This window comes from Amaranthus tricolor, chromosome 14 (genome assembly GCF_026212465.1).
Source record: "Amaranthus tricolor cultivar Red isolate AtriRed21 chromosome 14, ASM2621246v1, whole genome shotgun sequence".
Taxonomy (NCBI): domain Eukaryota; kingdom Viridiplantae; phylum Streptophyta; class Magnoliopsida; order Caryophyllales; family Amaranthaceae; genus Amaranthus; species Amaranthus tricolor.
In genome coordinates, this window is record NC_080060.1 from 1,542,720 (window position 1) to 1,797,634 (window position 254,915).

Sequence of the window (254,915 nt, forward strand, 5' to 3'; positions counted from 1 at the left end):
GTTACTAACAGCGACTCTTCCCGAGGCTAGGCTTGGATGTACGGACGCTTATTTTGAGAAATAAGTTTTCACGGAGCTTATTTTTGGAATTAAGTTGTTAAATAATCTTATTTTTTTCAAATTTTCTCTTCTTGCTGGTATTTTTGTAACCAAGCGTCTTCCAGCTACTATTTATCTGTAGCATATCTTCTTGTGGACTGTGCTCATGTCACCAGTCATTTTCCAAAATATTTTCTTTCTTCCAAATTTTTAATTGTTGGTGCCCATGTCACCACCCCAAGTCATACATGTAACATCTTATGTTTTTATCTTAAACTTCACCATAATTCCTTGTTTTCATTTTATTTTGTTTTCTTCTCGTATTTTTATTTTTTTAGGTAATCTTGTTACTAGCCATCACAAATTTTTCACCAATGTTCTTTTACTTTTCTCTTTTTTTCGCCTTATTTTTTTTGTTTATGTCTTTTTCCGTTTTTTTACTCTTATTATCAGCTCCCACCAATTTTTCTTCATATTTTCCCTTCATTTTTTTCTCTGGTTAGTGCTCATGTCACACACTTTTCATATTTCTTTCATAAATTCTTATTTCTCTATCCTCTTTTTATTGTCAAATTTCTTCAAATTCTTTTGTTAATGCCCATGTCATTAACATTCTTTATAATTTCTTCATCTACATCTTTTAAATATTTTTTGCCATTTTCTAATGTTAATGCTTATGTTCTTAACCTCCCTCATTTTCATATTTTTATTAGTGCTCTTGTCACTAACCTACTTAATTTATTAAATTATCTTTTCGTTTTCTCATTTAATTTTTTTTTCTCTTAGTAATTTTTTGTAAACTATCAAAATACTTATCACACTCTTATTGTGGTTCTTTAATCCTTTCTTTGATTGCTTCATCGTACTTTATTCTCGGCCTCTCGATCTTCGAGCTCTGATACCATGATAGAAGTTTTGGGCACATGCGGATTTGTAGTTGGACCCAAATAAATATTCTATTGCATTTACTTAATTCAAATATTTGATTGCATAATAATTTGTACAAGAATATTTTTGGTGGGACACTTCTTCCGCACCTTTACGTTCTTCACTACTATTTTTATGTGAGCTCATGTCTCACTTATCAACGTCTCTATTTTTGTGTATATAATTTGTGATTTTGAGCTCATGGCTCAATTCTTTGCTTTTATGAGAGCTTCTTGCTATATATATATATAATGCTAGTGTTATAATACTCAATTCATACTTGCTATGGAACATTCTAGTAGTTAAGCTAGGATTTTATCTGGATATTTTTTTTCTTATTTCATACCTTTAATATATTCTAACTATTACTTCTTACTTAACACTAGATAGTTCTAGATAATCATCTTCTAAATTTATCAGATTAGCCTTTCTAATAATGGTTATGTGGCCCGTTAATCTGTGAAGGTGGTCTAAGTTGATCAATACACCATTAGTTGAATCCTCATCATCTATACGTAGGTGCCTTTATATACTTTAAGTTTGAGTTAAAGATTAGGTGTCTTGTAGAATCTCAATTCTATCATACTACCAAGAAATTGATGTTCATAGAAGTGTTTAAAATTTTGATTGATCAGTCTTTATCCTCTTTATGTCCATTATTTTGATGGAGCCAAAGATTTATGCTTTTATAGTTCTTTGTTTTCGGATTATAATGGACTAAAGTAAAGTGACTTATTAACTTATGTGCACTTCTTATTCATGTGAAATTGCACATGACATTTGTCGGAAATGACCTCTTTGTTAGTTTTATCATTAACAAGGGTAAGGTTGCGTACATCCGACTCTTCCAAACCCCACCCTAGCCCCTAGGTGGGAGCCACATACTAGAATTGGGGTAATGGAATATAACGGAAAATGTGTCTTTATCCTCTTTCATGTTAAGTGGTAATGTTACTTTTAAGTCTTAACTATATGTGCTTTAGGATTACTGTTTTTAAATTTTACTGCTCTTTGTCCAGAGCTCTTCTGTTTTCTATGAAAATTTGGTAGTCACTACGCTACTTCTGTTTTCTTGATCCTGAAAGAGACACTACACTAAATTTAAGAACTATGGCTGAAGTAAAATATGCCATGTAAATTTGAGCTGCCATTCAGTTTCTGCATCTCAGTTTCGTGTAATTTGAATTTCAGATTCAAAATAGGATAGTTGGTGTTAAATTCCTCCAGTATCTACTCATTACTATTAGGCCTCAGCTGTTAAACCTCAATGTTGAACATTAATCAATTTTACATTTCAAAAAAGGACTTGTGATATTGATTGTATCTTTGGCTACTTGCTATCTTGAAGTGACACCATGTGAAAATCTCGACCGTTCAATGGCAATATAAAAGTTTAATCTTTGGTAAGTCTTAAATAAGGAAATTAGATCTTTTTGTTAATCAAGCTATATTTATGACCTCCTTAATTTTCCATATTTATTTGTGTAGGTGAAGGAGATATTATCTCATTACCCATCTAACTAAAAGCAGTCAGCTGTCATTCCTTTGCTGGATCTTGCTCAACAGCAGCATGGTGGTTGGCTTCTGGTTTCTGCAATGAATGAGTTCTTGGTAATAAGATTGTTATCAATTTTTATTAATCTAATTCCCTGAGAACATTGTTGATTGGACTCAAAAAGTGAAAGATCATCTAACTAGAGCTTGTAGATTCGAAATTTGTGCTAAACTGGATTGCTTTGAAATATATACAAGTATACAACTTAGCTGTGTTTCTGTTCTTTCTCAGATCGACTTACATCTTCATAATGAGCTGCATTGCGGAGCAACACCTTCAAATTTCCTCATACTAGGTTTGTTGATGGACTGTTATTGAATGCAACTTGCATATAGTATATGTATCAAACTGAGATATATCACGCAGAATGGGACTATCCAAAGTATCCAAGATGGATACTGAACTTTTCTATGTTTTCCTAATATGTTTCTTGTATCCACCTCCATTTCTATTGAGGTGTCAGACTGTTAGACATGTAGTGGATATGAGTTGGGCAAAGTGAATGAAGGGTTACTGATTAGATAAGTTTGACCTGTTAAGTTCTTTATAGGGGTGATGATACGGATGGCAATGGGTCGAATCTGGACCGGGTCCAGGTGGACCCGGATCCAGATCCGTTTTCAGGAACAGGTTCCAGATTCGGACCCGGATCTGCAGGTCCAGTTTTGCAAGACCCAGATCCCGATCCACGGATACTGCGGATTCAGGTCCAAAACGGGTCTGACTTGTTTTTGCTTTTTTTTTTATTTTTGAATGTGTTGAATTTGCAATAAAGCGATATTTATAGACTAATGTTAATAATATATATAATTTTACAATCAATCACCCACAAGATCAATTGACATCAAAATTCCACAACTTTATCCAACATTATAAATTGATTTCCAGGGAAAAAAAACTTAATACAATGCACAACACAAGCACCAGTTTAAAGAAACATTCCAGTTAATACTTAATAGTTTGTATGCTATAATTTATTTTTCAACTCATCAGTATCGTTCAAAGAAATTGGTATTTAGAGAACAAATGCTTCAAAGACAGAAAAAATATACCAAGCGAAAGTAAGAATAGTTGACAACTACATAGCAACCTCAAGAAGACATGAGCAAGGGTTTGATTGGATTGGGGGTTTTGATGATTGATTGAAGAAGGAGAATTTGGGCGTTTATGTTGTTGTTCTTCATCATTATCTTGATTTACTAGTCATCAATTACGCGTTGGCCGATGACCGGTGGTTGTCGGCAGGCAGTGTGGGCGCCTGCGGGCTGTCGGCAGGGGCTGTGCGTGAGAGGCTGAGAGCAGTGAGGGAATTGGGGTTTGGCGACCGTCTGGGAAATGCGTGAGGTGAGGGCCTTGAGGCAGCGAGGGAAGCTGGGAAGGGAAGGGAACTGAGACTGAGCCACTGAGATTTTTTGTAATATATATTTTAATATATATATATATATATATATATATATATATATATATATATATATATATATATATATATATATACATATATATAAACGGGTCCTCCAAATCCACGGGTCCGGATCTGGGTATTTTTCTCAGATTCGGATTCGGACCCGTGAAATTTAAACGGATCCGGATCTGACGGGTTTAATTTTTAGGACCCAGATCCGTGAAAACGGATACGGATCCGGATCGGGTCTAATACCCATTGCCATCCCTGGGTGATGATGGTTGAGGTTCTAATCATTGATCTAGCTCTATTACTTCCTTTGTGCTCGTGATATTGCCACAACAATATTAAGAAATAGTGGAAACGTTATAATTGTGTGGATAGGGTTAAAGGAGAGAGAAAGTAAGAAAAGTGGGCGGATAAAAATTAAAGAAAGTGGTGGAGACATTACCCAAAATGTATACTCCCTCAGTCCCTTTGATATTGCTACAAGGGCATTTGGCATAATGATTAAGAATGAGTAGGATCATTATAATTGTGTGGATGATATTGAAATAAGAAAGAAATGTGTGAATGGGAGTTAACAAAAGTGGTGGGAATATTTTCATTAAAGAGAACTATATTAAATTAGAAGGAACGAGCTAAAATAGAAAGTGTGGCAATGTTAGATGGAGTATGTTGTAAAGTAAAAGAACAAACAAAAATAGAAATGTTGGCATTGGGACATCAGCACTATAACATTACATACTTCCTAGTTGCTTAATTTTGCAAAATAATTTGTGACATTGCATCTTGAGTCCTGTATGCAATCTTGGTTGTGTTGTACTTATCAGTTGAAGTGAGCGTTTACTATATACTTGAAGGAATGTGTCCGTAGACATTTCCGACAATTACTAAATATAAATATATAGGACATTTATGAAGATAATAAAGTTAATTATTATTAGTAATTGTATTTGCTTGCTAGAGAATAAATATAATTGGTGGGTCAATAATAATTGGACCACGACTAATATAATTAATCCTATAAGGTCTTACAAAAGAATCAATTGAACGATAAATAACTCAGGCCCATTAGGAGTATGGGCTTACGATCCAATTAGGTTAACAAAAGAATCGGTTTCTTTTGACCTAGGTTACTAGTATTATATGAGGATACAATGCTAGTAGTGGAGAAGTAGGGATGATGGGTGTGAGTATTATAAATATGTTTATTTAAACTCTCACCACATACAATTCTCATACACAGTTATTGAAAAACCAGAAAAAGCAAGAGAAACAATCTCTTCCGTTCTAGCAAACGTTGGTGTTCAATTGATTCCGGTAGACTGAATAGAGGAGCAACGTTTGAGGCTCTACGGATTATCTTACTACGTTAATTCTTGTGGATTACACGCTATAAAGGTAATATAGACTAATCCTTTTTGTATGATTCATATGTCTGATTATGTTTATGATCTTGAGATAGATGTTAGGGAAGTGTTTCCTGAAATTCCGCTTTAAGCATATATGAATCCCAACAGTGGTATCAGTTAAGCCTAATTCATAATATTCATATGATCTATATTAATCTGGAACAATATACAACCGTTTTTTTTTGCATGAAAATCAGTTTTTTTTATGTTAACTGTTTGGAAGTTATTCATAATATTCATTTTCTATTGGATTGAAAAATAAATGCAAAAAAAAAAAAAAAAAAAAAAAAAAAACTTGTTTTTCCTAATATTTGAAGCCATTCATGCCAAATATTGTATATCAATTCGAATTTGTTCGAATTCATCAAAAAAAAAAAAAAATCTGTTTTTTTTATGAAGATTCGTTTTTTTTGTGTTAATTGTCTTGGGGCTTTGATTATTCACGAAATCCAAACAATGAAATAAAAGATAAAATTTGTTCATTGTTATTGTGTTTCTCGTAATGGTATTCAAGTGTTTTGGATTGAAAACACTCAAACCCATTTTTCCCCAATTCAATTTTAATTGTTAAAACACAAAATTTGTACAATCGGATTGAGATTTAAATGCGAAAAATACTTGTTTTTCCTGAAATTTAAAGCAATTCATCCACAAGAAGGTATATCAATTCGAATTTGTTCGAATTCATCAAAAAAAAAAAAAAAAAGAAGGGAACAAAAACCGGATGTAAATGCGTAGACCACGGGCTGTCTATGGTGGCGACGGTGGCCGGAGGAAGGCGGGCTGGTGGGGCAGGGGTGAACCGGCTCCTGGATGCGGCTGCTGGGTTCCCTTCTTCCCCTTGCTGTTTTCCTTCTTCTCAAACCACTCTCCATCACTTTCTTAAAGTTTTATGGTGAAGATGGTTCCAGAAAATTAATGGGTTGGCCTTATTTGTATGCAGCTTCCGTTTTTTTTTGGAATTTTTTTTTGTTTTTTTTTGTTTTTTTTTATGTGCATATAACTATTAATTGTGTAATGCCCCGAATTTTTCTCTGTGGCATAATTTCCATTTTATTCATCTTTCTAGTTATTTTTCTTTAAGTCTAGTTTTTAATTTAAAATAATTTATTATGATATTATTTGTGGATTATTATAACTATCTCTTTTATGCTTTATAATGTGATTTAAAAGGAGCGTAAGTTATTATTATTATTATTATTATTATTATTATTATTATTATTATTATTATTATTATTGTTGTTGTTGTTGTCGTCGTCGTGTTAATATATTATTTTCATTAAATTTATGTACTACTATTATATGTCCTAGGTTATTTATTTTGGACCAACTTGTGGTAACAAGTTTTAAATTAGGATGACTAAATATATTTTTTTTTTAGTACACTATTATCATGATAAGCTTTTAAAATTAGTGTTTAATTAGGTTAATTGATTCTAATTTATGCTTAATTAATTGGTACATTCTAGAATGGAATGAATGCATGAACATCCTTCAAATCTTTTCATTTTCTTTTCTTCAAGTTGATTGAACTTCCTAATGCTCATAAATTCTCAACCATTATGAAGAGTCTTTTGGGATGGTTTTTCCCCTCCTATAAATACTAGCCTATTGTTATGGAAATTTTCATTCATTCATAAACTAGCTCATAAACTTTCTTTCTCTCATTCTTTTCTCTCAAAATAAAAAAAAAAAAAAAAAGAATACTTGCTTTATTTTTCTTCAAGTGTCAAAATATTATCATATTTTTTGGGTAACTTTTGAAGACTTATTTTGAATTATTCAAGCTTACTTCAAGGAATTTATTTTGCAAATTATTTGGGAGATTTTCTTGGAGTTTTCTTTAATCTTCTAAAGATTATTACTTTCCTCCATTATCCAGGTAACTAGATTTTTCTTCACTTAGTTTCTTAATTAAACATAGAAGTCTTGTTTAGAATTAATTAAAATTTAAATTGATTAATTCGGTTTTATATAGTAAATTTTGCTTTAATTATTTTCGTGCATATATTATTGTTATTTTAATCTTCTATGATGTGTTATAACATAGATTAAATTAGGATTGGTTAAAATTTATTTTCGTGATTTGAATAATTTTATTTTAAATTATTATGAAAATCTGGAAAATCTACACTTTTTATTAATAGTAATTTGGCTGTAATTTATTGATTTTAATTTATTTTCACATTATTTTATCACTAAAATATGTTACAATCAGTAGGTAATAGTGTAAATTGATTTTGATGAATTTGGATTTAATTTTACAAAATTATTATTTAATGATGGCTTAAACTACTTAATTTGAATTTTGTGAATTAATTAAGGTTAAGAGGAATTAAAACCTGATTTAATTTATTAATTTATTATTTTTGGTCATGTACCTAATTGCTTGGTTATGTGTTAATTTCATGTACTACTTATTTATTTAATTAGATAGTTTATGACCATTTGTTGTTAAAGTCATGTAAATAGAGAACTTGACTTTGGCATTGACTTCGACCTTGACCATTGACTTTTGTTGACTATTATAATGGCTATGTGATTTTATTTTGATGGTTTATAAAACTGTTTTGTTGCTTGTCGACAAGTTTATACTTAAGAATAAAATAACATTGTCTGTAGTATATTCTTGCCAAGAGTTGTAGTAAGGTGTATTCTTGATTAAGTTCGAATTATCCTTATTCCAAACTCAGACATTACCACTTAAACTGTATGATTTTGATCTTGATTGGTTTTGAACTACTCCTTTGGAGTTTTGGTATTTTGGAAACGGTCATTGTGGCCTTTGGGTTCTTAAGGGTAAATCCATAGTGGTTCCTTATGAACATTTGATTTGGTTTTGGAATTTGACTTTTGGGTTCTTAAGGGTAAATCCATAGTGGTTCCTTATGAACATTGGTTTTGTTGTTATTTGGAAATCGTTGGGTAAGTCCATAGTGGTTCCTTCGATTGGACAGCACATCTATAGTAGATTGGTTTTAGATTTAGTTGTCGTTCTCGTTATGCTGGATCTTCGGAAAACGAGAGAGATTGGCCATTCTTAGACAGGGTTATATCATTGTGGTTGACCCGAGGTTCGCCCTGACTTTATCTAGGCTTAGTGGGCCGCGAATTTGTTCACTGCGTCTGTTCCAAGTACGACTTGAAAATATTGTTAACTTGATTTTTGTTAAATTGTTTTGGAAAAGTTATCCTTGGTTTTAATTGATTTGGTTACCCTACTTTGGTATTAATTGAATTGATCAACATTATTTGACTCTATTGGTTTGGCTTGTATGGTTGGATCGTTGTTAATTGGTTTGAATTTTAATTAAGTCTCGCATTAGTTCTTTGTTTAAATTTGAACCTTTGTGTTAAGGACAGTCTAGTTACTGGCCACTAAGTGGTAATTTGCGGTTTAGTTGTTGCAGGTGATGATTGAATTCACTCGGAGCGACTGGGGAATAAGACTGAGAGATGTAGGGTTACCTAGAACATTAAGTTGAAGTTTAGATGTTTTACTTATTTTTGTTTATGGGAGTGTTTTACTCTCTGGATTATTATGTAATGACTTTTTGATTTACTTTATTCGAAGTTATAAATTTATTTTGAAAATTTTAGTGACCCAACTTAGTGTATTGTTTCCGCCAATACACCCTATATTAAGACGGGTCATTACAAATTGAGTCTTAATTGATTTAAATAGTTTTTTTTTTCTCCCTTAAACTAGTACTTAAGTTTGCTTAAAATTAAAGGATATTTTATTTGCTCTTAAATAGTCTCACTTAAATTAGTTAAGTTTGACTAAACATAAAGGGTATTTTATATACTAATTGTTATGACCATTTAGTTTGATATATTACATTGTTATTGTCGTTTATAATATTTGATATTATTTTGACATGCTATGACTAGTATGGCCCAAAACAAAATTTATATATAAAATTAGGATAGTATATACGATCTGCGAACCGTTTGTTTTGAATGTAATTATATACGATCTGCGAATCGTTTGTTTTGAATGTAATTAAATACGATCTGCGTATCGTAATTTTTTTTATTCAAAGTATGTAATCACAAATGAAAGGAGTTTCAAGGAAGGTGATCAATGGAAATTCATGGAAGCTTCATGAAGATTAGTTTTTTTTTAGGGGCCATACTAGATCATCTTTTATTCATACTTTTATTTGCTTTGAGCGTTTATTTTATTTTGGTCTTTGCTTGCATAAGTTAATGTATTGGTTAAATATGCTATGTGTCCACTTAATATTAACCATGTTAATTAACTTGAATCCCCATAAATAATATTGATTTTATTGTTTTTCCAAACAACACCTATAAGCCTTTGATAATGAATAATACATTCTGCCAAAGCGAGGTATTACTCATAATTCTTGGGATATGGGGTAAATTTTTTTAAAAAAATTTGCAAGTTCATGTTTGGTTTCACTCAACAAAATCATCAAAAACAAAGTTTTGGGTTTTGAAACTAAGAGATAGGATTGAACAAGAATTATCAATCTATCTACTAAGAATTATAATTAGTTATAATTAGTAAAACGTTTACTTACCTTAACTACTATAGTTAAAGGCAGGGCCAAAGTCCGTTTGACTGTAGTGGGAGAGGATCTTAGTTGTTATTTATTCAAAAGGGGATTTTAAATTTTGAATAAATTATTAAACTTGTTTAATTACTGATTATTGATAGACTATTAATTTTGCTTTATTACATTGTTGTAGAAATCATGTCTGGTTCGACTAACAACAACACTCCTGCTTTTAATTTACGCTGTGTCTTGGAAAAAGACAAATTGAATGTAAACAACTTCCTTGAATGGGAAATGGCTGTGAGAATTGTTCTCAGAGCTGAAGGAAGGGAAAGTGTTCTTGACACTCCACTCCCTGAACCCCTGCCAGAAACTGCAACAGTTGCAGAGAAAAGAGCTAGGCAAAATCTCGAGGCCAATTCTGTGCAAGTAACATGTCTGATGCTTGCTTGCATGGAACATGATTTTCAAAAACGTTTTAACAATCTAGATGCCTACACAATAATCCAACAACTTAGAACAATGTTCGAAAAGAATGCTCGATTAGAGAGATTTGAAGCTAATTGTAAACTTTTGGAATGCAAACTGGGCAAGGGAAAACCCGTCGGACCCCATGTGTTCGCCTTAATAGGGCATTTTCAAGTCATGGAAAAGTTGGGTTTTCCTTATCCCAAAGAGCTGGCCACTGATATTGTGATCAGATCCTTGCCAGAAACTTTTGATGCTTTCAGATTAAATTTTACATGCAAGGAGGGGAAGCAACCTTGCCAGAATTGCATGGTATGCTTGTTCAGGCTGAAAGGAGCTTACCTTCTGAACCCGCACTGAAAGATGTGCTCATGGTCAGAAAGAATAAAAAGTTCAAGAAGAAAGGGGTTCCTAAATGGAATGGCAATGGTAAGGTAGTTACCACTACTGCCTCTCCCAGACGAAAGGCTACTCCAAAGGCTAAAGTAGCAGCACTACATGAGTGCTACCACTGCCACAAGATTGGCCATTGGAAGAGGAACTGCCCCGTCTATCTGGAAGAAAAAAATTCTGGTGCTTTATCTTCAGGTATATATGTTATTGAAATTAATTTGGCAACTTCTGCTTCTTGGGTATTTGATACTGCTTGTGGGTCTCACATTACTAGTAATGTGCAGGGTCTAAAAAGAAGTAGAAACTTGAGCAAAGGTGAGGTGGATCTCCGAGTCGGAAATGGAGTAAGAGTTGCTGCTTTAGCTGTTGGAGTTTATATTTTAACATTACCCTCTGGTTTAATTTTAGAACTAAATAATTGTTATTATGTTCCTGCCATCACCAAGAACATTATTTCAATTTCGGTTTTGGACGCGGAAGGTTTTTCATTTACTATTAAGAATAATTGTTGTTCTGCATATTTAAATGATATGTTCTATGTTTCAGCTAAATTATTAAATGGGTTGTATGTGCTAGACTTAGAAACTCACATCTATAACATAGACAGCAAGAAACGTAAAACAAATGATTCAAACCCCACTTACCTATGGCATTGTCGATTAGGCCACATAAGTTCAAAACGCATAGAGAAACTTCATAAAGATGGAATTCTAAATTCATTTGATTTTGAATCATTTGGTGTTTGCGAGTTTTGTTTGATGGGAAAATTGACAAAGTCACCTTTCACAGGTACAAGTGAAAGGGCCAATGACCTCTTAGCTCTCATACATACTGATGTATGTGGACCTATGAGCACCGTGGCTCGGGGTGGTTACAGCTACTTTATAACCTTTACGGATGATGTAAGCAGATATGGATATGTTTACCTCATGAGACATAAGTCGGAGTCCTTTGAAAAGTTCAAGGAATTTCAAAATGAAGTAGAGAACCAACTTGGGAAGAAAATAAAAGCATTACGATCCGATCGTGGTGGTGAATACTTGTCTCACGAGTTTGATGATCATTTGAAAAATCGAGGCATAATCTCACAATTGACTCCACCAGGAACACCACAATTAAATGGCGTCTCTGAGAGAAGGAATCGAACTCTATTAGATATGGTTCGATCAGTGATGAGTCTTGCTGATCTTCCTATTTCATTTTGGGGATTTGCATTGGATACAGCTGCATTCACACTTAATAGAGCACCTACCAAAGCAGTGGAAAAGACACCATATGAGATGTGGACGGGAAAAGTTCCGAAGTTGTCTTTTCTAAGGATTTGGGGTTGCGAAGCTTATGTAAAACGTTTAATATCTGATAAACCAGCACCTAAATCTGACAAATGTCTTTTTGTGGGTTACCCAAAAAAGACAAAGGGATACTACTTCTACAACCAAAGCGAAAACAAAGTGTTTGTTGCTCGCAATGGTGTTTTTCTAGAACAGGAATTTATTTCTAGAAAAACAAGTGGGAGTAATGTATATCTCGAAAAAGTTCGAGATGAGCAACAAATGGATAAGGTTAACACCTCATCAGAGGCGCCCCAGCATGATAATGCCCAGGAGGAAATGCATTCAACGCACTTACCTCCTACCGCCCCAAGTGGAGAAAATCCACGCGAAGTCACTCTACCTAATGAGGCTGAAACTTCTCTTGTTGTTCCCCTACGTAAGTCTAGTAGGACAATAATTCCGTCAAGAAGATATATTGATTTCCTTTTGACAGAAAACTCTGAAATAACCATGTTAGAATCAGAAGAGCCTACTAGTCACAAAGATGCTTTGGAGAGTCCTGACTCCGAAAAATGGCTTGAAGCCATGAAATCTGAAATGGATTCCATGTCTGAAAATCAAGTTTGGGACTTGGTTGATTTGCCTGATGGAGTAAAACCCATTGGATGCAAATGGATTTTCAAACTGAAAACAGACAAGGATGGAAACATTAGTGTTTTCAAAGCAAGGTTGGTAGCAAAAGGGTTCAAACAAATTCATGGTATAGACTATGATGAAACTTTTTCTCCAGTAGCCATGCCAAAATCCATTAGGATAATCCTTGCGATAGCTGCCTTTCATGACTTTGAAATATGGCAAATGGACGTCAAAACTGCCTTTTTGAATGGGTTCTTAAAAGAGGATGTGTACATGACACAACCATAAGGTTTTGAAGATCCGAAAAATCCAAGGAAGGTATGCAAGCTTAAGAGATCCATTTATGGATTGAAGCAAGCATCAAGGAGTTGGAACCTCAGATTTGATGAGGCAGTCAAAGAGTTTGGTTTTCTCAGAAATGAAGAGGAATCTTGTGTATACAAGAAGTTAAGTGGGAGTAATATCACTTTTCTGGTCCTGTATGTAGATGACATACTCCTCATTGGGAATGACAAAAATATACTTGAGTCGGTCAAGCAATGGCTTAAAAGTCATTTCTCTATGAAAGACCTGGGAGAGGCTGAGTACATACTGGGAATAAAGATCTATAGGGATAGATCGAGGAGACTTATTGGACTAAATCAAGAGACTTACATAGATAAGATTCTCACAAAGTTCAAAATGGAAAACTCCAAGAGAGGGTTTATTCCTATGCAACATGGCATTAAACTTTGCAAGACTATGTGCCCATCGAGTTCAGAAGAGTTCAAGCGTATGAATAATGTTCCTTATGCTTCTGCAATAGGATCAATCATGTATGCTATGATATGTACTCGACCAGATGTTGCATTTGCTTTGATTATGTGCAGCAGATACCAGTCCAATCCAGGAGATGCACACTGGATAGCAGCGAAAAATATCCTCAAGTACTTAAGAAGGACAAAGGATAAATTTCTGGTATATGGCGGAGCTAATGAGTTATTTGTCACTGGATACACTGATGCAAGCTTCCAAACTGACAAAGATGACTTTCGATCCCAATCTGGTTTCATATTTTGTCTGAATGGAGGAGCTGTGAGCTGGAAGAGCTCCAAGCAGAGTTCAGTTGCAGATTCTACAACATAGGCTGAGTACATAGCAGCAGCTGAAGCAGCAAAAGAGGCTGTTTGGATTAAAAAGTTCGTTAGTGAACTGGGTGTAGTTCCTAGCATTGAGAATGGCATCAAGTTGTATTGTGATAACGAAGGTGCTATTGCTCAATCCAAGGAACCTAGATCTCACCAAAAATCTAAACATGTTGAAAGAAAATTCCATCTTATTCGAGAAATTGTTGGAAGACAGGATGTAATAATAAGTAGAGTTGATACCACGGATAACATAGCAGATCCGTTGACTAAACTACTCCCTCAGCCGAAGCATGAGTGTCATACTAGGTCCATGGGGCTTAAGCATATAGGAGAATGTCTTTAGGTTGTTTACTTCATGTTTACAATTATAAAGAATTATGTTTACCATATGTTTGGAATGTTTATCAATAATATAAATAGTTTGTTTCTTATTTAATTGCTTGGTTTAGTATTAAATAATATGTCTATGTAATTTGTGTTTTCAATAGGATTATCGGAAACGTTTCGATAATGGAACCCTATAACTGAACTGAAATCACAATTTATATAATGTCCCTAATCTAAATCACTAAATTGGACATAAGTGGTTTATTAAAGATTAGTATGTAATTAATTGATAGCTCGGTTCCATGGGCTATGGAAACATAGAGATGTTTAATTGATTACATGGGTGCATACCTGATGCATTGAGACTTGACCTAATCTGATTCGAAAGGGCATAATCAAATCCTTATATTTAGTGGATTCCTTAGACATGAGTATGTCTTAATCACTACGAAATAATTAGTTTAACCTTGACGTTGTTAAACGTCGTGCTGTAAAAGGAGGCTATAAAGGCAGTGATCAGGTGGGCTAAGAATTGAGTGGGAGTTATGGTCATACAAGAATGAATAAGTCCTCCTATGTGATAGGATTGGTGTGTAGGCCTCTTGATGAGCGAGAATTGAAAAATTGCATGGCCATGCGGAATAAGATTAAATGGTTAATCCTTAGTTGAACAATTCGAACTCAGAGATCAAGAAACATAATTTGAGAAATAACACTGTGTTGTCAAATTTCTTATTAAGTGGCTTAAGGAATTTATAATTGTGCAATTGTCTTCGGTCAAGTGGGAGATTGAAGGAATGTGTCCGTAGACATTTCCGACAATTACTAAATATAAATATATAGGACATTTATGAAGATAATAAAGTTAATTATTATTAGTAATTGTATTTTCTTGCTAGAGAATAAATATAATTGGTGGGTCAATAATAATTGGATCACGACTAATATAATTAATCCTATAAGGTCTTACAAAAGAATCAATTGAACGATAAATAACTCAGGCCCATTAGGAGTATGGGCTTACGATCCAATTAGGTTAACAAAAGAATCGGTTTCTTTTGACCTAGGTTACTAGTATTATATGAGGATACAATGCTAGTAGTGGAGAAGTGGGGATGATGGGTGTGAGTATTATAAATATGTTTATTTAAACTCTCACCACATACAATTCTCATACACAGTTATTGAAAAACCAGAAAAAGCAAGAGAAACAATCTCTTCCATTCTAGCAAACGTTGGTGTTCAATTGATTCCGGTAGACTGAATAGAGGAGCAACGTTTGAGGCTCTACGGATTATCTTACTACGTTAATTCTTGTGGATTACACGCTACAAAGGTAATATAGACTAATCCTTTTTGTATGATTCATATGTCTGATTATGTTTATGATCTTGAGATAGATGTTAGGGAAGTGTTTCCTAAAATTCCGCTTTAAGCATCTATGAATCCCAACAATACTTCACTCTGCATGTTTTTTTACTGTTTGAAAAGGACTGAAACGTCACTTGGCTTTAATTTTGCAAAATATTAGCATGTTGCTCCAAAAATCTTCTTTCTCCTGCATGTACCCATATTCAGTGTCAAGCTTGCATGGCTTTGACTGTGTTGATCACTTTGCATCTATATTACTCAGACTCCTATACCCATGTCCGACTCAGATTCAAGTTTTAATGTCTGAGTCAGCTCTTTGATGAGAAAATTTCACTATTTTAAACCAAACAGTCTGTCTCCTACCCATGTCAAAGTGTCAAGAGTCCGACATGGGTTTTTGAGGTAAAGTTAAGAGCTTTGTATGTCTCTTTATGCGATATTGAAAAGCAGGATTAAATAAACGACCTCATATCACTATTGGACGCTATATGTGAAATTAGGCCACTATAGTATACAGTTGGTACCCTCTTATTGGGTTTTAGCCATGACAAATGACAGACGAACATGATTCCATAAAAATGCCTTTAGGTATCGACGATGCGCTTAATTTTGTCAAACTCAGCTCGATTCGTGAAACCATTTTTCTTGCTTATAGTAGTGTGTTTATTAAACGTAAACGCTGCTACTTTCTTATTGAGAATTCAAGGAGGACAAAAATATTTCTAACATCTCACAGCCTATTCTGATTTATTGTTTCAGCCTGGTACCCAAAATCCAAATCGAATCAGGTCCGGCCCAGAAGGAGTAAATACAACATTATTAGGTGAACCAAAGCCTCCTCCATGCAGGGATCTTGATGCTTGCTGATGTTTGCTTCTGCAAAATGATGTTTCAAGTAACTCAATAAATGTTCATTTCAATCGCACACATCTTGATTCGAGAACCTTGTCGCATTTTTGCTGTACTGGTGGACGGTAGTGGTGTTTCTATTCTGCATGGATGTTTATTACTTCCATTTACTCTCGCTTAAGTCGACAAATTTTTGTTTGGATGAGTTCTTGTTGGCCTTGATGAGCCGTGTGACCGAAGAACAAAATAATCGTGGTTATCTACTCCTCAAATTCCTTGTGGAAAAGCTTTTGGCTAATGAGAAATTGAGAGTTCTATGGAGAGTTTCGTTAGAAAATTTGAAATGTATGAGAATTTATCAAAAAAATGAACAAAATAGTATAAATTTCAACTTTATTTCAAAAGTAAGCGTGAAATTCTCAAACCTAAAGTTTGGGGCTATTGGCAATTAGTAGCTGCGAACAGGTCAAAAAAACAAAATAGTTGTTCGCAGTTAGTAACTGCGAACAGCATGCTCCACAAAAACAAGTCAAATAGTTGTTCGCAGTTACTAACTGTGAACAGCTATTTTGTCTTTTTTGACCTATTCGCAGTTATTAACTGCGAACAACCCCAAACCTCAAGTTTGGGAATTTTACGCTTACTTTTGGATAAAATTAAAAATTATATTATTTTGTTCATTTTTTATAAATTGTCTTATACATTTCAAATTTTCGCTTCCTTACTCATGCACTTGGATTATTAAACTAAAATTCCAAGATTAATATACTTTGTCCTTCAATTTTTTAACAATATTTCCTTTTTATGCTAGAGCTTTATTTAAATTTTTATAAAAGTATGAGAAAGGGTTATATACGAATTTTTATTTTTTTTTACTTTCCTATTTTGAAAAAAAAAATAAAATAAAATAAAGACCCAATTTCTTTTAGCAATTCAAAACGGAATAGTTTATGCTTCCTTTTGTTTACCTTTCACACCCCAATACTCATAAAATCATGTAAACTTATGTATTAATTTAATTCAAAAAAAAATATTATACATTTTTTTATTTAAAGAGCATAATTAAATAATTTATAAAGAAAATGAAATTATAAATTGACATTTGACATAATGATTGAAGATTTTTCCATTCACCTGGATATACGAGATTTAATTTTCACCTCCTATAGAAATCTTTTTCATTTTTCATTGTATGGCATTGGGGAAATGTTTTTTTAAAGAAAAGTTATTTTTAGTTCTATCACCTCTAGTCCTCTTTAATTTGACCACTTATACAACATTAGAAACGGTCATAGGTTGAGTCTAATCAAATTTAGACCCAAATCTAGACACGTTGAATATGGTGCTTTAAAGTTTTTAATGGGTCCTAAATAAGTCTTAATCTAATTGTTAATATTTGTAACTTTTAAATTTTTTAAGGTGTAGTTAGGTATAAAATAGTTCTATGGTCGTTTATATGTCTAAAATTGTTAGAAATAAATATAATCTTAGTTTAGAATGAATGCAATAGTGAATAAGAGATGGCTAATGGGTTGGCTTTAAAGTCAGTCAAAAGTAGGTATGAGACGTGGGTTTTAGTCTTAGACAGATTGAGTGTGTATTTGAATTGGATTTAGGTCTGAATACCTTAAATCTACATCACACACTGACTCATTTTATTTTTTTTCATCGTAACTTAGACCTAAACTTATTAAATTTCAAAAATTTGAACACGAACATGAAAATTAAAAATTAATTTCAAATTGGATGTTCTTACTATATATCAATTCAAATATGCACAATGCACTAATAAAGTATACCTTCATTATGTAACAATGTCAATCCAAATGACTCTTTTACAAATATTCTCCTATTTTTTACAATAGTGTATATAAAACAATTTAAAAAGTAATCCTAAAATAATCGAAATACACCTAAAATCCCACAAACATGAAATCAATCAAATTGCATTACTTTGCTCATAATAATGGTACTCTTAATTGTCTAATTGTTTAATCAAGCTCAATATTTCCACAATGGGTCCAAGATTATGCTCATTTTTTCCATTGTGTTGGCAATTTGTGTTCTTTAAAAGGACAAGAAAGAAATTAAAATCAAAAATATATTAAAAAAAAAAAAAAAAAAATCAAAACCAAAATAATTTGTATTGCCCTTTTCTGTTTATCCAGATCCCTAGGTAGCAAGCACATCCTCTTTGCTTTTCCTGTTTGCTTTGCTTTGTTTACTTTATTTTTTCATAAGCCCTGGCTGTGGCTGGTCATCAAATAAAGTTAAAGTTATACTATTATCATTTGCATGTGCCTCAAAAGCATGCAAAAATTCCTCACTTTCCCTATTTTCATACTACATTTTTAATACAACAAAATATATTTAGATAAAAAATTAAAATGTGGCTTTGAACATAGAAAAAACCAGTAATTTCAGCAAGAAAACAAGTGTTTTGGGCATTGTAAAATGTAATGTTGTGTATTTGGTGTGTATGTATGATCACAACCTTTCTCATTGTTAACTGTGGTGAAATTTAGATTAAAAAATTATAAAAAATATATTTAATTTGCGACTTTTAGTTCTAAACTGATCAATTTTATTACTAATTAAGCAAATTATTAATATATAATTTTTCAAAGTTTATATTAAAGAAGAGTTTGGAGCTAGGGCAACGCCCACTTCCTACAAAAATAATGGTTGAAAATTCAAAAACTCAATATAAACTATAAAGTCAATGTCAAGGAAAATGTTTATATGTAGAGTGTTTTATAATGATCTCTATTCTCTTAGTCGAAAAATAAATTTGAAGTTAAATTAGCCCGAATTTATTGTGAATTTCAGCATATTAACGGAAAAACACGAGATGTACACACATTATAAGTCAAAGAGATATATATTATCCCAAAACCATATGGCAATGAGAATAAGTACTCCAATAACTTATCAAGTGTGCAGACCATGTTTAATTTGTCGATGTGGGATAAATCATTCTAATATTTTACGGTATGTTTGATCAAAAAATTTCTTATAGAAAATGATTAAAGGGAACAAATTCAAAAGTAGAAATAAAAGTTAATAATGAAGACAAAATTAACATTTATTTGAAAGAAAAATAATTTAATTTCTTTGTCAAGACTTTAAAAATCGTCTGGATAAACGCGTCGCTTATAGCCTTATATGGTTTAGCATTATAATATCATCATATCATAACGATAAAGGAAATGCCATAATTACTACTACTACATTTCAAAAGGTAGATATTAACATTCAATTGCTTAATCCATTGGCACATGACAGATGCGAACCATAAATTTTAGAGACGTTATATTTTTTTTGGGATGTTTATTAAAATGAGGTCTTTTATTATAATAAAAGAAAAAAAATTCACTTTAAGAAATATAATTCACGAAAAAATATATTATATATTATATTACTTCAAATATAAAAAATATTTGCAAATAAATCTTTTAAAAAGTATCACTTAAAATCGAGTCTAAATAACACCATTTAAAATTTGAGGCTCATTATTTCTAATGTTTCTTGGCGGTCAGGTATCCTGGATGGCTAAAGAACCGGCCCTAGCCGGGCACATCACAATCCCAAAACCTAATATTATAATCAACCATCAATTGCTTTATCAATTTCTATGACTTGCAAATGAATAGACAAGATAAGTAGCAAGACGAGATAAAGTAAGACTCGAATTAAAACTTATAACTTAGACCTAAAAATTTAAATATTATCCTATTCCTTTATTCATTTATATATTTACACTTTTTATCTATGTTTTTTACATCTCAGTTGCAAAGTTAGACTTCTGGTAAAAATAAGTCAAAAATAGTGAAATTAAAAATGATTATAAAATATTAATTATAGTAATCAATGTGTGATTTGGGATTCAATTTTAACTTAAATATTATCTTAGGTAAATAAATAGTATTTTTATATAATTCTAAATCATAAATATTTAATGGAGAATCGTGTCTCGATTTAATGGCGGCAAGTACCATATTTTTTAAACGACATCTAAGTTTGCTTCTGATTAAGCTTATTCCTTAGTCTATCTTGTAAAATGATATATATATATATATATATATATATATATATATATATATATATATATATATATATATATATATATATATATTTGGAATAAGTTCAAGTGAGAACCATCCTGGAGATTCGTGAGAATCAATCTATCTGACAAAAAAGTGTTATTTTTCTATTAAAAAGGTGTTATTTTCAGGCAAAAAAGTGTTTTTTTTTGTTAAAAAAATATGATACTTTTCAGTAAAAAAGTGTTACTTTTAAAAAAAAAATTATAAACAAAATTCACAAAAAAGTAATAATTTTTTGCTAAAAAATAACAATTTTTTTTTAAAAACAAATAAATTTTTTTTGCCAAAAAGTAACACATTTACTGTAAAAAATAATAATAAATTTTTATCATGTAAATTAATTCTTACAGTTTTTATATAAATTTGGTTAGAATTTAACCGATATAAAATTTATATATAGATTTATTACTGTTGGCGTGAATTTTGATTAAATTTCTATACCGCACGTATATGAAATTGTGAATGAGGCATTAGGCACAATATAAAACACGCTGAATCGTAGCTGATTTATTACGCCGTAAAAAGTCAACGGATTTCTTGACATTGGGACCCACATGAGCAGTCACCGACTCCGTTAAAATAAGACCACGGCGTACGTTAGCAGGCAGAAGTAAATCCAGTAGAAAATACGAAGTGCACGTCGTAAGTGTGTTAAACCAGTCAACAAACATTGGGTTACGTGTCATGCTTTAATTCCACTTAGTTTTCCACTCTGTATTTGTTTTTTTAGTGCTTTTACTCCTCAACGGCTCCTACATTGTGGACCCCACAACTCACGCATATAATTTCTACTTTAGTGTTTAATTTTAGGACATTATTAAACGTGGCCACCTCTTTATTTTATCATCACTCCTATGTTAATTAAATGATGAAAATACTCTTGGACTTAAAATTTGTGTAATATACTTTAATCTCACTCAATATTACTTTTATCACTTTAAAAATAATAAATCAAAACGTAAAATTTTTAATCGAATTTCTTATGTAAATTATAAAAAAAAAAAGAAAACGAAGAACGACTGGACTGCGGTTCAGTCGCACAAAACGTGCGACTTGCATTTTCAATTTTTTTTTTTAATATTTGCGATTTTAATTATTAATAATTAATATTTATGTTATTAAATTATAATTGTAATAATAATTAATTTAATATTATTTTTATTAATGATAATTAATGTTTATGTTCATAAATTATGTTTGTTAATTAATTATTATTATATTATAATTTTTTTAAAAAAATAATTATAATGATAATAATAATATAATTATATTAATAATTATTAAATAATATAATATAGTATTAATTAAATGTTTGTTAATTTAACTTATTAATTTAATAAATATTATTTTTAAATGTTTATTAGTTATTGTTAAATGTTTATTATTTGTAATAATTTTAATTGTAAGCACGATTGGGTCAGAATGGGGATGCTGAATTGGTTGGCTGGCTTCTCCAAATATCATTCTTGGTCCATCAATGATTCGTTTGTCTTCCGCGATTATAGTGTTCAGAATATGAACACTATCCTTAATAGACCAAGTATTGGGATAATATTCCGAATATCCTCCATCTATCATGTGAATTATTCCTTCAGTGGCCTCGGACTGTTGCTCATTTCCATCCGAGCGCCTTACATTTCTCTGATGATTATCATTCCGACGGCCTCTGGGCCAGCTGTTATCACGTTTTAACTATCTGTCCAATTTGCCTTCATCGGTCAATTTATCCAACAATTTCTTTAACTCTGGCATTGAGACAAAGTGTAGTCGTGCTCTTTATGATACTCGCACCATAAATTCATGTTCCTTCTGTTTTTTGAGGTGGACACTCTGATGTGTGTATTTTATATATTATTTTCTACCATGCCCCCATTGTATTTTCATAGCATTTCTCGCGTATTTTGCTCAATTTTCTATTGGTTTTTATGCTTGGTTGGAGTGTTTGTTTCTTATCTATTTTGTAGGTACAAAGCTCTAATTATGCTAGGAATCGACTCTTGGAGCGAGATTTGCAAGTTGAAAGGTCATAAGCTACTCAAAGGTCATTTTTGTGCTGACCAGGTCTCATACCCGGGTGGGTTTCCTCATACCCGGCCGGGTGAGCCTCTCATACCCGGCCGGGTTTCCACATACCCGACCGGGTTTGCACTTGATACTTAGAAGAATTTGAAGATGTTATTTGGAAGAAAAAGTTGCCACACGCACCCGGCCGGGTTTCCCACATACCCGGCCAGGCCTCTATTGAAGATTAAAATGCTCAGCTGCGTACCCGGGCGGGTTTCCACATACCCGGCCGGGTTTACTCCTGGACTTAGAAAATTTTTGACCTTTGAGATTTAGTTATGCTTCGCACCCGCCCGAGTTTCCACATACCCGGCCGGGTACTGCAGTTATTTTTTTAGTAACTTCCCGTATCCTCCGATCTCTTTTGAGGAGGATATAAATAGCTTTTGAGGGGAATTTTCAAGACGGTTTTTTTTTCTCTGTTTTGAGGGCTAGGTATTGAAGAGATTTAGCACATTACTTGTCATGGGGGATTGTTAATCAACACTTGAACATTGTAATTTTAATTATATTGAAGGTATTAGTTTCAATTCCAATCTCTTGTTCTTGTTTATCATTATTATTTTTGAATGTTTGTTTTTCCATTAAATTTGAATTTGATTTTCTCCATGAATTTAATTGTTGAATCTCTTGTTAGTTTTAATATGCTTAGTGAGTAGTTTTATTTCTAGGGTTTGGTGAAACTATGCAAAAGGTCATGATTCTTGTTTGATTTTAGGATTTAAATTTGGTTTGTTTAGGTGATTCAATTGATGGGTTCTAGATTGATTGCATGTTTGGCCAATTTGCAAGTTTTATTCGCTCAATTCTATAAGCGAGAGTTGCGAGTTTGAGTGAACGATTTCCTTCTTTGAACAATTAAGCTTTAATCGCGATAGCTTGTTTTATTGTTTAATTGTCGAATTTGTTTGCGAGAGCAACATCTTCCTTCGCCTATATTCATTCCTATCCCAATTGTTGTTCATGAATCATGATCTATGCATAGTGGATCCTTTTAGCCCTAGGTTTTTAATTATTGAATTCTATTCATCTCTTATTTTTGCGTTCTACTTAGATAACCAAAAATCCAACATTTGATCGTTAACAATAGTGAACTTAATTTAAATTGTAACTTCATTTGTCCTTCCCCAGTGGTTCGACCCTACTTTCCCAACTATACTAGTTAGGTGAATTAGGAATTATTTTTGGTAGTAAAACGACCTATCACACTCTAGGGGGGATTGGCAATTGATCCCTGACCGAGTAAAATATATCCTTTTGGCTTCTATTGAACCGGGATTCTCCGCTATCCCTTGCCTCATACGTGGGGTAGGCATGTGCCTACCTTCTGCTTTCATCCCGGGGAGGTCCCATTGGCGAGCAGAACCTTTCCCTCCCATAAGAGTCCGAGTTACACCGGTTAGGCGTTTGTTCTTGCGATCTTCCCGCCTTGTTCTTCTTCTTCTTTGAATCTAAGGCCGTGCAAATGTCTGATGCCCGAATGACTTCTGAACTACGTCCATAGCCTCGACATAACTAGAGATGTCATACTCCAAGAGTTTCCATTTCAACTTTAGAGTTCTGATGCCATTTATTAAGGTTGGGACCGTGGCAGCGTCAGTGGCTCCGGGTATCGATAAGACCTCTTTGTGGAACCTCTGGATCTATGAAGTAATTGACCCTTCTTCCTTTTGGATCACGGACATCAAGTGGAGGTTGGATTTCCTTTGTGTTTTAGAGGCAACAAAGTGATCAAGGAAAGGAGACTTGAGGAAGGCGAAACTATCTACACTCCCTGGTGGTAGGGTTGTGTACCAGTTGGGGGCCAATCCTGAAAAGGTGGTAGGGAAAAACTTACATAACATGGCCTCATTGTGCTGAAAGCCATGTGGGCGCGATAAGACGCAATATGTTTGGCGGAATCATTGGATTCGTCAAAGAGCTTTACTGTCGGCACCTTGACCTTATTCAGGTTAGGAACAGACAATATTCGAGCCAAAAGTGGTGTTTTGAAAATGACAGGGGCAGAAGAGAGGTCTTCTCTCCCGTATTCTTTCTAACAAAGGGGATTGTGGTAAGATTCCTCTAATACTTCTTTTCCTACCCTCTTTGAATTGAGATAGGTCCTTGCATCCTACTCTTTCAATTTTCTTTCATAGATAATTTGTCAGACATCAAACCTTGAGTGTTCAGGGACCCGGCTAGGGTCTTGGTCAGTTACCTCTTTATGAATTCGGTTAGGACTCGAGGCAAAAGAGTTTTGTTGACGACAACTTTCCAATGTCATCTGTTGGGCTCTGTGTTTATGGACGTATTCATCCTGATGGGGGACTCCTGACTTTCTGCTATATCTTCTATCCAGAAGTCCTGACCCTGATGTTTATTCTACTGGTTGAAGGTTGGAACCTACTCTATTTACCAACGAGCAAAATGCCGAATATTCTAACTGTGGGGGTTGCAGGATATTCGGCAGAGTCTGAACTGCCTGCTGCATTGATTCTTGAAAGCGTGTCGTGATAGTTGTGTGGCAAAAGCATCTAAGTCCTGCCAAGTGACGAAGTTCGGCGGGGGGACAGGATTTGGGGTCGGCTCTTGATCATGGATCGAATTGACAGAATGATGTTTTGATTGCCGTGTATTAGCTCGTGAGTTTCGTTTGGAATGCATGGCTCTTATTATGACATAAGGCGTAAGGTGTTATTCTCTCTCCCCACAAACGACGCCAAATATTTCGACTGCTAACTTGCAAAACAAACAAAGTTATTTGTCCGAGGGCGGTTTTCCGAAAAGCCCCTCCGACGCTCAAATTAGTGGTCGGAAATATGAAGTAAGGAGTGAATGCAAGTAGAGAGATGTTAGAGAGAGAAAAAAACCTACCTTAAATGGTAATAAATGAGGATATTTATAGGGCAATAAATGACTTTAGTTGACTGATCAAAGGACATTTTGGTAACTTCACCCCTTAAAGAGGGCTTTCTGAAGACTTTGACTGACTTTCAAGATCGTTGGGCCCTTTGACCTGCCCCATCAAATTGGGGAGTAGATCAAAATTAGTTTAGTTTCATAATTAAAATCATCATTTTGAGAATTGAGTTTTCATATTAATTAATTAATATAAATATTGTTTTTCCAATCCTAAGTTTGATTATAATCTAGCTCTTACTTTTCCTTTCATTGCCAATCATATACTCCAAAAACAAAATAAATAAATAAACAAATAAAGCCATCACTTTCACTTTAGGGTCAATTTTCTCAGCGTCAGAAAAATTCAAGTGTTCAAGTCTTGAAAGGCTTTCATGATTCATTAAAGACATAAACAAGTGCGTCGATATATTAATCTTTAACCACATAATTCCAAGTGATAAGTCAATTTTTTTAGCCGTTTTCGTTCAACTTTAGTAATTAATTATTAATTACAATAATGAGTTTAGGTACACTCCATTAATCCTCCCACAATCATTCTTAATTTATTATTTTTATTTTATATTCTCTAAATATACTTAATATAAAAAGATAAAAGACCTTATAATAATAAAAAACAAGAAAAACTTACAAGAGAAAACACAATAGAGTCAATGGACACACAAACAGTCAAACACAAGAATACAAAGATGTTAATTGCGTTGTCTTAGACACCTTCCCCTCAAACAATGTTGTATTTCATTAATAGATTCAATAATACATTAATAATACAACCTTCACAAGAGACTTGAGATTCACTCAACCATCTAGTTGTCCCTAATAAGCTAAAATTCTTAGATCATTTTGTGTAGTCATCCAAATACGAATATTAGATAGTTTCCAATCATCTAGTTGTGTCTAAACAAGTTAAAATTGTTCAATAAATTATTTCACCAAATACCTTCAGATGAACCCTGTTAAATCTTACCTCAAAGTTTTGATAATGGGGATGAAAGTTTTATGCAACAGAAAAATAAAGAAGATGATAAAGAAAACAGAGAAAGGAAAATTGCATGTTATTTCAATAATGGGAAAAAATTAAAAATTGATACATTGCAAATTACATGTATATATATGTATATGTCCTGAATCTAAAAGAGAGTATCTTATTTTGTAATAGAATATATTTTGTTGTAGAAAATTAAGAGTAGCTGAGCGGGCGACTTGTTTATGTTGTATTAATATCCTCAACAAACCCTAATAATGATTTTTTGATCACCAGAATGAAATTTTGGGGGTCAAAACTTAGAAAACCAAGTATAACAAATTACAATGTTGATAAAAAGAAGAATCATTTTCGCAAATAAATTATTCATCCCAAAGTTTTTTGAATAATCATAAAAATTATGGATGAGCTCCATATATTTACAAAGATTGTGAACTTATTTCAAAATTTAAAAATTAATAATACTTAAAAAAAATAATACTAAAATTCATAATTTTTTTCTTATTGTATATATAATTATTCATATTGGTATATTTTTAAAAATAATTAAAACGGAATATAATAGTATAAAGTGATGATTATTTTATTATAAATTTGTTAGGAAAAATTACTAGAATAATGAACCTTTTTATGATTTTTCTACAATAATCCCAACTATTGATTAACCATGAATAATCTCAAGTTTATGGGTTATTTGCCTATAGTAAATTTAAGTACCCAGATGATCTGTTACAGTAGGTAATTTAAAAAAAATAAATAGAAAATTAATTTAAAGTTAGAGAAAAAAATTTAAAAATTACATAAAAAGTTCTAAAAGCATTTTAAAATTTTTTTATTATTTTTTTGACATTTATTTTAATTTATCTTATCTTTTAAAAAATAAAATTTGTTATAATAAGTCATCTTAGTTATCCGAATTTACTCTAGGCAAATAAACAATAAAATTAAGATTATTCATAATTAATCAATAGACATAATTATAAAAAAATCATAAAATAATTAAATCATTCTATTATCCTTTTCCTTAAATAATATTAACTTTTTATAATACGAAATAAATTATGAGTCAAATTAAATTATTACATTGACAAGTATGACAACTATCCATAAGACCATAACTAAATAACACACATATGGCGCATTACAGTAATTATAAAATGGTGCAATAAGTGAAGAAAGCAAAGGTCTTCCCATGGGACCCACCTGAAAATCTGTACCAGACTCTGCAGTTTTATTACCCTTTTCCTTAAACAGCTTCAAAGCTTATTTAAAACACATCCTCTTCTTCCTTTTTCTCATTTCTCTTTCCTTTTTTGTGGAGTTTTCTTTGCATATTACCTCATGATTTTTGCTACCCTTTTAACTTCTTCATTATTTTTTCTTGTTAGGGTCAAATTAGCTCAAATAAGTGACTGTTAGAAATGGGAAATCTGTGTTTTTTCTTCAGTGTGAACTGTTGAGAAAGTTTAAGTCTTTACATTCACACCATCAACACATATTGAAGAAAAAAAAAATACCATTAATGGAGATTCTAGGGTTTGAATTGTCCAAAGGTCTGTTCTTTATATAACTTGACTTTCACTTCAAAAACTAAAATTTCCTTGTAATTTCCTTGATCTTTATCTGGGTCTTTTTCATACTTGAGTTTTTAGCTTTCCCATTTTAGTTAAATCTTTTGGGTCTTATGTTTAGGAAGAATTAGTCTTTTTGAAGTTTTTGGGTTGAGTATAAATAGAATTTTGATCTCTTACCCTTAATTCTTAAGCTTAATGGGTACTTGAAATTGTGATTAGAATTGTGATTTAAGACTATTTTGTGTTGATAATGGTTGAAATTTTTCTGGGTTTTTGGGGGTGGGAATTTAGGGTTTAGAATTTTAGTTTTGTTGCATGATTTATATCCTTAAAATGGAAGGGGTTGAAGAGGCAAATAAATTGGCTGTTGAGAGTTGTCATAGAGTACTAAGTATTATATCTCAACCTCATCAAGATCAAACCCATTTAAGGAATTTAGATGCTGAAACACAACAAGCTGTGAGTAAGTTTAAAAGGGTTGTATCTCTTCTTAGCAATAGTTTAGGTCATGGAAGAGCTAGAATAGCAAAGAAAAATAGGACTAATTCTATTCCTCAAAGCATTTTATTAGATAGTTCTAATGGCCCTAAGATTGAATCAAGTAATCAACCTATTAAGGCGCTTCAAATTCTTAAAACCAATTTGAATGAGGGTTTAATCCAAGAAAATGGATCCACAACTGGGAAAAGTTGTTTGTCTTTAGGAGGAAATCTTTCATTGGAAATGAGCTCAAGTGGGAAAACCCCATTTCAGCTTGCTAACCCAAATTCGAGTGCAAATTATCAGTTGTTTCAGCAACAAAAGCTTCATCTTCAACAGGTTCAACATCAACAACGAATGAAACAACACGCGGAGATGTTGTTTCGAAGGAGTAATAGTGGGATCAATCTGAATTTCGATAATTCGAGTTGCACTCAAACAATGTCATCGTCTAGAACATTATTCTCTTCGTTGAGTGTCGATGGAAGTGTGGCTAGTTTGGATGGAAGTGGGTTTAATCAATTATTGAGTCAACACAGGAAGAAGTGTTCTGGTAGAGGTGAAGATGGGAGCTTGAAATGTGGGACCAGTGGAAAGTGTCATTGTTCTAAAAAGAGGTTTAAGAATTAAGACTCTAGATCTTTATTTGTTTAATGTATTGTTCTTAATGTTACTTTTGAAGTGTAATTAATGATTGTTGTTTAATGGTGGATATAGGAAGCATAGGGTGAAGAGATCAATCAAGGTTCCTGCTATTAGTAACAAGCTGGCTGATATCCCTCCGGACGAATACTCGTGGAGAAAGTATGGGCAAAAACCGATCAAGGGTTCGCCTCATCCTAGGTATATCCTAGCTAATGCTGTATTATGATACTAATTGGTTCATTTAAGTTTCATTTTCGGTTTAAGTTTGATTAAGAATGTGAAACATAGTGCAAGAATGTGGTTTATGTGGCTTTTGTGGTTATGGTCATGGTGATGTGGTATTGGGTTGATGTAGTTATTGTGCTACCAAACCCTTGAATGAGCGCATTATCACATAATTCACTAATCTCCTTGCGACTCGTGAACCAAGGAAAGCGAATTATGGTCGGTTTTGGGCTACTTTAGAGTCATTTTGAGCGAATCGTGAATCCAAAAGGCAAATAAACCGGCAAATCATGTTACACTAAACCAGCCTAAAATGCGGGTTTTCACACACCTTTTTGATGCGGGTAGTATGGGATCGTTAGATTTGAAATCCTTTAGAACTTGAACGATATGATACGATTCGGCCTTGTTTTTCAATGTGATTTCTCATGTCAAATTCATCTTACCGCTGAATTCTTGATTGATTTCTCCGCTTTATATGCATTCTTTTGTGATTTAAGTGATAAAGCTTGTCAATAACACTTTATTCTGAAACAACCTTTTGTGTTTCCTATTGTGTTGGATCAAATTGCTCTTAAATGTTCTATTAAAGGTTAATCTAGTTCTTAATTGCACTTTGGAAGTCGGATTATCATTAGATACACTTGCTACCTCGTTATAGAATTAATTATTTAGTAGATTGGAGCTCTTTAACTTTACCTTTGTAAAAGTTGTTATGTTAGTCTTACGTCCTTTTCCTTGATGGCATCAATCAAAAAAAGTAAACAATCACTTCACGGTTCTAAACTTGAGATGAATTGACGCTTAATTTATAGTCATCACTTTCGAGCTTATTCTCTATACCCAAAAGCACACGTTTCGACTTTTACTTTGCTAGAAGTCGGCATTGTTGTGGGTTGTTCGATATATGTGCTTCCTCCATTCGGAATCTACAATGTTTATAAAGCTCGATAATCTTTCCTAAAATAGTTGCTTGTGAAAGAACAGTCTATCGAGCTTGATTATTCCTTTTTTAAGAGAATAATAAGCTAATAAATTATATTTGGAAAAGCAAACTCGGGACGAAGCAAAAATACACAATAATTTTATAAGCCTTGTTTATCTTACATTTGTTCGCAACCTTGAGGCCTAAAAACATCTACTCAAAATAAAGCAGCTAATATTTGAAGCCCCTTAATTTAGTGGCCCGGGTCGGGCACCTTGCATGCCCAAAACCACCCCTGCTGCTAGTATCTTAAGACGAGTTCTTATTCTATGATGATTTTTCAGGGGTTATTACAAGTGTAGCAGCATGAGAGGCTGCCCTGCAAGAAAACATGTCGAGAGGTGCTTGGAAGATCCGTCGATGCTTATTGTTACATACGAAGGTGAGCACAATCACCCCCGCCTTCCGTCCCAATCGGCAAATGCATGATTCAATGAGGCGGGTTGCAATGAAGAAATGTCGACTTTTATGAAACGTGGTGATAGAATGATGTGATTCGCTCCTGTACACAGTACATAGTTCTGTTGACCCAGGCAAGTGCAGATTTAGGAATAGTCTTTCTGTAATTTCGGAGCGTTTTTATATTTAGGGGAAGGGTTTCGGAGAAAACATATTGGCATTATAGTATGAGGACGTTTCATGGATCAATGGTTTAAAGTGTAAAATATGTTCCATCTTCTTTGACATGTTGTGTCTGTCATAGTTGGGGAGGTGTTTATATGGTTCAGAACTCGAGTCGATATCAGTTCTTTTAGTCTTATTGCATTCTACTCATCTTTGTGACGTCATTTTATTGTTTCTAAAAGTGTCCGAGTAGCGATTTTTAGTCATGTTGCATTCTACTCATCTTTGTGACGTCGTTTATTGTTTCTAAAAGTGTCGAGGTAGCAAAAAACCGCCAAATTTTAAGGCTTATCTTAGCTTAATGTAAGTGTCTTGTACTTGGGTACACCACGTGCACCCTGAAGATGTTATTTGCCCGATTAGCTAGGGTGTTCTAACGGTATGTAAAAGAGCCCGAGTGACAAGAAGTTAAAACGTTTGGCTCTTGCAAAATAAGTGTTGCCTAGCTTAATGTACAAATAGTGTCGTGCACTCGGGTGCACCATCCGGCGTTAGTGAAAGTACCCTTTGGTGCTGATGTACCCAAGTCCAAGATACTCATTCTCAGCCTAGTATGTCCGAGTCTGATCTCGTAACAGATCATACTACAAGCAACCCATATCGCCTACATCATCATCAAACGGCAATCCATACCCATGAAAGAGGATGCGGCCAAAGAGTCTCATGGCTCATCGCCTACAAAAGTAGTTAATCATTTCAGATATTGTTGATAATAAATACTCTTTTGTTCTTTTGAATTTGTTACATAGTATAACTGCACGTGAGATTTTTAAATGTAGTGTACCAAATTCAAATCGACAGGACGGAGGGAGAGTTTTCATGCTAACTAACCCCAAACTTCCAGGAAATTTCTTTGTTTATTGGTGTAACATAATCCATGTATGACTTTAAAGTTGGCTTTTATGAAGACTTAGTAACATGATTTTAACATGTATGGCAGCTGATACATTGTTCAGATTTGCTTGCTCTAAAGGGGGAGGGGTTGGACTTTTTTAGTGTTCTAATTGATGGGTATTGTTTAACACTATTCTAGTATCTTATCTGTTTTTTGACTTTTATTGTTGATAAATAATCTTCTAGGAGTATTATTCAACAATTCTTTGAACTTTGCTTGAAATTTGTCTCACTTCTCTTCCTAGTAGTTCCATTAAATTTACGTCGTTTTTATTTCTGATCATGAATTACACCTGTTAATTTTCATTTACATTTAACTGGTCACTCATCCATAAATATTGTCGTTGTCTCATAAAATACCAATTGACCTTTTTGTACTTGTTCATCAAATTTTTATAGAGTAAATTTAGTGTAACAAAGACAGAATAACTTTTAAAAATAGGGCCATTTTAAAAGCAACCATAATGCAATATTAGTGTTTGCTTTTTGTTCTTTTCTCAAGGGTTTAGGGTGAGGGGGCCTATTTTTTGATGTAGATTACATACTAGTATGAATTTTCAACACCTATGATTATGATGCTTGTCATTATCTTGATTGAGGAATGAGACATTTTTAACATGTTTTGTATTTTAGTGCATCAAACTTGTAGAACTATTACTTATTTTGCCTAAGGACTCTACTTTTTTGAAGGTTTAGAACTTTCAAGGTGACTTTTAGGTTTGGTTGAAGGAGAGAGTGTTGACTAATTCTTTTGATTTTGCTAGAAACTAATAAGCTTATTTATCTAATTATAGTATGAATTTAATAAAAATGAGTTAATGAAAAAATTTGTGAATGAGATTAAAACAAAGAGAATGTAAAATATAATATCTTATTGATATTTAGAAGCAAAGTACAATTAAATTAAGAAACAATTTAAAATAAAAGGTACAACAAAATCAAGCAGATAAAACGAGTAATTTTATTAGCTAAATGAGTTAAATATTAGATAAAAATTTTCCTTGAAAATCCTTACATGTGTTATTACATAAACTTATTGGATTTATTGAGTTTTATTTGAGAATTAGATATTGTCTAGCTAGAAAGTAATATCACTTTCATAAAAGATATTATGTTGGATTCTCAAACTTTTTTCCTTTCACTTAATCTACCCTATAATCATTTAAAAAATATCCAAACAGTTTTTTTTTTTTTAAATTTATCCGAACATATTGATTTTCATAAACTTACATTAATTGTTGATCCTAAGCTAATCTTATTTCTCTTAAATAAGGTATAATAGAACACTTTGACCTTATTTAGTTTAACTTTAAAAAAATAATTAGTAAAAATTAGTTGTAATTAACCTAAAAATAATTCGGTTGCGAAACTCGAAAATGTTTCTAAATTTGTTTAATAGTCGTCTATATTTGTCCGTCTTTTATTTGGACCACTAAAATCGGGGCCCGTTAATTTCAAGTTGTAGATCGATTCAACCTACAAATCTTTTATTTGGACTAATTGACGTTTCACAAATTCATTATTGTGAGATAACGTCTCTAATTGGGCCGACTCATTATATAGTTTTTAAAATTTTATAAGTAGTCATTAAAAATGATATAAGTAGACATTTAAGATATTAAAAGTAGGCATTAAGGATACAGTAAGTAAGCATTAAGAATAATGTTAGTAGGCATTAAAAATACAGTAAGCAGACATTAATTTTTAATAGGTTGAGCTTGAGATACGTCTCTCAAGAAACTAGCTGTTGATGTTTATAGTCAACAAACATAGCCTATTGCCCCACATTTCATTTAGGTCATATTAGTCCCATGAAATTTATTATCAACCGTTGTTGAAAATAGATTCGATAAATTGATATTTATCCGACATTGTAATTGAATCTGATTTGACTCGTCTTAACAATGGATTAAATTATGTAAAAACGAATGTGGACACAAAATTCGATTTTAAACCGACTCGAAAAACCTGACATGAAATCAACCCAATAACTCGAATGAACACCTCCAACAGCAATAGCAATGCTAAAATCATGAAATACATGAATTAATATATCTCGTAAAATTTTAAGAACTAAATGTTTTAAAAAAAATTGAATATTGTCTCATTTGAGCATATACCATAATACCACCTTTACTAAAAGTAGATATTTAATTTTTATTGCCCCCCTAAGAACCCTCCCACTTTCAGCTTCCACGTAAAACTTTTTTTAACAACATAACTATAAACAAAGTATTTAGTTTTGATATAAGTTGGGTGATGGGGTCCAGCACACACTATTTTCATGTAAGAACATCAATCCCAAATAGTCTTGATTAATTTTAGACCTTGCAATTTATTTATTTTTTTTTTTTTGACCATCTGCTTATATTTCAATAATAATGGGAATGTAAATGAAAATAATTCGAAAATATGAGATTCAGAAAACGAAATACAGATAGGACATGTAAATAGATCAATAATATTGGAATTCATAAATTTAGGGTTAGTAGATTTTGAAACTTATTGCTTATTAGTAATATAAAATAAAAAATCTTAATATTGGATGTGTTGTGGTTATGTACTACAAATATACTTATGTTTTTTGGCTTTTGCTACACCTATACAAACACCTCACTTTAATTTTTGTAATATTGCAAAATCAAAGGACATAAAAAATATATTTTATTTTAGACTTTCAAGATATTGAATTTTTTGAGTTTACACATAAAAAATTGCTTTTCCTTTGTGAAAAAAATTAAAAGCCAAATGGAGAAATTAATTAATTTTTGATGTAATAATGTTAAATTTAGTGGCAGTTAATGACACGAGAAAACAATGATTAAACCATCAATGATACTTAAATATCCCTTCAGTCCCATACACGAGGTGTGCATTGATATGGGTTAACCCAACGGATCAAATATTAGATCAATTTTAAACGGTTAATAATTGATAATGGGTTGGATCTTTATGGTGCTTCGATGTAAAGGCTTGGTGTAGGCGGACCGGTTCAGTTGGACTTAATTTTTATAAAAATATTCTCATGGTTTTTTTTAAAGTGAATTGAACCAACGGAATACAAAATGACACTAAAAGATCATTGAATGAATTTTTTTCAATGAGTTGGGCAGGTCAAATCTAAATGGCCTTAGATCAGCCCGACCCATTTAAAACTTTATCCCGACATAACCCATCCCGCCCCGTTAATATTTAACCCTGCCCAATTTACAGCTCTAACACCATATTAACTTAATTCTAAGGTCATAGGCACTCTGCACTTCATCTTGATGAGTATAATACATCAAAACTTTACACAAACAACTGACCTTATACGAGACATCCCTCTTAAGTGATCGCTCTTTATAAGCCTAATAAAATACAGAGGAAAAAAATTTGAAAATTGCAATTGAAAAATGCGGACTATCCATACAACATAAATTCTTCCTCACTGCTTAATTGCAATTTGCAATGTTCTTAAATACCTTATTAAGTGGTTCAAAGACACTCTTGCACTTAAAAAAGTCTCATTCACTTTTTTCATAAATGAATATTAACACATTCTTTAGTATTTAACTTACAAGACCTCCTCAATCAATTTAGGTGATGGCAAAACTTAACTCCGCCATCAAGATGGCAAATCGCATCATGTAGTTCAAGAATTGAGCTTCATGTCATCGTGTCAATGATTTGGTAAACATCACCGGACAACAATCAAACATAAACAAACGATAATGCTTAACGACAATGCCAAAGCCTTGATCAAGATAAGCTCAACGGTACTTCATTGGCAAAATAACAAATATCGTCCAACAGGTAAAAGAAACTACAAAAATCCATAGTATCCTTTTAAGAGTCAGAAGCTCGCAAAAAAGACGCACGAAATCCTAATTTGGAGTTCTATAAACTGAGATTTTGACAACATATTCTCACTTTAGAGGGATGAACCTTGAAGAGTGGGTAGCACCAATACCAGGTCTACCGTGCTTCACGGGCTTGTATGAGATGGAGAACTCAGCCAAGTAATGGCCAATCATTTCGGGCTTGATTTCAACCTGGTTGAAGGTTTTTCCATTGTACACACCAATAACACTTCCGATCATCTCAGGAACAATGATCATGTTGCGGAGGTGGGTACGAACAGGCTCAGGTTTCTCACCAGCTGGAGCATCACGTTTCTGTTTCAGAAAATCAACAAAAGATTCATTAGAACTATCACTTCCAAATAAATTTTAGTAATGCAAATGACTAGCAAAACACAGAAAGTCAGCAACTATTCTGAATTTCTAAAGTCCAGAATCCAAATATTACTAGTTAAACAGCATAATCCAGACAAGTGAACAGGAGATTATCACAGATTTCGCAACGCGACACAAAAATCGTCCAACACAAAAGCGTTCTTAATTCAAGGCCAGCAACTGTTACTTATGGAAAAAATTTGCTCACAACCAACATCACTTGAAACCTTGATAACAAATGATACCATAAACATAGTCACAACTTCTGTTCATTTTAAAGATCATTAAACTACTCAAAAATTGATATTCTAGAAACCAATAGAAACTAAAGAAAGAACAATTAAGCATTTCTTCAAAGCACACAAACTGTTCAAAGTAGAGCAAACATAACCCTGCCAATCTTACTTCGAATCCCTCTGGCAATTCACAAAAACTAGGCAGAGAACTAGCAATTGAATACAAGCTTCATTCTATACTTTCAAAAGATAATTCATCGATCTCCTACATACATCTGCATTCAATAGCTCACCAATTTCCCTCCTAATCACTGAATAAAGCTCTTCCTACTTGATTGTCCAAGCCTTTGGCACAATAATAAATGATTTGAAGCATCAAAATTAAACTTTACAACTAATAACAAAAAGATCATAACTTAAATCATATCCACCTGCTAGCAAAATCAAACCTACACCAATTTCATTTAATCAAACTCACAGCCGTAATATAAAAACTTGAACCCAGTTAATTGATAGACATTAGACCGCGAAAGTACTAGTAATAGTTAATAAGCTTACAGCTTTTCGAAGCTTCTTGATGAGAGCCATAGGCTTGCGCTTCAAACCCCTCGACAACCTACATGATCAAATATAATAAAATAGTACACTAATTAAAAACCCTAACAATCTACAAACCCTAATTCAGAAAAACATGACGATACAACGATCTAAATAAACAGATTCAACTTTAAGGAACAAAACTAATCGTACTTTATTTTCATAAAGCATTGTTAAACTTGAAAAAATAAATACAATTAAATCAAGAGTTAGATTCACCTTCTACGAACACGAGCAGGGAAAAGCTTGACTAATTCATCAGTGTTCAAATCCAGGAGAGCATCGAGATCGATTCCTCTGTAACTGAATTTCCTAAACGTTCTTTTCTTTGGCACTCCAGCAACCGCAACATCACCTTCAACATCCGCCTGATTATAAAACACATAAAATCAATGGAGTTATAATCATTTCAGAAAATTACAAAGATTTACATAAGTGTGAGGAAGAAGATGAAGAATTCACCATGATTGAATCTTGGAGAAAATGAGAATCAACTGTGGAAGGCGGCCGAAAATGTAACCCTGAATTGAGAATGTTGTTTAGGGTTTCGATTTTCGCCTGATAGTCAGGGTTTTATATATATATATATGATGTTAGTTTATGATTGTGGTGAGGATTATGGGCTATGGGTTTTCTGGACCTTTTCATGGGCTTATCTGAATAATGTGGATCAAAAATAATAATTCAACAGCAAGTATTAAAGAGACCGTCTCATCGTGTGACCAGCCCATTAAGCAGCTTGTTAATAAAAAATTATAAAATTTGAATTTACACTTGTACAGGTAGCAGCTTTTTTTAAAATAGCTTAGGCTCACCCAATTGAAGTCATCTTACGATGAGCCGAATTCAATAAAGAATTAGTGATAGTTCAATCAGTGATATTAAATGGGTTGATTTTTAAGAAATCGTCTCTTAGTGAGACAACCTCAAATAAGGAGCTCATATTTTCATATATTTTAGATGAATTATTTAACTCATATATAAAATGCATATTTCAATGAGACTATCTCATATAATTAATTATGCATTTTTAAAGATTACTGCTTGAGCTAATCTTTCATTGTTTTCGCGCATAATACTTTTATTTATTAATATGGTGGTCGGACGATTTTAAGTGGGTTCGCTGGAATATGCTATGTATAAATGATATTTTATATTTCATAAGAGATATTGGTTCTTTTTTATAGTTCTTGCATTCACCGGTCTAAAATAATTGGTATCCAACTCCTAGCACAAATTCATATACGTAAATTCTTGTATGCAGCTCTCGCACCCTTGCAACCTGTACGGATGGCCCATATTTCTTTCTAAAAAAATTACATCCATCGGTTCAAAACACTCATTACAAAACTTAAAATGTTAATTTCATGACTTAAAACTCTTATTTTAAAGTTTTAATTTTCCTTCTTTAAAGGCTTAAAGTTTTTTGAAGTACCAACTCCAACCCTTAAAATACTTCTTCTAAGACTTAAAATGTCAATTTAACACTTAAAATCATACTCCAAAAGTCAAAGTCTTGATCTTCCTCATCCAAACGTTTAACTTTATTTTTTAGTTGTCTACTCTAACCGCTAAAACTAGGGGTGTTCAAAATCAGATACCGGATCAATTCGGATCCGAAAATCCGAATACCCGTTTTTTCGGATAGTGAAAATTACTATTTGGTTTCGGGCCGAAAAAATCGGATATCTAGTTTAATCCGGATCGGATACCGGATATCCGATTTTTGGAATTTTTTGTCTTCAATTTTACGTTTTTCCTTCACATAGATATTTAAGTTCACTTCACTTTTTTTCTTTAATCAAGCTTGTTGTTTAAACTTTGAACACAAATCATCTTGGTAATACGGTTGAATTTTTAAAAGTCTAAATTAATTAACAATAAATTAGTTATACAACTTAGTTATAATTAAGAATTATACATATTAGTAAATTTAACAACCTAAATAAAAAAAACTTTAGTTAAAAATCTTTATATTTTATTAAAAAATCCCGATATCCGGTTTTGCCAATATTTCGATTTCGAATTATCCGATTTTGGATACTGGGTATTCCGGATCGAATAATTCAGATCGGATGTTTTTAAACACCTATAGTTAAAACGTTCATTCCATAGCTTAAATTCGCTAAATCAAGGTTTAATGTCCTTATTTCAAGTCTTAATTTTGTTTCACTAATGTTTAAAATGACTACTCTAATACTTAAAGTGACTACTTTGTTCTGACTTTTTATCATTTATTTTAGTACTTTTCCCTTCTTGACAATTAGTTATTTGGGAATACTAGACCAACTATATCACAAAGTTGGATTATTATAAAAATAATCCAAATACGGGCTTATTAATGGACGGGTGAAAAGTTAAACTATTAATAATAAATTTTTTGAAACACAAATTGTTGAGACGGTCTCTTTGAAAATTATCACTTTGGGTTAGCTCAAAAGCAAATAAATCTAAAATGTTGGGAAAAACTTAGAAAAAGAAACACACGATTTTCTTCTTGTGATATCTATTATAATTTCTCATTTAAAATCGTAATTCCTCTTCATCACTCTCATTAAAGTTACGTTATTTTCTTCCGTGATTTTTTTTTATTTCTTAGGGGGTGTTTGGCAATTAGTTGTTGGCTGTTGGCTTTTGAATTTAACTTGTTTGACTGGCAATTTAACCCAGCTCTTTAAGCTAGCCGAAAAGATTGGCTTTTAATAAATATGTTTGGTAAAACTAGTTATTGGCTGTTAGCTGTTTTTGTATAAAATGACCTTTAAGGACATTATTATTTAACTCCTCAAATTACTTTAAAATACATCATTGTTGTTAGATCAAAAATTGATGTGTAATAATAATAATAATAATAATAATGATAATAATAATAATAATAATAATAATAATAATAATAATAATAATAATAATAATAATAATCAACTCACCATATTTTTAAAACATAAATCTCTAAAGAAATTACAAAGTTAAAGACATATCATTTAGAAATTACATACATGCGAGTATAATTTATCTTTGCCTTGCTCGTTTAACTCTTCTAGCTTCCCACAAACTGGAAGCAGTGTTGTCACGTAGCAAGGTCAGTTTCTAATTTGAAATTTCTTCAACATTTTGGGGCACAATAGTTTCAAAATCTTCAAGGGCTTCAAGCCCCTCACGAGGTATAAAGTTTGGATCTATATCCATAATTTTAAAACCCAGGTCACCCACTTTACTTCGTCTGATGTAGTTGTGTAAAGCAAAACATAAACAAATTATCCTATTTTGATCTCTGAAGGAGTGTTTAGGCATTTTTTCAAGGATCTTCCATCTCGCTTTGAGAACACCAAAAGATCGTTCAATGCAACTCCTTAGAGATGAATGGGCACGATTAAAGATTTCTTTGGACCCCTTAGACTTGCACCACGAAACTCAGATTGATGGTACCTTCTCTTGCAATAAGGTGTCAAATATCCCTTTCTTTCTGGATATCCTTTATCACCAACATAATATTCACCTGTTAAAATAAATCATATGAAATTAATTATAAATATTGCATTATAATTGTATTTAATATCATTATTGTAATTATTAATGACCTTCTGAGGGTTTTGGAAATTTCAATTTAGGATCACTAATAGCAGCAAGTAAAATACGAGAGTCATGAGCTGAACCTTCCCATCCTACCAAAACATATGTAAAAGAGCAAGTCAAAGTCGTATACACCTAAGACATTTGTAGTTCGTTTCCCTTTCCTTCTTCCTATATAACGTAGTCGATCCTCCTCTAGAACAATTATGTCTATATGTGTACCATCAATTGCTCCAATACAATCCTATGTAGAAAACATTATAAGTGTGAGTATTTACACATTATATGCAAATTAAAACAACAAACTCAATTACCTTGAAAAATGGCATGTATCTACTATCTTTTGCTAACTATTGTGGTATATCCTTGAAAGATGGATCTCTAGGAACAAGTATATCCTTTGCAATCAGCTATCGTTTTGATCTATCGATTATCAACCATTTATCAAACACCCCCTTAGGCTCGAAAGTTTCTAGTAAAATTGACTCATAGCTCAATGTTCTAGAGCAGGTATGATTATTGGTCTGATTTTGAATGGATCCAATTTGACTCGAACCTAAATCCATTAATATGTGAGAGAAAGGATCCATACTTTTTAAGTGAGTGCAAAAATATAATTTGTCTTAATTTAATTATACTAACTGTACTGATTTTTATTTAATAATTAGGATTTGATCTAAAATAGGTTTACAATCAAGTAAATGTCAAATTGAGTCTAAAATTTTCCCTATTGTAACAGTCCGGTTTAAGTGACCCGAAAATCCATATAAAAATACAAATTTCGGTTCACTCTTTGGACTCCAAAGAAGACTTTTCTCTAGGACCGTCAACGTTCCGTCGATAAAGAAATATAGATAAAACAGAAAACAGTACCATCGTGAAAGATAAAAAGTCAGCGGAAGCTCTAACGTACAACTCGAGAGCCTAGAGGCCTCTAAACAAACTAATCGAAATAGCGGAAGCGAAAAGAAAACTACACTATCTCTTGTTACTTAAATACAGAGTTTCTTTCTACTCATAATCTAATACAAAAAAATAATAACATAATCTTGATTATTACGGGTTCTACGTCGAGATCTCACTTCAGACTCCACCTGCAATCAACCTACTAGTCGTCGTAAGACAACACACAGTAGGTTCCAAAGAAACAACCAATACACGTCAGAGACTTCATACAAATATCAATCAGGTTGAATACAAGCAAAATGTTCATCCTAGCATGCATAGCCTCTAATACATTCATTATTAATTAATCCCAACCTGTAACGTTGCCCGTCCTGTTCGGGTCGTTCAAGTATAAATCATTCATTATTAGATAATTCAAACTTGTAACGTTGCCCGTCCTGTTCGGGTCGTTCAAGTATAAATCCAAATCTTTTTGAAGGAATACACTTGGGAGAGCTAATCCCAAGGTAACCACCAACCTAAGACGTTGCCCGTCCTGTTCGGGTCGTCAAAGGCTAAAGTATGCATACCCCCATGGTGACCGTAATGATCCAAAACTGCCATGGGAACAATAATTATAATAATCCAAACCAATACATTTACCCCTTTGGGTAACATAATACAACCAAACGTCAACCCTTTTGGGTGACAAACACATAAATTCTCAATTACCAATTAATTTCTTTCAAATTATTTGAAGTGTCTAATCCTTATGTGATTACCAAGCCTCGATTAGAAATGAAACAACACTACTTGCACAACCACATAACAAGTATGGTCTAAGCGTGTACCTTTAAGCGCTGCAACCAAGCGATATTTAATTACGATAGAAATTTCGCTCCCTTATGAATCTAGGTCCTAAATAACACACACACAAAATGACCACGTATTAGAACGTGTTTACACCTTTAACCCACTCCATACTACTCAAATGTTACAAAGACTTGATAATTTAAAATGTTTACATCCAATACCCATTAGTTCTAAATTTTACATATTAACCAGAAACTTAAACGAACAGTTCAAAAAATTCAAATGAAAAATCCGACTTCGCCATTGCGTCCGGAACGCTTCAATTACCTTGGGTACCAATTTTCATAATTTCTAACATCCAATTACTATTTTTAATTATTTTAAGCGTTTAACGAGTTTTTAACGCATCGGTACATAAAACAACGGAACACGACTAACGTATCCGGATCCGCACCGTTACCGAGACAAAACTGCTGCTGTCCGGAAAAGTATTATATATATATATATATATATATATATATATATATATATATTTATCATTATTATTATTATTATTATTATTTTTATATACATTATTCAAATGATTAACCCCTTTAAATCTCATGACCCGAAAACTTTAGCAATGTCACAATCACCAAATCCTTCAAGAGACTTACAATTTCATAAATTATGATAACTTAATTTAATACTTAATTCTCTTAACAAATTAAAATTTTCTAGAGAATTACAAAATCAATTCACCCTTTTAAATCAAGACATATTTATAAATATAACACTATCCTTCAAACAAATCAAATTTTGCTAAAGGATATATAAATTGTTGGATGACTATCTTACTTGATTCATATCATTTAAATTTCATCTAACAAATTGAAATTTTGTTAGAGAAAATAGACCATAAGAAATTTATTTAAATATCAATATAACTTTAAATTCTTAATTCTTATAACAAATTTATTTGTTAAAGAATATTGATCATAAAGTTCTTTTCTTAATCCTTTTAACAAATTATAGTTTATTAAAGGATTATTAGAGAAAATTTTTATATATAAAAGAAAAATATTTAATCCTCCTATAAGTCATAGGCTATCATCATACATAAAATAGAATTCATTTTAGAAATCTTGTATATAAAATCTATAATTAACAATTCAATTAAACTTACCCTTTGATCAAAAGGTTGGATGGAACACAAGAAATTTTTTTTTTCTTTTGAATGCCGAAACAAGGAACAAAGGGAAAAGAATTTTTCAGAATTTTTTTGTGGCTCTTGAGACAATTGGGAAAAAGTTATAAAAATCAAGAAGACTTATGAATTAATAGGCCATTTACCACAAGACCATAATTGTGCTATAATAATTACGAGAGGAGTTACACTCCTCCCATGCATACAACCGACCACCCCTCCATTTCCCCTATTTATTATTATTATTATTATTTTTTATTTTTTGATTTTTTTTAATTAATTAATTAAGTAATTATTATATTATTGTTAAAACAGAAAGAAACGTCACGCGATAACATCGTACGCGATAAAACTCGTTACGGTTAAAATTTAACTCACTTTATTTCTTATAATTAACTATGTAAAATAATATAATTTAATATTACTTGTTTATTTTATTTTATTATACTTTATTTTATTATAATTTATTTATTTTTAAACCCGATAAATTACGGGGTGTTACACCTATATATAAAATGGGTCCAAACAAAATTTTATATATTAACCAAAAATTCAATATTTATGAGGCAATCCTAGGGCTTTGAAGTAAAAGTATGAAAAGTCATTTGTGTTGCTTGGAGACGTCCATTTATGGTTTAATTTGAAGCAATTGCCGATGTAACACCCCGGCCCCTCGGACCGCTGATGACTACTCATGGAGACTGTAGACTGGCCTTACAAACCAACACAAGTCTTTCCAGCGCACTTTGGCCTCACTCGTGCACACCCGGGAACACTTCCCAGTAGGTCACCCATCCTAAGATTGCTCCCACCAAGCACGCTTAACTGTGGAGTTCTTAACAAATGGGCTCCCTAGAAAAGAAGATGCACCTTGTTGATATGAGTAGTCTATCAATCCTTTTTCAAGCTAAATCTGGGGTATTACAGCCGAGCAATAATAGATAAAGCTTAACTCTTTTAAGATTACATATGACTTCATATGAGGAGTTCTTATGATAGTTTTGTGTACTTGAAGAAGCTTATAAGTTGTTCTTTAATATACTTAATCTTTTATGTTGATGACATGTTTTGGTAGTATTCTTCGAGAGGAGAACATAAAAGGAAAGTTTTCAAGAGAATTTAATATGAAGGATCTTGGTGAGATAAAAAATATTAATTGTACGTAAATCATTAGAGATAGGTCCAATAACATCTTGTATCTTAGTTAGAGAACATTATCTAATTCTTCTCCATTTACAATACAGAAGTTTTGTCCACTCCTTTTGGTGTTCATTTCTAGCTCTTTAGAGCAATGTGTCCACAGTATGACAAAAAAGAAGATCAATCGACTTGCATTGCTTACACTATTGACATGGGTTGTATCATATGCAGTTTAAACCGCACATAACTCAAGCTAAGTGTGGTGAGTTGTTATATGCTAATGCATGTTTATTTGGATGTAGTGAAGTGAGTCTTCAAAAACTTGAAAGGACGTCAAATATGTCTCAATTTTAGGAGGGACACAAGTAGCTTGACAAGATATTGTCATTATGATTATACTAGTTGTTTGGATGGTGAAAAGTCTACTTCGAAGTTTGTGTTTAATTTAGGCGGATCGATAGTAAGATGTCACTACTATGTACATAACCAAAGAGAAATTTATTGCTATTGTCAAATCATTTAGGAAGCAAAATGGGTAAAGAGTCTTATTGGTGAATTTTTTCCTAATATGGGCTTTGTGAGTGTTCATTATGATAGTTAAAAGTGAAATAGATTTGGTTAAGAATAAAAGCACATCCCATTGAAGAACCAAGTATATTGACATAAAGAAACATTTTATCCTATATGAGATTGACAGAAAGAGGTTGAGTTTAATGAAGAGAAGCACCAAAAATAATATCGTTGATATGATGAAAAAGCCTTTGCCTACCAACAAATTTACTTTGCGGGGGATTTGGTACACTACATATTGTAAAGCCTTAAAGAGCATGAGGGTGCATGTGTACATTTGGTACATATGTATGTTTGTGTAGTCTAGTGTATGTGTGTGGTGATCATTGTTTGATTGGTTGTAATGTTAGAGTGTTTATAGAATTTTTTGTTTAAGTGGGCTCGCTCAAGTTCATGTGAATATTGTTGAATATAGGATGCCTTGAGTCGACTTTTAATGTCTGCTATTTTTGGCAAAGTTTTTGCTTTATAGTCTTGGATTATTGGTGTGAGAGTTATGTGCATAGGCCATAGGGTAGTGCAATAATGGAGAGAATGCCCAATAAACATTTTGAAGTTAGTGTCAATGTAGAAAAGCGTATGAAGAAATATGGAGAACTGTTATGCTTAAAGTATTGTGTACGATGGTCTTGTGAGTTATCTGGCCATGTAGCACTCAAATAACGAGTACCTCTAGACTCAATTAAATGCCCCTTCAAACTTGAGACAAAAGCTTTGTTATCCATGTTGCTTAAACGGACAATAGTTTGCTTAAATGAGCAAGTGTCCTCTATTATTATAGCATGTTTTTTCCTTTTGTTGCTCTATAGCCTATGTACTTCAATATACATATTGGCATATATTAGTTTTTATAGGTTGTTCGAACCCTTAGACCAAACATACAAACTTCTCCAAAATCTTACGATTCTTTCTTTATTGAAATCTCTTTAAGAGTTTATAATTTAAACTTCAAGCTCTTCATTAAATAATCAATCAAAGTAAGCCACCGTCAAGTAGGACATCACCCATATTAGTTAAACGTCATAAATCACTATGTGTTTATTATCAACCAAAGTAAGCCACCATAAAGTAAGATATGTAGTGGAGTGTATTGGGTATATGTATTAGAGAAAATAGGGTGATAATAAGCACCACGAGAGTAAAGAATGATAATAGAGAGCCAATTATATGGTTATGACAACAATGTTAATAATCATCGTAGTAAGCATATAGTGGTTTAGAATGAAAGTCGGGGATATGATGATAATAGGAAGTGAACGATATAATGATATGAAGGTAAAATTTGAAATGAGAATAAAGTGCTAGTTGCAACACATTAGAGGCAACAAATATAAAGAGATTTTCTTGGATGATTTCTGCCTTATGATGTTTGAAGGGGGCATAAGCCTTCAATCACTTTTTCTTTCAATGTGACATGGGCAAAATATGTGTTGAACAACTTATGAAATGGCTTGGATTGTCTATTTAAAAGTTTTATTGTTTTCCTTGTGGAAAAAACTGAAAAAGTTTAGTATTTCAAGCTACAAAATAGAGTTTTATGCAACTTGTTCTTTGTTATTGGATTGAAACAATAAAATAATTCATTTAGAGGAAAGAAGTCGTCCTTAATCTAAGACATATAATCAAAATAAAGCTTGGTTAAAAAATTTCATATGGGGTTAACTAGTTGTCATTCTGTTTCTTTAGGTTTGTAATCTTTGTTATTTGTTTATGCCTTTTTTAAAAGGGGAAATGGTCCTTCATAGAAGGTTTATTCCTCTAGTTTGAAGGCTTGTCTTGTAATTATCTAGCTATGGTTTATAAAAACATTGTGTTGATGTCAAATAACATATGAACACATGGATTATTGCCCCTTATGAAATAAATAATTTGTAGCTAACATTGATGATTATATTTTAGGTTTATAGTGAGTCAATAGAATCATTAAATGAATTTTATTTTTTGATCTTAGGTACCATCCTCTTTTTACTGTATTTATTTTTTATTATATCTTAAAATACTTACACAAGTTATAAATTGTAAAAGCAAATTGTCATTATTAAAGATAAAAATTTCTAAAAAAGTATTTATATCTCACGCAAAGAAAAAAAGTTACATGCCTATTATTGGAGTGATTAAATATTTTCTAGAAGTCGAACTCTAGAGGTCAAGTGATAATTCATTTTAGCAAATTTTTCATTACAACGTTTTAGTATGTATCAAAATGATTTTCTTGTTTTGACTATATTTCACCTTTCCACTTTTGTTCTCTTAATATATAATGATATAGGTCAAAAATATGATAGAGTAAATCTAAGATAAACAATAGCATTCATTGAGCTTTATAGAGAAGTTAATGCTATAAATTTGGGTTAATGGATTCAAATTCAATTTTAGATTGTATTTTGCAAATAAAACCTCGAAAAAGGAATTATTTGTAAAAAAATATAGGTAATGTACTGTTGTTAGATTTTTAATGTAAAGATAGCTGTACAAACACATGAAGCGTCAAAATTAAATAAGTGTCATACACACGTATTAAATGACATTCAACTTTCTTTGAAGGGTATATATAGAAATACCCGCATTATACTAATACAATATACACTTGCTTGATTTCACAAGTGAATTAATTTGCTTACAAAGATACGAGTAAACTCACTAGTTATCACCAACTCTACATACGTTTATAAACAATCCTCCAATTTTAGAAGGCAAATTGCTGAAATAATGGATAATTCCTTCATTAATAAGCGTGTTCATCTTCAGTCGTATTGCAACTAATATCTCAACACCCAAACGACATCCAATTTCCACGATTCTTGCTCCATTACACTCCTTAGTTACCCTGCAACAGACACAAATGAAAAATATGAGCCTTCATTGCAATATCTAACAAGAAGCTCACTAGAACCACAACAAACTCAAACAAAACTCATGTCATGACCACTGTTGATTCCGACTGAGATATCATCCAAACCGCTCCACATCAGTAAACAAGCAACCACTCATATGAAACCTCACAAACTCCCCAACCCAAGAAACTAAATTCCACAAAATTTCATCAACCATACACAAAGATATCTACACATAGATCCAAGGAAGAAACACAACTCTTGAGATCTATTGAAGCAAAGAACCCATAAAATTCCACTAGCCTTCCCCCCCTCAATCCCTTACATAATCCGCTCGGAATTAACAACCGTTGATAACCCTTACATCCAACGATTATTACATGTATATTTAAAAAGAGACAGCGATCCGTGTGATGGTCCTCTGGACCAATCAGAGCTTGTTATTTCCATATTAGTCACGTACATTTCTAACTATTTAAATGCCCCAAGATTAACGTTCAACTTCGCCATTAACAGATCTTAAACGTCGGCATTGATCTTTCGACAAATTGTTTTTCTCTCTCTTGATTGTCTCGATTTCTAAATTCTAGGAAGGCTTTAATTTGGGCGATAATGGCGGCGACTGAGGATCCGGTTGTTGCATCAGCGGAGCAAGAAGTGGTTTCTGCTCCTGCGACGGAAGAAGCTCCAGTAGAGGAGAATAAAGCTGAAGAACCTGCTGAAAAGACAAAGAAAGCAAAGGAAACTAAGCCAAAGAAGGCTGCTGGTCCGAAGAGAACTAGGAATCCTCCTACTCACCCTCCTTACTTTGATGTACGTAAAATCTTTGTGTTGAATTTTTGTTGAATGTTTGAAATTTGTTGAATTTTAGTTGAATGTTTGAGTTCTTTTGAGTTTTTTTTGGATTTGTGATCGATTGATTCTTTTTTGAATTTTAGATGATTAGCGAGGCGATTACAACGTTGAAGGATAGGACTGGATCGAGTCTGTATGCAATTCAGAAATTCATTGAGGAGAAGCATAAGAATCTTCCGTCGAACTTTAAAAAACTTCTTTCTGGGAATTTGAAGAAATTTGTTGCTTCTGGTCGTTTTGTCAAGGTTAAGGCATCATACAAGCTTCCTTCAACTCGTTCTGTTGCTTCGAAACCTAAGTCTACTCCAGAGAAGAAAGAAAAGCCTGCTGCAAAGCCGAAATCCGGTGCATCAAAGAAGAAACCGGCTGCTGCTGCTAAGCCGAAAGCTGCAGCGGCTAAGCCAAAAGCTAAGGCTAAGCCTAAAGCTGCAGCTGCTAAGCCGAAAGCTTCTGAAACTAAGTCAAAGGCAAAGCCAAATGCCAAGGCTAAAACTGTAGCCAAGCCAGCTGCTAAGACAAAAGCAGTGGCTGCTGCTGCACCTGCGAAGCCGAAAGCTACTGGTACTAAGAGGAAGGCTGTAGCTGCAGTGAAGCCAAAGGAGAAGCCAGCAAAGGTTGCTAAGACGACTGCTAAGTCGACACCATCAAAGAAGGCGGCTGCCCCGAAGGCTGCTCCAAAGAAGGCAGCTGCGGCAAAACCAGCTCCTAAGAAGCCTGCAGCAGTGAAGAAGAGTGCGAAGCCCAAGAGTACCAAGTCTCCACCAAAGAGAGCAATGCCGAAAAGAGGGAAGAAGTGAAGTGAAGTATAATTGTTGTGTTTTTAGATAATTTGTAGGGTTTGGTTGGGAATTGGGATGGATAGATTCTGTACATGTTCCGATGTTTTAGTGGGTGTAATGTTAAAGAGAAGTTTAGCGCCCATACATACATGGAAGTTCAAGTTCTTTTTCTTTTTTGTGACATTTTTTTAGATGTTTAATCGGAGATGTAGTTGGTTAAGATGAGTATTTATCAATGAAATATGAGACAAGAATTTAAGATTTCAATTGTTCATATTTTTTATCATGATTTGTGGTTGGTTTTAATAGATCAATGTTGTTTATTCTTGAATTGAAGATTGAATGCTTATACTGAACGGAATTCTTTGCTAATGGTTTTCAGATGAATATTGTTGAAGGGAAAAGTTTGACGATAGCTTGAAGCATATACATTCTTCAACTGAAATGTGCATTATGATGTAAGTACATTATGATGTGTTAAGTTTCTGCAATGCAAAATTTCTATTTAATTGGATTGTTACATTGTTTATGATGTTAAATCACTTTGCATTTGTCTTTCGTAGTGTAGAGTAAATCTGTTGGGCAATGACGCAATCTGTGAATTGTACTCTTTAGCCATTGGTACTTGATGAACATTGCTAGATTCTTATGTATGCAAGATGTGAGGGTGTTTTAAATTCATGAAGCATGATGTGTATCTTGGACCTCTTGTCTTCATGAGGTTAGTTCTGAGTTTTTTGTCAAGTACTTCCTGTGGTTGAATGTAGAATAGGGTTGTGATTTTGTGAATTTTCTTTTGAAGCATACTTGTGAAATGAAGCACAGCTTTATCAATTGATCAGTATAAGCTTGAGACTTGTTTAAGTTTGTAATAAACTAGAAGGCATAAATGCTTAGGGTCCCTAGCCAAACTTAATCTCATTGCTATCTTAGAAAGACTATCTAGCTTCTTGTGCTATCTTAGTCTGTCTTGTGAATAAATTTGTGTCTGTAAGAGGAATTAGAACTTTACTAATCTATACATAGGTTAAATGGGAAATAACTCCAAGGTTTGGGATGGATTTAGTGTCGAAGTTTATATTATGAAGCGGGTCATCTGGTAATTATTAATGAGACTTTTGGAGAAGATGGTGGACATGTTAAGCATTGTTTGTGGTATCTAATGCTTTAAAGCTATGATCTTGTTTCCTGTATCCAGGGAACTAGGGAAGTTTTATTATAGAGTGAAAGTCTATTTATTAGGGTTTAAAATAAGTAGCACCTTGGGAAAGGATGCTGGTACGTTGTGTTGCTGGTCGAAATTGTTGAAGTTTTGATTAATATTTCTGAATGAAGGATTAGTAACGAAGAGCTCATTGGATGCATGAAGTTAATATCTTCTTTTGGATATATGTCCGCCTTTGTGCCCTTATTGTAAATTTGCTACCAATTATCATCGCTTGCAAAGATGAGGAATTGAATAGATTGTGCTTGAAATGAACATCCCTTAATGTTCCTTGGATATATTTGATATTTCTTTTTAGAAGCACTGTATGAATTACAGCTTCACTTTTTTTCTTGTTTTAGTATACTTTCCTTTTATGAGAGTGGTTTCTCGAGTGCTATACTGCAGTTTTGATTGTGTGTAAGTTGGAGTAGAACTGTTTGATCCACTGGCCATATTTGGCTGCTCATAGATAATACTCCTTGGACATTCTACTCCTTTACCTCAATGCCACTAAGCTATAGAAACCTAATTATTCTTGCTGGGAATTGTTTTAGTAATCCTTAATGAATTGCTTTATCTCTTGTTGTAGAATCTCCTGTTGTTCACACGCTTTCCTTAAATGAAGAAGGATTTCCTCTTTGCGCCAAGTTTTTATGCCATTTTTGATTATAGCTCGGCTACAGGTAAAATTTTCGCTTTGCCGTTGCCATACCTAGCTGCTTAGGTGCAATGGAAACTAATAATTTCTTTTGGGAAAATCTTAACTTTACACATCTTGTTGCAAATTCTTTTACAAGTTTTTTATGTATAGAAAGATTCCCTGTTGCGTTAAGCTTTTATGATATTTGTGATTGTAGCTCGGTATAAATGTTAATTAATCACTTTTGTTATCATTTTTGCATCTAGATATAGTGTACTAAATCATGTACTCTTAGATTGGGACATATGTTGCACATCTGGGATATTCTGGCTATGTGATATATTAAATCAAACTCAATCAGTCCGTCACATTAATATCAGGTGCAAAAAAATCGTCATGAATAATTGTTTATCATTCTGCTTATCCCAGTTATCTCTGTCCCCCTCTGAATCTCTATATTACTAGTCTTCTTTCCATGATCCTATTCCTATTGTGAAACAATTATTTTTTGCATTGAACATGCTATTATGTTTTTATCTATGCTCTCACAATCTTGGTTTTGTGTTGTATGAAAAGACACTTATTGAGCTGATTTTACTCTTAATGATGTCTTTGACATTACAACTGAATTATTGTAGTTGGATGAAACTTTTTCTTTGCTTGACTTATAAGCATCTACCTGTCTGTTAAAAATAAGAAAGTTCAAACATTTCATCTATCTCATGTGCAAGAAAACAGTACTGCTATAACATGAGAGAATGTGAACTGCATGTGCTGCCTACTTTGTTATATGAAATTGTTATCGTGCACCATGGCTCAATATATGCCCAAGATGCCCTAATTCACTTGTTTCATTTTCAAAAGAGCGGTATTGGGTGTCTGTGTGTGTGTGTTAGAGCATTAAATAAAACTCAAACCAACTTATGGAAGGTTCATAATCATTATATCAAAGGGTTTTACCTTCATGTTGGCTTCTTTGGAAACTACTGCAGCACTACTTCTTTGCCCCTAGGTCATATATATGTATGTTTGGAGTCTTGTGTCACTTGTGTCTAGGTAGGCGACCTCTAAATTATATTTTGGCTATTTGATTTTGTTGCCCGAGGGACCTCTGAGATATTTGCTATTGTAATTAGTAACGTTTGTGGCTGTTTGGCCCAAGAATGATATCAATATAGCCGCCACTTTGGTTAACCCTAAATGTAAGTTGGTGGAGCAAAATATTTAGCCTTATGTTAAACTAATTTAATTGGTACAAAAGTGGATATTTTCTAGCGCCAAAGATCTAGCCTTATGTTAAGCCAGTACAATTTTTATTGTAATAGAAGTATTTGGTAGATTTCATGACTCCAGTGTAGATATTAATGACGGCATAGTCTCAGGAGATCAAGTTATGCTGCCTCACCTTTGTTTTATGGGTATATTTTCTCACATTTCCCCCAATGATATTTGGAATGCTTGGTGGGTTGGTTTCAGGTTGATCACCATATCTTGCGGTCTCTAAATGTCTTTACCACCACAAGTTAAGGTATTTCTAAATATCTGTTGTCAAATATTCCAATGGAGGCAAGGTTTCTATTCAAAGTTTCATAGAAGCATCATTCTGGGCCTTGTTTGCTTAGTTATGTGCATTGCATGCGGTTTACCGTTTGCCAATATTTTTTGTTGCATGTGGTTGACCAGTACTAGGCTAATCTGCAATCCGGCATAGCATATTTGAACCAGAGAAACTGTATTACAGGAAGATCTAAAATAGTCATGAGTATCTTGGAACAAATTCTTTGGGTGATCAGCATTTGAGAAGTTCATATCTGAGTCATTAACGTAATCCTTTTAGATAGGACTTTTGTTTCTTGAATACCGATATACATTTGTTGGCTGTTGCTAAGCTCATGTCTTTAGGCTGGCTGTTTTTTGAAGAAAAGCACATACATATTGTAATATTAAGCACACTAGGGCCTAAAGGTTCGAACTTTATCCCTAATAACACCAAAGAAAAATGGTAGGAGTGTTCTATGCAATGAAACAAGCACTTCAATAAACTAGTAATGAAGGACAATAAGAAACAATGCTATAAACAAGAGACACAAGATTTACGAGGTTCACCCAATGTGGGCTACGTCCTCGGTGGTGGTTAGCTTGCTTGTATTATGTGAAGAATCAATGGAGTTCTCAAGAACTCATACAATGGAGAATATTACACTTGGAGAAGAGTAGAGAAAAGAAGGGTTTGTGTTTGGCTTAGGGTTAGAATCCACTTAGGGATGTTTGTAAGGACTTCTATTTATATTAGAAGTCATGTACAAGTGCTGGGGCAAAAGCCCATAATGATACAATCCCATATAACTTATCGCGCAAGAAAACAGAGGACGCTGCTGCACCTCGCTTGATCGGTCGAGCAGAAATTGGCCTGGTCGAGCAGCTTGGGGTTTCGGTCGAGCACAAGATCAGAAAGCTCACTGATCTAGTCGAGCCAACAAGCTCGGTTGAGCACACCATGATCTTGATTGAGCGGCTCATCTGAAAAACATAAAGACTCTCCCTCATCATCATACACACATCCACACACCATCAAACTCATCATACTTCATTGGTGCACTCAAAGTCACACCAAACTCCAACAATCTCTACCTTGACTTGAGTTCACCCAAATCACACTTCCTCCTAGAAACTCCATCCAATCATACTACTAAACATATCAAACAAACTAACACATAAATGGCCCATAGGGGCTTCACATCAAGCAAGCTTCTAAACCAATCAAGTCCACACATAAAGTGAACTTGTTGGTGGGGAAAGGCTTCGTCATCATATCGGCCGGATTATCATCTGTGCTTATCTTCGCTAGGCCCACTCTCTTGTGCTCAACTTCATCTCGAATGAAGTTATATTTGATGTCGATGTGCTTGGTTCTTCGATATATAATGTTTTGATTTCTTGCCAAGTGAATGGCACTTTCACTATCACAATGAACACGCACCAAGCTCATCTCAGGGCACATCTCACCAACCAACCCTTTAAGCCACTTTGCCTCTCTAAATGATTCGGCGATAGCTATATACTCCGTTTCGGTGGTGGACATGGCGACCACATCTTGGAGCGACGATTGCCAACTCACCGCCGTTCTACCCAATGTAAAAACATTCCCCGAGGTAGATTTTCTAGCATCTAAGTCACCCGCATAGTCGGAATCACAATACCTAATCAACCCGCTTGAATTTCTCCCAAACTTAAGACAAACATTTGAAGTTTCATTCAAATACCTTCACAACCACTTCAATGCTTCCCAATGACCCTTACCCGGATTTGACATATATCGGCTCACCATGCTAACTGCTAAAGCAATATCGGGCCTAGAGCACACCATAGCATACATAACGCTACCAACTGCGCAAGTGTAAGGAATGTTCTCCATTTGTTCTTCTTCTTCTTCTTTTGTTTGAGGACATAGCTTCTTGAATAGCTTGAAATGAGAAGCTAGAGGTGTGGACACACTCTTTGCATCGCCCATGGAGAATCTTCTTAATACCTTCTCAATGTACCTCCTTTGACTAAGGTACAGGATGCCTTTTGCCCTATCCCTCAATGTCTCCATTCCAAGTATCTTCTTGGCTTCACCAAGATCTTTCATGTCGAACTCACTTGAAAGTAACACCTTCAAGTTCTCCACTTCAAACAAATCTCTACATGCCACAAGCATGTCATCAACATAAAGGAATAAATATATCATAGACCCACCATCAAGCTTCTTAAGATAGACATAACTACCATAAGAGCTTATTGTAAAATCATGTGAAAGCATAAAGGAGTCAAATTTCTTATACCATTGTCTAGGCGATTGTTTTAGTCCATACAATGATTTCTTTAAACGGCACACATGACTTTCTTTACCTTTAACTTCAAAACCCTCCTTTTTCCTCCAACTCTCCATGTAAGAAAGCGGTCTTCACATCCAATTGATGTAACTCAAGATCCTCCATAGCTACAATAGCTAAAAAAGTCCTAATGGAAGAATGCTTCACAACCGGTAAGAAAACCTCATGAAAATCTACTCCCTCAACTTGAGTGAACCCTTTTGCCACAACTCTTGCTTTGTATACCGGAGCACTTGTGCTTGTCGATCCCTCTTTCTTCTTGAAATCCTATTTACACCCCACAACTTTTTTTGTTTCTAGGTGCTTCAACGATAACCCAAGTCTTGTTCTTTGCAAGAGACTCCATCTCTTGCTTCATAGCTACTAGCCACTTGCTTGAGTCACTTGAAGCCATAGCCTCTTTGTAGGAATTTGGATCATTCACGCTTTCTACCTCACTAGCAATTGTGAGGGCATAAGCCACATATTCAACTCCTCTATATACCTTCGTTGAGGTATAATTCTCCTATTTTCTCTTTGAGTGGGCAAAGCGGTTTCTTTCTCATGTCAAGCATCATCATCAGTTTCATCAATATTGGGAGGCTCCACCTCTTCTTGGGTGTCATCGGATGTATCTGCTGTGTTAGTAAGAGTGTTTTCCACAGTAGGAGTAACCAATGCATTCTCATCAAAAACTACATCCCTAAAAGTAATGATCTTTCTAGACTTCTCACACCACACACTGTATTCCTTTACACCCAAACCATAGCCCATGAAAATACATTTCCTAGCTCTAGGTTCAAGCTTTCCCTCACTCACATGAATATATGCCGGGCAACCAAATACTCTAAGATTAGAATAATCAACCGACGAATTATACCATACCTCCTGTGGGGACTTGAAGTTCAATGCGGTATGTGGAGAACGACTCACCAAGTAGCATGCTGTAGAAACCGCTTCGGCCCAAAACCTCTTGCTCAACTTAGCTTGTGCGATCATACTCCTATTCCTTTCCAACAACGTCTTGTTCATTCTTTCGGCTGCACCATTTTGTTGAGGCCTTCCAACACATGTTCTATACCTCACTATACCCTCCTTGGTGCAATATTGAAGAAACTTCTTATCAACAAACTCAAGAGCATTGTCCGTTCTCAATGTCTTGATGCTGTTCCCGGTTTTCTTCTCAATCATGGTCTTCCAATCAACGAAGACATCAAATACATCATCTTTGTGCTTGATGAAATAGCACGAAACCTTCCTTGAATAGTCATCGATAAGAGTAAGCAAGTAGTTGCACCCACCAAGTGAAGTCTTTTTAGAAGGCCCCCAAAGATCGGAATGTATATAATCAAGGATCCCCTTTGTGTTGTGGTTTTCAAAAGCCAAGGTTTTCAAGCTTCTTTCCTCCAAACAAGCCTTTCTTGCTCAACTCATGCATACCTCTCTCACCCATATGACCCAACCTCAAGTGCCAAAGTTTGGTCTCTTCATCGGACATACTACTAGTGGAGATATTCACAGAGCTAGAGATGGTTGAACCCTCTAGAGCATACAAACTCCCGTTCATCTTCCCCTTCACCAAAACTAGTGACCCTCTTATGATTTTCATCACTCCACCTTGACAAGCAATCCTACAACCATTGTTGTCTTAAGTACCCAACGAAATCAAGTTCTTCTTTAGCCCGGGAACATGCCTAACATCGGACAAAGTTCTCACCATACCATCAAACATCTTCATTTAAATACTCCCAACACCGACAATCTTGCAAGTCGCATTGTTGTCCATAGTAACATTTCCTCCATCTACCCTTTCATAGGTAGTGAAGAGGTCTTTGTTGGGTGTCATATGGAAGGAACACCCGGAATCAAGAATCCACTCATTCTCACCCTTACACTCATGTGTGGCAACCAAAACGCCACCATCATTGCTATCATTCACATAGCTAGCCTTGACATTACTAGAATCCTCCTTAGACCTCTCATCATCATTGGAATGCTTCTTTTTCCACTTCCAACAATACTTCTTGATGTGACCCTTAAGCTTGCAATAGTTGCAAGTATTGTTCTTGTTTGAACCTCTATACTTTGACCTACTTTTTCCCTTGTTACCACTACCATAAGTAGAAACCTTATCATTAGCTCTACCCCTCACATACAAGCCATTATTTGAGGTACTAGATGATTTACTTGACAATTGTGTATCAATCAAGTCTCTTTGGGTCAAGGCATTTTTAACATCATTACTACTCAAATTGTCTTTACCATAGAGCAAGGTTTCCCTAAAATGCTTGTAAGATGGTGGTAATGAACACAACAAATAGATAGCCAAATCTTCATCATCAAGTTTTACATCAATGTTTTGCAAGTCCATGACAATAGAATAAAATTCATCAAGGTGAGGTTTAAGGGGTTTACCTTCCTCCAATCAAAGATCGTAGAGTCTACTCTTCAAGAGTAGCCGGTTAGTCACACTCGGCCGGCTGGTAATGAAAACAGAGGACGCTGTTGCTCCTCGCTCGACTGGTCGAGCAAAAATTGGCCTAGTCGAGCGGCTTGGGGTTTAAGTTGAGCGCAAGATCAGAAAGCTCACTGATCTAGTCGAGCCAACATGCTCGGTCGAGCACACCATGATCTTGGTTGAGTGGCTCATCTGAAACCCATAAAGACTCCCTCATCATTTTACGCACACATAAACACATCCACACACCATCAAACTCATCATACTCCATTGTTGCACTCAAAGTCACACCAAACTCCAACACATATAAATTGCACAATGATATTTATAGGGAAATTCCACGTGGTAACTCTGAGGTTTTGGGTTTTCCACATGGTATCCAAAACTTTTAAAAAATCCACACGGTAACCCTGAGATTTACCAAATTATTCCACCGTGACCTTTTAGCATATAAAACGTTAGCAAACGTTAATTTCGAAGCTTTACAGCTGATGTACGCCTATTTTTGCGACTCACTATTTTAAATTTCATCAATTTCAACCTTTTTTCCCCCAAAACATAAGCCCTAACTCACCATTTTAAGTACTATATTTGAATTTGGGGGAAAAATATGATTTGGATGAGAGATGGTAGAGTTAGGGTTGAAACTGATGGATTTTAAAATAGCGAGTAGCATAAATAGGCGTACAACAGTCTTAAAGCTTCGAAATTAACGTTTGCTAACGTTTTATGCGCAAAAAGGTCACGGTGGGATAATTTGGTAAACATCAAGGTAACCATATGGATTTCTTAAAAGTTTTGGTTATCACGTGGAAAAACCCAGAACCTTAGGGTTACCACGTGGAATTTCCCTAATTTATATTTGATCTAGGTGTTTAATCTTTTTAAATCTACAATTACTTTCGATATCGATATTGATGTTTGTTGGAGTTTCAGGAAATTGTTGGTTTGGTTCCAGAATCTAGATATGGTAAACAATGAGGAGTTGTTTTCGTCTCTCAAGTATTTCTCTACTAATTTTTCTCTTGAATTTGGAAGCTTTTCTCCCAACAAAATACTTCACATTTTGTTTCTCATTTGCCATGCCAATTATATATATATTTGCACTTTCATTATAGTCACACTATTAGCAATATGTATGTAGCTTTTAGTTTCAGAATGAAAACAAATGTGGCTATGATTAAATTACTAATGTTAAGTAATGAGTTTGAAGTTTTTAGGTTAAATGTAACACAAAGCTTCCATTTTTGTTCTTGTTAGAGCAAGCTCCAAATCACCCTCATGTGGAGGGTCTTCGGAGTGCCGTGATGAGGGTGCAACGAAGAACAAGGGTTGGTGTTGTAAGGCAGCAACACTCACAAGGTCAGAGAGCTCGGATGAAGGCTGCTCGACTGGTCGAGCAAGGTTGGCTCGGTCGAGCGGTTCAGCTGAAGATGAACAGAGTTCAGTAGCTACTGGATTGGTGCTCGATTGGTCGAGCGGGCTCCAGTCTACGAGTTCAGCGAGTTTCTGTTTTATTTGCGGGATTTGTTTGGGCTTTAAGCCATTGGTGCTAGGGCTTCTAGTATGTGCTACGCTATATAAGGGAGTCTGAAACCATCACTAGAAGTATGAGAGGAAGGCTACACAAGAGAGAAAGCTAGGGTTAGAAACCATAAGAGTTTTCTTCTTCATTGTGTTAGTTTAGGGGTGATATCCATTGTTGGAATCACTATCTTGAGAGCTTGTTCTCAAGTGTGTTTGGTTTGTCATTAGTGTATTGTTGAATATATTAATGAAAGGAATCATCTTTTGAGGGGAAGGTATACCTCATAAACACATTGGTGTTGTTGCTTGTTTGTGCCTCTTGTTTATCCTCTGTTTTCCCAATCATCTTCTAACCATCGTTTTCTACCATTGTTGGGTCCGAGCCATTCTCTTTCAGTTCTATGTAGTAGAACTATATATACATGATTTCTTTTAGTTTTTTCTACTCATTCAAGCTTTGTGTCTTGTACTGCCTTCCTGAATAATTGTTGGTTGGGCTTTGCTAAAACCCACTAAAAAAGGTTTTGGATGAATAGAAGATGATTTTAGAGATCAACAAAAATGAGAGTAAGGGGAGTTCTGATCTGTTCTTTAAGGGGAGGGGGATAACTTAATTGATGAGACTGCCAATCTACTTTGGGAGCATATATTGGTTATTTGGTTATGTATGCACATGCTGAATCTCAATCTAGAATTTTCCTTGGATGGTTGTTTGTTAGTAGCAAATATGTCATTAGGATGACTAAGAGCAAAATAGGAACCCCATGATTGACTATCTTACACTTTCTAAACTTGAAAGCTGAAGGAGAGCATGCCTCTATGCATCGGTCGTTAGTGATCTCTTCAAAAGGATTAATAACACCAAGTGATGGATTTTACATTCTTCTCGTGGCTTCGTTGTAAAAATTTATTTTAATGTATTGTGAATTTGTGATGTCTGATGATATTCTATTTGGGTATTCACTATTCACGAAGATTGGAACCACATTATATTTTCTAATCCCCTGAGAGCTGCAGTAGCTCTGCTTGACAACATATCCCCAGTGGATGATCAATTTTGAATTTTGGAGGCGTTTTTAGGTTGTTTTTGTCATAATTTGGTTCTAATGGTCTTATTTTTCTTAATATAGGATCTTTTTTTATTACTCCATTTGATAATTGTTACTCATAGTGACTTTCTAGAAAAATTTTAATAATAGGTTGTGAACTATGTTTAGAAGACACATGTAAGGTCTAACGATGTTAGAAATTTACTATGATACGTGCTAAATGTTAGTTTAGAAAATATGTTTTTTATTAGTTTGGACTTTCTAAAAACTATTTGTTAGTAGATATTGTGAACTATAGTTAGAAGAAAAATATCAGGTTTCGCAATGTTAGAAATTTACTTAGACACGTACTAAACGATAGTCAACATAAACTGAGAAAATTTTGTGGATGTTTTATTTGAAAACATCAAAAGATGAAGGTGACATTGTTTTGGTACAAGTTATTTGAAAATTGTGTGGTATTGATGTATTTTGTTTTTATATGTTAAGTGCAAGTTATCTAGTTTGGAATTTGGAGATGTATGCGTATGTTTAATTGGTTTAGTTGTCAGCGTGTGCTACTTGTTTGAACTGCACTGTAAACAGCAGGCTGCTTTTTGTGCTCTATTCATCTCTATAACCCCAAAATTATGCAGCAGCTGTAAAATCTAATTGATTTCCTTGATATCTACATATAAATTTAAACATATTTTTGACTATGCCGAACAAATCCCTGGTTTGAGAAATTCAAATTAGAGGCGGGTAATGTACTTTGGCTTTCATCCTCATAGGATTCAGTTCTGGCTCTCATACATTTTTGATGATGCTCCGGTCCTTTGCTGTTGCAATTGACCTTTCTACTCTTTGTATTGAGTACTTCAGTTCCTGCTGCACATTTACCCTTGACGGTGATGATACTATGTCGTTCCATATAGATCCGTCTTGGCATGCTGGGTTTGGTCTCTTGTAAAGTTCATAAATGTTGTCTGCATCCTCGTTCAAATCTGCAACTAACTTCATACACTTGAATTCCTCTGGATCAACAAGTAGGGTCTTGTCTCTGTCCTTCCATCCTATCAGCTTTAGAAAATAATATTCTTTAGTATGATTCTATCTATATATCTAAACAAATGTTGATCAGGAAGCTCTCCAGCAATGTAGCTGACAGCATGTAGACATTAAACGGTTGTTGGTACACTTCTTGTGCTTTGTTGAATGTGTGATCTCTGAGTCTGGTCAATTCATGCACTAAGACTAGTTGGGGATAAAGAAACATTTTAAGATGGACGAGTGGTTCTGCCCAGGACCTAGTGTGTAAATATGGGACCTAGCGGAACTTGCAGTGAGACAGATACATACAATGTTAAATGATGATGATCTCAACTGTTGTCAGTTGTAACAATTTTTATTAGGGGTGGGATTTGGTTCCATACTTTTTGGTGCAAGTTTCTTGGATAGTTTTATCTGGGACTTGAAAGTAATTTGAAAATCCATAGAAAGAAAATGTATGAAATATAGTACCTTCGGTGGCCCTTCCAAAGCATTCGTGCTGTACAACCTGGCCTGGTCTACAAGTTGGCAATAATGTGGAAATGCATTTGCAAATCTTTTGTGAGATTTTAGCTGTGAACTCACCCTTACACCTCTTCCACATATGATAGCCCTTCTGCAAGTATAGTGTAAAATGATTCATTTACTTCACTTGATTATGACTGTATAATCAATTTGCTATTTTATGAAGAGCAACTTATGGAGGGGGCTGTCTCTGGTTTCGGAAGAGAATTAAAAGGATGGACAGAAAAATCAATCACAATGCAGATTGTATGTAAGCATATTCAGGTTCAGTCCCCTTTCCCATGTTTTTTTTTTCAGTTGTTTGCATAATGTCTATCATTACATACAGTTCGACATTATTATTTGCGAGAAACTCCCCATCACTGGTACTCATGAACAACTGGGTATGAATATTTCAGCTGTAGTTCATCAGAGTTCCGTAAATGTACAGTTGACTGATGGTTGTTATTTCAAAGAACAGTGCTGTAAATGCTTACCTTATGCCTCTAATCACAGCTAAATAGGCATCACAAACGACACCAACCAATTCTATTCGGTATGGTCTTCTTTTTTTGATGTTGGTTTGTTCATCCTCTTCGTCATCCATTTGTTCCCAATAGCTTTCTGTGACAGTTCCATCTTTAGCCACATGATATCCAGGCCCCATTCGGTACCTTTTACGGTGGACATTCCTGGCCATAGTTATTGTCTGCACCACAAAGGGCAGCCAAGATAGTGTGCCGTCCATGATAACATCCCGGCCCTCATTCAGTGCTGTCACAAGCACTGAAGCCGCTGCGTCTGCTGATGATTGATGAACCTGCTTGAATTTGAATCTCAACCAAAATTATCATATTATTAAACATACAGTACTAGAACAGGAAATTTTAGAGTTGATTGGTCACTGGTCACTGGTGGTTGGTGTTAGCCTAGTAACTAGGAAGTTCGCACACACTTTGATGTTTCAAGGTTTTATTCTGTGAGATTTAGACATGACTGTAAAAACTCAAGGCGGAATCCTTTCACTTCAGAAAATTCAAGGAATAAACCATGAGAAATGATATGATTTCTGGTTTCTTTCACAATAGTTGGAGATGGATAATAATTTGGGCTTTGGAGTTTAAATCTATATATTGAATCAGGAGCATTTTTGGTTCCTTCATTCCCTGCTTATTTGTTTGAAGTACTCTGGCATAACTGTAGGTGGTTTAAAAACTGATGATGAGTTTTAGTACATTTGTGTATAGTATAAGGAATTGTATGATCACTCGATCCCTTCTAACTAAAAGATATCTGCAGGTAAGTCTTTTACTGATGTACATGAAATGAAGGTCTAGTGAGGGGAGAAGATGATTACCAGTTCTGCAGTGTGTACTGCATCATGATGGCCCCGGGAGCTAAGGGCTTTATAAAATAAATCTGTTTCTTTGAAAGCATCTGCTTCTATGACAACTGCCTGCCCTGATGCTTCTTGCCAAAATGGTCTACATGGATGATTGAGATCACAGGGTTAGTTCATAAAGGTTTCAATACTTGGTTGAACAATCGATCTTAAATGGTTGATAAAATTTCTTTATCTAAGCATGATCAAATTGTATTAAGGATCTTTTTTTTCTAAGCTTCTTGGCAAAATGATACTTAAAAAGAATTGTGGGTGACCAAATGGCACATTTTTGGAGTTGCAGAAAACAAGTATTACTTCATAGTACTGGTATTAGGAGAAATGTAAACATCAATTATGATCAAATTGTACGATAATAATACTTTTAAGTCAAATTTATTTTCAGGATTCATGCATAAATGAAGAGGTGTACATACTCAATGAGAATGTCTTTAAGCACAGTACTCTTTCCAGCGCCCATTCCACCTCCCATGAAAAGGAGAACTGGACTTCTATCCTTGAAAGCCACTGGCGCCATCACGTCCGTACATTCAGACTCATCAATCTCTGGTCTCGGTTGAGCGAGTCCAATTGCTTTCATCTCTTGTACCAATGTGGTAAATACTCTAGCCACCTTCAAGTCTTTGGTCACTCTCTCAATCGTCTTCTCCCTGCATTCATCATATTGCAGGAAAAAAATCAATCCTTCCCCTCCTTTCTATGACATATTTCTCAATTTCCATTAGTTAGCTTAATTTTATTCATTATAGTCCTCCGTTCCATTGAGTTTGCAACATTTGCATCTTCAATGTGACAACTTTTTATAGTATATGTAACAAAGTCAATGAGATAGAGAGAATATCTGAATATGGTAAATGTAATAAATAAATTAATTAGTTAATATCATTCTCATGTTACGTTTCATTTGATGCAATTTTTGGTAACTTGCCTTGATGCTGCTAGCAATATATGCTTAAGCTTCTTTTTTGGCTCTGGTTCTGGTCCTTGCATCACCTGAAATTTATATTGATAAATTAAGATTCATTGTTTAGTAAGACATAAATATTAATACAAAAAAATTGCTCTCTTTTCTGTAGGGCATTGGGCTCAATTGATTGCCTGTTTGAGGGCGATTTCTGCAAAACTCCAATGGAAGGCGAAGTAACTGAGGATGCATCGTTCAATTTCCTCGACAAGCTTGATGAAGAGCGAATCACAATCTGGATCTTGGGTGAAAATGGAGTATATGGTTTCCTCCCATCCCTCTCTTTTTTGTATATAATCTGATGCCAATTTGTTGAGCTGTGGGCAAAGCCTTCTATCCGAAAATCCTAATTGCCTAGCTGCCCATATGATATGATCATATGAGACGTTTGCAAAAACTTCTAGTCACATTGTATGAAAAATAACGAGATTACGAGTTCGTATTGGATCAAGAAGATACAACTTAGTAATTTACCTACATAATGGGAAAATCGCTCGAGTTTCACCACCCTCTTAGAGCGATCATATTTGATCCGAGGGACGAGTTTTTTATACATAAGGTGGCGTTGATTATAGTAAGCGGCCGCAGCGACAATTAACCCAACGGACGACACGAAAAGGATCGCGAAAATAGATTTTCCATACCCATCTGAGGATTGATGACATTGAGAATTGTTATGAGACTTGTAGGAAAGGATGCCATAAAGATAAGTAATTATGAAGGTTAATATTGCCATTGAAGAAGAATAATATACATTGCTAAAACTAATTTTTGATGATTTATGTTTACGGATCTTACCTTGCTGCATTTTTCTGATTGATTGGATGGATTGAGGAGAGAGAATAATCATTTGTGTAGGGATGGCAATTGGCAAATCAGAGGAATGATTAGTGGAAAATATTACTCTTTGCCATGCAAATCGTTTTTGGTTGCAATTTAATTCTTCTAAATGTGACAAGTGGTGTGTGTATGTTAGTCAATTTTATTTAATTATTTTAATTTTTTTTTTTTACGTATGTATGTATAATATTTTTTGGCTTGTCTTGTATGAGTTCGTCTTACCATAAGACGGATTCAGATAATTAGTTCATTTCTCTAATTGATCAGTTTTAAATTGTAAGTGATTACTTTAATACATTCATACAAATACTATTAAACTATCAAGGGAAAGATAAAAATGCAATGGATGTAAACTCTTAAAAATTCTAAGTGTTTTTAATACATTTTAAATCCCTTGAAAAATAAATTATACATAATATTTTTGATATTGCATACCTTTGTTGTGATTTGACAAAGCACGAGATTACTTTTCAAATTTACAAGAAGCCTAAAAGGCAGACACAATAAAAACACAACATTAAATCACAATGCAAATATTTCCACATTAACAATTTTTCAAAACCGTTCGATTGTGTCTTACTAATAAATCAATTTTGTCTCCGTCAAATGTCAATAATCTTTTGTTTGGTAGGGCATTTCAATTTTTGTATTTGACACTATGTTTAGGTACTGTAAACATGGCATTTGTATTGTGCATTCATACTTGCATGTAGATTAGACAAAACCCAAGGGCCACAACACAACCCATTGAGCTTATGTAGACATGTGCTGTATCCTGTATAACAACCAATGCGCTTATGCCATATCACGAGTCATTATTTAAGGGTAGTCGGTATAATATGTGTCTGTATATGTTCCGTCAGGCACATAGCCCAATCTAGCCTGACCCACAATGACACGATCTGACCAGGATTTTAAATCTTGATGTGCCGAAATTTGATGGTGTGTTAGAATTATTGATGTTAAGGATTTTGCTATAGATGGTTGCAATTTGGCATGTTTTAATAATAGGAGGTTATGATTGTTTCATCCAAAATTATAATTTTCATTTATATATGAATTTATTGTCCTAAATAATCGTTCAATAAAATAAATAATTTCAATTTTACATTATCAGTGAAAATAATTCTCATTATATAGTCCATTTAGGACAAAATTAAAAATAAAAAATAAAATATATTATTATGTCAAAATAGTTATATATTTTAATATAGGCCTATTTAACATTAGTGATATGATTTTCATTCCTAAAAACATATTGCTGAATGAAATAGCAATATGCTTATTGCTATTAACGACATATTTTTTAGTTAATTTTTTTAAAAAAATTGTCCTTAATGGTATGATGGGAATTACCTTTTTCTAATAGCATAAATTGGTATTATTTGTTTTTTGAACAATATTCTGAGAAATATGCAAGATTATGCTTCTATTTTTTTTTTAACATAATAAACTTAATGTTTTTTTCTTCTTAATGTGTGTCATGCACATAACCTAAATAAACAGTAATAACACTAAAATGTGACAAATATTGATTATTTCCTTTGTCAACCTTATTTTGCAATACTCAGTTTGGTGACCTTATTAAATGAAAGAACATATTGGTTAAGACTTGTAAGATAGAAAAAGAAACGATTTAATAAGAAGTATTATAAAACAATTTAAAGTGTTACAAAGTTAGAAAGACAGAGACAATAAACTTAAATGAAAGCCGAAAATAACATAATTTTAACATCAATTAATTTAAACTTGAAAATGAATCGGCTTAAAAGAACGAAAACTTTTATGGTCTTGGGATAAGATAAGATTGTGTACTTTGAACAATGAACATTTGCAGAATTATAATGTGCGAGCAGAATTCATATTTGGACTGATATTGTTGTTGTATCCAAAGACTTGAAGCACTGCAATTTTGTGAGAAGTTGCTTGTACTTTGACATTACATACATGCCTTTGCTGTCTTCTTAATATCATGCTCATGTTAATGTACTTGATTTCCTTTGTAGGATGAACCATAGGGGATGTTCTCGCCTCTGGGCATGTGCAATATTTACGATCATATTTTATCGATACATAATATATTCAACTATATTATGACATGAGCCCATCATATTTAGACCGTAACATTCTTTACATTTTGTATTTAATATAACGTAAATCTTGTAGATTGTCTCATTGTGATACATATCTGAAATTCAAAAAGTGAGTGTTTTAATGTTCAAAGCAGACGTTTTAATTGGTTTGACTGGACTATTTAGCCAATTTAAAACTGTTTTTAAAATACAATTGTTTTATATGAGAAAAATTTGTGATATTATACTATATTATATTTAGTTTATTTTTAATTGCTTAAAGCCAACAATTGTAACGGACTTTAAAATGAAAAAGGAGCGAGTATGTTTATACCATAGTATATTTATGGACTATGGTAGCGAAGCTTGTTTTGGTGTAGTTGGTTATTGAAAATATAAATTCTAATATTATTATTGGTCAAAACTAAAAAGTCAAATATATAAGTATATATATGTACGATTAGGGATGGCAACGGGTCGGATTTGGACTGGGTCCAGGTGGACCCGGATCCAAATCCGTTTTCAAGAACAGGATTCAGATTCGGACTCGGATCCGCGGGTCCATTTTTGCTAGACCCAGATTCGGATCCGTGGATACTGCGGATCCAGTACTGGATTCGGATCCAAAACGAGTCTGACTTGTTTTTGCTTTTTTTTTTTTGTATTTTTGAATGGTGTTGAGATTGTAAATTTGCAATAAAGCTATATTTATAGACTAATGATAATAATTTATTATCATTAGTCTATAAATATAGCTTTATTGCAAATTAGAATTAGAAAATATATCAAGTGCACCTGATTCGTGAGTGCCTGGGCTTACAGGGGGAGTATTGGAGTCTGGGAGGAAAAATTAGAATTAGAAAATTATATATATTTAATAAAATTAATATATAAAAAAATAAAATGGGTTCGGGTCTAGGTATTTTTCTCAGATCCAAATCCGGACCCGACCCGGATCCGCCGGGTCCATTTTTTAAGGATCCAAATCCGTAAAAATAGATACGGATCCACGGATTCGGGTTGGGTCCAATACCCATTGCCATCCCTAATATTTCTTTTAATTTTTTTTTCTAACCACATTATTTTGTTTCTTTCAATGATAAAAACTTATATGTTCCAGCTGAAAACAATAATTTAAGAAATGTCTTTGACTTTCATAATTTTAAAGTCAAACTAAATTAGATTAAGCTCCTATAAACAAACTTTTCCATGAATAAATAATATATTTAAACCAATTTATAATAATAGGAGTTACTTCTCAAGTTTATAAAATGAGTATGAGACAATTTCATTATGAAATGCGCTCTATACATAAATTAAAAATATAACAAATATAAATTATTAACATTTGACAATAATAATACTTCAACATTAGGAGAATAAACCTGAAGCTCAAAAGTGATCACTCACTTTTATCTAAAATTCATTCATTCAACAGTTCAACCTTTGCCAGCAAATGTTCACATGTTCTGGAAAATCTAACACGTACAAATAACAAATCCAAATAAATAATGCAAACCCATAAATAATACTATTATTATTTAATAAAAAAACCAAATGTAATATTAGTCATATATTCACACCTTAACTGAATTATCTGTTTTTGACCAGATTAAAAGATGAACATGCATAAAGCAGTTTTGAATTACCTGAACAAAGAAAAACATTGATAAAAACATTTAATTAGCAAGAATTATATATACAATTTCTAGCAAAAGTAATTAAGTAACAATAAACACAATATCATAACCTTAATTACAAAACATGCGTTGGACTTACTTTGTTTTGCTTGTTAATAGTACGACTTAAAGCTTGCATACATTTAAATCTTCTTAAAAATCTGAATATTTTAATTTCAGCATGTCTATGTTGAGGGGAATGAAGCCTGGTCCGAAATCATTCACGTAAAAAATTGATACATGAATAATTTCGCACCAGACAACATTCCCCTCAACCATGCTTATGAATAAGCTAAGGAAGAAGGTATTGCGAGAGAGAGAGAGAGAAAGAAAGAAAATGAAAATAAGTTTTTTATTTGATGGTTTGTCCATGGATTATAAGCATGAACTAAAGTTTCAATAGAATTCCTTTATATATACGTAAGAATATAACATTAATTTTATGGGAGGAAAAGTTGAATAGGTTCCTTCTTTTATTTGGGACACTTGAAAGCAAATGTTATAGTCAACTTTCTACCACTCCTAAAAAATTTATGCCCAATTCACATTCAAAGTATGTTCTTTGATTGGTTCATATGAATACCATCACAAGATTTGTATGAGAAAAATAATCTTTCCCTTTTTATTTAAATGCTTGCTAAACTTTAGTATAAATTTTAAGGCTTGAATGAAATTTAGTTTTTGTTAGCAACAATTACTCACAATGATTTATTTTGGATTATGAACATAATTGTTGTATAAATTTCTTGACATTGATAGATAATATTTAAAGAATTAATTCTAATAGTATTAGACTATTTATGTTATATACTCATATTTATTACATCCTAATAAATTCAAATTTATATATTCTTTTGATTCTCCAAATAAAGCATACATCTTTTTACATCACTTTTGAGTAAAGAGGTGGAGATGAAAAACCTTCATGAATAGGGGAAGCATATATAGTAATAGAATTTGATGCCAAGCTTAAGACCCAAGCTTAATCTCTCTTTCAAACCCTTTTTAAAGATAGAATGGTGGTCTACACAAAATGGGAAAAGTGGAACAATATAAATTATGGTGATGATCACCTGCCCAATGTTCCGCACAAAATAAGAGTCCGAAGAGAAGTAGCATAGATATCATACCTGTATCTCGTTGAGGGAGAGAATAGGAAAAATGCGCCAATTAATTTAAACTCCCAAATAAAGAGAGACCTATAAAATAATGGATAAGTTGCACAAACATAATATAAATAGTATTATTCTTATTATCTATCTCTGTTATTTATATTTATAACTTAAAAAATAGAGAAATAGTATTATTCGTATTATTTATGTTTGTTATTTATATTTATAACTTAAAAAATAGAGAAACATTATGTATTATACTCAAAAATTTCCTCTTACAGTTATTATTATGGGATGCTTCTATGCTCTACACCATTTAATTAGAAGTCAAAGATAACAGCACACCATAGTTATTACTTACTCCATTAGATCGCTGCTAATAGCCTACTACCTCTAATTTTATTCAAATATCTCATTTGTTTTATTATGGGATTTTATTTAATTTTATTTGGTTCATTTTAATATATATTTTATTAATATTAACTTTTTATAATTTTTAAATATTACTACATGTAAAGTGTACAATCTAAATATAACATTTAAGATGAAAATTTATAAGTAGTTAGAAATTTATAACTAGTATTTTATAAAGGAAAAATAAAAAACTAGTTATTAGAAATTTATTATTAAAATTAAAAAAGATGCGATGAAAATATTGTGAAATTGCCTCATGACTTGGTTATTTCTTTTCTTTTTAGGAAGTGATTTTATATAATAACTATTATGCGATGTTTATGCTTCAATTTATATCAAGTGGGCTTCAACCTTATATATAAAAGGGTGTTTCACAATTGGTTGTTGGTTGTTGGCGTTTTAAGTTGGCTTGTTTGACCAACTAAAAATGTTAGTTATTTTTATTGGCTTTTAAGTTGGCTTGTTTGACCAGCTAAAAATGTTAGTTATTTTTATTGGCTTTTAAGTCAGCTAAAAAGCTAGCTGTTTGCATAGATTTTTGGTAAATTTGAGTATTGACTGTTGGCTGTTTATTAGAGAAAAAATGAGCCAATAAGCAAAAACCAACAAAAAAAAGTTAGCTAGAGCAACCTTTTTTTATGGCTTAAAAGCTAGCTTATCAACTGCTTTAAAAGCCATTTATCAAACACTTTTTTTGTCTGTTTAACCAACCAACAAACCAAAAGCCAACTAAAAAGCTAATAACCATAACACCCAAAGTTATAATATATAGGATATTTTACACAAGGAATGTAGCCGACAAAGTAAAACAAACAAAAATAGAATTTGTAAAAAATTGATCAACCTAATATATATCTTGGAGAAGAACTAAATAGGTTTGGAGGTAATGATTAAAATACTATGTTTAGTAGTGACACAAAATATGTTGAATTACTATACTAGTGCCTAAATAGTAGTCTAAGTGAGTATAAGTGTCACGAAGCTTGAGTGTCATTCATGATTGCCCAAAACCAGTCTTTCACATTATAACAACAAAGAGCTTTAATCTGATGTGTTACATAGCCCATACTTGCAGCCTGCAGGTAGATTGTAGCACAAGGAATTACACTTCCTTCCTTTTACTAAGATTGGTAGAACATTTTGCTCTTGATTTTCTCAACTAATTGTTGGAATCGCTCCGATAAATTAGGAAATTTTGACATTCAAGACATAGTCACACTAGCATCATCGAAGTCTGAGCACTTAGAGGAGATTCTGGGCATATACAAAGTAATTTGATTGCACTGTACTAAGACTGGTAGAGCATTTTGCTCTTTATTTAGTTTAATTTACTTATTTTTAGGCATTAACATTTTTCTGAAAACTGTAAAATAAACAAAAATTAATAATGTTATACTTTGTCCCCATTGAAATAGCATCATTTGAGTCCAAAAGTTCTCACATAATTAAATCAAATGATGCAATTTCATAGGGATGGAGGGAGTACAAGTGATAATTTGAGTCTGACAGTCAGAATTAAGATAGTTGATTTCCTAATTTTGCGGTATTGTTCTAAACATGGTGATGTGCCCAAATATTCGCTGAAAGTGTGAGATATATCAAGAAATGATTCAAAATGTGGGTTTTTCACCTTTATAGCATGGAAAATAACGATTTATTGTTGATAACTTTACAGCACAGCCGACATGCAGGATAACTCCTTGTTTTTGCACTAGGATTTCATAATGGTAGCTCTACAGACAGCATAAAGTCAAATTTCGCCTTCGAAAATTTGATCGAAGTTCCTGGGCTAAGTTAAACCAAGTAACACCTGATAACTTTTCATCATAAAAGAAATTAAACCAAGTAACAAATATAGGCTAAGTTGCTAAACTTGGACAATCATAAGAGGTAACTGACTAACTGTTACGTTCGAACAGAAATTTCTCCGAATATATGTGCACTTCGATAATCGAAATTCCTCTGAACTCATTGTATTAGAACTGCGTGAAGTATATCAAATCGTAACTTACATAGAAGCATTAGATGATACAAATGAAAACATCTAGATAGGAGCAGCACAAGTAGTCCTAAAATGTCCCGTTTGGTTGCAGCGACTACAATGCACAACCCGTTTCACAGGTCCTCCTCGGTCTTCTGGTCGAGCTCGCTTTTTCCTGGGCCGAGGCGGTGGCCGAAGTGATTTTGGCGGATGTATGATGATATCGGGAACACCACCAGTATTGCTCTCATTCCATAATGTCTTATCGGGTATAGGGTGAATGGTCTGAGAGTACGCCTTTCTGTAAGTAGCAACCGTGAAACAGCTTTCAGCAAACCGGTGAACATTTTGTCTACATGAAAGTAGAGCGGCTACTGCATGAGCACAAGGCAACCCGTATGCCTGCCATCCATGACAAAGGCAACAGCGATTTCTGATGTCGACAATGTTAGTCCCGTCATGGGATATAACTTCGAATTCAGCTTCGTTAGCTCGGAGAACTTGGTAACTCCGAGCTTGTTCTAGGGCATCCGCCACCTGTTTTTCCGCGTTTGGTACTAGTGTGCTTGTCCATTGCATACTCGCTTCACGCCGTTCATTGAACCAAGTCATTAGCTGCCTTCTTATATTCTCCATCATCTGAACGATTGGAAGAGTAGAAGCTTCGAGAATCCAAGGGGTGACTAATTCCACCATACTTGCTGTCATATGGCCTAATCGTGTCCCTTCGAAACATGCAGTTGCCCATAAGTGAGGTGGGATCTGTCTGATCCAAAAGGCTGCATCGGCTGAAATCTCCTCAATCTCGAGAATTTTGGTCTCGTACTCGATGACAGTAAGGGCACAAGCAGCTTCCATGAAAAGATTAACCAGCATGGTATTGTTGAACTCTTTGCGGAAATTTTCACTAAGATGTTGCATACAGAACCCGTGGAATGCAGTGGGGAAATTTGCGTCCACCCCATCGATTATACCCCTTTTCCTATTCGACAATATAGTGAGCCTCGGCATATTTTCCGTGTTTAACTCAAGCAGATTATGCAACTCGGAGAGGAACCACATCCAATTTTCATCGGTTTCCTCATCAATCACGCCAAATGCGAGAGGGAATAAAGCTCCGTCACCATCATAACCGGCGGCAAGAAGCAAGGTACCTAGGTATTTGCTCTTCAAGGAGATCTTATCAAGTCCAAGAAGGGGACGACACCCATTAAGAAAACCGAAAATCGATGCTTGAAATGACACAAACAATCGTTGGAAACAACCATCCTCGGGATTTCCATAAACTTTTGCAATACTCCCTGGATTTGTTCGCTGAATCTGCTCTGCATACTGAGGAAGGAGGCGGTAGCCTTCCTCAAATGATCCACGGACAGCAGCCATGATACGTTCTTTCCCTCTCCAAGCTTGTTTGTACGATAAAGCGATTCCATGTACTCGATGAATCTCTTCCAGTATCTCCTTCGGCTTGCAATTTGGATTTTCCCGAAGTTGCTGCTCGACAGAATTAGCAACCCATTCTACAGTCGCTTGTTGATGGCCAAGATGAGTCAAACCCTCACATGTGTGATTATTATTCAGAGTTCGGATCGAGAATGTCGGAACACCAGGAAGCTTAGCAGCATGTATCCTCCAAGGGCATCCCTCATTGACACATTTGGCTGTGAAACGGGTTTTATCAGATTTGACCGTTTGTATCTCAAAGTGAAGCGCAATGGCTGCGTCTCTAAGTGCCCTTCGACAACTTTGCACATCGGAAAATTCTTGTCCCACATACAAGTCATGGTTAGGCGCTGGAACAAGGGATTGTGACAGCACTATAGGAGAGGAGTAAATGAATTCAGGCTCTTGAACTTCATACTCCGAAGCAGGAATAGTAGTCATCTCTTGAGTACCATCGACTTGCAGCTCTAGGCTAACATCTAAATCACGAGTATCTAATGCATCTAACTTACGATCCTCATCGGTAACAGCCAACTGATGATCATGATCCTCTGCATCAACATTATCTTCATCAACTACTTGTTGTTCATTAGAGCCCATATTCGATCCAACCTCATCTTCATGGACATATGCATCTCCGTCATCATATTCACCATTGACTAGTTGCAACGGACTCATGTTATGCTCATCAATCTGGCTTATAGTCAAATTGTGGCTACGATCATGTTCTATGCTCAAATCATGTGCATCGTCATTATCCAAACCTAGACCAAGGCCGTGATTCTCTCCTATAGGTAATGAATTCTCATGCTCCAAATCATGATTCTGACTTAGAATAAAATCATGACTATGATAAAATCCAAATTCTTGCTTCACAATTGGGATACTATGATTTGACTCGATAAGATCACGATTTTCCATTAAAATGGTGTAGGCAATCAAACTCACTCACACTAATTATGAGAATCACTCCTTCACATCACTCTCAATAAGAACAGCCCAATTAGACCTAGAAATTCAGCTCCTCAAATCTTGTTCAATCAAAATCGTGGAGCAACAGCCAGCCAATTCCTAAAATTCAACTGCAAGACTAGATTCCAGCAAATGCAGCTGAAAAAATTCAAATACTAATCAACTAGAGTAAGAAGTTTCATACTTAATTACACAGCATAACATATGATCTAAAGAAGTTAAGGATTCAATACAAAGCAGGAATTTCACAACCCCAATCGAACAATAAAGCACCCAACCAATTCCCAAAATAATTTTCAAATTTAAGCCATACCACAATACAAAAGCAGTAAATGGAAAACCTCAATGGAGGGCTAAGAAAAATACCTAAAATTGTCAATTACAGAAGCATAAATAGAAAAATCACCCAATTCCTGATCTGGACTTTAACTGAAACTGCTGAAAGATTCCAATTTTATGAACCCACCTCACAAACACCTGCAGAATTGAAAAATACTTAGAAATTCAAATTTTTCGAAGCAGAAACAAGAAAAACACCCAATTCTTGATCTGGATTTTAGTTGAAACTGCTGAAATCTTCCAACTCTTGAAAACCCACCTCAAAAAACACCTGCAGAGTTGAAAAACAAATACAATGAGCCATTAATTAAACAAAAATCAGAGATCAAAGATATGAAAAAACTAGTGTAATTGCAGAAGGGATTAATAGAAGAATAAGAAAGACATAAAAACATGAAATTTGGCGGGCACACAAAATTATAAGGAAGGAGAAACCTTTAAATGAGTATGAGGGTAGAGAATGGGAAGAGATTATTTGCAGGGGCAAAAGGGCAGAAAAGAGATGAGCAAGATTTGTGGGCGTTTCAAAGATGAATTTTTTTAGGGCATTACACCAATTTTGTAAAAGGGGGTAATTTGGGTCATCCAATTCTTCATTCTTTTATTGGTCATTGCTTTCCCTTATTTACCCTCGACTTAATTGTGAATTTGTTAGGGGGATATGGATTTATAAATATATATTTTTTATTTATTAATTTTAAAATTCCTTACTTCAATTACTATTAGGTTATTATTGTTAATTAATATAAGTGAAATGGTATGGTATTATAGCTTTAGTGAACGAATTAAAGTGATAATCGACCAATAAGAATAAGAATAAAAATAAATATCGCTGGTATAGACGTGTAGTATATAAATAATACTTCATCTATTTCACTATAATTGCTACATTTAACTTTTTACGCATACCAATATGTTATTTTGTCATTTATGTATTAAACTACGTATATCTAAAAATTTTAAAAAGTTAATATTATGAAAAATGTGCAATTAGACGATTCAAATAAAATCTCACTTGCCTATATTTTATCTTGCATATTAGCTACAAGTCTAGAATATATAAAATAAACTTGAACGATGAATAATATCGATATCAAAATGAAGGACTTCATAAATATGCATTTTATTAGCATATCCTCTATAGTAGAAGAATAAATAAATACACATCAAAGAACTACTCTACAATACTTGAACTCTTAGTAATCTCTTCTCTTATATCACAATAATTATATGTGATATTTATTCTATTTTTTTAATTAGAAGAAGGTTGAGTAATTAGGTTATCTTATACTTAATTTAACTATTTCGAAGTATATTTTTGTACTACATTTAACTAGTTTGAAATATAATTTAAATGAATTTAACTCGTTGAATCAACCTAATTTAACACATGAGTTTTCGTATTTAAATTCATTTGGTGATCTTAACTAATATAGTAAACGGGATCTTAACTCATAAGTTATAACGACCTAGATTTGGCTTCTACTTGATTTGAGTAATGTAATTAATACAAAAATTACTTGAAATAGAAAATAATTTTACGACTTGACTTTAAAAGTCAAATCATTATTTGCTGGTGATAGTGTTAGGGCATATTTTATATATTTTTTAAAACTTAATAATTATCACGATTTTGTATGATTTTTGAAATTTTCAAACCGAACCAAATTGTAAAATTGCATTTTAATAAAAATATTTTTTTGTTTTATATATTTTTATATCATTAATCATAAAATAACCTAGTGAATGTTGTAAAATATGAAAGAGAAGTATAATATATAATCCACCGCTCATCTTTCTTGCTAAACACTTTTTTTGTTGGCTTTATCATAATGATAACTTCATAATATACAAAGTTTGAAGGGGTAATTAAGCAACAAAATATCTTATCGAATTAGTTAAAATTGTAAATTGGACCACCAGACATTGTTCGAGGGCGTTTCCATTGCGGTTCGGCGTGTAAAACGATCTGATTTAGCTTAAAAAGTTTCTAGACAAAATTTTTTGATTTGGTTTTATTTTAGTGTCAAATCAGAATTGGACAGTGTGAAGCACTAGAATTACTCGGAACCGATCGTATACAAAATAGCTCAATTTAAAATAAAGTAACACTAAAAAGTTCTTAATGATACAAATATGCCGCCTGAATAAGCAGTTTATTACAACATTTATCCCAACAACATGAACCAAAACAAAATTATTTGTAAAATTGTCAATAATACACCTCAATAGGTCAAAATTATAATCTCTATATATTTCTTTGATTTTCATATACTCATTTAACTTAACTTTTCATCTCATTTATAAAATTTTTTATCATAATACATTTTTTTATTTTGATTTTTCCACCAAATGGACAAATGTTAGTGTGGGCCGATCTTGAACCATTGGTGTATTACGGATTTTAACTAGTATGATTGTCCTCGTATTTTGCTTTTGTGCTTGTCTTTTGCTTGACTTGACTAGTATTCTCCTTATGTTTGGGTCATCCGTGACCAATTTATGCATATCGAATATTTTAAAGTTGTTTAACAAATGAATAATAGTTTATTGACTGTTTGCCATTGATTTTTTAGTTGACTTTTTTGGCAAACTGAAAATATATATTATTTTTGTTGGTTTTTAAATTAAGTGGATAAATCATCTATTTAGAGAGTTGTTTAAAATTAGGTGTCGGCTTTTGATGTTTATTAAAGGACAAATGGGCCAACAAACATAAAACTATTGTATAAGTCAGTTGTTTAGAGAATTTTTTTATAATTCAATTATCAAATAAGAGTATTTTTTAACTATTTTGACCAACCTAAATGCCAAATATTAAAAGTAAATAAAAAAAATCAAACCAAAAATCATTTAGCAAACAACCTCTATCTCTTTATGTCGACTGCATTTGACCATATCTACTGATCTTGTCTTATTTTGTTAGTTGTTTTGTTTGCAGTATTTCTCAATTCGAGGGTTCACTGGTCTAATCATAACTTCCTTCATAATGGTATGGTATGTCATTTTTCTAGTCTTTCTCAAACGTTATAACTTTTATAAAAAGAATACACCAACTATGATGACGATGATTTGTAATATTTGCATTATAACTAATTTCTAATATGATAAATCTCAACCATTGATTTCGTACAATGCCACATGTCTACATCTTATGAAAAGAAATGAAGGTTCATTATATGATTTTATTTTTGACTCAAGAAGATCTAGTCTCCCATATATTGATTTAAGGATAACTCAAAGATTCTCAAAACTATCTCCATAAAACCTCAAGTCATGTTTGAGCTCAACAAATTGTTCCTTCCTTCCATTTTGCTAATCTTTCCATTGTTACTTATAATCTTCATTTTCAAGCTTTTCTCTTCCCCAACAACACAATCTAACCAATCTACAAACATAAAATTCCCAAAATCTTACCCAATAATAGGCCACTTAATTGCCATATACCAACACAAACATGAAAGATTCCAATGGTTCTCAACCCTTCTTCTAAACTCCCCAACCAACACCTTTGTCATCCACCACCCATTCGGGTGGCGGAGCATCGACACATCTAACCCCACCAATGTAAAACACATCCTCAAGACTAAATTTTCCATTTACCAAAAGGGTCCTTACCAAAAAACCATTCTAAAAGACCTTCTAGGAGATGGCATATTCAATGTTGATAATGAATTGTGGAAATCTCAAAGACAAATTGCTAGCCATGAATTCAACACCAAATCTTTAAGAAAGTTTGTAGAAAATGTTGTTGATCTCGAAATTTCGAATAGATTGATCCCAATCTTATTAGATGCTACCCAAAATCACAAAATCCTTGATCTTCAAGACATACTTAAAAGATTTGCATTTGATAATATTTGCAAGATTGCATTTGGGTATGACCCTGAATTTTTGTTACCTTCTTTACCAAAATCCCAATTTGCTATTGCATTTGAAGAAGCTGTGATGATTAGTAGTCAAAGAGCAAGAACATTTTTCAAAAATTCATGGAAAATTCAAAGATTTTTCAATATTGGGTCAGAAAAACAGCTAAAAGAAGCCATTAATGTGATTCATAGCTTTGTTAATACCATTATAAGGAAGAAAAAACAGGGCATGATGAAAAACTCTGTAACAGATGATTTACTATCAAGGGTCCTAAATTCAGGCTATTCTAATGAGAAATTTGTGACTGATTTTGTGATCAGTTTCATCCTTGCAGGTCGCGACACCACATCAGCTGCTTTAACATGGTTTTTCTGGCTCCTACATGACAACATTCGTGTCGATAACGAGATTTTATTCGAGATTAACAGAAAAAAAACAGAAAAAAACTCTGTTTTTGATGAAGTTAAAGACATGGTTTATACACATGCTGCATTGTGTGAAAGTATGAGGCTTTACCCACCTGTTCCTGTGGATGTGAAAGAGGCTACAGCCAATGATGTGCTGCCAGATGGCACGTACGTCGAAAAGGGTATGTGGGTTGCTTATGTGCCTTATGTTATGGGTAGGATGGAAAGTATTTGGGGGTGTGATTGGGCTGAATACAGGCCCGAAAGATGGCTGCAAGTACAGGATGAAGCAGAAAATGGGTGTAGGAAGTGGAGGTTTGTGGCGAAAGATCCATATTTGTACCCGGTTTTTCAAGCCGGGCCTCGGGTTTGTCTTGGAAAGGACATGGCGTTCTTGCAGATGAAAAGGGTGGTTTCCGGTGTCTTGGAGAGGTTTCGGGTGGTTCCGGTGGTGGAAGATGGTTGTCAACCAGTTTATGTTCCTCATTTGACTTCTAAAATGCAAGGTGGTTTTCCTGTTAGGATTGAAAAAAGGATACTTTAGAATATATAGATTTTTAATTTAGTCCATTATGAATGGAGTATTATTTTACCTTTTGAAAGTCTAATTATTATAGTGTAAACTAAATCGATATTATTATTTTTAAGGAATTATTTTGCGTTAAATTTAGTATATTGACTGGATTTAAATTTGAATTTTAGCATCAAATAAAATTAACATGCTCATTAGGCGTACTAAAATAGAGCTATGTTTGGAATAGTCTACCTTAAGGAAAAAGAAATTTGATCAACGTTTTTGAGACATATGTAGTAGATAAAATATATTCATATGAGATCTCGTTAGATTTATTTAAATATTAGATTTGTTTAAATATATACCTTTTTATTATATTTTATATATTTTTTTATTATGTATATTTAGAGATATTAATGTTTAAAATTCATTTTGAAAACAGTGCAAAAAGTAAACGAGAAGAAAAAAAATAAGGGAGGGAGTATATAAGATCATTATATCTCAGCTTTTTAGTAAACACTCTCTTGTCTTCTAGAATTTGCCCCATTATATCACAGCTAATTAGTAATTCACAAATTTCTGTGAGAGACGGTCTCTGATTGGGTCGACCCATAAAGGAAAATGTAGAATATGAGTAGCAATAAAACTTTAATGGATTGGGCCTGAGAGACATCTTTCAGAGAGACGGTCTCTCAATAGAGCGGCTGTTTATCTAAAGATAATCTTTGATCGATGTATAGCTTAATTTGTCATTACTGCTGCTCTAGTTGTTGATTGTCATTATAAAATTTTAAGTGATCACATAAAGGCTATAGTTAATTATTTTAAGACTATATAAAGTAACCAATTTAAAATTATAAGTAAACACTTTAAGATTGTAAATATACATTGGGTGAGCTCAATAATACTGGTCTCACTATGAGATCGTCTTATTTGACTTTTGGGAATTTGTTATTAATCTCACGAAACTTAAGGTAATTTCAAACAACAAAATAGAAACAAATCAATTAATCTCGCTTCATAAATTAAAATCAATTAACGAATATCTTTAATAAAAGATATGCTTCTCCCTAATACATTGTACCGTGAATTCATAAAAAAAAAGTAAATTTGTACGTGAAAATATCAACTCCCATCATAGTTCATTCGTTCATGTACATTCTTATAATTTATCATGTACGTGCAGAATACATATTCGAGTTAAATTAGTTATTAATATTATGGATAATAAATCCGAATCTATGAAAATGACTAGCAATGCAATTATTAATGTATTATTTCAACTATCTTTAGTATCATAAAATCTAAAATGTTTGTTCTTATGAGTTTTTAATAGACAAATATATACGTGTATTTTTATTTTTGTTTCTTAATCCTCAATTCTCGAAAAATAAAATATTGTAGGTACTACAAAATTGATAATATATTTAAAACTTTAAAAATACAACCATAAATCATTATAAAGATTCTTTTATTATCAACACAAGTAGCAAATACTTAAAAAAAAAAAAAAAAGACAAAGTCGCATCTCCATAGATTACTCATATATATGTATATGTATATATGATATCAAATATCATGTATGTAACGATGGATAAAACATATTTTTTTCTTCATACAATACTACATTGATTCATAATATATATTTTTTTTGAATAATACTTGATTATTAATAAAGAGTCGCTCAATATCTACATCAGAGATAAAATTAGCAAGTATATAACAACTTTAACCAAATATTATTATGACATTAATTCATAATACATAACTTTGAATTAAACATAAATATAAAACACAAACATAAATTGATATGTGCCCCTTCAGATAATAATAGTTATTATTATTATTATTATTATTATTATATTAATAATTTTGAGAATAATAATGATAATAAATATGGAAATTTATTTGGAAGGAGCACATATATAATAGGTAGCACATAAGCATTCCATGAATTAGCCAACCCGGGGAATTTCAACAACTATATTCTTAATATTAACAAAAAGCCAAACACGGGTACAATCAATATTAAGGATTATGGGGGAACCCGCAAGCACGATCTGAGTCTTCACATTTGGATTTTCTTTCTCAATTATCATTGCTGCTGTATTCGCCTCTACGCCAACAAGTTCTGGCCACATTTGCTTCCCTATATATTTTTAAAATCATAATTATTATTAGTAATATACTAAAGTCTTATCAAAAACGATAAATATCATACACATATTTAACGTGGTTAATTCACTAACAATGTGAAGAGAGCTAGAGAAGAATATAAGATACAATATTACAGATACTCTCTTGTGAGACTGCCTAAGTCGTGCACTTCGCTTAGGCCCAATGTTTTTAAATTGGTCTTTTAAGTATAGGAATTATGAAGTGACCTTTTAAGTGTTGAAATTGTCAAATTTCATGACTTAAAATGTCAATTTCAAATTCTAGAAATTGGTCTATTAAGTCTTCAAATTGGTCTTTTAACTCTTGAAATTGACATTTTAATTTGTGAAATTGGTAAATATATATATATATATATATATATATATATATATATATATATATATATATATATATATATATATATATATATATATATATAATTGAGCTGGCCTAATAAGTAGCGTCTCACAAGTGAGACGGTCTCACCCAGGATTTTGTGTCGATATTAAGCGTATTAATATTATAGTGATTATTAGCTTTCAAACCAAACACTATAATAAAATTCATAAAATAAAAAACTTATAAAACATACATTTCTATATATTAAGTTTAAGATTATCTGTGGTTATTTAATGTGTTTAAGTAATAAAATAATTAAAGTCATTTGCTATTTTAAAGTAATTTATTTAATTAATTATTTTTAAAAATTATGAAAAATCAATGGTTAAAATGAAATACATTAATGGTTGAAATTGGTTAGCCAATTAGACAACCACTATAAAATTACCCTAGAAATTATCAGTAAATTAAATGGAGATTATATAGGACTCTTAAAAACCCAAAGCAGAAGTAATAAGGCTTTTTAGAAAATTTAAATGTAATTAAAAATGATGTGTATGGATTAAGTAAAAAAAAGACAATATTTACTTCTCTGCCAAATGGAAGACATGTTACCTGATGATTCATCTTGGCAAATGGAAGACATAATTTATGTAGCAATGGATAGTATGAAAGTGTAAGAGTTTAGATAGACACAAAATCAGGTATTAGGTTAATATGATCACCTTCAACTTGGACTTGCCTTTTATAATGTGGTCTACGTTGAATAACTTAAGCTAAAACAATTAATGTAATTACAGAAATCAATTTCTTTGTACAATTTAATTGTTTTTAATATGATACGCAAAGATTTGCTCATTAAATTAATCTATAACACTTGTTTTGCTTTCTGCTATTGGGAGATGCTCTGCTCGTCACACCCTCCTTTATGGTATAGTTACGTTTGTTGTCTTTTATTACTCTTCGGCTTTTTACATATTTTCTACACAAAAATTTGAGAGAGACGGTCTTATATTGAGACTGTCACTATGGGCCTGTCCAAAAACCAATAATAGAAAAATAAAAATAGTCAGCCTTCTAGAAATTAAAGAATAAAAATTTAATTTTGACCTTAAAGTATCAATTTCAACTAAAAGTAAATCTTAAATAGATCAATCAATTAAAATAAAAAATTTCCTTTTGACCTAAAAGTGATTAATTTTAACGTTAAAATAATCAATTTGACCTAACTATGGTTCTTTTTCCGCAATTTTAGAACGGAGGTAATAAAATGGTATTATTCTATGGATGAATTTCAAACAACAAATGAATGATCAATAACACTATCAACAATAGTGTCAAAACATTGTATAGTACAAGTACTCTAATTCGATGCAACATGATGGTTCTAATGGAAGGATGGAACATAAGATTACTTGTGTTCTTTAATCATCGATCAATAATAGTGGTACCGCTATTCCCCCAACAATTTATGTTCATAATTGACTTAAAAATAAAGTTGTAGATGTAGTGTTTGCTTAACCTGGATGTTAAGGCAGAGGAAATGTCAATCTCAAGTTATGTTTGTCAGTTGATTCAATGAATGTTCTTAGAATATCAAGAGTTCATGACTGCTTTGTTATAAAAATTTTCAATTTTGATCTAAAAATGATTAATTTAGACCTTAAAATGATTAATTATATATGATTACTTATATATAACTTAATAAAAAATTAATTTTAATATTAAATATATTAATTATGACCTTAAATAGATCAAATATTAAGCGCATATTGAGAAAAACTATAATATTATCCGTCTCATATGAAATATTCGTTCACAAAAGGCGCTAATTTCTATTAGCGGCATAAACTAGATGATGATTTTTGATTGATATCTGTCCGATTGTTGGAGCTATTGTTATAGTTGTTTGATGATTGACGTGTAAATTAATTGATATTATTCGGTAAAAGACGCCTAGAATATATTTAAAGAACGAATCAAATTAATATTATCTTTACTCATTTTTTATTGATATTTCGTTTAATGACATGATAATGATCAATTGTTTATTGATTAATGGCCCGGCAAATTATATTCAAAGATTTGTGTAAAATTTTATAATGTACATAATTAAACTTTATTTATGTTGCATTGTAGACTATTATTCTTTTAATTTGTAATAGTGTCGTTTTTGATATTTTATAAAGGGTTGAATTCGATTTTTAATGGATGTTCAATAAAAATAAAAATACAATTTTACAAACGGTATTCTACGTCCTACATACAACATTGTTAGATTGATATATTAAACCACTTTTGAGGTGTGGACATTAGACAAATGTCTACCTTACCTAAGATTTGAAACGACCATGATCAATAGTGACATTTCTCCCTACAATATACTTTCGCTTAATTTAAAGAAAGATTTTATTAATATTTTTAATTAAAGCAAGCATCATGTGAAGTGATTCTTCCATTAATCAAAGAGATTAGCATTCACATGATCACTGGCCTTATAGTATATATTTAGGATTTTGATGCATGTACCAACACATATTTAATTACGTTTAATTAGAATAACAGAGTATTTTTATTAACTTACAATATCCGGCTACGTGTAAGGATAAGGACAAATTGCCAACAATTAGGCATGTTATAAAATTATTTTTTTATAATATTTTATGGGTTTTATGCACGTGAATGGTTATACTGATTGACATGATTGTTACCTAATATTACTCACTCCGTTAAATTGAGTCGTAGTATTTTTATTTTAGTCCGTTTCACTTAATTTGCATTATTTTTATTTTTAGATAATGATTTATTGTTTTTTTAATCTTATTCATACATTTTAACTCTCTTTTAATTTCATCTACATAATTTATTTTCTCTTTTTATTTATCATCACTTTCTTAAAAATAATCTAATTTTTCTTTGATATAAAAGGGAGTATGCCATTGTAAGGATAAGGAAGAAAAAACAGGCCATAATGAAAAGCTCTGTAACAGAAGATTTGCCGTCGAGGATCCTTAATTCAGGCTATTCTACTGATTTTGTGATCAGTTTCATCAATGCAAGTCGCGACACGACACATAATGTTCTATAAAAAAAATTGTTTATATTGATTGAATTAGACTTTTGGATATTCAACCATGTTCTATAAGCTTGGTTAAACAGAGAAAACGAAATGAACTTAAATATTTTTGTGTAAAAATCTGCAAATTTTTTATAAAGCCAAAAAAATAATTTAAAAATCAGATGTCTGGTATTCGATCAGAAAAAATCAGTTGTCCAGTTTAGTTCGGATCGAAACCGAATCATGATTTTTATCATCCAAAAAATTGAATATCTAGAAATCTGGATTCATATCGATTCGATATCCGATTTTAACACCCCTACCAACCACCTATCTGTAAAGGAACAAACTCAACCAAAATCTTAAGCTGATATTAAAAGCCCCAGGATATCTTATATACTTTAACACGCCCTCTCACACGAGAGTCCTTTGAGGGCTAGAAGTTCGGATGCAACATAGATCCTCCTCATACCCGACGTTAAATATTCCAATTTAAATGAGGGGTGGTTGAGATTTGAACTCGGTCGTGACTTCTTGTCACTCGGGCTTCTGATACCATGTCAATAAACCAACTTAACCAAAAACTTAAGATGATGGTTAAGGCTCCAGAATATGTTATATACTCAACACTACCCACAACCCTAGATGCCTGACGAGTAGGAGTTTTTATATCCATATTCACCCATTATCCAGCGCCCAACCAAAATGAAAGCGGTTCAAAATCTGTATTATTTTACATGCCCAATATACCTAGTAAGGACAAAAAGGTTTTGTATCTTGAATAAGGTAAGATTTGATCGTGTTTTAATTAAAAGGACTGAAAATGAGCGTTCAAGTAAATTTAAATATAATGAGCTTTATAACATCACAATTTGATGTTGTTGTGATTTTGTAGGGTGTATACGATCCGATTTGGGATAATCTGACATTAAAATTGGACCAGATTAATTTGCTAATTAATAATTTGGTGTATTTAATTTTTGTGTTTGTTGATGTTTGATTTGCATTTTGTTTTCCTAAATTCGACTTTAGTCTAAAAATAATCACTTTAAAACAGTGTACATTGAACCAATCTAATTATAATGGTTTTACTGTAGACCGTCTTATTAATTAATATTTTAAAATTCAAATGTACAACCATAAATAATTATAAATAAAGATTTTTATTATCACCAACACAAATAGCAAGTACTTAGAAAAAACTAAGTCACATTATCTACACACTACATAGACTACTACTCATATATATGTATACGTATATATGAGACCGAATATGATGTATGTGACAATACATAAAAACATATATTTTTTTCGTACAACGGTACAATAATTCAAAATACATTAACTTTTACTTAAACATAAACATAAACATAAACCTAAAAACATAGATTAATATATACTCCTTCTAATAATAATAATATTTAGAGAATAATAATATTGAGAAGAGATGATATAGAAGGAGCACATAAGCATTGCATAAATTAGCCAACGCGGGGAATTTGGACAACTATATCATTAATATTAACATCAAGCCAAACACGGGTACAATCAAAATTAAGGATCCTGGGTGAACCCGCAAGTATTTTTTGGGTCTTCAAATTTGGATTCTCTTTCTCAATTATCATTGCCGCTACTGCCGCCTCTACAAAAACAAGTTCTGGCCACGCATCCTTTCCTATATATATTTTTAACAATATAATTAGTAATATAACAAATTGTTTTCACAAATACAACAAATTAATTCTTACGTTCCATTATGTATTTGTTATTATTTACTCACTTCAATCTTTTATATTTTAATCATTTATATATTATATTGTGCATATTTAAAAATTATAAAAAGTTAATATTACTAAAAATATGTCATTAGATGATTCAAACACGATCCAACTTAACTATATCATTTTACACATTAGTTCGCAGTATATAAAATAAGTTTATACTCCCTCCGTTCCTTTTTGTTTGTTCACTTTAAGTTTTTCTATTTTATAAGGGAAATTTAAATTTGATTTTTAAAGTATATATTCAAGACAAAATATATTCATGTGAGATCTTGTTATATTCGTCTTGATCTAAAGACTTTTAATATATAATTTTTATAGTTTTGACTTTTAATATATTATTTTTATAGTTTTTATTATGCTAACTATGAGATATCGACACTTAAAATTTACTTTAAAATACGCAAAAAAGTAAATTACAAGTATAATCAATAATGGAAAAAATTATAATCTAGCAAATATCTGAAAACATAAAAAGTATTTTACCTGGTGGGCATTCCGACATCTTTCTAGGTCCTTTAAAACCCCTTTGTTTTATTCTTTTAGAATGTGGAATTTATTTGATATGTAGTGTAAATGTGTAATGCTTTTAAGTTGCTCAATTTCAAGGTGGTAACATATTTATAGTTGAGGATGTCCTAGCTAGTTGTTGACCATGTAGCAATTTAATTGTTTTATATATGATACGCAAAGATTTGCGGATTAAATTAATCTTTAAGACTTGTTTTCTCGTTTGAGATATTTTTTAGTCGTATTTTTCTTTATGTGTATAGTCCTTTTCAGACTTTGATCATAATTTTTATAAAAATGGTACACTGAATATAATGATAATGATGACTGATTTTTCTCAATTGTTGGCCAAAGCCTAGCCCAATAATATTTTACGTAGATTTTATTCAGCATAAGGTAATTGTTTTGGGGTTAGCTGTAATGGTGAGTATATTTAACTGTATAATTGTAATTATTAGGTAATTAACGTATAAATTAATTAATATTGATCGGTAAAAGATGCCTAGAAAATTCAAAAAAATACTATTTTAATATCAATTCTTTAAAATGCACTTAGTTGCTTAATAAACAAAATTCTACATTGCGTGGAAAATGCATTATATTGCATAATAAAAAGACAAATACATGCCAGCCATGAAGGTACGTGTACAGATGTGTACAACCTTTGAGCATTATTCCCGTTGACCGTTGACCATATCACAAAGTACCATATAATTGAAATATATATATAAATACATTTTAAATTATTTAGTGTAAATTCAAAGAGTTTTCTCTAACTTTTTTTTTGATAATTTGTACCATCGTTCTTTATTCCAACTTTACAACAACTATAATTGAAGTGTTATTTAAAAATATAAAAAAAAATGTACTTTATACTATGTTGATATGATAAAAAAAAGTTAAATATATAAATATTATTTTTAAAAAAAAAGTGTATAAAACAACCAAAAATAAAATTATGTCTGTTAGAGCAAGCACCAAATCACCCTCATGTAGGGTCTTCAGAGTGCCGTGTTGAGGATGCAAGAAGCACAAGGGTTGGTATTGCAAGGCAACAACAATCACAAGGTCAGAGAGTCCAGATGAAGGCCGCTCAACTAGTCGAGCGGGTTTGGCTCGGTTGAGCGGGTTAACTGAAGTTGAACAGAAAGATCAGTAGGCACTGGATTGGCGCTCGACTGGTCAAGCGAATGGCATTCGGTCGAGTGACTTATCAGACGCCAAAATATCGCGTGTTTTGTTTTGTTGTGGGTTTTCCTTGGGCTTCTAATATGTGCTAGGCTATATAAGAGAGCCTTAGAACATCACTAGTAGTAAGAGGAGAGGCAAATACATTAGAGAAGCTAGGGCATTGGCCATTAAAGTGTTTTCTTTGTATTAGTGTCATTCGTGGAGTTTCACCATTAAAGGTGAAACCTTTATGGGTTAAAAGTGAGCTCTTAACTATTGTAAGTTGAGTCATTAGTGTAATTAAGATTATATTAATGATAAGATATTTTATTTTGAGGGGAGGTATTATTAGATACCTCATAAACACATTGTTGTGTTTGTTGTGTCTCTTATTTAGTGCTCTGTTTTTCCACTCATCTTCTACATTATTTTCTACCATTATTAAGTCCGAGTCTTTCTCTTTCAATGTCAAATTCTATCACGTAACGTACACTAAAAAAAAAAGAATTATAGCAAGATGCAATTTTTGACCGGTAAAAGTGGGATTTTTGTGATATCAAGCCTAGTTGTTCAATTAATATTACTCATATTTAAATACTAAAATAAATTTAAGTTGAGTATTTTGAATTGGAAAAGTTTGACTATGCCGGCCAAAGTCAGTTCGATCAATAAGCAAATGATCTTTAATTTTATCACGTATCTTTTGTACCATTTTATAGCCCAAACCTCAACTATAAATACCCCTATTCTATAAGCTTAATGATTATAATTGAGCAATATAAGTTTAATAAAAAGGGAGAAAAATTAAGCAAATAATAAGCAAGCAAAGAAAAGATGTCTGATGAAAGTTTTTGCAAAGGTACGAATTAATAATACTCTTTTTGTCACTTTTGTTATTATCAGTAGTAAATTCAAAAAAATAAAGAAGTATGTGATATATATAGTATACTTTATTATAGTTTATTAATGTTATTTTATTATGTTATCCTAAATATTTTAGTTGCTTATTATTTTTGTTGGTCTATATTGAAATATTACTCTTTCTAATTTGGATTGATGAGTTGGACATGTAAGACTATTTTTTGTTTGAATATAAAAGTATATTATTTTAGAGAAATTTTCAAAAATAAAATAAAATTTAATTAGGTCAATCAATTGAGGGAGTTTGTTTACGTGTGGGTCTTTAACTATATAGGAGACATGAGGAATGTTTACTTTAAAGGAGCATAATATTTTAGTTTTTCTTTAAAAGAAATTTTAATGTTTATAAGGAATAAAAAGCTTATTAGGACTCAATCATCAATTTAAATTTCTGATTGAAATGGTATTTTATAATTAGAGTTAATGTTACGGGTTTGATTTTCATTCACTCGTCTTTTCAAATGAAATTGGATGTGCCAAGTATGATCAAGATGTTTGAAGCATCTAAACTTTTAACCCAAAAGGACTAATGTATGTCGGTGTGTCCAAGGGAGTGTGGGAGAGTATTTAGCATATATTGAGGTATCAACCATCAGTTTAAGCTTTTAGTTCAGTTAACTTGTAAATATATGTCCAGTCAAAAATAATTATTCATGATTCAAGACTAATTAAGATGGTGTACGTGTTATCGCTAAATCGAAGATTTTGTTAACCTAATTTACATTTTCTATTCTAAAAATAATTACATTCACAATTGTTTTAATTAAAATTTACAGGGAAGAGTGAATGGCCGGAGCTAGTTGGAGAAAATGGGCAAATAGCAGCAACAATTATAGAAAGAGAGAACCCAAATGTGAAGGCGATTGTCTTACCGGATGGTACCGCAGTTATTGAAAACTTTAGTTGTAAGCGGGTTTGGGTTTGGGTTGACTCTGATGAACTCGTTGTTCGTCCTCCACTTATTGGCTAATTTGGCTATATCAATATGTCAGCTAAATTGACGGTTTTATTATGTGATAACTCTCAATTAAACTAAATAGTTTTCCTTCTATTTGTTGGTTCCTTGCATGATGATGTGCAAATTTTATTTAACCGTAAGCGCACGGTGTACGTATAGTCGCAGGTCGAACGCAAGAAAGTTACGATAAAAAAAACTTGTTAATTTCTACTAATTATATTGCTTGAAGAGAAAAATTTTGTTTGATTGGTTTTTGACTAATAAACTAAAAATGCAATGAGAAATGGGTTTAAATTATATGATAAAGAGATTTAGGGTGTTGGGAATCACCTAAAGTCTTGTACAATTAAACTCTCATTAGTGTCTATGAAATGTCGGATTAATTACGTGGTTAAACATGATCTTGTTAATCTCAAACTCTCACTCTGTTGATTAACTAGTAGATTTAGACCATACTAAAACAATTCTCACACGCTAATTTTATTGAACAAATTAATGAGAATTTAACTAAAATTTACCCTAAAGCAAAGTCGATCCTAATCTCACATGCTAGTTCGATTGAGTAGTCCGACAAAGCATATTTAATTTAGGGTTGTTTGCACAATTTCACCACTTTAATCCTAATTTCATACACTTTAAATCATTAAATCATACTTAACTTTGAGGTTCAAACTCTAACATAGAAAATGGATCTACTCACTAATCATGGTGAAAGCAATAAACACAAACCCTAGGATGATACTAGACATGGATGAATATGATAATAATGACAAATTCAAGAGAAACAATAATTGAATATCAAAGAACACAACAATTAATTCAAAGAACAAAACTAGTTTTTATTAAAAGATGATTAATAATGACAATTAAAGTTCACTAAAGGAAGATTTAATACTAATACAAGAAAATTAAAGACAAGGAAAATAAAATGCTAAAGGAAACTTACAATGCTCAAAGGAAGATTAATGGTAGACTTAATGAAAAACTTAATTAAAGGATGAATTTAAGAGTAAACTAATGAAAAAGAGTAAAATAGAGTCTAAGAGATGGATGAAGAGAAGAGAGGAAGCCCTAATCAATTTTTTAAGGCCTATTTGTACTAATAAAGACTAACCCTAAAAGCTAATTCAAAGATTAAAGGGATGAAAATCCCGTGCAGCAAAACAGAGACTCAAAGCCGAGTAAGCTGCACCAAAAAAACATGGAAGCCGAGTAGGCGTTTTGTGTTGGAAAATCCCAGCAACTTCAAACGGTCGCCATTTCTTGCTCAGTTGTCGGAATTGGACATATAATATAACTTTGGAAAGCTCTTGAAGTCTAGTTACCAATGCCGCAAACTTTGTATTAATACAATATTTGTATCAAAAGTTATGACCAAAAAAGTAGACATGTATTAAATTTCACCTCAAAACTTTTGCATTATAAACACTCTTCTACCCTTTTGCTCATTTTCTTTTTAGAACATCTTCAACCGAGTTAAATTCCCCTTAGTTTACTCCGTCATCATTAAAACCATAAGAATTATGCTTAAAACAATCAAAACCACTCAAAATCAACGTGAATAACCAAAATGAGTAATATAGCATAAATCTTCAAAATACGCACCAAAATACTAGCAACGACCATCATTAAACACTTAACACATAAATTATAAACCTGTCTCATAATAAAAGAATCTCATATAAGATTTTATTAAAGTGTTATCACAATAAAAATAATAAGTATGCTTAATATTTTTTTCAGTTTTATCATTAATAAGTATTTATTTTATTAAAGTGTTATTTATTTTATCAAGGTGTTATTTTAATATATTATAATAAAATAAATACTTATTAAATATACATTTCTGCTAGCCTGCTATATCCACCTCTACGAAAACAAGTTCTGGCCACGTTTGCTTCCCTATATTATTTACAATAAAAATAATAATAGTATAATAATATATTAAAGTGTTATCACAAACCCAAGAAACATAAATATGAAATAATAAATATAAAGGATAGCTATTTAACATAGTTCACTAACAATGCGAATGTTAGCTATATTTATAATAATATTTTTTAATATGTGAAGAGAGCTAGATAAAGATTACAACGTACAATATTAGGGGCAATTTTATAGTTATTATTTCGACTATAATAAATTGATAAGATAAAAATGTATAAGATATACACTATTATATATAATTAAGTTTAAGATTACCAGCGGTTAAATAACAATATCTATTAATTTGTGTTTAAATATAAAAAATTAAAACGTCATTTTTTATTTAAAATATTTTATTTGATTGCATTTAATATTTTTTAGAAACTATGAAAAATCAATGGCTGAGATTATATTATATATGAAAAACTAAACAATGGTTGAGATTGCTTAGCCAACAATAGATAGTATAGAAATGTAGGAGTTTAGATAAATACAAGATCAGTTCTAGGTTAATATGATTACCCTTAAGAATGTGGTCTCTGTTGAACAAGCTAAGCTAAGAATCAATGCAATTATTAAAATGAATTTTTGTACATCAAAATTTAAATATTTTTAAATATGATACGCAAAGATTTGCTCTTAAATTAATTTATAAGACTTGTTTCCTTATACTGTGGAGTGAATCGTATCATTTTTTATGGATATGGTGATTTGTCGTCTTTTATCTCTTTCAAAACCTCCATCATAGTCTCGATGAGTGGTATATACTTGATACAATCATCTACTGAGTGGTCGTTGTTAATTGTTGGAGCCCAATAATAGCTTATTTAGAGTTTTTTTTGCGCAAGGTAATTGTTTTAGAATTAGCTGTAACTGTGGGTATGGCTGCACACAATTCGGTCTGGTTTGGTTTGACACAAAAGTCAGACCAGACCAGAAATTTCGGTTTGGAAATTTTTTTGACCAGACCAGACCAAATAGTTTTGTAACGGTCTGGTATACGGTATTTTCTTTTAATGTGTTTTTTTAATTAACAATCTAAGATAATTTATTCATTTATATATATATAAATATTAAAAAGTTAATCAAAAAAAATATGTTAAAGTTTATTTATAAAATAAATACATTTACTATAAATAAGGCCCAAAATACAAGTTTTGTACGGGGCCCTAAATTTTTTTCAAGACGGCTTTGATCATATGACTTAAAAAACTTACATATTTAAATTATATGGTACAAAATCAAAGAAACCCTTATACATCTAAAATATTTAATGATCAAACATTGCAATTAATTCACAAAATGTGTAATAGAACCTCTGCAAAATGTTGGGCAAGGAAAGAGTTATTGGCCAGAGCTAGTTGGAGAAAATGTGGAAGTGGCTGCTACAATAATACAAACAGAGAATAGCAATGTGCGAGCCATCATTATACGTCCAGGAGAGGGTATGCTACAAAACTTGGCGTCTGATCGGGTTTATGTTTTAGCTAATCCTCAAGGTTTTGTTGTTTGTCCTCCTTCTATTGGCTAAATTTTTCTTCAGAAACCTCAATCATCAGCTTAAGTTTTTGTTTGAGTTGAGACTATTTTATATTTCTGTTTTCAAAGCTGGATTTTGATTGTAATACCATTTGTGCACTTTTTCTTTCATTCCTACTCTTATGTCTCATGCTCTATATTACATTTTAGTCTATCTTAACTTTTAAGAATTTTTCATTATTTTTAATTTTATCTGATATATGATCTTAATACCTTTACTCTCTATATTCTCTTTTATACTGATTTACAGTCTCCGATCCTTATAAAAAGCAAATAGAGTAAAATGGCTAAAACAAATGAGCATTTAGTTAGAGACATAATGACATTGTTCGTGATTTTACATGTTCTAGTTGAAAATTATATTTTTAATACAAACAAAATTGTTTATGGTTCTTATTATAAGTAGAAATGCTGATATTATTAGTGATTAACTGATTATATTGTTTTAATGGATGAGAATTCTAAACTCTTTAAAATTACATTGTAACAAAAAGCAAAAAATGTCTTACAAATTCATGACACGGGCGAAATAATATTTCGTGATCACAAAATTTTGTGATGGTTTTTTTGAGAGACGCTCTTTATATATGGGCTAAATAGCTCAATTATTACAATTATTATTATATAAACTATTTATTTTAAGGTCATCTTACCGAAAAACGGTCTCTAAGCAGCTATTTGGTTTTAGGATGCCATAAGTCAAGTTGAAATTCTGAGGTCCTTTTGGGAATATCATTGTGCATTCTGCCCATAAAAAATTGGGTCAAAACCCATGATGGGCTTTGCTGGCCATTTTCCTTCTCGGCCTGTTGCTACCTAGTACCAACTGCAATCCCTAATTTTTATCACAAAATCTCTTTGAGCTATAAGATCAAATCTATATTATTAGACTATTTAATTTATGTATGAATGATTTTCACGATGAAACCGTCTTGTATAATAATTTGCGATTCTCTTTTAAAGGCATTCTCATGAGACATTTTAAATTGGGTTTAAGTGTACATTTAAATTAAGAGATTACGAATCACCATCTACCAGTTAGACAACTTTCAATAAATAGCTCATATTCTTATAATATGTATTAGATGGGCTAATTCTTATATGGGACGCAACTTGTTATTAAACCATCTCAAACAATATGTTTTAACTTTGGCTGAGCTTCATCTAAGATATTTCTTTTGATTTATTTTGAAAAAACCTTTTGAAAGTTGATTGGTTTATACTAATTATTAGGGCTCGTCAGGAATCCTATTATTTATTTAGGTGGTAAATATTTATGGGTAAAAAAGTTTAAAGGAGAAAATAATTAGTGGGAAAAAATATAGGTTGATTTGACAAAATTCTGAAAGAATTATTATCACAACTACAGCCAAAAGAAAAAAACGATTTCAGTATCTTCATTACTTTTTTCCAAAGTGAAGTGGGATAAATATTTATCCTTAAATAGAGGGGAAAAATTACTACATTACTTTTTTGTTCCATTCATTCCAAGCAGCTGAATCTACTCAAACAAATTACAAGAATATTGTTTTCCCCTTAGTACTCTCATTTCAGACGTATCCTTATTTAAAAAATATTTTTTACTATAAAAATATCTCATTCATCAAATTAAAGTTACTATTAGTGGCTGAATTTTTTATAAATCGGTTAAAGTCTTTTGAAAATTTTAACACCTATTAATTTTATGCATTTGGTTTAATATTAATTTATTTATTCATAATAATAATCTTTCACCACTATAAGCAATAAATTAATTTACAATGTCAAAGGACATATATTTAATATCTTTAATATTTGTCTTTATAGTTTTCATGATTTTCAATTCTCATCTTTTAATGTAAATATTTTCATCAACTTAAAGTAAATTTTATAAAGGTTCGTTACAAAATAAAAAAAACTCTATTAATAAACAATAAAAAATGATTTGAAATCAATTATTCTTAAATTCTCTTAGATTTTACCATGAAACAAACAATTTTAGATAAGATAGTTAACTTATACTATAATTTTTTGATGTGTTTATAGTCATTTAGAAAAATATATTTTTCATAAACAATATAAACAAATCAAAATAGCAAAAATAATAATATATCATAAATTTTTAAATGGATTTGTGTTGAGTAAGATCATCTCTATTTAACTAACTCATATACATTTAGTATATTAAAATAATAATTTATAACTTTATGATGAATCACAAAAATAAATAACTACTCTATATGGATTGGTCTTATACTACAACGACTCGTACAAGACAACCCGATGATATACAACCCGATGATATACATTTTAAAACTGTTTGATCATCACCCCCATGTCGTGATTCTCGCGAGTTCATAACTTTTTCTTAGTTTTTTTTAGCACCAATTGGCAATTGATTTAAGAAAAAAAAAACCTAGATTTCTTGTCCGAGAGAGGGTGGAAAAAAATACTAAAATAATTGAATGAAGTAAACGAGTAGCAAATTGAATAATTTTCGAACCCTAGTTCTCTTAGATCTGAAACTATTCAAGAACCTATCTTTTTTGTTCAAGAATATGCGGCAGTTTCAGTTGAATTTGAAGATCCCTCTTTCACTTTAATTAGCCAGGTAAATTATTTCTTCTGTTTTAAATATTTTAATTTAAGCTCATTTTAGTGTTATAATCGACATATTTACTGTTTCGATTATGACTATTTTTGCAAATTTAGAGATACCCAGTTGAATTTGTTTGGAATTACAAGTTTTATTGTGAATTTATAGATACCCAATTGATTATTAGGTCATAATTTGGGGAAAATAAATTGTGGGTTAGAGAAAATGGGTCATAATTATATGTTAACAGAAGAAGAAAAAGGTTTGGTTGAAGCTGTTGTGGGGAAAGATGCATATAATTTCTTAATGTCTACAGCATCTGATGATTCATTATCAGAATTTAACCCACCAGGGGATATTTTGAATTTACAAAATGGGTTATGTCAAATTGTTGATGGATCTAGTTGGAATTATGCAATTTTTTGGCAAATTGCTAGTTCTAAGAATGGTAGGGCAGTGTTAATTTGGGGTGATGGGCATTGTCGAGATCCGAGAACGATGGTATTAGATGGTGGGAATGGTAAACTCGGTACGTCTAAAGACGAGGCCAAAAAGAGGGTTCTTGAGAAGTTACATGCTTGTTTTGGTGGGTCAGAAGAGGATAATTTTGCATCAACATTGGATAAAGTTTCGGATATTGAGATGTTGTACCTTACATCTATGTATTATTGGTTTCGGTTAGACTCTTTGTTAGGTCCCGCAAAATCGTTTGTTAGTGGTCGATCGATTTGGGTTTCTGATGTTAGGAGTTGTTTGGATCATTACCAGTCTAGGGCACATTTAGCGAAATCTGCTATGTTTCAGACGGTTGTGTTTGTGCCTGTGAAAACCGGAGTTTTAGAGTTGGGTTCGGTAAGAACAGTCATGGAAGAGCCTACTTTGGTGCAAATGGTTAAAACTGTATTTGGTGAATCACATTCTACTCAGGATAAGGTTTCCTCGAAAGTTTTTGGCCGTGATCTTAGTCTTAGCACTTCTAGACCGCGCTCAATGAACATAAGTTTTGCCCCGAAAAAGGAAGATGATGCTTCGTTTTCTGCTGAATCGGGTGTTGGTGGGAGTGATATGGGTGCTAAGCGCGTTTATGGGTCATCATCCAATGGGAAGCATAGTGAACCTAGTGATAAGAAACTCTTTTCGGAGATAAATTTTGGGGGTTCAAATCCCGATAATGATTTTCCAGGTCTAGATGAGGCGAGTGAAGAGTTGTTGTTACACGCTGCTGAACTTAGAGCACGTAAGAGACCTACTAGAAGACCGGTGATTGGAAGAGAAGAAGCGAGGAGCCATGTCTTAGCGGAAAGACAAAGGCGTGAGAAACTTAACCAACGATTCTACGCACTAAGAGCTGTTGTCCCTAATATCTCGAAAATGGACAAGGCATCTCTTCTCCTTGATGCCATATCATACATCAACGATCTACAAACAAAGATTAGTAAGCTTGAAGCCGAAAAGGAGAAAGCTAAGCCCAAACAAGATCAATTTCCTATCCCTGAGATTGATTTTCATACAAGGAAAGATGATGCACTTGTTCATGTTACTTTCCCTCTTGATGTTCATCCTGTTTCGAAAGTCGTCCGAACTTTGAGAGAACATCAACATGTTGCGCTTGAGGCCAACGTTAGCACAACAGAGGATAAGATGATTCATACATTCACCATTCGAGCTCAAGCTGGTGAAGCCGAAAAACTGAAGGAGAAGGTTGAGGCTGCTCTTTCGAAATGATACTTAGTTTCGCTTGTATAATCACATATTTTTTTGTTGTATAATTTTGATGTAGTTAAAGTAAACAAACTTTTATATGAGGTTTTGTTTTCTCTTCCTTATTATCCCTTGCTTTATCATGGTTTTAATGTACTATTTGTTTGAGAGTAATGTATCATAAGTATTGTTTTCTTCATACGTTGAATTTTAGAGCTGCTGGCGGCTTTTTGGATAAACTTTTATGCGGTATTCATCCTTCTATAGCAATGTGCCAAAAACTCATGTGCCCACAAGTCGTCCCCGCTTTTTTTAACAATAATTCTTGTTTGAGATGATTTCTTTGAAAGATTATTTCTAATTGAGTCAGCCTATAAAGAAAAATCTAAAGTAAGAGACCATTAAGCTTTGTTAAATCTCAAGGGCACCTGGCAAGGAGAGAGCAACACTCACTTTTGTGCATTTGGTACTATATAACATGAAGACTCGATACCAAGAAGACAAGACACATACAAATCTATCTCGAACATTTGTTCATAACGTTAAAAATTATAGCGTTTCATAATCAAATGTAACGATTTAAGATTTTTTATACATTTTTCCCAATAAATTTCAAACATCTACCATAACCACTAAATTTATCAATAATTATTCTATTATTTTACACAACTAATTAAATAGCTCAATTCCTAATAGCTACAATTACCCACAATGACACCCATACAAACAATATACGCGGAATAGTCCCTAATATTAATCTAAATCAAGCCAACTCTTCTCTTAAATATTGATTCATATTCACCTAGATCAAACCATAAACCAAACATCGACTTAATCTATTGATCGATATGGTTCATAAACAAATTTAGATAAACTAAAGTTCATAAATCATGAACTAATTGCTTAGCTCATGTTGGACATTTTTTATGGCCAACTAAGAGCGAATGCTTGTAATAAGTTAATTTTTATTTTTGTTTTTTTGATTTTTATTTCAAGTTCTTGTAAATCTTTTGAAATATTTTATTTAAGAAAAAAATTATTTTGAATAATTCAATCTATTGTTTATTTATTGTGAATAATTTCACATTTTGAAAAATTTTAAATAATTCAACCTTTTTATATATTTTGTTGCGAATGAACCTTTGTTGCAAAGAACCGATTACAATCGGTCGGTTTTTACCGATTTTTTGCAACAAAGGTCCATTCGCAACAAAATTTATGCAAATGTTAGATTATTTAAAAATTTTCAAAAAGTGAAATTATTAGCAGATAATAGACAATAAATTAAATTATTTGGAGGAATTTTTCAAATTTCTTTTTAATATTTTTATTTAGTTCATTATCTTTCAAAATTGCTTAATATTGCTCAGCTGAATTGAGTGGCCCCACTTGGGTTAACCAATAGAATCACATGATGCAGAAGTTGTGTATTAAACTGTTCCACCTGTACCTCGTGCATCTTGAAACTTTTTTTTTCAGCAAAAAAGGAGAAACACAAGTAAAAAGAATACTAAAAATAATTATTTATCACACCTAAAAAATCAAAAATATTAATTGTTGTAGTTAGAGCATCAGTAAAGAACTTAAGGCTGAAAATTTCAAACCCTAGCTATACATAAACATCACTCAATAGTCTATACTCTATCTCAAAAAGAATTTTCTGTTCAAATATGTGGTAGCTTCTGCCGAATTTGAAGAATCTTTCATCCCATTTCCCAGGTGTAATTTCATTGTTGTTTGTAAGTCTTCCAGAAATCATTTTGTGTTAAAAGTTTGATACTTCTTTACTGGGTTTGATCATGCTGCAAATTTGGGGATTACCCAGATCCATATTTTCTGATTTATTGAGGTTATGGCTGAATTGAGAATGACCCAAATTGATAATCTTGTCTGTATTTAGAAATTTTGCATCTGGGTTTATCATAATGGGGGTAAATTGTGAGGTTAATAAGGAGGATAAGGCTATGCTGGAATCTGTGGTGGGAATTGAGGCATGCAAGTTTTTGATGTCTAGAAACAATGAAGATTTTGTTATTGAATTTAGTCCAATTAATAAGCTAAATCTTCAACAAGGGCTTTGTAAAATTGTTGATAGTTCTAGTTGGAATTATGCTATTTTTTGGCAAATTGTGAGTTCTAAGAAGGATGGTAGGTCAATTTTGATTTGGGGTGATGGGCATTGCCGAGATCCGAAAGAGGTTTTAGCTATGGAGAGGGGAGATTGTGGAGAAAGTAATGGTGGGACTAGTAAGAAAGATGAAGCAAAAAAGAAGGTTCTAGAAAAGTTACATGCTTGCTTTGGGGGGTCTAAGGAGGATAATTTTGTTGCTACTTTGGATAGAGTTTCAGATGTAGAGATGTTGTACCTTACTTCAATGTATTATTGGTTTTGGTTAGACTCTTCTGTGGGTCCTGCCAAATGTCTAACCAGTGGCAGACCGATTTGGGTGTTGGATGGCAAGTCGTGTTCGAACCATTACCAGACTCGAGCGCATTTAGCTGACTGTGGTAGGATTCAGACTGTCGTTTTCGTGCCAGTGAATAGTGGAGTGTTAGAGTTGGGTTCTATAAGAATGGTTTTGGAAGAGCAGAATGTGGTGCAGATGGCTAAGCATATTTTCGGGGAACCTCGTCCTTTTCAAGCTAAGATGTGCCCTAAGATTTTCGGGTGTGAGCTTAGCCTTGGTGCACCGGTATCACATTCGAATAACATAAATGATACTCCGAAGTTGGAAGATGGTGCTGGTTTCTCTGCAGAGTCTCATGTGGGTGCACGTGCTGCACACACCTATGGATCATCGTCTAACGGGTTTTGTAGTGTAGACAATGGTAAGAAGTTGATTCCAGAGATCAATTTCGGGGGTTTGATACCCGAAACCCAAAATCCTACCTTAGAGCAAGCCAAAGAAGAACATTTAGTGCAAGGAAGTCAGCCAAAGCCGAGAAAGAGAGGTAGAAAACCTGCTAACGGAAGAGAAGAACCGCTGAATCATGTTGAAGCGGAAAGACAAAGACGCGAGAAGCTTAACCAACGGTTCTATGCGTTAAGAGCCGTTGTTCCCAACATTTCGAAAATGGACAAGGCTTCGCTCCTTGGCGATGCAATTTCTTATATAACTGATCTTCAAATGAAGGTTAGGATGCTCGAAGCTGAAAAAGAGTTGGCTAATCCTATGCATAAAAACATTGCTATCCCTGAGATTGATTTTCAGGCAAGGCAAGATGATGCACTTGTGCATGTTAGTTTCCCATTGGATCTTCATCCTGCTTCTCGAGTTGTAAAGACCCTTCGGGAAAATCAAATTGTCGCTCCTGAAGCGATTGTTTCCACAACGGATAACAAAATTGTGCATACATTCACGATCAGAACGCAGAGTGGACACGCTGAGAATCTAAAGGAGAAGCTGCAGGCTGCTCTTTCGAACTGATTGAATCGACTTGTATAGTTTCACCTGTTAGATCGATCTTTGTTACATGATTATGGTGCGGAATGAGTATAAACTATCAATTGTTCATGTATGATATAGAATACTTTGTGGGTTATCATTTTATGTATGATTTGGCTTCCCGATTTCATATGGAAGGCGATACTTTTTCTTGATAAATTCAGTCGTATACAGGATTGGTTCGTAGATGAAGAGCCTTACCACGGATAGACAGTAATATTGTCTGTTGAATCGTATGTTTGTAGGTGAAGATGCAACTTAATATGAAATGTAAATCTTTTGGCTTTTTGAACTCGTAGTGTAGGCACATATTGATGGCATATCCTACCGATCTTTTCGTTTAGTCCCCAAACCTTGCCTACGCGGGAGCTTAGGTGCTTGATGCGGTTTTGTTAATGAAATGTTGTCATTTATTTGATTGTTAGCAAGTCGGTAAAATCGGGATGAATTTATGACCCTGCATCATCACTCATAGGAATAGTTTAGTCAATTATGAAGCCCATTTTAGGAATGATCTAGTCTTCTGGCATATGGGTAAAAAATCTTCTTTATTGCACTTACGTTGTTATCCTTGTTCATACAAACTGCTCCAAAGATCATTGGCAGAGCTATTAGTGTGCAAAAGGCGGCCACTGTACACCTTAAAAATAAGTGAAAACAGTATTTAATCATTAACTATCAACTTAAATTTCTGTCAATATTGGACCCCTCCACTAAAATTCCGTTTGTAATGTTGATATTGAAAATTTTGGATTTTCCTAACCTAGAATTGTTGAATTCGCCTTTTATTTTGTTCGACCTAAGAGAAAACAGTTGCAAATGATTAACTTAAACTTCTAATTAAGTTGGTTTTTTGATGGTAATCTGCTCTAAGGTGTAACATCTTTAAATTTTTTTAACTGTCTAATGTAAATTTAATATATGAAAATAGTTGCGTAAATATTTGAAAAAAGACTCATTTTTGCAAATACTGGACTAGTATTCAAATTTGTGAATATTGCAAGTAATGAGTCAATTGTCACTTTATAATTTTAATTATAGCATTTTTTTCGTTTAGCAACTCTTTTTTGACATTTTCACTTGTACTTGTAAATGGCGTTATTTTTCTTGCTGCAAATGCTGAAAAATCTCCGGCAAGAGTTGGTGAAACTCATGTTTCTTAAAAAATGACATTGATGTGTTTGGCAATTGTTAGCTATTGACAGGTTCAGTTGACTTATTTGATCAATTAATAACATTATTTTTTCTTATTAGGTTTAATTAAATTGTCTTCCGTTTGATAAAAACTAGTTGTTGGTCAATTTTAGTTATTTGTATATTAGTAAAAAAAAGTAGAGTAAAAAGCAAATAGCTAATGAAAAGCTACATAGTTATTTTTACTCAGCAAGTCTCGTATGAGACTGTTTCACTATAAAACGAAAAGGAGTCCATATAAATAGATAATTTCTCATTAGAATTATAAGTAGTCATTTTAAAGTTACAAGTGATCACTATAAGGTTATAAATGATCACTTTAAGACAATAAGTGTACATTGGATCAACCCAAAAAAATTAAATGCGTCGTGATTCGTGAGACCGTCACATTTGAGAATTTGTAATTCCTAATAGTTTTTGGATTTTGACCCAAAACTCTATTAACTTAAAAGTTATTTACCAAACATAGAAAAACAGGTCAATAACAGTATTATTATCTATATTTGTAATATGAACATAGAACAAAAAAGCATGTTTCCTCTTTTGATGCCTGATATCATATTTTAATCAAATTATTAGGAATATCTACAACATAAAATACAAATTCTTCATTATATACATTACAACTACATTTTTCTATTTTGATTTTGAAAATTTGAGGATGCTTGGGTTGAAATCAACCTTGGAGCTACACTTTTTGCATTCATACGCCCAAAATTTCTTTCTACCTCCCTTTGATGGTGAGACCATTGTTTAAAATGAGGTGGCAGCATTGTTTGCAGGGGCAACAGAGCTTGCAGTTGCTGATGGTACCAGTGGTGTTGAGCTTTAAGTTGCAGGAGGGGCTGTGCTTGTTGTTGTAGGAGGGGTTGTTGTTGCAGTTGCATTTTCTTTTTTGATTTTTTCTTACTGGTTTTTTCACCTCTGTCATCACCCCCATGAACAATATAAAGATGGTACCAACCATCAGGTTCAGGGCTTTGAAGGAAATCATGGATGCTCTTGTCATCCTTGATTTCTGCCCTACCTGCAAACATATTGTAGCCATACCTTTTGTACCAAATTCTACTAACATCAGCATAGCCTAGCTCATTTTTAATTCAGTAAACATTTCAAAATAACAAATCTCTTCTACGTTTGGGTGCAAGCTAAGGCCTAAATGTCTATATTCAGTTTTGCAATTTTATTAACAAAAAACCCACGAAAATATAAACGAATGTTGACTGGCTTCATCATCTCGTATGTAGAATAATAATGTGCAAAATTTCTACAGTTATGAAATCGCAGCATAACACATAAAGATATTATATCACAACACATATACAACAATCAACAAGCATCATTAAATTCAAGTAAACAAAATGCAATCAGAAACCCTAGAAAATAAATTTAATTTTAAAAGGTTTTTAAAAAGAAGAATTTACCCTTGCTTAGTTACGCTCTTGAAATCAACCATTTTTCCTTTGATAATCTTTTTTTTTCCCATAAACAACAAATTGATTCAACAGAACAAGAAGGAATTATGCTTTGAAATCTCAAACAAAAAAAAAAAAAAGATTAAGAGAAGAGAATAGAGAATCGAGATTGGGGAGTAGATTAATGAAACAAACCCATGCAAAATCACTTATTTAGAGCATATATAAGAGAAATTTGAATTTGGGGGTAGATTAATGAAATAAATAGCAATTAAAGAACTTACCAATTGATTGGATTGGATGATTAATGTTGCATTCAAGTTTTAATTGAGTGTTGATAGATATCTTCCATGAATTATGAGAGCAATCATCAAATGAGAGTGGAGGGAAAGGAAAAATAAAGGAAAGCAAATATTTCAGAGCTTTAAAATGAAGTCGCGTGCAATTCACGTGTAAAGTCAAACATACACTTGACAGTCAATTAACTAATTCCGTCATCTGGTAGTCTTTTGCAAATGTTTATATCATTTTAGGTAGTTTTTTTTGCAAAAAAAAATTAGATTAGATAGTTTTTTCCAAAAGGTGCTATAGATTAGGTAGTTTTTTGCAATTATTTCTAATATAAATCTGAGATATTTATATATTATTTAAATGTGAAATTTATAATATTTGAGAGATTAAAAATGGGATTTTCAAAATTTAATTTTGCTATTATAAATTCATCTAACCGTGTATCTTATTTTTGATTCATTCCACTCGGCATAGCTAGCATTTCAACTTTCAATTTAAGCACCCTCGTATACAATTGTCAACCACTCCCTAGGAAAGTCAAATTCAACCTTTTACCATTTATTTTTATGTTCATATAGTACAATCCCATGCACTATATATAATTCCTCCACAACATCAACTATTTGTATGTTCATTCCTTAACCATTTCTAACATTATTTTGAAACCAAATAAAAAAAAAAATACAAATCTTCGATTTTTTTATGGGTTATTTTCAAAGATCGTCAAAAGGGTGCTATATATACAGTTTGTGATGATAATATTGGTGTTCTTGGTGATGAGATTTGATAAAATTGAAGCAATAAGAATATTAAAATATGAAAATGAATTAAGACAAACATGGTTATTATTCGAGTCATTGCCTAAAGGTAGTGCATCAAGTACGGGCGCTAGCACGTGCACATTTATACCAAAGAGTGGTAAGGGACGTTGTGCCATGGAGATTAAAGGGTTTGGGGTTGGGACGGAGCATCGCCTTGGGGCTACTCCACCAACCAACTCTAAGGATGGTATTCAAGTTGTGTATTTCAAGAGTTAAGTTGTTATTCGCTCTGTATATTTAGTTAGCTTATTTGAACACTAAATAGGGTGGAAAACAAGATAAAAAGAAGGTGAATGGAAGAAATAGATGAAAATTGGGATAATTAAAATAGTTGATATATTTTTGTTGGGTTTACATAATAGAGGCTTGGGATAGAGAAAAATATGACCACATATAAGGTTAATAATAAATTTTCATTCTAAAACCAGCAACTGGTAGTAGTTAGTGAAAGTTACTCCTTGAACTTTTAAAATAACTTACTCTTTTAGATTTCTTTCTCAGATATAAGATAACTTGTATCTCGACAACAAAGAGGCACTGATTTTGTGAATAAAAAGAATATTTGACCATCTAGTATAAAAACAAAATTTAATATTTTTGTTTGGGTTTGATATTTTTCCTTCCATAGCTTGGTGAGAAGTTGGTGGAGGGTTTGGTATTAGGGAATGTGATCTTTGTAAATTACTAGTTGTGTTTATACTATAAATGGAAACATGATTTATAGCCTTTGAAAAAAATTAATGGTACTGGATACTAAATCAATTAATTTACAATAATATCTTCTTTATAAATGACTAGTATAGATACTGATACAATGCACATATGTATGAATATAAAAATATTTTTATAAATTTTATTTAAAGTCAAGTATACAATATTATTATAAAGTTAATCGAATTTTTGAAAAATATATCACAGGATGTAAATAACATTCAAAAAATTAGTTCTTTTGAATAGTTTTGTAAAAAATTTTGCTATGAGAATATCGATTGAGCTTATTTGACCCCAATTAAGCTGATTTATTTGATTGTAAAGATTTTTTAATCAATTCATACCAAATTTTTCTAATTTGAGAATAAATATTTTTTGTGCAAACACTTGCAACTATTTAGAAATTAATTTTGCCAGTTTGATCATATATAATTATTAAAAAATTTTATAAACTAAATATATTAAATTACATTTATGTTAAGAAGATTAAAAACATGTGATGATTGTAATCAAGATCTTTAGTCAAATTAAATTCGTTATTTACTAATTAAATGATTTTTATAAATCAACTAAATACATCAGATTCAAATTTTAGTATATATAAGCTAAGTGTTGTAATAATTTTACAAAAATAGATAAAAATTGAAGTATTAAAGGAATCATTAATTAAAGAAAATTTTGATTATTTTTGGCAAAGATTGACATTAATGTATGTTATTTAATTATTAATCATCCACTGAAATTTCTCCATGCATGTGTCGACAATGAAGATTTCATATGTTACGATCTTTATTTGATTTCGCTATTATCTTTTTTATCCAATGACCAAACATTTTTTGATAATTTGATATTTGATTTCTTTAAACTTACTTATCAATTTGTTTTATGACAAAAATGTAATTGGAAATTAGAGTTGTATATGCTTGAGGAAAAACCATAATAAATTATAATATATATATATATATATATATATATATATATATATATATATATATATATATATATATATATATATATATATATATATATATATATATATATATATATATATATATATATATATATACACTTTATTATCATTACAAAAAAAATAAGTTGGCGACCAATATATATGTTGCCTAATAGTAGGCATATTAACGTTGGCGACCTAGTGGTGACTAACTCGTCAAGTCGAGTTAAAATTCGTCGCAAACTCATTGTTTGTCATTATATATCCTCTTACAACTTTCAGGAAATCTCTTAGTTGATTAAGTAAGAAAAAGTGTAAAATTTGTAATTTTTGCACGATAATATTTTTTGAAATATTAAATGATAAACTAAATTTTTTTTTTTATCAAAGATGAGAACTTATAATATTTTTATTTGCTTCACTTACAAGTTACAACTATGTACATTTAATTTATATAAGCAAATGACGATTGCATATGCAATATATTTTTGAGAATGTAAACAAAATTGACATAATTTAGAGTAACATGTTTTGTTGAGAATCAATTGTTATCTTAGTTAAAGAGTAAATATTACAATATTCTGAAAAAGTTCAAGGTTTAATTCTCACCTAGCTAGCTAGGCCTTTCCTTTCCTCATTCTACAGGCCTTGTAATAATAACAAAAAAAAGAATAACGTGTTATATTAACACTGTACTTATCATTTTGGGTATGTTAATCATAAACTATACGTTTTATGGTACCTACCATTATACAAGCATTTCATCTTTATGAATTTATTCTAAGAATAAAATCAATATATCTCTTGTTTTTCGTTAACAGATAGGAATATTGCATGTATGACTTGCTCCTGAACGAGGTGATGGAGATCTTCTACTCAATACTTGTAAGAAAATCTTACTCTTCTCTTCTATCCATTTGTTAATCTCGTAATTTGAATTGTTAACATTACGATAATCGAGAATGCTTTCTCTAAGAATCCTACTAGAGTTTGCATGTTGTATCAAAACGTTATAACTTAAAAATAAAACTAATATTATCAAAGCTTTACTCATTATTTTTTGGGTAATTATTTAAATTTTTTGACGTATATATGTTGATGAATATATGTATGAATGAATGCAAATTAATATAAAGAACAAATAAACTTTTAGGTTGTGAATGAATGATTTAGAAATGGTGCATATAATGTATTTATAAGGATTATGGGTTGATTTTTCTTGGTGCATGGGATGCTCAAGACTTGAGATTTAGTTGGACCAGGAAATAGTCAGTGACGGGACGGACATTAATTTATGTGATGAAAATAGCTGAATAGGTAAAACAGTTGACAATTCTGCCAAATTGCAGCGTAACGAAATTTTGGGTTTGACTCTACGATAAACCTAAGTGTGCCTACTAATTATGGATCAAACTTTCCTAATATATGCAAATTAAATATCCTAGTTGAGTCTATATGTCATAATCAATATTATCGGTAAGATTTTAAGGATGTTTAATATGTTTAATTGTATAGGCTTTAAAAAAATTGAAGGTTTTAAGATTATGTTATGTAGTATATGTTAAATTTTAAAGATATAAAGTTGTTAGAAAAATATCAAAATTTTTAAATTGCACGGGGCGTTTAAAGAATTTGTCAATTTTTGCTCTGCCCTTGTATTATAATTATGGATTGATCAAGTGGATGATACTTTTTGCTTTCATATTTATGATTAGAGACAGATCAAGAAAAAAGTTAGTAAGAGCAGAAATTACTGACTAGTGTATACATATAAAAAGAAAAATAGACAAACAACATTATCATAAAACATATTCTACATTTCTACTCTTTAATTATAACAAAATTATTATCAAAGTATATTCTACTTTTTAATTATAACAAAATTATATTATCACAAAATTATACCAAACAAAATTATCATAGAAATTATATCGCTTGTTTATTGTTTTATTTTCCGACTAACAACCAACCAAAATTAAAATCACACCCCAATCACATTACACAATTTTCCTCCTCAAGTCATACAGCCCTTGTCTTTTATCATGAATTTTTCATTCTATTCCATAATGACTTATTCATATATTGGTTTGAGGTCATTCTACTCATATGGAATTATCATATTTTGTTATTTTTTAATCTATTGTCACCTTCTTAAATTTCGTTAAATCCAACTTATTAACAATAATGAATACATTTTTGATTATGTACGTATTTCATTCTTCTTCATTTTCAATTAATCATCTGAAAATATAAATATTAATATTTTTTACCTTATTATGATTGCTTTTATATTCGAAAAATATGCTTAATTTTATTTTGCATTGTTTGTCGTATTTTTTGTCTTGTCTTGTCTTAATTTGTATTTCTTTGTATACATTTTTTTTTGAGCCGAGCGATATTTCTTTGTATACATCTTTTTTTGAGCGAGCGAGGGATTTTTTGGTCGCATCCCTTTTTTTTCTTCTTTCTCAAGCGCAGTGAGGGACTCTTTGATCATGCCCTTCTTTATGGGTATAGTTTGTCGTCTTTTATCTATCCTCATACTATAATTATAATTTCTATGAGCGAAATACTCTTACATATGATTAGAAAAGAAGGGCGTGGAGAGGTCTCACTATCCATTGCTTTTTTAACTTTTAAAATTAATGTGCATTCTAAGCAATTAAGACTAGGGGCTAAAAATTTTTTTAAAGGTTCTGTGTAATTTAAAAAATTTTGATATTTTTCTAATAACTTTTATTTTTAGACATTAAATATATACTACGTAATTTAATATTAAGACTCACAATTTTTTGGAGCCCTGTGTGATCGAACATGTTGAACATCCTCATAACCTCTCTTAATTAAGACTTGCTAATTAATAAAAAGAATAATGTAAGTCATATATTTTCAACTTATATCATTATAAATGTCATCAAACAATTTTTTTCCTCAAGTCATACCACTTTATATTTTAAAAAGCTTTCACATTAAAAATTTTAATATAAGAAATTTATTGAGACTAAGGGAGGGAGTAAATCTTTGTTATTCAAAGTGCCGTAATTCCGGTTCATAACTTAAAGAGCTAAAACTTGCAAGTCACGTTTCAAACGGTAAGGAATTGAAATTTTCAAAAACAATAAAAATTAATTAAATTAGTCCATAATCAATGAAAATAAGTGTAGCGTATAATGACTGCGCGTACATCCTTTGTCAAAATCAATACCTTGGACTAATTAATTCATTTGAAATTTAACAATATTTATTAGTCTCAGTTAAATGTATTATTATGCATATATATTTATGGTGAGAATCATCCTTATATGAAAACCGTGAGAACCAATCTGTCTGATAAAAAAATTATTACTTTTTTATTAAATATGTGTTACTTTTAGGCAAATAAGTATTACTTTAAGAGAAAAATTCTGAAAAAAACTCACAAAAAGGTAAGACTTTTCGAAAAAAACATGTTACTTTGCATTTATATTTAATCTGAAAGTAACACTTTTTTGCTAAAAAGTACCATATTTTTTTTAAAACAAAAGTATCATTTTTTGTGCAAAAGTAATACTTTTTCTAGTAACATATTTCTATAGGAGAGATTGGTTCTCACGGTTTTTATATAAGCTTGGTTCTCACTGGAACTTGACCCTTATGTTGATAATAACTTTATAGGAATTTCACATGATAGCACCGAATTTTCATGAAACGGCAGTGGTAACACTTTTGTAAGATTTTTCCACATGGTAGCATCCAATTTATGCTTTATCTAACTAACATAGCATTTTCCTTTAAATTCTTGTCAATCTTCGTTTAGTTCACCATTTTGACGTTTCTTGTTGTCTTAATAATTTAACCTAAACCATTTTTATACTCTCAAATGTTTAATTCACCATTTTGACGTTTAATTCACTATTTAATTCATCAAAGCTCTTAAATGTTGTAACAATTTTGTTTTCATTCAAATTATTGTCTTTATAATTTACCATAGTTAAGTACATATGCATTAGTGCTTGAAATGCACCTTTTGAAGTTTATAATCCTAGTTAAGTACATTAAGTGAACATTATGACTTATGTAATAGTGCTTAAGGTACCTTTTGTCAAAAATGCCAACAATTTGAATAAAAATAAAATTGTTACAACATTTGAGAGCGTTGATGAATTAAATGGTAAATCAAACGTTAAAATGGTCAATCAAACACTTGAGAGCATAAAAATGGTTTAGGACAAATTATAACGACAACAGCCAACACTTAATACGGGTAGAAACATCAAAATGGTAAATTAAACGGAAATTAACAAGAATTTAATGGAAAATGTTACGACAGTTAGATTAGGCAGAAACTGGATGCTACCATGTGGAAAAATCTTACAAAAGTGCTACCGCTAGCATTTCATGAACGTTCTATACTACCATATGAAATTTCCCTAATTTTATTTAACGAAATTGACTTAAAGAAGGTAATTATAGTTTGATCCATTTTATTAATTTAACGAACATGTATATATAGTTCGATAATTTACATGTAAAAAAAGTAGTTACTCCAACTGAGATAAGACTGACTTGAAAGGAGGTGATGAACTTAATTGTGTAATTAGACAAACTTTAGCGTTTTATTCTAGTATTCGCTTCTTCATTTTATGATTCAGGTCATTAAACTAAAAGATTATTGGTTGAATTGATTTAAAGTTGTTCGTCATTATGCATATAGTGTTTTGATGTTGATGTATTGGTGCATATTATTATAAATGTACTTTTTAAAGTATAACTGTATAAGGTAGGTCGAAGAAAGACCGAGAAAAAAAAAACACGAGAATTAAATTCGAGAGATCTTACTTTGTAAAAGTGATACATATTCTAACTAATACTAACACAATTAATATTTCGTTGCAAAGACTCGTGATGACATGTACTATCAAAAAGGTAAGGACTTTGATTTATGTTTATATTTAATTCTCCTATGTAGAATAAGTAAAAGAATTGAGCGTTCAAAAACATGCTGGTGTACAAGGACATTCTCTTTGTCGCCCAGCATGGATGCATGTGAATACTTCCTCAATCACTCTCCCTCAATCACTCTCATTTAACATTGTTTTTTGGGTGATAATAAATAGAAAAAAAAATTAAATTGAAAAATATAATAAAAAATAAATGACTGATATAAATGTGTGTAACTGCGAAAACTTTGAAATATTACATGATGCGTTGTTTTAATAAACATGCTATATTTAGAAAAAAAACTTAGCTTTCATTAAGATATAAATTAATTTCAAATAATAAAATAGAAAATTATTTAAAACTTAAATCATATAAATATTATTTATATCACCTAACGTAGCTATAAATTTGAAATTTATCACCAAATTCAACGAAAAAATTATATTTCTTTTCACCTTTAATTTTGATTTGATACTTCACTTCCTATATAATATATTATTGTTGTCATAAAGACGTTCGTTATCTTTTGCTTTATAATTATTAGACATGTATAACGATATAATAGTGTAATTTTTAGCTAATAATGTGATTGTAGATTCAAATGATAGAGTTTAAAATAATGGAGAATTCAAAAGTTGATGCTCAATATATACTAGATTGCATATAAATTTGTAAATTAGTTCTACTGTTCTAGATATTTTTAAGCATTGTAGATTACGTACACAAAATTAAAATAAAAGCTTTTCAATAATATTGTAGCAAATTATATAATAGTTGAATGAAAAAGCGTAGAGCAAATTAAAACAACATATCATGGTGATACATGTTTATATGAAGTGTTTAAATTTAAAAATAATTGTTTTAAAATCTAAAGTTAAACTATTCGGTTTAATTTAACATTGTGTTAACAATGAGATCGTTTTAATTAAATAAAAGTACGTAAAAATTGAAAAATGCAATATAATATAATAGATAAACGTAAAGTTACAATTGCGTAGAAGAGTATGAACAATATAATATTCAATTATTTATAACAATATATGGCTTAAATAAGGAATTTGAAAAGAAAAAGGCATAATTAATAAATATACCAATTAACACGTGCTTTATTATAAAAATATCAAGTTAAATATTATTTTCGATAATGTATTTAATATACATAGCTTTTAAGGATCATATATATCATATTCGCAAATAGTATTAATTATGTAGCTAGGCATATTCATGTTTACATATATATTAAAAGAATATATGTTTTACCTACATGCATGCATGCATGTATAATAAAGTATAAAAAATAAAACAAATTTATATATTGTAATAAATAAATAAATAAATAATTCTCATTTTTAGCAAATAGGAATATTGCATGAAGGATTTGATTTTGATGAAGGTGATGAAGGTCTATTATTCAGAATTTGTAAGAATAAATTAGCCTTTTCTTGTAACCACATGTTGATATCATGATTTGGATCATGATCTTGATCATCAACAAAGCTTGATTTTAGAATCCTACTACAATTTGCATGTTGTATGAAAACGTTGAAACTTAGCAACATAAATAAGATTATGAAACATTTAGTGATTTTGAGGAAGGTGTTTGTCATTTTCTTAGGTGCCCTTAAAATTAAAGAATACAAAAAATATACTTTGGGTTTTGGATGAATTGTTTAGAAGTAGTGTATATACATGGTATTTATATACACAACAAGTATGTGATATGGTTGATTTTTCATGTTGCATGGTATGAGGAACTTCAAATTTGGATCATGAATTGGTAAAAGATTTGAATTTTCAATGAAATCTCATCACTACCTTAGTAAGATGACAATGGTGAGTTAGTTTGACTTTTTTGCATACTAATATGGTACATACAAGGATTTACGATTTTTTATTCTAATTTATAAAGAGTTAAAATAGAATATCTCATTAAATAATACGGATTTTTTAGAATGTTGGAAATGTTAGAATTTTAGTATAGCCAAAAATGTTGGTCCAACTTCAAAGTCATGTGTCAAGGAAGTCTAGGATGAATATTTATTATGGTGTAGAGTTTCTAAAAATGGAGGATTGAAAAATTCAATGGTGGAATGTATACAAGCTTGTAAAATAGTTGCAAAAATGTACGTGTAAAAGGAGTCAAACAAGGAAAATCTTAAAATGTCAACAAAAATGTAATTTTGTCAAAGTGTCAAACGTTGACTTTTTCTTTGACTTGTGGAAATTTCTTAGAGGTTTCAAAACGTTGGACTTGGTAAATAAAATCCATTTGGGGTTTAATTACGATGGGCCGATTTTATGCCTGACCCATTGGATCCAGTCCAGATAATAATTTTGGCCCAATACTTTACTTGCTCAGAGTCGAAACCTCAAGGTACGAGATTTTCGCTCAATAAATTATACTCTAACAGCCCTCATAATTACTATTTATGCCAAATGTTTTTAACTTACACATTTAATTAGACATCTAAGTATCTGACATTTTTCTTCAATAGAGAAAACATCTGATATCTATAATTGTACAACTACAACTACTTGTCTACCACAAATCTACAACTACCAACACTACAATTAAAATAGCATAGACGCGAACAGTTACACCCACAACTATGTTGTGCCAAATAGATCCTATGTCATGTAAGATTCTGACATTGATTCTCGTTGTCGTCTTCCTTTGCCTCAACTTACCCTATACTAAAAAATAAATTTGAGTTATTATGATTTATTTGAGTTATTTCATACCAAGTCAAAGAAAAATATGCCTTCCTATACTATTTGGTTGCAAAAGTAATTTAGTATAAAATCGTTTTGCAATGATTTAGAGGGTATAACTAATTAATCCAAAATTAAATTTGAGTTTTAAAATTTTAAGGTAGTGTGTACTTATATATTTCAATCACCGATCTCCGATCTTTATATATTCAAAAATCTAATCCCCTAATCCAATGAGTTCCGATACCTTTCGATCTAGGTTTAGACTGGTGCACGACCCTAGTTGCTAGTAGTGAATACTAGTATATAACAAAAATTAACTCGATAAAGTGACTATATTCATTTGTCCTCCTAGTTTGTTATTAAAGGTTTGACATAAAAATTAAGGACTTATTTAAGGATAAAAATTTTAAATTGTGTGAATTGTCATCATACGAAAGAAATTTTGTTCATAGAAGTTATAATCAGAGTTTGGGAGGGACTATGGACGGCCAATAAAGAGAAATTGCGGCAGAGAGCCCCTCAAAATCAAAAAAGACATGCAAAAGAAAACTAAAGACCCAAAACACATATCAAAATTAAAAAAGACATGCAAAAGAAAACTAAAGACCCAAGACACGTTGCACAATAAAAGCAAGATAATACAAGTTTTAATGTACTAATAACATAAACTAAAATCGAGCATGCACAATAACTAATCATGCAAAGATAATTAACTATGATATAGCACTCGAATTTAGAGTATCCAATGAGAATTTATAGAAAGTACAAGTATTATTTCCATTTTAAAAAAAGGTAGCAAATCAAGTTATGTCGCTGCACGATGTGGCATACTTCCCCAACCTTTTTTAAAATTATTACTTGAATTTTTTGTCTGGTTATTATTTATTATTGAATTATTTGTTAATTAATTAATCATAATAGAGGAAACAAATTATTTAGAGGTGGATTCATTGGGAGCAGCTATAGGCATGTTTTACCTTAATGAAAGGGATATTACAGGGTCTATGTGTTGTGCTAGGACTTACAAAACTAGAAAAGGAGGGGCTTTAAATGGGTCGGGCTTGATGGCCCATCCGGACTGAGTCCGACACATTTATCTTATTTATTCATATCAATATATATATATATATATATATATATATATATATATATATATATATATATATATATATATATATATATATATATATATATATTGTATGTGTAATTTATAAAAACATTTGGATAAGTAGGAAATAGGCTAATACTTTTAATCAAATCCTTCACCAATCATGATTAAAAGTAGTTAAGGGCTCGTTTAAAGTCCGTTTTTAGCCCGCTTAATGTATAGTACAAGTTAATTCTTAAAAAATTTCGCCTAATTAAAGCCTGCCCATTAAAAGCGCATCTAATATAGAGTCAGGTTTGTGATCTTGATGGACCCCAACCCGTTGCACACCACTAGAGATGATCACCTAAAAAAATTGGTTACAATAGTAATGTTTTTCTTTCCTAATACTTTTCGCCCAATCATATCTTCAAGACTTCAACCCTTTACTCAATTCAAACATCAAAACTATTCCAAAATTCACCAATTTTTTCATCACAAATTCTTGTGAGAGAGGGTCATTTTAAGAGATCATTTTCTAATTAAGGTGATCCATTATATATTTTTTAAAATATTGTAAATAAACATTAAAAATAATATAAGTAGACATTTAAAATATTGAAAATATACATTAAAAATACGGTAAATGAGCATTATAATTATAATTATTCAGATATATTTCTCAAAAATACAATTTCTCAATATACTAGCTTTTTTTCATCACCCCCTAAAAACAAAAAACAAACAAAAATCAAATTCAAGATAAGACAACATCAATTATAATTACCCAGAAATCGTCTTCTTTCTTTTGCACTTCCTTCTTCTCTTTCTCCAAATACCATCTAATTACAGAGAAGAAGGAAGATCACCCCCAATTATAATGGATAATTCATCAATAGTTCCCCAAATCAATGAAACTCAAACCCTAATTCCCAATTTACCAAACGATGTATCAGCTTTAATCTTATCGTATATACCTTTTCCATTTCATGATCGTTTAAAGTCAACTTGTAAATCATGGCGTAAGTTTTACTCCTCAAAAATACCACTTTCTATTCGTCTATCAAGTCTTCCTTTTTCTTCACTTTCTAATCTTCTTTGTATTTTCCCACAAGACCCGAGTTTGAGTTCTCCTTTTTTGTTTGACCCGACCCATTTAGCTTGGGTTGCACTTCCTCATATGCCCATTAACCCACATGTTTACTCTTTATCCAATTTTGCTTCTCTTGCAATTGGGTCTAGTCTATATGTTTTGGGCGGGTCACTTTTTGATACCCGGTCTTTTCCTATGGACCGACCCACTGCTTCCTCTGCTGTTTTCCGTTATGATTTGGGTTCTAGAAAGTGGGCCCAATTATCCCCCATGATTACCCCACGTGGGTCCCTTGCGGTTGCTGCGGTTGGGTCGGGTCGGATAGTGGTGGCGGGTGGCGGGTCAAGGCACACTATGTTTAGTGCAGCAGGGAGTCGGGTCGGGTCAGTTGAGTGCTATGATATTGAGAGGGATGAGTGGGCTCCACTTGTTGATTTGCCCGGGTTTCGGGCCGGTTGTGCTGGGTTTTGGGTGGGGCAAAGGAGGGAGTTTTGGGTTATGGGTGGTTATGGTGAATCAAGGACTATTAATGGGGTGTTGCCTGTTGATGAGTATTATAAGGATGCAGTTGTCTTGGAACTGAACAATGGTGGAGAAGAAGGGAATTGGAGAGAGATTGGTGATATGTGGGATGATGAAGAAAGAACAAGACTTGGAAAAATTGTGGTGATTGAAAATGATCATGATGATGAGGTTGAAAAGAGTGTGTTTATGCTTGATGGAGATGACATTTTAAGGTGAAGTTTTTATGTCTTTTTGTTTTCCCATTTTTTTGAAACTAATGTTTTATATGATTATGTGAGTTGCATTGCATGTTCATTCTTGATGAAGAGAAAGATTTTTACTTCTTCGATTTCGAATTATAATGAACTTTATTAAACATGCATGAAATCATCAGATCATCTTTACTACCAATGGTCAATTAGAAATAATTTTTTTTATTATGGATAACACGGGTAAGGTTGCGTAGACCACCCCAACCTTCTCTGAATTGGGAGCCATTTGGATATTGGAATGAAATGTAACATGGGTTGCATTGTGATTGTGAAGTTACAATTGTGGGCTTTTTTTAAGAAATGTAATGTATGTGCCATTTCACAACCAAACACTATGTTTCTCATGCTATTTTTAGAGTCTTGTAGGATTTGGCACTATAACATACAACACATGGGTTGAGTAGTAGCATTGTATTGTGACTATACTTTACATTTGCTACTTTGATGATAATTTGGTGTAAGGTTTGAGAAAGATATATTTTTATGTAGGATGAGTTTATCACTTTATTGTGATTTCATGTCTTGGTTATACTATATAGTTTGAATACAGCCCACGAGTCATGAACTCATGATATAAGAGTTCCTATGCTTATTTATCTCGGCTCACATAGCTGATAGCTTTAGCATTGTTGTGGTTGTACCATATAATATCAATTAGCCATGTCTTTGAATGGCGCGGAGGGGTGATTAGGAGGGAATAGTTGAGTTTGTGATGTATGTGATAGCTTATGTCCTTTATTTAGTTTAGGAACGAATGCTGAGTGGTTGCACCATATAGGAATTCGTTGTATTAGCTGTGAAGCCTCGTTTTGGCGATTTTGAGATGCCGGATTAATTGGTGGTTTAGTAGCTTCAACATATGAAAAGAGATTACCAAGATTCAGCCTCAAAGGGGATAGGGAACATTCATATTAGTCTGTTAGAATTTGCTAGCTTGTAGAAGAAGCGCTTAGGTAGTGGATGTAGGCCTAGGAGTCTTGTACTCATGTCGGAGAAGCTTGGAAGTTTATTAGAGAAAGAACGAGAAAAGGGTATCGGAATATTGTGAATCCTTATTTTTGTTTGGTTATAATGTTGGAGCTCTAACCCATTCGAAGAGCCTGACTATCCTTCCTATTCTTTTAATTCCATTTTTGTAGTTAAACCTTTTCCTTTAGTTGGTAACGTATAACTGATTTTATCAAAGAATTATGTGAGTACATATCAGTACAGTTACCCGTTTGATATTTTCACAGGTATTCAAAACAGTCTCTATGACTCGACATTAACCCGACGTGTCTACTTTTGTGGTAGAATTTAAGAACTTCTTTGCAGTTTGAGGCATATTTGGGAATTTGAAAAAGAATTAACGTAGTTTGCACAATCTAGTGAGTATCCCTTGTTTCTTTACTTGAATTAAAGATTAAAAACCGGGAAATCTTTCACTTGGTGGTACTCGTGACTCTCGATGTGTCCAAAGTGAGGCCATCGTATCGAACCACCCACAAACAACTAATGCCTTTTTGAAAAATAATATACTGCAAAGACTTCAACGTTTTTCATTTTATTTAACATCTTTCAAACTTTGTTTGGCTGGTTGATTTGTCGGGATCCTTGTAAGGTTGTTTTTCTTCAATGGGGAGCGGCATTCATACATTTGAATGATACCGTTAGTTTTCTCTAACAATAGAACTAATTTTTGCTACACTTATCGAGGCGAACACATAGCTACTTAGTGCCCAGTGTTAAACATTTGTTACCAGGTTGAATAGATCATCATTATCATCAACGCAATATCCCGCTTGAAGACAGGGTCTGGGTGAGGGAAGGCGACGCACAATCCACAAGTTTGAATAGATGTACTGCTTTTCTAAAAAATTGTGGGTGTAGAATAGAGACGTTATATGTTTTTCCTTTTCCAAACAAATACAGTTGCTAATTGTCTACATTCATCAGTCTTGAATTGTGAATAGCTTGTCAAAATTTCCCTGGTTGATTCTTTGTTATGTCGTTCGAATCATCGCAGGTATAATATGGTGTCAAACCGCTGGTTCAAGGAATCAACTGTTCCGAGAAAAACTCAGGACGGTTCACCATTTGGTTTTGTCGCCCTTGAAGGGGAGCTTCATGTGATCTCCCTTCTTCAGGGAGTTGAACTGTCGACCGTCCGAAGATCAAGACATCGTAGACGAGGCACTGCACTTTTCATGCAAATTTACGACCCCAAAAAGATGTCCTGGAGATCTCTTGTGACCAGGACGCCTTTCCAATGCCCGCTCGATTTCAGAACTGCAGTTATGTGCACAGTTCGTGTGTAATCATCTGCATTGATCTTTGCGTCATTGCAGTATACAAGTAAATATATTGCTACATTTGTAGGTCATTGATTGAACTTTGTGTATTGACAATAGAAAAGAATGAATGGTGGAGTGGAATATGTGTATATAATTATTGGAATTAGTTTTAACCTCGTTTTTTCTTTCCATTTGTAAAAAAATACTTATGGATTCTCTTCTATCACGATATTTAAGTTTATTTAAATTGCTTTTTGAGCTTGGATTTTATTTTTTTGATTAAATTTAACCTTTTTAATTTCGGTTTTAAATTGGAAATTCTTTTGGATTAAATGAAATTTGAATTAGATTCAGATTAATTTGTTATCTCAGAGTATTAGATAAGCTTGATAACTATTTTACCACATTACATTAGAATATAAAAGTTTGAAGAATGTTGGACAAACAACAATGACAAAATGTATGAAGTGAAAAAAGCTATTCCAACATATTATCGCCCAATACTTCTACATGTTATAATGATTATGGGGCGTTTGGCAAATCAGCTTATTGAGCAATTTTAGCTTATTTTGATGTAAATAGAAGATAGGATGGTCAAACCAGCTAATGCTAGTGTTTGGTGAACTAGCTGGTGGAAATAGCTTATTGATATGAATAAACTATTTTCGAACAAACCGTTTTCAACAGCGGGTTTAAAATTAACTGGTCAAACCAGTTAATAAAATAAGTTGGTCAAATCAGCTACTATAATATAATAAATAAATATTTTTAATAATTATTGAAAAATTTTCCCTTTACCAGTAGGAGTTGTCACAGTTGATAGGGCTTGAAAATTCTCTAAACCTAACCAAATAAAAAAAAAAACTCCGTATATTTTTTGTATATTTTTTTGGACAGGATCATAGGAGTATGTCGGTAAACTGCCAAGTATGAAATCCTTCCTTCCGAAATGTATAAATTACAGAAAAACAATGAAAATAGAGGGGAGAAATGAGAAAGAGAGAGAGAGAGAGAGAACTATGGCATCCACTAAATTTCTACAAAGGTGCAAACTTTCAGGGAAATTCTTCATTGTTTCCGGATCTATTGGGGTGCAATCAATCCCTTTACCACACAACTATACTCCTTCTATCTACCCCTTTTCCCAAAAAAATTTGCTCTTACTCTACCCTTTTTTGATTCATCCAAATATAATTACTTTTTTTTTATCCCGTAAATTGAATTTTTTCTGGGATTTTTCTCCAATATGGTGATTAAGTTTTGATCTTAATTATGTGAATTGTTTTGTTTGAGAAAGAGAAGTTGAGTGTGGTGATTATGTGCATAATATGGGGTTAATTAGAGGTTTGAGGGAGATTTTCTGGAATTAATAATTGGGATTCGGAGGAACTTTTAAAAATGGTAAATGGGTATTTTATTTTTATTTTGTTGATTTAGCTAATTGAGATTTACACAATCTAACACTCATTTTGTTGTAATTGCATTAGCTGATTTAATGAGTTATTTTTAAATAATTTTGGATTTTCTAAGAATATGATTTTGAAAAATATATATTGGTTGCAGGCATCTAAGGGGAACATTGTTTTGGGGTCCCATGTATGGGTGGAGGACCCAGATATATGTTGGGTTGATGGAGAAGTTACAAAAAGCAATGGTGAAGAATTTGAAATCAAGATTTCAAATGGGAAGAAGGTAAAAATGACTATAGTTTTTAGCAATGTTTATTTAGTATGTATGCTTTGAAATATATGATATGCTATAATATTTTTGCATATAACCCTTGGAATTCATAATTTTTCTCATGAATTGATGACTAGTTGATGGAGTAATGATGGTTTTCTTTTGTTTAGCAATATACTATGAGTTTGTTCTAAGTTTGTTCTTAATTAGTTCCTAAATAAGGTTTTACAATCTTTAGTGCATGCTAAGTTGTATCTTTACCTTATCACTTCAAGTTCCAAATACTCGAGGGCCTATAAATGAATAAAATTTACGTTATATACTAGTTGGAAACTAAAAAAAGTTTCTTTGGTCAGATGAGCATAGAGCATTGATCTTACCTTGTTGAGTGCTTCTGTCGCGTCTCTAATCAAATGGAAAGAAATTTGACAACTTCAATACAAAAGTTGTTTCCCTTTGGTCCATCTCAGTGTCACATAATTTGCTAGCTAATTCGCTTCTTGAATTCGTGATTCGCTCAAATTTGCCCAAGAATAGCCCAAAACCGATCATGATTCGTTTTCGATTTGTGATTCGCGAGGAGATCAACAAATCATGTAACGCTGGTCCATTTTATTGGTAGGTTGCAACAGATGGTGGTGATGGTAATGAGCCTTGGTTCATTTATATGTGGTGTTCAAGGAATGTTTCTGGTGTCCTTAATGATCATATTCTTTACTAAGCATGTGTTTGAGATATTTTGGGTGGGTAGGCATTTGCTGATGTCACTTAATATGAATTTTGTGCTTTACTGATGGATGTAAGATATTTTCTTTCTATGGAGTTAGTTGCTCGTTGTTGTGGTCTATCTAGTGTGCATTGGTTTCCAACGCAGAATATTGTAGTCTTCTCAGTTGATTTTTGAGTGGATAAAGGTCGGAAATCTTTTGGGGTGATCTATGTATCTATTGTTATATGATTGATTTGGAAGAAAGAATGGATTTTTCATAATGAGTGTCTGGGAAATTGAATTTAGCATCTCTCTTTGTTCTCTTCTTCAATAACTTCTCCGAATGCTAAGTGTGCTCAGTTCACTCCTCCAGTTGCAATGGATCATTCAGATAGTACTGCAACTCAGGGTGCCATTATGTTGTCATGTGGTCGATGGGTTATATCGATATAGGAAAAGGAATGGAACAACATTTTTGGCAAAAACCTTTAAATGATGTAGCTAGTGTGGTAAGGAGCGTTAAAGAGTCATCGAGAACCAAGCTACTCCTACCGTATACCTATAAGACGAATTTGTTTCCTTGAAGCTATGTTTTTGGGTCATTCAGCTTTGTAGATGCCCTTCTTATTTATTAGCACCTCTTTTAGATGAAGTTGCAGATGATGTTTGCTCGTAAGGGTTATAGGAACCTTTTTATTTTTATAAGCGTAAAAATTGCATACATCCGACCCTCCAAACTATGCATAGGTGAAGGCTAGCTAAAAGCCACTTGATGGTATTAGAGTAATGAAATGTTGGTCTTTCTGCAGTGCTTTTTTGGGCGTTCTCGCATTTGTATATAATATTTTTCAGTGGACATATTATATTTAAATTTATTGCTTATTGTTTTACTTTCTCTGACAGGTTACGGCAAATCGGTCAAAAATTTATCCAAAGGATTTGGATGCTCCAGATGGTGGAGTTGATGACATGACAAAACTTTCATACTTGCATGAGCCTGGAGTGCTGCAGAATTTAGCAACTCGATATAGTCTAAATGAAATCTATGTATGTCATCTTTCGTATTACTATCTAGCGTATGCTTTTTTAAATCCTCGCGAAGATCATTAATTGCTCCAGTTGCGGCCCTTGCATGCAATATAACAATATACTACTATTTGACATCATGGCAGACTTACACTGGGAATATTCTCATCGCCGTAAATCCATTCCAAAGACTACCCCATATATATGATATTCAAATGATGAACCATTACAAAGGGGCGGCATTTGGAGAGCTCAGTCCTCATGTTTTTGCTATTGGTGATGTTGCATTTAGGTGATTTATCATCTTGTTACGTATTTTGTATTTCTAATTTTTCCGTCAAGTTTTGTTTTACTTTACTCATAGTTTGTTCCTAAAGGGCTATGATGAATGAGGGTAAAAGCAATTCCATTCTGGTTAGTGGCGAAAGTGGTGCAGGCAAGACTGAGACTACTAAAATGCTTATGCGTTACCTTGCCTATTTGGGTGGCCGTGCAGCCACAGAGGGTCGGACTGTTGAACAACAAGTTTTGGAGGTACGTTCTTTAATCTTGGTTGTAGATCTATTTTCAAACCAATAAAATGATGTCACTGATGAGCTTGAACAAAAATATTCCGTGGAGAAAATTTTCTACAGTTGCATAAACAACTACCATATCAAATCCCGTAAGGCTTTCAAATCTACCAAACTGATGCTATTAGCATTTAGCACCATAAAGGAAAAACTACGTTTTAGGCTGATTCAAATTTCAAAGGATATCTTATGGTTTCGGCCGATATTTGGCATTACTACGCTCCAATCAGCTTGACCATACTGCAACTGCAACTGAAACCGTATTTTTTGTACTATGTTCAGTGTTCACAGTATATACTTTTCCTAAAACATTTCCAATTCTAAGTCCTCAGTGGAACTAAGTCAAAAGAACGGAATCCCTTTTGCTACGATGCATTAGTTCTTTATCATCTAATCCGAACTTAACTGCTGCAATTGTGTTGATGCAGTCGAATCCTGTTCTTGAAGCTTTTGGAAATGCAAAAACAGTTCGCAATAATAATTCAAGGTATTTTCATCTGCTTAAGCCTACTGACTCTTTTATTAAAATGCATCAATTCCTTTGCTCATTGTTTCACTAATATTAATAATCTCTCTAACGCACTTCTGCAGTCGATTTGGTAAATTTGTGGAGATTCAATTTGACAAGCGTGGAAGAATATCAGGAGCAGCTATCAGGACATATCTCCTTGAAAGATCTCGTGTTTGCCAAGTTTCGGACCCTGAGCGTAACTACCACTGCTTCTATCTTCTCTGCGCTGCTCCAAAGGAGGTCTGTACTGAATTGTTTTGTCATTTGTGATTTCTTGAGTTCAGATGTTAGCTTTTTTGTTTTATACATATTCCAGGAAGTGAAGAAGTACAAGCTTGGAGACCCTAGAACATTCCATTATCTTAATCAATCTAATTGTTACGAGTTAGTCGGTATAAACGATGCTCAAGACTATCTTGCTACTAGGAGAGCTATGGGGATAGTTGGAATGAGTATGGAAGAACAGGTATATAATTTTCTTCAACTAGTCTCCTGAGAGACCGTCTCTCTGAGAGACGTCTTTCTGGTCCAACCCATTAAAGCTCAATGCCTACTTACATCATCCTTTATGCTTATTTAACATATTCTTAATGCCTACTTACATCATCCTTAAATGCTTATTTACCGTATCTTTAATGCCTATTTACAGTATCCTTAATGTCCACCGAGTAACTTAATCTACATTTTTTTTTATGAACCGATCCAATTATCAAAGGTTTCTCAAAGAGACCGTCTCTCACAAGAATTTGTGTATTTTCTTTGTTCTATGATACTTACTTAAAAATACTGAGATACATGAAATTAATCTTTCGTTCTCCCTTTCATTTTTTGATATAAAGGAAGCGATTTTCAGAGTGGTTGCTGCAATTCTTCATCTAGGTAATATAGAATTTACGAAGGGTCAAGAGATTGATTCGTCTGTTCCAAAGGACGATAAGGCTAAGTTCCATCTTCAGACAGCAGCAGAACTTTTCATGTATATTTGCTTAACATCTAAATTCATGGTGTATATACTCATTTGAATTTTTAGTTGCTGCGGTCGCTGATGTCATTTTGAATTCAGGTGTGATCCATTTGCTTTGGAAGATGCTCTTTGTAAACGGGTAATGATTACCCCCGAAGAAGTAATTAAAAGGAGCCTTGATCCAGGAGCTGCAACAGTGAGCAGAGACGGTCTAGCGAAGACAGTATATTCCCGTTTGTTCGATTGGTAATGACCCGCTGAGGATTATTTTTATACGGTTCTGTACATAATTTACTACTGGTGACCGATGTTCCTTTAATTCTAAACTGGTTGAAGCCTTATTTTGTTTTTGCTAACATTTTCTTTTTCTGTAAAGGTTGGTGAATAAAATCAATAAATCCATTGGTCAAGATCCTAATTCCACGTGTTTGATCGGTGTCCTTGATATTTATGGTTTTGAGAGCTTCAAAACGAATAGGTAAAGAGAAAAATATTGAAGGGAGTAAATTGATTTCTTTCGGGTATTGACTTCCATGTGTCTTATGGCTGTGCAGTTTTGAGCAATTTTGCATCAATTACACAAATGAAAAGCTGCAACAACATTTTAATCAGGTTAAAAAATTGCCCTCTTTAAGGAACTAACTACCCGTTTGGTAATCGGTACTAAATGGCGGGAATGATAATGAAAAGTTAGTGTGATTTTGGTAGAATTATCCTTGATAAATTTAACCACATCACACTTTCATTACCATAGGAGTCACATGATACATATCATGAAAATTTACACTGTAAATCATTCTCATTACCATTAATTAGTACCATTAACCAAACGGGCTGTAAATGCTATTTAAAATAGTCTTTCAAGTCTTTAGAAACCCTTTTTCATGTCACACGCTGAAACCTCTTTTCACTATGTAAACTTCAGCATGTTTTCAAGATGGAGCAAGAGGAGTACACAAAGGAGGAAATTGATTGGAGCTATATTGAATTTGTGGATAACCAGGATGTATTGGATCTTCTTGAGAAGGTGATTCCATGTTTTTATATTCACGTGTCAGTGATCTTTGTATATTCTACCTTTTTTAATAGCATATAAACATTGCTGTGATATATTGATATAGTTGCATGATTGGATTACGTTTTATGATTTTTTTAGAAAATAGGATGATACTTAATGTTGGATTTTTGTAAGGATGAACTGTTTGTGCTCGAGTTTACTATTCTTCAAAAATTAGGAGGGTGCCCTTGTAAAGAACTTTTTGTGCTCTTTCTCCTAATAACAGATAGTACACTATCTTTTCTGATGTATATAGTCCGTTAAAAGTTATTGCATATCTGAGAATTGTCGTTTGTTCGTAATGCAGAAACCTGGAGGCATCATTGCGCTGCTTGATGAAGCTTGGTATAGTTTGATCTCCCTTCAGGGTCAATGTTATTTTGACTTTATATGTTACCTTTTACCGGATATGGATAAAGGTGTTCATTCGGGTCATCGGGTCGATTTCGGATCAGAATTGTCTGGTCGGTTCCAAAATCGGATTTTGTGTCCACATTGATTTTTACATAATTGCGAATTCATTTGTAAGTCGGTTCAAATCGGATACGGTTAAAAGGTTGGGTGATTATCAGGTCCTCGGGTCTGTTTTGAACACCTCTAGATATGGATATATGAGTTGACATTTTTAAGATGAACTGTTGAGCAATAGGGAGTCATGGGTTTAATTGTTTTCTTCTTTTCTTTCTTTCTTATTCCAGCATGTTTCCAAAGTCGACTCATGAAACCTTCTCTCAGAAGTTATATCAGACTTTCAAGACGCATAAGCGCTTCATCAAGCCAAAATTATCTCGTACAGATTTTACTCTTGCTCATTATGCTGGAGAGGTGACTGGAATTTCCCCTTTTTTACTCTAGCAGGCTAAATGTTGGTTTACTTGGTATTATTTTTGTTAAGTTTGAGATGTTCACATTCTGTACGTTTTTCCTCTTATAAGGTTCAATACCAATCGGACTATTTTCTGGACAAGAACAAAGACTATGTTGTTCCAGAACATCAGGACCTATTGAGTGCTTCCAAATGTTCTTTTGTAGCGGGACTTTTTCCTGTGATTGCCGAAGAAACATCTAAGTCCTCGAAGTTCGCATCAATCGGTTCTCGTTTTAAGGTATCTGATAGTAAGTTTCATTTGTTAAGGTTCAATTTTGCCCAAATTCGATACGTAGTGAAGCTTAACTTCTTAAACATTTTGATCCAGCTACAACTACAGCAACTGATGGAAACACTGAATTCAACAGAACCTCACTATATCCGATGTGTGAAGCCGAATAATCAACTTAAGCCTGCTATATTCGAGAATATGAATGTAATGCAGCAACTTCGTTGTGGAGTAAGTACAATATCAATACATTCTACGCAATGTCACATGATTCGCTAATTGTATCGCGAATTGCGAATCGAAAAAAACTAATTATGGTCGGTTTTAGGCTATTTTTGAACCATTTTGAGCGAATCGCGAACTAGCGAATTATGTTTCACTGATTCTACGTTATATCTATGTTTGTATTCTGTATTCTTTTGCTTTGCATTGTGCACTAACTCTTCTGTTTAGGGTGTTCTAGAAGCAATTAGGATCAGCTGTGCTGGATATCCTACTCGCCGTACATTTTTTGAGTTCATTAGTCGATTTAAACTTCTTGCTCCTGAAGCTATAAAAGAGAAGTATGTTTTGTCTCGGCTAAACCTATGGTTTCTTGTGATTTTCATTGGCTGTTTACTTGATGCAATCATTTTTTTTTTGTATTTTACTCCTTTACAGCAATGCAGAAAAGGATGTATGCGCAAAGATATTGGAAAAGATGGGTCTAACTGGTTACCAGGTTATAAAATAATCCTGTCTTTTTAAAACAGTAGCTACTTGTTTTGGTGCTGTCACAATTAGTATATACATTGTTCAAGACGAAATTTCATACTGCTACAGTTCATAAGAACCCGGCATTTGCCCGGATTTTCCCAATGCTTTACTTTATGATTTTTTCCCTTAAATTATTTCGAAGTGTAAAATATATGATTAGTGTAAAATGTGAATACTATGTACAAAATTGTCTCGCATGTAATATGTGCAAAATTGTTTCGATGTGTCTTTTTATGGCAGTTAGCCATTTATTGGTGTTTCATTTTGTTTTCTTATGATACAAACTGAGATTTTTTTTTTAACTTCTTCGCGGAAATGATATCATTGGTTAAATTTTCTTGTTGCACTTCCTGCACTAAATGATGGTGCGAGTGGATTAGTAAGATTACTCTGGTTTTACCTGCTATGATTTGTATTTCAATATCTTTACTAATCGAGTTTTCTTGAACTTTGATAATTTGCAGATTGGGAAGACAAAAGTTTTTCTACGAGCTGGTCAAATGGCCGAGTTGGATTCACGCCGAGCAGAGAAGCTTAACAATGCTGCTAGAACTATTCAAAGGAAGATCAGAACTCATATTGCCCGTCAACATTTTCTTGCTTTGCGCAGGGCTGCCATTGTTATACAAACATTATGGAGGAGTATGCCTCTTGCAAATTTTAAAAGCTTTCTCGTTATCAGAAGATTTGAAATTTTGGCGCTTTTTATAATTCTCATGTTGTTTTTCTCTCCTACTTTCATATTTGCAGGAAGATTGGCTTGCAAGCTTTTCGAAGGTTTGAGAAGAGAGGCGGCTTCAATAAAAGTTCAAAAGAATTTGCGCAGACACTTGTCTAGAAAATCATATTCACGAGTGCGATTCTCAGCTCTCACCTTACAAACAGGGTCAAGGGTAGTGGCTGCTCGCAATGAGTTCAGATATAGACAGCAAACAAAAGCAGTGAAGATTATACAGGTTATTCTTTTTATTTTTTTTTTGCTCAAGTGTCTTGTATAATGCGTATAAACTGTTAGCGAAACCACCGGTTGACGTCTCGTCACTTTTTGAATATCAAAGATGGTGTTGATTGGAATAATGTCCCTTTTCTCGATTAGCCAAAGATTTATAGTTCCTTGGCTTTAGATTGTAATGAACTATATTAAAATGACTAATAAAATCACGTGCACTTTTAACTTATGTAAAGTTGCTGATGTTTGCTAACAATAATTCATTAATAATCTAAAAACTAATCTCACAAATCCCGCTTAGGTTGGAGCCAAGTTTTGGCATTTGGTTAATGAAATGTTGTTCGTATAGATTGGAATAAAGTCGATTAACTGAATTACAAAATATTAAAGTTAACTTCCATCATTCAAGAGGCTGGTGAGCTCTCCTAAAGTGCTTCAAACTTAAAATGCAACACTGATTCATAGTGTAGCACAAGGCCACACCGCACTGTTTCGGCCATAGCATAAAGGTTTTCAAACTTACAGTACGGGTATATTCTGCATCATATAGGTGTAAAAAACTTCTTTTTAGGCCGTTCAAGCGGTACTTCATGGTTTAGGTCAATATTTGGTGGTACGGGAACCACATCATCCCCTTTACCTAATCACCATGTCTGTTACCGCAACCTTAACTGTTATCGCATTTTTGCACTATGCACGAATTTCGTATTTCTCTCTCTATTCCCACTTACTTATAGCATTTCCCCTCTCATGTTAACCCTCTTTTTCTTTTAATTGATTGCTTCTATGCTTCCCTCGACAAGCCACACACAGTTTTTAATCATTAAAGTACCTCCTGCTGATTATTTACTTAACTATTTGGATAATGTTCTGTTTTTTTATCACTGCATTTTCACAGGCTATTTGGAGATGCCACTTAGCATATTCGTACTATAAAAAGCTTAGAAAGAATGCAATTCTTACACAATGCAGATGGAGAGGACGGTTAGCTCGAAAAGAACTGAGAAAACTGAAAATGGTGTGTTTTTATCTGTTACATGGTGGGACATATGCTAATGCTTTCTCCTTTAAATTTTTTGTGGTGCTTCAAAATTCAACAAATTATTTTTGAGTATTTTTTTTTTATAATAGTTAATTGCTAAGATGTGCAAACTAATACAAAAAAATATATTGGATTCTCTTTTATACCCCTTTTCAGAAAACCAAGGGAAAATCTGAAAAATGAATATTTGTAAAGTTCCTAAATTTACTACCATATTGATTAGTGTCACATGACTCACTGATTTCATCACGAATCGCGAATCAGGAAAAGTGAAATATGGTCGGTTTTAGGCTAATTTTTTGTCATTTTGAGCGAATTACGAATTTAAAAAGCGAATTAGCCAGCGAATTATGTAACACTGATATTGATCATCACTAGGACCTTGTGCGCTATGGTTGATATGATGACATTGATATAATGTGCGTGGCCATTTTGTTAGTCTGATACTGAGTGAACAATCGGAGAAGCTATGAGAGTTTATGTCATTAGTTCATTCATCATCTAGTTAATGATGTAAACTACAGGATGGATTTTCTTGGGCTTTATTTTTAAAATAATCTGTTAAACTTCATCTGTTTGTAGTTATTCGCATTGATTGGTTTTACTATTCTACTGACATGCATTCCCAACTTCTTTTCCAGGCTTCACGAGAAACTGGTGCACTTAAAGAAGCAAAGGATAAACTCGAGAAAAAGGTGGAAGAACTTGGGTTGCGGATACAATTAGAAAAACGTGCACGGGTAATGTACTTCAAATAATTTGTTTATAACTATCGGCTATATGCTTCAAACTTGACTTGCTATGAACTGATAAAGGTTGAACACACTCGTACTTTTTAGCCAGTTCTTCCATTCAAAAATAGATGGCTGTAAAAAAGTCGCAGGGTTTTTCTTTTTTATTTGCTTATAAACTGAGATTATTTTTTTGAAGAAATGGGGTATCTTAAGAAAACGAAGCATCTCATAAACGGAAAAAGTTAAAATACAACGAGATGAAAGCTGTTAGAAATATCGTTGAAGGCCATGCCTAAAACAGTGAAACCATAATTAACAGATACTGTCTGATACTGCAATAGTTCTTCTCACTAAAGCACAACGTCAATTGTCAAGGAACCAACTCAACCAAAAGCTTAAGCTGATGGTTGAGGGCTTGAGGCCCAAGGATATGTTAAATACTCTAACACGCCCCCTCACACGAGAGCCATTGGGCTAGAAGTGTGGATGCGCGTATGCGCTGAATATTCCACTTTAAATGTGGGGTGGTTGAGATTCGAACCCGTTACCTCTTGTCACGTTGGCTCTGATACCATGTCAAGGAACCAACTCAACCAAAACTTAAGCTGATGGTTGAGGCCCCAAGATATGTTATATACTCTAACATCAACGATAAAAGCTTGATGTCTTAATAACTGGGATAACTCGAGTCTCTCTTTGCACCCCAAAGTTTCGTATATCCGGCTCTCCCAAACCTCGCCTAGGTAGGAGCCACTCATAGCATTGGGGTGAATGTTATAGGTCAAGAAAATTGCCACCCTGTACCTGTCAGATTTGAAGGTGGTGTAAATGTTCTGATTGCTGCTAGAAAAAACTGAACAATAGAAGTCCTTTGCAATTCTTTACGCTGACTTTCTTAAATCTTGTCTTTTCTTTTATGTGTTGAGATTGAATCTTGATTTTTCGCATGCAACTATTGCAATTTTAACTATTATAAGTTTTTGTGCAGATGGATATGGAGGAGTCTAAGGAGCAGGAAATAGCAAAGTTACAGCAATCTTTGCAAGATATGCAGAGGAGAGTTGATGAGACAAACAAGTTGCTTGTCAAGGAGCGTGAGGCTGCTCAGAAAGCAGTTGCTGAGGCAGCAACTGCGGCAGCATCTGTTGTCAAAGAAACTACAGTAACTATTGAAGATACTGAAAAAATTGATACCCTAATGGAAGAAGTAGATAATTTAAAGGTAGATTTTTCCTGATGGGCGTATTGATTTCTTGTTTGTAACACATTTGCATGGTTAAACAGTTGAAAATTGCCAATTTATATTCGTTCTCTTTCTTAAGTTGCGAGGTTTGAAGGATTTAACAATAGACTTTTAGGGCGCTCTTGTCTGCCACAATAGATGTTCCTTGGATTTTCTTTTATTTTTTTGATTTTCGATGATTTCCAATTCGATGCTATGCAGATATCATTAACGAAAGAAAAAGAAAGATCGAATGAGTGCGAAGAGAAGTATAAAGAAGCCCATGAATCAAGTGAAGAGAAACGTAAGAAACTAGAAGAAACGGAAAGAAGAGTTCATCAACTTCAGGATTCTCTGAATAGGTAATATTCGAATTTATTTGAGAATTTGGCCTCTTTTGAAGTTTATGAGATTGCTTTGTCCCTTTAGATTTTATATAGAAATGTCAACTTGATTTGTTTACTTAATTTATTGACTTGTGGTTTAGTAAGGTTTTCTTGCTTCATTTTGCTTGTGGTGATTTCATGGATTGTTCTAGTCCCACTTAATGTTCTTTGGAACTATTTGTTTCATTGAAAGAAATAAACAGACATGTGTTTCTTCCCTTTTTCTCCTGCCCGCATCTCTCCTGCCCGCATCTCTCCTGCCCTCTCCCACGAGAGGGTACAGGTATGATTTGTCTGCTACCTCTCCTCCCCCGGACCCTGACTTTATGCGGGACGCTGGGTTGATGACCATGATGACCATGTGTTTCTTCCCTTTTTCCCTTTTCTTCGTTTGCCCCTAAGGAGTGAAGAATAGGTTAAGTAAAAATTCTTTTGGTTTTCCAATGATGATCCGGTTGGATAGTGTCATTTCAAATTATTTGATATTTGATGTTTACTAATCCTATTCTACCCTAAGTGTTTGATGTTTGTTAGTCATTACGCTCAAACTGTTTTGCTTGTAGGCTTGAGGACAGACTTACCAACTTAGAATCTGAGAACAAGGTTCTTCGTCAACAAGCCATCACCATGGCACAGAATAATAAGCTTTTAGCAGCTCGCTCTAGATCATTAATGCAGGTAACATAAATGTGTTGCATTCTTTAATGCTTTTTATATATTCCGGTCGAGGAATCTCACTAAAGAATATACTTTTCTTTGATTGCTTGCAGAGAACCGAAAGTACAAGAAGTGTGGTACTAATCTTCACCCTTCTTAATTGCGTTTTGATGAATACGTCTGTTTAGCTAACTTTTGTTGGTCAACTCACACACATATATTAGGAGCTACGTAGCAGTACATCCATGAACGCAAGAGACCAGGGTGACGTAGAAGGGCGAGCACAGAAAGCCCTCAATGATAAACAGCAAGAGAATCAGGACTTGCTCATCCGATGTATAGCTCAGCCGCTCGGCTTTACAAAAGATCGACCTATTACAGCATGTATCATATACAAATGTTTGAGGCACTGGAGATCATTCGAAGTGGAGAGGACAAGTATTTTAGACCGAATCATTCAAACAATAGGCCACGCTATAGAGGTTAGTCTCGTAAATCCGTAAAAGCATGATGCATTGCAATACGTCTCATAGTGCGTCTTCTTGTATAACGAGGCTTTGCTGAATCTTTAATGCAATATATATCAGGCTCAGGATAACAATGACATATTGGGTTACTGGCTTTCAAACACATCATCCCTTTTATTACTGTTACAACGTACACTAAAAGCAGGCGGTGCAGCTGGGATGGCTCCTCAACGGAGGCGCCCTCCACCTAGCCTTATCGGCAGGATGACTGCGGTAAAGTAGCTTTTGTGTGTTTGTTTTCCTCTGGTTATGTAAGTATGTCTTACTTACATTAAAACTTTGCGTCTTTGTATATATTAGAGTTTTCGTGGAATCCCACGAGATGTTGATCTTTCTTCGCTTGATGGTGAAAAGAATGGTGGAGTCAATGGTCCTTTGAGCCAGATTGAAGCCAAATATCCTGCATTGCTTTTCAAACAACAGTTAACAGCTTATGTGGAGAAGATCTACGGAATGATTCGTGATAATCTGAAAAAGGAGATATCTCCTCAGTTGGGGTTATGCATTCAGGTAATTAAAATGTCCAAAATCGCGACATTAGATCCTTGTGGTATTAGGATTAACACCATCTAGCCAGTTGTACGTATCACTGTTACCTGGAACGACATTCGATTCAGATCGGGGAACGGGATAGGGAACAAGGAACACAATCTATATTGACTCGGGCACGATTGGATACGAGATACATTATGTATAAAAAAATATTTGAAAACAAATTAAATTAAAATGATTTTTTTGCTTTAAGAAATTGTTTTCAAGTGGAATTTTTTTAAGTTTTCGGGGTTTCATCTCGTTTTTTCCTCCCTTATTATTCCTTTAATTTGTAGATGAAGGACAAAATACCTATTATTAAGTCTTCTACATCGGAACGTCACCTTAAGAGATTTGGGTTGCGTTTCATGGTGATTGGGGACATACGTTCCCAAATTGCACAACGTGGCTACGTTCCACGTTCCATATAACTATCGTATGTATACACTTATAAGATGACCTATGTTCCAGGCACCAAGAAAAGTTAGCTCAATAACTCACGGAAGTAGCCCAGCAGCCCAACGGACGCTATTTGTGCACTGGAAAGAGATTGTACAGAGCTTAAACAACTACCTCAACGTTATGAAAGCCAACTATGTCTGTTTCTCATTGCATAACTATTGCATTACTAATTATTTTTTTGTTGAACTTTTCAAACTATCAACTTTTCGTTACGTATCTTTGTTGAAAAATCGGAGTTACTAACTTCAAAGCAACGCTGTAACAGGTTCCATCGTTCCTCATTCGGAAAGTATACACCCAAGTATTATCTTTTATCAACGTACAGTTGTTCAACAGGTTTGAATATTACTGATTTAGTTTCCCGTACATTGTTTGTGTAACATAAGATAATATCTTGATACATCTGCGTATTGAACAGCTTATTGTTGAGACGAGAGTGTTGTTCGTTCAGCAACGCTGAATATGTTAAGGCTGGGCTAGCAGAATTAGAAAATTGGTGTTTCGATGCTAATGAAGAGGTATATTAGATATGCCCACTATGTCTTCTTTGGTATATGGCTATTTTGACTACTTTTTACCACCTTCTACCGTCTTATCCAATATTCGAAACGGCAGTATGCAGGTTCAGCTTGGGATGAGCTGAAGCATATCAGACAAGCTATTGGTTTCCTGGTACTTTTTTTCCCTTTTAATCACTATATCTAGTGTAACATAATTGCCTTTTGAATTCGCAATTTGCTCACAATGAACTTAAAATAGCCGAAAACCGACCATAATTCGCTTTTTTTGATTCACAATTCGCAAGAAGATTAGTGAATCATGTGACAGTGATTATACCTCTGGAGATTTATTATAATTGTAACATAATTCGCTAACTAATTCGCTTTATGAATTCGTGATTCGCTCAAAATGCCGTAAAAATACCAGAAAACTATCCATAATTTGCTTTTTTCGATTCGCAGAAAATTAGTGAATCATGTGACACGGGTTATAATTAACTTGATAATACATAAATAGTGATACATATATTTACAAAAGGCAATGCTTTTGTTAATGGGTTTAATACGCTTTTTTGTTTAGGTTATACATCAAAAGCCACAGAAGACTCTAGATGAAGTTAGCCATGACCTCTGTCCTGTAAGTCCTTCATTTTCAAGATTCAATAAGAGGGTCGTTACGTTAATTTACTCATTAGCCGGTAAACTTAGATACCGTCTCTCTAAGAGACGTCTCTCAGGCCTAGCCCATTAAAGCTTAATGCCTACTCCTATTCTACGTTGCCGGCCCAATTAGAGATGGTCTCTCAAAGTGACCGTCTCTCACAAGAATTTGTGTTTACTCATTATTCTTACTACGGACCAGTTCCATTTTTCTGTTTGCAGGTGCTTAGTATTCAGCAGCTTTACAGGATCAGCACTATGTACTGGGATGACAAATATGGCACACATAGTTTGTCCCCCGAAGTGAGTTTTCATGACCATCATTGATTCTTAATCTCGTTTTTTCTCTTTTAACTACGAGGGCTAGATGTTTTCTGTAATGCCTATGGGTGCATGTTTTGTGCAATAAGTTTGTCGATTTTTTGCTGTCCGCCTTCTAGCATTTCAAAATTTTTGAGGGCATCGCTATTTGGCTTGTTGACTTCGTATTAACTGGTTTATTCAGGTTATATCGAATATGAGAATTCTAATGACCGAAGATTCTAACAATGCTGTTAGTAGTTCATTTCTACTAGATGACGACTCAAGGTAAGCTATAATAAACCCCATGTCCCATCTTTAAGTAAATCTTAAGTAATATGGTCTCGTTCTTATTATCTTAAACAATTTCTTTGTTATCACTAATAAGGGTAAGGTTCCGTACATCTGACTCCCGTCTAGATGGAATCCATTTAAACACATTACGGTAATGGAATGGAATGGACTGATAAAATCGAAAATTATTGCGAGACATCTCATACAAGACGTTACTTGTCTCTAACACTTATTTTCAAATCGGCTGCTAAGTTCATTCCATGATTTTGCAGTATACCATTTTCAGTGGATGACTTATCGAAATCCACTGAACAAATCAGTATCTCAGAAATCGAACCTCCGCCTCTCATCCGAGAGAATACTGGGTTCAGTTTCTTGTTGGAAGCATAGGTAAATACCCGGTTTTGACTCGTTGGTTTTCTATCGGAATGTACATTCTGCTCTCTACACAACAACCTCTGGTGATCGCGGTAGTAATTCAGTCTCGGTATTTCCTCATTCTTTCCGGGTAGTGGCTAGAAACATAACTTATTACTTGAATTGTAGCACAGTTTTGTTCCAGATAGTTTGATCGACCAAGTTTTCTCGGCCTCTAATTGAGAATTTAGGTTTGTGGGATTAGATAACATGAGTTTGGTGGACGGTTCGCCCTCTCGGAAAAAGAAACAGTAGTATAGATCAACAAGACATTGGCGAAATTTTTGCTTGTTATTTACTTATTAGTCATTGTATGTAAAACTTCACTTGTACAAGGGATGTATCATTTAAATAGAGGTTCCTTTCATCTTTGTAATCTCTAATGAATAATTCTTCAGTTCATAGATATACACTATAAATAAGAAGGCAGTCTACCACTCTAGTGCTCAGTGAAGCCATCCCATTTAGTGTTGCTTGACTGCGATATTGATGTTTGGTTATGCGCGTTTAAACTTCGGTCCATTTAACGCGTCTATATTGAAATCATCTTTGACATTTTAACGTGCAATTTAGTGACATGAATTCTTTGTAATTTTTGATTATTTATTATGTTCAAGTAAAAATATTAAAGATTAAATTACTAATTGAATAACATGCAAAAAGAAATGTAAGTAAAAAAAAACTGGAAAAACAAATTCTTTATTATTTTATCTCACTCGTTTTTTTATATATTTTTTCCAAGTAAGATCTCTTAATTAAATAAGATGCAACAAGAATGAGAGGCACATAAAAGGTAGTATCAAGATGCAATTTTTTTTAGTTTATGGCTTTGTTGTAGTTTCAAGTAGTATTTTTTAGTTTATAGCTTTTAAGTTAGAAAAGGTGTACAAAAAAGTTTTGGGATTGTAATTAATATTGTTAGGCACACTAAGGAGACTTAATGGTAGTAGACTAGTGGTGCCTCTTTTCTTTGTTTGGCCTTTTATATCCCTTCTTTTTTGTTTCATTCTCTCAGTTTAGGGTAAATTTTTGTGGTTATCAACAAGCCAATAAGTACATGTTTCTTGTCAAAAAATTTGGGACTGGAATAAGTCACTTCTTTGTACTATGAAAATAGACTTCTATCTGTCCCTTTGAGATTTCTACTAACTTTGACCATATGTTATCAGTAAAAACGTACTATCGGTAGCAATCTCAAAATAAAACTCCTTGAGATTGCTATTAACTATAATCATATGTTGTGAGTAAAAACGTCACTATCGATAGACGGTAATAATCTCAAAATGACATTCTTTGGAGATTGCTACTAACTGTGATCATATATTGTGAGAGAAAATGTCACTATCAGTAGCAATTTTAAAATGACAAAAGAATACGTGGTTACTTGAGTTTTCATTTCCTTATACTTGCAACTTATCATTTAGGTACGATTTGATTAAAGAAGTGTTATACATGACAAATATGCAAATTAATCAAAACAATTAAACTACAATAACTCAACCTCTTTTTCTAATTAGTAATTAAATTTTCTTAGCTAATACGTTGAGCATGAGGCGTGGGTGGTGATGGTGATATATGGTGGTTTAATTAAGAGTTGGGCCATAGCCGGGACGAGTTAAGCTCAGTACCGCGTATGACATTTGCAAGACCCGAAGCAAGAGATAAAAAGTGATGATAATTGATAAAAAAATGTTTACATCAAAATTTTAATATAGCCATAAAAACTTTGAGATAAGAAAAAATAAAAATTTAAAAACTCAAAAATATGATAAACATTTATAAAAATTTTGTAAAAACTAAGTATTTTCTTTAACATTTATTGGGTTAAAAATTACATTAAGTTGCCTTAAAATAAGGAATTTAATTGCTAATTGTATTAATTATGTATTCACCCATGTATAAAGAGCATCTCACAGAAAGACTATCTCATACAAGAATTTATACGAAATAATAAATTGTTGTGACTTTGCTACTTTAAAAGCAGTTTTTATTACTTGTAATTAGTAATAATAACGAGCACTAATCAAGATCCCAAAAAACCACTTTTCTCTCGACTATTTTCAATAGTAATATGAATTAAACAATAGCTTGCTTATATTACATTAATGAGAAGCTAAAACATCATCATCAACATGATTTCACCCCCTCTCTATCTCACTCTCCTTTCCTTTTACTATAAATAGAAAACACCTGGCAACTTCCATCTAAATTGCCTAAGCAATTAAGCTTATTATATATAATAGAACAAAGTCTCATATAATCATTATTCCATGTAAGTAAATAAATACTTCATTTGTCTTCTTTAATTTGCTACACCATTTTTTTAAATCTATATTAAGGGTCAAGCTTGTATTGTAAGATGCGGACTTGTGATTTCAGTTTCACTCAGTCTATTCCTCTTTCAAGGATCGTTCTCAAGCTGAGGGACTCTATAGTCGCATCTCCTTTATGAGTATGAGTTGTCGTTTTTCATTCTTGCCAAGATATATCCAGATCATAGTTTTTATGAGTGGGTACGATGATGATGAATTTGCTACACTATATCTAAAAAAACTTTCACTAGACTAAATTTCATTAATATAGCAAATTCAAAGGGATAGATAACAGATGTGTCTATAGACCTTATAACCTAGCTAGCTCTATTTTCCTCATTGCTGTCATCTCCCACCAAACAAACTTTCTCCAAATTAAACTTACTACAATGGTTTTCTCCATCTCTTCAACAACCATTCTCAAGAAAAATTAATTAAATTATTTTGTGGCTATGGAGAAAACAATCTTGAGTAATAATAATTACAACAAGTTTGACAAAGATTACCCTTATGGATATCCATGGCCTCCAAGGTACTATACATGCAGCTTTTGTAAGAGAGAATTTAGGTCAGCTCAAGCTCTTGGAGGTCATATGAACATCCATAGAAGAGATAGGGCTAGATTAAGAGAACTTTCTCCTAGTAATACTAATAATAACCCATTATCATCTAATAATTCTGATCAAAACCCTAACCATAATCCTAACCCAAACCCTAACCCTAATTTTAACCCAAGTGTTAATTTTTCAACTTCTTCTTCCTCAACAAACAGCCTCTATGCTCAACAATACTCGTTGGTCTCGCTGTCACTTTCATCCATCCCACCCTCCACAAAAAATGGATGCGATGATGATTCTAAAGGGGTGTTTGGCAAACGGAAGAATATGTCTTCAGATCAAGAAATTAGGGTTTTAGAAAGTAATAATATTAATAATTCTTCTATTAAGGAAGTTGTAAGGTTGGATTTGGAACTATGTCTTAGAGAAGCAAAGGAAGAAGAAAATGGTGAGCTAGATTTGGAGCTTAGACTTGGTATTTAATAGCTAACTAGATCATGAAAGTTACAGGCTTTATTGATATATGATGTATTATAAGATCTGTTTGTTTCTTTCGAGCGAGATTTTAAGTTGCTGATGATGATATGATATGTTCGTTTGTTTCTAAGAAAGTAAAGGTAAAGTTTATGGAGGTTCTTTTGCCTTTGCCTTTTCAGCATCAGAAGTTTGAATTAACTTCATATATGGGCACTCAAAAACCCATTTATTATAACTATAAATAATTATATATTATGTAATAGTATGAAACTATTCTTATGATCAATTATCTTTTATAATATACTAATGAAATTAAGATCTACTTCATGATGATGTGAATTTAATTATCAATGTTTCATTCCAACTTTATGGGATGTCTGTAAAGAGATTTCATTCAAATTTTTGTCATATGTATTGAAGAGAATCATGTTTTAGTCTTGTGCTTAAAGACTTTGATTCACACCACCAGCCTGCATGAAAGTTTAATTCTCTGATTCTCTCATGTATAATTTAAATGATATCGCAAAGTTCTAACTTTATCACATGTCTTTGGAGATTTGAATTCCTTGTAATTTTATTTTAGTGTGGCGTTTGATTATTAGTATTAAATTGTCGTTATTAATAAGAAGTAGTTTTAATTTCAGCTTTCAAAATGTGTGTTATGTCATTAATTTCATGGTGGTGAAGCTCTCACTCACAAACAAGTATTTTTACTTTTAATTCTTAATTAATTTTCTGTAGCACCTTTTAAAGTACCCACAATAAATAAAAATAAATTTTGTAAAGAAAACAAACAATTTGAGTAAGATATTTTTTATTACAAACCCTTCCTGATAAATTTTTAGCTAAATTATAACACTGAAATATACTTATGATCATGTTCACATTTAATACCAATAACAAAATGGGGTATTATGTAGTTTGTTAATGTTAGAGTATATAACATTTCAATTAAAGCGTAAATCATTCGTTTAAATTTTTAGTTAAGTTGATTAAGCTGATAATTGAAGCGACATAATACGTATAAGAGTTAATTTGAATGATTATGGATGATGTTTCAATGTTATGACTTATGATGTATTGTACTTTGTATATCTTTGTTGGTTTGAAAGATGTAAATAAGATAGTAGTAGTACTGTATTAGTATGATACTGCAAGGTGTCATAATTGTTCGAAGCTAAGGCATGCACATGAGCATAACTTAAATGACTGTACTCTTATTCATTGGTTGCAAAATCAAGCTTACTTCATCACTTTTATTGGGATAAGAGATCAACCATGTTTTCGTGATACAAACTATTTCTAACTGTTCATGTGTACCACCTAATTTCTTTTTTTTTTCTTTTTATTTATGTTATTGGGTTGTAAATCATAGCTAATCATAAAGGGTTGTACTTGTTGCTAGTCTTGGGTCAAATATTATTTTGCAATAATGAATTATTTCTATTTTTTAAGACTTGTTAATATTTGTTAATATCATCAAAGTGAAAGTGATAAGCAAAAACAAATATAAATGAACGTTCAAAATTAAACTGAATAAAGTTGAATTGAACAAATTAAGCTAAAATAATATAAGTTGAAAAGAACAAGTTTTGATTTTTTGCACGGTTTATTAAAAAAAACAAGCTAAGATTTGAATTTTTTGTTACCAAGTAGGGATGGTCATAGGTTCAGAATTTTGTTGGACCCGTTCAAAAATCGCTCTTTTTTTAAGGGTCTGGGTCTTATTTTTGAGACCTATCAGATTCGGGTCAAATCTGAATCTAAAAAATAATTGACGGATTCAGGTCCGAGTCCGAGAACTTGTAAAGGAGATTAAAAGAATAAGAGTGAAACATTGCCAAAAAAAGAAATAACGCAAATCAGTGCAACAAATTAAAATGAAAAGTAATACAAAATGAGATACAGATAAAGTATAATTAAAGAAGACAAAGTTAGATGAACATAGGACAATACAGGAGGACTCATCAATGTATAATCCCGTCTTCATAATTATTTATTTTTTGGTTTCGAGGTATTTCTAAAGCATTTTCTTACAGGCAAGACAAGAAATAATTGATCTTTTTATAAATGATGAGAATCGAACTCTTATACGTCATAATTCACAAGAAAAACATATACTACAATTAAGTTCAGATTTATGAGAATGCAATAACTTGGATTAGGGTTTTGATAGTCCTTGTCTGCTTAAGCTGATATAATTTTTTGAAGACATAAAAATGGGAATTATCATGTGAGTTTTATCAAGGTTTCTAATCAACTAAAAGTTTAAATTGATGATTGAGACCTAAAATATGTTATATACTCTAATTTCTCTTCTCACATAAAAGCCCTTTGGACTAGCTAGAAGTGTGGATGCTCTTCATAGATAGAGCTGAACATTTTACTTTAAACGAGAAGTGGTTAGAATTCTAACTCATGACCTATTTATCATGCTGACTTTTTATACTATATCAACAAATCAATTCAATCAAAAAACTTAAATTGATAGTTAAGACCCTAGAATATATTATATACTCCAAAATAATCTAAACCATAAATTAAACTTATAAAAATCTAAGAATAGATCCTAGGGTACTACTGTATTAATAATTTAATACAACAATGATAAGTACAATAAGAAAGCTCGTAGTGGTAAAATCTGTGAACTAAAAAGTAGAGACTAATAGTGAAGTTGAAATACTACGAAGCTACTGAACTTAGTATACTTTTCTGCTTTCGTCAAAACGAATGATTTCTTGTGACAGATGTTTGAACTTCCCAATATCTGAATCTTCTGATCCATGAACTCACAACGTTAAATAAACTTCAACCAACATGGAAAAACACTAATACAATGTATATACTTTAACCCTAAGTGACTCTATCACAACTTATTTTCTCCGTTATGAGGATTCATATGTGGATCTTTTCGAGTCGAGTGACTCTTTAACCGCACTTTTCTTTATGGGTATGAGTTGCCTGAAGAATTGAACAATGCGGAATTTAGGTTCAGGAATACTATTTGTATTAATTATTATGAATAATACAGCCCTTTATTTATACAAGAATTTTAGGAAGCTAAAAAAGGAAAAAAGAATAATATACTATAATCCTATATAAAAATTAAGGAAAGGAAATAACTAATATTCTGAAAATATAATACATTCCTACATTGTCGCCTTCCTTCCCTCCCACCTATGACCCTGATTATATAGTTTTTATGAACGGGATACACTGGCTATGATGTTGATGATTTATTTGAATTATTTTTAAGCTTATTTTTTAACTATTTGGAAAAATAAGTGTCACGTTAAACTATTTGCAAAAATAAATTTCTAGAAAAACACTGTCAAGAACAGCGTTTTTGTACTTTGATGGGCTGAAAGTTGCGTTTTGGGCAGTAGAGGGAAAATGCTGCCTAAAATAGCATTTTTGCTCTTTTTAAAAAACGCTACTAAGGGCGGCGCTTCCATATATATATATATGTGTGTATATATATATATATATATATATATATATATATATATATATATATATATATATATATATATATATATATATATATATATATATATATATATATATATATATATATATATATATATATATATATATATATATATATATATATTTTCATGACAAAAAAGATTAATTAAGTTTTTTTTGGTTAATTGGATAAGTATTTGAACCCTGGTCCCTTAAAAATTCAAAGCATGCAGTAACCACCAAGCTCTGATAAGAGGCTTTTTTGCTCAAATGAGCAAATATAAGACTCACTTTTATGGTTTTTGCGATAGATTTTTATCGTTGGTGCTTGAATGAGCACATCACACACTCGTTTGATCAAGTATATACCCGATGAAGACTCCTATTTTGTGACGGTTCGAGTTTATTTATGTTTTATTTAAGTTTATAATCCTATTCTTTTGGGCTAAGTTATATTATGAATACCTTTTATGTTTTCAATGTTTATAATCCTAAATGCATAAATACTGTGATTCTTCTATTGAGATCCTTGTGTTCAATATCTTTATTGTCTTTAATATATTTTCCATTTTAGTCTATCTTATATGGGTTTGTATGTTTTTTTATTTGGTCGTGACCCGTATAATTAATTTTTTTAATTTTCATCTATAAGTTTGACTTATTATTTTATCTTATTTACACTTTTCTCCCACTTTCTCATGATATATAAACATTATTTTTGTTTTTTGTTATAGGTTACTTACAAACTATACTTATATTATATAATTATAGCATAAATTATGGGACAGAAAGAGTATCTTTTCAAATAATTGAATAAAAAAAAGTACTTAAATTACTAGATTACACATACAAGTCTATACAACTAATAATAAGTATATTTCGCATGTTCCCAACGATGTCTGGATGTAAGTCAGTTGCATGATGGTGTTTCCATATTTGGCAACCATGTTATTTGCCAAAGTTCTAACTATAACTAGCAAACACTTTCTCTCTTTTTATTTCTTCTTTTTCGTTTTTCTTTTCAAACCCCTACTACTTCATAATTATCTAAATATAAATGCCCATGTGTTTTATTAGGTATCATGTATGAAATGAAGGGAGATCTATTAAAATTACTACTAATAGTAAAATTACTATTAATAATAATATATTATGAGGATTAATATCATTATCAATATCAATCTTATAAAAAATATATATCAATTTTATGAATGGGGATTTAAAAATTAATGCGAACATATAAACTATGCTACATATGTTTTCATGTATAATGAATAATGAAATATAATAATATTTGCAAGATATTATTTTCTTCTTAGTATACTTATATATAATATATTAGGTATTTTTTATATTATCCTAGGTATCTTTTCATATATTGTAAAAGCATTGTATCCTTTTTTAATTTATATTCAATGAAAATAATATGTAGGGCAAATAATTCTTTTATTGTATGATCGGAGGGATATGGTCTAACATCATCTAACCTTCTCCAGACCTTGATCATGTATAGCTTTTGTGAGTAGAATATACTGAATATGATGATAATGACGTTAAATAAAATGTGAAAATAGAGAGAAGAAAAAGAATTATGTTGTTTGGGAGGTAAGCTGACAAAGGCTATTGTTTTAGTGAAAGAGGAGGGGATGGCATAAAGGAAGAGTAGAGTTAGTGAATGTATGAATGTGTATTTCCCTCTTTATATTTGTAGACTTCATTCTTACTTGTCCATGAAGGTCATTCTCATCATTCCTTTTCTAACTTTTTTGTATACATTATTGGAATTACATTTTCTATTTTTGAAAAAAATTATCATGAATAAAAAGTCTTAGTTGAGGAAATTTATGATAAAATATCAACTTATTAATATTTTTAGCCATTCATAAATAATTAGTGTCAAACATTTGAAACAGGATTCAAGCTCGAGCATGTCTAGATCATGACTTAGGTAATTTGATTAGAAAACCTAAAGTTGATGAACTTCATGTATGGAAACACTCTTTTTTAATTTGAACTCCGGACTTGAACATGTATCATCGTAGGACGAGCTTGTATAAAGTTGTTGAACTACTCTTGTTAGATATTTTTTTTCGGTAAGACGACTTCAAAATAAGAAATAATATTAATAATTGTATTTATTGTGCTAATAACCTTTCCATAAAAAGTGTCTCTTGCAGAGACCGTCTCATGAAGAATTAGTGAAAGCTTCTCTCAAAGTCTCAAGCTTTTCCAAGCATAATGTGACTTAGATTTTTGGGTTTGTTATAAAGAGGCCGAAACGAAGTGATCCAGGCCCAAAAGAATTTCAGGAATCCATTATATTTTAAAGCAAATAATTTTGAGCACCTTGATAATTGATAGGTTTCAAGTCTTAATAGTTTGAGAATAAGTTAATAATTAACCCAATTATAAGGTATAAATTCTATCTATAATCGACAAATAATTAATGACTCTTAACATGAAAATAATTTAATCAACTAGTCTCCAATGACCATCCAAATAACTCATCATAATCTAGCTAGCTAGATTGCTGTAGTGTCTAGACTAGAAGTATTTTCATAATCGATTTCCAAACTTATACAGGTAGTCTACTGAGAGATCCTCTTTTTAAGAGACGTAATTTAAGCTCAGTCCATTAAAGATTAATGTCTACTTATCGTATTCTTAATGCCTATTTACGTTATTCTTAATGCTTATTTATCGTATCCTTAATGCCTACTTTTAATATCTTAAATGTCTACTTACATCATTCTTAATGCCTACTTAAAGAAATTTTAAAAATATATGATGGATCAGCCTAATGAGAGATGGTCTCTCAAAGAGACCGTCTCTCACAAGAATTTGTGAACTTATAAGTTAGTCTAATAGTAGAATGAAATCTGTAGTTGTTAAAATATATAACATATCCTAAAGCTTTAATTATCAACTTAAGTTTTTTGTTGAATTGATTCTTTGACATGATATCAGAGCCAATTCATCTTGCTCCTAGCTTGCAGGTGCATTTATAGCCAAAAGAATTTGATTTCCGATGGGGAGATATGTCTCATTAACAAACCTCGCCATCATAGTTGCATTCATCTTCACAACTTCTCAAGATATTTTATATACTCTAACAATAACCATTTAAATCAAATAAAACCCTTAACGGCCCGTTTGGTTGATGGTAATGAAGTAATAGGAATGAAATGTTGTAATAGCAATAGTAATGAAGAACTAGATATGAGAATTGGTAATGAAGATTCTTTTGTTTGGTGTGCATAACTAAAGAATGGTAATGGAAGATAATATTCCATTGATTGCATTTGGTTGTTAGTAATAAAAAATGGTAATGACTCTTTGTTTCATTATTGTATATTTGTATCTAAAAGCATTATTGTATCTAAATTATTCTATCTAATGATTCTTTTTTTAATAATAATATTTATTTAGATAATTACATATATTACCTTTTTTTCTTCATTATTTTTTTTTCTTTAGCTCGAAACAACATTACCTTATTTTATTACCACAGTAATACTTCATTACCATTACAGCCTAATACCAGGTTGTTTGATGGTAATAAAAATGGCCCTTTTTGGTAATTTCATTACCTTATTTTATTACCATCCATTACCATTGAAGGCATCCAAACAACCAAATTTTTTATTACTTAATTTTATTACTATTACCATCCTCTAATACCAGGTACCAAACAGACCGTAAAAGTTACTTTAAAAATTAGGTTGAAGAAGTCCATCTTGTTGTATTTTTCTTACTAATCTATCCTTTTCCTAATCTTTGGATCACATTTCTTTCTCATGCAATAAAAATTAGCATAATGAAAATAAGAAGACAACACTATTTGGTTAAAGGGCATGGTATATGGTTGCATCACTCTAGTAGTTGTCTTCCATGTCTTTCCTAATTGTCCATAACCAACAAAAGTCACCCTTTTTCCTATTTTCTAATTAATTAATAATTTTTCTTTATTAATATATAAACCCAAAAATTAGTCAATAATTATCACTAATAATTATGCACCGTACCTAGCAATGCAATTAGGAATAGCATGCTTTACTTCTTTCGAACTACTCTTACGTTTCTTTCCCGCCTAATGAATACAACATGCATATTGTGCCAAAAGTATTGCTCTTTATATATGTTCTTTTCTGTCTTGGATTAATATAACTAGTTTTTTTTCCTATACAATGAATACATCTAAAATATAAAAAATTTATGTAATATATTTTGTTTTTTTAGTCACTTGTGTATATGATTAATAACAATCAGTAAACAATATCAATATATAGGATTAATAGAGTATATAATAAATTTTGATACCAATAAATTATAATATGTCTTATGTACTTTATTATAAGTAATTATTTTAATCCATTAAATATACACAAGTCAGTCTAATACTTAAGGCCCATAAATTTAAGGAGCCGAACCGCCCCTACACATGAGAATTAGGTAAATAATAAATAACGCAATTTTTCTTGTATGAGGCCATTTCATCATGAGATAAACTCATAATTAGTCCACTTTTCTAATTAATCATGTTAAAATTGTAAGTAATCGCTTTAATACACTAAATGTACATAGGTCAGTCCAATAGAACTAGTCTCACCATATAATCATCTCATTTAAGAATTTGTGTAAATAAAGCTCAAATCATGTCAAGAAACCAACTCAACCAAAGGTTAAGCTAATAGTTGAGGCTCTAAGATATGTTATGTACTCTAACACGTCCCCTCACACGAGAACCCATTGGACTAGAAGTGTGGATGCAGCATAGGCCCTTCTCATACCTGCCGCTAAATATTTCACTTTAAAGGAAGGATGGTTGAGATTCGAACCCGTAACCTCTTGTCACGTTGGCTTCTGATACCATGTCAAGGAACCAACTCAACTAAAATCTTAAGCCTATGATTGAAGCTCCAAAATATGTTATATACTCTAACAAATCACTAGTTCTGAACTAGATTGGGATAAATAAATAATAAAATTTATCAAAATTGTATAATATTGATCGAATTAGTTTTAAGCAGTGCTGCCATTTTCAGTGGTGGACCAAGTATTCGCTTACTCTTTTGTAGCCATCTTCATATTAAAATTTATAAGAATTGATATTCGTTTTCTCAAGTCAGCTGAATACGTCATATGAATATGGACATATATAAACTACGCATGTTTTTTTTTTTACTCTATCATTGAAAGATTTTTATCATTTTAATTAATTAATTGTCCAATTGTGACTATTATCTTAATTTTTTGCCTAAATTTTTGCATTTGAGTTGACTTTCTCAATACCCTTCATTTTACAATATTAATTACATTTGATATTTTACACGATAATTAATAAAAGTAATTATATATAGAATGATTTAATTCATATTTCATAATAGGAATCGAAAGGAAGATATTAACTTTAGAATAGGGTTTATTAATTTTTAAATTTGTTATTTGGGTAAGTAAATTAAGGAACTTTTTAACCTTCTTGCAATCTTTCACTAAATTAATAGACTAATGTAATTAAAAGACTAATGTAATTGTTTTATTCATTTCCTTAACCAATTAGAAAATTTTCCATAATTTTACTAAACTAAATTAGATTTATTCAGACTAAACTAAGCTTGTACGTGTAAATCTATGATTTTTTTAACATATGAACTTCAAACATTAAAGAGAGATCATATACAAAATTTTCAAACTACATTAATTGTAAATTTTTTATGTCTTTTTAAATTTGCTATTAAAAATAACATTTTTCTTATAAAATATTAGTTTTAATAGCGAATTCAAGAGAGGAGAGTGCATCATGAATGATGAAGGAAAGAGAGAAAGGAAAATTCCATGTACATCACAAAGTGGTGATGGTTTTGTGTTGTTTGCTTTTTTCTTCTTCTTCACTATCGTTTGTAACCATTAAGAAGCCCTACCATGCATGCGGGAAATTAATTATCATAAGACTTATCATGCTTGTAAAACCTAAGATCATATATATATATATATATATATATATATATATATATATATATATATATATATGATTGATTTTTTTTATGCTTATATATATGTTGATTAGATTCCCCCAAGTTTATATATTAGGGGAAGTTAATTTGGCAAATATCTTCTTTTAGCCTTTTGACTTTAGCTTTTGACTTTTGATTTGAGAAAAAATTTTAAATTAGCAAAAAAAAACTTGTTTTTAAGTCAAAATGAAAATTTTATCTATGAGTTGCTTTTTCCATTGAATTTTGGCTTTATAACTAACTTTTTCTTTTAAGAAGAGTTAATGGTTAAATAAATTTTACCAAGTATTGATATTCATAACAGTTGATTTAAACAAATGACTTAACGACTAGTAAACTAATTAATACTTCTAACTGGTCAAATCAGCTAACTCAAGCCAACAATCATTTTAGTTTTAATATGATAGTGCCCTCAAGCGAAAGACTCTTAATTTGCTTGTATCATAGATTAACTTAGTTTCTAGTTTCAACCAAATCGTTTCTTAAAAAGAAACGTTCAAGTTCAACCAATCGATTAATCAATTTAGTAGTATTAATCCACAATATTATCAATCAAATAACTAATCAACCACAAATCATTCCAAGAGGTAATGTTAAAATTAAGAAAACAAACAAAATATTAAATATTAAAAAGTACGTAAAGAAAAATAATGTATTTTCTTAATTTCAATCCTAGATATTATATATTTTGTAACACCCTGACTACATTCTAGTCGATGATACTATCTGTATGGAGTTATAGACTGACCCCACACAATATTTTCATGACTTATTAAATTTTCATCCCCCTAACTTGATCTCCTTGTCTTTTTCTTCCTAATCAACTTTCAATATTCAAATTCTTTCACATGAACTTGTATATAATGACTTACAACAAGCTTATTTCCCATGGGAATCCAAATTAAACAACAACTTAAGATACCATAAAATAAAAATAAATGAGCCTCTTAAACCTCCAAGATGTTGATCATCATCACCATGATCATGATCATCATCATCAAAATCATATGGATAGTGGAGGAAGTATAGTATCAAGATCTTATGATTGTGTGTTTTGTCAAAGAGGGTTCAACACAGCTCAAGCTCTAGGAGGTCACATGAATATTCATAGAAAAGATAGGACTACCACCAATAAACCTAATTCTAGCCCTAATAAAGAGCCTATTAATACAATACTTAACAATAAAGAAATGTTATTAGTGGATGATAATGATGATTATGATGATGATCAAGTTGATCAAGTTATTAATACAAGATTACTCTACTCCTCTAAGCAAGATCCCCACCATAGTAATGGTGGAACCTCAAGGTTTAAGGGTAAGATTCATGGGTTTCTTGGATCTAAAAAATGGGGAGAAGAAGAAGATCATATGCATGAGAAGAGGAATATTCAAGATCATGATCTTAGGAAAGAGGGGGAAGAATTGGACCTTGAGCTTCGTTTAGGTCACTACCCATGGTAATTAAAATTATGTCAACCCGCAAATATTTCTTTTGTCTCTTTGATTTTGATTTTGCTACTGTTTTTATTTTGTATTTTTTATTTTAGTAAATTTAGTCTTTGGTTTTGGTTTTGTAGAGAGGCAGATCTAAAAATCATAGTCAGTAAATATACAAATTAATATTAGTAATTAATACATTTCATTTACTACTATCTCGTTGACAACTTCAACTTTCTTAACATGCGCCCTCCCATGCAGGCATGTGAGGACACGTGAGTCTACCACAAGTTTTATAGTTTTTTTAATTTTCATGATCGATGAATATGTATTTTGTTGTCTCTATCTGTTTAATTTTATTTCATTCTCTAACCACTATTAATCATAATTTTGAAAAGTAATAAAATTAAATCGTAGCAAAATCAAAAAAAAAGAAAAAGTTATGATATCATACTATATTACCACTTTATCATACGTAGAGAGACTAATTTTAGTATAATTCTTTAGAAACAGATGATAAAATAAAACATTATTATACAAGTATAAGTTAATTATGAGGTTTTTTTTGTCTAATGAATTCATACAATGATAAAACATCGGTCTAGCAATTAGTCTCAAATTAAATTATAGTCTATGACAATAATGAGTTCATGAAAAGTAATTTAATTTAAAACTCTAAAAAAGCAATTCCAATATTATAATTAAAGCATGAGTGGTCTAGTGGTAGAATAGCACTCTGCCACGGCACAGATCCGGGTTCAATTTCCGGGCTGCGCACATTTTATAATTTCTGGCTTTCTGCCCCATTTTTAACATGCCTAACAATTGACATTTTGAATTGTTCTACGATTTCTGTGGGCATTAACTTCTATTTGTCTCTTAAAGAAAAAATCTCGCAAACCTTAAAATTGGAAGAAATTGTGTTGCGTGCTTAATGTTATATAATCACCCAAAAAGTCGAATATAAGGTGTTTTTCTTGCAGCAACAAAGATCGAAAAAATTGGTTCTTCTCCAACATTACGTAATACAAGTTGAGGTGTTGATTTGGATATCAAGTCAGGTGTTGATTTGGATATCAAGTCGGGTTCGGTTAAGATTTAATCAACATGTTAAGTAGTCTTTATTTTTATACTTGAGTCGCTTTTCGGTCTGTTTATGAAGTTGGGTTTGATTAAGGTTTAATCAACATGTTTTCATTTCTAAATACTAGAGTGTAAAGAACAACATCTTGCCAGCAATTCAGGGAGAAGCGGCTTTGAGGTAATCGTAAGCCTGAGACATACAAGTAAATTCGACTGGAAATATCTGAAACCACATTTATACAGTGTTCCAAACAACTTCATACATTCAAGTGTCCTTCCCATGGCTTTGTAATTTCTTTACAATCTGGTGTACTAATTTCTTACGAAAAAACATGGCGACTGAGAAAGAAATGATTTCAGGTAAAAACCAAGATACGATCAACACCTTGAATTTGTATCGTACTTCATTTACCTAGTAAGATAATAGATGATAAGGAAAATAGCCACAAATAAGCCCACAAGAGTAAGCATCCGTCTGCTTGATTTGGTCTCAAACGCCTGATTGTAGGAAAATCAATCAGTATATAATGATAGAAGTTTGAGGATAAGAACTAGAAAGAAGTTCAAGTTAGAACCATCCTTACATGAGAACCGTGAAAACCAATCTATTTGATAAAAAGGTGTCACTTTTCTATTAAAAAGTTGTTACTTTTAGGAAAAAAAAGTGTAAATTTTTTTTTTTAAAAAAAAAAAGATGATAGTTTTTATCAAAAAAGTGTTACTTTCAGAAAAAAAATTCTGAACAAAACTCACAAAAAACTGTCACTTTTAACATAAAAGTTACTTTTCGGAAAAAACGTGTTACTTTGTATTTTTTATTTATTGAAAACTTTTCTGAAAGTAACAATTTTTTGCTAAAAAGTACCAATTTTTTTTAAAAAAAGCAACATTTTTTTGCCTAGAAGTAACACATTTTCTGTAAAAAAGTAACACTTTTTATCAGGTTGATTGATTCTCACGGTTCTCATATAAGCTTGGTTCTCACTGGAACTTGACCCTATATATATATATATATATATATATATATATATATATATATATATATATATATATATATATATATATATATATATATTATCCATAATCATATAAGCATATATTTCAATGAAATGTTTTGATGGACTTGAATTTCCAGTAGATAATACAAGATTTCAACATAAATACGACGTTTTTAACCTTAATTCTTCCTTCCTCGGGCACCTTGCAGGAGATAGCCTCTTTGTTTTTACGAGGGGTAAGGTTGCATATATACGACCCCTAAAACCCGCCTAAGCGGGAGCCACCAAACTAGATTTCCTTCAAATATTTCATTTTAACCAGACAAATATAACTCATAAGCGGTAACCACCAAACTTGAATTTCGGTTTTTACCTGCTTAAACCGATCCATGGTTCCTGACAAGAATCCTCGTGATGAATCCATTTCATTACCCTACAGAATTATTCGATACGTGCAAGCAAAATTATCATTTTATATGAAGAACTGGCTAGAAAGCTGAATGTTCAAAATTGAAGCAAGTGACAGTCATATGTACCATTCGATCTAACATCCGGTTATGAGCATCCACTTCTTCATGTACGTCACCACTTAACTGCAAATGTAGCACATTTCAACGAAACAGATTAGTTTTGTTCATCACTTGGATCCTTGGAGTCATATAAGCAATAATTTACCTTCTGCTTTCATTCAGTGTAGTGTAAGAATACAAGTCTAATGAGTAATGTCTATTAGACTGAGAGTAGAAGTACAACTCAAAAACAACAAGAACACAAAAGAACAACCTAACAGGCAGGCCATCTTCTGATGAATACAACTGGTTTGGAGTTTGGACAGCAACAAAATCTTAAAATCAGATGCGCATGGTGGCATAATTCTCTGCCTCCCCAAAATCAATGGTCACGGGATCAATGAGAAACAACCTCTTTGTTTTATAAGGGTAACTGGGTAAGGTTGCAGAAATATGACCCCTCTGAACACCGATTAGGTGGGAGTCAATGACATTTCGTATGCTAATGCTACCTCATCTCAGGCAATTCATAACTCAAGACTAATAGTTTAGGCCAGTCATAAGTCATAACTCAAGACTAACAGTTTATTCACAGTAGTAAATGATATTCAATACTACCACATCTCAGACGAGTCATAACTCAAGACTACTTGTACACAGTTCAATTCCAAATAGAATAAGTCTAATTTAACCAATTTTTCCCAGCCTTACACAGTTGAATTATTATAGGACATTTCTGACAATGTAGGTTCTAACAAGTCCAATATTTATGTTCAGTGTAACAAATTTCTAGCATGTCAAAGCATAAGCGCAACCAGAAAATAAAAGATAAGGGGGCCGGGAATATCAAGGCTTCTTTTACCATTAGATGGACCATCAACTTTCTTCTACTCTAGTCTAGTAACAGTACTAGTATTATACAATTAAAATATGTGTCGAGGGCCGAACTAAAAAAATAAGTTGCAAAAGTGAACCGCAAGTGTGGGTCGCAGGGCCGCTCCTCTGCGGCCTTCCCATGAGGCTTCGCCATTGTGTCCAAGGCTAATTCACGTGAATACACAAGCAAACAGCTGAATAGCAAAGACGTTAAGGAAACCAAAATGCTAACTTCTCTGAGAAAAGGATTATGAGAATACCAGAAGTAAACAATTGAAGATCAGAGGTGCTGAAAAAACCAAAATTCTAACTTCACCAAGAAAAGCGCAGATTCAATGTATATTAACTTCTATAACTATACTTTAGCAAAATCATGATAATGGACCTTATACCTTACAAAATAAATTAATAAATAAATAAATAAAAGAGATAAGTGGAATAGTCAAATGAATAGGAGGAAAATAATAGATAGATCCATGGATTAATTGATAAATAAAAACTGGAAAGATATATTCATTGACAAATTGGTGAGAAAAGAGACATAGATGTAATAGAACAAGTTCTGAAATAAATTAATGGGGAAGGAACAACTTGCTTTTTTCAGAAGGTTGACTCGATCTGCCAGCCCATCAAGAGCTCTATCATTATCATGTTCATCAATTTCGTGAGAGGAATATGAGGATGAGGCTCTGATACCTCCCTCTTCAATGCCATCAAAGGCAGAAGCTCTAGAGCCTCTATAATCCCTGCAAACAAGCGCGAGTCGAATATATTAGCCAAAGGTGTCGAAGCAGATTATTCTGGTACAATTCTAAAAACAAACAATATCCATCCAGGGAGAAGCAACATTCAAGAGAAAGAAAATATTCGTCAGGTGAAAGTTTACAGCTAATAAGTCTGAAGTCCGAAGATTAAAAAGATAGCATATAATTTTTATGCGACAAAGAGAGGAAAAGTACACAGATGACAATGATGTTTTCAAATATTGCAGCACAGTAAATATACGAACCTCTTGAAATGGCCCAATATGGCTCAAAACATGGATATTATACACTATTCCTAATAACCTTAACATCTTGGATGCTTAGATACACAGTATCATAAGACTCCAAGCAAAAGCATGTTCCTCATGTTCATGCCAACTTTAAACCAGTACAACTATTGGTTTTTAAGCACCTATTTCCATTGACTAGCGCTACTCTCTATGTTCTAAGACCTTTTTACCAGAAACAGAGACATGATTGTGCTCGTTGCACAAATGACTTGCATAATCTACTACAGGAGAAAGACACCAACCACTTTGCAGTATATAATAATTTAACAGCATGACCAACACAGGTTACAGTTGAACAGAAGTAAGGAAGCCATACGCAAAAAGAATGATGACAAAATTTCTGCCTAAGCTAACACAATTGAAAATTCCATTGACATGCAAAATCACCAGTCCACAAGTGAACCATGACATTTTCCATATGACGGACACTAGATTTTATTTTAATCCCTTATAACAAAAAAATTTTGTCCCATATTTTATTTTAATCAGTAATTTAACAGAAATTTGCCGTAACCAGATAGCATCATGCAAATATACTGGAGAAAAGGGAAAAACAAAACAAGAAAACAACAAATCTTGGTGAACCAAGTCAAAAAGCCAATGTATACTTAGTAAGTTAGTTTCTACTTGTAGAAATTGAAGTTTATAAATTTTTTCTTCCCGTGATCCATCTCACAAGTAGAAGATATGTTCAATCACAAAATATGCTTTCCAAAATAGTATTCCTACTAGTTGTGTAAAGTGATCATCAGAATTGGAAGACATAAATTAAGAAACAAATAAAAGATCAAAATATTATAGTAATATATTTTGACTCGTGATTTGGTGATAAATTCAAAAATTTATGTTATATTAGGTAATATAATTAATGCTTCTATAATTCAAAGTATAAGATATATTTGAGTTTACTATTTAAATTGATTTATATCCTTATTAAGAACATCATGTGGGGCGTTCAACCATCTACAAGTTGGATTCGTGTTTGGGTAATATATCAATGGGTTAGAAACCCCCTGTTCCGAACCTAACCCATTTAGATAATTGGAATGAACCCTAACCCGAACTATTCAACACACGTAACTTGTTTATATATAGAGAGAGAAACTTAAGATATTTATAAAGGTCGTTTGACCAATTTGCTTAGGGTCAATCCAACCCAATCATGATTTGATTAGTTAACAAATTAAGCAAATTACAAATCATAGTACATATTTTAGCAAATCACATAAATTGATATGACTTGAAATTAATCCGTTGAATTAAATGAGTTACAAAATTTTGTTCAGGTTTAAGATTTTGGTCTTGATTTAAACCCATTTGGTCAAAATCCCAACCTAAATCTACTTATTTCGGGTTAAATTTGGGTTAGCTGGTCGGGTTAGCTTTTGCCATGCCTAGGTGTTTGTTATCAAGATCCTATTTCAAATACTTAAAGATAACCCAAAGGGATACATTTATAGTATTTTACCAAACATGACAAAATGGCATTCATAAATCATATACCCACAAAAACACACTTTGCCAACCCCTAATTCTCCATCCAATCATTTTTTTCTTGATAAAAATGATCACCACCTATTTATATACTAATGAAATGATCAATTAAGGCACTTTGTAGTTTATTTCCCAGTTCCGAATTTCACAACTTTGCTCCTTAATCAACCACAATTACAATACAGTTAAAAATTAAAACCGCACTGCTATTTTTTGTACTAAAGAATTCTAATTGCAACAATTCCCAAATTCCTATCATCAAACCCTAAGTGATCTCACTTAAGAAATGCATATATAATTAAAAAGCACGAAAATAAGCAATTGTATCTATAAACTAAGCTAAAAATCATGAATGTTCTTTTTATAAAATTGATAAAAAGATTGCCAAACCTTCTCGGATTCATGGGTATAGAAGAAGATCAAGAAATCAACGAACTTTAGAAGTAAACAGCTGTTACAGCTCCAAATGATCTGATATTTATTAAGAATGAAAATTTAAAAGACACAATTAATTCAACAAACACAATTAATTATTAGTAGTAAAACATAAAGCATATGAATCAATTTAGAAATAGAGGTGATTTAGGGTTTACCGAAATTAAGAATGAGAGTTATGTTTGATGATGAAAAAGAAGACAATTTGGGATCTAATAGGAGAAAGTGAGTTTTTGAAGAGGAAATTGTGGGAAAAGATGGAATGAGTAATACCTGGAAAAGCAAAGCTCCGATGTTCTCTTTTGAAGCCTTTGAATTATAGATTGCTACTAATACTAGTTTTAAGCAAAAAATTATCCAAATATAATCGGATTTTATGTCAGTTAGTGTCTTGAGTTGGTTATCAATTCATGTGTGAACATAGAATTTAGGTGTTCCATAATTATTGGTTATGTATAAGGATTAGTTTGAGTCCACTCAGTTTTGCTTTATGGCTTCGGCTTATTGGTTATGGATTATAGGACTTGACAACGAGCCAACAATAAAAAGTCGAGTTTACTTCAGGGTCGGCCAACTAAAAGTCGATCGGCTTTAATGTAGTTATATGTTTCATATTTGCTCTATTTTAAACTCAAGTTAACATGTGTAATTGGGGTACAATCTATAAATACTTTTGTTTTATTAAAAGCTTATCTATTCACATATATATATTATAAACTTTTATTTTTACTCGGTTATAATCCTTATAACCTTTAGCCCTAAATACTAGAGTATATATATTTACCTCTTTGGAAACTCCATTTGAGCTCTTTTATCATTCTTTTTTAGAAAAATTGTCCGAAATAATCCGACATTTTGACAATCTGCTATGAATAACCTCTAGTATTGATTTTTTTTAGATAATTCGACCTTTATTTAAATATTGCTGCTAGCACTCCCAACAAATTGGTAACCGGCTACTAAGGTCATTCCCAAACATTTAATATCTTTTTTCCTTATACTTAGTTTAAGCAAGATTCTCTCACCAAATCACACCTAATTACCCCAAATTTGTTACTTTATCAACATTACATTTCATCTTCAGCTTCTAATCAATCTAATCTTCCAAAATTATTTTCTTTTGCAATTACATCACCTTTCCACTTAAAAAAAGTTTCAAGTGGAATCCTTCAATTGACATCCCACAAATCCAAAAATTAAGTGGTTAATGTGAGGAAGAAAATTTTAAAAATAAACAGAAAAAATTATATGAAATTCATATGTAATTATTTACAGGCTATTTGGAACATAAATAAAACTTTCTCCAAGTCAAATACCCCTCTTTGCCGCTTGCAATTTCTCAACAAATCCATGCTCACATTTCACAAAAATGGTTCGAATTTGACCCATTATTGTATGTTGAAGAGCAATGAGAGTTTATTTTTTCCAAAATAAAGTAAAGATTTAAAGTATTAAAAGTGAGAAAAAAAAATTCACTCTTATTTTTTAGGTAAAAAATGTAAAAATGTTGTTATGAGGGAGAAGAAGACATAAGTATAAGATGGAAGCAGGGTGATGCAACAGCTAATGACTTGTAGTAGCCGATTTCAAATTTGTTGGGGATGCTAGCAGCAATACTCAAACAAAGGTCGTATTATTTGAAAATAATCAATACTATTGGTTATTTTACAACATATTGTCAAAAGGTCGAATTATACCGGACAATTTTTCCTTCTTTTTTTCGTCTTTTAATAAACACACCAATTAGACTAAGAGAGGTAGTAATCCACATTTTGTGATACCTCGATAACTCTTGGTGTTGATCGATTATATTGATTTTAAATTTCTTGCATTAAATCCTGTATTTATGGTTTTGTACTTTAACCTCAATTAAGGGCTTTTTATTTTTTAATGAAATTTATAAAAAATGTAAAATTGCGTTGCATTTAAAATGAAAAATTATATAAATTGAATTTACATTAAATGGTTAAGTTTGATGAATCGAAAAAAATCATAACTATTTATTTTAAAGAAAAGAGCAAAATAGAAATTCTACAATGAATTACGAAAAATGTGTACTTCAATTATCACAACACCCCTTTAATTTATCAGTAGCCGTTCTTTCTTTCTTAAAAATCAATGTGCAACTAAATAATCTTATGAGTCATAATCCATGTAATACATATTAACCTGGCACATACATAAACAATTTATTTTGAAATGTGTTGAATTTATTTTAAAATTGTAATATTTAGAAAATTTGCTACAAATTTGTCCTTAATTTAGTAAAAGAAATCAGTTACACTGAATTGGTGTAGATTCATCGATCCATTGTAAAATTGGCAATGATGAGAAGATTGTTATCATCGACCATAGCTGCTTCCCCCACCATCAGCTTGATTTGCCGCTCATCCCATATACACCGTTCTTCTGCTATTTTCTGTCGCCAGGCAATTTCCTTCTCTCGATTACTTACCCTCAATTTTTGGTTGATTTTTGTTCATCAGTTTGATCTCAAAATGGGTGTTTCTAGCTTTTGTTTGATATAATTTGATGGATTTGTATGTATGTTGTTTTTATTTGATTGTCAATGCCTCAAATTCAATGGTATACAAGCTTAGTTAAACCAGTTTATTTCTTGGTTTTTAATACAAATGGGGTTGTTGAATTTTTGATGGAGATTTTGTAATTAATAATCTTTTGTAGGATTGAAATCCTAATTTCTGCTGTTTAGTGGTAATGATTATGAATTACATTGTATTTTAGTTGGTTTTATAATATGGTATCAGTCGCCAAAGTGTTTCAATCTGATAAGCGACACCCCTCGGTGGAATATTAAGCCCTTCTATGAGAAGGGTCTGTGGCGCATGTATACTTCTAAAAGTGCTCTCGTGAGAGGGACATGATAGAATATATAGCATGCTATGGGCTTCAATCATTAGATAAGGTTTTGGTTGAGTTGTTTCCATAACAGAACTATCATTGATTAAGACATAGATGTTATTGGATTCATGCAAGGGAAATTTGTAATGCTCTATTTTCCCATGATCATTGATATGAAGTATCACTTGTTGAATTCTTTTATGCTATTGTTATGGCTTTATCATGGAATTGTTGGTGAATGTTATGCTTTGATGCTGCAATATTTTGACTTATTTCATTAATGCTCATATATACATGCAGTTTCTATAAGCATTTTATGTTTGAATTCTAATATGATGTTTGATGTTTATTCAGATGAGTAGTACTGCTGAAGATGTTGCAATGAGACTTAAAAGTTCGGGACTGTTACGAAGTCAAGGTCTAATTGCTGGGAAATGGATTGAAGCTTATGATAAGAAGGTTATAGAGGTATGATTCTCTTGTGGTTTTTCTGTAAGTGGATGAAGTGATGGGCAGCAAATAGATGGGTTCATTAGATGTGTAAGGGTTTTTCTTGTAGGAAAGGAATGTATGGACAGGTTAAAGGGTAAAAACTTTGGTGTTCTTTCCTTCCAAATTCCTCCAATTCGGGAGGAAAGGAAAGTGAAGATTTCTTAGCATTGTTTTCCTCATACTTTTCATTTCTATGAAATTCAACCTTCTTTCTACCGGCATGGGAAGATATGTTTTCCTTCCACTTCTGTTTTCTTCTATCCAAATAATTGTTTCTGAACATTGTTAAGGAATTAGTTTTCATTAGTCTTTTCTTATATTTGAACTTGCATATTTGACTGGCCGCTTTATGAACTTTGCATATATGTAAAATTTGTTCTACGTGATGACAGGTAACCAATCCTGCTACTGGTAATGTCGTATCAACAGTTCCGTGTATGGGTGCAAAGGAGACAAATGATGCAATTTCTGCAGCTTATGAAACATTCAGCAGTATGTCTTTTGATTCTTGTTAATTTTTTTTTTTAAATTCTTAAAAATACTCTATATTTACAGATGTCATCTTTAGCATCAAGCTGCTGCTATTTTTGATATTAACTGTAGCTCTGATATTTTGTTTTGATTATTAATCAGAGATTGGAAGATATTGGTAATTGGAATCATGGTTTATTCTGCTGTGAGAGTTAGTGTAGAAAGTGGTGCTAGACTTCTCTTCTAAGTTCTGAGTTTTAGATGATGTTTAGTTGATAAATCATTCTTTTTTTCGGTTTTTGGAATTTCTTTTTGATGCCAGCTTATTAGGAAGCTGTGGTTCATGAAGTAGTCTTGTGAATAGCTCATTTCTAGAGATTCGGAAAAATGATATATAATTTTCTGTATGGTTGAATGATAGTGGACTAGTGGTGTCAACTTTTCTGTTTCAACCGATTCTTTCAAAGAAAATGTTATTGTTACTTAAATGTTTTAGTTAAAGGAATTGGGGAATGGGAAATTCTTATGGAGAATTTTGGTTTTGCTGGTGAGAGTTGAAGAAGAATCAGTAAATATGTCCCTGAGAGTTGAAGACTTCTTTTGTCCTAAAGTCCTCTTTTGCGGCATATATATTTATTTTGTATTGAATGTGTTTGTTTCAACTAGAAATGCTAAATAAGTTCTGATAAAGTTGAAGGTGATTTTTGAAGTAGAATCAACGTTTCTGAACAGATATTGAAACTTTTCGGAAAAAAAACTGGTGATTGTTATAATTTTATTCTAGATAAGATTAGCTAGGGGATTTTTTGATGAAATGATGGGATCCACCCAAAAAAGTAGGGGTGCAAGAAGGCTTTGGCATAGTTGTAGTAACGATTTTTGCCATGGAGACGTAGAGAATCATCTACGACCATGTAAATTCAAATCATTCTGGTTAGTTGCATCATGTGTAAATGTAATTGCTCAAACTGTTTAATTGAGACTAGGCATGTCAAGTCTGGATGTCAACTATAGTGATATTTTCACATCTCTTGAACTTACTCCGTGTGCTTTATATAGTGTGGGGGGAAAATAGGATTTATATAGCATTTACAATGGATATACAGTTTTTTTGTTGTGGGCTTGTTTGTTAGTTCACTTGTGAATCTTGTATGTATCTTGGCTCACAATTTCTGGGCTTGACTGTTGGTTTAGCTGTCAATTGTCATAATTTTTTTTTGACTCTGTCGGAGTGTTTGTTGATGGAATGTCCTTATTTCTTTCCTCTTTGTTTTTCCCTTTGTGCTTTTCTTTTATAGCATGGAGCAAAACTACAGCAGCTGAAAGGAGCAAATGCCTTCGGAAATGGTACCAAAATTGTCTGTCTTTTTAATTTTAATATACTTTGATCAATGTTTTATAAGTTTTATAACTTTGAGGGATCTAATTTGTAATTTTTAATGCAAATTTAGGCAAAATGCTTTATAAGTTCGAGGGATCTAATTTGTTTAGAATTGGAAATTAATTTTTTCACAAATTCATTCAAAAAACTTGAAGTAGTACTTTTTAAATTTCGGAAACTAAATTTACCTCCTTGCAAAATATTTTAAAATCTATTGGAAGATAAATGCTTAAATAAAAAGACAAAACAATAGTCATATTAGTTGCACGCTTAAATCATATTTATTTCAATGCTCAAGAGCTAATTTTATTATGAAACTTATTCAAATAAACTTTTGGACTATTTATTAAGATGCAATATCTGCAAATTTTTTTGTCATAAAAACCACAATGGATTGCAAATAGCCATTGCAGATTCAATTCTAGATGTCATTATCAATCAAAAAATGGATCCAGTTTTCGTCAAGAACTAGAATGTAGTGACCTAGGAAATGAATCGTGTATTATACACCTGAAGTGTCCTAAGCCCTTGGCAAACCACCTGATTTTCTGCTGCTTTGCTAAGTTACGTGCTTTTTGAGGAAGAAGAGTAGAGAGAATAATGTGAGAGTGTGGGTGTGGGCTCCAGCATTAGCAAACGTGATTGCGCAATACGTCTGGATCTGAGAGTCAAAAATTGAAAAACGGACTATGAAATTGGGTTAAAGACATTATTCTTGTCTCAAATATTGTCAATTGTTTATACTTAAGTTAGGGGACCTCAGCCGTTTTTTGGTTGTATTCATTTCTGTTGAATTTTGCTTCAGGAATACAAGCATCCATTTGTATTTTCTCTATGAAACTTTGTCAGGATGGTAGACGAGGCGCTTTTTGCTGTATACATATAAATAAAATGCTATTGCATAAACAATTACTAGTTTACATCGTTCTAAAGGTTGTTTTTACACACAGCAATGCTTCCTTATTATTTGTAGCTTGTCACTTTTTAACAACGCTACGAAATTAATCTCTTATATTACTACTATACTGCTGCAAATTGGACTGCTTCATAGCCTAATCCCTGAAGTTGAAGATTTTGTGACATTAATTCGTCCCGACAAGCTAGTTGCTGTTTTTTGCTCAAAACCTTGTTAATATGGAACAGGACTTAGCTTTCTTTCCTTGCATGAAGCAGTTTTATAAAATGTGTCATTGTTCATTCTATTGAAAGAATTTTTGTTCAGGTATGATTTACTGATTGCCCACAAGGAGGAACTTGGACAACTTATTACGTTAGAGCAAGGGAAACCTTTAAAGGAAGCAATTGGAGAGGTAACATTTAATGAACGAAATCAACTTTAGTGAGACCCAATTTTATGGAGGTGTATCCAACTGACAACTTTTATGGAGTAGATTCACACTTTGGCTGATTTTGGCCCTTAATTATGCTTATTTATTAATTTTCTAAGGACTTTAGTTGGTATTTACAGTCATGTTGCGGAAGACATAATTTGCTGTTTAAGCCCTTTTTGCGCTTTTTCCCTATGTAGATGGATTGCTTCCATTGTTTTGTTGTAGACAAAGGTAAACATCTCATTGCAGGTTGCTTATGGGGCTTCCTTTGTTGAATACTTCTCTGAGGAGGCAAAACGGATGTATGGTGATATCATTCCTGCTCCATTATCTGATCGGCGGTTGCTTGTTCTGAAACAGGTGTGTCCATGAAGTCACTCATGTGCTATTTTTAATCATCAAATAACAAACTTGTGCTGTGGCTTCTCCATTTTCTGTTAGTAAAAAATTCTTTCAGAAATTAGGAACATAATTGAAAGGAGAGGCTATAAACCTCACTCAAGGATCACTAAATTAAGGTTTAAGTGTGTGTTTGTGTTGTGTCAAGTATAGGAATCAAATAATGCAATACAATGTGATGAATGGGAATAATAAGTAAATAATCAAGACAAAGATTTAAGGTGGTTCACCAATCTTGGGCTACATCCACCATTTAGCCTAGGATTTATATTATTGTGTTTAAAGGAGAAAATACAAACTTGAAGGAATTACAATGGAGTATTAGTGTAAGGGAAGAGAGGAGCTAAAATGGGAGTAAATACACAAGCAAGAAGGTAGCTTATAATGTGAGACTTTGGTGCACAATATGAGGTCCTAAGTCTCATGTATATATAGCCAATAATTCAACTGAATTGGGATAAGAGAGATCAGCAGCAGCTTCCAGTGGCCTCGAAAAATAGCAGCTGGCCTTCGCTCGACCTAGTGCTCGGGTGAGCAACCAGTCGAGCAGCTGGTCAGAACGTGCCAGCTTGCTGCTGTCCCTTTCCTTTCCTCTTCTATGCTTACTTCGGTCTCCCATGCTCATGCACATTAATCCTTGGACTAAATTTTGCACTCTAATTCTTCACATGTCAAAGATACTCTTCCATAGTATCATATACTCTTTGATTCCCATACTACCAAATCACAAACATGTGATATTTTGTCCTCTTCTAACCTTAACACTAAATAGGATGATTAATTATCTTAATCATGTTTTGATTACTTGGTAACACAAGTCACCAATAATCTTAACAATAATAAACTATGTAATGTTATATATTGATTTACATAAGTATAGAACGGAACATAGTTTAGTCTAATATATTTTCTTAAGATGAAGATAGCTTGTTGTTACCTTCCCTTTTTTCTACTCTCCTAACTCTAGCTATGTTATGGAGTCAAAGGTCTATGAGGATATTTTTTCTCTTTATGATATGATTTTTTTTGGAGTCCAAGGTAGATAGGCCAAGGGAAGAGAAAGGCTAGAGGAAATGGCATCGAGAGTCGACCTCTTGTGGGAAAGTGGTACATGCTCCAACTGAGACATTGCCGATTCTCCCCTTTATAATATGATTAGTCAGATCAAAACAATTGAGAACCATCTCGATTTAGCGGTTTAGCCTCTTCTGCGCTATTAGAGGCAGATACATGTATTTTATGGAGCAAGCTATTTCCATGCTTGTGATCACCATCAAGCATGAAATGGTCATACGTAATTACAAGTGCCAGATTGTTTTCAGATTAAAAGATTGTTTTTGTTGGTAGAAATAGGATTTTTATCTGGTAGTTTTTTATGGTGCTGCTTTATCTCACTGAATGTTGCAGTATTCTTTCTTCTCCCTTTATCTTTTTAAAATTCCCAAATAAAAAGTCTCACTACATGAGGAAGTCATCTCACTAGTAGTCTAGTAGGCCTTTTTGCAATTAATGGTTCAAATTTGGGATATAGAATGAAAATTTCAATGCTTGAAGGACTAAAATGTTTGAATTGTGCTGTTGTAATGTTAATATTCATGTATGTCATTTTTTGTTGATGTCTTGTCTTTTTCTTATCCGCAGCCAGTTGGTGTTGTTGGAGTCATTACTCCTTGGAATTTCCCGCTGGCAATGATTACCAGAAAGGTCTGAGTTTTTTCTTTCATGAATGATTATCTCCTAACAATTTATAAGAAACAGAGGGGTAGCCATATCGAAGCAACTGATCTTTGATCAACTTGTGCATATCTCATAGTAGATTTATCTCCATTAAGATAACATTTCTATCCTAACTGTATCAGGTTGGCCCTGCTCTTGCAAGTGGTTGTACTGTAGTGATTAAACCATCGGAACTTACCCCATTGACAGCTCTGGCTACAGCTGAGCTTTCAATCCAAGCTGGAATTCCTCCGGTAGGTGGTAATTCTTTTCATTGAAAATTATAAAAATTAAAATGGTAAAATTAGAATCAAAAAAGAAAATTATTGTAAATCATCATATGAGCATCATTCCAATGTTGTGCTTACTACTTAGAACTTACTAAGTTTTCACTTCATGCGAGGCCTCCTTTTCAGTCCCAGGCGTCTCAGCACATTGCTCTATATGATAATCCAATGTGGACTGCGTAGTTTTGAATTCGGACTTCAGACTCTAGACTCTTGTGATTTCTGCTTTACAGTCCGCAGATCTATCAGCCTTGCCAATTTTCTCCCATACTAACACAATTGAACTATAATATTAATTTATGACTTTATACTAATTGTTCTAGCTAAAATAAGATTAAAACCGCTCTTAACAAGATATGATTTGATCGTAGGTCAATTTTCTCTAAACAGGGTCGAAACTGGTTGTTAAACTCTAAAATCAATTCACTCAACTTTCAAATTTAGACTTGTTTGATTTAGGAATTAGGTCACAAAATCCCAAACTAAAGGGTACTGTTAGGCCTAGGAAATTTACCTTTCACTTCTCTACAACAAGTCTAAATTCTTTAGAGTTTTTGACCTAGTCCCTAAAACTAAACAAGCCTAAATTCTTGAGAGTTTGTGACTGCAATATAAGCCGCATCAGCTGCTATATACCATTCACATTAACCTCGAAAGTGGTTCAGTGACCATTATTATAGGACCTCATCCGAGATTTTGCTCAGTGATATAATCTTCTTTTTTAGTGTGGAATGCTTTCTCTGAAGTTATTATTTCACTATGTTGTTCACTTTTGTGAAATTGTTGATCATATATTTCAGGGTGTAGTGAATGTAGTCATGGGGAATGCTTCAGAAATAGGGAATTCTTTACTTGCCAGTACGCAGGTTAGAATTTGAAATAAAGATATTTATGTTACTATCATCCCAATTGTAATTCATATTGTAAAAAATGACCATAAATTTGTCAGGTGAGAAAAATTACTTTCACAGGTTCTACTGCTGTGGGAAAGAAATTAATGGCTGGTGCTGCCAATACTGTTAAAAGGGTATGCTTAAGCTCTAAGATTTGTATGAATTGTGGTGTGTATAACCTACTCCTGATTGCCTAATCTATTTATGCTAGGTGTCCCTGGAACTTGGTGGCAATGCACCTTGCATAGTATTTGATGATGCGGACTTGGATGTGGCAGTGAAAGGATCTGTAAGACTAAATTATTTATTGCACTTGTTTTTTTGAATATTCCGGATATCAGACATTATACTCAACCCTTTGAAAACGTATTTCAGTTGAAGTTGAACCTGGCTAAGAGTATTCTAAGCTTTATTGTACATTAGTTTTGACTCTATAGGGGTGGATGGTTTGGCATCTTAAAACAATTACGTCTCTTAATTACCCTTGATAAACTTTGGTATTTGCGGGAGGGCGTCCTTTAATAGCTCGAAAATAGTGACACAATGCAGACCTTGTGCTGGGTAAGAGTGATCTACACGTTTTGTGCTTCGGGAATCGGGAGTGGTGGGACGGGCACTATATATTATTGCTGTCTTATCTGATGGCTCTTCGAAGTACTGATTTCTTTTTTGATGCCCCTAAGTAATTAGGTTTTACTGATTTCTTTTTTGATGCCCTCTTTCTTAAGGTGATGGTATTAGGAGGAAATGTCATTGGAAATTTTGTTAGTTCGGGTTCTCTTGCTTTGTTGTGAAGCACAAAAATGATCTCAACCTTGTGTTTCAGTATCCTGATACGTTTCCATTTTATAGTACCTAGTTTTGCAAATGGAAAAGCCAGGCTGGCAAGAAGAATACTTCTCAATGTTCTGGAATGTGTGTGGCTGTCATCCATGCATTTCCTTTCCGGGGACATAAAAGGACTGAAGGGGAAGACAAAATACTAGATTGAAGTACCCCTCCTTATTTCCTATCACTCTTCTTGTCCCTCTTTCAGTGATTGTTTCTCTTTTTGCAGTTGCAATTTTTCTTCACTGCATCTTTGAATTTTTTCCGGGAATTTATTGGGCAGAGAGGTTAGTGTTGGCAGCGGGGAAGCTCTCAGTTATAGCTTTTAGATGAAGACTTCTAATAGTTTTCCTTATGTCAACTTAAGACTCAAGGACATGCAGATCATCAGATCTTAAGAATAGTGCAACATATAGTAGCATCACTATCTGAACACACATTGTACATGTTTTGAGCTTACTACGATTATGACCGTTATCTTAATCACGACTGCGTCCGAGATTATGGACTCATTGCATGAATTTTATAGAGTATGACCTTGCATTGACTTTTAGGAATAAGATTTAGAAAGAAAAAAGTAGTAAGCAAGAGAAAGCTTTGCATGCATCAGCAAATAATCTATCAAAAGGATAGGGCTCCACTATAGCAAATCCAAAAATTGAGAAAATGTTTCTATGTTACAATTTGTATGGGGATTCATGGTTAAAAAAGAAAATTTGTAGCTGTAAAAAGACTGTCGTTTAGTTGGTTTTTCTGGGATAATGTCGTTTGTAGATGCTTATCTATAGTATTTTTCTTTAGGAAATTTTCCTGGCATTGTATACCTTTTAAAGATTGCAGAGCTTTATGCTTTAACTTTAAGCCTCTCTTGTTTTATGTGGTTTTGGTGGTATTGATGAAAGTTTTGGTTATCATTTGCAGCTTGCGTCCAAGTTCCGTAATAGTGGACAAACATGTGTTTGTGTGAATAGAATCCTGGTTCAAGAAGGTAAGACGGGAGTTATTTAAATTCTTGATCTCTATTTTCTGGTCTTGCTTGAATCTTGCGGCTTGTTGTTGGTTCATGTAAGTGGAACTTCAACATTTAAATAAGTTAAACGTAAAAAGAATATATTAGCTCAATATTTTTGTGGAATTTATGCACACTTGAGACCAATAGAGCAGGTTTTAAAGGACTTGTCCATTATTTGTATCATAATTGTTTGAACTGCAAGATTTTAGAGTATGATATTGATCGCTTGATTGAAAAAGAAGTATGTGAAAGAAGGAAATGAGTAAGAGACTCGTCAAAGCCATTGATTAAAAAATCATAATGGCTTTAGTTAAGTTATAATCATTTACCACGTATTTTACACATTCTTTAGACTATCCATGTTTACTAAGATGTATTAAAATACCTCCTCAAATAATCCAACAGATACTAAGCTCTCGTAGTAATGTACTGCATACATGCTGAACTCTGGACAAATATTTTAACTTATGGCAGGTATATATGAAAAATTTGCAAGCGCTTTTTCAAAAGCTGTCGAGAAACTTCAAGTTGGGGATGGTTTTGTTGATGGTGTTGTCCAGGTGATGACTCATTTATATAACTGATTTAATACATTGTCTTTGTTCGTGAAGTTCTTAAAACATTAGTGGTTCTTGTCTTCTTGATACACTTGTTTGTCATATATGGTGCACATTAGGAAGTTAGATTCAATTGATTAAGATTTTGAACTTGTCAAATCCGATTTTGTCGACAAGTGTTCTTTGAATATTGATGGCTAGGTCTTACATTAGGAAGTTAATTTCAGTTGATTAGCATAGTTAAAAAGTGCCTGAATGTTGCAGGGACCCCTTATTAATGAAGCTGCTGTTCAGAAGGTATTTCTGATAAAGCTTAGAAATTGTTATTGGATCCTCAGAAGAGATTAAACAGACACTTATCCTTCTTTATTGTTTGTAATTTGGGCTGCAGGTTGAGTCCTTTGTTGAAGATGCAATCTCAAAGGTAACTATTTCATTTTGTTGTATAAGCTAGGCATAATTTGTCTTTCCTGCTTGATTTTTACCCATATGCTCAACAGCATAAAAGTGTTTCCCTTTCCTTGGGAAATTAATGTAAATATTCCTTTTATATTTCTCTTCTCAGGGTGCAAAAATATTGCTTGGTGGTAGAAGACATAATCTTGGAATGACTTTCTATGAACCTACCGTCATGACAGATGTCAAGAGTGATATGCTACTCTCGAGGTACATACTGAATCTATGTGGCTTTTTGTTCCCATTGAAGGTTGATATTATGGCATACCTTCTACATCCTTAACTTGGGTGTTTTTCTTGATTATATCATTCCGCTCATTGGCGCATATTCACTCTGTCTCTATACCCTTTTCTAGTTGTAGTATTAATTTGTAGTTGGAGATCAAGACGAACTCAAGTGGATAGAAGAAATGAGTGGATAAGATGATTGGGCTGAATAAGTTTGTGGATGAAATTAAAAGGAGAGTAGGACCATTGCCAAAAAAGGAAATAGTATAAAGTAAGTGGGATAAACTTAAATAGAAATAGGTGCAATTTTGTAAGGACCAAGGGAGTAGTAATTAGTATTTTCTTCCTGTTTACCGTCTACATGTTTTACTTGGATCGGAAGGGAAACAAAATAGGGAATTGGAAAATGTCATTAGCTTGTCCTTGTTTGTGGAATCAACTAATAAGTTAATTAATTATTCATTAAGAGTACCATGTATAGTACAATTATAATAGCTATGGGCATATTATTGCATAATAATAGTAGTTCAACAAAAAAAAGGCAATCATACGCTCAAAACTCCCCATATGTGAATTTTTTTCCCAAAAATTCACACTGTGCCGGCCGCGATTCACATTACTCTGTCATTTTTTTTCCATGATTGAACCCTGAATAAACAGCATTGATATGTCTCCTGCAAACAAAGGCCCATGTAGGGATGGCAATGGGTATTGGACCCGACGTAGAGCCGTAGATCCGTATCCGTTTTCACGGATCTGGGTCCTAAATCAGATCCGGGTTGTATTCGGATCTGTTTATATTTCACGGATCCGGATCCGGATCTTAGAAAAATACCCGGACCCGTGGATATGGAGGACCCGTTTTATTTTTTATATATTAAATATATATTCTTGCTGACTGTACATAGTTTGGATTATAATTATAATTTGAATGTGAATATGCTAATCCCCATTCCCTACTGACTCACTAATAAGTCGCGCACTCACTCACTGTACACTACTCCTAATAGCCCAGTACCCCACGATCAAAAAATTGCACACTTCACTCACTGTACACTACTCCTAATACCCCAGTACCCCAGTACCCAAGCACACTACTATTATCCAACTTTAATGTGTTCGTTGGATATTTTCAAGACAATTTTAAGTTGTATAATGTTTTTTTTGGTGATCGATTGTGAAATTATATATATTATTATCATTAGTCTATGAATATAGATTTATGGAAATCTCAACACGATCAAAAAATACAAAAAAACAAAAACAAGTCAAACCCGTTTTGGACCCGGATCCGGTACTGGATCTGCAATATCCACGGATCCAAATATGGGTCTTACAAAACTAGACACACGGATCCGGGTCCACCTGGACTCGGTTCAGATCCAACGCGTTGCCATCCCTAGGCCCATGGTTTGTTCAATCAATGGTGGTTTTGGAAGAGCTTTTCATAACTTCAAGGAGAACACAAGATAAAGATATTCAGAGTTTGGAATGGCCTGTCTTTTCAAATAATATCCCTTGTTTTCATATGTAGTACCAAACGCCTCGCATGTCTGGGTCTGTATGAGTTGTGATACAGCTCGGATACAGACACGGAATACGGGGCTGACTTGAGAAACGCATAGCATATGTATCCTTTTTTTCTCTCGAAGAACAAACAAGTGTATATATATTAAAAACGACACTTGTCTCAAACTCTGTTGAGCAAACCCAGATCTACATGTCTTCTTCCCCATCTCTATTGCTAGTTCTATGAATTAGGGAGTTGTTTCTTTTTATAGATTTCTGAAATACTTGGACATTGGAATTCGAAATGGAAATAGATAATGTAATGTGTAGTCTGTGTTATGACATTCTAATGCTCATATTAAAGCGGTTTTATATCTTGCAGAGAAGAGATTTTTGGGCCTGTTGCTCCACTTCTTCCCTTCAAAACGGAGGAAGAAGCTATCCGTATGGCAAATGATACTAATGCAGGTTCGTGCTTTTATTATTATTATCTTCTAGCTTAGGTTAAATTTTGTCAGTTTATTGTCTAGTCTGGAACTCTGGAGCTTTCCTTGGCACGAGTGATATAAAACATTCAATTACGTCTCTTGATTTTTTGGGTTTCTCATAATGTCGGAAATCCATCAATGGTATAAGCGTTTTTTTAAAAATTGCAGGACTAGCAGCATATATATTCACATCAAATGTTCAACGTTCGTGGCGTGTCAGTGAGGTTCTTGAATATGGGATTGTTGGTGTCAATGAAGGATTGGTTTCCACAGAGGTTTGTGCACATCTTCAATGTATATCAAAGAAATGAGCTTGTATATTATTCTAAAACTATTTAATATGAATTAGGTGGCTCCATTCGGAGGATTCAAGGAGTCTGGTATTGGGCGAGAGGGTTCAAAATACGGCATGGATGAATACGTTGAAGTAAGTCATGTAGTTTAGCTTTCTCGTACAAACTAAATTGTTTGAAAGATTTCTTTACATTGTGATCAAAAAGATATCTCAGCATGTCAAACTTACTCGAATCATCAATGTGAAATTCAGATGATGTTTGCTAGCAATTATCAGAAACAACCTCTTTGTTTATACAAGGGTAAGGTTGCATACAACCAGCCCACAAACCCCATCAAGGTGGATGCATGGGTGGGAGACTGTTATGCATCGTTTGATTGTTGGTATTAAATTGTAGTTACAAGAATGAGTTCTAGTGTTGATTTGATATAATGTGCTATGTCATCGTCATGGTAATGAAAACATTATTTTCAAACATGTTTTAGCCCTTTGAAAATTTTCGAATACTCCCTAATACCACATTTTCAAGTGGTAATGGATGGGAATAAATTTTCAAAAAGATACAAAAAAAATGATTAGAGTTGGACAAGTATGATCATAAACCTCGTATGCTAAGGCTTCATTATCTTCTGAAAGCGGGCATTCTGGGGCATCCTATATCACACACTGATTACATATCGCAAAACTCGTGTTATAATTGACCCTGTTTCGATGGTTAAATTTGTAGGTTAAATACGTTTGCTTGGGGAATATGAACGGTTAATAAAACCCAAAACATATGCTGGAATGATTGGCTGTAGAAACACACTCTTGTATTCGGGATCAATCAGCGTTTCAGTTGAGTTCATGGCTTCTCGTGCTAACATTTTTGGTTGGCGTTTGAATTTTACACATGCAAACATGCTATTTAGTTTCTAGTTATGTAAAATAATGAGGATCAGGTTAATAAGGAGGAACTATTATGCATTTTAATGTTCTATTTTCAATCTGGCATCCTAAACTAGGAAGAATGTGGACTTTTTTTTAGGACTTTCTTTTTTTTTTTTTTTGTTTAGAACTCTCTTCATTGCCTACCTAATATTTCAATAAAGTGATTTGATTATCAAGCATTCTTTCCGTCTTTATTTTGCTTCACTTTTTATTTTGTGATGTTTATTTATTCTGCATATATGAATTAGCAACAGAGCCATATTTTAATTCGGTATCTCATTTGCCAAGTCATATATATCTCCTTATCGAATTCATGTGTTTTTTTCTTTGTCTTTTTCCTATTTATTTTCACATTTTTTTTCAAAAAAAAAATGGCTAATATGCTATCCTACTTTTATTGATTGTCTTGTTATATAATGTTAAAAGAACAAATATAAGTGGGAATCTAGAAATTTGATACTCTATTAAAAATAAGTAAATAAGTAATTTAAATAAAATATAGATTTAGATATTAGAAGTACCAAATAATGGATACCTTACATTGCAATCAATGGAAATGAAACCCCTATAGCTAAGATAAGAGAGTCATTTAACTAATTAGTTTAAAATTGTTATTTTTCTAGATATAGTCTACGTAGGATCAAATCAAAGATTAAATTTTTAAGAAAATTTTGATGTCAAATCTTTACTAACATAAGCAATTCAGTCATTAATGTCTTAGGAGTAATGATTATACCTTTATTAATTAATTAGACTGCTAAATAATGTTATTAGCTTACTATTGACACTCCGACAAATGCTATAAGCTATAAATTTCCATATTAATAATTTAATACTACAACACTAGACCTGATCATGGGCGGCCCGACCCAACCCGGCCCGAAAAAGTGAGGGTTTGGGTACCAAATTATGGCCCGATAGGTGGGTTTGGGCAGAAAATAAGTGGTCCGAATTTTTTTGAGACGGGTTTGGGATTGGTGTTTTGCCCGCGGGCTGGCCCGGCCCGACCTGAAAAGTCATGGGTGTTGGCACTTGCATTAACATTTTTGATATCATTTAATATTGTTCTAGGTCCGTCCCAATTGAAATAATTGCTTGACATAATTAAATTTTATTCTCATTAATTTTCTTTGGTGCTATTTATATTATGAAAAAATTGCCTTTGTTAGATTGCTTAACGATTGGCGTAATAATTTCAAATAATCAGGTCTATACAACACAGACTTATACTACCCATTTTTTCTTTTTATGAAAGAGTCGTGTATTCATATTTAACCTTTTATTATATAACACGTGTACATGGAGATCGTCTCATACAAAAATTATATGTTTTTGTGAGAGACAGTCTTTTTAAGAGACAATCTCTATTGGGCCAACACATTATATATTTTTTAAAATAATGTAAGTAGTTATTAATAGAATTTTTGAAATAGATAAGTAAAATTATCAAAAAAAAAAAGCATACATTAAGCTATGTTTCAACTTATTTCAAAAAATAAGCGCGAAAATCCCAAGCCTGAGGATCGGATTATGTTCACAGTTACTAACTGCGAACAGGTGTTTTACTCAAAAAAAAATGGCCAAGGCTTAGTTCGCAGTTAGTAACTGCGAACAACACATTTGGCTTTTTTTTTTGACCAAATACCTGTTCGCAGTTACTAATTGCGAACACAATCGCGGCTAAATACACAAGCAGCTCCTACTTCCTCATTTTCCCAAATTTCAAAAACAAAAACCTTAACAAAATTTCGACGGATCCCTCCTTAATACCTCCATTAAACTGACTTCAATCCTTGAATTCTTACTTTCCTCTTCCACTTTAGCATTTTCACTTTAGTTTGTGACAACCTAGGTTGCATAATGACAATTTTTTTTTCGATTTTTTATTTTTATTTTTTTTCGAAAGTTAGGGTTTATTAAAGTTTTTAAATGTGTGTTGAAATGTAGGTCATAAATTCTCAAATATATACTCTTGTAGGTCATCCACAACTAATTAAGGTAAAAATTAAGTGTTTTAATTATTTTATTGTATTGGTTTTTGAAGTATGCTTGTTGATGGTGATAATGCACTAGTTTATATGATAATGTTATATACTTCTCAAATATATGTTATTGATATTGTTATAATTGTTTAAATGACAATGTTATATAATTCTCAAATTACATTGTTATTATTATAATTGTTTAAAATGACATTCTCATGATTGTCATATAATTCTCAAATATATGTTATTGTTGTTGTTGGGGTTCTAACATATAGTTTATATGTTATTGTCTAAATGACATTGTTATAATTGTTATATAATTCTCAAAGATTGCGTTGGCATGAAGTTGATGATGATGTTGATTTTGTTTGTATTCATGTAGAAATGAATCATTTTGTGTCACTATAGTATGTTTTTGGAGTGGTTCTATTCGAGAAAATAGTGGCAAAGTACATTATGTTGGGGATAGAGGTAGGTTGTTTGCATGCAACTCGAACATGGATTTGAATGAGTTTAAACTTTTTATATGATCGAAGATTGGATTGGACTCCACTAGAAGTACCGTAAATATAAGCTTTATATATGACATGAGTGGAGAATTGCTAGCCTTTTCGGTTTAGGATGATGAGGCTATAGATGCTATGTGGGAGTATTCAAAGTCTACCCAAATACCCTCTTTGGAGTTATACATAGAAGAAATACCCTTAGGGAATGTAGTTGCATCATATCCTTCTCCTACGCCTATGCCCATATCAACTCAAGAAACTCAAAATCTCTTTGTTCCTTCCCCATCTTGTACTGCTTCCCAACCCCCTCCGAATCAAGTTTCAAGTGATGCAGTGCTTAACATAGGAGAAAGTGATGACATGGGACCTTAGGATGATGGTAAAGAAAGTAATGAGCTCGTTGACGATTCTTTTGAGGATGATGTGGATGTCGATGAGGATGCCCTAGCAAATGACATGACCTAGGCAACATTCCTAAAATCGTTGCTTCTACTCCCTATGCCCTATGTCCACCTCTAGACGAGTATGAGGAGGAAAACTCCTGGAGGACTTGGGCTTGTGATACTACTTACACCGAAGAAGGGGAGTTGGAGAAGGGTATGATGTTCGATAGTAATGAAGCTTTGTTGGAAGCTATAAGAGTGTATCATATTTGTAGAAATGTGGAGTATAGAACGGAGACTTCAAACCAAACCGTCCTTACCTTGAAGTGTAAGCGGGGCTGTTTGTGGTGACTCAGGGCTACGCTTGATTCATATTCATCTTCATGGCATATTGTTACGTACAATGGTAAGCATGGGTCTTGTGTTTTGGGTAGTGACACTGTCTCGGCTGGACACATTCACTTGACATCTTCTGTCATTAAAAATGTCATTAGAAACTGAGTTGCTAAAGACCCATCCATTAAGGTCTCTGTCGGACGACAAATGGTTAAAAATCGTTTTGGTATAGTTTTAAATTATAAGTGAGTGTGGTGTGCTAAACAACAAGTCTTGTTGTCCATATATGGAACTTGGGAAGGTTCTTACTCTCTCCTTCCACGCTTTTTAAAAGCTTTGCAACATTCTAAACCGGGCCTAGTAGTTGAGTGGTTTATTAAGGAAGACAATGACGCAAGTGTATATGTGCGACCTAATATTAGAACCTTCCAACATGTCTTTTGGGCTTTTAAACCTTGCATTGAGGGCTTCAATTATTGTAAATCTCTTATCGCCATCGACGGCACACACTTATATGGTAAGTATCGTCATACCTTATTGACTTTCATTTCCTAAGATGGTGATGAGGCAATCTTTCCATTAGCGTTTGCCTTGGTTGAGAAGGAGTGTATAGGTGCATGGTCGTGGTTCATGGCTTGTATTCGTAAGCATGTCACAAATAGGATGGGTTTATGCATTATTTCTGATAGACACGCTGGTATTTTCAACCATGGAAGAACTGGAGTGGTAACCACCTTATGCCCATCATAGGTTATGCTTACGTTATTTGCTTAGTAACTTTAACTGTAACACCCCTGAATTTCTAACCCCCCCAACCCCAAAATGAAACCAAAATCGTGAAGGATGGGAGAAAATTCGAGTGTTACATAAAAAGAAAATGAAAAGAATTTAGATAAACGTTAAAAATTAACTTTAAAAGGCGAGTGGAAATCTCGACAACATCTCTACTAAAAACTGAGGATGTGACAAGGATATATAGATAGATAACATAACTAAACTAATCTAAGGCCTTCAATGCTTTTCCAAAAATGTGTCACGACGGAATGATTCATCGTCGAGTTTTCAAATCAACATGCCAAGCATGGATCGTGGTTCCAGTGTCAACGCTTGCGTTTTAAAATGACTTAACTCTTTAAAACCATACGGAGTTATAAACTACGCAACGGAAATACAAATATACAAAGGAGGAAACAAGGCCTCATAACAAAACGTATGCAACCAAAGTTTACAAAAGATAAATAGGAAATACAAAATCAAAAGATAAAGGTATGACATAGGTTATGCTTTGCCCTCATCATTCTCCCCCAATGTAAAAGATCTCCAATACCTGCTACGCTTGTCTATGATCCTCCTGATGCTCAACATCAGAACAAAGGCCAATGTATACCAGGACAATCATAGAAAGTCATCAAACAAACAAATATAAACATGTACACTTACACGTCAGTAACTAGCATCAAATATAATAAGGTCAACTGCTAGATAACATTATGTTATACAACAACATAAGATGATTTCATAAGACACAAACACAAATAGTAATCGTTTATCGTTCATCTATACTTCTTAACCTCATTACGTCCTTTCCAACCCGACCCATGTGTTCTTGGGTAGAATGCAGGTCTTCACACTCCTCTTCTCAAAATATAAACTCTTGTAAAACACGTGTAGTATCAACTCAATCAAGACCTAACACATGACCATATAGAGCTTGCCTATCTTAAAGTAAGTGTGATCATAATCTATCTTTGGGACTGGTAACTCCCTTGAGGTAACTTAACTTAGGCGCTCTTCTGACTAGCATAAACTACTCTATCATTGAATAAATTTTCTATCAATGAGTAAAAGTTCTATCAATGTGTAAGCTTTCTATGAATGAATAAACTTTCTATCAATGAATAACATTCTATCAATGGATCTTTTCTCCACTTCATGGCATAGTGACAAGGCCAAGGGCGTTATCGGCCACCCGGCGCTCATGGCAAAGTGTGAGCTCATACCCCCTCCAACTGACCTTCTCAGATCCTACCTTCAGGAAAAAGACACACTGGGGTACCAATCCAGTGAAGAGACCACCATATTAGGGTTTGCAAAGCCCGCATAGTAACACCTCGGTCAAGGGGCAGTATCGACTACCCGGCGCCCAATGACAAAAGTATGCTCATACCCCCCATACAGTGATCCCGTCGGATCTCACCTAGGGGACTATTAAATCAACCGAACATCATCCAGTTGAGTCACGCCAATCATAATTTAATGATTTATCAAATGGGAATAACTCCCGCTTTCTACTATTAATGAGTGTTATGGGATAGCAACCCACTGAGCAACTCAAACAAGATACGAAATTCACTTATAAAGGAGTCATTCTAACTCCAAGTAAGGCATAATCTAATTTTTAAATAAATAAGGGGATGGTCTCCGCCTTCTACTAGTACTCTCGTTGTCTAAACTATTTTAAGCTTAAGGATGTCATAATCGATATCTCTTCATATAAAGTCTACTCACTAGTACCTCATAATTTTGATACAATGTATATTATCACAATAAACAATAAATAATAATGTCTTAAAGGAAAATCGTATATAAGGGTTAGTTACTGTGTGTATGTACCTGTAAGTGTCATTGCATGACCAAAAATCACAAAAGTCACCCAACTAAGGTTCTACCTTCCTCTTATGAAATTGGGCATCTATATAGTTAGGAATAGAACTAATAAGTCCCCTTAACTACTTTGTTATACCAACTAAATACCAAAGTAACCGCTATCACCCATTCAACATGAGTTTTCGATTACTCTAGCACGCACATAACTCATTCAATACAAGTCTAAATCATCAACTCAACACAACATAAGTCTTTTCATCAATTTAAAAGTAAAAGTAAATGTGAATTGTTCCTTTACATCAAGTAATTTTGAGTATATCGGTTCGCGTTACCCAAAAATAACTAATTACAACTAAGCCTTACAATTTGAACATAGCACTAATATAACGATAAGGCAAATCTTAGAGTTATCGAATCACAATATCATTTGTTACATTCTCCAAAGCTAGAAAGAATTATAATCAAAACAATACGACAAGTAACCTTAACAACCCTCAACACTAAGTTGATCCTATACTCATGGCCCTATTAAAATTAGGCATTTATAAATTCAATAACAACCTAACAAGAGTACTTGTAATTCAAACAATCAAACCACAACACTTAACAACTATTACTCCCAATTGACAACTAACCATTTTCACTATCATACAACAACATTTAATCAATCAAGTAGGCCTTAAAACAACTTGTAAGATTATCTAACAATCATCATACCACAAAAATATAGCATAAAAGCACACACACCATTAACAATCTCCTCACTAAATCAAACCCTAATCATTTCATGTCTAAAGATGATATTTTTAACCATTACTGATTTCAAATACGCAAGTAGCTAGTAAACTCAACAAAAAAGTAATCATCAATTTATTAAAGAAATATTAGGAAGTAAGGAATAGATGGCTCACAATTAGAGTTAGAGAAAGGGAGTGGAAGAAAGCTTGTTGTGGTGTTGGTTTGCACGGTGGGTGGCGTGCACAGAGGCGGCACTGTGCTCGTGAAGGGGCTGCTGGTGTGCGGCTAGGACTGGATAAGTGCAGCTTGTGCTGCTGCTCGTGGGAGGGTGGAAGCCGGCTGCTGCTGTTGGTGGTGCCTACGGTGTAGGCGTGGCCTGGTGGTGCTGGTAGCCGCTGTTGGACTGTGAGGGAGAGGGGAGTGAGAGAGAGAAAAGAAATGAGGAGAGGGTGGCGTGAGGCTACTAGTGAGGTAAGGAGTGATTTTTTTTTTATTTTTTTATTTTTTATTTTTTTTTTATTTAAAACTCTAACTTCTCTTTTACCAGTATAACCTTCTAATCAAGCCCAACTAAGAAACCCACATTTGTTTAGTTCAAAAAATTTTAATAAATAGTAATATTAATTTGAATATCTTTATTTTAGAAATCGCCAATCTATTTATTTATTTATTATTATTATTATTACTATTATTATTATTATTATTATTATTATTATTATTATTATTATTATTATTATTATTATTATTATTATTATTATTATTAAAATTATGTTGATATTAAATTCGTATATACAAGAAATTAATTATTAAAACTAAATCAAAAAAATAATTTAATATAATTATAAAATCTCAAAATTTTATTAAAATAATAATTAATGACATCCTAAAATGACGGGGTGTTACATTAACCGTGCTATGGGTAATGTTCAACTAAAGAAGTTGTTTGGTAGAATTGCTGAGCAAAGACAATAAGCTAAGTTAATGAATGGTTTGAAGGCAATCGAGACTGCAAAACGAAAGACAATTTTTTGGATTGATGAAGTAGGGGACATGTCTAAGTGGTCGTTGTGTCATGGTGGGGGTCATAGGTATGACGTTACTAACACAAACTTAGCTGAAGTTTTCAACTTAGTGATAAAGGATGTACGTTTCTTGCCTTTGACTAAACTTGTTAAATTCAGCTTCTGTCGAGTAAATGATTATTTTGTTAAAAAACTTGGACGTGCTAGTGCATGGTTAATTGGAGGACACATGTACACATCGCATGCTACCAAGATTATCAATAGAAACATCGAGAAAGCAAGCTTTCATGAGAATTGTTGGATTTGACTATAAAAGAGGTATTTTCGAAGTTAAGACTGGGCGGGGAAATAGAGAATCATCCAAGGGGGGTAAGATTCAAACTGTGGACTTGAATCGAAGGAAGTGCACATGTAACAAACTGGATATATACCACTTATCTTGTACGTATGCATTAAGAATGATGTAAGAAAACATTTAAGATATTGAAAGTAGATATCTAAGATATGAAGTAAGCATTAAGAATAATGTAAATAGGCATTAAAAATACGGTAAATAGAAATAAATCTTTAATGTGTTGAACGTGATATGCGTCTCTCAAGAGACTAGTTGTACTTTACTTAACATTAGATTAGAATTTGGAAAAAAATAAAAATGAAAACCTCATTTGGGAAAAAGACCTCTATTCTTAACCCACTCTTGAGACTTCACTTTTCACCCCCTTTTATCCATTGATGATCTCATGCAAACAAAAAATTATTTCTCATCAGCAGCCGCCGACGACGAATTGATCAGCCGCCACTGTTTCCCCAGCCTCCGTCGCCTCTAGTCAGACGTCGCCGTAGCGCTGACGCCGAGTCTCTCTTTCGTCCCAGAGGTTCCATTTCTAGTTTTTTTATAGCTTAATTGTAACCGATTGAAAAGAAAAAAATGATTGAATTTCGATTCTTTTAGGGTTATTGTTCTTTTAACTTTATGGGGTTATTGTTGACTGAAATTAGGAGTTATGATTGATGAACAAGGGTTTCAAAATTTCCACTGCAATTATTGTAGAAAAACCCTAATAAGTTATTTTTAAATTAATTTTTAGGTTTATTTTGGTTTTATCTGTTTTGTTAGAATTGTATGCGGACAATGGTATTGAAATGCATATAGTTTGCTATTTTCACTTCATTATTAAATTTAGTGTAACCAATACATCACTCCCATTGATCGTCCACATAAATTCTCCTTTCATCCGTTTAAGAACCTACTACTGATTTGGAATGTGAAACCATTTTAGACATTTGAACTATTTCTAGTTTGTGATTTATTTTAGTAAGTTTGTGACTTTTGGGTTATGTGAATTGAGTTGAGTTATTCAGTGGATTTGGGATTACTTGACATTCAAGTTTGATTGGTATTGGCGCAAACTAAATTATCTGAATACCTTATAATGCTGGTTCTCCCCTCCCCTACGTTTCTAGCTCCGCCACTGACTATTACAGTGCTTTCATATTTTACAATAATGGGTGCCTTTTTTCTGTAAATTTTTTTTGGTTAATGGGTTTGGTGTTTCTTCTGCTTTTCTGTATTTCGGGTAAAATGAAGCTGAGAAAGGAGTGTATTTGGTTTCTTAGTGCTCAATTAACTAGTGATATGTGACTATATTGGTTATTTTCGGAATGTGAAATCATGTTACATTTGGAATACTGCTGATTTGTTATTTTTATTAGTAAATTTGTGACTTTTGGGGATATTAATTGATTAATTTGGTGATTTGGGATTACTTGTCACATTTGTCATATTGATCATCTGTGAAGTTGATTGGCATTGGCGCAAAATGACATTGTCCTAAATACCGTATAAATAATGATGTTGATGCTCTCCTCCCCTGGGGTGCTAACTCCGCCACTGACTGCTATGATATTTTTACTTAATCAGTTTTGGTCAATGGGTTTAGTGTTTGATGTAGCAGATAAAGGAGAGTTCATGTTATTTTGATTTTTAGCACAACTTCCTGTTAACATTCATAATTTTGTTTCAGAATTTCATTCTATGTTAAGAATTTTCGTTGTTTGACTTTCAATATTGATGAGATTTGTTTGACTATGGTCAGAGTCATTTGCTGAGTGATAATGTATTTCGAAAACTGGTTTTTTTTTTTTTTTTTTTTTTTTTTTTTTTTTTTTTTTCTGAATATACGAGTTGAAGGCTTGTAAGTAGTTTGTCTTAAGTCCATAAAATGCTGGTTATTAATGGGTTCTTCCTTCGAGTGTCTATTTATGGTGTGTGTTATTTGACTAGTATCAATTTCCTGTTTTGTCCTCACACTTTTCGACTTTGACTTGGCAGCTATTTTTGTTTAATATTTTGGATCAAAGTTCCAATCATTTTATAAGTGCACCAAACTTTATTGCGCAGTGAGATGTCATTAGTGCTTTTGGTTTAAATTTGTGGTGTTTGCTCGTTTCAGAAACTGGGTTCACTAGTATGGCTTGGATGGAGAAGGTTGTTGCTGACAGTCCTGAGAAGCAATCACCTTGCGGGAATGGTTTTCTGAAAGATTCTCATCCATCTCCTGAAAGCAGCTCTCCAAAATGTAATGGTCTTTTGGAGAAAGAACTTGATGTGAAGGATTCTCTCTCTTATGCAAACATTCTTCGCTCCAGAAATAAATTTGTTGAGGCGCTAGGCATATATGAGGGAATATTGGAGAAGGACAGGGAAAATGTAGAAGCTTTCATAGGAAAAGGGATATGTTTGCAGATGCAGAATCTTGGAAGGCTTGCTTTTGAGAGTTTCTCAGAAGCAATAAAACTTGATCCTCACAATGCATGTGCTCTTACACATTGTGGTATTTTGTACAAGGATGATGGCCGACTTGTTGATGCAGCTGAGGTATGCTTGTCATGTTGCTTGTCTATTGATCTAAAGATTTTTTTAGTTATTAAATAGTAGTGCACATCATGCTTATGTTTTTGGTGCGTTTTTGTAAACATTAATCGAAAGTCTGAACCCAATTTAAATTGTTTTTTCAAGGTTAGAATCTTATAAAAGGGAAATGTAGTTTCTAGACATTGAAAACGACTAATCTTTGTCTTGGTAGTTTTCATGGCAATAAACTTGTTTTGGTCTGAATGTCTTGACTACAATTATATGGGACAGGATAATGATCTTAAAAAGATGTGGTTATTTGTCTTCTACAATTCTATGGTCTACATGGTTAGAAAGAAATAGGAGAATTTTCAGTAATCGATTTCAACAGGTAGAGGTGTGTCATGAATGGCTAAATAGGGTAATATAGGAATTACTAAGTAAATAATACTCCCTTTGGCCCTTTGAATTTGCACCTTAAAACTCAAATATGTGAGAGCCTTTTGAGTCCTAGGGTGCGAATTCATGGGACATAGGAAGTAACTAGTAATTAGTTATTGGAGGAATAAGATTTAGAGAGAACGTAGTATAAAATAAGAGGATAAGGGTAAGATAATTCATTCATTTTTGTAATAGATTTGGCATGAACTACTTGACTCATATTGGAGAGCCACAAGCCTCTCCAAAGCTTGTACTATTGTTGTAATCTTTCTAGGTTACATTTCATTATAGGATTTACAATTACATTCAATTACACAAGACACAATCATTCATCTACATTCTTGATTCTATTTTCAAGTTCATCTATATTCACACATTTCTTTATCATTGTTACTATATTTTCTCGTAGAATCTGACTTGCTTTAGTCTGATCAATATCATATACTGATATGTCAATCCATAACAAGGTGCTGTGGGAGAAGGTGGTGTTTATCTATCTTCTCTTTTGGTGCTTTTATTTCTGAATTGGTTCATTTTGGGAAAGGGTGTATGTGGCTTTATTGTAGTTTTGCTTCCCGTATTACATTAGCAACCAGCTCATAGGGTATATTACCTTTTCCTTCCCCCTAAACATAAAATTAATCGCAATGAATTGGTTCATATTTTTCTTGCGTTACATGATGAGGTAGACTGTAACGACTATGAATTCTTTCCCTTTTTGATCCCCTATCTGATGGGGAGGGGGGGATGGAGGGTTTGTTAGTAGGGGGTTTGCAATGTTATTTATTATAATTTCCAATTGATGATTCATATGCTTACGTTCTGCGTATGGGAAATGTGAGTAGTGGTAAAACTAAAAATGTTTTGTGTACCATCTATTGTCATTTACATAGATTTGATCATATCATAGATATATATTAGTTGTTGAGATATTTTGTGCTTTTACAGTCTTATCAGAAGGCTTTAGAAGCTGATTCATCATATAAGCCGGCAGCAGAATGCTTAGCAATTGTACTAACAGATATTGGGACCAGCTTAAAGCTTGCTGGAAATACTCATGAAGGGATTCAGAAATACTACGAGGCTCTCAAAGTAGATCCACGTTATGCTGTAAGGTTTTCTACTAAAGTTCCTCAAAGCATATGTGAGACTAAATCATCGACTAATACTTGTTTTTTCTTTTTTTGATGCAGCCTGCATATTATAATCTTGGTGTTGTCTACTCTGAAATGATGCAGTATGACACTGCTCTCACCTGTTATGAGAAGGCTGCATTGGAAAGGCCTATGTATGCTGAAGCCTACTGCAACATGGGTGTCATATACAAAAACAGGGGGGACCTGGAGTCTGCAATTGCATGTTATGAGAGGTTGATTGCATCCAAAACTTATGTGCTTGGCTGGATATGTGGCTTGATTTAATTTATGGCCCTGTGAAAAGTTGTGCATAAAGTAGTTTTAGTTACATAAAAGCTGTGCATAAAGTAGTTTATGACGCAAACAACTTCGCTGTATATAGTCAATGATCATTGTAAGGTTGTGTGAAATTTGAGCTCCCCAAGGTAGGGTGCTTAGTGATGGAAGTTTCATCCTCACGACAATCGGGAATTAACTAATGAGTTGCACTGTGATTTGTAACTGGTCTTCTTTCCCAGTCTCCGATGCCTCGTAACTAGTTTTTGTGTTTTAATGCTATAAACTGTATGAATCATGGAATTATGTTGTTATACTCTTAATTTTTTTGTTTTCATTTACTTATTTATTTATTATCTATGCCGACATAATCTTCGTGTTGATGTTTGGTACTGTGACACTGCTGATTCAGGTGTTTGGCAGTGTCTCCAAATTTTGAGATAGCGAAGAATAATATGGCAATAGCTTTGACAGATTTGGGAACAAAAGTAAGTGGCTTAAAACTTTTGTGCTTTAATAACCTATCCAAATTTATCTTGCTAAATAGTCATTCTAACATAAAGTCTGTAAGCCTTTATTCCTTGTACAAAATTGGCATATGGGCTTAAAATATTGTTTTCTTTTAAATTGCTCTCTGTGCCAGGGAACATGATCTTGGTTGTATATCCCGGTCCTGGTTTGAACATTCGTATGCTACTCGTATCAAAAAATAATGTCACCCTTACAGGCTATTATTTTATCCACCCAAGAACTTCCTAGAAGGGTTTTGGCTAAATGCAGTTTACTTTTGAAGTTGAAATTTTAAGTGCATGCTGCTAGCCATTATGCATCTTTGTGCTTGTTCCTTGTGGTAGTTTTGTACTCTTTTGTGTGAGAAACTATTTTAACTGTGGAGGCAATTTCTTCTGAATAGAGAATGGTAGCCTTCCTGTAGAATACAGAAGGGTGAGGAGTTTTTGTAGTTGAAAAGATAAAACAGAGAGGTCCTTTTTGAAGATATTGCTATTTCATTTACCTCTTCCTTGGAATCTGATCAGATCTGCTGCTCTTTTGCTTACTAGATATTGATGCATTTTTGATAGTCTGTTCTATGACTCTTGACCATCTATTTATGCTAGAATTTACAACTATGAATTTTTGAATCCTCAATATATCTTCCCCTTTCTTGTGTTGTGTTTCCGTTTTAAGTGATGTTTTTCTTAAAGCATTTCCTGATCAGATGTTTTTATTATAGGTTAAGCTAGAGGGCGACATTGAACAAGGTGTAGTGTACTATAAAAAAGCTTTGTACTACAATTGGCATTATGCTGATGCTATGTACAACCTTGGTGTTGCGTATGGTGAATTGCTGAGGTTTGAGATGGTAAGTTATTTGGTTTGGTTGCACCATGATGCATGAATCCTTCTGAACCCTCTTTCACCCTTGCTATTATGTATATATAACTTGAATTATGTTCATCTTACTTCCTGGTGCTCTATGATGCATCATTACATATGCATTTTTTACAATGGTAACATTAATTGTTTGTAGTTGTATTTTTCCATCTTTTAAATGATTTAGTTGCGACGTCCCCCTCCCCCATGCTGAAAAGAGGTTTTGAAAGGAAGTAATTTTCTGCTAGAAATCGTCGTGAACTGCAATTGCTTCCTCTCCTTTTTGATAGATATCAAGGACACCTTGTACTATTTGGTGCAGGCAATTGTCTTCTATGAACTTGCATTCCATTTCAATCCTCAATGTGCAGAAGCATGCAATAACTTGGGGGTTATCTACAAAGATCGTGAAAATCTTGATAAGGCAGTTGAGTGTTATCAGGTAATTACGATATATTTGTCCATCAGTTGATTTACCAATCACCACTGTTTTTCATTGTTGTGATATCACTAGTGATCATTATCATTCTTTTGTGATGCGTTACAGATGGCTTTGTCTATTAAACCGAACTTCTCCCAGTCTCTGAATAATCTTGGTGTTGTTTATACAGTTCAGGTATGTGTTTTGTTGATTGGGTACTCATATCGAAGACATTGAGCAATCGATGCATCTTTTTCAGTCTTTTTGAATATTGTAGGGAAAAATGGATGCAGCTGCTAGCATGATTGAGAAAGCCATCATTGCGAATCCAACTTATTCTGAAGCATACAATAATTTAGGTGTGTTGAAATGTTTAATCATGCATACACTTCCTCTTTATGATCCCTCAAGTTTGTGCGCTACTTTTAGTTGTAACTTAATATTTACCAATACATTGGACTCAGCTGAACTGTACTGAAAGTGCATAAATTAAATAGAAGCTCCCAGTCACCGTGGTAAGCATGGAGCTAGCCGAAGTTTCACTCATAGCAACTAACAAGGGCAAAGGCCAGCCTAGCATAGTCCAAGAAATGAAATAAGCTCCTAGAACTAGAAGAGTATATTTTCTGTTATTTGCAATTAATGCTCAAGTAACATTTGTTATTACTTGTAGTTTGTTAGAACTGAAGCTTTTTGTTATGGTAAGTAGTATATTAGGAGCCTAGAGTATGCTAGAAATACTCATTCATCTTTTCACGTAACTGCTCTAATAGTACATTGTCCTATTCTGTGCAATGCTCATATACCAACCCCACCTTCAACTGTTACAAACTCCTCCATCACAACCATACAACCACCAGATCTTCCACCCCAGTATTACACTGTATTTCAGTAGATTAGTGAACCATATACAAGCATGGTTTAAGGAGTTGACCAATATTACACGCTTTTCTAGTAAGTTTGGACTCAAGTCTTTTATTATTCTAATTTATTGATGAAAGGTTTCTTTACTTGATATTTTCTTTTTTTGGGCCAATTCCAACCTAATATAATTGATTTGGAGTAGTTCAGTATTTTTGATTCATTTTAGTATTTTGATTTTTACAACTTCAAATTAGTTTGATGTTAGTTGGATTTTTGTTGTTAGTTTTATCATATATAGATGTTTAGGGTTGTATGGAAAGTTAGAAACCTTAGATTTTATAGATGATACAGAAAATTTGAGCTTCGTTGCTTGGTATTTGTGTGATATAGTATTGTGAGAACATTCTCTTCTACAATCAAACCTTTGAGTGAATGTGAGAAGAATAAAGATACTTACATACAGAGTAGAACACTTTTCATTGAGAGAACATCCTTCCTACTGAGCTACAACTTACAGTTCTTTTAATTTTTTAAGAAATTTGGTCGGTTTGAAATTTATCTTTTTTATGAATATTTTAATTTTAATTGCTCCTTACAAGATTTAATAGCTGTCTAGATGGACGAATGTACGTGTATTATTAAATGGTTGTACCATTTTTTTTAAAAGCTTACATTTTGCTTCTGCTGTTTGTAGGAGTTCTATACAGAGACGCTGGTGAAATATCTCGTGCTATTGAAGCTTATGAACAATGTCTCAAGATAGATCCTGACTCGCGCAATGCAGGCCAGGTACATCCTTGCATACAATGCCCTATTATCTGACTGTTACATCATTATATGCCTGTATTAGAGCTATGTTGCATGCCCATGTTTGTCAGACTCTTGTTGGAGTGTCAGATAAGCTTTGTTAGCTGTGATGCTTGGGCTTGCCATTGACCCCTACTGGATAGGGTGCCCGTACAATGTTACCTAGGTGCTAACAGGATAAGGGTTCAACTAGAGGGGAAATTTGGATTCTTAAGCCACTAACCCTAGATCTAAACTGGTCTGAAAGAGCCAAGACATTTGTTCTTTTTGATTAGAAGGGGAAGTCGAGTACATTAGAACCTTGAAGTTGCTATTTTCTTCTTCAAGAACAATTGTCTGGTCTTTTACTATTCTTAGCAATATCCGCAGCTGTTCTCTTTCATCACTTTCTTTTTTAGATTATCTTTTAATTTTTGGTTTCAGATGTTGGGTGGGACTTGGGACTGTAAAGTAAATGCTTTGTTATTCCTTTTAGCATTTACCTTCTTTTTTTCTTTTCATCACTTTTCATCACTCTTTAGGCTTGCATGGGAATTGGGAAATAGTTACTCCTATTCTTTTCGTCACTCTTCATCAGTATCTTGGATAAATAAATTTTGAAAACTCACTTTATGATTTCCTTTCATTATAAATTCCATACTATTTTTGAAAGTTGTCTTTTTCTATTAAGGTAAATTATAAAAATCTTAATCTAGTCTTTGAATTATTGTTTTATGTTCCTGTCGCCTTGTCTGCCAATTTATTCTACCATTTTTGCTAATCTGTAATTATGAGGTTCCTGCACTTTGCAAGTTCTGCTTGATTATAAATATGGGGAAGGGAGGTTCTTGAGAAATTTGAGGGGCGTGTTATATGATCTCTTTTTATTGGTTTAGTAAAAACTTTTTGATGTTCTTTGATTTTCTGATTCTTGCAGAATCGTTTACTTGCTATGAACTACATCAACGAAGGCGATGATGATATGTTATATGAGGCTCACAGGTTTGAGCTGATCCTGTGTTCTTTGCCTTTTGTCTAAAGAAGATTCACTACTGAACTTGCTTGTGCTCGACTTGATTGTGTTTCAATATTTATTTACGGTAGAAATTTCATTAATAAGAACGAAAAAAATTCAAATCTTGCAGCCTCATCAGCAAATGAATGAGTTGGGCTTTGTGAATGGTGCATTGAAAACCGTTGCAAGTGTGCTTTGTTGATATATGTTACTCAAACTCAGTGTCACATGATTAGCCCACTTTACCCGCGAATCTTGATTGGATTCGATCGTCGCCTACCGAGTTTTGTTCACGGCTCCAATCACCATGAATTGTGATTCAAATTGGTGAAATTGGCGATCCAAAAGTAGAAGCATATTGTAAAAACAAGGCTGCACCGCATAGCATCATGTGCGTTGTAAAGGTTTTCAAAAACAACGAACTGGTATTTTCCGCAAAGTAAAGGTGTAAAAAATCGCGATCGTTACCATCTTAAGTTTACCGTAATCGAAGTATAGGTCGAAACAAACTCTAACTCTCCTCATTACCATCTGTTGACCGTAAAAGCCATTTTGCGACCGTTACCTCAATACAACCTAATAAGATCATTGTTATTTAACCCTTTTTTTGGATACTTTTTTATTGGGCTCAATATCACTGATGTCTTTCCAAAGCTATTCTACTTAAGTAAGCTCGGTCACCCTCCAACCCTTAAATCAAAATAAAAGACCTAATATGTGGCCATTATTTCGGGATGGGGTGTACAAGGCTAAGGCCTTGTACATTCAACCGTTAGGCGCCACTTAGTGGGTGTCTTTGTTGTTCTTAGTATTACTTAGAGTATGCTAAAAAAATTGACTTTATTCGAGTATTTAACCCTTCCCGAATCTCAGGGGGCAATTGTTACCTAAAGCTTCAGTAGTATTGTATGACTTTGATTTTTGAGCAATTTGTGATGCTATGCACATTTCACGTTATTTATATGCTAAACTTAATAACATTTTAAATTTGCTTTGTCTAAAATTGACTTTCTGTCTACAGAGACTGGGGCAGGCGTTTTATGAGGCTGTATCCTCAGTATACATCTTGGGACAACCCAAAGGATCCTGAAAGGCCTCTTGTTGTTGGATATATTTCCCCGGATTTTTTCACCCACTCTGTATCATACTTCATTGAAGCACCACTAGCACATCATGACTACAAGAACTACAAAGTGATAGTTTATTCAGCAGTTGTGAAGGTATGGTTTACTCTGAAAGTTGTATATTTAATTTGCTTCCTTGCTCTGTATTGTGATCTTATCTTCTTTTGGTGCTGAGCATTACTTTCTTGTGACGCTAGTTAAAGTTGATTCATTGTAGTCAGGAGTTTTGATGAACATTTATATGAATGTTGCATTATTTTTCGGGTTCATAGTTCTAATTAGAGTTTAAAATGTTTTTGCACTGTTGCCTTAGATTCGCTTGCTGTTTCTGCAGGCAGATGCTAAAACTTTAAGATTTCGAGAAAAAGTGATTAAGAAGGGTGGGTTGTGGAGAGAGATATATGGCGTGGATGAGAAGAAGGTTGCTCAGATGGTCAGAGAAGACAAGGTCGACATTTTTGTAGAACTTACTGGGCATACAGCAAATAATAAATTGGGAACAATGGCTTGTCGACCTGCTCCAGTGCAGGTAAGTTTGAGAGAGACTTGTTCTATTTTTACGAGAACTTATTGTAGTAATTAGTAAACGTTTGAGCTACCTTTCAAATTTCATGGCACCCACTTGGTAAATTATGGATCTGTGCTTGATGACTGCTCGATATTTTTAGTTTATTTTAGTGGGAAAAAATATGAGCAATAACAGATAACCTGTTTGAATTTGATTAGTGATTGCCTTGTTAAAGTAGAAGGATGAATTATGAATCTATGCTTGATGACTATAGACTGCTCGATATAATTGTTTTTTAGTGGAAAAAACTTGACAGAGCAATAACAGATAACCTGTTTGAATTTGATTAATGATTTCCTTGTTCATTCATATGATTTTTCTTTGGGATCATAGGTGACTTGGATTGGCTATCCAAATACGACTGGTTTACCTGCAATTGATTACAGAATTACGGATGCACTGGCTGATCCTCCAGATTCAAAACAGAAGTAAGTCTGTCTTCTCTTTACCACTTTCATATGTATAATGTATTGCTGCTGTATTGTACTTTTAAGTTTAACTTGCTAATTTGTTGTCGCATAATCTGCTACTATAATATTGTGTACTTATTTTACTCATTGATGACAGGCATGTTGAGGAGTTAGTTCGATTACCAGATTCTTTTCTTTGTTACACACCTTCTCCAGAAGCTGGCTCTGTTTCGGCAGCTCCAGCTCTTAGTAATGGCTTTGTCACTTTTGGTAGCTTTAACAATTTAGCCAAGGTATGCAACTTATGTTTTTTGGAGAAAAAAGATGCACCCTTCTCTCGTTGAATTTGTCAACTCTATATCTTCAAATGCAGTTTAAGTAATGTATTTTTCTGCTGCTTCTAGATAACCCCCAGAGTTTTGCAAGTTTGGGCAAAAATATTATGTGCTGTACCAAACTCTCGTCTAGTGGTGAAATGCAAACCATTTTGTTGTGACAGTATAAGACTTAGATTTATTTCAACATTAGAGCAGCTGGGAGTGGATCCTGTACGTGTTGATCTGTTGCCCTTAATTCTTTTGAATCATGATCACATGCAAGCATATGCTCTCATGGACATAAGGTAAGGGCTTAAGGTATCCTGCAAATCATGAAGTACATCTGTCTCTTTTCCTTCTCCACTACTTGGAAAAAACCACATTGATGCGTCAACTGGTATTAATTAGGGGACTTCTCTATTCTATTTTTGAATCCTCAATCTGATATTGTGATGTTCCTCTTCTTGTTTTGCTTATAAAACTGAACTCATTCACCTTGTAGGGAGTTGAAATTGGATCATTGTTCATTCTTGTAGATTCATCTGTATCCCTATTCATCCCCTCCATCCTAGTCATCTTTGGTCTCCCTTGGCCTCAACTTTCTCTTATGTAGTAATGTCCTTGCTCGAGCATTTAGACTATTGAAATTGGATTTTAGTCTTTCATTTAGTGGCTTTGGGCTTTGATTGTTGTTTAGGCTCTACTCTTATTCCAGTTGCAAGGATTAAGCATAGATGGTAAAATTAGATTTTGTCGAATTCATGAGCTTAGAGCTTGAGAGTAGTGATCTCTGTGCCATTGGTGCATTGTTTTCATTGGGGAATCTTGGTTCTTTTCTGTGAGAAATTTTTTCTGTTCCTCCAAAATGTAACGCAAGAGCCAAATTATTATTTTTTAATCTTTTTGGATTAATTGTGAGACCTTGGTAGTAAATTTTAGAAACTCATCGACGTTCTTTGTGGTCTGTGCATGACATCTAGAGATCTACAGCAACCATTTCTCCTTTGTTTAGATTTGGGCATAGCAGTTTGATTTCAATCACAATTCTCTGATGTAGTTTGGAAACTGAGAATTTCTTTTAAACGTTGGAGATACAATCATATGGCATAGCTTTGGTAGTTTAATGGAGCTGAGCAGCATTTTCCACATGTATTCTATGCTGAAATTTACTATGCTTCTGGTATCCGTACCCCTGAGCTGGGCCAGAGCAGAGTCAGTGGTAAAGGAATGATTCTCACTGTATCATTCCCATATTTCTGTAGGCAGACATCCGAGCTATTAGAGTGAATCCTTTTGCTCCATTTCAGCAATTATATATCCAATATTTTTTGCTTATTGAGCTATTGCTAGCAGATTGCTTCTTCATTTCGAAAAAAGACAAAAGTGGTAGCTTCTGACTTAGTTTTACTTATTGAATATGATTCTTTCTCAACATGTTTGTCACCCAAATATTCACTCTTGAACTGCATAGGTGATCCTTTGCTTGCACTGCTTTTTATCCGATGGGCTCTACAACTGTTCAATGTATCCCAAGGGTTTCTCATTGACTAGTTTGAAATACTTTATCTCGTTTTTTGTTACTTGTCTCTGTAGCTTGGACACTTTTCCGTATGCTGGAACAACCACAACATGTGAGTCGCTTTACATGGGGGTTCCATGTGTTACTATGGCTGGCAATGTGCATGCTCATAATGTTGGTGTTAGTCTCCTTAGCAAAGTTGGTAAGCAGATCCATTTTGTCGTCTATAATTTCTCTTTTTTCAAGATTATTTATTGCATCTCATCATTGTTCAATAATGAATACTCCTATGACATACGTAATAATTATGTTTTTTTTTTACATGATTTGGCAAAAAGTATACATGTACAAGGTTTCATTTCGATTTGTATTCTTTTCGAAAGTTAGTCTGTTACCTTTTAGGTGGTGCTCAAGTTCTTAAACCATTTGATAATTTGAGAAATTGCACTTCAAATCTCTAAGCGAATTTTTCATACAATTTTTTTAATATATCTGGGGTTGATAAATATGAAGTACTCATTTGCTGCATGGATGATAATTAAGTGGAATGGGTGTAGTGGAACATCCCTTTCAGCGTTCTCTTGTGAGATGGTAGAAACGAAAATGGAGAAGTATTCACGTGGACAACCACTAGAATTGTTTCATATAGCTGACCCCAATCTTTGGGGATTATGGCTTTGGAATTGTTGTACTTAAATGCTATTTTGATGCAGGGTTAGGCAATCTGGTTGCGAAGACTGAAGATGAGTATGTAAACCTAGCAATTAAGTTGGCTTCAGATATTAAAGAGCTCTCGAATTTGAGGATGACTTTGCGGGATCTCATGGCTGAATCTCCAGTATGTGACGGAGCGAATTTTACGCGCGGTTTAGAAGAAGTATACCGAAGTATTTGGTGCAGGTACTGCAAAGGTGACGTCCCAGCTTCAAAACGCATAGAAATTTTACAGCAGCAGCAACAATGTGTTTCTCAAGAGGCAAGTGTTGTGCCATTGAGAGTTATAACCTCAAAAGACGATTCTCCTCTCAAGACAAATGGTTTCAACCTAGTCCCACCACCACCGGTATTAAGTCTCGCCTCCTCCGAAGAAAATGGAACTCAGTTGATCAAATGAGTTGTTGAATGCCTTTGCTGATATGCGACAACGATGTTGACATCCATGGACTGGGCTGCTCCGTTTTGAAATATTTTTTTTCTGGCGAGGATGGTTGTGGGCATGATTTTATGTTATTCTCCATGGTAATTGATATTTGACAGATGGGTAGTACGTCTGTCTGCGATGATTTCTTCACTTCCCCGCGTCCAGCTTATGGTGCTTTCGTGTGGGTGCATAAAGAAACACCATACCCGCCATTATAGAGTTGTAGCAGTTTATTATTGATTGGTCCATTGATCATTAGGTTTTTAGATGATAGAGAGAGTGTTTTGATGAAAAATTCAAAATGTATAGCATCAGATTAATAGTTTATGTAGTGCTTGCTCATTGAGATGTTGTAGCGATCCATTTTAATTTTGGCTTCCTTTTGGTTTAATATTGACTTTCAATTAAGCATTTTTAGGTTTTACAAGATTTCAAATTGCTTTTGCTGAGGCAAGGTAACATAATTAGCCAATTAAATCTTTTTTTTTATATTTGCAATTCGTTTAAAATGATCAAAAATAAAATGAAATCCAACATAATTTGCCTTTTTTATTTACGTTTCGTGATAAGATTAACAATTCATGTGACAGTCTCACAGGCTTACAGATGAGCAAACCCTCATCAAAATGAAAACATAACATTCATGAGTATGCATTAGAACACAATAATACAACTATACAAGTAAAAGTTTAATATTTCCTCATATTCACCTTAATGGTCCTGTTTTTACTTTTAAAATTAATATGTACACTCGAATGATTAAGGGCAGAGTAAAAATTGACAAATTAATTAAAGGTTCTATGTAACTTTTAAAAAATATGATATTTTTCTAATAATTTTGCATTTTTAAACACTTAATATATACTAAGGCTCCCAATTTTATAAGGTCCTGTGCGGTTGAACATGTTAAATACGTTTAAAATCTCCATCGGTAAATGACGAACTCTACCCACTCCTACTAGGGGTGTTCATTAGCGGGTACTCAATTTTATTTTTGATTTTTTGGACTGGTTTTATTGTTTATAGAGAAGACCCAATGTAGAAAGAAAAAGAAAATTTGAAATCATTAAGTGAAAAAATAAAAAAAATGAACCAAATAATCTAAGTTTCAAAAATATTCCAAAAGTAAGCATGAAAATCTCAAACCCTAGGTTTGAAGCTGTTCGTAGTTACTAACTGCGAACAGCCAAATAGGACAAAAACGCGGATCAGCTTCCTTTTTTCCCATTTTTCCCCATTTCTCAAAACCCTACCTTCACACTCGACATTCTCCCTCTAAAACCATAGATTCAATTCATCAATTCTGGCACTACAAAATTAGTATGGGATACTCTAGCTTGCTCAAAGGTATACTTGTTTGTGTTTTTTTGGTGTATAAGTAGTTTTTTAGGGTTATAATCAAATTTGCTTATTTTTTCAAATGTAGGTTACTAGTTGTTAAATCAAGACTCTTCTTAATTATTCATAACTATTCAAGGTAATTTTTAATTGTTTTTATAGCTTTATGTTGTTTTTTGAAGTAATGTTGTTGAATTAGTTGAATTTAATGTTGATAATATTATTAGAAATGTTGATGTTGATGTTGGTATTAGAAATATTATTTATGAACTTAGTTACATTATGAATTTTTAATAATTTTAGACCAAAAAAGATTATAATCAAATGAATATAATGTACTTATATGGGCATGAAGTTAATGATGATGTTGATTTTCTTTGTATTAATGTAGAAAACGACATCATTTCGGGTGACTATAGTATGTTTTTGGAATGGTTGTATTCGAGAAAGTAGTGGCAAAGTTCATTTTGTTGGGGAAAGACGTAAGTTGTTTGCTTGCAATTCGAACATGGATTTGAACCACTTTAAACGTTTTATATGTTCTAAGATTGGATTGGACCCTTCTAGCAGTACCGTAAATATAAGCTTTAAATATGACATGAGTGGAGAATTGCTTGCCTTTCCTGTTGAGGATGATGAGGCTATAGATGCTAAGTGGGAGCATTCAAAGTCCATCCAAATTCCATCTTTGGAGTTATACGTAGAAGAAGTACCTTTAGGGAATGTAGTTGCTTCTAATTCTACTCCTACCCCTATACCTATTTTAACTCAGGAAACTGTAAATTCCGTCGTTTCTTCCGTATCTTGTACTTTTTCTTAACCCCCTACGAATCAAGTTCCAATTGATTCAATGGTTAACTTAGGAGAAACTGCTGAGATGGGACCTTGGGATGATGGAAATGAGAGTAATGAGTTCATTGACGATCCTTCTGAGGACGATGTGGATGTCAATGAGGATGCGCTAGCAAATGACATGACCCTAGGCAACATTCCTATAATCATTCCTCCTACACCTTATGCCCTATGTCCACCTTTAGACGAGTATGAGGAAGACAACTCATGGAGGACTTGGGCTTGTGATACCACATACACCGAAGACGGAGAGTTTGAGAAGGGTATGATGTTTGATAGCAAGGAAGCGTTATTGGAAGCTATCAGAGTGTATCATATCCGCAGAAATGTGGAGTATAGAACGGAGACCTAGAACCAAACTGTTCTTACCTTGAAGTGTAAGCGGGGTTGTTCGTGGAGACTTAGGGCTATGTTCGATTCTTATTTATCTTCATGGCGTATTGTTACGAATAAGGGTAAGCATGGTTCTTGTGTATTGGGTAGTGACACTGTTTCGTCTGGACACATTCACCTGACATCTTCTGTCATTAACAATGTCATTAGAAATTGTGTTGCTAAAGACCCATCCATTAAGGTATCTGTCGTACGACATATGGTTAAAGATCGTTTTGGTGTGGATGTGAATTATAAGCGAGCGTGGTGTGCAAAGCAACAAGCCTTGTTGTCCATTTACGGGACCTGGGAAGGTTCTTACTCACTCCTTCCACGCTTTTTAGAAGCTTTGCAACATTCCAACCTGGGGTTAGTACTTGAGTGGTATTTTAAGGAGGACAATAACACGAGTATATATGTGAGACCTAATATTAGGACCTTCCAACGTGTCTTTTGGGCCTTTAAACCTTGCATTGAAGGCTTCAATTATTGTAAACGTCTTATTGTCATTGACAGCACACACTTGTATGGTAAATATCGTCATACCTTATTGACTGCCATTACCCAAGATGGTGATAAGGAAATCTTTCCATTAGCCTTTGCCTTGGTAGAGAAGGAGAATATAAGTGCATGGTCGTGGTTCATGGCTTGTATTCGTAAGCATGTCACACAGAGGATGGGTTTATGCATTATTTCTGATAGACACGCTGATATTTTAGCAACCATGGAAAAGCCGGAGTGGCAACCACCTAATGCTTATCATAGGTTTTGCTTACCCCATTTGCTTAGCAACTTCAATCGTGCTATGGGAAATGTTCAGTTGAAGAAGTTGTTTGGTAAAACAGCTGAGCAAAGACAACAAGTTATGGTAATAAATGGTTTAAAGGCAATTACGACTGCAAAACGAGAGGCAATTTTCCGGACTGATGACGTGGGTGAAGTGGTCGTTGTGGCATGATGGACGTCATATGTATGGTGTTACTAACACGAACTTAGCTGAAGTTTTCAACTATGTGATGAAGGATGTACGTTTCTTACCTTTGACAACACTTGTTGAATTCACCTTCTATCGGGTAAACGACTACTTTGTTCAAAGACGTGAACGTGCTAGCGTATGGTTACTTAGAGGACACATGTACATAGCGCATGACACCAGGATTATCAATACTAAGAAGGCAAATTTCCATGACAAAATCGCATTTGATTATAGAAGAGGTGTATTCGAAATTAAGACTGGGAGGGGAACTAGAGGATCGTCCAAGGGGGGTAAGATTCAACATGTAGACTTGAATCAAATGAAGTGCACATGTAACAAACTTGAGATATACCACCTACCTTGTTCACATGTACTTGCTATTTGCATCAAACGACACCTTTCATATGAGAGGTTCGTGGATTCGTGCTATACATTTCAAAGTTATGCAAGTACATACGAACATTACTTTATGCTAATGATCGATAAGACGTCATGGCCGCGATACACGGGCTTTGAACTTAGAAATGATCTTGATCAAATTCGGGGTAAAGGGAGGCCGAAGTCTAGGAGAATTGCCAATGAAATGGATGAGGGTAGAAAGAAATGATCTAATTGTTGTCGATGTGGGAGCGAAAGTCACAACACTAGAACCTGTAACTCAAGGTAATATGTTATATATATTATACTAGCATGATAATCTGTAACTCAAGGTAATATGTTATATATATTATACATAATTACATAATAGTAATATTAACTAAAGCTACTGCGAACACAGAAGTAGAGGAGATGGATCCAGCAGCTCTAGGACCCTTAGATCCTAGTGTCTTGACTATGCAGTATGAGCACAAGAGTACTCCTCTTTGGGATGCCCAGGTTAGGTGTACGATAGTTGTGATTTGCATTTTACTAATGCTCCGATGCAGAAACGCTAGGCACCAAGCATCCGGATTCCGTTCCATGGGTGATCGATGATAGGATCATTCCGTACTTGGAGCTAACGAGGTTATACGACTTTCACCTCGTTGCATACGGCAGAGTTGACCGGGCCATTATCACAACACTGGTCAAGAGATGGTGTCAGGAGACGCATACATTTCATCTCCCTCTAGGTGAGGCTACCATCACATTGCTTGATGTAGCCTTACTAACGCGGCTTCCCATCGAGAGACATGCCGTGCGTACAGTCGGACGCCAGCTATCAGGCTGGTGTGACATGGTGCATCGCATATTGGGAGAGCGCCCTCCACCAGAAGTGATCAGGGGGAGCGGTTTGCGCTGCACGTGGTTAGTTCAGACCTTCTCGCATCTCCCCGAAGATGCTGATGAAGGCACCATTTCGAGGTATGCCAAGGCGTACCTTTTATATTTGATAGGAGCTGTGTTGTTTGCCGATAAAACAAACAACCAAATACAACTCCTTTACTTAACTTTACTTGACGACCCATGAGAGCGCATCGCCGAGTATAGCTGGGGGTTCCGCAGCCCTTGGACACCTGTATAGGAGGCTATGTGGTGCTGCCCACAAGAACGTTAAAGAGATTGCGGGGCCAGTAGTCATATTATAGATAATAAAAATAACATTTAATTCTAATCCGCTGTAGTTCAATTACATGCTAATTACATTTCTAATGTTCAGCTGTAGGCATGGGAGCATATTCTTATCGGCCAAACTTACAGAACCGTTTGTCGTGGTGATACTGCTCCTCCACCACAACCCCCACCAGATGCTGCGTACGGTTCAAGGTGGAATTTTGCACGTCGGACGCGCAAGCACACCGGCACCGGTCTCGGATTCTACCGAGATCAGTTAGATCTGCTACGACCCAACCAAGTAAATATTTCAGTACTCATTAACATTAGTACAATTTAATTAACATATCACTTATATTTTCATAATATGCATTTTAGTTTTTGTGGGACCCATACCCTGCGGAAGCCTACGCAGCTGTACCTGAACACTTGGGGATTCATTCAGGTGCGTGGAGGGCTTCTGTGCCACTCATATGCTTCGACATTGTCGAAGTACATCTACCAGAGCGCGTACTACGCCAATATGGGTTAGTACAGGGCATTCCACCGCCTTGTGACACTAAACCCCAGCTACACCAGATTTCACGCAAAAATCAGGGTACGGCAAACTGGATGGACATCAACTGGCCTCACATCGCTCGTTGGGATGGTAGACTGGAGCTGCTGGCACAAGGTGCGCCGATCGATGTTCATTTGCAGCAGCACATTACGCACCTATTGCGCCTACAATGACCCAATTTATAAGTCTTCATTTGCATTTAAATGATTAAGTTGCCGATTACATAATATAATGTTACATTAATTAAATATTAATTGCAGGCACAAGGTGCGGCAGCACTGATGCGGTACAGCCACGAGGAGCCGGTGAGGGAGATTGTGCATGGAATGCTCGTCGGCTCGCAGTTCCAGCACTTCATACCGGAAGTCGCGGCAGAGTCCTCACCGACTACCGCCCATACGCACGTCATATCTCCTGCTTATGACTATCATTTGGAGGAGATGGACCATTCATACCCTGTTGACGTTGCGGGGACCTCGCAAGCTGGGCCATCATAGCCATCACAGTACCAGTCCCCTCCACTGCCAGAGCGACACCCGAACACCTTTTACTATTGTAAGAGGCGTAGGAGACCAACTCAGTTGGATAGGGTAGATGAGGGTCGTGAGCGTTAATATTTAACTTTTGTGTATTTGGATCGAATATATATATATATATATATATATATATATATATATATATATATATATATATATATATATATATATATATATATATATATGTTTATTTGATTGTATATTTCAAACATTTGTATATATTTTGTTGTATATATATGATTAATTACTTTATCATAGCCTCCAAGGTTTCACTTACGAATGAACGGAGTTTTGACAATGAATCATATCGCCCGAAACATACATTGACTTGTAATTACTTATTCTAATGTCTCCAATGCAAATACAACAAATAACAACTCAAAAATTAAAAAAAATACGTACATAGCTGTTCGCACTTACTGAACAGCTCCAAACCTCTGGTTTGGAATTTTCACGCTTACTTTTGGAATATTTTTGAAACTTAGATTATTTGGTTCAATTTTTTTTATTTTTTCACTTATTGATTTCAAATTTAAATTTTCGAAAGAAAAGAGGGATTGAAAGTCTACTGATTACATAAATTGCTATCAAAAGGAAAATTCATTCATCAAAAAATGATCAAAAATGCAGATTTGAAGCAGACTTGAAGTAGACTTTCAGCAATTTATGGAATCAGTATATCTGTATATGTAAAAAGAGGCATCAAAAGGATAATTCATTCATCAAAGTATATATTGTTAACTTGTAGATTTGAAGCAGAATTTTCAGAAAATTATGATTAAAAAGCAGACGGTTAAGGCGGGTCGGGTAACTAACCCGTAAATTACAATTTTTTTTTAAAATTGATCCGCCATTTGCCATTTATATTACAGGTCGACGAGTCGGGTCAAACGGATCTGAGTTTTTTGAACAGCTACTAACCCCACACTCCCACCCTGGCAGAAATTCACCTCCATCCGAGCAAAAAATTGGTTAGGGTTGGATCGGATGAAAGGCTTTTGTTATTCCGTAGGAAAGCATCCACCTTTTTTACAATATGAAACTTCAACCTTTACCTATTAATGAAGGAATAATATAGTAGCAAGAGGGGAGAAAAAACAGTGAAGATGGACATCTGATTCTCACCTTTTCTTCTAATAATCTTCACTAATTCAAATCTAATTTACTGGGTTATAATTGTTTCTTATCGGAAAAATCAAAAACAAAGATGGGTTCTTTTGAAGCATCAGAAGAAACAGTAAAATTTCTTTGTGATAGGCTTGTGGATCAAACTCAGCCAATTTCTGAGCGTTTTAGGGCTCTTTTTTCTCTTCGCAATCTCAAAGGCAACCTCCCTCGTAATGCTCTTATTTTGGGTAATTTTCGTCCTTTTTTTCTTCATTTTTTACTTCTTTTGGGTTTAGGGTTTTTAGAATTTAGTCATATTATTGACTGTGAATTGTTTGCTACTTGAAAAGCTAAGTTCTTTCTGTCAAATATTGATTGCCAGTTCTGTTTGTAAATTCTGATTTGGGTTTGAATTATTTTCACTTTTTATCCTATTTTGGATTAGAATTTATCCATTTTATTGATTTTGGATCGTCTGTTACCTGAAAAGTTCAATCCTTTGTGTCAAATTTCTATTCCAAGTTATGTTGGTTGTTGAACAAACAGTAATATAACCACAGTTACCAATACCATCAAATTAAGTGCAAAATAGTAAAGTTGATCTTTTGACAACCTCCTTGTAAACTGAAATTAATGGCTACTGATTGACCTTAGCCTTGTTTAGTTGATGGTTCATTTCTTGGGTATGGACTATGGAAATAGAACTAGCCAGAATGACTTTTTATTTTTGGCAATAAACATTTGTTAATCACCAAGAACAGGTACTACCAAAAAAGGGGACTCCTCTCAACACAAACACTCGTCTCCTTTATAGACAGCAGGGGTGGTTATATCCATTCAAGGCGCCCGACCGCCTAGAACCCAGAAGACTGGGGTCTCGTATGTTAACAAACTCCTTATACATTAGCCAAGTTCAGCTTAGTTGGTCGCATGTCTTCTTGTAATATTGTTGATTATTGTTGGTTATGGATTCGAAACTTTATCAATGTTAAACTCTTGCAAAAAGTACTAAAAAATATAGCATACTTTTTATCCCCCATTCTAGAAGCCTCTGGTAGATTAATGTTTCTGTACCAAGTGACCATTGTGCAAAAACAAGGCCGCATCGCATTGCATCTGCATCCTTTCTTACATTCAGTGTGCACCATTTATTTTTGGCAAAATGACGCTATGCTTGTACTTGAGTGGAATATTATTTTCTTCTTGGACCTTAATTTTGCAGCTACAAGAGATGCTTCAAATTTGTTGGCTCATGAGGCGGCATTTGCATTGGGCCAAATGCAAGATGCAGATGCTATTCCTGCCTTAGAAGAGATTCTCAATGATTTCTCTTTACATCCAATTGTTCGTCACGAGGTGAAACATCTGTCAAGGATTCTCCTTTTCTATCGTCTTGAGCCGGGGGACTCTTTGGCCGCATCCTCCTTTATGGGTATGGATTGCCGTCTTCCTTCCCTTCCCAGATCCTGCTCATAGTCCCTAATTGAGCGGGATACACTGAGTATGATGATAATGACGACTCATTACTGGCTGATCACATCTGTATGTCTCCTGTTTCTTCAGGCTGCTGAGGCTCTTGGAGCTATCGGCCTAGAGAAAAATGTACCCATCTTACAAAGAAGCTTGGTATCGGATTCAGCTCCGGAGGTTAGAGAAACATGTGAATTAGCTCTGCACAGGATTGAGGAAATGAAAAATAAAAATGATAAAGGACCATCTCCATATCTATCGGTCGACCCAGCTGCACCAGCGTCTTGCTCATCTATATCTGAACTAAGGTTGGTGTTCTTGTGTTAATAGTAGCAGCTACTAAAGGGCAAACTTGGTTTTCTTAGTGATTATTTGTTGTTTTCATCTTCAAGGGACGTGCTGTTGGATGAAGGAAAGGGTATGTATGAGCGATATGGTGCGTTATTTGCTCTACGCAATGATGGGGGAGACGAGGCTGTCTCTGCAATCGTTGATTCTTTGGGAGCTAAAAGTGCTCTCTTACGTCATGAGGTTAGTGATTTCCAATTGCATTTACGGTTTTCAGATAGTTTATTTGCCCCCTTTTTCGATAGGGCCAGAGATTTATAGTTCTTTAGTTTCAGATTATAATGGACTATAGTAAAATGACGGACCCATTTAATCATTTGCACTTCTTATTTATGGGAAATTGTATATGATGTTTTTTTCTTGAAGGCAGGTTGCTTATGTACTCGGTCAAATGCAAAATAAAGCTGCATCAACGGCACTTGTTAGAGTTCTTAAAGATGTCGTTGAGCACCCAATGGTTAGACACGAGGCTGCCGAAGCTCTTGGCTCCATTGCAGGTAAGCAATATACGAACATGTATGGTTAGCAAAGAAAGTTCGTTGTCTTGTTAGCATATGCCTCTATTTGATTTGATAACGTTGCCTGCTTTCCGTAAGCATGATTTGATAACGTTTATTCAATTCGCCTATAATTGGTGTATTCGGGTTTCTAATTGATATGCTTGAACTTCAGATGAAGGGAGCGTAGCACTTCTCGAGGAATTTGCCAAGGACCCAGAGCCTATAGTCTCACAGAGTTGTGAAGTCGCTCTAAGCATGCTTGAATTTGAAAAATCGGGCAAATCTTTTGAGGTATACAAAACGACGCAAATATTTCATCCCTTTAAATCTCATAAATTGTGATAAAGTTTCTAATACTTGGAATTTATGTGTATACAGTACCTCTTCATGCAAATTCCTGTTGCTGGGGAAGCTGCTTAATCACAGGGATACCAACCATTTATGTTTTTTTGGTTATTTAAGTATTAATTCAATACTTTAATTCAGAAAAAATATTAATTAATGTTGTATACTTGAGCAAAAAAAATCTATCATGCCCTTTTGTTTGAAAACAAAATTTTATTTAGTTATTTATAGTACTTCTAGTTTTAATGCATGATTCCAAGACTTTTTTTTTTTTATGTTATTTTGGTTTGCGATATTATTTTCTTTGATATTTACAAGTATTTAAATGGTGCAATATTTAAACAATAATAATTTCAATTAATAATGTTCTCCACAAGCACTCAACTCTTCTCAAAAATAGCCTAATTCATCACCTATTACATGTACAATATATGAAACAATTTATAATAATTTGTAAATTTTTAAGAAGGTAAAGTATGTCAACAATCATCAATGTAATGCATGTTCAATCACTTCAAAAGTAACTTTTTCAAATTTCATTTTTTTGATAAGGAAATATTGTATAACTAAAATACGGCAATTTTCTTAAAAATCAATAATTTCAATTTAATGCTTGTAAGTCGATAAAAATATTTTTTTTGGTGAAAGAAAAATTTTTTTTAAAAAATGTTCAGTTCAGTTTTGAAAATAATATTACAAATCATTTAATTTTATTTTTTATGTATACATAAATATCTTTACAATTTAATTTAAGTTTAATGTGCAAATTATATAGAATGAGATGAGTCATACTCATTTTAAATTAATCAAGTCAATTTTAATAAATTTTTAATAGCAAATTGCAATATAGAAAGAATATGTAATAACAAGTATAAAAGTATGAATACGTATATACTCATACTTACGTACAAATACAATTGTAAAAGTAGACAATATTTTCGTATTACAGATTTTTGGTTTACTGAATGAATTTTGCAACTGTAGAAAGAGAGTAAATTCACAATTATGGGTTCTGCTTCTACAATTGCAATGTAACGTGCTCTCTCAAAAGCATAAATCTTTACTTCCAAAACACAAAATAAACACAAATTAAAAGAAAAAAGTTTCGTTTTTATTCCTTACATTTCATTATTCTTAATCGAAAGGAAGAAAGAAATGGCGGCACCAGAGAAGCCATGGAAAGCAGAGTATGCTAAATCAGCAAGGGCTGCTTGTAGAACTTGCAAAACCAACATTGGCAAAGAAATTCTTCGTCTTGGAAAAATGGTTCAATCTTCTCATTTTGACGGTTTCATGCCTGTAATTCTTCTTTCTCAAATTTGATGGATAACACATCTCTTATATTTGATTTTTCTTTCTGGGTATGTTTGGTTTTGACTTAGTTCAATGTGAATTTTATCTATCTGGGCGTATTTGGTAGTTTTGGTAGATAATTCATCTCCTATATTTGATTTTTCTTTCTGGGTATGTCTGTTTTTGCTGTAATTTGTGATGCATTTTTTCGTTATGGGTATATATTTCCTGATTTTGATATTGTTTTGTGAGTTTCTTGCCGATTTTGGGAAAGAGAGGTATAGAATTTTGTTGCGATTAGTGTGATTGAATTGAAATACTGAGTTGAATTTAGTGTTATGTATTAGTTGTAGGGTATTTGATGAACAATAATTTATGTGTTGTTTGTGAGTTGCATTGTCAATTGAGGTTCTTTTTGCCTTATTTTGGATATTGTTTCGAATTCGTCTTCTAGAGCATGGTAAGAAGTTGAAAGTTTGGTTCTTGTGTTTTTGTTTTAGGAGTATATGCTTAACATTACTAGATTAACATACAAGAATTTTGGGATTTCTAATTGATTGTTCTAGCATAGGCTTTGATGTACTAGGTTCAGGACAGGTTCTTGTAAGTTTATTGCTTGAGTTAGAGATTTATAGCGTACTAAATGACTATGGTGAGTAGGAGCTTGGATTTTAGTTACTATCATTTCTACCAAAACTCATTGAATTTTCTGTTGAAATTCTGTGCCCTATCCTCACTTGTATCATGTGCTTAAAGCACCGAAATTGAAATGGCCATACTAGGTACAAAGGATAGCTCTTTGTTGGTTTTGTATCTTATTGATAAAAGCTTACTTTTTCATAGAGCAATCCATGAATGTTGTTTGCTTTCACAGTTCCACCCACTGCTTAGCATTTTTTGTTGATTTTATCAGAATCATGACTCACACCTTATTAATTATTTGTACTTTGTGAGAATCGGGTCTTGTCTCACTTGGAGCAAGTACCGCTTTCCCCAGGGTATGTTCTTGGTCCGATTCTCATCTAGCCCTCCCTTTCCCTTGTAATTCCAAAAAAATTGTGCTTTTTATTTTGGTGAATTCGCAAATGATGTTCTATTTAAGAGTTAATCGGAAACAACATCTTTTGTTATTATAAGGGTAAGCTTGCATACATCCCACCCACACAAACTCGTCATGACGGGAACCGCTTTATATCGGGGTGAAGACATGTTGTCTTTACAAGCTATGTAGCTATAATGCTTCCTCTTGATGGAGCTTAAAGAGTTTTGTTTTGGTTGCTGATTGTAATGGGTTGAAGGAAAATGGCTCATTAAACCGCATGTGCATCTTCTTTATGTGAAGTAGCATATTATTTTTGCAATGAAGGGTACAACCTCTTAATATTAAGAAGGTAAGGTTGTATCTATCTGATCCCCCATCTTACCTACCAAGTCTAGAGCCACTTTATTGTTATTGTGTTGGTGTAATACTGTAAGGTTCTTAAATTCTTACTCAACATGATATTCGTGTAGAATAATATTTGAAGTGTTTACCTTTAAGCATTATCCTGTTGACCTTAATGAGTAGCTTTTCTATTGTACACATACATTTGTTTGTTGGAAAAACGTACTAAGTAAATTGTTCTTCTTCACCAGATGTGGCACCATGCCACCTGCATAATGAAGAAAGCAAATCAGATTAAATTGTAAGTGTTTTATAAGTAGCTAAATTGAATAAAGTGCCTTTTCAGTAATGATATGCTGTATTTTAAAGGGATATTACATAAGTTGTGATTGATTTTGGCACCCTTTTTACTTCAGAGTTGATGAAGTTGAAGGCATTGAATCCCTTAGATGGGAAGATCAGCAGAAAATAAGAAAGTATGTAGATAGTAATGGACGGGCTACTGGTGCTGTTGCTGGTCCTCCTGCAGCAAACGGTATTGAAGTGTCACCAACTTCTCGTGCTACGTGCAAAAGTTGCAGCCAAAAAATAATGAAGGGAGAGGTGAATGTTACATTTAGAATAGTTTGCCGAGCTCTTAAATGACTGTTCTTTATAGAGAAATATTTTAGAAGCCCATTGTTTTTATCTTTGTTTACTTTAGCTTGTAAATGTTCATTTGTAGTCATAATTTGTAAAGCAAAATAGTTGGGCATATCCATCTCGAAAAAAAGTGAAGTTTGACCATGACAAAATGTAGAATCTAAAATAAAGATGGATGGCTTAAAAAATTATTGAATGTATGAAACTTTGAACAACAGTAAAAGTGTCAAATCCTTAATCCCAAGATTTAGGGTCGGCTACATAGATCAAAACAAATAAACGTCACAACTCGTGAGTTTTCTTTGGAACGATATAGCTACTCTTGGTGTCAACAACTCATTTTTATTTGAGTTGATGATCAATTTTCTACTAGTTGGGACCTATGAGGTCTTATTTGTTGGGAAAGAAGTTTCTATTAATTGTTATTATTCTGGCAGGTTCGAATATCCACCAAGATCGACGGTCAAGGTGCTCGAAGTTTGACATGGTATCATGCCAAATGTTTCATGGAGTCATTTCCTTCCACATTATTGGACAAATTAGCTGGATGGGAAAGCCTTTCTTCTGTTGATCAAGCTTCCATTCAATCTGCAGCTAAAGGAAAAGCTCCTTCGGCAGGTAGTGGTAATCGTTCTCCATTGTCAAACTGTTTTAAAGTAGAACATTGTTTTTATCCCCTGTAAAATTTGATTATTTTTCTGCTTCTTCTTTATTTGTTAGAAGTTAATATTTTTACTAAATAAGTGCTTGTAGTTAGGCCGTCTTGTTCATTTTTGGGCCCAGAGCGAAAGATAAAAAGGGCCCTTAAAAGTTTAAGGCGTAATAAATAATATGATACTCGTTTTGTGTTTTAACTATTTTATATAAAACCCCCTAATAACTCATATTATATAGCAAAAAGTGTAAATTATACCTAAATTTAATTTAAGTTAATATCAATTTTGTACATGAAAATATATTTTTTGGGCCCTAAAAAATATGGAGCCCTGGACAATAGTCTGCTTTGCCCTTGCTAATCGACGGCCATTGTAGGTCTAAAGTCTAGTGGAAAACCTGTGCAAGAACCGAAAGCCAGAGATGGTGCTAAGCGTAAAAGTGCTGGTGACAGTGATCAGCAAACCAAAATTGTAAAAACTGATGCAGATGTGGTGATGCGTAAGTGTGGCACTCAAACTAAGTCTTTCGTCAGTGATGCTGATAAGGCTGCTCTGGAAACTAAATTGGAGGCGGAGACCAGAGCTTTATGGGATTTGAAAGATAATCTGAAGAAATTTGTTTCAACTTTGGAATTGCGACAGATGCTTGAAGCCAATGACCAAAGTACTTCTGGTTCAGAGCTTGACTTGCGGGATCGTTGGTAAGTCATTTCTATATGTTTTGGAACTTTTAGCTGTTATTATCATTTTCCGTGGCAAGTAAATGGATGACATTCAGGTCATCAGGACAATTTCAAAAGAAAGCTTGAACTTTTTGAAAATCTTTTGATATGCTTTACTATAGCTTTACACAACAACGTGTCTCATATGCAGCCGTCTCAATATTAGGATGCCGCATATGAGACAGCCCACAATAATCACATGCTGCTTAAAAACGCTCATAGGTAGCTAAAATTCTGTCACATATAGCTTAAAACTGAATGCATACAATTTATAATCATATATAGCTCAATATCATTACATAGAGCTTAAAATTGACCACATAGTGCTTATAATTGACCTCTTTCATGCTTTTTTAATTAAATGAGAATAATAATCTATTAGTGGTAAAATTATATAGTAATAATGAAAATGAAACATACAGTGTTAACTTACATCTACAATACCAATCGCATATAGCTTAAAACCAATCATATATATATATGTATATATATATATATATATATATATATATATATATATATATATATATATATATATATATATATATATATATATATATATATATATATATATTAAAACCAGTCATATACAGTTTGGACTCGTCCTATTAATGGGACGGTCCTAAACAAGAATTTGTGATACAACAATTGTGATGTTCTGGCCTTCTGGGTACAAGCGCCTATTGTGGTCTGTGGGTGATATGGAATTAGCCAATATTAAATGTTTAGTATTTCATGGTAAACAAAATTTTGGTTGTGTGCCTTTCATTGCAACTCTACCTAAGGTAAATAGTAATGGCTTATTGATTGGTATATTTCCTCGTAAATGTTATTCCTTTAGATATAGTGCTTATTTACACTGTTACACATTAGCTTTTGAAACACATGTTATTAATTTATTTTTCATGTTTCATCTAGTGCTGATGGCATGATGTTTGGGGCGCTCAAAACTTGTCCTCTGTGCTCTGGTCATCTTTCATATTCTGGAGGCACTTATAAGTGCCATGGCTATATCTCGGAATGGAGTAAATGTTCTTATTCTACTACCGAGCCTGAAAGAATTAAAGGGAAGTGGAAAATCCCTGAAGAGTCAGATAATCAATATCTTCTCAAGGTATTTTTAGTCGTAGTTTTGGCTTGGGTTAATTTTGAAATCGTAACCTTATCTAAATTTATCATGAACAGTGGTTTAAGTCACAAAAAGCTGCTAAGCCTGTGAGGATACTTCCTCCTTCAACTTCCAACGTGTCTGCCGGAGCCCAAACTGCTAAAGGACAACTTAAGTCTTCTAAAGATGAAAATCTGGGGGAACTTAGGGTCTCTATTGCTGGATTACCTAAAGAAACTGTGGTATGCTTTCTCCCTTATGTTAATTACTGGCTATGTTACTCAGACTCTTCATTTTGCTTCACGTACCCGTGTCTGATCCTTGATTCTTGAACATTGGCATGGCACTTAGACACTTCTTTTTAGGCGTAAAATTGAATATTTAGACGTATCCGACAAATAAACGCGTACCAGTATCCAACATCAGTACCCGAGTCCAAGTAATATAGATTACTGGTTATACATGAGAAGAGTAATCTAGTTTTAGTTGGCTAATCTATTTAGTATTGATCTCCAGTATCATTTCCATGTTGATTTGTCGAGGGTTTGTTACAGGAGGAGTTCCGAAGCAAGATTGAAGCGGCAGGAGGTCAGGTTCATGCCAAGATCAAGAAAGGTTTGATCCACTTTTTCTAATTCGGAACAAAATGTCATTTTGAAGTACAGTAAGATTTGGGATACTTACTGTTGCTTTTATTGCAGATACAAATTGCTTGGTGGTGGGTGGTGGACTTAGTAATCAAAATTCTGAGCTGAAGAAGGCGAGGTAGAAGAGTTAACTCTTGTCAATCATCTTTTCCGATCGTACACATTGGATAATTGCGGTTAATGTTGTAAATTGTCTTGTCAGGAGGATGAAAATCCCAATTGTTAGAGAAGAGTATCTGGTTAATTGTATCCAAAAACAGAAGAAACTTCCAATTGACCAGTACAAGATGGAGGCCACTGGAGAGACTTCTGGGACGGTAACTGTCAAAGTTAAAGGGCGAAGTGCTGTACATGAAGCTTCTGGCCTGCAAGATTCCGGTCACATTCTGGAGGAAGGTTCCAGCATCTATAACACTACTCTAAGCATTTCTGATCTGTCATCTGGTGTTAACAGGTTGATAAATGTGTTTTTCTTTTACTTGGCACGAAAAAAATCAATACCATATAATATTTTATACTGAAAAAAATTCCTGTGTTTTATCTTTTGAGTTTTAATAAAAGGAAAAATTACAAGAAACTACCTAATGCATAAAACCTTTTGCAATTTTTTATTTATTTTTTTTTTTTTTTTGCAAAAAACTACCTTGTATGACCCCAAACCTTTGCAAAACATTACCATTTGACAGAAACTGTCATTTAACCATTAAGTGGAGGTTTGATCAATCTCGTGTTTGGCACGTGATGCTACTAATTGAATCTTATGTAAAGGAATTTTTCCCCAGTGGCATCATGTGCTAAACAAGTGTTTGGTCAAACCTTCAATTAACGGTCAACTGACGGTATCAGTTAAATGGTAGTGTTTTGCAAACATTTGAATTGTATAAGGTAGTTTATTGCAAAAAAATTAGATAAGGTAGTTTTTTTTGTAAAAGTTGATATACATTAGGTAGTTTCTTGTAATTTTTCCTTAATATAAACACACTTTAGGCTTGTGAATAGGTCTATGTTAGCATTAAATGATGCATTTTGCCCTTGATATGCTACCCTTATTATCAATGGATTGGTAATATAGTTTTTTCAGTTATTATAATGTGTCATTGTATCTTGACTTCAAAACTACTTTGTGTTTTACCACAGCTTCTGTCCTTGATTTGCAGCTAACCTGAATTTTCCTCATGTTTTCTGGTCTGATTAGTTACTATATTCTTCAAATCATACAAGATGATAAAGGCCATGGGTGCTATGTTTTCCGGAAGTGGGGCCGAGTTGGCAATGAGAAAATTGGGAGTAGCAAAATAGAGGAAATGTCGAAATCTGATGCTATTATAGAATTCAAGCGGCTTTTTTTGGAAAAAACTGGAAATCCTTGGGAAGCTTGGTTACATAAAAAGAACTTCCAGAAGCATTGCGGAAAGTTCTTTCCATTGGAAATTGTACTAAATTTATGATTTTCCATACTCTCTTTATAATCTTCATAAAGACATTGTGTTCTTTGATTGCTTACTGTTTTTCGGACTTTCTTGTCTCAGGATTATGGGGTCAGTAAGGAGGCCCCAAAGAAGGATACAGATGATGAAAATAGCAAACTAGCTCCTGCATTAAAGGAGTTGATTAAGATGCTCTTCAATGTGGAGACTTACAGGTTAACTTGAGATCCTGTAAACTAGCTCCTAAGTAGCAAACTCAGGGGGACCGTAAAGTATTTTTGTTGCTTTTCTTCCCTTCAAGAATTAATTTCATTTTTCATCCCACAGAGCCGCGATGTTGGAGTTTGAGATCAACTTGTCTGAGATGCCCCTTGGGAAACTGAGCAAGAACAATATCCAGCAAGGTGTGATGATCTTTTACAATGCCTTGCTTTTGAAATTTAGTTTTTGGGAAATTTCACGTGGTAACCTTGAATTATCGGCTTTTCCACGTGATAGACAAACATTTTTTTTAATCCACGTGGTGACCTTAAGCTTCCAACTTTTCTACATGATAGATAAAAGGAAAGTGTTTTTATTAACTTTACTCTATATTTCCCATACATGATGTCTTATTTTTCAAAAAATAGACGTCGTGATCACCCTGATTAGCCACATATTACGTATTCCGGTTGAAATTAGTACTTAATTTAACCAAAAATTTAATATTTTTCTACCACATGAAAAAGGTGGAAGCTCAGGGTCACCATGTGGATTTATTGTCTACCACGTGGAAAAGTCTAACACTCAGGGTCACCCATGGAATTTCTCTAGTTTTTTCCTTTAGTGAACTTTGATATACAATCAGTTGTGGTCCCTTTATCCATGACTATTACTCACCTTAATTTGTTAGGCTTTGAGGCTTTGACACAAATACAAAATTTGTTGGAAAATACGGTTCTTCAACCTTCGGTTAAAGAAAGTTTGATTGTTGATGCCAGTAACCGGTTTTTCACTGTGATACCCTCCATTCATCCCCATGTCATTAGAGATGAGGATGATTTCAAATCAAAGGTATGTAACTTCTTATTATGCTAAATGTTAACTTAAATTCTTGTAGAATGAAATATATTGCTCGTTGCTCTGTAATGCCGCGGAAAAAATATTTGGGTTGGGTAAAAATGTCCTGTTATTATTAATTGGAAAATTAAACTTTATATGTTTTCTTAGAAATATTAATTATGCTAGAGAAATTAAGTTGATATTTACTGCCTCATGCGATCACGCTACATCATGATCTATTGTTCTTCATGTTAGGTCAAAATGCTGGAAGCACTGCAGAATATCGAAATAGCTTCCAGATTGGTGGGATTTGATGTGGATAGCGATGATTCTCTCGATACAAAGTATGAGAAGCTACATTGTGATATGGCACCTCTGCCACACGATAGCGAAGAATATCAACTGATCGAGAAGTATCTTCTCACTACTCATGCCCCTACACATACGGTGGGTTAAGGTTTAAATTGCTCTTAAGTATTTTGATCGATTTACATAAAGTTCTTAAATTTTCGTTGTCGTTTGTTGCAATGAACTAGGAATGGAGACTTGAATTGGAAGAAGTTTTCTCGCTTGAGAGGGATGGCGAATTCGATAAGTATTCACCTCAGCGTGAGAAGCTTGGCAATAGAATGCTCCTTTGGCATGGTAATAATGATCATGTGCCGATTGTTTCGTATAGAAGCATTGATGGTATGTTAATGTGAAACCGATAAATATCTTGCAGGTTCCCGACTGACTAATTTCGTTGGTATCCTTAGCCAAGGACTCAGAATTGCTCCTCCCGAGGCTCCTGCTACAGGATACATGGTTTGTCCCTCCCACTGTCACTTGATTCACTAATCTCCTTGCGAATCCCAAATCAAAATAAGCGAATTATGAATCGGTTTTGGGCTATTTTAGGGTCAGTTTGAGCGATTCGCGAATCAACTAGCAAATTTTGTTACACTGGTCCCTCCATATATTACTTCTATTTCATCTCAGGAATAGATTTGTGCTTGTACTTCAAGCAACTTTTGCTTGAAATCCCTCACGATATATCCGACTTTATTGATTTCGTTTTGTCGTGCAGTTTGGCAAAGGGGTTTACTTTGCTGACCTTGTCAGCAAGAGCGCTCAGTATTGCTTTACGGACAGGAAAAATCCTGTGGGATTGATGCTATTGAGTGAAGTCGCTCTCGGCAAAGTCCACGAGCTCAAAAAGGCCCAGGTGAGGCTATTTTAAGCTATGTTACACGCTTCATCTCATATCAACTATATTTGTTTGACCCTCAACATTTCAACACTCTAAAATTGATACGAGCGATTTACACTACATTTCGGACCAAAATTATCGAAAATTTCGGTAAAATAGCAGTCTGACATTTAGAGCATAGATATTAGATAGGTATGCCTGACAGCCCTGATATGAGTACCTAAATAGACCAAGACAGATTTAAGAGTTATTTTTATGCATCCCGATTAAGAGAAGTACAAAGTAGAACGTATACTTCCTCTGGTCTGAATTACTCGCTCCCGAAGTCCCAATTGTGATTTGTTGTGTGGGAAAATGTTACTATCAGTGGCAAGTATAAGGGAACGGAGGAAGTACGATGGAATTTTATGTATTGTTTTGAAAAGATGAGCATGTGCATTGTTGCTACATCACTTGGTAGGGATGTTAATTTCACTGTTTGATTACTCGAACTCCATTGATTTTTTAAATCCGTTTCATTGTCATGGAATTACTTCAATTTTGCTGTTATGTATACAAGTACATGGAGAAACCCCCAAGAGGGAAGCATTCCACCAAAGGACTTGGCAAGAAGGTACCCGATGAGGCCGGATTTGCCAAATGGAGAGATGAAGTGGTTGTGCCATGTGGGAAACCAGTAGATTCGAAAGTAAAAACCTCAGAGCTTATGTACAATGAGTATATTGTCTATGACACAGCTCAAGTAAGTCATACTGCTTTCATATCATCCTTGTTCTTCGGGTTCACTAAAACTCATCGAGATTAGAGTTATAAAAACTCACCTGTTACGTGATGTAACGGCCGTTATGTAACGTGTTTGAGAATCACCGCAATGTTAAATCCCGTTATATAATTTTCATCAAAAACCTGCGTTGACCACATAACATGTAACATTCGATATTTCATCGTTACAACGTTATTTGTCAAAAAGAGGTTATAGAAAAATTTCTTCTAACATTCCCTAAATTGTAGAAAAAAATTTCTTGAATCTCCTTGTTAAAATTTCATTAGTGCCCATTAACTTAAATTATCATTAATCAGTTAAATATAGTTATTTTAAAATTTTATCGTGAAACAAATTAATAAACTAATAAATTAAGTAATTACCACTCGAAACTATTTCATATAGTGTAATTATAATAGCTATGGGCGTATTATTGCATAATAATAGTATCATATGAGGGATCGCGGAGCAGAACATTGTGCTTTAAGGTTTGATAACTAAGAATTTACACATAAAACTAATTTTACAGGTCAAGATGCAGTTCTTGTTGAAGGTAAGGTTTCACTACAAGAGGTAAAAAGTTGCCAAATGATTGATCCTATTGTAGCTTGTACTATTGTTTTGTTCTTTTTGGCTCGTGCTGCATGATCTTGTAGGCTGAACTAGTTCGATTTTCGACTATTTGCTTCGTTTTTGTTGAGATCTCATTTTGGGGCGCTCAGTGGAGATCGATCTTGGTCCTTGTAAATTTGTTTTGTCGATGAACCCTCGGTGATCAAATGTATGAAATGCACAACTCAGAAGCTTGTTCTAGTTTGTAACTATTTTGTAAGCTGGTTCTATGACATTTGCTAGTGTTTACAACCAGTTTTTGCAAGAAAAGTTCATTTCTTTTCATATGCGCTTAACGGGAAATTTCTCTTTTTAATTCTGCTCATTTATTCATATATATATATATATATATATATATATATATATATATATATATATATATATATATATATATATATATATATATATATATATATATATCAATCCTTTAATGATTCTTAACTTTCGTTATCCAAATCATACACGATCTACCACTTTCTCTTCAAAACTCCTCAAAATTTTATTGATACAAATATTACACTTATTAAACAATCCAAAGTATAGTACTAATTAAAGATCAATACTTAGGAATGAGCATGGGTCGAATTTGAGTCAAGTCTAGTTAAATCCAAATTTACACTTTATTTTATTTATTAGATTCATATCCAGACCCAGATCCATAAGATTGGATCTAATTGACAATATCTAGTGACTATGATGTCTAATAGTATCCCTAATTATACTTCTCAAAGATGTATAAGTACCAATAATCACAATCACTACACTAAAAACTACAATTACCCAAATAAACATCTTTTCAATTAACTTCCCATTATTCTTAGAAATCTTTAAATAACACAAACATGGAACAGTAATTGAAGCTGTAGCACTCAACAAAGCTCCAACCAATGACATAAGACTTCCAAAAAAAGGAATTATAATTGCTACAATAACTTGTGTAACAAGTAAGGTAGTTCTTAATAAAATCTTGAAGCTTCTAGAAGTATTTTTTTGATATTTTGGAAACCAAGTCTCAGCTGTTGATGCAATAGGTTCCATCATTAATGCAAATTTTGATAGTGGAGTTATCCATGCTGTATATATGGCTATTTTTGAACTTAGTTTATGTGTTGGAAGGTTTAATGTTATTTGGGATTGTATTGTTGAACCAAACATTAGGTATCCCATTATAGCCATTGATGTGTAGCATAGGGTAGCACATATGAAACCAATTAGTAAAACCTACAACAAAGATTAGGGTTAAGAAACATAGTTAGCTAGCTGGTGGTAATGAAAATGAGTTTGATCAATGGTATTAAATACTGATAATGAAAGTGAATTCTAGTTTTCATTTTGATGAAATTAATATGTAATTCATGTTATTCATATAGTAATAAAACTGGTCTCGTCTTCATATATGAGATTTTTCTTCACAGTTTTCATTGTCACTTACCACTTTCTTAAGTAGTAATAATGGTCGTAAAATGACTTTTTGTAGAAAAACTGAGTGTAAGACAAGCATAACTTCTTCCGACCTAGTATGATGATTAGACAAAAACAAACCAAGAAGTCTAGTATGAGACCGTTTCACCAAAAGAAGGCTCTATATAATTAATCAATTTCTCTAATTTATCACATTCAGATTGTAAGTAATCACCTTTAAGTTGTCAGTGATCACTTTAAGACTTCACTTTAAGGTTATAATTGGTCATTTCAAGATTAGAAGTAATGTAACAAGTGATTACTTTGAGACTGTAATCTTGCAAATATACAATAGGTCAACCCAATAGAGATAGTCTCATCGTGAGACTGTCTCATTGAAAATTTGTCAAAGCAAAAGGTTTGGAGGGGCCATGACATTTTTGAGTTAAAATATTCAACAAATTTTATGGTTTTTCTTTAGAAATTTAGTAAACGTTATATTTTATGGTGGTTTCTACTTTCTAAGACATTCTCGGCCTAACCCCAATCATTTAATATCGATAATCAAACATCTGACACTTAGAGAGCTGAGTGAATACGTACACATACCTTGGAGAAATGATGCTTGTTTTGCATAGAAGAGTATAAAACAGGAAAAACAGGATTGGCACTAAAAGAGAACATGTACAAACTCATAGCCATAGGAATCCCTTTCCAATTCAAAACTTCATCTTCATTTTTAAACCCTAATCCACCAAAACATCCAACCCAAAAAACTGATACAAGAATCACAAACCCAGATAATACTCCTGTAGTAGATATATAAGCAAGAATCCTCAAATCTTCTAACCAAATTGTTGGTAAAACAATCAGTGCAATAATCATCACAAAACTTTCTTTTCCACCAATATTAATTCCATGTAAATGAATATTAATATTCGGATACAGATTATGTAGGTTATCCCCTTCTAAGATTAAATAACCCGTTAAGACGAGATATATGTCCGCAAATAAAACTGTTGATACAATATTTTTTCCTATTTTTCCATATGCATATTCTCCAATTTGTGCATATGTTTTGATCTTATTAGGGTTCATGTCCATGCATCTTTTGGTTAGTATACCTGCATAGAATGATGCACTAGAGATTGCTACAAGTAAAATTAAGGTTAACCATCCTCCTGATGCTAGGGCATATGGCATAGATAACATTCCAACTCCTGCATGCAATTTTAAAAGTTGATGATCACATCAGCATAGGCGGAATTACCTTAGGCCGAAAATTTATCCTAAATTGACTAAAAGTGTAGTTATTGGCCAACAAAATATTTTAACTCTGTTGAAGTGAAATTATTTGTTGTCAACGTAACAAAATTGATCATATCTTTTTAATTTTCAGCTTCCTCATCATCTAAAATCTTTTTTTTTAATGTTAATATAGAAAATTTTGACACGTGTCGTCTTATCTGAATCTTGATTTTGCCTCTACTCGTGAGAGTAGATTTTGTTGACTTTTTAGAGGAACTAGGTAAATAACAAATAAAAAGCCTTTATTTATAGAGAGAGATTGATTGAATATATATGTTATTATAGGATGTGAGGCAAAAATTACCTATGATTGCATTGAGACCATTGAATAATGTTTTGAAGAATGAAGTGTTGCCTTCACTTGAAGATTGGTTGTTTGCCTCTAATTCCATGGAAGTGTAAGTAATGGAATGTATTCTAACTTGTTCTCAACCTACATACAAAATTAATAAATAAAAAGAGCATTAACAAAACAAATAATGTAAAGAGTACTTATTACTAAAAGAAGTTAGAAGAACAATTAGGCTATAAATTCTTTGTAGGAGTAAAAATCATTCATGCAAAATATTGAACAATTGTTGGAGTTAAAATTGTACATAGATATAGAAATAATAACAATGTGTTATTTTATCTATTTCTTTGAATTTGTTGTATTGAATTAAAGCTTTATATGATCAATAATAAAAAAAAATCCTTTGAATATAACATTTAATCTTTTAATGTGAAATGTCTAAGATTAAATGTAGCAAATTTTACGTGGACAATGAGATTACTAATAAATTTATTGCAATAATATAATACTTACAAAAGTTTAACATCAAAGAGAAAAAGGAAAAGGCAGGTTACCTAAGCAAAAGTTTGTTGGGGTGATTGGGAAGAAAAATAGATACTTGGCTAGTTATGTTATGAATGGTATACTAGGTAGAATGAGGGGAACTCTTTATTTATAGGACCTTATTATTGATTTATCATATATATATATATATATATATATATATATATATATATATATATATATATATATATATATATATATATATATATATATATATATATATATATATATATATATATATATATATATATATATATATATATATATATATATATCCATTTCTCTTGTACAATTTATTACATTTATTGAAGAAAAGTATATTAAGCCATAATATGATCTTATTCATGCAAGAGACATATAAATCAAATTTGATTGTTGACTGTTAGCTATTAGTTGGTTTAGTAGGCTTGCTGTTTTTACTAACTTGAAGGATGATTAGTTATGGTGACTTGTTAGCTAACTGAGTAGCTTAACTATTTATAGGTATTAACAATATTTGGTAAAATTAAGTATTGATTTTTAATTGTTGTTTATTAGAAAAAAATTGACAAACAACCCAAAATCCAATAAAAAAGCAACTTTGATACATTTTCACTATAGCAAATAATCAGCTTTCTATTTTAAAATTGTTTACCAAATAAGTTTTGCAATTGAAACACCATCTATGACTTCATCAAAGACGACTCAAGATCCGCGTTTACTTGAACTTATAAGTTGACGGGGGTGACCAAGAACTATGTTCGAGTTGACGTTGATTATAAGTAGTATATGCATGGAAAATGCCCAAGCAAAAATGGGTTACGTACTTTGATGATTAGAAGAGCTTATCCATGACTACGACACGTACTAGCCAGAAATATCATTAAGTTGTCCTGATGCTGATCTTTCAAAAGTCAAAACCCGAATTTGGATTTCAAATGGATCATATTGAGATATTCTAAGTTATTTTATACACATATTGTATAGCATATGACACGAATTTGTATTCATATGTTGATGAGTATTTGGTTTGCCTTATATTAATATTTTAATTTTATCCTTGTATTTATAACTATTTAATTCATATTTGATTTTGAAAAGATATACTTTAGATATGTGCAAATATTCACATCATAAAATACTTCTGAAAAAAGCAACAAAACTGAATAGTATATGATTATGGTCATAGTCAAGGAGACTGGAGTAATGAACCAATAAAAAACTATTTTGCTTCTAAAAACAGATATTTTTTTGAGAAGCATCAATTGGCAAGCCACATGCTCTTCCAAAAATTTCATACATGATCATGAATTCATAAATCAAATCCATGTACATCATATTTCATGTTGAGTTGGGAGAGATTGAGCATGTGGAGTGCTTTTCAAGAGATTTAGCTAACATCACATGCTTACTCATATAATAATATAAAAGGTTTTTCTCCCTATTAAAATATTCATTGTTATAGTGATTGAATGATTATAACATTATTATGAAAAAATGTTCTTGTCTCGTAAACGTAGTAATTCGAGATCGTTTAATTTAGAGATAGCAATTTTCATATTATTGTGTTTTAAAATTACAAGCGGCAATGTTTTTTATATTTTTAATAATTTTCTTTCTCGTTGAGTGTCATTCAATTAAATAATAATATTATTTATTTATTTATTTTCAATTTTTAAGGTTCTAAGTTGATCTACATTCGAGTAATTTATAAGCTTCCAAATCTAAACATGGATGGCCTATTATCACCAATTCTAAAATGAGATGATCTTACGGTGAAACTATTTTTATTGAACTAATTCAATGTACACTATAATTTAATAGTAATTAATTAAATAAATAAACTAAATATATTAACTCGTCTCATCATAAAACGACCTCATACAATATGTTTTGTTTTCTATTTTCTTGCGTTTGATGTATTGGGCTTTCTAAATTATGTTCGGTGATTTGTACCTTTCAACCTTACTTGGTTTGCCGAATGAAGCCTGGCTTAAAGGGAAAATTTTAAAAAAATAAGATTATTTAACAACTTTATTCAAAAAACAAGCTTTGTTCAAACTTTATTCCCAAAATAAGCGTCCTTGCCTCCGAAGCTAGGCTTGATGTATACTCACACTTACTAACAGCGAGTATAATGAAATGGTCAAAATTTTAGTCAAAGTTTATTTCGCTGTTACTAACAGCGACCTATTGTTTGACTGGTCAACTGGTCAAGTTGCTGTTAGTAACAGCGACATATCCCTTGACCTGGTTTGACTTTTGTTGATCTTTTTGTATGATTTAAACTAACAGTTATAAAATTGAAAAATAGCCGTTATGAAATTGAAAATAGCCGTTGTTATTATCTTCTATAAATAACTCCATCATCTCCCTACTTCATTGTATCCAAACTCCATCATTCTTGTTCGACTTAATCGATTTTGAAGGTAACATAAAGTATTATGTTAGTATTATTCTCAATTTATAAATGTTAATATTATTTTTGAATGTTTACTTATGTTACTATATCATATGTGTTCCGTAGATGTCATAGGAGCATTCTATTGAAGAGATTTGTGATTGTGGTTATGAAGTTGAGATTAATACAGATTGGAGCGACGTCGATCCTGGCCGTGATTTTGTTGCTTGTCCTTTCTACTTGGATGAAGAATTCGGATGCACATACTTTATGTAGGTTGCTCCGAAGGGTACCAAATCGCTTGAAAAAGAAAAACAAGAGTTTAAATTGTGTTGAATTTTCGGATGCACGTAATTTAGGTGGGTTGCTCCGAAGGGTAATTTGATATGGATTCGTTGAACATGAATGAAATTGTGTTGAATTTTTGAGAACATTTTCCCTATTTGAATATGATTGTCTGTTTGTTTTTGATTAAATTCATACTGCATTCTTAGCGGAATGATTCATTGCCGAAAACTCTGAGTACTTAACATCATTTCATTCATAATAAACGTGTGATAATACGATAAATATATATACATCTACATATATATTACAAATTATACACAAAAGTCCAAATGTTACAAATGTTGAATATGTACAAATGTTCAATATATACAAAATGTCACAAATGTTCAATATATATAAACAGTATACTAATGCTAATCCTCCTCCTGTACCCTGTGACGGTTTACGTCGCCTCCTACGATAGTAATAGGCCGTCGCATGACGCTCAGGTAGGGGAGGTGATTGATACTGTGATGATTCAGCACCCTGTGAGGACCCGACACCATAGTCGGGGCATGTTAAGTCTACCTCCTCAAGATGAACGTCGGCATGATGAGGAGATGAACGTCAGCACCCTGTGAGGACCCAGTTTTGTGCGACTGAACCATGGTTTAGTCGCCTAGTTTTGTGCGATTGAACCATGGTTCAATCGCCCAGTTTTGTGCGATTTAATCTTTTTTTTATAAAATTTCCAACGATTCAAATCGAAAAATTTACGTACCGCATCCGGTTCGTAGTTGCTTTCGTTAGCCATAATTAACCGATTACAGGTAACAGCTTGTTTAAGAGTTTTTAGAGAGATAGTATCGTGTTTGAATTCGTACTTCATACGCGACTGATAATTCGATATATATAGACAAATTTCCGGATTAAAGTGTTAATAGTCTTATTATGCGTGATTTACATTTATTAATTAAGTTTTAAGTCCAGTAGTATTTTTGTAATTTTTTAAACTTCAGGAGCAAATACGTAATTTCGAGGGGTGGCGAACTTTAGTAACACCCTTAAAATATTGTCTAGATTTTTTATTTTGTATCTTATTAAGTATGCTTCACAATTTTTGTGATTTTTTGATTGTCAGGTAGTTCCGTCATCTCTTTCATTTGTTGTTAATCTTTTTCAATTGGATTTGAACTCCAAAAATGTTATGTATTAAAGCAAGATCAATTTATTTAGTAATTTGAATGGATTTTGTTAATTTGGTTTGATTATGATTTTTTGATTGTAAGGGATTAATTGAAAGATTAATGGGATTTTAGTAAAGAGAAATTTTTCCCCAATTCTCTTAAATATAAGTTTTTTGTTGATTTTAATTGAGATCTGATGAATTTTCTTTTGTTTTTCATTTTGTTTTACGAGTGTTTCAATGATCCGAAAAAGAACAGTGCTGCAAAGTAAGAGCTTGTTGCTTTGCAAGCTACGATGACACTACAGAGAGGTTTATGTTCCCTTTTCTTTCTGAAAAAATGACTGCAGTCTTTAAGCTTTGAAACCCTCTTCAAATTAATCATTTTTTTTTACCAATTTTATTATAGCTTTATTTTTGTTATGCTTGAATACATTGAGTATAAATGTATAACAAGTTGATTTTATTTGTTGTGCACAATGCTTTCTGATCTTCTGTTAATGTTGGATTCTGATGGAAATGAGACTCCTACGTAGAGCTCAAAAAAAGTTAGTATGTGCTGTTGTTGTCTGCTGAATTATGTTGTAGTTAGCTTGGTTAGATGCTTGATTATGTTGCTTCAGTGTGTTCTATTGGGTTGATGATGCTGATGACATCTTGTTCTGTTTTGTTTTTTGTGTGCTGTGATGATATTCTGATTTAATCTGGCATGTTGGTTGTGTGTTGTGCTTCTGGAGTACTCTATTTTAGTGGGAGTTTTCATAATTATTTTAGTGAGAGTACTCAAACAACTGATTCAAGCAGGAGCAATTGAGCAGATCTCCAACAGCAAATACAAATCGATGATTGTCTCGAATCTTGTGAATAATCGAAAAGCGGGTTTATTAAAAAAAGAAGGAACAAAATTACTGGTGATTGATCCTAATAATGCGAATATTGATGAAAAATCGCAAGCATCTATCGACACATTGTTCAATCCTGGTGTGTCGATTCTTAATCTTAAATGAGATTGGCTCGGCAAGATGAAGAATCTTAAGGTGCTTCATTTAGGAAGATGGTCAACTGATCCAATGGAACATATAGAGATCGAAAGGGTAGAATATCTCGAATCATTGAAGTTCTTAAAGCAAGTAAGATTCATAAGCTTTAAAGGGATATCAAAGATTATGGAGCTTTGTTGAGAAATTTTTTATATTAGCAATGTTCGTGTTTTAGATCTTCAAGCATGCCCAAATTTAGAGGTACTTCCAAAGGAATTGGGATGCTTAAGAACCTTTCACACTTAGATGTTTCTGAATCATTGAATGGGATGCTGGATAGAATTCCTAAAGATATTAATTCTTAAACCAAGCTACTAGTCCTTGAAGGGTTTGTGATTAGTGATGTTAAGAGTAGTTCATCTTGTAAATGGTCCACTGTAGTACTGAACTCAAAAATGTCGAACCATATCAATTTTCTCACAAACGAGCTCAAATCATCTACTAAAAGTACCAAAGAAAAAGTATTCAATAAATCATTCCCAAATAGGGAAAAACACCCAGAAACCCATTATTTTAAAGTCATTAAGATTATGCAAATGTGAATAAACATCTAATGTAGACAATTGCAGGCACTGTGCTTCAGACTTCTCTTCCCTCTATTGCCTTGGAAACCACTTCATCTACCATGGTACTTTTCATTTTTTTTATCTCTACTTGACTAATTGGGCTTTATTGTAGAACACTAGTTCCATTCTAACTAGAAATATTGTACTTGTTGCAAGGAATTCCTGCTAATTTAAGCTTTATGAAATTGAAATGTTTGTACAAGCAATTTGTTGGGGTAGTTGTACTCTTTGTCCTACATCTCATAGGTGATGTGGTATCATGCAATTTTCGTGTCCTTGCAGAGCTTTATTTTATTTCATTCAGTTGATTTGGGTTTAATTTTCTAATTTATTTTGATATTTGAGTTTAGGTTGAAGAAGTGTTTGATGTTGTAACTTAAAGTGGGTTTTAGAGCTTTCGAATTCACGGGTAATGCATTATAGAGAGTAAATTTTTTCTACTTGATTTCTCTTATTAAGTTAGTATTAAGGTGATATATGGAGCTTGCTGAGTCCTCATGTTTCTATGATGGTGATGCGGCTTATTATGAGATGATGAGAGGTCTGATTTTAGCACTTATTATGTCTAGAAAGTTGATCTTTTACTTTTCATATTTGTATTTATGCTTTTGTTTAATTTTGTTGCAGATGGTGTGAACCAATCTATTTTAGTTTTATTTTAGCAACAACAGCTCAGCGAAAACTATTCGTTGGTTTACCCTCGACCTTAGTTTTATACAATTTTATAATGTTGAGCTGTTGAACCATTGTTGATATCCGAAGGTCTATTTTGTATGTTGGTGTGATTGTTATTATTCCAAATAATGATGGATCAATATGTGATGATAATTGCATAAAAATTGTCTTTTAGACCTTTATTAACAAAGTTTTTATGTAATGTTTGCGAAAAAGTTAAATTTTTCTTCTGAAAAAGAATAGGAGATTTGTGCTTTCTTAAATCTAAAATTTAGTTATTGATCTGTACAAAAAAAATGGTAATGAAAAGAGAGATTATCATTGAGCAAATCATTGAGGCTTGCAAGGAATTTGATTTCTCCGGGTTTTATTTTTGGTTATTTTTCCATGTTTTCTTTTCCAAATGAATATTACGTTGGTTATATTGAATACTACCAATTTAGCAAAATACAAGTTTTAATGATTATATTAATTTAGGTTTTTGGATGAATAATCCGTAAACTATAAATAATACATCTTTAAACTTGAGATGATTTCTAAATAATACATTTTTAAACTTGAGATGATTTCTTAAGGTGGTGCATGCATGCGCTCCAACAACAACTATCACATAAAAAGGATGGATAGATCAACTACTATTCAATTTTGGTTTTTGAACAGTTGAACAGTAATACATTTCCTTCCCTGATATCAAGTTATTCCATTTTCTCTCTCCATTTTTCCTTTATCTTCATTCTTCATTTTCATCTTCCCTGATATCAATTCATTCCATTTCCCCTCTCCATTTTTCCTTGTTCATTTTCATCTTCTTTGATATCGATTCACCCCATTTTCCATCTCCATTTTCAGTTTCTTCAGTCTTGCAAATCAAACCCATCCCCATTTCCCCTAAATTTCATCCGTCATTTTTGCTTCCAAGATGAACCCATCCCTATCCATTTCCCTGAATTTCAACCGTGAACCCTTTTGATGAAGAAGTCAATCCATTTTCCTGTGTGTAATCCATGTATTTTTCGACTTGACATTTCAATGGATAGTTTTATTTGATTTCCTATATTTAATTTGTTTTTTTATTTTGGGTATATTAATGTTTTGGGTATGGATTTATTTTTCTTTTTATGAAATGTTCGAATTCTTTGATTTTTTTTTGATTTTGGGTACATTAAATTTTTAAGTATCGATTTATTTTTCTTGGTTCGAATTTTTCTTTGATTTTTGTTATTTTGGGTATATTGAAGTTTTAGGAATGGATTTATTTTTCTTTTGATGGAAGGTTCGAATTAGATTTTTTTTTTTTTTGAGATTTTCGAATTAGTTCAACGTTTGGGGTTTTGTAATTTTTATTTTATCATGGAAGCTCTGAGGTAAGGTAACAAAGATTTGCATGTAGATAAAATGTGTCCAGTACATTTCTTCTTCCTTGCAACAATTACACACTGCATTCATTTATATTCTTCAGCTACACAGATTTTTGTATCAAAATATGGTCTTACACATAAAAAACAACAATGGGTTGATGAAAATGTAAACAGCCAAAAATCAAAATGGCATAACAAAAATCAAAGTGAAATTTAAGAGACAACCCTAAATTTAGCCCCTCGTAAAACTTGAAAAAATTAAGAAGTTATAGCAAAAGGAAAGTAAATTAAGAAGTAGGAGTTTCCATTTTCAGATTTGATGTCGATTCCTTGAAGAAAATGTAGGTAATTTTTTTTTCCTTCTTGAATCTAATGTTTTGATAGGAGTAGTTGTTTATATTATTGGAAAGCAGTTTATACAGTTACATTATTTACATCCTTATGCAGTTATCTTTTGTTAGGAAGTTATCATTTGCCAATTAATTCTCATGTATATATTAAACATACACTTTCTGTAATAAATAAGAAAAAGAAAAAACAGTATTTTTCAGAAACAAAAAATTCATTATCATCAAATCATCATGGTATCAGAGCCATAGGGTTTAGATCCGGGAAGGCATCATCATTTACCGGTCCTTACCTTGCAAATGACCGATTTATCAGAAGAACAAACACAGCAAACCTTAATGTCAATGGAACAGATGGAACAGAAGATTCAGATGTTCCAGAAACTCAACAAATCAAACAATCAAACAGAAAATCCAACCTCTGTCAAAATCTCAGAAAAACTCACATATCACAATTACACAAAATGTTGCAAATTAATGCACGTAGCCATTGGAGGTCGAGGGCGGCTCAGCCACATCACTGCCGTCCCTCCACCCCCATCAGATCCCAATTACGTTCAATAGGAACAAAGAGACGCCATAGTCATATGATGGATAATTGAGAACATAGATGGAGAGATTGTCAATCAGTTCCTAGATTATACGACAGCACAGAGTCTATGGCTAGGAATCGAAAGCCTTTTGGGATATGGAAGGGATGAACTTCAAATTTTTGATCTCAATTCCAAGGCAGCGACAATGAAACAAGGCAATGACACTATAGAAACTTTCTATGGTAAACTAAACATGCTGCGGAAAGAGATTGACCGGAGAATGCCAAATCCGATGACATGCTCACAAGAAATAACCGAGTTTAATAGATACATACAGAGACAACGACTCTACCAATTCCTCACTGGAATTCATGATAATCTTGACAAAGAAAGGAGAGAAATCCTCAACAGTGATCCCTTACCGACGGTGGAGATAGCCTATGCTACAATCAGACAAGAAATAGCACGCCAGCGGATTATGAATGGCGTCTCATCACTGGGAACAAATCCCTCAGAGATTGGATCGGGCTTGGCCACAAGAAACAAAGCCTTCCAGAAAAGCCGAGAAGAAGATGATTGGAGTAAACTCCGATGTACTTATTGTGGTGGTTCAAGGCATACTAAGGAAGGATGCTTCAAGATTGTGGGATACCCGGAGTGGTGGGACGATCTACAGAAACGGTGGGCCGCCACCAAGGCACCGGCAAGCCGGACCGGCGGCAAGGCCCACCTAATTACTGTCGACAAACCCAACACATCATGTAGCAAATCAGGTAAAGGAGATGACTGGTGCAAAGGAGAAGGAGAAACAATAACCACAAGAGAGATGGACTACAATGGCGAAAACCAAAAAGAGGAAGAGAGAGAAAGTTCAGCCGTCAGGGAGGAAGAGAGAAAGGGGGACACCAAAACACTTATCCCAAACCCTATTTATAATCCAGCAACACCTATCCCAAATATCCCAACCCCAAAACCCTTAAGCCCAAATATAAAGCCCAACACTTGTTCTAGCCCACATCACCAAATCCCCACAAGCCTCCTTAGCCATAAACATCGATCTCGATGGATATTTGACTGTGGGGCGACCGATACGATAACCTTCGATCCCAGTGATTTTTTATCCACCCACCCTACTACCCGAACACATATCCAAACGGCTAATTGGGAGTGTGTACCGGTTGCCCAAGCTGGAGCAGTCAATATTTCTCCTTCTCTTCATCTTAAAAATTGCTTGTTAATTCCCAGCTTGTCTCATAAATTATTATCCGTTAGTCAGTTAACCAAGGACTTAAACTGTACTGTGCTTTTAACCTCTGAAAATTTTATTGTGCAGGATGCTCAGACGGGGACGATCATTGGGCGTGGTACTGAACGAGGTGGACTATACTATGTCGATGAGGTGATTCAAAATAGTGGTACAATGCTTGCTCATGGATCTCCTGCTCACCAATTGAGGACTTGGCATCGTCGTTTAGGTCATCCATCCTTAGGTTATCTAAAATAACTTTTTCCTTCACTTCATAGTTGTCATGCATCTCTAGATTGTGAAACTTGTATCTTAGCTAAGAGTCACAAACAGTCCTATTTTCCTAGTAATACCCGTACCCTTCTTGCAATAGCACGGGCTCTCATGTTTGACACTCATGTACCTTTCCATTTTTGGCCTGAGGCTATTGCTACTGCCAGCTATCTCACAAACCGGCTTCCCACAAAAATCCTCAAATTCCAGACCCCTCTTGCAACACTCAATACCTTTACTCTTGTTCCCTCCTTTCACTCCCTTTCTCCTCATATCTTTGGGTGTGTTGTGTATGTCCATCTTCCATCTAGAATCCGAACAAAGTTTGAACCACGGGCAATGAAATGTGTGTTTCTTGGGTATGGTACTACACAAAAGGGCTATCGATGTTATGACCCTGTCCATAACAAACTTTATACCACCATGGACTGTGACTTCTTTGAACAATCTCCCTATTATACCCAACCTCGATCTCAGGGGGAGATTATGAGTGAGGATCTCAGCTGGTTGACTCATCCCTTGGCTGACAGTCGAGCTCCCAAAGATCAAGTAGGCACTACCACCGATATTGCCACTGACATTGTTACTGAATCACCTCCTCAGACTACTACTCGAGTCCATGAGCATCCGGCCGAACGAGAGGTAACACCGAGTCCTACTGCTCCCTTCATTATTGACTATATTGTGCCACATAGTGTTGTTGTCCCCAGGAAATATAATTTGCCCCCTCGAAGTACAAGAGGAATGCCTCCTAAGCGGTATGATCCTGAGTATGAATCCCAGAGATCCCGATATCCTATTGATAGACCAGATGATGAACAACTATCACAAACAGCTGTTGCCTTCAACGCATCTCTTTATTCCGGTACCATTTCGAAAACCACTGAAGAAGCCCTTCAAGAACCAAAGTGGAAGCAAGATATGGACGAAGAGATCATGGCTCTCCAGAAAAACGGAACGTGGGAGAAATGCAGATTACCCAATGATAAGAAGACGGTTGGCTGTAAATGGGTTTATTCAGTCAAGTATCATGCTGATGGAACCATTGAGCGGTATAAAGCAAGACTTGTTGCTAAAGGGTACACACAAACTTACGGGGTAGACTACTCGGAAACATTCTCACCTGTTGCTAAAATTGATACCATTCGAGTCCTCTTCTCAGTAGCAGCAAATAAAGAGTGGTCTCTGTTTTAATTTGATGTAAAAAATGCCTCCTTACATGGAGAGATTGAAGAAGAGATATACATGAAGCCACCACCCGGGTATTCAGATAAGTATAGCCGAGGAGAGGGGTGTCGACTTAAGAGAGCACTATACGGCTTGAAACAATCCCCTAGAGTGTGGTTTGGGAGATTCACTACAGCAATGAAGAGATTTGGCTATAAACAGAACAACTTAGACCATACTCTGTTTCTCAGGCGGAGTGGAAATCAAATCACTTGCCTCGTGATCTATGTAGATGATATGGTGATTACTGGAAACGACTCCAAGGAAATTGTTCGTCTCAGGAACAAATTATTCCAAGAATTTGAGATGAAGGATTTAGGACAACTGAAATACTTCCTTGGAATAGAAGTTCTAAGATCAAAGAAGGGATATTTATCAATCAGAGAAAGTACATCTTAGATCTCTTAGCAGAAACAGGCATGTTAGACTGCAAGCCAGCAGATACTCCTATGGTAGCTAATCATGGTCTACAAATCGTTGAAGGGGCAGAAGCGGCAGATCAAGATCGTTATAGACGGATGGTGGGAAAACTGATCTACTTATCCCACACGAGACCAGATATTGCCTACGCAGTATGGATTGTAAGCAAGTTCATGCATCGACCTCAAGTGGAACACATGGTAGCAGTCTTGAGGATCCTGAGATACTTAAAGGGAACCAGTAATAAAGGAGTTTTCTACTCAAAGAATGATAATCTTGATCTCATTATACTTGAAGGGAACCAGTAATAAAGGAGTTTTCTACTCAAAGAATGATAATCTTGATCTCATTGGTTACACAGATGCAGTTGGGCTGGTGATCGGGACGACAGGAAGTCCACCTCGGGATACTTCACTCTTGTAGGGGGTAATCTAGTCACTTGGAAGAGTAAGAAACAGAAGGTGGTCGCTCTGTCCAGTGCTGAAGCAGAATTCAAAGGGATAGCTAAAGGAGTTACAGAGATTCTATGGATCAGGAAACTTCTAGGAGAGCTGGGCTTTCACCAGACACAGGCGAGTCTTCTATATTGTGACAACAAAGCAGCAATAAGCATCTCCGAAAACCCAGTCCAACATGATCGAACGAAACATGTAGAGATCGATCGACACTTTATCAAGGAGAAGCTAGAAAGCAAGATTATCCGTATTCCCTTTATTAGATCTAAAGACCAACTAGCCGACATTCTCACAAAAGCAGTCTCATCACAGGCCTTCAACAGCACTTTATGCAAGTTAGGCATCGGTGATCTCACAACCTAACTTGAGGGGGAGTATTGGAAAGCAGTTTATACAGTTACATTATTTACATCTTTAGGCAGTTATCTTTTGTTAGGAAGTTATCATTTGCCAGTTAATTCTCATGTATATATTAAACATACACTTTCTGTAATAAAGAAGAAAAAGAAAAAACTGTATTTTTCAGAAACAAAAACTTCATTATCATTAAATCATCATATATAATTGGTTTGTAATTTGTGGTTTATTTTGAGGTTCAATTTGATGATTTGGTATATTTTTGAGGTTCAATTTTTAATTGCTTGCTTTGAATTTCTACTTATAAACAATTAAATGGTTTCCATTGTCAGATTTGATGTCCATCCTTGAAGACAATGATGGAATTCTTTATTTTTTTTTTCCTACTTGAATCTAATGTTTCGATAGTTTTTTATATAATTGATTGTAATTTGTGAGTTTTTGTTTCTTTGATTTAATTTGTGAAAAATGAGTTCTTGAGGGTCTCTCTTGACTTTGGGTTTTAAATTATGAATTTTTTTTTTCAGTTGTAATTTTGAGGTTCAATTTGATGATTTAGGTGATTCTACTTTTGTTATTTTTCATGAGTTTCAATTCTAGATTTTGAATTATGATTCTTTTGCAGTTGTAGGTTTGATGGTTTGTTTAATGTAACGATGAAATTGGGTATTAGAGCTCATGTATCATTGTTTCCATTTTTATAAGCCTCAGAATATTGATCACCATTGAGATCTACGGTATAATATTCTGTAGATAAACGCTTATTAGATAAATAATTCTTTTATTTTGTCTCAAAGTTTACGATTATTTTGAAATTTTGCGATTATTAGAGGTGAAGATTTATATTTTTTTAGTTATAGGTTGTAATGATACATAGTTAAATGACTCATTAAATCATGATTGAAAAAATAGGTGACCTCGAAGAAAGATCAGCAATAATAGTGGGAAAGAAGTCAGGCATACTGGTTTGTCCCATCAAAGGAATAGCATTCCAATTATTTCATGTAGGAAGAAAGCTATGTTAAGAACTTGGTGCTCCATTTGACAAGAGTAAAAGTCACCCAGATGCTCTAACAACCAACAAATATGGTGTTTGTAAAAGGGAATATTTCAAAGGTTGTATGGACCAAAAATGGTTGTTAATAAAAGGAATTCCCTTGTTTACATCTTTTAACTCTTTTAGGTTTGTGTTTATTTCAACAAATTGGTGCATGATTTACAATGTATTTATGATCATCATCTTACTATAATGGCCTTCAGAGCAACAAATGTGTTTTTCGGAATCAAGTGCATAAAAGAGATACTACAAACGAAAATATCTTTTATGGTGTACTCTTTTTCTCTATGGTGATGATTATGTTCGATGATATGGCCGAGATGTCAAAGATAATTGCTAAATTTGTGGTACTCTACAAGCAACACTTCCTATAGTTGTTGAAAACCTTGTATTATTTTGTGCAAATTTTTAAGATGAAAATACTGAACCTGTAAAGTGTAATCAAATTGGTTATTTATAAACCCGTTGCTTATTAATTGAATTGAATAGTGCTCATGTGAATTAAATTGATAATTACTATTGATGTGATTCTTGATTTTCAACCATAGTAGAATTTTTAAATTACAAATAACATATTCTATTTAAAAATTATAATTTTTTTTTGGAACGGCATGTGTCGTAGCACGCGCTATTACAACTAGTAAAAAATATAAAAATGATCTTACCGTAATACATTCAATTAATTTTTTTAATATTTACTTAATTACTTTAATATTAAAATACTCAATTCTTAAAATTTAGTTTTTAATATCTCATACAAGATTTGTTCTTTGATATATTAATCGGCTTAAAGGACTAAAAAACCTTATGCAATGGACTTGTTTGTTAATTAGTAGTTTATGTTTAAATATTAATGTGTTACTAATTTACATGATACAACTATACATTCTTTTTTGAATAGTAAGAAAATACCAAGTAAATTTTTTATTTTGGATAAGATTAAAAAATTTCCTACAGGTAAGAAGAAAAAGGAAAATTTATTTTTTTATATGTGATGAAAATTTAACTCCAATAACAACTTACAAAGACAATGTAATCAACCAATAATTATCAAAATATAAATGAAATGAAAGTGTCTTCCAATTTAAATTTTAAAGATTTTCTTATAACTATGAAAGTTTAACTAAGATTCCGTTATTTAAGGAAAAAAGGTAATGTTGTAAGTTGTCACTTAAAGTTATAGACATTAAAATTGTAATATACCAAATTTTATATAAATGTATCAGGTTGGTTGATTTTTGTTGAGTCTAATTTAGTCGGATTTTAAAGTTAGGTTAAAATTTAATTCATCGTATATGGTTTAACTAAATTATTAAGATATTTTATGAGAATTGAGTCTTATCTCAGTTGAACAAATATTATTTTTTTCCAAATATGGTTTGGAGATTAAATTTCACCTACCCCTCCATAATTATATTTTTTTGTTCTATAATACTTAGTAATATCGAGCACTTATGTTTCCTTAACCTAAAACAAATGTTTTTGGGCCAATTATTGCATACAGAATAATACATTCATGTCTTAATACGGCAAGATTTAAAGATTCCATAGTAGCATAATTACATTAATTAAATTCTAAACAATTAATTATACAGTATACAGATGAAAGTATCCTTAATTATTTTATACGTACAAGGTACAACAACAACCACTCATGTATGTTTTGTTCAACCTTTTGAATACCTCTATGTACGTCCTAAATTTTGTCGATTGTGATCATGATCATATAATTATATGTAGTAGTGCATGCCTCTTACACCATATGAAATCATTTTGCTGAAATCATTTTATTTTTTAATTCAGAGTAAGTTAGGGAATCTCTATAAATAAAATAAAAAAAATAAATTTTTTTAATAATGATACTGATTAAACTCTTATTATAAAGGTGAAAAAAAATTCGTAGTTATTAGATTAACTTATGATTTTCTGCTACAATCATTCTATATCTTACTATATAAAAAATTATTATTTGCACAAATAAATATATATATATATATATATATATATATATATATATATATATATATATATATATATATATATATATATATATTAAGTGAATGCTTTGTATTTTTTTCTTTAAATTCACTTTATTTTTTTATGTAAATTTTTAAAAATAATAAAGGCAAACTCAAAGAATTCTAGGAGAAAATGGATGATTAGATGGATGCTTAATCTTGTTGTCATTATTGGGAATTGTATTTTGTAATTAAAGCAACTTTTAATGTTTTTTTATAAGTGGCTACGTTTGGTCTTATTGACTCACCACTTCAAAAATCATACACATAAAGTTTAAAGAATTCAAAGTTGGTTAGGAGTATTATTATTTATTTTATTATCTTGTAATAATATTACAGTTCAAAGAAATTCAATTATATTTTGAGCATGACCACATATTACATTTTGTTCACATCCAGAAACTATAAAATATTCTTTATATTATTGAGGGAAAAAAGTATAATTTTTAATCTTGTTAAAGATAAAAATGAAGTATTCATCACCAAAATAAATGATACTAAGAAAGTAAGAAAGCAGAGTGTAGTTGGTAAGGCTTGAACTCGTGACTTTCAAGTCATAATCCATACCTAGACTAATTAGAACCTCATATTATAGTGTATTCATAGAAAAATTTCAAATATTAATATTAATATTGATATACTTTTAATGGCTAATACTCGATCATACAATGATATACCCTCATACTTAATTAAAAGTGGAAGGTAGATTTGAACCTGGTTCAACCTACAAAATATATTATATACTCTATTATATTTCTTTATATTTTTTTATATGAAAGCGTTTTGAGTTAAAAATTTAGATGTAATACATATTCTCCTTATATATGATATGGTGTATAATAAATAATCCACTTGAAATGAGAGTAAATGAAATTCAAACATGTGGCCGTCCATCACTTTAGCTCTGATACCATATGTAAAGAAACAACTCAATCAAAGATTAAACAGATGATTGTAGCTTCAAGATATGTTACATGTTCTATTATCAAATTAAATTTAATCTTAAATGAGTTGAATATAAAATTTAAAAATAATTAACTCAAAACATCATAATTATATAAATTTAACTCGTTAATTAATTCAAATATTCACCACTATGTTTTGTTATGAATATGGATGGTGTTTTTAAAAATGACTATATATATTTGTCTATGGTGTGGGAATTTGTAACAGATCTATTCAACGACGTAAGAAAATCTTTTTAAGTTTCGGTTTCTCATGTGAGCCATGTGAGTAAAATGACGAGGTTTGATAGTATGCAATTGAATAAATGTTTCATCGCGTCATCAACTTTTGTTGGTAACAACTTTTCTCGCTGTTGTGTTAAAATTAATATTATTAGTTATATTTTTCGTTATAATATGTTACTTTTCTTCCTTTTTTTTTATTTGTTCACTTTATCTTTTGCATGTTCTTTTAGTAAATTTTAAGTCTTAATAAATCTAAATACACATGATAAAAAATTATATATTAAAAAACTTTACACCAAGATAAATCTAACAAAATCTCACATGAATATATTTTATCTTCAATATATACTTCATAAGTCTAATTTAAATTTGTCTCGCTTAAAGTGAACAAACAATAAGAAACAAATGGAGTATATTTATAGCATTTTTACAAAAACAGAAAGAGTATGCAACATAAAAATGAATTAAATAGACTATAATAAACTCAATTGGTTTAATTTAAGTATTGCTTGGATAAAAAAAAATTCAATGTAGTAAAAGTTAATAATTTATATAACTAAATATAAAATAAGTAAAATAAAAATTATTAAGTTTAATACTTAAATTTAAAAATTAGTTTTATTAAACAAAATTAAGTTTAGTACCATTAAATATATAATTAATAATTAAATAAGAGCATTATGCATATGCTTTTTGTTTCTAATTATTCGGTCCTCTTCATTCTTCAAATTGTCAGTGTAAATTATTATAAGCTCAAAATTCAAGTTTATCTTTAGTAATTTTATTTCGTATATATATTTTCGATCCTCTTATATTTTATTTTTTGGAATCACTTCTAAAAGAGAGTTTTAATTAAAAGGCATGAATATTGAATACATCTTGCCATTATCCTTGGTTTAAAGATGACGAAATAGCAATAAATAGGTGAAACTTGCAGGTTTTTAAAACAAATCCGATGATCCGAAATTTATCCGATCTTGTAACTAAATCCGATTTGAACCGACTTTAGAAATAATTAACAATTATGAAAAAACAATATGGATAGAAAATCCAATTTCAAACCGATTCAAAACACCTAACCTAAAATCAACCCGATGACCCAAATAAACACCTTTACAACTCATGCGATACTAAATTTAACCTTAAGAAATTAATTTAATTGTCTCAATTAGAACAAGTATTACTTTTTAACTTAATTCAAGTAAGAATATGAGTCTGATTCTCACATACCCGATATTAAATATAAAACAAATTAAGCTTTAATTCAGTTGTCCATTCATAAATATTATTGACTCTGGTTTTTGTTCTTTCTTCTCCAATCACTGAATTCTTGGATACATCCATTCTTATTTAATGTTAGTGTTATATACAACATAACTATATCAAGCTATAACATATCCCTAAGTTTTTATGACGGTTTAGATTAATTTTGGTCATACACACATTCCTAACGTAATCGAAAAACCTAAATATTTTAATTATTGCAAATAATGTATAATTTAAAATAAATGCTAAGCTAGATTTAGTATGAACGAACTATGATTTTTATTTTTGTTTGACTAAACTTAAATGGTGAAGTAAAGACTTATACACGGAACACTTTTTATAACTATTGATAAATTTAAAATAATAATCAATTAAAACTTGATTAGGAATATGTCATTTTATTGTTTTTGCTATAATATATTTCCAAAATTGTATAAACTTTTTTATTTTTAATTTGAAATTAATATTTTCCTATATATTATGTCGATTGTGTTAATCCGGTCCACTTAGAAATAAATGTATAACCAATAACAATGATGACCTTGAAAAATTCACTGTTGTCGACATCAAAATTTACTCGCTCACTAAAATAAGAAAACAATGGAATAATAAATTACACTTTTGCTAGAGAGTACTAACTTAGGCACCAAGGAGAGATTTTTAAATATTTTCAAACCCTAATCAAAATTTAATTATATGTGAGAAATATAAAGAATATGACGATGATAAACATAACCAAACAAGTGGGGTCGAACTTTGTACACAAATACACAATGCATGAAGAAGAAGCATAATAACTATATAAATTTTGTGAGAGACGGTCTCTTTGAGAGACCATCTTTAATTAAGACGGCCTATAAAAAAATGTAAAACAAGAGTAAACATTATATTTTAATGAATTGGATCTAAAAAATAACTCTCAAAGAGACGGTTTTTCAGAAGATAGGCGGTAATAAGTATACGATGGGAATAAGTGGAGTAATAAGTGTTAGTTTAGGTTAGGGGACTCACTTAAATTCGTAACCTCATTTAGCCTTGTCCCAATGTGTGGGAGTCAGCTACTAAATTTAAGTTTGAGCACACTATTTATTACTACTACTACTTACCATTCATATTTCCTTTCAACATTTATTTATTACTACGAACAAACATAAAATACATCTCCCATCCTCTTTAAAAATTTCACTTAAAGTATTCTTACTCAAACGTTATACAAATAATAAAGCAACTCATTTTTATAATATGAAAGAATAAATTTTATGAACAAATATTTTTTTTTAATTATCTATCATTAATTAATTTCTAAAATGAGACCTAATTAGTTCAATTAAATAAAATAATGAGAAGAAATACAAAGTAATTAACAAAGCTTCAACCTTATAACAAGTAGTACACATACAATATATATTTATGATCCAAATGAAAAGAAATTTCCTGTCTCACTGAGCGATTATAAAGGAAAAATATGTATGATAGATTGTCGACTTGAGAAGAACCTATAAATAAAAACAAATAGCAAGGCAAGACAACAAATAACATGACATGACAAGGCAATACAACATCAGGGCCGTCTCCGACATTTCAAAGGCCTTGAACAAAATATAAGTTATGGGCCCGTAAAATCTAAAATTACGTTCAATTACAATTTGGTATTTGTAAATATGTTTATCAATGCTTTAATTAGTAAATTACATGGAACCAACAAGTATTAATCATAAATTCAAATAGTCATTCCTTTTAAGTTTAAAGTTTAAACCTAATGTACAAATTTTATTTAACCGCAAGCAAACGGTGTACGTGTAGTCGCGGGTCAAACACAAGGAAATTAGGATAAAAAACTTGCTAATTTCTACTAATTATATTGCTCCAAGAGAAAAAAGTGTTTGGTTGGTTGTTTTCTAACAAACTAAAAATGCAATAAGAAAATGTGATTGAAACTATATAATGAAAGATATAGGATGTTGGGAATTCCCTAAATTCTTGTATGATCAAACTCTCATTAGTGTCTATGAAATGTTGGATTAATTGTGTGATTAAATATGATCTTGTTAATCTCAAACTCTCGCTTTGTTGATTAACTATTAGATTTAGACTCTACTAATTCAATTCTCACACGCTAGTTTTGTTGAACGAATTAATAAGAATATAATTAAAATTTACCCTAAAGCAAAGTTGATCCTAATTTCACACGCTAGTTCTATTGACTAGTTCAACAAAACATATTTAATTTAGGGTCATTGGCACAATTTAACCACTTTAATTCTAATTTCATAGACACTTTTAATAATCAAATCACAATTGAATTGCAGGTTCAAACCCTAACCTTAAAAAATAAATCTACTCACTATTCATGATGGAAACAATGAACACAAACCCTAAGATGTTACTAAACATGATAAAAGATGAGAATGATGAAATTTGCAAGGAAAAACAATAACTAAACTATGAGACAAACAATTAAAAATCTAAGAGACAATAATAAGAACAATATTACTTTTATTAAATGACAATTTCTAGAAAAAACAATTAAAGTTTGACAAGGAAATACTAAACTAATATAAATTTGATAAAGAAAGATTAGACTAATATAATGAGAAAGTAAATCAAAGACAAGAAATTAAAAGCTTACAAGAATTCAAATGGTGTTCAAATGGAGAGGCAGATGAAGGAGGAAGAAGGAGAAGAGGTTTTTAGTCTCCCTCCTTGTGCTCCTCTAAAGGAGGCTTAACCTAAATGCTCCTCATTAACCCCTAAATAAACCCCTAAGAATTTTATTAAAATAAAGATAAAAATAAATAATACAAAATTAAAGTATTGAAAAATGGGCTGCATGGATTCCAAAAGAAAAAGCCTACTTGGCGTCCATTTCCACGACTAGGAAGCCGAGTCGGCGTTTTTGGCTGACAGTTTCTGCAAACTTCAAACGATCGTCATTTCTTGCTCGGTTATCGGAATTGAACATATAATATACCTTTGGAAAGATCTTGAAGTTTAGTTTCTAATGCCGTAAATCTTGAATTAATGCGATCATTCTATCAAAAGTTATGACCAAAAGAGTTGATATGTATCAAATTTCACCTCAAAACTTATGCCTTATAAACACACTTTTACTCTTTTGCTCATTTTCTTTGTAGAACATCTTCACCTGAGCTAAAATTCCCTTATTAAACTCTGTGATCATTAAAAACATAAGAATTATGCTTAAAACAATCAAAACCACTCAAAATCAACATGAATAACCAAAATGAGTAAAGTAGTATAAATCTTCAAAATAAGTACGAAAGTACTAACAATGACCATCATTAATAAGTATAAAATGATATAAATAAGTGCAAATAATTGCACTTATCAAACTCCCCCATGCTTAACCTTTGCTCGTCCTCGAGCAAATCAAGGTTAACAATGAAAAATGAAGGTTAAGACACGGTCTCCAAACCTAGTCTATTTCTTATGCATCCCTTTCCTATACTCTTCTAATCTCCTAGTGTGACCAAGTGTTCTAAGAAAACCATACCACTTTCCCCCATACTAGTCACACACAACAACAAATAATAGTACAAATAGAAAGTACATAAGTCCCTACGCTTCAACCTCCTTATAACTCCTAGAGAACATGGAAAATGAAAGAAATCCTACACTTATTCCTCCAATGTGGCCTACCCAAATACCCACCTTATAGCTCCCACTTCTTTTGTTGCCGGCTCTAAGAACAAATGAGATGCAAAAATTTAGAATCTCTCTTTATCTCTCATTTTGCCTAGGATTTCATTTTTGGGTTTTCATCCTAGCCACTCATTAACTTTTCATTTCTCACTTGTTCACCCACTCATACCGCTCTTTTGCCAAGGTTGCCCTTTCGGGTTTTCAACCTAGCTAGGCTTTTATCTTTTCAAGTATGTTTCCCTTTTTCAATGAACAACACGTACAAACTTAGCTGTGAAAATCAAAGATACAATATAAATGCAGTGCTAAGATTGTACTAAAAATATACAAGACAGAAAACATGGGTAGTAAGAAGGTATTCAGCAAGCCTTATAGAAAATAGGTTCTTCAATAACCCTGGATAAAGCAGATCAAAGCACAGAAAGAGAATGCAATGCTAACTAAAATACTCCATTGATGAACTGGGGTAGTATCGTCAGTTGCATCATTACCTCTTATGACATGAAACACCAACTCTCCTTATGGCTCCCTAAAAGAAAGAGGCTTCCTATCTTAATTTCCTTTTCTCTCATAAAATAGTCTCACTTTGAGCCCATAAAAATTCCAAATTCCTTGTCGACCTCATACCCATCACAACGCAACATCACCACAACCACAACATAATGAAACCAAACAATCACCCCAACTCCAAACAATGTGGCTCAAATAATGGAGCTCTTGGATCTCGCAATCCAAGAACTATTTTGGAAAAAAGAGGATGGGAGCTTTATCTTGGTTAAAAATTTGTAGCTCAGATTACATGCAATGGTTGATAGAAGGTGATATGCGACAATCTAAGTGAGGATGGCTAGGTGCGTTAAGGTGTGATAGTTTAGTGGAGCTAAAATTATAGAGAAGATGGAGATAGGAATAGAAGTATACCTGTGGATGCCGTAGCAAAGGATGAAGATCGATAGCAGCAGATGAACACTCACTCTCCTTTTGCCTAGACCTCCTTCACAGGTTATTGGCTAGCACTCTCAATTTATTTATTTATTTTTTTGAATATGGGTAACAAAAATATAAACAAAATAAAAAACAAAAAGCAAAAATAAAGTCCTAATATAAGAAAGCAATAAAACTAGACTAGAAAAGCAATAAAAATTACAGCTAACATGCGTAGACTCCCCCCATGCTTACCAAAAACATTGTCCCCAATGCTTAACTGCGTAGCAAGGGAACAGAAACAAAAGAAATAGAATCACACATATAAGGGAAGTCTAAAAAAAAGAACTAAAACAAAAATAAAATATAACTAAAAGTACGGGTTACCTCCCGTAAAGCGCTTGTTTAATGTCTATAGCTCGACTGTTGTGCTCAAGATTGGACATCGACAAAGCTCTTAGCATCTTATCGAACTCCTCTGAAAAATTTAAACCAACACAATAGAGGTAGTTCGAAAGAAAAACAACTACAAAAATAAAGGTGAGAGCCCTTTTCAACTTGTCAAACAGTCTAGCGGCATATTCAGGAAAAGCATGCACATTAATACAATTTAGCACAAATGGATCTTTGGATCTTGGTCAAAGAGACCATAACAGGAGAGTTCGTCAATAACATAATTATCAGGAATACAATTAGTATTAACAAACTCTATAGTACTCTTATTAACTGAAGGTGGTGATGCAACCATAAGACACTTTTCTTCCTCGGCCAAAAACAACTCGAGACATGAAGAAGTCTCGAGATGAAGAAACTCAATATCAAAAGTGTTAACCACTTTTAATGTTTCTTCATCATAGACTCCATTACCCTCTAACATTATCTCAAGTGCATGTACTTCACGTTTCCAAATGGACTTGGAATAACACTCCTCAATAACAAAGTTGGGATGGTCAATGGTGGACTCATGCTCAATGGGTGGTGAATGAATGAGGGGAGATGGGGAGACACAATCATAAGAATTAATATCATAAGACTCTATAGCATTAGACACTAAAGACCCTACTTCCTCATCACCAATAAACATGTTATTAACTGCAAAATATTCACCAGGTGACTCCTCAACCTCCTCACCAATGTGACTCTTATAAGATGAATTAAGATCTTTATTGCTACTGACATTAAAATGCATGATTTCAACCTCTTGCTCAAAGGCTTGAGCACAAAGACTCAAAAATTCCTTTAGGTTTCAACATAAAAATCATTAGCACAAGTCATATCTAAGGATTCATACATCATTATAGAAAAAACAATAAATGAGCTATCATAAGACAAATTAATAGGCAAGTCAGAGTTATTAAGGTTATCACCTTGTTCCATTGGAAAGTGTAACTCACTCGCATTACCCTTTGAAGAAAGGGAATCATCAAGCTCAATTGTTACACCACTTGTTTTCTCATTGTCCATTACCAATTGATCGATAATTGCTTTATTACGAGCAAGACTAGCTGATCGTTCAGCCAATTGTTCGTTCCATATTGCTAATTCCTCATCATCATTGATAATTGTCAAGAAATAGATTCTTGAAGTTGTTCATCCTGCAAACACTGAGCAGACATATTGCAAAAAAAATCTCAACGATAACCGTCATCCGTGTCAAGTATTTGACCATCACCCATATAATTGGCTAGACTCCAAGCCTCGTGGTTCAACCCTTCTAATATCACACGGCTTAAATCAACATAGTAAAAAGTGTAACAACAAGAGGCCAAGTATTCCACATAATCTTGAAGTTTAGAGAAATATGCGTAGAATTGCTCACCTTCATATTGCGGAAAATATAATATAGCAATGGATAAAGATGCAGAACATAATTACAAAATTAAAAGAATAATAAATTTACACAAGAAAGCAATATATGCAATAAAAATTAACAAACTAATTATCTGTCACTTCCCCGGAAACGGTGCCAAAAACTTGATGTCCAAATTTTATTTAACCGCAAACGAATGGTGTACGTGTAGTCACGGGTCGAACACAAGGAAGTTAGGACAAGAAACTTGCTAATTTCTACTAATTATATTGCTCCAAGAGAAAAAAGTGTTTGATTGATTGTTTTCTAACGAACTAAAAATGGAATAAGAAAATGTGATTGAAACTATATCCTAATCATTCAATACAAGCTGATAATACAAACTTATTAACCAATTTATATAATTATCTTGTAAAAAATAGATTGAATGTGAATTCATTAAATTTTAATACTCTCCCTATCCATTTAATTTTGCTACACAATACACAAAAAGCCCCCATTTTAATTTAAACCGGATAGCAAAAATATAAGGCCCTCTATAAATCGAGGCCCTGAGCGGTAGCTCATACTGCTCCCCCTAATAGGCGACCCTGTACAACATAAATATTAAGACTCTAACAACATAAGCCAAATGATTATATGTTGATTTAAATTAGAATCTATTATTTTTTGTTAATTTTTTAATATTTCACAATTAAACCTTTCAATATATATATATATTTATATATATATATATATATATATATATATATATATATATATATATATATATATATATATTACAATTTAAGACTATTTATTTAAATATTGTGGTAAGATCGGAGAATACCCTACACTCAACAGACTATATGAATGTAATTAGAAGGAGAGGGAGACTTAATCGTTCCTTTACATAGTGAGAAACAAACCACTATCCCAATTAAGATTTAAAACACTGTATCAATAAAAATAAAAAATAATAAATCTTTAATCTATAACTATTACTAAAATAAAACACTGGTGATATCATCACCATTTATAATTGCTTACGTATTACAACCTCAATAAAAATTTTCCCTCCAACACTTAATGATAATGTCTTTGTTTTTTTGACTATTTTTTTATTTTTGACTTTTATACTCTCATCATTTAATGTATTAGAAAATCATATATATAAATTTTCTTTTCAATTATTTATAAAAAATTTTTTATTTTATTTATTAAATGAGTATTTTTTAGTATATTGGATATTTTGAGATAGTTAAAACATAATATACTTTTATTAGAATTATTTTTGTTATTTATACAATTAGTTAGTTATTAAATGCTATGCTTAATTTTATTATAATTCAGGTTGTGATTATTTTTATGTAAGTCAATTATATTTTTCATAACAAAATTTATTTTTTTCCTTTAGACTTTTATAAAATAAATTTACATACTTTTGTGTTAAATTTGATTTTAAAATATGTTATTAATAGTTATAATACTTTATAATAAATAATATAATTTATATTGAAAAATTTAATAAAAACGTACATCGCATGGTCACTATCTACTTAAATTATTAAATCCAAAAGACTATTTTAGCAAATCCATATGAAACCTATATATATGAGTGACCCACTTCCAGTTACTTTACTACATCTAATCTATTAATCTAAAAGAATAGCAGAAAGGAGAACTAAATTAAAGCCATGAGAGCACAAACTTTTTGCTCTCCAATACATGCTTCATTCCAAGGTCAAAAGTTGCTTGAATTCTCTTTTAATTTTGGACTTGGAATTTATCACTAATCACTAATTATGATATTCTTGAAGAAATCAACACTAAGAATTCCAAGAAAGCTATTAATATATATACTTTGACTAATTATACTTTTGTTTTTACAATAATTATAATATAATACCCAAATATATTCAATCTTCTTATTAATAAGGTAATGAAGCTTGATGTGTAATTGTCTCCCCCATTTTAGTTTGTTTGTTGCACTTTAATGAGTATTATATAAGTTTTTTTATTAAAGACACTTAACAAGTTCAGATAAAGGAAGTAATATTCAGTAATGTTTCTTGAATGGGGTAAATATCAAGTACTACTACAATTCAATATCAAATTATTTGATTTAAATTCAATTTGATTCCATTTAATTCAATTCATTATACTTTAAACTCACCTTATAAATGTTATACTAATAGTTTTTCTAATTATTAGACATAAATGAGTAATACGAATTATTGTATAAGACAATTTCACTAGGAGATCCGTCTCATACATAGATTGAATAGTTCATCTAATACATACTATGAGAATATAAGCTCCTTATTTAAAATTATCTCACAGATAACACAATCTCTCATAAAAATAGCTCATCACTAAATAACTTCAATATGGACCCTTATGGGCCCTAATCCAACCTTAGCTAGCCCTACCATACTTACAACAATTATAAGTTCAATAATTGTAGCCTTGTATGTAGGTCTTAGCTCTTATATAGTAGTGATCTGTTTCTTTGTATTTACTACATGGCATAGAATAAACTAACACGAAAAATTTTTAATGTATAATATAGCAAATTCAAATGGATAAAGATAATACTAATTTATTGTAATTATTCATTAAATATTGACTAAACATACATTGTAAGAACTAAGTAAAACGTTATCGTTTTGACTTGTTTACTTTTACGTCAGTTAATGATAGCGTAAAAATCAGTATTCATTACACGTGGGAGTACTGGTGGCTAAAAAACAAACAAATGACAGCAGTTTCGCAGGTGCGGCGTTCGGCGGAAAAATGAACTCAAAGACACCTTCAAAATCAAACTTTTAATATTTATTAAATATGTGTTTTATTAAATCTAATAGCTTTGTAGATTAGTCCAAACTATGACTAAACCATAAACTACATTAATTACTATTATATCTAATCCATCATACATCATTATATTTATTTAATATTAATAGTACTATTATGATAAGTGTAATCAAAATCAAGTGAAATAGTACTATTAAATTCAAAACCATTACCAAATGTCCCCTTACGACCCTACATTAAGGGCCCCTCTAATATCCTTCTTTTTCCTTCATATAAATTTAATATAAACCCCTTATATTATAAACCCAACCCCACAATTCCTAAGCTACTAATTCACACACCAAACTCTTCCTTATTTTTGCACCAAATTCTAGTACACTCGTGTGCCTAAAACTATCTCTTTTTTTAAAAAAAAAAAAAAAAACTTGTTAAAGTCTTCTCTAAATACCACACTTTTTCTTTAGCTATGGCAGCAGGGGCAGGATCTCCTTGCGGAGCATGCAAGTTCCTAAGGCGAAAATGCGCAATCGATTGTATTTTCGCCCCGTACTTTTGCTCCGAGCAAGGACCGGCCCGTTTTGCTGCTATACACAAAGTGTTTGGAGCGAGTAATGTGTCTAAACTTTTGTTACATCTTCCCGTTCATGACCGTTGTGAGGCTGTTGTTACTATTGCTTATGAAGCCCAAGCCCGGATCCGTGACCCGGTTTATGGATGTGTTTCTCATATCTTTGCCTTGCAACAACAGGTAATCAACTAATTACTTTCCTTAAAAACTTCTTATAGTCGAGATTGAATTTTGTTTCAGTTTTTTCTTGTAGATAATAGACTTGTGAGAACCGAACTCAAGAATAAAAAATAAAAAATAAAAAATAAAAAATAAAAAAAAGCCTATAACCATGAAGCTACCCAACATTCTCTATTGGCTTTTACTTTTGTGAATGATATTTGAGGGAAAATGAGATTTTTTTGTTTGATATGGTCAACTTATAAGTAAATGAATGGAGTAACTACTAACTTTTAGACCTAGCATGTAAATGAAAAATGGATTCTTAATTATCGTATCACTACTTAAGTTAGGATTAGTTTTTAATAGATTTTATTTTCACACTTTCTAATAATAGAGTATAAAATTAATTAATAATGAATTCGAATTATTAATTATAAAATTTAATTATAATTCGATTTATACTATATAACCTAAGAGGTTATAAAACTCTCCCATAATGTCGTTAGCTAGTTTAATTTGATTCACCAATAAAATACTTCTTATTAGTAAAATTCAACAAAAAAAATTAAATCTTTGATTATATTAATTTCCTGATGCATGGAACTCAATTTAACATAATGTATAAACAATAAGATTCTTAGACTAATATGGTCAAATTTTCACATTGAAATGAATTAAAAGTCACATGAATCAATTTAAAAAATGTTGAAAATATTCAAGCTCAAAAATTGCATTGTTCTCTCATTTATCGTCATAAACCTAAGTAGTATAGTTTTCTGAATACATCCAACTAACCCTACAAACTCCAAGAAACATTTGACATTACAGTAATAGTATGTTGCAAATTGCAATGACATGTTGGTTAATGAATTAGTCAATTTTAGATTTTTTTTTTTAGCATAATTAATATGAGCCCGATTCTACCTTATTTTGATGGGTCTAAAGAGTTATAATTCACTTTTGGAGATTTGTATTAAAATGACGGATTACATTATCGGCCCGTTTGGTATACGGTATTAGAGGGCGGTAATGGTAATAAAATTAAGTAATAAAAAATTTGGTTGTTTGGATGCCTTCAATGGTAATGGATGGTAATAAAATAAGGTAATGAAATTACCAAAAAGGGCCATTTTTATTACTATCAAACAACCTGGTATTAGGCTAAAATGGTATTACTGTGGTAATAAAATAAGGTAATGTTGTTTCGAGCTGAAGAAAAAAACGGTAGTGTATGTAATTATCCAAAAAAAATATTATTATTAAAAAAAGAATCATTAGATAGAATGATTTAGATACAATAATACTTTTAGATACAAATATACAATAATGAAACTAAGAGTCATTACCATTTTTTATTACTAACAACCAAATGCAATCAATGAAATATTATCTTCCATTATCATTCTTTAGTCATGCACACCAAATAAAAGAATCTTCATTACCAATTCTTATATCCATTCCTTCATTACTATTGCCATTACAACATTTCATTACCATTACTTCATTACCATCAACCAAACGGGCCGTATGTGTATTTATTTTTTTATTATGTATAATTAATTTTTTATTTATGCAAAGTCTTAAATAATATTTACAATTAGAGGTCAATTAGAAATAATTTTTTTTTATTAACAAGGAAAATGTTACATACGCGATCTAATTCCCTCAATCAGCTTTTAATTAGTTGAAAGCTATTTAATGCATCGGGACAATGCTATCTATTGTTATAATGAACATATAACTGGATTTGAAATTGTTAGAATATAAGGATAATATTCTGTTTTGAATATTATCCTTATTTAGCTTCAGAAATCCCCCAAACTTTCTACATTTCTATACTAATTAATTTAATTTTGTTATGGTTATATAGGTGGCATATTTACAAGCACAATTGATACAAGTGAAGGCTCAATTAGCCAACAATTTACTAGATAACAGGAGCATAGCAAATCAATGGACCACAACAACAGTAACATCAGGGAATAATAACACTTATCCTGGCCTTCACAAGGGAGTTTTTCAGACTCAAATTTGTCCAACTACAAGACCAACTAATAATAATAATAATAATAATAATAATAATAATAATAATAATAATAATAATAATAATAGTTACATAAATAATTCAATATCATCACCTCAAAGTTCACTTGACTCAATTGACCAACAAAATATGAGTCAAGATCATCATGGAATGATGGTAATGGCAATGCAAGACTATGGTAGAGTAATTCAACCCAAATCCGAGGGCTTTATCGGAAAGAAAAGGTCACACGACGATATGGATGAACTTGAAGAACTTGCCTTCAGAATGATGAGAAGTTAACAATTTCAGTTGGAGCAAATACTGTCTTTCTATGGCAATATCTTTTTCGCAGTCTATCCTTTTATAAAAAAATAAAAAATAAAATATCAATAGTGCCGGTTACTCAAACTCTAACTACAGTTTGTTGTTAAAGAAGATATTTAGTAATACAATTTTCCTTTATGATAGACTTTAATTAAAAGATTTATGTTTGTTAGTGGTTTATGACTCCTATTCCACAAATGATTGTAAATATAGAGGAGCCATAATTTATTTAGTAGTATAAAAATGTTGGCATATTATAAGTTGAGACAAACCAAAAAATGAGGCATACTGTTTTTCCTTGGTTGGTTTAATTTTGTTTATTAAATTATTATGTATGTGTTAATTAATTTATCAACATCTTTAATATAAGTGATTGTTTTGGTAAATTATCACAAATAGTGGTGGTCATTTTTGTATGGTTATTGACCTACTATACGTACATTATTGGTAATTGTTATTTTTTATTAATTTTTGTCTTTAAAGTATAATATGAAAATGTTTCATCTGTATTAAGCCGTGACAATTCGTCACATAATTTTCACCGTGGCCCACTCGTGTGGACACGGGAGATCCGTGGGCTTGAGCCTACAAATCCACGAGTCAAGAGCGTTGACTTGCACATACACTTGGTGAGGTTCATCATTTCCCAAAACCATATGGTGGTAGGAAGATTAGCTCACTCACTATATATGCAAGTCAACAACCCACTATTTTATCGATGTGGGATCTTGACTCACATGTTAAGTATTTCCAACAATCTGTCTTTTTAAGTTTGCATAATAAGATTTAAAATGAAATTTTAGTTAAAGTAAATTTAATTGGAGTGTAATCAACGATATATAATTGAAATTAGCAAGCATATAACTCATCGATGAGAATGGGATGAGTTTGTTTTGGCGCTAGGTTTTTGAGTCTAAATGGTTGAATCCTATTTTGTCTTTTATGCTCTCTTCATCTCTAAAAAATTACAATAATTATATACAAAGTTTAAGAGATTTCCCATTTAAATTGTGTATATAATACTAAAAAAAAGAGTTAAAAATAAGTGCATAAAAATAAAAGAAAATAAACATTACCAAACAAAAAAATTATAATAAAGTTAAAAAGAGACATGCTAAAAAAATTTTTATCAACTTCTTAGAGACATAGATACTTCTCATAGTGCTATTAATAGGTTAAGCGTGTGGTCTCATTCAAAGTTTTCTTATCCTTCCATTTTCCGTCATTTTAAATTATATATAAGAGTTCTTAGCTTTTTAATCTAAATGGTTTAAAGTAAAATAGAGGTGTACTTATTTCAAACTATAATAGATTGTGAATATTATATGTAATTACATTACTCTTCTATCTCTTATATGTAATTACGTGAGAATTTTCTACCATAATGTAGCAAATTTTAAAAAAAAATAAAAATAATTATTAAAGTTTGAAAATTTTAACTTCTACATATATAAATAAAATATTTTTGTTTAAAACTAAGCTAAATAAAACATATTAATAATTTAGTATTGATCGTGTACCGAAAAGAAAAAGGAGGCTTAGATAATGATTGCTTCAATTTAAAAATAATGAAAGTAATTATTATTGTTGGGATGAGTTATCCCACATCGATAAATTAAAAATGGTGTGCACGCTTTATAAGCTATTAGAGACCTTCTTCCCATTGCCATATGGTTTTGGGATGGTATATATCTCCTTGGCTTATGAAGTGTGTGCACTTGTGTCCCCCCGTTAATATGCTGGCATTCACAGTAAGTCCAGCCTAATTTAACATGGTATCCGAGCCGATGGTTCGATCAACAATTTAAAAATGGTAGGTTCGAAAAGAATGGCGTTCCTACCCTAATTGATTACTCCCACATGCGAACTTGATGGGGGTTCGCATGTGAGGGGGGTGTTGGGATGAGTTATCCCACATCGATAAATTGAAAATGGTGTGCACGCTTTATAAGCTATTAGAGACCTTTTTCCCATTGCCATATGGTTTTGGGATGGTATATATCTTCTTGGTTTATGAAGTGTGTGCACTTGTGTCCCCCCGTTAATATGCTGACATTCACAGTAAGTCCAGCCTAATTTAACAATTATAACTTGATCACACGTATGTCCGATCTTGATACGTTTCACCCTTCCATGTGCTTTTTTCTAATCACAACTCTAATATATATTAGCTGTCCATATAATATATATGTATTAGCAAACCTTAAATATACTTTATTTATGGAAACTTCTTTTCCTAATTAATAATATATTTTGTGTTGTTTGTGACTTTCTACGGGTTATCGATTAAAAAAAAGTCTTAATAAATATAGTAAAAGTTATTTCCATCCTAATAAATCACATGTTATATCAATTATATATTACTCCCTTTGTTTTTAAATATTCTTTTCATTTATTTTTTTTTCGTGAAATCCAATGCAAATTTTAAAATTAAATAATTTTAATTATGAGTTTTTAAAAATTCTAAAAAGTTAATATAGAGAAAGTATACATTGAGACGAATCTAACAAGATCCTACATGAATATATTTTTTTATAGATCGATGAGAAATCTTAATTAAAGTTTAACACTACAATTTATAAATTCTATTTCAAGAAGAACACGTGAAAATGGAAGGAATACATGATAAATAAAGCTTATTGTAAACTCATATTTTAAAGAATTTTTTCTAAATAAGCTCTTATCAATCACATTTCTAATTAATCATATCTAGAAATTGCACTATTTCTACGGGTTAAAATAATGAAATTACATTAATTAATATCTCAAATTACGGATTAATCTATTTGTTTCACATTTTCTTTTGTTGTTATATTTGGAATCTTATGTTTTGCAAAAAGTTTTTCTAATTGACTTGAGAAAATAAATAAAACAATTTTATTGGTCAATTAATGGAGGCTTGTAAGAATATTAAATATATTTTTTATAAAAGTTTATCCAAATAACAAAATAATAAGAATTTAATAAATTTGATGTAAAACATTTCATCTTTACTTATACGCTTTAATTATCATGTAAGATACCAAACAGAGTGAATATCGTAAAATAGAAGGTAGAAAAGAAGACAAAAGTTAGAATAGTGTGCTCTTAACAAAAGGCCAAAATTCAAAAGGGTTAGCATTAAGGTGGACCCCAAATTAGCCTTGAGCATATATGTTTGAATAAATAAGGTTAATTAACCCAAAATGAGCCATCTTTGTAGTAGTTTTAATAAGTAATGTGATCAAATTTGGTGTAGTAGATATAGACAAATTGTCCCCCTAATTGAATGCACAAGCCTACATCAAACGTCAAGAGCTTCGCCACCTTCTATTTTTAAAATAACTTGTAACTTTGACTGTCCATTATCAAATTAAAATCAAAGCTTCTTTTGGTATAATAAAAAAAATTCATTCCTATACCTTAAGTTACCATAATTTGTTTTAAATGACCTAGGCTCAAGCATTTTTAGGTAATATTTGGATAATTTGACCGAAAATTCTATTAATATTGAAACATATAATATATAACATGCGATATAATAGCCGAGTTGAGTGTTCATCCCACCCTATACGACTATTCTATATTTGTCTTCGCTTTAACCTTCAATTTAATAACTATGTATGTTTCAATAAGTCTAACTTAATTATAAAAACTTTCATTAAATTCTAATAAATTCATATAAAGTAGTTAATTAAGTTTGATAAATTATTGTGAGTCAATTCAAATGTCTTAATTTTCACTTTAGTTCGATTAATCAATAAGTTTTGAGGAAACGTGTTGCTCTCGCAACTCGATTAATAAATTTTATAAGTTTATCTTAACAAGTAAAACAACAAATCAATCTCGCAATATACTATCTTTATCTTATGGTATGTATATGAGATCTGTTTGTCTTGTGTTGTTTGTTGTTTATATTTGGAGGTCTTTTAACTTTTTTATACTCTGATTATAGTTTATATAAGCGAAATAAACTAAATATAATGATGATTATAATATATAGAAATTCTAAATAAAACAAAATATATTAT

The 254,915-nt window shown here is 32.8% G+C and overlaps 21 protein-coding genes and 2 long non-coding RNA genes across 31 annotated transcripts; 16 read left to right on the forward strand and 7 right to left on the reverse strand.

Moving 5' to 3' along the window:
- Window positions 1–27,507: 27,507 nt before the first annotated feature.
- On the forward strand, window positions 27,508–31,104 carry LOC130799806 (probable WRKY transcription factor 21). Its single transcript, XM_057663046.1, has 3 exons — window positions 27,508–29,036; window positions 29,137–29,262; window positions 30,559–31,104. Exons 1-3 carry the CDS (start codon window positions 28,255–28,257, stop codon window positions 30,701–30,703), a joined length of 1,053 nt encoding a protein of 350 aa, XP_057519029.1. The 5' UTR covers window positions 27,508–28,254; the 3' UTR covers window positions 30,704–31,104.
- A 4,425-nt stretch (window positions 31,105–35,529) lies between these two features.
- On the reverse strand, window positions 35,530–37,451 carry LOC130800066 (40S ribosomal protein S15-4). The gene is made up of 4 exons (XM_057663414.1): window positions 37,305–37,451; window positions 37,062–37,210; window positions 36,804–36,861; window positions 35,530–35,949 (listed from the first exon to the last, which is right to left on the reverse strand). Exons 1-4 carry the CDS (start codon window positions 37,305–37,307, stop codon window positions 35,701–35,703), a joined length of 459 nt encoding a protein of 152 aa, XP_057519397.1. The 5' UTR covers window positions 37,308–37,451; the 3' UTR covers window positions 35,530–35,700.
- A 10,877-nt stretch (window positions 37,452–48,328) lies between these two features.
- On the forward strand, window positions 48,329–49,741 carry LOC130800384 (histone H1-like). Its single transcript, XM_057663871.1, has 2 exons — window positions 48,329–48,653; window positions 48,779–49,741. The coding sequence occupies exons 1-2, from the start codon at window positions 48,453–48,455 to the stop codon at window positions 49,490–49,492; spliced, it is 915 nt and encodes a 304-aa protein (XP_057519854.1). The 5' UTR covers window positions 48,329–48,452; the 3' UTR covers window positions 49,493–49,741.
- An 11,142-nt stretch (window positions 49,742–60,883) lies between these two features.
- LOC130800383 (calmodulin calcium-dependent NAD kinase-like) lies at window positions 60,884–65,103 on the reverse strand. The gene is made up of 8 exons (XM_057663870.1): window positions 64,583–65,103; window positions 64,243–64,466; window positions 64,073–64,137; window positions 63,561–63,794; window positions 63,100–63,226; window positions 62,240–62,562; window positions 61,710–61,854; window positions 60,884–61,268 (listed from the first exon to the last, which is right to left on the reverse strand). Exons 1-8 carry the CDS (start codon window positions 64,956–64,958, stop codon window positions 60,996–60,998), a joined length of 1,767 nt encoding a protein of 588 aa, XP_057519853.1. The 5' UTR covers window positions 64,959–65,103; the 3' UTR covers window positions 60,884–60,995.
- LOC130800385 (uncharacterized) lies at window positions 61,827–64,360 on the forward strand. 2 transcript variants are annotated; one of them, XR_009039411.1, is made up of 4 exons: window positions 61,827–62,027; window positions 63,042–63,251; window positions 63,530–63,740; window positions 64,221–64,360. It is a non-coding gene; the product is annotated as an uncharacterized LOC130800385 (long non-coding RNA). The 2 variants fall into 2 exon arrangements; XR_009039412.1 differs by having other exon boundaries at window positions 61,827–62,009.
- Window positions 65,104–66,582: 1,479 nt separating the features above from the next.
- On the reverse strand, window positions 66,583–69,082 carry LOC130799707 (uncharacterized). The gene is made up of 3 exons (XR_009039326.1): window positions 68,800–69,082; window positions 68,604–68,669; window positions 66,583–68,498 (listed from the first exon to the last, which is right to left on the reverse strand). It is a non-coding gene; the product is annotated as an uncharacterized LOC130799707 (long non-coding RNA).
- A 3,091-nt stretch (window positions 69,083–72,173) lies between these two features.
- Window positions 72,174–75,536, reverse strand: LOC130799817 (uncharacterized). 2 transcript variants are annotated; one of them, XM_057663059.1, is made up of 4 exons: window positions 75,396–75,536; window positions 75,220–75,231; window positions 74,988–75,098; window positions 72,174–74,759 (listed from the first exon to the last, which is right to left on the reverse strand). In XM_057663059.1, the coding sequence occupies exon 4, from the start codon at window positions 74,568–74,570 to the stop codon at window positions 72,270–72,272; it is 2,301 nt and encodes a 766-aa protein (XP_057519042.1). In that variant the 5' UTR covers window positions 74,571–74,759; window positions 74,988–75,098; window positions 75,220–75,231; window positions 75,396–75,536; the 3' UTR covers window positions 72,174–72,269. The 2 variants fall into 2 exon arrangements, with proteins under 2 accessions (XP_057519042.1, XP_057519045.1); XM_057663062.1 differs by lacking the exon at window positions 75,396–75,536 and having other exon boundaries at window positions 75,220–75,374.
- A 2,645-nt stretch (window positions 75,537–78,181) lies between these two features.
- LOC130800120 (cytochrome P450 94A2-like) lies at window positions 78,182–79,903 on the forward strand. Its single transcript, XM_057663475.1, has one exon. It carries the CDS (start codon window positions 78,237–78,239, stop codon window positions 79,779–79,781), a length of 1,545 nt encoding a protein of 514 aa, XP_057519458.1. The 5' UTR covers window positions 78,182–78,236; the 3' UTR covers window positions 79,782–79,903.
- A 1,723-nt stretch (window positions 79,904–81,626) lies between these two features.
- On the reverse strand, window positions 81,627–82,990 carry LOC130799849 (inhibitor of trypsin and hageman factor-like). Its single transcript, XM_057663110.1, has 2 exons — window positions 82,863–82,990; window positions 81,627–81,900 (listed from the first exon to the last, which is right to left on the reverse strand). Exons 1-2 carry the CDS (start codon window positions 82,891–82,893, stop codon window positions 81,707–81,709), a joined length of 225 nt encoding a protein of 74 aa, XP_057519093.1. The 5' UTR covers window positions 82,894–82,990; the 3' UTR covers window positions 81,627–81,706.
- Window positions 82,991–89,510: 6,520 nt separating this feature from the next.
- Window positions 89,511–90,736, forward strand: LOC130800296 (inhibitor of trypsin and hageman factor-like). The gene is made up of 2 exons (XM_057663751.1): window positions 89,511–89,625; window positions 90,464–90,736. The coding sequence occupies exons 1-2, from the start codon at window positions 89,601–89,603 to the stop codon at window positions 90,655–90,657; spliced, it is 219 nt and encodes a 72-aa protein (XP_057519734.1). The 5' UTR covers window positions 89,511–89,600; the 3' UTR covers window positions 90,658–90,736.
- A 5,606-nt stretch (window positions 90,737–96,342) lies between these two features.
- LOC130799897 (transcription factor MTB3-like) lies at window positions 96,343–98,585 on the forward strand. Its single transcript, XM_057663183.1, has 2 exons — window positions 96,343–96,700; window positions 96,873–98,585. The coding sequence occupies exon 2, from the start codon at window positions 96,911–96,913 to the stop codon at window positions 98,408–98,410; it is 1,500 nt and encodes a 499-aa protein (XP_057519166.1). The 5' UTR covers window positions 96,343–96,700; window positions 96,873–96,910; the 3' UTR covers window positions 98,411–98,585.
- Window positions 98,586–99,871: 1,286 nt separating this feature from the next.
- LOC130799924 (transcription factor bHLH3-like) lies at window positions 99,872–102,175 on the forward strand. Its single transcript, XM_057663224.1, has one exon. The coding sequence runs from the start codon at window positions 100,312–100,314 to the stop codon at window positions 101,812–101,814; it is 1,503 nt and encodes a 500-aa protein (XP_057519207.1). The 5' UTR covers window positions 99,872–100,311; the 3' UTR covers window positions 101,815–102,175.
- A 14,494-nt stretch (window positions 102,176–116,669) lies between these two features.
- LOC130799930 (F-box/kelch-repeat protein OR23) lies at window positions 116,670–120,341 on the forward strand. The gene is made up of 2 exons (XM_057663228.1): window positions 116,670–117,765; window positions 119,810–120,341. Exons 1-2 carry the CDS (start codon window positions 116,816–116,818, stop codon window positions 120,099–120,101), a joined length of 1,242 nt encoding a protein of 413 aa, XP_057519211.1. The 5' UTR covers window positions 116,670–116,815; the 3' UTR covers window positions 120,102–120,341.
- A 592-nt stretch (window positions 120,342–120,933) lies between these two features.
- On the forward strand, window positions 120,934–138,090 carry LOC130799691 (myosin-9-like). Of its 4 annotated transcripts, XM_057662879.1 has the most exons (38): window positions 120,934–121,478; window positions 121,641–121,769; window positions 123,370–123,513; window positions 123,639–123,784; window positions 123,870–124,026; window positions 124,493–124,551; window positions 124,656–124,815; window positions 124,892–125,041; window positions 125,415–125,551; window positions 125,639–125,785; window positions 125,916–126,017; window positions 126,094–126,151; window positions 126,465–126,566; window positions 126,904–126,941; window positions 127,295–127,421; window positions 127,532–127,702; window positions 127,793–127,924; window positions 128,147–128,256; window positions 128,354–128,414; window positions 128,914–129,091; window positions 129,200–129,405; window positions 130,297–130,416; window positions 131,082–131,180; window positions 132,163–132,396; window positions 132,619–132,758; window positions 133,346–133,460; window positions 133,553–133,576; window positions 133,664–133,921; window positions 134,027–134,179; window positions 134,267–134,476; window positions 134,969–135,094; window positions 135,225–135,295; window positions 135,378–135,477; window positions 135,575–135,631; window positions 136,040–136,096; window positions 136,342–136,422; window positions 136,625–136,707; window positions 136,986–138,088. In XM_057662879.1, exons 1-38 carry the CDS (start codon window positions 121,476–121,478, stop codon window positions 137,101–137,103), a joined length of 4,563 nt encoding a protein of 1,520 aa, XP_057518862.1. In that variant the 5' UTR covers window positions 120,934–121,475; the 3' UTR covers window positions 137,104–138,088. The 4 variants fall into 4 exon arrangements, with proteins under 4 accessions (XP_057518862.1, XP_057518860.1, XP_057518861.1 ...); XM_057662877.1 differs by having other exon boundaries at window positions 127,532–127,924; window positions 136,986–138,089; XM_057662878.1 differs by lacking the exon at window positions 120,934–121,478 and having other exon boundaries at window positions 121,611–121,769.
- Window positions 138,091–139,805: 1,715 nt separating this feature from the next.
- On the forward strand, window positions 139,806–140,482 carry LOC130799895 (transcriptional regulator SUPERMAN-like). The gene has a single exon (XM_057663177.1). The coding sequence runs from the start codon at window positions 139,895–139,897 to the stop codon at window positions 140,480–140,482; it is 588 nt and encodes a 195-aa protein (XP_057519160.1). The 5' UTR covers window positions 139,806–139,894.
- Window positions 140,483–150,896: 10,414 nt separating this feature from the next.
- On the forward strand, window positions 150,897–152,772 carry LOC130800126 (probable transcriptional regulator RABBIT EARS). The gene is made up of 2 exons (XM_057663482.1): window positions 150,897–151,417; window positions 152,634–152,772. Exons 1-2 carry the CDS (start codon window positions 150,897–150,899, stop codon window positions 152,770–152,772), a joined length of 660 nt encoding a protein of 219 aa, XP_057519465.1.
- LOC130799866 (bet1-like SNARE 1-1) lies at window positions 152,679–158,284 on the reverse strand. Of its 2 annotated transcripts, none has more exons than XM_057663138.1 (6): window positions 158,120–158,284; window positions 157,802–157,882; window positions 155,459–155,609; window positions 154,015–154,071; window positions 153,852–153,911; window positions 152,679–152,978 (listed from the first exon to the last, which is right to left on the reverse strand). In XM_057663138.1, the coding sequence occupies exons 2-6, from the start codon at window positions 157,813–157,815 to the stop codon at window positions 152,889–152,891; spliced, it is 372 nt and encodes a 123-aa protein (XP_057519121.1). In that variant the 5' UTR covers window positions 157,816–157,882; window positions 158,120–158,284; the 3' UTR covers window positions 152,679–152,888. The 2 variants fall into 2 exon arrangements, with proteins under 2 accessions (XP_057519121.1, XP_057519122.1); XM_057663139.1 differs by having other exon boundaries at window positions 158,005–158,284.
- Window positions 158,285–159,903: 1,619 nt separating this feature from the next.
- LOC130799580 (succinate-semialdehyde dehydrogenase, mitochondrial) lies at window positions 159,904–174,160 on the forward strand. Its single transcript, XM_057662721.1, has 20 exons — window positions 159,904–160,275; window positions 161,063–161,176; window positions 161,593–161,692; window positions 162,970–163,018; window positions 164,275–164,362; window positions 164,633–164,743; window positions 166,424–166,486; window positions 166,642–166,752; window positions 167,586–167,651; window positions 167,735–167,812; window positions 167,890–167,967; window positions 169,428–169,494; window positions 169,993–170,078; window positions 170,340–170,372; window positions 170,467–170,499; window positions 170,641–170,741; window positions 172,651–172,736; window positions 172,925–173,031; window positions 173,106–173,183; window positions 173,779–174,160. The coding sequence occupies exons 1-20, from the start codon at window positions 160,171–160,173 to the stop codon at window positions 173,812–173,814; spliced, it is 1,590 nt and encodes a 529-aa protein (XP_057518704.1). The 5' UTR covers window positions 159,904–160,170; the 3' UTR covers window positions 173,815–174,160.
- An 8,062-nt stretch (window positions 174,161–182,222) lies between these two features.
- On the forward strand, window positions 182,223–196,231 carry LOC130799173 (probable UDP-N-acetylglucosamine--peptide N-acetylglucosaminyltransferase SPINDLY). Its single transcript, XM_057662272.1, has 18 exons — window positions 182,223–182,433; window positions 184,012–184,436; window positions 185,802–185,963; window positions 186,047–186,222; window positions 186,678–186,753; window positions 187,500–187,628; window positions 187,962–188,081; window positions 188,187–188,255; window positions 188,338–188,419; window positions 189,619–189,713; window positions 190,648–190,712; window positions 191,747–191,945; window positions 192,184–192,378; window positions 192,751–192,845; window positions 192,985–193,120; window positions 193,232–193,449; window positions 194,738–194,865; window positions 195,377–196,231. The coding sequence occupies exons 2-18, from the start codon at window positions 184,029–184,031 to the stop codon at window positions 195,775–195,777; spliced, it is 2,754 nt and encodes a 917-aa protein (XP_057518255.1). The 5' UTR covers window positions 182,223–182,433; window positions 184,012–184,028; the 3' UTR covers window positions 195,778–196,231.
- Window positions 196,232–202,873: 6,642 nt separating this feature from the next.
- On the forward strand, window positions 202,874–205,990 carry LOC130799578 (deoxyhypusine hydroxylase). The gene is made up of 7 exons (XM_057662719.1): window positions 202,874–203,325; window positions 204,300–204,433; window positions 204,641–204,855; window positions 204,940–205,078; window positions 205,266–205,392; window positions 205,568–205,686; window positions 205,774–205,990. Exons 1-7 carry the CDS (start codon window positions 203,178–203,180, stop codon window positions 205,813–205,815), a joined length of 924 nt encoding a protein of 307 aa, XP_057518702.1. The 5' UTR covers window positions 202,874–203,177; the 3' UTR covers window positions 205,816–205,990.
- Window positions 205,991–206,664: 674 nt separating this feature from the next.
- On the forward strand, window positions 206,665–217,512 carry LOC130799577 (poly [ADP-ribose] polymerase 1). 3 transcript variants are annotated; one of them, XM_057662717.1, is made up of 20 exons: window positions 206,665–207,039; window positions 208,669–208,718; window positions 208,834–209,020; window positions 209,497–209,677; window positions 210,092–210,416; window positions 211,356–211,551; window positions 211,623–211,787; window positions 212,100–212,160; window positions 212,247–212,310; window positions 212,395–212,646; window positions 213,388–213,625; window positions 213,722–213,834; window positions 213,947–214,023; window positions 214,512–214,672; window positions 214,916–215,107; window positions 215,197–215,305; window positions 215,385–215,467; window positions 215,730–215,867; window positions 216,412–216,594; window positions 217,145–217,512. In XM_057662717.1, exons 1-20 carry the CDS (start codon window positions 206,896–206,898, stop codon window positions 217,190–217,192), a joined length of 2,967 nt encoding a protein of 988 aa, XP_057518700.1. In that variant the 5' UTR covers window positions 206,665–206,895; the 3' UTR covers window positions 217,193–217,512. The 3 variants fall into 3 exon arrangements, with proteins under 3 accessions (XP_057518700.1, XP_057518698.1, XP_057518699.1); XM_057662715.1 differs by having other exon boundaries at window positions 206,682–207,039; window positions 209,497–209,683; XM_057662716.1 differs by having other exon boundaries at window positions 206,682–207,039; window positions 209,497–209,680.
- A 219-nt stretch (window positions 217,513–217,731) lies between these two features.
- On the reverse strand, window positions 217,732–220,328 carry LOC130799910 (amino acid transporter AVT1I-like). The gene is made up of 3 exons (XM_057663202.1): window positions 220,241–220,328; window positions 219,238–219,848; window positions 217,732–218,448 (listed from the first exon to the last, which is right to left on the reverse strand). The coding sequence occupies exons 1-3, from the start codon at window positions 220,326–220,328 to the stop codon at window positions 217,912–217,914; spliced, it is 1,236 nt and encodes a 411-aa protein (XP_057519185.1). The 3' UTR covers window positions 217,732–217,911.
- A 27,836-nt stretch (window positions 220,329–248,164) lies between these two features.
- Window positions 248,165–251,182, forward strand: LOC130799775 (LOB domain-containing protein 16-like). Its single transcript, XM_057663006.1, has 2 exons — window positions 248,165–248,573; window positions 250,426–251,182. The coding sequence occupies exons 1-2, from the start codon at window positions 248,292–248,294 to the stop codon at window positions 250,879–250,881; spliced, it is 738 nt and encodes a 245-aa protein (XP_057518989.1). The 5' UTR covers window positions 248,165–248,291; the 3' UTR covers window positions 250,882–251,182.
- The last annotated feature ends 3,733 nt before the right edge of the window (window positions 251,183–254,915 follow it).

What these genes read in the sequence shown, in the direction of transcription:
- LOC130799691 (XM_057662876.1), top strand. Translation starts at nt 121,611, where the DNA reads ATGATTTTGAAAAATATATATTGGTTGCAGGCATCTAAGGGGAACATT. An exon ending in TATTCCCGTTTGTTCGATTG is followed by an intron (nt 125,786 to 125,915) that starts GTAATGACCCGC and finishes TTTTCTGTAAAG; the next exon opens with GTTGGTGAATAAAATCAATA. An exon ending in TATACAAACATTATGGAGGA is followed by an intron (nt 129,092 to 129,199) that starts GTATGCCTCTTG and finishes TCATATTTGCAG; the next exon opens with GAAGATTGGCTTGCAAGCTT.
- LOC130799775 (XM_057663006.1), top strand. Translation starts at nt 248,292, where the DNA reads ATGGCAGCAGGGGCAGGATCTCCTTGCGGAGCATGCAAGTTCCTAAGG. An exon ending in TCTTTGCCTTGCAACAACAG is followed by an intron (nt 248,574 to 250,425) that starts GTAATCAACTAA and finishes ATGGTTATATAG; the next exon opens with GTGGCATATTTACAAGCACA.
- LOC130800383 (XM_057663870.1), bottom strand. Translation starts at nt 64,958, where the DNA reads ATGATTATTCTCTCTCCTCAATCCATCCAATCAATCAGAAAAATGCAG. An exon ending in ATATTGCTAGCAGCATCAAG is followed by an intron (nt 63,795 to 64,072) that starts GCAAGTTACCAA and finishes TGATGAATGCAG; the next exon opens with GGAGAAGACGATTGAGAGAG. An exon ending in CTTTGGAAGGGCCACCGAAG is followed by an intron (nt 61,269 to 61,709) that starts GTACTATATTTC and finishes TATTTTCTAAAG; the next exon opens with CTGATAGGATGGAAGGACAG.
- LOC130800296 (XM_057663751.1), top strand. Translation starts at nt 89,601, where the DNA reads ATGTCTGATGAAAGTTTTTGCAAAG. An exon ending in TGATGAAAGTTTTTGCAAAG is followed by an intron (nt 89,626 to 90,463) that starts GTACGAATTAAT and finishes TAAAATTTACAG; the next exon opens with GGAAGAGTGAATGGCCGGAG.
- LOC130799895 (XM_057663177.1), top strand. Translation starts at nt 139,895, where the DNA reads ATGGAGAAAACAATCTTGAGTAATAATAATTACAACAAGTTTGACAAA.
- LOC130799910 (XM_057663202.1), bottom strand. Translation starts at nt 220,328, where the DNA reads ATGGAATTAGAGGCAAACAACCAATCTTCAAGTGAAGGCAACACTTCA. An exon ending in TGGTCTCAATGCAATCATAG is followed by an intron (nt 219,849 to 220,240) that starts GTAATTTTTGCC and finishes AATTGCATGCAG; the next exon opens with GAGTTGGAATGTTATCTATG. An exon ending in ACAAGCATCATTTCTCCAAG is followed by an intron (nt 218,449 to 219,237) that starts GTATGTGTACGT and finishes TCTTTGTTGTAG; the next exon opens with GTTTTACTAATTGGTTTCAT.
- LOC130799580 (XM_057662721.1), top strand. Translation starts at nt 160,171, where the DNA reads ATGATGAGAAGATTGTTATCATCGACCATAGCTGCTTCCCCCACCATC. An exon ending in ATGATAAGAAGGTTATAGAG is followed by an intron (nt 161,177 to 161,592) that starts GTATGATTCTCT and finishes ACGTGATGACAG; the next exon opens with GTAACCAATCCTGCTACTGG. An exon ending in GGTTGCTTGTTCTGAAACAG is followed by an intron (nt 164,744 to 166,423) that starts GTGTGTCCATGA and finishes TCTTATCCGCAG; the next exon opens with CCAGTTGGTGTTGTTGGAGT.
- LOC130799577 (XM_057662715.1), top strand. Translation starts at nt 206,896, where the DNA reads ATGGCGGCACCAGAGAAGCCATGGAAAGCAGAGTATGCTAAATCAGCA. An exon ending in CTTGACTTGCGGGATCGTTG is followed by an intron (nt 210,417 to 211,355) that starts GTAAGTCATTTC and finishes TGTTTCATCTAG; the next exon opens with TGCTGATGGCATGATGTTTG. An exon ending in CAAGAACAATATCCAGCAAG is followed by an intron (nt 214,024 to 214,511) that starts GTGTGATGATCT and finishes TTAATTTGTTAG; the next exon opens with GCTTTGAGGCTTTGACACAA.
- LOC130799866 (XM_057663138.1), bottom strand. An exon ending in GAGTCAACCTTCTGAAAAAA is followed by an intron (nt 154,072 to 155,458) that starts GCAAGTTGTTCC and finishes CTACATTTGCAG; the next exon opens with TTAAGTGGTGACGTACATGA. An exon ending in CCATGGATCGGTTTAAGCAG is followed by an intron (nt 152,979 to 153,851) that starts GTAAAAACCGAA and finishes TCCTACAATCAG; the next exon opens with GCGTTTGAGACCAAATCAAG.
- LOC130800126 (XM_057663482.1), top strand. Translation starts at nt 150,897, where the DNA reads ATGAGCCTCTTAAACCTCCAAGATGTTGATCATCATCACCATGATCAT. An exon ending in CGTTTAGGTCACTACCCATG is followed by an intron (nt 151,418 to 152,633) that starts GTAATTAAAATT and finishes ACATCTTGCCAG; the next exon opens with CAATTCAGGGAGAAGCGGCT.
- LOC130800066 (XM_057663414.1), bottom strand. An exon ending in CCTGCTCGTGTTCGTAGAAG is followed by an intron (nt 36,862 to 37,061) that starts GTGAATCTAACT and finishes TTGATCATGTAG; the next exon opens with GTTGTCGAGGGGTTTGAAGC. An exon ending in TCAAGAAGCTTCGAAAAGCT is followed by an intron (nt 35,950 to 36,803) that starts GTAAGCTTATTA and finishes TTTCTGAAACAG; the next exon opens with AAACGTGATGCTCCAGCTGG.
- LOC130799173 (XM_057662272.1), top strand. Translation starts at nt 184,029, where the DNA reads ATGGCTTGGATGGAGAAGGTTGTTGCTGACAGTCCTGAGAAGCAATCA. An exon ending in GACTTGTTGATGCAGCTGAG is followed by an intron (nt 184,437 to 185,801) that starts GTATGCTTGTCA and finishes GTGCTTTTACAG; the next exon opens with TCTTATCAGAAGGCTTTAGA. An exon ending in ATGTTATATGAGGCTCACAG is followed by an intron (nt 190,713 to 191,746) that starts GTTTGAGCTGAT and finishes TTCTGTCTACAG; the next exon opens with AGACTGGGGCAGGCGTTTTA.
- LOC130800384 (XM_057663871.1), top strand. Translation starts at nt 48,453, where the DNA reads ATGGCGGCGACTGAGGATCCGGTTGTTGCATCAGCGGAGCAAGAAGTG. An exon ending in CTCACCCTCCTTACTTTGAT is followed by an intron (nt 48,654 to 48,778) that starts GTACGTAAAATC and finishes TTTGAATTTTAG; the next exon opens with ATGATTAGCGAGGCGATTAC.
- LOC130799817 (XM_057663059.1), bottom strand. Translation starts at nt 74,570, where the DNA reads ATGGAAAATCGTGATCTTATCGAGTCAAATCATAGTATCCCAATTGTG.
- LOC130799806 (XM_057663046.1), top strand. Translation starts at nt 28,255, where the DNA reads ATGATTTATATCCTTAAAATGGAAGGGGTTGAAGAGGCAAATAAATTG. An exon ending in TGTCATTGTTCTAAAAAGAG is followed by an intron (nt 29,037 to 29,136) that starts GTTTAAGAATTA and finishes TGGTGGATATAG; the next exon opens with GAAGCATAGGGTGAAGAGAT. An exon ending in AAGGGTTCGCCTCATCCTAG is followed by an intron (nt 29,263 to 30,558) that starts GTATATCCTAGC and finishes ATGATTTTTCAG; the next exon opens with GGGTTATTACAAGTGTAGCA.
- LOC130799897 (XM_057663183.1), top strand. Translation starts at nt 96,911, where the DNA reads ATGGGTCATAATTATATGTTAACAGAAGAAGAAAAAGGTTTGGTTGAA.
- LOC130799578 (XM_057662719.1), top strand. Translation starts at nt 203,178, where the DNA reads ATGGGTTCTTTTGAAGCATCAGAAGAAACAGTAAAATTTCTTTGTGAT. An exon ending in TCGTAATGCTCTTATTTTGG is followed by an intron (nt 203,326 to 204,299) that starts GTAATTTTCGTC and finishes TTAATTTTGCAG; the next exon opens with CTACAAGAGATGCTTCAAAT. An exon ending in GTGCTCTCTTACGTCATGAG is followed by an intron (nt 205,079 to 205,265) that starts GTTAGTGATTTC and finishes TCTTGAAGGCAG; the next exon opens with GTTGCTTATGTACTCGGTCA.
- LOC130799930 (XM_057663228.1), top strand. Translation starts at nt 116,816, where the DNA reads ATGGATAATTCATCAATAGTTCCCCAAATCAATGAAACTCAAACCCTA. An exon ending in GATGGAGATGACATTTTAAG is followed by an intron (nt 117,766 to 119,809) that starts GTGAAGTTTTTA and finishes GAATCATCGCAG; the next exon opens with GTATAATATGGTGTCAAACC.
- LOC130800120 (XM_057663475.1), top strand. Translation starts at nt 78,237, where the DNA reads ATGTTTGAGCTCAACAAATTGTTCCTTCCTTCCATTTTGCTAATCTTT.
- LOC130799849 (XM_057663110.1), bottom strand. Translation starts at nt 82,893, where the DNA reads ATGTCTTCCATTTGCCAAGATGAATCATCAG. An exon ending in TTGCCAAGATGAATCATCAG is followed by an intron (nt 81,901 to 82,862) that starts GTAACATGTCTT and finishes AAAAATATATAG; the next exon opens with GGAAGCAAATGTGGCCAGAA.
- LOC130799924 (XM_057663224.1), top strand. Translation starts at nt 100,312, where the DNA reads ATGGGGGTAAATTGTGAGGTTAATAAGGAGGATAAGGCTATGCTGGAA.